Source organism: Miniopterus schreibersii, assembly GCF_964146895.1.
Source record: "Miniopterus schreibersii genome assembly, chromosome: 21".
Lineage (NCBI taxonomy): Eukaryota > Metazoa > Chordata > Mammalia > Chiroptera > Miniopteridae > Miniopterus > Miniopterus schreibersii.
Window position 1 is genome coordinate 7,266,350 of NC_138123.1, and position 273,148 is coordinate 7,539,497.

A 273,148-nucleotide genomic window follows, 5' to 3' on the forward strand; every position below is an offset into this window, starting at 1 on the left:
TTTACACAGAAAGTGAGGGTCTCTCCAACCAGCCAGTTTCCACACTGCCACGATGGCAAGGTCAACATTATAGCCCAAAAATACAGTGGTACTTCGGTTTTCGAATGTGATCCGTTCCAGAAGCCTGTTCAAGTTCTGAAACGTTCGAAAACCGAGGGATCCACAGCCGACAGCTGGGCCTCAGGATCTTGCTCTTAGCGGGAGCCATGTGGCATGTTCGACTTCCGAGGCGTGTTCGAAAACCGAAGCATTCCCGTCCAAGTTCACGGCGTTTGTAACCCGAAACGTTGGAAAACGGAGGTACCAGTTTGTGGCTCTGACCCTCTACAGAGTTTTCTGCCCCCTGCTGGGGACTATGTTTCATCGCTGAGCAAGAAGAGGCCGGGGTCAGGCCTGGCCAGCGCCTGAGCCAGGCTGGAGGCAGGGGGAGAATTCAGAGGCCACAGCGGGTCCCTCCTGGTGAGCGCTGCTATCAACCTGAGCTGAGGTGATGGGGCTGAAGGGACTCAGATGCACGTGAGTGGCAAATAAAATCCTTTGCTTAGCGCTGGCTGCCTGAGCCCTGGGTTGAGAGAGATTCTGAGGATGCAGCTAGGCTCAGCTAGAAAGATTTCACTGCAAAACATTGCGCGGAGGAAGGGCGGGGACAGGGTGGAGGTGTGCAGGCCACATATTTCCCCCTTAGACTGAAACGTCTGTTTCTGTTTCATTGATACTCAAGACTAAAGTTTGGCCACATGAATTTCTTCTTTGCCGAAAGATGCTTAAAAATGAAAATTTCATTTTGTGGGATTTGCTCACATCTGAAAACTCTGAAGAATTCTGGTTTTTTTAGGATTTTTTTTTTTAACTTTCTTTCTTAAATATGCCTTTTTTGATTTCAGAGAGAGGAAGGGAGATGGAGATACAGAGATAGAAACATCAATGATGAGAGTCATTGATCGGCTGCCTCCTGCACGCCCCCTGCTGGGGATGGAGCCTGCAACCCGGGCATGTGCCCTGACCAAGAATCGAACAGTGATCTCCTGGATCCTAGGTCGATGCTCAACCGCTGAGCAATGCCAGCCAGGCCTTTCTCCCTCTTAATGGCAGGAAGTGGGAGGCACATCTGGGCATTTCCCCAGGCTAAGGTCCCTACCTTCGAGCCCATTCTGCCTCCTGGAGGAGGAAATGATCAGAGATGGGGCACTGGAGGGGTACCTGTGCTGAAGACCCCAGGAGCCAGCAGAGTCCCAGGGGCAGAGGCACAGCCTGGATGGAGCGGCAGGAGGCTGGGCGTGGGCACCAGGAAGGGCCTGGGCAGGACATAAACCAGGCACCTGCCGAGCATCCCGTTAACTCACAAGCGCTGAAACAGCTCCCGGGGCAACCTGGGTGTCTAGTGACCTGAGTGCAGAGGGAGGCGGCGGGTGGTGATGCAGGTCAGTCGGGTGGTTCAGGGAGCACGTGGGCCCAGGTGGGACAGGAAGTGCGATCTGAGAACCACGGTGACAACACTCGGTCAGCCCTGGCCCAGGGAAGGAAATACAAAACCTCATTGTGTTCTGGGCGAGCAAGGTGGGCATGGCGGGGTCCTCCCGGCCCGGTGTCCACGCAGAGCGGCAGGGAGGGGTTGTGGTCTGGCCCGACCAAGACGAGTATCACTTCCCCTGAACCATGGTGTCCCCTCTGAGACATCTTTGGCTCAAGCGTGCAGATGGCTGGGAAATTAACTGTCTGCCCAAGAGGGAAAAAATGAGAGGAATGCTCCCTCCCCCACCCCAGAGGGACAGACAGGCCTTTGAGTTCCCAGCCAGACCCTGGGGGGGGGGGGGGCGGTGTGTGAACTGACTGGGCTTCAGAGGCTGCCCAGGCCCCCAGGGGACCCAAGACACAGCAGGGAGGGAGCCCAGGCCTTAGGCTCCTCCAGTGGGAAAGGCCAGACTGCCCAGGGGACATGGCGTGGGCCTTGGATGAGCCCACAGGGCTCCCCAGTCTCAAGCAGTTTGAGGGGATCCCATGTGTGCCTGTGGCCGCCAGGAAGACCCTATGGGGACATCTCAGAGCTTCTGGAGGTGGGGGAAGAGCTCAGCTGACAGGAGCTATGGTGACTGCCCAGGACCATGGCCCAGGCCTCCCCAAAGCCTCAGGATTCCCGAGGAGCCCATGGAGTGGGGTGGGAGTCCCTAGAAACTGAAAGTGGATGATCCCCCCACCCCATCAGATTCATTTAGGAAATGACAGTGGTGTGTGGTTTCTTATACATTCTAGTGTCATGGAGTGGTCACGTGCTCGAGTGAGCAACAGAGACCCTCACTTTTACCAAAAAAGGCAATTCCTTGAAGAGATGAGGAAGCAGAAAAACCTAACAGGGCAGGTACAGCACGGGGCCGGGCCCGGGGACACCAGCAGGAACCCAGCAGCGCCCCTTGTCAGTCTCTGCTCCGCTCCCCGGGGCATGGTCTGGCTTCGGAGCTGCATACGAACATCGTTTAACCCTCACGACAACCCCATAAGGTAGGTATTATTGTTACTCCTATTTTGGCACAGAGAGGTTGAGTAACTTGCTGAAGGTCACACAGCCAATACATGGAGAGCCAGGATTCTCTCTCCCCGCTGCTCTACTGTGCTTCCTCCAGAGAAACGGGACATCATGAACTGGACGGACACCCCAAGTGTGTCCTCTCCCCTTGACGAGTCCCCTGCCAATAACTTGACAAGTCACTAGCGGGAAGAAGGCAGATGGGTTGTTATGCAGCTGTGTGGTTTACAGTTTACATGACTATTTCACACATGTTTCAACCTCACCACAACCCCCAGAGGAAACTGAGACCCAGCAAGTAAGTGACAGGCCTGGGGCCACTGCAGCTGCTGAGCTGGGGCATGTCCAGGGCCTTGGGTTCTCTCTCACCTTGGCCTTGGCTGGTGCAGCAAAGGCTGTGGGTGTCTATTGCTGCCCGACTGTCGATGCACAAATGCCAAATAAGCAACACGCAAGGCCTTTCTGATCAAGTCTTGTCCCAGTCTCCAAGTCTACACTGTGGAAGCTACAAGAAGGGGAGGGTGGAGCTGGGAGGGAGGCCTCCTGCTTTGGGAATTCAGACCCACCGTAGGATCTTCAGGGAGCCACCCTCTCTCTCTATGGCTGAGGCCACTGAGCTCATTTCCTGTCTCAGTTCTCTTGGTGACAGGGACAGGCATCCTTCAGAAGAGAATGGGCCAGGCCGGGCGGGCAGAAGAGTGTGCGAGGCCAGCTAGGCCCCTGGAGGCGGTGCTGGGACAAAGGTGGTGGCAGAGAGAGGCCTGTGGGGCGAGGCTCTCAGATGCCCCTGGGGCTGGAGCACGAGGCTCCTTGGGAAGGTCAGAGGCCAGGGCTGAACTGTCCCACTTGGAGAAAGAAAGACAAGGCGCTTGCTGGGCCATCGCTCCAAGGACAGCTCGAATTGTTCTTTCAAACAAGAAGTGAACTTGAGCTCTAGCAAGGGACTGGCATTAGATCTGCAAGCCCTTCCCAGAGGGGAAGGGGACTGAGCGCTAGAAGGTAGAGACCACCCCGTGGGCCCTGGGAAACAGCACAGCCCAGCCGGGAGTCTTGGGGGAGTGGGGGGGCCTCCCCTCTCCCAAACCGCTCACCTGCTGCTCAGGCTCCTTCCAGAAACACGCTGGCGCTGAGACCCCTGGAAGCGTGGAGGGATCTGCATGCTCGTATGGAAAACAGTACAATAATTAAATAACAAGAATGAACTGTGTTTCGCATACTCACAACTGTAAACCTCCTTTTGCCCACCCTCTATTTCTGTTGGTTAAGCCACCCGTCAGTGGCACCTGGTTACTGGCAGGGGGCCTGGTACCACAGCCTAGGACTGGCTCCGCCCTCTGCCCATCCAGGAGGGCATCTCCACAAGGACAAGTTTGTGATGAAGCCACAGGTCACCCTGGGCCTCTTGGATCCCGTAACTCTTGTCTGAGCAACAGGCTTGGCTCAGGAAAACTGCTTGGTGCCACCCAGGTTGGGGGCCCAGCTCTGGTGGCCAAGCTCCACTTGGGGAACACGGCTGGTTTTACAACGGCCTTACTGGGGAAATTTGGGCACTGGCTACGAAAAGCTCACTGGGAGCCAGAAGTGAACATGGTCAGGTCTTGTAGCTGAAGGAAAGAAATTCAGACCAGCCAAGTGAGAGAAGGGCTCGTGGGCACATAAATAAAACAACACGGAGATCGACTTGCTTGTTTCCAGACCTGTCTGGGCTCAGGATGACCCCTGAGAGCCAATGCCGAAGACTGTTTTATTTCTCTTTGTGTTCCCAACGCCCGCACAGCACCTAGCACACAGTAGGTGCTCAATAAGTGCTAAGCACTTCCTAAAATAAAACTTAAGCATCCTACTCCAGGCGACAGAGAAAGGAGATAAATCGGCCAGATGGGAAACAGCCTGCCTGGTGGCGGGCAATTTGAGCTGGTGTTTGAAATACCCAGGCTGGGTGTCAGGGACTCCTGATTCCGGAGCAGATATTTGCTGCCGGGTGACCTCAGACAACCCTCACCCACATTTCCGTAAAATGGAAGAGCCCTGTCCCTGGTGGGGCAGCCCCCAGCCCCAACAATCCTTCCTGGGTTTGGGCCAGGTAGATACTGCCCGGTACTAAGAGACCTCACCAGAGATAAAGATTGAGGGGTGCCAGTAGCAGGGAGCCCTGGGGAAGGTCGCCCAGCTGCTCCCAGGGGCCTCCCCTATCCCAGCACCCCAAAGCCAGATGGTCATTTTCTAGCCGACTGCTCCAAAGGCCCACCCTGAGAGGCCACAGCTCTCAGAGGCTGGATGAAGGATGAGAGGACACCCCCGCGCACCAACCACCTCGTCAGGGTTCTAAGGGAGGGAGGGCCACATGGAGCTGCTAGGGACTGAATATTTGTGTCCCCCCAAAATTCAGAGGTTGAAACCTACCCCAATGCGATGGTATTGGGAGGTGGGGCCTGTTACCTCGTGCCTTAGTTTTCTTAACTGTAAAATAAGAATAGTAACAGCAACACACACACCGCCCCCCCCCCCCCCACATGCCAAACCAAGATGCAGGAAAAAGAACGGCCATCGACCACCAGGGGACACTGTACACCCGCGTTGGAGTGCGCTGCCAAGTGTGACCACCAGGGTCACCCGAGTTCCAGAGTGACCCCCCACCACCACCACCAGAGGACTGGCATCCCTCTGGCCCAGGGAAGCTGCCTTCACCCACCCTGAGGACTGGCCACTGCTTCCCTGCTCCCTTCTGGAAGGTTCTGAGTAGTTTGCTGCAAACCCCCACCTGACGTCCATCCAAACCCCAGGTGCTGTGGCCAAGGCGCAGGTGTGACCAGGAGCACAGTCCCGGTGGGAATCAGGATGGGTACCCAGGAATGAGGTAAAGCCTTTGAAAGGTGACAAGGACACTGCTCAGATGCAGAGCGTACTCTGTGGGCCAGGCCACACCCCAGGACGTGACAGGGCTGAGTCTGGCTCTGCTCTCCAAGTCTCTTCCCGTCACCTGCTCAGGCCTGTGTGCCTGAGGTGGTCTCACCTCCCGACTGCCCCCGCCCCCTAGGACCTCCTTACACTGCTCAGTGAACTTAGGTGTCCCCCCTCCAGGGGCCTGCCACCAACCAGGACAGGGTCTCCTTCACAGATCAACCCCAGTGCCCACCAAGACAGGTTAGCCAGACAAACGAGAGGATCTGGGGAGTGACAAATGGGATATAGTAGCCCCCCTATCCCTGGGGACAGTTTCCAAGACCCCCCATGGGTGCCTGAAATCACAGATAGTACCAAACCCCGAATATGCAATATTTTTCCTATACATACACACCTATGCTAATTTATAAATTAGCACAGAGATGAACCGTAACAAAACAGACCAACGACAACATGCTGTAATAAAAGTTATGAGAATGCACTCTCTCAAAATACCTTACCATACTGTACCCACCTTCTTGTGATGATGTGGGATACAGTGCCCACATGACGAATGAAGTGAGGTGGATATACCACAGGGATGAGTTATTTCTGGAACTTTCCATTTAATACTTTTGGACTGCAGTTGACTGTGGGCAACTGAAACTGCAGACAGCAAAACCGTGGATGAGGGGGACTGTGGTATGGAGGGAAACCGTGCACGAGTGTATGTCCTCTGGCGTCTGTCCTTGGGAACCAACTGCATGTGATGGGGTGTCCTGCGCACACAGGTCTGTGAGGACGCCAGGGTTACCTCCCCTCTCCCCGGCACCCACTGCGCCCCTGGGAAAGGGGCTCTGATCCTGGTCAATCAGAGGAAACGGAGGCCTGTGCGCACAGCTGTTCACAGAGTCCGGACCGTGGCCGGGGACGGCTCCGGCGAAGGTGGACCAAGTTTCCCGTGGACACTTGTAGGTGAAGATCAGCATCTGGGAGATGAAAGCAGATGGCTTGACGCCCTCCTTGGTGACGGGCTGAATGCAGAAAAACGCCTGTACAAAGCTCTGGGTTTTTAGAACAAAGCGTATTTTAAGCTCGGAATCACAATCAAGCATGCGGAACACAGACACTCTTTTTTCGTGTCATCTACCCTTGGCAAATCCAGAGCAACGGGTAAAATAAAAACAAGTCTCCTCTGAGTGAAGTATTTCATCTTTTTATTTCAAAAGAAGAAAGGATACCAAGGAGCAGAAGAGTGAAGCAGTTAAAACCAGCAAAGCTGCAGAGTAGGAAATAGAAAGGGAGCAATGGATTCGACGATACGGTTGCTTAATGCAAACACAGGGGTCCGATGCTGCAAACCTAAGTCACGTTAAGTCCAACGACTCCTCCAGCAGCCTCGCTGATCATCCAAGCGACAGGGCGAGGCCCCCTTTCTGCAGAACCTTAACTTTACACATTCTAGACACGCCATGCACATACAGGTTACACTTTATGGTTACATGAAATCGCATGCAATTCACACGGACAATCATTTTGAAGGCACTGTATTGTGCAGCACAAGCTGCTACGTTCTGGCAAGTCCTTCCTACGCTGCTACGTTGTCTTACACGTGGTCCTCCTTTTATTTATTCCTATTTGAAACTTTGGTACAAAACCCAGGTGCCTCTAATCCTACCCACCCTGCCATGCTTTTTGGTTTCATGCCTCACCTTCTCTTTCACTTCCCCTTCTTCAAGTTAGATGCTGAGCTTAGAAGATGATGTTTCCTGACAATAAGATCCGTTTTTTATTTTGATTATTTGACAAATGATTTGAAGTCAAGCAGCGATTTACAATGTGTTGCTTTAAAACAAGTTGCTACCAGTTTCCTTTCCTCCTGGGCCTCTGTAACTCAGGGAATCCGTAAGACATGAGGTTCTGTGTGCACATTAAATAATTTCTGATTACAGCGTGGCCTTGGATATGTTTACACCAACCTTAACTTCAACTCTGAAAGTGTTACTTCAGTGCATGTCACTTCAAGAGGTTAACCCCCCGGTGAGAAAGCCCCCGATTCCTGGGCTGCACATACATGCATCCTTAGCAAAGAAAACAGCTCTGCACCTTCCGACCTTGAGAAATTCACCTTTAAATTGTATCTGTTGTGCAGTTTGACTGCATGCTTTTGGCCTATCCACTGGGTGGGGCTGTCAAGGAAAACATATTTAGCATCTTCAATCTCATCGAGGAAACTGGGTAGGCTGTTCTCTAACCAGAAAGCTTCATCGCTGACTCCCTCGCCCCTCAAAAACAAAATAAAAATCAGTAAGTTTTCCTGCCACTCACACACACGCTCGCTGTGACTCCGAGAGGGTCAGCAGAAATCGCAAGGGAACCGGTTTCTGTTCGGGTCAAGTAGAAGATTTTGAAACTCGTCCCAGAGCCGAGGCAACAGAAAGCTTCAGACGAACTTGCAAGAGGCGCCCCCGGGCCTGCTCTGCTCCCAGCACAGACAAGGTTGGCCCTGACCCTCCCACTCTCTCCATCTCCCTGCCACAGACTCAAGACTCGCAGTGTTTCCAAAATCACAGACTGTGGGAGGCTTCCCCAGTCTTCTCAAGTGAACCAGGAATAGGAAATTTCTATGAAACTATGTAAACACTATCATCGAATATTATAGAATATCTTGCATCAACTACAGATGTCTCAAGATAGAATTCTCTAGCTCACTTTTGTTAGAAACACTTCATTTTCCCCCCAAAAAAGAAAATCCACACACACATAATGAAAGGCATGTCTTACATCTAACAAAAAAAAAATGAATTCACTCACACACACACACACCAAGAACTGGAGTAAAAGGCCGTCCACAAAATAGAACTCGTCTTTTATAACCTCTGGCTTTGGGACAACTGTCTGTCTTCTGAGCAAGGACTTCCGAGCAAGTCGCTCCAATGGCACAGAAGAGTCACCCGGTCTTCAAGAAATTCCTGCGACAGCCTTTCAGATTAAAATCAGGAACTGGGAAGGAATGACAGCTTATAAACTTACATATAAAAGGGCGGGCTCAGAGTGGAGGGTCAAACTACCCTTTTCCTCTCAAGGACGGAGAGAGAAAATCAGCAGCACAGCAGGTTCAGAGGACGTGGGAACCACGGAGGCGCCTTCCCTCCTCCCCAGGAAAGACACGGGCTTCGTTCCATCCAGCCCCGGAGGGTCTGTTTACTTAAAAACAGCTCCTGGACCAGAAAGTCCAAAGGCTCTCCTGTCACTGAAGTATCAGAACTGGAACACGGGTCTCAGGTCACCACGTCGCATGGTTACAGCTGGTCCCTCTGAATGGCCGAACGGGCCTCCAGGTTGAGGACCATGGACAGAGGGGAGAAGGCAGTGACGCCGCTGACCCTGGCACCCCACCTGTAAAAGCTCCCGATGCAGAGAGGGAACTCGTTTACCCACCAACCTCACTAACTAACACCTTCTCGCTGCTGACCTCAGAACCGCCATTCCACTGACTGTCCCTTTAGTGGCCACACACATTTTTTTCAGCGAATGGAGTCCCAAGATTTTAAAATCACTGAGATCAGAGAACAAAACTCAGGCCTTTCCTTCTCTTCGATCAAAAACACAATAAACCGACCAGGAGGCGCGCTGAAGGAAGGACCCAGCGAACTGTCAGAGGCAGAAGGGAGCTCAGACTTGAGGCCCAGGGGACAGCTGGCGAGCGATGCCGCCCGACAACTGGGTGAGCCAGGGGGTCCCAGGCCAATGGCCGCAACCCCACAGTCCCCCCCCAAAGGGGACAGCAAAGCAGGAGACACAGAAAGAGGGACCAAGTCTAAGGGCGAAAAGTCCATTTAATAGGACTCTCTCCACAACGTTTCCTTGCAGAAACAGGCTATTCCAGGTGAAGAGCAAACACTGTCCCCACCGAACTCAATTTTAGCCATGGACATGGAAAATGATGCGGTATCCATGGAAACCAACTTGTCAGTTCCCGCCTCAGACCTGCAACTCCCACCCCCTTGCTAATGAATCAAAAAAAGGAAGGAAGCCCCGGGTTTTCCCACGGCTCCAAGGCATCCTCTGCGCACACCCTCCCCGCGCTCGCAGGGACCAGCCGAGGCGACTTCCACCTGCACAGGGCCGCTGAGTGGCGGTCACGGGGTTTGCCACCGATTCACAGGGAGTGAGTCCCCCTGCAAGAACGGGCGACTGTCACACGAGTCCGGGGAGCCAGGGACACTCAGAAACGAACACACCGCCCACCACGGCAGGCAGATCAGACCACGTTTACACCCGAGTTCAGCCTGGCGGGGACCATGGATCCAAAGTTGGGATTTCTCACCTGAAACTTAAATGAAGCTGATTCGCACACAGATCCTTGGGTGCAGATTTTTTTAAAAAGTGGGATAGAGGAGGGGACTTTCCAGGCGGCTTCTCTCCTCCGCTGCCCACCTCTGGCCGCGTTTTCTCCCTCGCCCAGCAGTCCCCAGGTCCTGCACCAGAAGCTTCCAAAAGAGCTGCTCTCTGCCAGTTTCTGGGTGCTTAACATGCTTCATGGAAGTGGGGTCCGGCTCACGAACCATGACATCTTCCGGCACAAACCCTTCGAGGAGGCCCCAGCTCTCTATATTCTCCACGTTAAAGTAACCGGCAGGTCACTGGAGGCCCGAGCGACACACGCGAGAAATGACGCTCCCATTTCAATCCGGAGTTTACATGCCACAGACCATCTGTGATAACTGGAAGGACGTCATTTTTTGATCTCTCCATTTTCACACATTGATTTCTTCAGATTTAAGAGAAATAACCAATAAACGGGGCAGTAATTCTTTGAACATCCTAGATCACTCTGACCAAGTCACTGGTTTACCCTCTCACAAGGATTACTCCTTTATAAACCATTTAGAAAGACAGAGAAATGACACGGTTCACACTTAGGCAGGTCTCAAATGTCATCTTCTCACCCCCACACTCGATCTGCCTCTTTTGTGACTTCGCCGTTGGTTTTGGACGGAGGATTTCCCCTAGAACGCCACTTGCGTTGACGCTGACCATCCGCAATTCACTGTTAAGGTTTTTTCTTCTCAAATCCATTTTTAGACTTTTAAATGTGAAGGTCTCTCTTTCCCAGTGTTCTTCACATATGTAAAAATTTCGGCTCTCAAAAATTACCTTGAGACAACGTGAAGAGAACCGAAGCCACAGCCTACCTGGGGGCTGGGGAGGGTGAAACCTGCACTAGACGCCCAACAGGAGCTGACTCGCACGAGTGGCCTTTCTCGAGGGGTGACCCACTCATGAGAAACCCATTCCTGAAAGTGAACGCTCCCCACTGTCCTCACGTAGCCAAAAGCACCTCGAACAATTCTGTTCACGCGGATTTGCCAAGATCCCTTAACACATACTTCAAGTTTTGACTTCAAAAGCAACTAAAGTTATTAAATGGCTTTTCAGTGGAAATCAGAGGTATTAATAAGCATCGCTCACCGCAACATACTCTTGGGATGGCCGTCGCTTTCCTTAGAGCTTTGAAGAGATGCACAGATACGAAGTCTTCTATTAAAAACAAAAAGGGTGCCACCGGATCCGGTTTGGGGCTCTGAAGTGAGCACCGGGGTCCACGTCCTCGGGAAAGCAGATTTCACAGCAGCTCCATAAAGGGGTTAAGGGCGCCTAGAGAGCTCTTGCACTCGCCACGCTCCGCATGATGTCATTTTTATGCTTCTTGTGGACAGAATTTAAAGGGTAAGTTATGGTGGCTACAGAAAGGAGCTCCAGATCCCGTCGCGTAATCTTTGTCAACTGTGCTTCACGGAGCAACACTACTTAGCATTTAAAGGCTAGTTCTTCACAATGGCACTGAAAACATACACACATTTAGGAGACACAGAGCTGCAGCAAGGCAACTGTAAAAGGTTACCGTCTGTTACTTAATCCACCCTTGAAAGGAAAGCGACTTTCAGTTTGCAGACAAACATGCTGGTTTCTAGAGGAAGGAGGCAAGAACCTGAGACAGGACAGAAAAACAACTCGGGTGACATTTTTGGAAGCGTGGACTGTGTGAGGGCTGCAGATATCACCAGAGGACAGGAACACTCGGTCCATGAGAAGTGGAGAGGGTGGTGGAGGGGAAAACGGGGGCCGGCTGAAAGAAGACAGACGGATGTCGTATTTCTAATGAAGACAATGGAATTTTTCAATGGAACTCAAAACTAATACTTTATAGGAGGCCAGGTAAAAAGCACTGCTGCTTACAGGTTTCCAGAAATTGGCATTATGTATAAACACTACAGATACACAGGTTTTACTCTATATTTAAGACTCAGTACTTGATAAGGCCCTTTACCACACAATGTCCTTTGCCCTGCAAACTACATAAAGAAAAACTTTTAACTGCATAAATGAGTTTAAGCATCTACGGTGTAGGACAAACATGGGGTAAAATTAAACATTTATCATTCTCCTGACCGTGAGAGTAAGGGCACTGTGTGGAGCGGGGCCGTGATAAAGTAAGAACAAACAGGGAACAGCCAACAGTTAATAATTTCAAACAAAAAGCAGATACATTACACACATTCCCTTTGTCCACCCTCCTTAGTATTTACGACTTTTATGAACTCTTTCAAGAATAGTGACGTGATATGTAAACCTTAAGTAGTGAAGTCATGGACTTTAAAAAAAGTGATTTCCCACATTCGACAGAACTTATGTTAGAACCGACAGATAACTTTAGAAGGTGATCTTAAGTGTCACAGACACGCAACAGGTACATACCGCAGTTTTATTTCAATCGCACAAACGAAAAGTTAGCGTGTAGGAAATTTCAATGGAACAGGACGGTAGAAACACAGGGAACCGCAACCTCTGAGGAGGAGGGACACCTAGAGCGTGGGGCCTCGACATTCATTAGCGTTTCATCTTCAGTTCGGATTGACACTTGACGCTTGCGAATTTCGAAAACAAACCTGGGAATCGGGGTGACTTGTTTTGAAGAGATTTCAGCACCAGCACTAAGATGTGTACATTCAGTTGGTTTGCAGTTGACGTGTTAGCCACTTACAGAGTGTATAGTACAGATTTGTCACAGGTCAGATCACAGTGTTGAGGAAAGAACTACCTCCCCGCGATGAGAAAGGATCCCCGAAACCGCTTAAGACATCCAACGTACGAGAGCTGGAAAACCACCGTAATAACGTGGATCCAACGCAGTGCGGGCGAGGGAAAACAACGTAAGCTTCCGCTTCCCACTTTGATCACTGAAATCTCTAACAAGGACGGTCGCGTGGGACAGTGGATGTGCACAGAAATTCAAACGCGGTGGGAAGGACACGGTTAGCCATCTGGGAAAATGCAAGATGTTGGAAACTATAGCATGGTTCAACACTGGTTCTTTTTGTCGTTTTACACAAACATCACGTTAATATTAGACCAAGGCACAAAACGTTTAGTGCATAAACCAGTTTCTTTTTAAGATCTAGCATTTTTTTTAAAATTTTTGTGTGTGTAGTCTATCTTACTTTGGACCGCTCGTACCCAGAGTCCTCTACCCTACTACAGACTATTCAACTTAACCAACAAAATCAAAAGTTACTTCTGACCAGATTTATAGGGGACATAAACATTTGTATCAGGGGTGTTTACATAACCGAAAGAACAATTATAAAGATGAAAATGCCTCCTATTTCTTTTAGAAAACAGTACTTTATAAGCTTGTTGCATCCTTAATGCTTTTACTACTACTAATTAATGTATGACAATGAACAGCTGATAGAAAAAAGAACCGTATACTTGAATTATGATAGCCCATCCATCACAGATTAACCTAAAAATGAAGTTTCTACAGAAACTGGAGCTATTTTAACAAGGAAAAACAATTCCCTCATTCAAGCCTCTCTGGCGAGACAGTGCTGCACATCAGCAGCGTTCAGAAAACTATGCTTTCGACAAGCCCTGTCTTAGGAACTAAGGGGTACGCCATCTAGAAAGCGGACGGATGGATTATTTCTCCAAAATTTGAGTAAAACTTCTGATAATCAGAGATTTCAAAGCAAATATGGCACATAACAACTCAAGCATGAATCAAGGTGGAGAGCCTAGGGATTTTCTGATTTCCTAAATTTTCAACAACAAAAAATAATCTATCATTGCAACAGGTAGGATTTCTCCCCTATTTTAATCTTACAAATTTCCAAGAAAAGGGAGTGGATTGCGTACACACGTGCGTGCGCACACAGTGGTAAGCAGAGGACCTAATTCCTTGTTCCCACTCCCCAAGTCTCACTCGATGTGTTAAAAGAAAACTGTGCAGAACTCATCGGTTTCCCCCTTCCCTAACGATTGCTGTGACCTTAACTGCTGCCACCGTCGTTAGTTCTTGCAATTCAACGTAACAGAACTCGACAGCAGCTTCACAGTCAGGAGCATGTACCCGAACACCTGTATACCTGCAGGACACCTAGGTTCTAGCAACTGCCGAATTCGGGGATCGAGCTTCCGAGTCCCACAGGAAGACAGACTCCATGTGAAGCTCAGCATCATGTTTCAGACCGTTGACGTTACCGAAAGTCCCAATACAAAGAGCTGAAGACATGATGTAAGAGGTTAAGTACTTGGTTCTGTTAACATATTTACCAATTAAAATCACAAAATAGTCCTCATTATTTTTCATGCAGGTAACCGAGGAAAAAGATAGTGCAGAAGTTAACTTTAAATAAAAAATTATTCCTCCCCTTCCTCCCACTCCCCTAATATGCTACAAAATGTTTTCCCTGGGACTAGGCCTTGGACAGGCCACTACGTTATTACTGTGACATGCATTACTGTCTGCAGTTAGAAAAGCTAATTTTGTGGTGGTTGTAATTACATTATAAAAATGTCCACATGCATAAGTCTAAAAAAGGTTGAAAACCTACAGGAAATCTACAATATAGTGTTTTACATTTGACCACTGGTTTGTGTTATGTAGGAGTCCTAGATTTGGTAAAGCATCGTAACAATTTAGGAAGGCATCTAAATCTTTAAATTCTGGACGCGTTTTATGTCTTAATCTACAAAATTGCAGGAAGGCTAACTCGAGAGAGGCTTCCTATCATTCTAAAATTCCTCAAGCTGGACAAGTCATTTCTTTAGGACACTTTCTGATAAATCCCACCCTCTGGAAAGCACAGAGCAATTCCGTCCGCTCCACAGCCGACGGTCTTACCCTCCACGGGGCTCACCTCAATATTCACGGAACAATATGATAGGAAGACGAACCTGAGAGGAACATTTACAATACGAAAGCACGACCTGCGGAACTCTTCATCAGCACGCTCTGAAAAGAACTTCTTAAGCCTTTCTCTTTATTTTAGCAACGGGCTATGGAAAATGTGAGATTCTGTCTTGACGCGAAAATAGTTCAATGCACGGTGATCTCGCCTGCCGGGCCTCGTGTTTTCTGCCTTAACCACGTTACAGGAACGCTGCACGGCTCTTCCATCCTGTTGAAAAGGTCAGAGGAAAGCAGCAAACTGGGAGGGAAATAGCTTATCGCCAGAGTAATGATGTCTGAAGGCTTTCAGAGCAGGCTGGTTTCTCCCTCCTTCCGACGGTCTCCATCTTCTCACGGCTCGCAAAATGCAGGGGTTCGCTGTTGTCAACAGTTGCTGTTTGTAGGTGTGTGTTCTTCTTTCTCCAGATTAAAGTCCCATCTCTCCTTAGTTTGTTTCTCTATGCGCTATTTGACTTGCTCAGTTCCTGCCTGATCGCTGAGTAGGAAAAGGAAAGTATTCGAAAATGAACATCGTAAGGTAAAATAAACGAGTGACTCAATCTTGAGACATTCTAATGACTGTGTTCGAATTCACAGTAATAAAGAAACACACTGATCCTGCATGTTTCATGGCACAGATCCTTGAATTTGCTTCCTACAAACGACCATTAATTTCCATATATGTATATTTATTTAGTCTCTCTCTTTTGTATACCAAGTGAAAACACTTATTCTGTAGGCTCAAAAACAAGAGGGCAGTGCTATGGGATGAACAGAGGTAACCTAGAGAAAGTCGGTTCACCCCCATTTTCTAGCAATTACTGAAACTTAGGAATCCTGTTTAATCCCTATTTTTACTCCATTATATGAAGGAGAGAGAGCTCCTCCCACAGGCCAAGCAAAGAACAGGACACTATGGAAAAGTGATGGTTTTATGCCCTCAAGTATTAATAAACTGGCGATTTCTTTATTTGCATTTTCTTTAAAACGCGCTATTCTTAAACATCACTCTAGAATACCACCAGGTTTGCTTACTCACCATCAATGAGCTCTTCTTTTAGCTTTGTTAATTCTTTTCTCATTTCATCTAAAATGTCCTAAAATATGAGAGAAAAGCATCAGGGATACAGAAAATAAATTACTGCCCAAAAGATTCTTGCTCACATAAAACCTTAAGAACGTATGAAACACGACGCGTGGCTTTTGCTTCCAGAGTCACGAGCTACGTGTTGGGAGACGAGCCTTGGTAAACTTTGTTTTAACGGTTTTCCTTTCCCAATCTTTGCTTATTCCGGCCTATCAAGATATGAAACAGAACGCTTTCTAAAACCAAAATAATTCCTCCGCCATCCAGTGGAAGGTCTGATTCCGATCATCTCTAGAAAAGGTAAGAGCTCTGGTTTCGGGCTAGTCTTCGGGGAGCAGTCGGGGGTGAGGCCCATGACGCAGAGGAGGCAGACAGCAAAGCGGACAGTCGGTCAGCTCTTGGCAAACCCGTGCTCTGCTCTGGACTAGGGGGACTGCTTGGGAACCATCGCAGCTGTCAGACTGTGCTTCCAGGAACCTCGGGGTCCCCGGAGGGCCCTCAGGGGCTGCCTCATGCGGAGACGAAGGTGGGTGGGACCCACCGAGGAAACTGAGGCACAGAAACTATTAGATGAACTAACAGGTAGCCTTCTTCAAATCAACTTAATCGGTACTAAAATCATATCTATCCTCTCCGCCACTCTTCAGCTGGCCATGGACTTACCGTAAAGTGTATGCAAGTGCCCTATTTTCAGATGTTTCAAGGAAACAAAGGTGTGTTTAGCACACAGGACAACCAGCACTTTGTCAATCGCCACGCGCCTCCTTTCCCAACTGCACAACTCAATCCACCTCCCAAAAGGCTCTGCAGGACAAAAGCTAGACGTACCTGAAATTCCTGTTAGGCTTTCTCTCTTCAAGCCCCAGTTAACTTCCATTTGAACCCAGATTAGTACCATACTATTGGTCCCTTTCTGAGCCCCACTCACACGTTTGCTGGCATTTAAAAGATGAGTGACAGCCTGGCCGGGCGTGGCTCAGCGGTTGAGCATCGACCTGGGATCCAGGAGATCGGGGTTCGATTCCTGGTCAGGGCACAGGCCCGGGTTGCGGGCTCGATCAATGACTCTCTCATCATTGATGTTTCTATCTCTCTCTCTCCCTCTCCTTTCCTCTCTCTGAAATCAATAAAGATATAAAAAAAATAAAAATATAAAAAAATATAAAAATTTAAAATAAGAGATGAGTGACAGAGTGGGGAATGGGGCCGGAAGGAACATGTGGGTTCTAATCCTGACTCAACTACTACTCAGCTGTGGGACCGAGGAAACTGAGCCGCTCTGAACCTCGGGTGTGCAGAATCTCAGTACGAACGTGACACGACACAACTGCTAGGAGGAGCCGAGACGCCGCCGGGCTGGGAACCTAGCGCATGCCTGCCACGAGGTCAATACACCCTACGCCAGCGATGGGCACCATCGTTACTTTCCGAGGGGACCCCGCAGGGCAGGGCAAAGAGACCAATGTCACACGTTCCATTACAGGCCCCTCCGCGCTCAGGTCTGCGAAACAAAGTCACTTCACGAAGACGCACTGCCTGCCACACTGACTCTTTTTAACGCTACCAATGTTTAAGAAAACATTTTACGCCTTCCAGGAATGAAACATTTTACATCTTCTGGGAATAAAACATTTTAAGCGCCATGATTTCATCATCTATCACTCCCCCCTTGGAAAACAAAGGTATTAAAACTACTGCATATGAATCCAAAATATGGACAGTAACCTCTTTAAAAAATAAAGCTGAGATGCCTGTTCACATTGTTCGGTTACCTGTGTGTTCCACCTAACGTGGGCGTGTGTTCACAATCCACTGTTAAACAGTCTCGCAAGTGTGACTGATTCCTTCATAGCTGCAGAGCGCTCCTTCGTGTTACATATTTACACACTTATTTTCTTAGCATAAACTCTTAGAAGTGTATAAATCGCTGCGTTCAAAGGTAAGACCTTTATTTATTTATTTTTTAAAATCCTCCCCCGAGGATATTTTCTCCACTGCTTTTTCAGAGAAGAGTAGAAGGGGGAGAGAGCGCGAAACATCGATGCGAGACACACCGACTGGCCGCCTCCTGCACCCGCCCCGACAGGGCCGAGGATGGAGCCTGCAACCGAGGTACATGCCCTTGGCTGAACTCGAACCTGGGACCCTTTGGTCTATCGGCCGATGCTCTAACCACTCAACAAAACCGGCTAGGGCAGTAAGACCTTTATTTTTAAGGCTTTTACTTTCTCAAACTGTTTCCTAGAAAGCAGAAGTACACAAAAAAGTGCCCATTTTCCTCACATTCTCACTAAAACCAGGTTTGCTGGGTCCATTTTTGCCAATATAAGTGAAAAGTGGGAGGCCCTTCCCCCTCTTAAACAGCAGTAAGTGGGCACATATATTTAAAGTATATACTAACTATACCATTAGGCCACTGCCCGGCCCCTCCACCGCGCTGAATCTTTATGGAAACCCACCGAACCGAAGCATGAGGGTCTGAAAAAATAGTATCGCACTAAGGCCACTGTTTAAAAATATCTTAACTCTACATGCTTTTCAAGTACATTCCCCATCTGTCAAACACATGCCCGCGAGACTTTTTTAAAAAGCAGCGCGTGAAGTCAAGGCCAGCGGAGGCCGGCGCCCACCTGCTTCAGTCGGTCGTAGTCTAGGCCCTCCGTCTGGACTCCGTTGGCACTGGGCTGCGATGAGGGTGCGGATTTTGGTCTGTGCAAATGAAAGACCCAGGACAGGTAAACGCCAGTTCGGATGCTTAACGAGGTCACAAAGAATTGTAAATTTACCAACCCGACACCAGATTTCAGTACATTTCTCGAAACACATGGTGTTAAAAAGTTAATTGTCAAAGTTGTAGGGCTGATTAGAACATAACACAGAAAATGTTTCGCACTGTTCTCAGAATTTTCAGTTATTTGTAAAGAAATTAGAAGAAGGTGCTAAGAGGATGAGACTCCAGTTGAGAGGAGAAGACAACGCGTTATCTAGGCGCAAGGCGGGTCACCAGGGCACATGTGACATGTTGATCAGGACGGAGACGTAGAGGCCCATATGACACAATCCTGTGTGCGCCTTCCTTTGAAACTGTCCATTGTCTACTAAATAGCTGACAAACCAGTGGAAGGGAAAATATAAAAACAAGTATTTTACTCTCATATGAATCAATTTACAAATTCTACACCTTGGCTTGTGAAAAAACATTTTACTAAGCACCACTTCTTTGTATATTTTTAATTCCATTTCAAGCATCAAAATAAATTTTAAAACGTTGGGGAAATGATTATTAAGTTAAAATTATATTGATGTGGCTATTTCCCAATGAAGTTTTTATGGAGAAGGCATCTGAATGGTGTGTTCTGGCTAATCACTTCTATAAATTTATTGTTATGTTTCGAGGGTGTTTTTTTTTTGTTTTTTTTTAAAAGGGAAATGCCAGATAGACGCTGACTGTCAATGATTGGACTTTCAAAAGTTTAACTTCTATTAAAATTTTCACATGACAAAATAAAGTCTTTGGGATTAGGTATATTGTAAGCAAAAGTTTCAGATTCAAATAAGTCAGTCATGGCTCCCTCTCCAATTCTGGCAATGAGAGAAAATCCCAAGTGGAAAAGCCGGACATTTAACTGGGTCCTTCTCTGTCTGCTGGTTTAGTACCTTAGGTGGCTGTTCTTTAAGGGCCACAAGTCAGTGCAGAGTAAAACCATCAGTCAAAAGTCATGTATTTTCAGTTTTGCAGAGAATCAACGTTAAGCCATCTGAACCTAGACTCAATAGGTGTAACAACTTTTACAAAGCTACAACTGCATGACTCTTACAAGGCACATTACACCTCAAACCCATACGCGTTGTTTGTGAAGATGAAATACTGAGATAATTTGCTTTAACATCAAACATACGATCGTTGAAAAGGTTGTTGTAAAGCAAGTCAACCAATTTTATTTTATCAGATATCTTCATACGCTTATATGAAGAAGGAAAATAGTAACTTTCAGAAAACGCCCCTAAATAAGCACCGAGGCAGGCACTGCGGGGGGAGATTCATATGACGTACTTCTTTCCTCTTGTGAGGATACACTTTTTTACTCTGCTGAGGCGACTACTTGATGCCACAGTCCCTTCAGATGTACTGAGTTCCACGATGTGCAAGTCACGGTGCTGTGTGTAGAGTCTGGTCTGATAAAATATTCTTAAAGGTCAACACACTGTGCATTTCATTCACCCACGTTACTCAGTCCCGCTCTCCGGAATGAGATCACTTCACTACTCTGCTTTCCTTTTACTTTGCATGTGAAAGTAGGACAACCAGCTAAGTATTTTCTCCTAAGTTCTATAAAGAATACCCTTAAGTCCACGTGAATAACTGCAGTCTGCTACTGAATCGGAAGCATGCTATGAACACACCCGTATCTGCTAAACAATGCAATAAATTACTGTTGTTATATAATAAACAATGGTGGAAACATGCAATTTTTAAAAAACTGGATTCATGCTAACATGCAACCCATCACCGCCACCGCCACCACCACGATAGTTAACTAAAGGGGGGAACTTTTCATACTGAAGGAAAGAAGTAATCACCACTTTGTAAAACTGGTTTATCAACAGCATTGTCCCAGGAGGCTTATGTGTGAAAGCAGCAAGGTAACTGAGAAGGCTTACTCACAACAGAAAATCTCACTGTTAAATGCTATTTTTCTACCTACTAGCAAATTTCCTAAATAAGTCTTTTGGTCTTAAAAATAAAATCACCTCCAAAAAAGCAGGAAAAAAAAATTTCACTATTTTAATATAATCATTTTAGGCAGATGCAACTGGCTGACAAAATAAACTTATCAATGGCATGAAAATAATTTTAGCCAGTAACAATTTGGCCGAGTCTGGTTACAGAACTCCTTTCTCACCCCACAAACGACCCTCCATATACTCCTCAGAGTTCATGTGCCCAGCAGACTGGATGTGCGTTTTTAAATATAGACACATATAATAATATGGGTAGATCTCAGTTATTTCTAATCTATGGGTTTTCACCGTAACTGATAACAAAATATAAGGATTTCTCGGAGGTTTTTATTACCTTATAATGAGAGTGTTGCCTCTAGATACCTACCTGTAACTATACAATATCCAAGTCCCTGTTTTGTCAAATTAATTCTCCATATAGCTTAAGCATTTGAGGATTTTTTTTTAATTGCCTTTTTTTTTTTTTTTTTAATGAAAGAAATACATGGGTCACATCTTAAGTTTTCTTAATTAAAAAAGGGGGTAATAGAACTCATCCTAGAAAACAAATAATATGTTCAGGATATCAGGTGTTAGGCTGTTAAAGATACTCAATATGCAACAAAGTACCTAGAAAACAGAGATTTTCCTCAAAGAATAACTTATCCACAATTGTGGTTGTAATACTGTCCTGTGTTCTAGTATCACAGTATAGGATCTTGCATGCCACTTTTTAAAAGCCTTGTCCCATACTTATAGAGAGAACAGTCTTTAAAAGAAAATGCAAAAGCTACAAACAGCCTAGATATATGTGGCCCTCAGATTCCCATTCTAGTATTTTGGATATTTTTACCATTTGTATTTATCCTAATCTAACTATAAAGCGATGGCAGGGAAAGGAATACCATTAATTTTTCTAATTTAAATCTCTTAGAATTTTTTTTTTTAAGTGCTCTAAATAAAGCTAAACATGAAAGATTGAATCTTCCTAAATATCTCCCTTGTGGTGATTACCGATCCATGTAGAAAAAGCTCAGCCCTACCCTGAACATCATTTAAAAGTCTCAAATCACAGTCACATCAGGATGATACCTGTATAATGAATCATAGGACCTGTTGTCAAAAACAATCTGATTTCTCCTTGGAGAATCCCGTCTATGAAGGGGAAAAACCATTTAAAGGGGTATACAATAGAACTTTAAAGGATAATTCTCATTATGTTATTACTTTATAGGTTGTTTTTAGTCTTAGCAAACAAAGTAAGAACTAAAGGAGACCATTAACCTAAAAGTACGTTTTTCCAACAAAAAAGAAGGTATTCGGGAGACTAATTCTAATTGTGCGAGGATACTGTTTACATCATCACATAGAATTTTTAAAAAATCATTATTTTTATAGACAGCAGACACAGTAAAATCTACAACGCAAAGATTCCACAAGTATCAAAACACAAAGACATTTCTATTTAGAGTGGATATAAAGTCTCAAATAAAAGCACAGTCAGAATTGGTGTAGGCTGAAGTATACAAAGTTAAACTCTTCTCTGGAGGCACCCAAACAACATTTTTCCACTTGAATACAAGATCTGTAAGTTCTTAATAAAGACCATAGGAAAAAAAAAATCACAAACTCCCCAACATTACACTCCAGTCTAGTTTAAAGCATTTTAACTACGACACTCTTGCTTTTACTCTACTGACATCCTCACTTAATAAACACAGCATAGCGCAGTATCTCCTGTATTATTACAGGAGAGTAACCCGTTCCACCATTGACATAATTATCACGTGGATCTTCAGATGAGAAATGAGCATTTTCATCACCATGCAAGGATGAGGCACACTTAAATAAAAACATAAAACTGGCCAATGTACTTGCTTCCAGAAGGAACAGGGGAGATAACTTAGGAAGAAAGCAACACAGTTCTTAGTCTTTTCAACATACATATTTTTTCCATTTATCCCTTCTACGCCCTCCACCCACCTTTGAAACTTATTTTTAAAATCATTTCTAGTTTAAAAGCGTTTGCAGGGAAACTTTAAGACATACATCACTCACATCAGTGGTCGGATCTAATCTATCGAAAGGTATGTGACTGGTCAGGAAATAATCGGGCCTTTCAGAATTTCTATTTTAGGACAGGAGAGGAAAACCATCTACCAGAGTCTAGACGATAGAAACCAATAGTCCGTTAATCCACATAAGAACACTTTAAATGGTGGCCTTCAGAACACTTATTAAACTTCCTTTAGAAGTCTGAAAATCTTTCAAGAAATGTTTTTTCCTTCGCTAAATGATCCCAAACACATCACGACACACACTCCATTCGGAGGCCTCTTCCATGCCCCTTCTAAGATACTCGGCCGTGAATGCGGGTTTCGCTGCAGGCAGGCTCACTACGAGTTCCCGTCACCGAGGGAGGGGTGGAGAGTAGTGGCAAAGAGGACAGAGAATTCTGTCCCGTCCCAATTTACAGCTTCAAAGGACAAAGAGCACATCACAGCTCTGCTCGCTGACAAATGCGGCCTCCTGATGCCGAGGGAGGGGAGGCGGGAGCCACCACTGGACACGCACTCAGAGGCCACATCAGGAGGCGTCTGAGACACACAAGCGGGCCATTTCCCCCTCTACTGACAAAAACATGTCCACCAAAAACGATTTCTGCATTTTCCTCTAAAATAAAATATATTCATCTTTTTAAAAGCATTCAAAAAGGCCCAGTTTCTTTGGGTGCTTAAGTAATAGTGTCCTCAGCAAACCTTGTCCACCACCAGGAAGAACCACACGAAAAACAGACGCGAATTTAGATTTGGGCTAACACAGAGCAGATTTGTGGCAATATGAGGTCTATCCTTGTATGGCTCTTTATTAGATTTCGGTAAGAGCCAAGTTTGCTCTTTATGAGGCAAAAATGAGCCAACTAATTCAGAAAGAAAAGGCAAGAAACTCTTCAGTCTCCAGGAAAACAGCTTTTGTCTCTGGGAGTCCTTTCAACTATCTTACAAACCAAAAATAAAAAAAAGTTTCATCTACGTTCAAGACCCGAAATTAAAATTTAGCTATGATGATAAAGTATGCCTAGCTCAGGAATACTGAATTTCTATGACCTGGACATATGGCCACTTGAAGAAACATGAATTAACTAGTCTTGTTTCTGGGCACTATCTTTTCTAACTTGATTAAAATTAAGACGTTTCAACTGAGAGAGCACTAAATCTTCCTACTTTACAAATTCAAAATTTCAGGGTTTATTTTGCTTTCTCATAAACATTGCAATCTTTTCCCTCCAGCTGCTTTTCAGCTTAAAACATGAGTTTCTTTCAAAAATTACATTTACAAAATACAGGATGTCACTGAGACTAATGGGAAAATGTGAATATATTATGTAACAGTATTGTTCAGCGTTAAATTTCTTGAGTGTGATAATAGTATTGAGGTTACACAGAAGAATGTCCTGGTTCTCAGGAAAAATGCAAAAGTATTAAAGTAAAGCGGCAAATACTTGCAAATCGCTTTCCAACTATTCAGAGAGGAAAATGTGTGGATGTGTAGACAAGACTTCAAACAAATGTGGCAAAATGTTAACAACTGGTGTATTTAGGTGATGGGTGTTCGCTGTGCTATTATTTCCATTTTTCTGCACTTTCAAATCTTTCAAAATAAAAAAATTGGGAGGAATAAAAGCTATCTTAAATTTCAGACAACCTGGCTGGTAATAAGCACAGGGCAGAATTTAGACGATCGCTATTAACAGTACAAAGGGGCACAGTGTTTGTCCAACAGCGGTGGGAAGACAGGTGTTTTATTTACTCCCCTGCACAATTTCAAAACTACCATCCATTTTTTCTACAATAAAAATGTAGATGTCAATTTCTTTTTAGATAAAAATGTACTATGAAACTTAGGGGGAAAAATTGATACCTGGAGATAACAGGCGATTTGCTGCCGTTCATTGTATTTGTTCTTTCCCAAGGTTTTCTTGTCGGTTCTTTAAAAATAAAGAACGTAAGTTATTAAATATCCTACATGATCCTAGAGTTATTGTAAAACAAATAATAAAATACTAAATACCATTATATAAAGTTAAGGTAGTAATATAGATAAATAAGAAAATTTTCATTTCAATTCTGAACTTTAATTAAAATCTATACGGATTCTAATTTGAACAATTTCAGACCTTAAAATGAGAGTAAGCAAGTGTGACACATTTCCCTAGGACATACTGAGAGTGTTAAATCTAAAATACCGTAATTCTATACACAGATGGGAATACGTTTCTCTAATAAAGACAGGATAATCAGAGTAAGAGCAGGACATTTTTAATTAGAATGAAACTAATTAAAGTGTGAACAGAAACTAACATTTCAGTGACCAAGCAGTCACTTGACTCACACTTGGGGAAATAGAGAGTATTACTATAGAGAGTAAGTTTATAAAGGTTAAAATATTATCTCTTGAACTTACCAGGTGTACTTGTTGAAGAGGCCTTAGTAGGTGCAGGCTCTGACTCTTCCTAAATATACAGAAACGGGTATTAACAATATCACAAACCTGTTGTAAATAGTGTTTATACGTCCGTTTCCGATATTCTTTCTGCCCTTTCCTGCTTTTTCCTTCATCGATCTTTAATTTCTTCTTCTCTTACCTGCCTAGCTCCTGCCCTCCTGCACCCCGCAGCTCCTTTCCTCATGTGTTCCCGCTGAGAACTGCACTAGCCAACGCTACCAGGACAGACGCAAGGAACAGACTCGGGGAATGACATCAGAGGAGGCCGGGCGCAGCGGGAAGGACGGTGCTATTACTTGTTAGACACCAACCCACAGACCCGGGGCGAGGGACACCGCTAATAACCACAGGCTCCGAGGGGACCCATCTGGGCGCTGCTGAGTGAGCGGGACCGCTTCATTTTACACGCAAGGAAACGGGGACCCTCAGGAGGAAAAACCAACAACAAACCAAACCAACAAAAACACCTAGTAAAAGAGCATTCGCTCATTTAATGGTAGACTCAGGCACAGAATTAAACCTCAGTAGGCCTGACCTTAGGGCTTTCCCCACCACTCCACGGCTTCAACCCGGTTTCCCAGGAATGCCACTGGGGGTGTACAAACACTACGCATCACCAGCTACTTTAGTATCGGAAGAGTGAGAAGCTTGGCAGCTTTAAGGTCCCAAGTTCAAGCCCGTCTGACACCACCTCCCGAGTGGGCTCCCCATCGACTCACATTGTTGTCCTCTTTTTGCTCTGTTTCTACTGTTGACCCCTTCTCAGCAATTCTTCTCCTAAAAAGAAAGTAAATTGGATTAAAAAAAAAAAAAAAAAAAGAAAGAAAACCACCTCTCAGTATAAAACCCCATGAAGACCCGCACCTAGGTAGGCTAAGCAAAGGCCCTCCGCGCCCGCTCACCTCCGGGCCAGCAGGGCGCTCATCTCCTCCATGAGGCCGCTGCCCCCCAGGGGAAGGGGCCCGTTCCCGCGGCCCGCGTCCGCTTTGCACGAGGCGGGGTTCACTCCGCCGGCGCTGCCCCCGCTCGGGAAAGAGGCATCCTCCATCTTAACGAAACACACACACGATAAACTCCTACATTCAACAAAGCTGTTTTTATTACAGATTATACTCAAAACAGCATAATGTCGATAAGAAACACCTATTTTTAAATCTTCTTAAGAACCAGCGGGGTGAACAGCACTGGCCTTGTATGGCAATAGGGGTTTTCTCCAAGTTCACGTCACCAATAATGGGAAAGGCTATATCCCACGTCCTTGTGTGCGATACACCACAAAGGGCTTATTACTTTGGTGGTGTAAAAAAAAAATTTTAAAAAATAAAATGTATAACCTGACCCCAAAAATGCATAACCTGCATCTAATCTTAAGGAAACATCAGATAAACCAAACTGAAGGGGGAGCTATGAAATAATGGTTTTGTAGCTGTCAAAAATGTCAGTATCGTGAAAGATTGAGGAATTGCTACAGATTAAAGCAAGTTAAACAGACACAACTACATAAAATGGGTGGCCTTGGGCTAGAAAAAAATGTGCCATAGAAGACATTGGACAACGGTTATTAAAATTTGAATAGATTTGTAGATCACAGTGTTCTACGGATAAAATTTCCTGATTTTGATAATTACACTGTGGTTATGTAGGCGAATGTCCTTGTTCTTATAAAACACACAAAGAAGTACTTAGGGAAATCGGGGCCTGGTATCTCCGATTACTCTCAATTCAGACAAAAAGAAATGTGTGCATGTATGTGTGTGTTTATGTAAAAGAAAACACACACAGAGGAAAAAGAATAAAAGAAATGTAGTAAAATGTTACTGGTGAGTCTGGGTGATGGGATCACAGAAGGTGTATTATTCTTGCAACTTTTCCATAAATTCAAATTTCCAATTTTTAGAAGTCAATGACATTATTAACAACATAGAATCCATAAAATTAGAGCACAACAGAGTCAGTATTTGAGGTACTGAGAAAGAATGAGATATACATAATAAATACAGTAATTTGGAAACGCATTTACCCGTGACACTTTCCTAAGTTTTGCTCCAGCAATTGCAGCTGCCAGTCCAGTTAAGGGGCGATTGTCTTCTGGCATGGATCCCGCAAAAAATCCAGGTGCAGGGAGGGGAGGAGCAGGAGGTGGGGGAGGAGGGGGTACCTGGTTAGGAAGGGGGGGTGGAGGAGGGGGAGGGGGAGGCCCTGAGGATGGAGGGGGAGGGGGCGGGGGCGGGGGTCCTGGGGGAAGAGGAAGTGCCCCTGAGGCCTGGGCAGGGCCTGGCGGGAGCGGAGGGGGTGGAGGTGCAGGTGGTCCCAAGACAATGCCTGAGAGAAAGAAACGTAAAACGAGACCGTCAGCAAGGGAGCTGAACAACAGTACCTCAGGCGGAACAGCAGGTAGGATGTCATGCGAAATTACATTGGTGACTCAACCAGTTGTTACATATTTATGAGTTCAATTTATTATTACGTTCAAAGTCTAGGTCAGTATTAAAAAGATACTAAAATGTAAAGCCAAACTGTGTATAACTACTAAAGTTAAGAGTTTTATTAACAGAACTACAAAATAGATCATCTAATAAGAATTTCTTTGTTGTTCATGGGGATTTAGCAAATAAACAAAATAAATGCTTATAAAATTTGGAAGAGACGGCAGCCTTAAAAAAAAACAAACCAGTGTATCTGATGGCAGTTAGTACAGACCCCAAATAATCTGTGTAAACCTTAAGCGTTGAGACAACAAATCCTACACTAGCGAAGGCCTAGATTTACTTGTTCATAGACAGCCAAAGTGGCGGGACTGAGAGCATGAAGGATGGTGGGTCCCAGGCATCAACATCTCAAATTATTCCACATCGAATTCCAATGTGCAACGAGAACAGAGAATCACTGAAGTTACTGAATCTACTAGTACAAAGTAAAACCTCAAAAATAACTACCAGAAATCATTAAATGACACAGAGGTTGAAGTACGGAGGTGTCTTTTTTAGCCTAAAAGACAGGGCGTAAGGAAAAAATGTCCAACTCCTAAAATCACAAAGAAAATGAACAAGATCTCAACAGCAGGAAACTGACCGAGTAGCTGCTCCCTTCCTTCAGGCTTGAAAGGGGTGGTTTAGGACAAATAAAATGCTATTTGCACACTGGGAGGTACATCTTTTGAAACTGCTACCTTTGAGCAGCTACACAAGCTGAAAACATAAGCTGCTTCCAGAAGAGTCTAGAGTGTTGGGCTGTCGACCTTCCAGGTTGTCAGAGCTCTAAGGATGCAGCCGGGGGCTGTCGGACCCAGTCAGGCTAATCGCGCCTCTCCAGCCTGGTACTACAGTGGTGCCTTGGTTTTCGAACGTCTCCGTGGACGAACATTTCTGGTTACAAACGCCGTAAACCCAGACGGAAATGCTTCGGTTCTCGAACACGCCTCGGAGGTCGAACACGCGACACGGCTTCCGCAAGATCCTGAGGCCCGGCTGTGGATCCCTGGATCCCTCGGTTTTCGAATGTTTCAGAACCAGCACGGGCTTCCGGAACGGATCACGTTCGAAAACCGAGGCGCCGCTGTACTGTTGCGGTGATGCTGAACTGGAATTCTGACTCAAGATGTTTATGCAAATCTGAGACATCAACAAGAAAACTATATGCACAGCAGTAACGGGACTTACTACTTTATCCTGAGAACTGAGATTTTTTTTTTTAAAGGTGTGTTGAAATCCAGACTTGCCTTTTCTGTAATTCCTGCTAAATCCTATTTTAAAAGGGGCGGGAGGTTTGCTAACATCATCTTCCTTCCTTCCAGAGCCAGGTCCTTCTGTACTTAGAAATAACCCACACTCGGGAGACTGCGTCTTCCTCTCCCTGTGACCGTGGCAGCAAGGTCCACGCGAGGTGGTGGGAGGGGAGCACAGCTGTAGAACATGCCCCCTCTCAACTATCCCTCCAGCCAGCTCTTCTTGTCATTCTGGACCATGGAGGCCTTTGGGGCAGACACCGGGCCTGCCATCCTCTCCTCTGCCGCCTGCAAAGTCAGGCTGCTCCTCAGGGGTGAGGGGGGACACCACCCCTGGAAGTGCAATCGGGAAGCCCAACAGAGGAAAGGCAGGCCCAAACGAAACAGGGTCCGAGACTGGAACTGGGCAGAGGAGACCCTCTAGGATGACGTATGTGATGACTACAGCTGGGCACTAAAGAGATCTCTAAATTTTCCAGAAGTGAAAGGAAAACAAGTTAGATCGCATATCTATTGTGTAGATAAAGTGTGTCATGTAATGTTTTCTCAGTGAAATGGAAAAGAAATGTATGAAGGAGGCCATTAAACACTGGAAAACACCTCCAATTACGATGCTGCCGAGGATACCAAAATCTAGTTCAATCCGTAAATTCCTCATACTGATCCTCCAAATGCAATTAATCCAACAGAACACTAGGACCACTTTAATTCTGTAAATTAAAAAAAATACGGCACTATGGCATACAGATGTCCCGCTATGAAAACACTGCCCTCCCCGCTCTCCTAGGCGATCCGGGCTGCTGACAGGTAATATTTTCGGGCGATCAGCTGTCGGGGGGACGGAAGCCTTACCCGGTGGGGCTGGAGTCTCGGCCGGCTGAGAGGCTGCCTGCAAGCCTGGCTCAGAAGCAGAGGAGTCTCCCAGCACAGAGTTTAGAGGAGTCTCCGCAGAGGCGGGGGCAGCTGCAGAGGGAGAAGGGAGAACACTAGGCTTGGATGAGGGAGTTGAGGCGAGAGGGGCGCTCGGAGGAGGAGAGGCTGGAGGTCCGCAGCGTGATGGTGGCGCGAGGGGAGGCGGCGGAGGCGGCGCTGGCCCTGAGGTAGGCGGTGGGGACACCGGGTATGTGACAGAGTCCAGCAGCCCGTTGGGTGCTGTTGGCGACGGAGGCATTGGGGGCACAGGAGAAGAGACACAAACAGGGAGGACAGGCCTGGGGCCGGCAGCTTTGCCCGGGGGGCTGCTAATCATTACTGGAGGAGACGGAGGCAGGGGCGAGAAGTTGGAAGCGGACCAGGCACAGGGCCTGGCGGCCGCAGGCTGAGAGGGGGGTGCGCTCACGGGGGAGGAGGGCCGGGAGGTTTTGCTCAGAGGCCGGGGGGCCGCGGCGCAGTGGGGGAGCACGGGGTGGAAGGCCGACCCCAGGGAGGTCGCGAAACGGGTGGCGGAGTGTCGAAGTGGTGGTGTGGGGGGGGTGGAAGGAGGTGGCAGAGCGGTCACTACGGCATAATCAGGAGTGGCCTCTGACACCGCAGCTGAGATGACTTTAGCGTGGGATGGAGGAGGTGCTGGAGGAGGCTGGCAACTGGCATAGTCGGGAAGTGAGGCGCTATACGGGGAGCTGTCGGAAGGTGGCGCTGGACAGAGCGGAAAGCGGCAGCGAGAGACAGGATAAAAAAGGAGAGAAAAAGGGAGCTAGTAAAGCCACCAAACCAGCATTCAGACAAAATGTATAAAAGTAGACTACAGTTAGTACAGAGAATCAGGCACGTGTGCACGTAACCGATGCCCACCCGAGGATTTCACTCATGAACGCTTCTGAGATCTCGAAGAGGGTGAAATAAGTTTTCTTTTCTATCTAATGAGTAGGCTGATAATTAAACTGATTAGCTTATCCTTTACAAGAAAAACACAGCACTTCTCGTCTTAATTTTCCTTACTTAGTCCACCAAAAGGACATTAAGATTATACAAATAAGGACCACAAACAGAATAAGAAGCTCGGCTGTTTTTTAAAAACAGCAAATAGCCAAACTGGCAAATGTTTATTACAAAGGGCTGGGAACCCCCTAGTCAATGCTTATTTGTGGGAAAGTTTTGTTCTGTTGGCTATAACCCCAGAAAATAATTAGGCAGGTCAAGGCAAATAATTACTTCAAACAACAAACCGATCAGCCAATACTGAACCAACCCACACTGAGACTTCTCATATAGGCCATATGGAATAAAAACTAATTATTAAGTCCTATAATAAATGTTAATTTTAACGAATGTAAAAAGACTTCAAACTTTCAGTCGTATCTTACTTAACCTGTGGGTCTCTCTCAATATATTCCATCACTTAGTAATTTTCACAATACTAAAAAATATACTGAAATAAGTAGTCAGTTTTTAGGATATCTTTCACCTACTGTTTTTAATTCTTCCTTCAAAAGCTTGGGGATACGATCTTGCTGAATGGCACTAAAATATTCAAGACGATTTAAGGAGCCTCAAAAGGGAAATATAGTCCAAGTTCCTCCCATATAAAAAATTTCATAAAAACACTTATACTTTATAGCCAATTTACAGGGAGTTGGACGAATTGGAATGCCAGAATAAAAATTTCCAAGGGCTTTCTCTAAGTCTCCAAGCAATAAAAGCAATACAGAGAGAAATAAAAAGAAAATGTGAAAGTAGCGACTGCTGTGTACTTTTCCATTTCCAATCGTACCGCTTAATCCCAAGCATCTCAAGTGTGAAACATTCTAATATACGACTGCACCAAGTATCACCCAAGCTCAGATTCCAAGAACACGGAACAGCGTGTAAACGTCTTACCAGTGTTGGATATTCTCCGCTCGCGTTCCCATTCCAGCTGTTCCCTCTCTAACTGTTCCTGGCGCTCTCTCTCTTGTCTTTCGCGGTCCAGTCTCTCCAGTCTCTCCCGCTCTTGTCTTTCCCGCTCCAGGCGGTCCTGCCGCTCCCGCTCCCGCTCTTGTCTCTCTCTCTCCAGCTGCTCTTGTTCTAGGCGCTCCCTCTCCAGCCTTTCCCTCTCTGACCTCTCCCTCTCCAATCTCTCCCTTTCCATCCTTTCTCTCTCCAGCCTTTCCCGCTCCAGGTCCTTCTGTCGCTGCTGTTCTTGAAGTTGCCTGAAATTAAAAATATATATATTTTAAAGTATGCAGCTGTGGCTACTCGTGAAAAACTTATTTCTTTCTCAATGACCTTACGTGAACCTCATTTCTGATTCAAATATAAAGTGACGTAGGGCATGCAATTGGCATCTCTCCCCACGTGAAGAAAGGCTACTTAGAATAGAGGTGACTTATCAGGCTGATATAATGAAAACAATTTCTCTTAGTAGGATCATTTTTGGCTGGCTGCCTCTGCACATTATACTGATGTCTCACTTTATTCTGTATTTTTCATTAATAAAGCATGCAGATAAATGGATTTTCCAAATAACTGAACATACCACTTTAATTGACCAAGGATTATTTTAATCAATGAAAAAAATTTCTCAATTTTAATTTCCTTCCTAAAACATGACACCAAATCTTCACTGTACAAGTGAAACATTATCATTTTAGAAAATGCAATGGCTGGTCAAAGGAACAGCTTGGTAAAAGTTTCCTAAATGCGGAAAAAAAAAGACCCACAATTAAGTAAGAAATTTTCTGACATTTCTCAGAAAATAAAACTGAATAAATATGTTTTGGTCATACAATGTGGGCATTTCACATCTCTATTGATAAACAAATGAAAATGGATAAAACTAAACATAATTAAGTTTCATATTAGAAAGCTCCTGAGACCAGGGACAATACTTACGAGAGGAGGCGGTCAACTTTCGGTCCATCCTGCCTCTGAAGGCTAAACTGAGACCTGTACACTTTCATTGCTCCGACTCCCTGTTTCGATGCTGAGATTATTACTCCCCTTTTATAACTTTCAGGTAGTCGTGGTGATTTGTAAGCTATTTATAGGCATTAACTACATTAAGTTCTATGTTGAGACTAACATAGGACTGACTCATGTTTCTCAGAATGTGTTTTCTCATCACAGTCGGCCAGGCCAAGGAAGCCAAATATTAACACGTAGGAATCAAAAACGGATATCAGAAACGATACACATACGAACAGAAAACTAAACTGTACTATTATCATGTTACTACTGCAAAGGTATTAGACTAGAAAGATTTAACATCTAAGGTAAACACTCATTTGATCAACTCAATTTCACTCTCATTAAAAATATAAAAAATTTAACTTATAAAAGACACATACCGCTTGAAAAGTCAAATCATATTACAAATCATACTGTAACGAAACAGTAACCCTGTTCCCCACCCTCACCACTTCTGCTTTTGCTCCCCAGAAGCAACTGCTTTCAACACTTTGGTATTTATCTCATGTTTCTAAATACAGTAATTTGTTTAGAATGCGTCTTAGTTTTTCACACTTAGGTGTTATCTACTGACTTCCTACTAACACATGATTTAATTCCTACATCCACTAAACCCCCGATACAATCATAGCAACACTCTGGGTACATCAACAATACCCACTGGCATTACTCATGGCTGACCATACATACCTTTTAGAACAATTTTTTTCTTACTCTGGTGTTAAAAATTACTGATTTTATTTTTTTATACATCTGCTTCTTTTACTAACTCTCGATCCCGAGTTCACCCCAAACCCTCCATCAGAAATGTAACCCCTCTCAGTGTGGTCAAATGTATCAGGTGACGTACGTTTTGTTTGCTTATTTTATTTTCCCCCCAGAAACACCCCTCAGAAGCCCTGAGGCCTCCGGGCCCCACTGCCCACTTCCAGACCCCCCCCTCGGTCAGAGAGGAACGCTGCCCACTGGAAACAAAACTCCACGAAGGAAGAAGAAACCCAAGGCAGGTGCTGAGAGCAGCCAACCTAATTTTTTTTTTTTTTAAGAAATAAATGGACCACTGAAGATTACCAGGTATTTCAGGAAAACCAATAAAAGACAAATAATACAGCTCTATAAGATAATTCAAGCAAAGGAACAAAACGAGAGACTGATAATACAATTATGAATTTAGAATAAGCTATTATGAAAAAAGAAGTCATTACCCCAAAAAAAGGCTGCTAGAGATTAAAATTAAATTTCAACAGAAGGTCTATTACTGTGCTGTCCAGTTAGGTGGCCATGAGTGGTTAAGACGGGCTCTTAAGCACTTGTAACATGGCTAGTCCGAGCTGAAATGTACTCTAAGTGTAAAACATATATCAAATTTTGAAGATTCAGTATGAAAAATAGAATGTAAAATATCTTAACATTTTTATACTTCTTTCATGTTGAAATGATAGTATTTTTGTATATGTTGGGTTAAATAAAATAGGCTGTTAAAATTAATTTCACCTATTTCTTTTTACTTTTGCTAATATGGCTACTAGAAAACTTTAAGTTACGTATGCGGCTCATATTATATTTCTATTGGATAGTACTACTCTAGAATATATGGTTAAAGATATCACCAAGAATACAGAACCAAAAAAGGCACAAAAGAGAAGAGTATCCTAAGGAAATAATGCAGGAGGTCCCGCATCTGACCAGTAGGAGTTCCCCTGAACAGGGAACAGAGAAATCAGAGAAGGAAATGGTGAAAGAAATTTTTAAAAATTTTAAGAGGTGTAGATAAGTCATCAAATGGAAAAAGACCACTAAATATTAAGCTACATAAATGGGATAAAAATCCAAAACACTAAAAATTGCATCTAGTCGCATCTTTGTGGAAACAGACTATCATGGTTAATGTGAAGGTTTAAAAGGATTCAGGGGCGAGGGGTGAGATCATCTACAGACATGAAGACAAAGATTAATGCCGGTGTGCAAAGTACAGCAAGGAAATATAGTCGTTAATACTGTAATAACTACGTATGGTGCCAGGTGGGTGCCGGAAACACTTTGTAGAGTATATGATTGGCTACCCACTCTGCTGTACGCCTGAAACTACTACAAAATAACAGTGAATGTAAATAAATATTTTTTTAATTAAAATTTTTTAAGTTTAATGACAGTTATAGAAAGACTGCAAATGTCCAAGGGTAACACTGAAAATAGAGAAACGGTTCATCTGCCAAAACCAGGTGACAGAGCAGAAGAAAAGGGACAGGAAAGTGTGCTGAACTGCTGTGTTTCCCTTACAGAGTGAGGAGTTAGAGATACTGTCTGAAGTTAAGACACAGATTCAATCTGAAAAAGAAACCAGCAGAGGCCCTAAAAATAATAACCCCGTAGAATTGGCAAGGGAAGGGAAGAAACCTTCATTTTTCATTGGGGAGAGTCAATAGCTACTGTCTATAACTTGATTAATCAAAAATTAGAAAAACATAAACATATCAGTTATTGCTATCAGGAAGTCATCCTAAATACTAAAAGTAAAAAATGCTTAAAAGTGCTTCACTCATTCTGGGGATTAAAATGAGGGGAAGAGCGCGGTCATGTAGCAGATTACCTGTCCGTTTTAGACCCTCTTGTACTGTTTAAGATATTCTTTGCTGTGTGCAAAAAAAGTTTTTAGAAAATTAACCTGGCTGCAATGAAGTAGGAATAGCTGAAAAGGATCTTGGTGAAAGACAGAAAATTCACCTAGAAAACGATCACAGTACATAAGAGAATAAATATTGGAGAAAGCTATTAGAGAAAAAAAATAAGGTATAGCTAGAAACTGTGAGTAAAGATACTAGCAAACTTTCTAAGCTGAAAATTTGAGAAAAATAGGAAAGAGAAGAAGAAATGTGCCTTAAGGATGAAATCACAAGAGTTGAGGTGTCAGCAGGACCCCCAAGTGGATGAGCTCCACACAGGAATTCTCACTGAAGATGCACGTTGGAAGTTAGGGGGTCTGCGACCTTCTGAAACTATACGCAGGTTTGCCTGTAAATGCACGCCTGTGTGTGCACACACACACAGATATCTGAAAGGTTGGGAGCTGGATACAAGAGGGCAGCAGTCCACTGCTTCAACCCAATTCTCAAAAGGATCCATGACTCTACTGCATTTAGCTGGAAACAGGGGCCTGGACCTCATGCGCATGGTCACAGTGGGAGCTATAGATTTGGAAGCCATCAGCATAAAAGGGCCGAGAGAAAACTACAACATCCAACCAAATCATTAATTTTTCAAAGGGTATACTGTGTACAGAATGAAAAAGATAGCTAAGTGCAAAACCTCATAAAAAAAAAAAAAAAAAAAAAGAGGTACACAAAAGAACTAGCAGAAAGGGGAGACACTACAGTATAGAAAGGAAGGTAGAAAATTTAAGCTGGAAGCGAAGCAGCATGTCCAGCAGCTTTGTGGAGACACAAAGCAAATTTTATGAGATTAAAAGGCAAATGGGTAGAGAGGGAAGGAATAGAGATGGCATTAATATTGAGAAAGAAATGGGTTTGGAAGGTCTGCCTAAAAGGAAGGAGAGTCTGTGCATGACTATGGACAGAAAATAATTTTAAAATTCATACCACTTCTTCAGAAATTTGGATTTCACCCTTCAAAATGACTAAGTTAAAGTCTTCCACTAAACAAGTAAGTAACATAAACAACATCCCCACTCTTCAAGCCCTGAAGTATCTACTTACACACAGACAGAAAAACCCGTAGTCCAGATGAGCACTTTGATTGGAGAAAAAATATCTAAGAGGCATGGAGTTTTCATAGCAACTACTAAAAATTCACTCAATCCTCATTTCCAACTGAAATTGCATGCTGCAAGTTCTTGGCAACCCTTTGTGCAGTGAATCACCCATCTGTGACCCGTAACAAGCCAGCAGTCCCTTAGATGGTGTCTGTTTCTATTCTGCATTGTCCTGCCTCTAGCAACTGTCTCGGATTACTTGCTTGCCCACTGCGTATTAACCGAAATTATGTAATAAGTTCTGGGTTTTCTCCTGGTTCCTCCTAGTTTTCTGTAAATGGGTTAGTCCTAATATTACCATGATCATTCTTTTTATTAATTACATCCTGGTGTGTGGGTGTGTACGTAGCTATGTGTCTCTATATGTGTGTGTACAATATCATTACAGTTTCTAACTCAGAATTATTCTGCTGTGTTTAAAACTCTCAATATGGAACTGAAATTATTACATCTTTTAAGCTTTCCTTATTTTTACAGAAACTGAATTTTATTTATAAAATCTGGTCATTACAGCCTCACTCAAAAGAGATAGATTTTCACCAAATTTGGAGGCTATTTCAGGAGAAATCTACCTGAATATAAAGGCTATGGCAAAAAAATAAAAAATCATTTGGAAGATCCCGGAGGGCCTTCCTCAAGAGATAAGCAGTTTTACACCAGAGCAGCAAACACAGAACCACGGCAAGAGACTCCTTTGAATCTCATTTGTAAAGGAAACAGGACACGTGTATTAAAGACAACACAGAGAATGTGAAGAATGGTTCACATATAAGGTCCAAATCAAAGGTCTCAAGAAGAAATGCTGGCTTGTCGTGGAGCAAACGCTTCTCAGCTGGAAAAATCCATCCACGCAACAGTTTCCAACTCTCCAGAACGGGTGGCCTAATAGTGATAGGTCTAAAACACCTCTAAAAAGTTTTCATTTGTTTAAAAACGGGACACCTGGTTTGACTAGCTCAGTTCTGGTTGTCAACCATATCTGAATTTTAAAAACTATTCTGTTACAAACTAGCTTATCATTCTGAGGTTCTGCCAATTCAGGAAAACTACACCTAAATGAGTCTATATTATAATTTCAAGTATATTTATAAACTGCACTAAAATAATGAAGGTAATGTTATTGATCTCACTCAATCAGCAGTTTGGTCATAAACAGAACGATTTTGTATTCCATTACTACACCCAATGGTAGTATCTCAAGATCAAGGCCTTATATAAATGGCCGGCACTATTTCAACTTTCTAGTTAAGTTAGTCACGTGAAAGCCATAATCATCACAAATTAATCTATAAAAATAAGACTCCTTGAAGTATAATGACATTTTTATGCTATTTAAAATACTTAAACTTACATGAGTATGATTTTTTACCATTAAGCAGATACGAAATTTTATTAACATCTTTTGTCCAGCATAACAAGAGTCTGTTCATTTCTTAATGGTGATTCCAAAACTTAATAATATAACAATAAAAGTTCTGACTTTCAAATGACTAATGAGACATAATCTATTTTCAATATTAGGATGTTCATAGTTTGGTCTTCCACAGTAGAATGAAAAAGCATAAACAATAAATAACTGGCAAATTTACCTTCTTTGAATTTCCAATTCTTCTTGTGATGGTCCATTTTGAACTTGGGCAGGTAGCTGTGAATTTTGTCTAGGCAATGTTGGCCCTAAAAAGGGAGGAAAACATTATAGATAAACATTATCTTGATATTTAGCTGGCCAGAGACAAAACCATAAGAATAACATAAAACCATCACATATTTACAAATGTATCTTCTTTTTGTTTAGCAAAATAAAAGATAAGCTTTACATAACACAACAGCAAATGAAAGACTGCAACATAATACTGTCGTCATCTCCAAAGCCTTACTCGAAACGAATGGAAAACGTCCACAATAAAGGAAAAATGAACATTTACATATGAAGAGCTTGGGTACAAGTGTTCGATGGGCACCTGGATGGGCACCTAAGCTTGACATTTTCTAAGACAATGAGACATTCTCTTAGGGGTGTTTATTCATGAAGTGGAGAGGGAGAACTTAAATGAAAAATCAGAATTCAAAAACTCACCTAAATAGAACACTGGAAATGAAAAACAGGAGAGAGAGAGCATGAGAACCTTATTACTAGACTGATATATGCTAATGCATTTATCAAGGTTGCTCAGTTTAAGCTGCCATTCTTATTTAATGGCCTGGCATTGAGCACTGGTAAAAAAAACAAAACAAAACAAAAAAACAAAAACAAAATAACATTTGCTAAACTTAATATATAATTAAGCCACTTATCTGAATTTTTAATGTAACAGAGGTAACCTTAACTTTTCACCTAAGGTATAAAACAAAACCAAACCCTGCATTCAAATCAACATGGTCCTGTCGTGAGAAACTAAAGACCATCCATCCCACATATCATTACAAAAGGCAGACCTATTGTTAGCATCTGATGAAGAATGCCACTAAATTATAGGACATTTTAATGTCACTGGATATAAAAACTGAATGTATCATAAAATGAGAGAGGGTTACAAGAGAACAGTTTTGAAATCTAATCCAGGAGACAAGAAAATAAATAGTTACCTTCCTCTCTTGGAGAGAAATATGTGAGTAATGATGTGCTGTACATATCTGTGAATCCTAGTGCCAGCAAATGCCCCTAGCACATATTTTAAAAGTATTTCACAGACCACTAGTAAAAAAAATGGTCAATAAATAACTGCTTCTAAAGGAAGTTCTTCTAACCCACGAAAGTAACAGCACAAAGTATTTTATACTAGTGGAGTAGACTTCGCAACCCGAAAAATTAGATTCATTCAAATGTCGATATAGAACTGGTTGATCCCAAGTGTAAAAAAAACCAAATAATTTATCTGAACTTACCTACTAATTTTTCCCTCATCTCTTTACACATTTTTACATTAATCATTTAATTTGTCCTCTAAAGACAAATTAGATGACAACTGCGGTGATATATTTCATTAGATTTCCTAAGTGTCTGCTATTTTGAGAACCATATAAAGGAAATATAAAAATGTATTAATCCTACGTAATCAGTAACAACAAAAAAATCAGAAAGTTTTTAAAATTAAAATTAAATACACGCTTAAATGTTTGCATAACTGAAAACCTATCACGTGGCTAGTGAACAGACTAGAATTCTTGCCTTCTTTAGAAAATTAGCACAACTGGAAAAAATACAGTCGTGCTAAGCCATACACTAATGTTTAACACTCTACAGGAAAAAGACATCTTGTCTTTTTTGGCAGAAGAAGGTAGGAGGGTAACTGAGAAAACAGAAATTATTTGGGGGAAATATTTTATATATCCAAAGTTCTATTTATCTAGAGAGGTTAAATGGGCAACTCACAAGGCTACTTTGGTTTAACTACTTCTATGAAATGCTGTTTATGTATTTAAGTAAAACTCAAGCTGCTGAAATAATTAAATGGCTGGGTGTCGGGAGGTTACACTTCTTGGCGTCCAGCTCAAGATGAAGGGGACACGCTACTGGGCCGAGGACAGGGCAGGGCAGGCGCTGTATCTTCCACGATATTAACAGGCTCAACTCGCCAATTAAAGGCTATCGCTGCAAGTTTTAACTCCAATATATAAATTCAAGAGAAAGACTCCATTGGCTTTATTAAACGGGTTTTTTTCCAAAAAAACTAACCAAAGTTGATGCAACTCACAAAAGAATCTCAATGAGAAAAAATACCTTTGAACAATTCATAGAAACTTTTTTTTTAAGTTAAAAGTTTACTCGAAACTTTTTTTAAAAGAAGTTTTATTTCCTGGTTCATATCATTAATTATAAAAATAATTTGCTACAGTTTATTAACGCAGCTGAGAAACAAATAAAAACTTCATGGAAGGTCCTTTTTAAATGGGGGGGGGGGGGAGTTTAATCCAAGGACAACTCTTAAAATTCTTTCTACGCGGTTCTTTGTGACAATGGCCTATTTGTCCTTCCACAGACTTTCCTTAAATGGGGGGCAGGGGAGGAGAAGCGGTCCCCTTGGCGTCGCCCCACATCTGTATCTAATCTGGTGGTTGTGTCTGCTTTTTCGTCAATGTTGTCGAGTCACAAAAACGAGCACCCTGAAATGGGTGCGCGTTAAACAGAGAGTACACGATGGGTCCTGGGGACTCTGAACGACAGGCCCGCGGTCACCTTTCTGCTTGTCAAGCCTTCACTGGGTCAGACAACGGGCGAGTTATACCAAAGGCACCACACACAACGTGACGCAGCACCTAAGGCTGGGCAGGGCTGCCAGCTGCGGCCGTATTTTCTGGAATATAACTCGCTTCCTTCATATAGGTCGTTCTCCTCTAGGAGCATCTGTGCTCCCACCGAATGCAAGGTGGCAACACCACTGGGCAAAATATCAACATTTTATGAGCATCATGTGGTGGTTAACAGTTCTCTTTCCGAAAACAGAGAAGAAACAAGTAAATCTGCTTTGTTCCTACTATGTTATCATAAAGAATAGCTATTTGAGGGCTAGTTGGGTTAGTTTTCTCGGTTTTATTGGCACAGCCAAAAACAATCAATGGTGGACCTTACTTTGTCCTGGCTAGAATTCAAAATGTGTGAACTACCATTTCTAATAAAGAAAATGTGTCTTGTAAGTGATGGAAGGTAGAAGAGAATCTCTCTCTAAACCAGGAGTGAACGGCAATTCGGTCTTGACTTCAATATTGAGTTTTGGCCAAAGCACATTTCACTTACTATAACATTTTAATTTTCACAAATATCGTTTCACACTTAGCCCCAGACTATTTAAAAACACAGGACCAAAAGACAAATAGGTGTTATTATACACAATACAATCAAGTTTAAACTCAGCAATGTGGTAATTATTGTTTGTACAATTCAAGATAATCATGGGGGAAATTTGCTTTTTAACACGTAATTTTACAACTTGGAAAGTTAAGCTAAATCAATCTCTTCTCTGCAACTGCGTACAATGTACTATTATTCTGCAGGTGGGACTCAACATATTCAGTACTAAGTATAGAACATGAAGTAGGTTTTCAAAAAGACTAAAGAGTCCTAAAAACACAAATACGAATAATCATTCACGGCTAGTTCAAACGAGGGCCTGGAAGGACCTCCAAAAGGAGGCAGAAAATTCAGAATTAAAAGTTACTCATGAAACACTTAATCTGCAATGATTAACTGTGGATTCTGGGGAGGAGAGGGGGGAATCTATAAAGAGCCGAACTGTGTAACTGTGTCACCTGGAGTAATCATTAGATATAACAAGAAATACACTAGAATTTTCATTTTTGGAAATGTATAACGCGTGCTTCTTTGCCTAAACCAGCAAGTCCATAAATTTTAAAACAATTCTCTTTATAGGTAAAAAAAAAAAAAAAGCAGCAATGCCAGTAATCCTGAAGAATCATATCAAAAACTGAGTCATGTGGATAAAGTACTTATACACAGCTGAACTGTTTATATAAAATTTTAGCAGTATATCATTTTATAATTTTATCTGTCATTTAAAAATCTGGCCAGGTATATAGGAGTCAAAAAAAAAAGTATATATGAGGTTTTTTTTAAAAGGCTCTTAAGATTTGAAAGTTACTTTCTGAACTTGGGTTTTCAAAACAGAAAGTTTTGGAATCAAATGATGATAAAAGAAGTCCGACAAGGGTGTGTGTGTAGATACAGCCTCGTGTCAGGATAAGTGTATGCCCTAGCGGATTAACCGGCATCTGGGGTGGCTAAGCGACAGATCTGTTGTCTACACAAACAATACCTACATGTGCACACTTGTGTAGTATATGAGCGTGAAAGAAAACACTCAATAAGCCTAAATTCACTCCTAAACCACAGACACCTAAACTACTGAATAAAGGAGGCTGTTGATCAGAAGTCAACCTATCAAAGCAAGGAAGAGCCTACGTGTGCCTGGCCACGTGCACGCCTACAAATTAATGCAAGTTAAGCAAAAGCTCCCTTCCAATAAGGCACATTTACACTCCCCAAATCATAGTAAGATGGATGTAATTTTCCCCCTTAAATTCCAAATTAAAAGATTGTTCGCAAACAAAATAGTTAGAAACAAAAAGGAAGAAACAAAAAACCGCTCTCGTTCATGTTGAAAACAGGGATTAGTTTTAAGATCCTAATTCTAACTAAATCCTCACACTGAGACGCCAACTCAAAAGCTGACCAAATCGCCTACATGAACCACGACAAATATCACAACATAAAACGGTAGCTTGCTGTGTATATCCCAAATACCACAAACCAGACTATGGCCTAAGGAAACAAAAGTTATGGAAATGTGCAATTAGTATGTACCACAGCTTGAAAAGGTAATGGAAACAAACATAATGTTGCTTACCACAGAAAATACATCGCAAATTAGTGCTGTCCTGGGTAGCAGTAACCTTGCTCTGGGCTGCAACAGACACCTTGGTGTTAGAAGCTCCAAAGGACAAGGGGACCATCTGAAGAACTTGACATAAGCTAAAAGGTGCTTTGAAAGGTTCGAAATGTACTTATACATACGTCCTATCTAGATCCTCATTCTGGAAGCTCTGTAATTTAATAAAAACGTATCCTCTTTAACATTCGCTTTATAAAAAAAGTTAGGTGTAATCTTATTTGTGGAAAGACCCTGGAAGCCACAGTTCAAATGATGCACTTTTCTAGCTTAATTATTTCCTGAGTTATACAATCACTGCAATCGATTTATGTATTACAATTATATTTTTAAAAGTAAAAAAAAAGCTGCAGGACAGGAAGTCAAGATCTATGGCCATTAGAGTTAATTTCACGATATCTACCCTCTGTTAGTATTGCTCATTTAGGAGAATTTGCAGCTGAAAAAAAAATTTAGGGGAAATGCTTAAACTTATTGTGAGAAATACTCATTTCTATTAGTTGGAAAAGACCAAAGCCATTTTAAACAGCCTACAGCAAGTAAAGTGCTTTATATCCACTGATGTATAAAATATCTTTATTTGGTTTCCACTTTGAAAAACATCAAAACTATTCATTGTTTCACCAAGCCACATTTTATGGTTCCTTTTTTCTTCAATTACTGTATCTGTACACATATTGGACAAATTATCTTATTAAAATGTGTGGCCATATCAAATAGCCATTTAATACTTAGGATGTCCACATTAAAATTTACCTTAAGCATCAATAAACTCTATGAGACAAAACTCAATAAGAAGAGGTAATAATTTACGAAAAAGGAAAGGGCTTATATAAAATCAAAGTGACACTCAAAATTGGGGTGGAAAAAACATTAGATTTTTTTAGTATTATATTATTGACATTCAAAACTTTACATCAAGCAATTAAAATTCAAAATCCAATAAAAAAAAAAAAACTTTACATCAATAATTTTCTATAAAATCCTGAAGAAAACCTTTTCGGCATGGGAAAGATTTTCTTTTTCCACTGGTACTAACCAGAAACAATAAACAGGTTAGAAATGTATCGACTTAAAAAAGACTACATATAAAAGCAAACAAGACAGTATTTTAGATTTCCTCTAAAGCTGTATTCTTCAAATACTACAATTTATGCTAAGTTTGCACAAAATCTGAACCAAACCAATTTATATTTAAAAAATGCACATCTGACAATGGTAATCAATCTTAAAACTCAAGATTTTTTAATCACATTTAAAATTAGATTTAATATAGCCCAATGAAGTATAAATCTAGTTTTAAACATATTACATTCAGCAGATATTTTCAGGCAAACGAAACTGATAACTGCCCCCTTTGCTAAGTACTGCCAACCACCCAACCTATTATTAAAGTCGCATGCACAATATTTATAGTAATGACATAAAAAAGACCACAGGCTACCGAGCTAATTAGATATTCCAAAGGAGATAAACAATTTAGAAATTTTTCAATAATCATATCTTAAGTTTAAAAACCTGTTTGTAAAAGGCTTCTTCTACAAAGCCTTTATTAAATAAGCATGCCTAGTCTTCAGGTTTTACCCTTCAGTTCCTTTCATTCACATTCAATGGGAGGTGGGGAACAGGGGGCAAATATAAAAACTTACAAGAAAAACCTGAGAAATCATCTCGTCTCTGACAGCAAAGAAGCGACCACGGTCCATCGCCAATCATTTTGGCAAAAAGTCATCTGACAACTGCCACAATGCAATGCAGGTAAACCATTACTACTGCGTGAGACAAAACACTTTTAACCAAAAGCTCCCAGTCTTGCCACAGTTTAAACAATCGTGCACCATTCTTGGGCACCTGGTATCTTTAAGCACCGTCTTTCTACTGACTTTTACTTCTTACCATCACAAGAGAAACATACTGATCTCAATTCTGATTTGGTTGCTTGAATTCTACTGCAGTTTGCATTTCCCAAAGATACTAAATTATTCATTCCGTCACATGCATACTGCTAACAGCGTTTCCTGCTTCATATTGATGCTCTTAACTCTTTTTTTCACTCAGCCAGGGAAAGAACATTCCCTGGCCAGACTGAGTCAATCCAGCAAGGTGATGACACAGCATAACTGGTTTTCGTACTCGCATCGATACTCCGTGTATCTCACATTTCACCCAGGAAAGAGCATTTCCCTTTAAGTTAGCCCTATTATAAAATAGGCTTAGGACAGAGATACATTAGGATGGGCCCTAAAGAAAAGCATGAACTGAGGAAGTTCGTGTATAAATAAGCAACATTTATTTAGACTTAAGAAAATGGCCATTGCTATCAGCTTCTCTCGCCTTATAATAAATAGTATCGTGGCTGCTCATTTATCTCCAACGCAGTCTGCAAAACTGCTATTTCCCCATTTCTCAGGCTCCTGCCCCTGCCTTTTAACACTCTTTACCATGAAGCGTTTTGTATGAGCAGGGACATGCAGAAACTTGGGTGACATATTAGCAGCAGAAAGTGACAGGCTGTTCGGATGTGATCAGCATCCCTCTGCTTTATTGCCACCCATAATTACCCGAGTAGGCCCTCAGCATTCATGCTGCGGACATCAGAGGTTTCCACTATTAGCAGTCGGTCCCAAGGCAATTTGCAATGGGGATAGTACCCATCTCAGCATTTTTCCTGAGGACCAAACGAGGCGATGTTTGCTCAAAGCTGGTTACAATTTGATCTGTCCTCTGGAAAGCTGGTCTGTTCAGTGCACAGCATCAGCATCCGAATTAGCAACGCTCACACTTCTGACGTCAGCAAGGCCCCCAGGTATTGCCCTCGTGGTTGCAAAGTTCTACTATACGCTTTCTGGAGAGGGAATGAAAGCGAATGTGTTTGTTCTAAGGTATCTAGACTAGAGGAAGACACTGCAGGAGTATGGTTGCCTGCGTTCAAAAAAATAAAATAAAATAAATAGGTATTATAGGCATGTAAACTGGTACGGTCACCGAGAAAAACAGTACGGAGGTGCCTCAAAAAAATAAAAATAGAACTACCATATGATCTAGCAATCCCACTTCTGGCTGTATATCCAAAGGAAATGAAAACAGAACCTCAAAGGGGTATCTGCACTCCCATGCTCACTGCAGCATCATTCACAATAGTCTAGATATGGAAATAACCTGAGTGTCCAACAGATGGATGGAGAAGATAAATGTATACATAAGAATACTTATACCATATATATGTATAAATATATGTGTGTGTGTGTGTGTGTATCCATCCTGAGTCCTTAGGTTTACCTTCTGGTAGAGACAGAAAGTAAATGAGTGGCGGCCGGGGGCTGAGAGGCATGGGGGAACGGGGAGCAAATAAGGGTGAGGGGGCTGACAATGGCTTAAGGGCCCAGGGTTTCTTTCTGGCATGAGGGAAACGTTCAAAAACTGATTGCGGTGATAATCTCACAACCCCGTGGGTGCACTGAAAACCACTGAATTGGACACTCTGAATGAGTCAACCGCACGCGTGTGACATAAAGCTCAACAAAGCTGTTCCGGAAAAACAAGTGTTGTGCTGTGTCCTTCATCTCCAACGTGATCACAACACAAAGCTGAAAAATATCTCAACGCCTGTCCCTCTTCCATTATGGAAAAGATTACAAGGAATTACCTCTGGGCGGTGGGACTGTAGGTAATTTTACTTTCTTCTTTACGCTTTTCTGTTCTGCCCTGATTTCCATAAAACGCACAATCAGACAGACAAGACTTATTCTCACTTGAAAAGCAAAATGCTGTGCTGGAAATCAGAGTCCCTGTCAGGCGGAGCGCTGACTGGCTCTAGTTTCGGACGAGAGAACTGAATGTGAACAACGAAGGAAGTGACTCCAGATAACACGGCGTGACCCGAGTGCAGGCAAGGACCCGGGAGCTCGCCTGGGAGGCAGCGCAGGCCCCGCCACCAGGCTGTTTTTCAGGAGGAATGAAAAGCAGAGGCCCGGCGAGGTCACGACTCTGAACGCACAGCCTTTCAGGGCGGCCCGTGGAAAAGCAGGGCTGTCCTGGTTAAACGGGGACAGCGGTCGGCTCCTCCACGGGAAGCCCCGTGGCCCCGCCCGTCCTCCGCGCAGCAACTCACGACAACGCAGCCGGCCAGCCGAGAAGCAACTTCTGCCTAGAACAACAACGTCCCGGCTTACTGGGTGAAATTCAAAGTACCGTAACATTTTATAGTGAAATCGTTTAAAAAAATAGTTCTGTTGAACACATAAAAAATTAAACTGGGTTGGTTTACTTCACAAGGAGTTTACTAAATAAAATTACATGTAAGTAAAGTTACTGGTGTGGGCTATCAGCAAGAACATAAAAATAAATTTCTTCTATAAACTTAAGCATCATTAACTTCAGCCTCAGAAATGTAATTATGTCTCCAAAAATATGTATTTTATTTTACTACTCTTTAAAAAAATATACCCTCACAGTTAGTAGGCTGTAAATTTGGTACGCCAATTCAAACATGATGGGATGTTGTTTAGATGAAACATCAGTATATTCAAAGAAAATGGAAAAAGGCCATCATCTAAGTTGCCAAACATATAAAAATCATAGAAACTTTAAGTCAGGAGTGTCATGTTCCCACTCGTAAGACCCAATAAATGTTACTCAATAAAAAAGTACTTCTTCTTCAGGAACACCATGCGCAAAATACTTATTGCCATATTTTAAGTGATATTTTTAGTATTTTAGTTCAATCTGTAGGCCTGTATTGTTCCACTTTCTTCATTAGATATTTTCCATGCCAAATCTTAGTTTTTTACTTACTCATCCTCTGAAAATAAAAGATACAAAAGTAACAGCAATTCACTGTTATATAAAAAACAAAAAACAGGGGGAGAAAAAAAGAAACCTCAATACCAGCAAGAGTACAGAAGGAAACACATTATGAAACCCCAAAATCAACTGGTGGAGCCTAAGGTCTTTCCAACTTATTGTGTGGTTGCTAAATTATTACTTCGTGTTATCTATTTAGAGTCAGCTGTCACCTCACTAGGCTTCAAGTAAGCACAGTGCTTGGTACACAGGAGGTAACTAATACATTTTTTAAAACTAAATTGGAGTTTTACAGAATTGATTCAACTTAAACAAAACTCATTAAAAGTCTATTATGTGCTAGCTGTATACAAAGTACTTTTACATGTATCAATCCACCTAAATAATGCAAATGGAGAGACTAAATATGGGAATTAATGACTCTGTATAATTTATAATGAAGGGGCAGGAGAAACATCCACGGCCAGAAATATTTAAACAAAAGTTAGGAAAATACAAATGTCTTGCTAAAACATCACTTTTATGTAGACAGGGAAGCGGAGGTTCCCGTACAGCCAAATTCAGTATAATGTCAAGAAATAACCCAGAAAATCTTTATCCCAAGTTTTTAATGGACTGTGAAGCTGGGATCCCACAAGCTTCCAGGAAAAAAAAAAACAAAACTCTTTAAAAAGCGAGACAGCGGTCTGGTCCGCCGCCAGTTCTCAGAGTGCAGAAATCCAAGTGAAGGCAAGTTCTTTCCCCAGGCCGCACACCGAAGGGTTGTGGGTTCGATTCCTGGTCAAGGGCATGTACCTGGGTTGCAGGTTCGATCCCCAGCCCGGTCAGGGTGCGTGAGGGAGGCAACCGATTGACGTCTCTCTCTCACATCGATGTTTCTCTCTCTCTCCTCCCTCCCTCCGTCTCTCTCTTCCACTCTCTCTAAAAACCAATGGGAGAAAATATCCTCAGGTGGGGACTAACAAAAAAATAAATCAATGGAAAGTACTAATAAAGTACCCAAATGGGCTGTGTCTAGAATCAGTTTCGTTATATCCGCCCAATACGCCCACTCTCTTCCTCTCCACCTCCCACCTTCACCAGGGGCCCAAAATGACGCACCTCACTGCCACCTTCCGGGCCTGGCCATGACATCTCACCGAGCTATGGAAATAAGAGTAAATTGTAAAACCAGACCTGGGTACAGATGCCAGTTACGCCACTGTCTAGCTGTGGGCCTTAGGGCAACTCCAGGGTCCTTCCGTGAGCCCCGATCACATGTCTAAAACACAGGTAATACATGTGCCCTTTTAGGACCTGGCACACGGCAGGTACTCGGAGACAGGTTATTCCTGCCTCCGAGCTGCTCTGATGACCAGACGAGAGCGTGAGTCGGAGGCCAGAACAGCGGCCCGGCGGGCACAGTGGGCCCTGAGTAGGTCTGTCATGTCTCCCTCTTCAAACTGTGTCATTTCAGGCTTCATCCTCCTGGCCGGTATTATCACCGCGGGGTCCTAACTGATCTCCACGCTGGTGCCCACGTTCCGACCCATCACAAACCTGACTGCTGCACCCCGATTAATCTAGCGCCTTCCACGGCTGTGCCATGCGCGCTCCTCGGCAAGAACGCGAGGGCCTTGCCCACCTTCCCAGTCCTATCTCCCGGGGTCCCCTCGCCCCGACGTTCTCATGCCCACGGGCCCCTGCGCGGCCCATCTGTCGCTTCCCCACCGCCCGGCGCTCTCGGGCTCCAAGCCCACCCAGCGTGTTCCCGAGGCTACTCATCCTTAAGGCCCAGCCCACGGGTCAATCGTCTCCTCTTCAGAAACTTCCTCAACCCTGGAACTTTCTTGAGTATTCCAAAGGCCCTTCACAGCATTTCACAAACTATGTTCTCAGTTAGTGGACCTCGTTTCCAGCAGTTCCGGCTGGAGAGCAAGGAAAGGCCTTATCATGTCAGTATGACTCCCATGCCTAGGGCAGTGTCTCCACCAAAACACGGCTGATGGGTGTGTTGATGTAACCTTAATACAGCTCTCATGAACACTGGCAATCTGGAAAACAAAAGGGTCACTACGAACAAGAGGGATTTCTAGAGAAACTTTGTGAGATTTCTTAAAATTTAATTAATTTCAAAAAGATTTTTAAAATGCTGAGATGAAATTTAAACAAATGCTCGCATTAGAAGGCAATTCAGGCTGAATTATCAGTAAGAAAAAATGAATGGAATCTCAATATTTATATTTTTTTATAAAACCTTAAGAAAATTTCAAACATGAGGCTACCTTTGAGTATGTTTCATTTTCAGTAGGTATTTTTTTTAATCTAGCAGAAGCAGTTTTACCAATGGCAAAATATTAAGGTTTCCCTCTTATAAAGGTATATGATAAAGGTATGCTTAATGTTGGTTGAGTAGAACACGAGCAGTAGAATCTTACTGGCTATGCCTATGATTTTCCCTTTAAAAAATGAATTAAAAAAAAAATTTCCTATTTTCAAATGACTTAAACCTTTTCAAAATGAGTCACTGTGCAAATTTACCTCTATCAATCACAAGGACTGACTTTATATTTTATATAATCCATAACTATTATCTGCAAAATTGCTATACATGTACTTGATAAATAATATAGAAATCCAAAATAGTCTGAATAACGCGTTTTGAATGAATTTGTTTAAAATCGAGCCCATTTCCATTAGACAAACGGAAACAGATACACTGCAGCATTTGATATAAAAGGAAGCAGCGCTATTTCAAACTCTGTTTCAAAAATGTTACAACATGTGATTTTTGTTTCTTAAATTCCAAATATAACTCACTGTATTTAGCACCTCCTGTACTTTCCAGTATATTAGATAATTGCACACCAAGTTAAAGCAAAATAAAGGAAAACACTCCTGCCACCCACCCTTTTCCTTAGAACTGGAAATATTAAACACATATAGAACACCTTGCAAAGGTCAGCATGCCAAGTCCCAAAGGAAGCTATTTTTTCTTTTAATTTAAAAAAATTTGTTTGAGGATTTAGAGAACTTAGGAAGCAAGGGAGGGGGAAGAGAGAATTGTGTAATTATTGGTTTTGGTTAAAAAAATAGGTTAGTAGTTTTCAAATCCAGCTCTGGAGAACCATGGACGTGCCTCAGTGGCTATGGTCTCCCAACCCCCCACATTAACTAGAGAAGCTCCTTTTTTCTTTTTTTTTCTTTTTTTGGGGGGGTGTCTGTTTACGCACTGAACTTCTGGGGGGGAAATTTTTTTGAATACAGGTGTCTATGACTTTAAAAAGTCTGAAGATCACGAAAAAGAATTAACCAATATTCAATGGATAATACTGACATTAACAATAAACAGAAGTATTCAATATGAGAACATGGTTTTAAAAAGTGACGAAACATTGAAGAAGTAGGAAAACCTACTATCTGTGGTTGCTTTATCTTCATGAGGGCATTTGCTTCTGATCACAGATTTATTGGGTACACTGTTTGTTTAGGGAGGAGACGCGTAGGTTAACCTTTTTCAACTTGGTTTTGGCAGAAAAACAATGGATGGTTTTAGCAAGAAACTGGCTGCGAACCCAAAGCAACAGCTGTGGGAGGGAAAGATGTTGGAGGTGAGAGGCGACATTATTGGGCATGTTTGTTTAGGTGGGTGGGAGGGGGCCTGAACATAAACCCGGGGTAGGGTACACACCTATCCTGCTTTGGTGGAGGTTTACAGAAAAATTAAGTCCTTCCCCAGGGACACTTCTGATTCTTAGCAACTACCTCCTGCCATGCCTCTGCTTCCAAACCAATTAACAGCATCAAAAATCAGAAATTAGTGTTTAACTGCAGTAATTTATGAAAAGTCACTTTCTACATAAATCAGACTGTGAAAAACACCAACCATGTTACATGCTTTGTTTTCACTGATGGAAGAGCTATAGGCCCCAAAGCCTCTCTGCCAATGACTCGTACCGTGATGCAAGGAGATGACAACGATGGACCAACCTCTTCCCCCGTCCTCTCCCCCCTCAGCCCCTGCTATTACCGGCTGAGACTGTGACAGAGAAGACAGTTTCAAAACCATCTAAGAAGAACCTACTGAATTTTTTAGCCTTTCCAAAATGCTTGTGCAGCTAGTGAGATGACGGGTGATTTTCCCACTTGCCAAACTGTCTATAATGCGGAAATTGCAGAGAACGTAACTTGAGTCTCTCCATATTAAGACTCATTAATTTCAAAATATCAAGATCAAAAGGGGGAAAAACACATTAATTAGCATTTTGAAAGCAAACTGTATGACTACACACTGATGAAAACAATCCTTTCCATTTGGTTAAAAAAAAACCCTGATGACTAGATGAATGACGATAATTTTTTAACCACTTTAAATTAGTAACGTTTAGCTCCTACTATCAGTAAATTCTCTTTTGAAGGTTTAGAAATTAAAATGCTAGTTTGTTCCAAACATGGGAAAGCCAAGTATGATTGTCATACATATACTGTCTAAACTTAGGTCCTTCGATTATTTTATTACGTAGTTGACCCACTAATAAGATATTAAGAACCACAATTCTTGTTTCTTTCCTATGATAAAATTATGGTGACAGAAAAGCAATTTGACACCTACAACAGAATGCCAATAAAATACTGACGCCTGCTAAGTAAGTACAGTGACTTAAATAATCTACATACAAGACTGTATACATGGAGACTTTCCTATGCTATTTTCTGGACTTACTGAAAAACCAGAAGTTCCAATAATTTTCTCAAAATAGATAAGATATGAGAGCTATGTACAAATTATTTATAGAGATATTAATTCCCTCAAAGGAGATCTAATAGAAACCATCTACAGGCATAATACTGTGGCTTCCAGCAAGATTCCAAAATGCCTTCTTGAGCTGAAATTCACAGTTGAAATAAACTAACACATGGGCTAGGTGTTTCAACCCTTTTTTGCAATGAGAGGAGGGATAAATAAAATTTAATGTATCTGTAAAAGGTTTTAAAATTCTATACCTTCAACAAAATATCAAATCTTAATCCGACTACGTAAGTCATTCCTCTCAAAATTATAAATTTTGTTTACAGGATATTTATATCATATGGGTCACTACTAAATACACAGCAAAGGCAAGAGTAATCATATTTGTATTATTTTATATATAACATTTATTTTCTGATTATAAAATCTATCTCCCCAGAGATAACAATACATTGGTGTACTTTTCTATTTTTCAAACAAAACAAAACAAAAACAGAGTTCTTCTCTGACACATGTAAGTCTTAAATCCTGGGTTTTGGGTTGTTGTTTTTTTTAAGTGAATTATTTCCACATAGCTGTCTAACCACCGCGCAGTGTCAGGGAGATGCAATTCCTAGCTCGTACCACCTGAGGGCACTCCTAAAATCTTGAAACAACGTTTAGAATCAAATTTTTATTTACTAAGGATGAAGAAGACCTAGTCCTACTTGAGGCTCAAGGCCTCAGTAGTGGCTTAAAAAGCATGTTTCAGAAACCATGTGCATCTTCTTAAAATCTGAGATGAAGACCAATGTGCATAATTTCTACCTCCTACAAATTCTCCCTGGGCCTCCTATCCTTGCAACAGAAGTTGAGGTTCTAGAGCAGGATGAACAGAACTAAGGAACGTCCAACGAGAGCACGTGGAAATTACTAAGGAACCGATCTCATACGACTAGCGTCTAGACGACATATTTACATCAACAAATAAAAGTTCACATTTCTGTACAAACAAGAAATTCAAGAATAACTTCAAACACATATGCGATTTAGAAGTTGGTCAGAAAATATTTCTTTTGACTTATGCACGGCACGTCAGTTCAAGGGAACAAGTCAACCGCAGGCAGGCACCTTACCTGCTTCCTGGGAATTCAGCACTTCTAGGGCATGCATCATGGCACTCGCAAAGACATTGGCATCCTCTTTGCTGCCAAAGTTGAGACCATACACCTGTCTAGCATCTCGCCACTGGTGGAAGGTCTGTGTAGCTTGATTGTACTTCAACCCTTTAGGAATGGCACAATTTATCACCACCTAGAAGACAGTAATCCTTTATAAAGTCGAGCTGGTAATTGGCAAAATCGCTCCTGAAAATTCCTGCGACCTCTTCAGCCACTGTTCCTGTTCCGCCCACCGTCCCTCCCCTTCGGGGGCTCCCTACCCGCACTACCCTTTCCCGCTGCATCCCCTGATGTCTCTGAGGCTCCTCCTGCATTACACCTTCTCTCTCTGATTATCTCAGCCGCCGTCTGAACTGATTTTCTGACCCATACTCCAGCTTACTAGGTTTTTTTCAGCTGTTTCTAATTTCTTGTAAAAACCCATCTCTGAGTTAACAGCAGTTATTTTATTTTCCAGTTCTTAAATTTCCATTTGGTTCTTTATTCAAGTATCCAGCTCTCCGCTGCGGTTCTCAATCTTGCCTTGTGTTTCCTTGAATGTATTAAGCACAGTTATTTATCGGAAAGTCACTTTCTGATAGTTCCATTACCTGGATTCCCAGTGGGTCTGTTCCACTGCTGCTCCTCCTGATTCCTACTATGCCTGGGTGTTTGGACTGAGTGCCAGACATTGCGTACGGACAATTTTAAGGAAATTTTGAGGCCTACGATGATGTTATATTTTTTCCAAGGAAAATTTACATTTGCTTCTGGCAAACAGCTAGAGGAACTAACAGTCTTAAATCACCTTAATCCAAAAGTAATTGAAATGACTGAGGCTGGGCTATAAGGGCCAGTCTAATGCTGAGTCAAACTTCCTCCAGCGTATGGGGCTTCTGGGCCTGCGAAGCGACCAAGACAACCCTCCCTTGCTATTGGGGCTCAACTTCCAATTTTCGCTCCACTAGTCCCATGACTCCCCCAAATCTGCTTAGTTTCTCAGTCTCCTCTCAAAATTGACCCACGCCTCTAGTAAACACAGGTCCAACGCTGGGTTCACATCTATGGTTCTATCTTTCAGATCATAACAACTTACTGTATTTCTTTCCTCACATGCTTAACACACATCCCCATTCTCTATTTCATCTTTCCCTCAAGGCTGGGAACTTTTTCATGCTTATAAAACCTAATCACAGTGCCCAGAACATAACCACCACCTAATAAATGTAGAAAAATGGAATATTTTTATATAATTTGTACGTACCCCATTCTACAAGTAAATGGTGGGTGAATTGTACAAGCCTCATAAAATACTATTGTTTAAAACAGTTTGTATAAAACAGGTAGTGTTTTGAAGATTTTTAGGGTTTGTTTGTAAATGTTCTGGATCCCCTTCATTTTATAACATTTTAGGTTATATATTAACTATTGCTATATTTTATGATTATGGGTGTATTAAGTTTTTCTACTTTTCTGCCAGTTTTAGTAAACTGTATTTTTCTACAAGATGGCCCACTTACTGGCATAAGTCTGTTCATAATATTACCTTACAGTAATTTATTTTTGTGCGGTATCTCTTTTCCAATCCTAATATTGTTTATTTGTAACTTTTCATTTTTTTCTGTTTGAGTCCGCCAATTTTTCTATTCCATAGGGCAGCTTTTGTGTTAATAAGCTCTATTTATTTTTAGTATTTCCTTCTGTTTCCTTTTTAAGCTCATTATATGTCATTAAGATTTGTCCATCTAAGGACAGCTTAGCCGTCCCCACAGGTTTCTAAATACAGTATCTTCTCACCCAGGTCTAAGTACTTTCTTACCTTCTAAACATTTCCTGATCTTCATAATGATTTCATTTAGTGTCATGAATTATTTAGAAGCGTTTTCAAATTTCCAAGCATTTTTAAAACACTCCACTTGTCAAAAGCTAGAAGTCATAGGATCGTTAACTCCTCTTATGAATAAAACGCTCAGTGTTTCCTTTGGAAATCTCCTGACTTGTACAGATGTCTTTCTAATTATTTTTAAATATTCATTTTCTTTTTTTTGCCAACACTGAGCTACTTTTAGTTCTTCGGTACTACCTAGGTTTTCCCCATAGAGACTATTCTGACGACAGTCTCAAACCACTGCTTTATTTTACCGAAACACCAAGTCCTTTTGTAACACAAGATGACTTTAAGAATGTAACGGGCCCTTACCTGATGGTCCTGAATCTTCCTGCCCACCACTCTGAACGTGTTGTTCCCTGTGTGGTGATATATATGAACTCTGCTGAAGCCAGTTGAGCCACCAGCTGGCACCCACTTCTTATTGGCATCATCATAAACCATCACAGCAGCTCTTGCCTGACAGATACTCTGTTCACTGTTAAAACAACGAGGGGGGGGAAGCAAACTTGAGATATTTAAGATATGCTAAGTTGCCCGCATTGCCATATAAATCAGAGTTAGCCAACCTAGCAGTCAGTCAACAATTAGTGATTTACTGGGTGCTAGAAACAACAGTGAACGAGGCAGAAGCCTCCTGCCCTTACCGGTACCGTCCAATGGATTAAAAAATAAAGTGTAACGAGGGACCATAAGGAGGAGATCAGGACCCATGAGCAAACAAGCGACACAAAAAATGTTCTCTTCTCAACTTGAGTATCTAACACATTCATTAAACTGAATGCAACTATAAGTATAAATTAATCATTTGTTTACTCGTTTGTATGTTTAGAATGCTGGTGATCTGTCTGGGAAGCCCTCTTCACTGAAGCCATTTCTATCAGGCTCGCTTCCAGGTCTACACAGCAAATTCTGATAAGCTCTATCTGCCCCTCAAGACATGGAGTGGCCACTAACAGTCAATGGACGGCAATGTGACTCAGTCCTCCACTCCCTCCCCTGGGCCAAGATAATACCCTATGTTTCAGATTTCTTCACTTAAAAATGAAAAAGTAAAATGAGATGCTCTCTAAGGATCCTTCTAGATTTTAATTCTAATCTAGGCATACTAATCTAAACATTTTTAAGAGCAAGTCTAATATAATGTCTTTAAATCTCAGCTTCAACTCAATTATTTGTTACCAAGTGAGACTGAGATACACGAATAAATGAAATGAAGGGAGTTGATCTTAATTTCATATTAAACACTGAGTTTCATCTTTCAAAAATTCTCTAATGTCCCGGGGGGGGGGGGGGGGGGGGCGCTGATTTGATTTTATTTCATACCATATTTTATTTTTTTTAAACTCAAATACAAAAAGTGAGCAACAGGAGAAAATAGGTATATTAACTCTATGCTTTAGCCCAATTAGCCCAATCCCCACACAGAAGATGTGGCTCAGGCTTAAACTGTAGCTGATGCAGATGGTCCCAAGCGCATCCAACCCCATCTTTAATGAAAGACTTGCTCACTCCACCTACTTTGGCCTCAAAGATATTAATAGTAAATCATGTGGGTTCCTCCCCGATGTCCTCAGGAACAAAAAGTCACTTTCAGGACCTATTCTCTTACCAACGCTTCTGCCCCATCTCTCAACACTATGAATGTTATTCGACTTGCCAGGTGATCTGATGACAGAAGATCGCGGGAGACGTGAGGTCACAGCACTGAGCAATAACGTTGCTTCAGGACAGTGGGGTTCTAATTGTTTATAGTTTTCCATTAGAGGGATTTTACACAAGCACTGAAATAAACCCAGTGATAGTCTAGATTTTTTTGCTGCACTGAAATTTTTTGGTAAAACACTCCTGGGAATAAAAACAAGCCAATGACTAAAGCTTGAATTATGTTTTAAAGTCGGATCAAAGAGCACTTGTCAGCACACCAGTGGAAATCTCTTTATCACTCACAAGACAAACACTTAAGTGACAACATTTACATAACCCTATAGAATAGAAAGATGACATGAAACAAGGTAAAGCAAGGTGCCTCTTACAGCGCACAATCTAAGAAAGATGTTTACTACTAACTGCCGTCACAATTCAATAAACAAATCTGTAAATGAATAAAAAACAGTATTTTCCAGTTTTCAAAAATTATTATTTTTGGACATACAATATGATTCCCACGGTTCAAGACATGTCATCTCTTCAAGAAAGTCCCAGTGGGCTCTCACAAGCTAGGCAACAATAAACCCCTATTTTGTTAATTGGGTCATTCCACGCCTCAAAAATGAAGAAAAAAAGTTTTCAAAAAATCCAAAAGCAGTAGAGTTAGATATAATGTCCCGCCTTCTCCCTCTACCTTTTCTTCCCACAGCTCGACAGTGGGTACCTGAAGACATCCCAAAGCCTGAAGGAAGCACACAGTTAACTGAATAGCTTTTTACTGGTGCTTATTTTACAAACCACTTAGTCAACAATCCGATGTCTGGTCACCCGGACCTCCTTGGGAAAGCTACAACCACTGAAACAAAGACACCTCCAATGAACACACCCAAGTAGCCAGCAAAGGCCAAAAATGCAAAAAATCAGTTGATTCATTTTCTAATGAAAATGAAATGTTCAAAATGAGATGCTCAGGGTACAAATCTAACTCTAAACAAAGCCAAGGAGCAAGGGGAGGAGCCAAGGTTAAAAGGAAGAAGAAATAAGATGTGGGTAAGAGCTGTGGTGCTACTGGAAACGTAGTAGTGGCCACGTGGGTATGTGGCCAGCTGTGAAGGGACAGGTTAAGCCCAAATAACTCTGCAGTCCCAGGGGACATCGGCACTCAGAGAAGCCATATCAAGGCCCAGCCAGGAAGAGATGGCACTCAATGCCCACTGGGGTTCCTAGTGACAAATTCAACTCAAGTCTTTCCACTACTTTCCATAACATCTGAGGACCTTTCCTTACTAGTGATAGACATCCTGTGGTATAAAAAATATTTGGTCTCTGTCCCAGTTCCTGGCACAGAGTTCCTAAAACCCTTGGCATCTCCTGAACAGTAACAGAGTCTTTGGCATGCTAATGAGATGATTCTAGGCTTCGGGATGGGGGCTGGTTACCAGAAGTACTAAGCCATGATTAGAGGGTTGAAATGTTCAGTCCTACCCTGCCCCCCGCCTCTGGAGAGGGTAGAAAGGCCAGAAATTGAGTTCACTCACCAATGGCCAATGATTTCATCAATTATGCCTATGTAAGGAAACCTCCATAAAAACACCCAAAGAAGCTCACACCCAGGTGCTGGGTGGGTGGCATGCCCAGGGTGGGCATGGGAACTGAGCCTGCCCCAAACCTTGCCCTATGCATCTCTTCCATGTGGCTGTTCCTGAGCTGCATCCTTTGTAATAAACCAGCAATAATACGTAAAGTACTTTCCTAAGTTCTGGGAGTCGTTATAGCAAAGTATCGAACCTGAATTTGTAGTCAGCAGGGCGTAAGTGGGTAGCCTAAGAACCCCACTGGCAGAAACCCATGGGGACAGTCTTGTGAGACTGAGCCCTTAACCTGTGGGGTCTATGGTAACTCCCGAAAGTGTCACGATTGGACTGAACTGTTGGGACACCGAGCTGGTGTCAAAAATGAGAGAACTGGTTGTTGCTGGGAGAAGAAAATCACTCAATATACCAACTCCAATGACAGGGGTGCACAAAATAAGCCAGTGGGTATACACCCAGCTTTGAATTTCATGGACCCATGAGCCTCAACTACAGACCGGATGAGTCAATACAGAAGGTTGACAATATTTCGGCCTACTTGCCAGGCAGGAGATTGGAGGTAGGGGAGGGATCACCGTAACTTAATAAAATGAGGATATTTTGGAACTTAAGAAGCCAGCAAGTGAACTTCTGAAATGCTGGAACTGTACACATATGGCACAGCGTACAAGGGAGGAAGACAAGATGTAAGAACCACAGCTACTGAAGAGTAAAACGGAGAAAAAAAGAAATGACGATCTTAACAAGCACAGCAAAAAAGACAAACATTTTATACTTGGTATACGACCATTCCCTCTGCGCTGTAACAAGCCTCAAAAGGAACACCTCGTCAAAGCCTTCAACATCCTGAGTCAGTAAAGGAGCTGCTATGCGAAGATTAAATCAGTAAACTAGTTTTGTGAAGAACGGACACTAAATTAGTTTTAAACAAAAATTTCATTTTACCATCAAATGCAGTTGGTATATATAGTTCGATACAGTTTTTCTTCCTGACGTTCACTTTGGTATTTTAAAATAAAACATGGCATTAGAAGGCTAAAGATAGCTGATACTTTTTTAAGTATAAAAACTGTAACACTACATTACAATTCTGTGGCTTTGTCAAGTAATTCATTCCTGGACATAGTCAAATTTTCTTGAACAAGTTCTACATGATGGCAGAGAACGGTTAACAGATTCTATTCTCATAGGTACTAGTGAATGAAAAGCTTCCTGGCATTCGAGCAAATTAAGGATTGCCCGACTATTCTGGTATATTCTATTTATTGAGGTTGCAATAAAGCCACCAAGTCTTTGAAAATAGCAACTTCCTTTCAAAGACACCACTCATTAATCACTACTTGTCAAGGAAAGAATGACAATGACGGTGCCTAGCACATAGTAGACACTCTTTAAATAACTGTTCATTATGTAATTTCGTCTAATGAAATCCTACTTATCGAGACCTGGATCAAACACCATTTCTCTGTTAAATCTTCCTGGGGTCCCCAAAGCCAGAAATAACTGCACCCTCCTGAGTTCCCACAGTACTCATTAATCTTTCAACAAGGGAGGCCCTCTGAGGAGGCACACCTGAGCCACAGGAGGACGTGGGGGGCGTGACCTCAAGTGCACTGGGAGGCCACTCGAGGCCTTAAGCAGACCATGACTTACATTTTCAGAAGATGACTTTAGCTACCACATCCATAGAGAAGGGATTCAGGAAAGTGGCACGGAAACCAAGGACAGAAGCATGAAGACCAGAGTGGAAACGGGGGAGCACGGCTGGAACTGGGGAGAGGGAAGCATATGGGAATATACGCTGGAAGCACAGCAGGCAGGACCTGCTAGGGCACAGGCAAGAGGGGAGGGAAAAGAAGGGGACAGCCGGAGGCAGGAGAAACATCACGGATGTCACCGATACCCCCAAAGCATGGGTGACAGGCCAAGGTGTATCACTACTGGAAGTCATGGTCCCAACTCATTTACCTTTACATACACGTCTTCCCCGCCTCTGAAAAGAGAATGTCATTCGCCTTGGAGTCCTCTCTAAGTCCCCAAGGTCTGCACGATAACCTCGATGACACCACCCACCCCACCCCGCAGTGCGCTCTGGAAGCGAGCGCCCTGGCTGCTGGGACACTGAGTGTTCTCTGAACTACGACGCAGTTTTTCAGAAGATGAAACGGCAAGGGAGAGATTACACACAAAAAGGGGGGGATTTTAAAAGCAGGATTTCCGTGTCATTCTCCGGTGGCGATTTTTCTGCTCGAGCCTGCAGGTCTGTCGCACTTCGAGCGCTAGGGCTCAGCCCCACACCTGCCCCGCCTGTGCCCCAGCTGCCGGGGGGCGGCGCTGCCCGGCGCCTCACGCACCGCGGGCAAACCGGAGCAGGCACGCACCTTCCTCCGACAGGAAAGCACGCAATAAGCATCACGTCCTGTACTGTGTGCCACCAGAAGGGTCACATGGAGTGCTTTTTCTCGCAGTTCAAACTCTGGGCTCCAGTCACCCCGCGAACCCCGGGGTCACTCCAGAACCCTCTGCCCATCACCACCGCCTGCCAGTTCCACTCCCCGACACGTCTCCTCACTCATGAGTTCCCTCTGCTCCCAATGCTCCAAAGCTTTCATTTGGGCCCTCCCTCGTTTCTCAGTTGGAATAGTTCCACAGTCTCCTAACTGGTATTTCTGGTGCAATTTTACTCCCAACTCCTAATGCTTCCGGAGGGTTATTTTTCTAAATCAAATCTAATCGTGTCACTCTTCCGGTTACCACCCTCCTAAGACTCATTTCAGGGCAAACTCGGGCTGAAGAGCCTGGCATACAAGGTGCACCGTGACCTGGCCTCCGTCTCTGACATCCCCTCTTTCTCTCAAATACTGAGAGCACGGAAAGTGTGCCACACACCATTCCCCCATCCTGCTGCTGGGGACACACGTGTTCAAAATAGTTCAGAAGTCCCAACACGACAGCGAAGCCAATTAGGCCAGCTTGTCCTCAGCTGTGAACGTGCCTCTCCCTCTACCTGACCTCACTGCACGTGACGGCTTCTGCCTAATACCAGCTGTCCTGCAAAATGTAGACTCATGGGTCACACCCTCTTGAAGGCTTGTCCTCTCTCCCGCCCCAAACTGGGACTCATTCTGTTATGACCACACACTATGCATATCATCTCTCCACCAGCATCAGGTGTCAGGCCCCTGAAGGGTTGCCATTATAATTTTTCATGTCCCCTAATTAAGATTTGTTAAAATAGTGACTTCAAAGGTAGTGTGAGAGGTTAACTGTAAAAAGTAAAAATCTGTAACCTGCAAGAGCCCTCAAATATGCCAGTGAAAGTTCCCTTTTCTGACTTCCAATGCCCAGATGCACCATCCGTCAAGTCCTCTCCTTTCTGTCTATAAAACACACCATCAGCACTGGAAACACTCAGAGCTAGGAAGCCACTCTAATCCCCCCGCACCCTTCCGCTGCTCCCAGCAGTTGGGCTGTGCACTTCTCAAGAGTCAGCTGTGTTTTGTGACCATACATTCATTTCAAATGTACCTATAATTATGCAATTTAAGTATTATATAAACTGATACAGCCTGAGTATATAGAAACTCTATGAAGTTAAGTTAAATGTGTTGGAAAGTTTCTATAAAGGCGAGTCACTAAAAAATTGTGAGACATATACAGAGTGTCCCCAAAAAATGTATAAACACTTTGATTATAAAGGCAGTGTTTACTAAAATACATTTCATTTTCAAAATGTAATAGAATCTACAGACATTGTGTGTATACAAATATTACATACCTGGGCTTCTACTATAGGGTACATTTATGAAATACTAAATAGCTTTTCTCCTTTCATATTCCATTAAAAAAATTTTTAGACTTGTTAAGAATGGGGGGGAGCTGCTTGCTAGTAGCAATTAAGTGCTGTCATGCTCACTGACTGATGGATACAGAAAAAACATTGTGAATGCCACTGACAAACATACAAACTTATTTCCTGCAAGGCAAGAAAACCATCTGGGAGGCAGCAGCTCCAAATATGTAGAAAGGCGAAATTTCCCATCAAGACCACACACGTTTACATCATTCATGTTTCTAAGAAACACTAAAAGTTTTTTTTTGTTTTTTTAAAAAGGTAAAAAGATCAATGTCACTACTAAATTCTTATCCCACATCTGTAGTCATATGTAAAGGACAAATGCAATCTAGTATAATAACTGATCGATCCACAGTCACCAAAGAAAATAATCAGTATATCTTAAGTAGGGCAGCATGTGTCAGAAAACAAATCTGTTGGGTTATCCTGTGGAATGAAAAGAATCTCTCATATTGTTAGGCTAAGTAGTAAACAGAAATAGTACCCTAAAGGGGGTGCTTACTACATGCAGTCATGTGTTTAGGAGTAATGAGAAGAATCTTTTCATAAGTCTTTGTGACACTATTTGACTTTAATTATGAATACCTCTCACTTGAATAACACACAATCATCAAATTCTATAACTGCAACTTGGCCAACAGAAAGAACCTGCCTCTCCCAACAATATACCTAAAGAAATAAATGAAAATGCACAATTTCACTATTCATAGAACCACAAAAGAGAGGGGACAACTACGGTGGAATTTATCAGAGTTTGTGGAGACAAAAGAAAATGCAATCTATTGGGCAGGAAGTAAAAAGAAATATTAAGAAACTAGTAAGAATGAAACTACGTTGGGTGGGGACCTGCCTCACCTGTGCAACTCTGGCTGGGCACATGCTGAAGGAGATGCCCGCTGCTGAAAAGCAGATAAACTCACGCCCTCCTGCCTTTGGCCTGTGCCCAATGGTCTGTGCACGTCACTGAATATATTTTACCACCAAAGGAATAAAATGGTATACTGAGCCCTAGTTAATGATATACATACTGAAATACTTAGGAAATAGTGCGCTGGTGGCCCCAACTTATTTTTTGAAATGCATCAAAATAAATAAATTACATATATGGTTAGATATGTGATAAAGCAAGTATAGTAAAACGTGACTGTAGAGTCAAGACGGTGGGAATACAAATTTTCAGTGAATAATTCTTTCAAATGTTCTGCATGCTTTCAATTTTTCATAATAAATTGTTAGGAGTGGGGTGGGGAGGTAAAGTCACCACGGGTCCATTCCTGTATAGCCTTCCCTATAAAGGAGCTAATTTTTCACTGACTTCATACCCATAATAAAAATTATGTAACACAGTACATTTTTATAGCTTCATTAATAAAAAGACAAAAGACTGGCATATTTTATTTGTTCCAATCAGGACTCTAAAATTTTCAGATGAATGGGCTGAGGAACAATGTGTAGAGGGAAATAATCAGTTTGCAAGTAGCGTAGTGACTAATCCCTTCCCCCAATCGCTCAAAACACACCCACCCTAGATCAACAGAGTCCAACAGTTTGCAACTAATACCTGTTAAAAAGTGCCAAAAAATTCTTTACAGCCCATACTTGTCTCCTAAGCTCCAAACCACCTAGACAACTGCCTACTATGTATTTCTACCTAAATATCAGAAACCTACCTCAACAGGTGAAGGATGCCAAAAACCCTACCCTCCAGCCTCAGCTAGAAACCCGAGTGCCACTCCGCAGACGGCTCCTCTGCAGTCATCCCCGATCAGTCACCAAGCCCTGCCCATTCCACCACCCAAGTCTCTACAGGGGCCCCTCCTTTCTGTCCCACTGCCAGTGCATTAACGCATTATTTCCTTCCTGGATTACCACAGGGACCCCCAAAGCAGCCTTCCTACCTCCACCCTCTCCAGCTAGAGGCCCTATCATCAGCGCTTCCTGAACAAAGACAGCATCTCAATATTGCCTGGAAAATACAACGTCCCACAGTCTCTGCAGAGCGGACTCTAAGAGTATTTCAATCAGGACCTTTTACATAACAGATTTACATTTCCGCTGGCGTCACAAAATCATTTTCAGGCAAACTGATAAAGACGAGTTTATTTGCATTGCCGCATCACTTCTGTCATTATGACCAGGTGAGAATGAGGGCCTTAGATTTCACTAAAGAACAGTTGCTAAGCGTATGTTATCGAAATCATGGATACGTGGACTATAAATCCCCCCACACACCCCGAGCCTACAGTTCCACAAGGCTTCGCGTTTCTTTGTGGGATCTTCATTAGCATCAGTACTAGAGCCCACAGGGCACTCAGTGGGTATCTTCAGGAGCCCGGAGCCTGGGGGTTCAGAGCAGAGACTCTGGAGTTAGGCTTCAGTGAATTTCAATCCAGCTCTGTCGTTTTTACCCGCACCCATGCGACCTTAAACAAGTTATCTAGTCCCCTAAGTCTAAGTGGAATAATAACAGTACCTGCCTCGTAGGACTGTGTGAGAGTAACACCCTGCACATAAAGCACTTCAAGGTCTGGCACACAATGCGCACTGAACGGTGTTGGCCGTTACCAGTAGCAGAAGCAACAGCATTTCGGCAGATGAGGGTAACAAGTAAATGGGGCTCCAGGCTCACAAGTGAGAGCAACACCGCCCAACAACTACAGCGCACCCTCACTATCTGATGTGTTGACAAGCCAACCTACAGAGCCGTGGCAAGCACGGGGTCATCCTTTGACCAATATGAGAATCAGAACTTCCCACGCTGCCAGTCCAGCGCGTGAGCGAGCTTGACCTTGACCCTCTTCCTGGCACCTGCATGGCAACGGGGGCTTCCTTCATTTCCACTCATCCCTGGGTACTCATTTTATCTGGTGGCTATTACAGGCTACAGTGGTTATTTATGGGTCTGGGAATTCATAATAACCTTGAAATGTCACAAGTACAACTGCTACCAATGGCTGTTGCTTAGCACATCTCTGGCTTCTAACTTTGTTTCAATTTAACTGCTACTGCAGATGACTTAATTTTTGTTAAATTTGTTAATTTTTAATACTTGAATTGAAAGGTCGGCTTAAAGATATATATCAATATGATATCCAGGTACACTGGATGCTTAGTCAAACTAAGTTTATTTCAAACTGATGCTTCTCATGTTTAAAAATAACCACTTGAGGAAAGCCTGATTTTCCTATTATCCTAAGAAAACCCTTAATTTTCCAAGAGTATTTCTTGGACATTCATGGTTCCAGACCAGATATTTATATAGTTTGGCAACTACAGTCAACTCGACAGCTGCCAACTCCTGTTCAAAACTACTTTATAAGTTGTGAAATTCTGTCCTGAAAAACAGTCTGTCCACTACCTCTGGGAAAGCATATTTCTCTCCTCTTTTTCCATATATAGCTCTTCCAACCAGACCAGGAACTCAGCCCCTAAATGTGACATACCAGATCCCCCTTGGCACAAATTAGCCAAATCAAATATGGTCAGCATACTTGAAGCTCTGAGGGCTAGACTGTGACGACTGCCACAAAACAGAAGTTCCAGGGAAAGCATGTGAAGAACCTGTGAGACGGCACACAGCAGACCTTGAAGGTACAGGCCCTAAAGAAGTCGAGGCGCTTGAAGAGCCTACAACACATTTCTTAGAGGTTACATGTTTTATATTAAAATCTAATGAGTATTTGGCAATCAACTCCATGAGACAGCCTCTTTTAATAAGATGTTCTCCCAAAAAATCTTTCAGGAAAACGGATGCGTCCAGGTAGATATGCCACGTTTGTCTTATGGTCTCCGTACATATCACAGCACAGCACGTCCCTGAGGGGGTCCACAGGTACCCCAGCAGGAGGAGAAGAGGGGAGAGGGCTGTAAGTGCTACAAGAGGAAGCCTGAATTTCAAAGTGAACACCCACACCTCAGGCAGGCACTGGGAGGTGGAAGGATACGTGTGGACAGCCGGGAAGTCAGGAGCCATGAGATTGTCACTGACAAGGGAGTAAACAGGATGGAGGCTAAGAGTGATTTAGGAACCGCGAACATACGCTGTTTTGTTCACACACTTGGGCAGCGTGTTGAGAAAGTAATTATAGCACAGTAGAACCAAAGAGAATTGCTAGCCGGAATCTGAAAGGCGGCCTGCTTTCACCTCCGTCCTCAGCGAAATACAAACTGCAAGACGTTCAGGAAATCCTGGGGGTTCTTGTCCTGTACTTCTGAAAATGTTCAGGGGATAACGGTAATTATTACCTTTTTTTTTAATGGTAATTATTACCTTTTTTTTTTTTTAAAGCTGCTTGACTAGAAGGCCTTACTGCTTCAGTTTTCTAATATTATCAGCAAAGTGGAGTTATTAGCAATCAATGGCGCCTTGCAGAGGAGATGGTTTGCTGGAACTTGCTTTAAAAGAAACCAGACGAATGGGCCCCAAGAGTACACCTAATATTCTTACACGGTATCAGCCGTAAAAATTCTCTTTTCAATCTACCTTAAGAAGCTGAAATGAGTGTGCATGCAACAGAACTTAAGGTGAGGCTAGAAATGCAGAAATATTACAGTGCTTCTCTGACCCGTCGCTAGATTCAAAGTTTAAGGCCAGCTGCTCTTAAATGGTTGTAGAAAGTGATTAGCACATGCAATTGTTTTTATTTTTTTAATCTGAGTGAGGACATCTTCAAGCAGCGCATGAAGTCTCCACTCTGGGACTGCTTCAATGATATCCTGTCATTACAATCTACTTTCGTTCCCACTGGGCCAACAGCCTGTCTCCTCTCCACCTCTTTAAAATCATGCTATTTCTGAATATCCATCCAGAAAGCCTTCTTTGCCCCACTGTCTCAACTGTTATTACTCAATGTGTATCTCACAATCCAAATCCAAGCAGTCTTCTCGAACTGGCCTCTTCCCACACACCCCCAAGTAGGCCTGCGAGCACCACAGAACTCCTGGTGTGCTCCTATCCCAGTGTGGGTCCTCCTGAATTATAACAATTTGTTTATCAGGCAGTGCACTTCCTAGTGTAGAGAACTGTAATACTTGGGGCATATTCAAGTATTTGCTGAATGTCAAATGAGCAAATGGATTACAATGCCCAGCATGAAATGTGGACAACCACTATTTAATCTTTAAAAAAAAAAAAAAAGATTTTTGTTATTTTTAAGAAATCCCCTCCCTCCCTGGCCTGGTGGCTCGGTTGGAGCATCACTGAAAAGGTTGCGGGTTCAAGTCCCCATCAGGGCACATACCTAGGTTTCAGGTATGATCCCCAGTCCATGCACTTACGAGGGGCAACCAATCAAGTGTTTCTCGCATTGATGTTTCTCTCTCCTCCTCTCCTCCCCCCTTCGTGTCTCTCTAAAGTCAATAAAAGCATATTCTTGGGTGAGGGTTAAAGAGAGAGAGAGAGGTCACCTCCTACAGAAACAATATGCAATTTTGTATTTGAAGTCAATGGAGAAACTTCTCTTATTTTATGGATATCTTTGCCAAAAGCACAAAATACTATAATAGACAGCCTTGCTTAAAGTATCATCAGTAAAGGTTAGAAATTTTATATGTAAGATCTGATATAATTGAAGGAAAACAGGCATATAAAAAACTCAACACATAGTGTCAGATCTCTTTAACTGAAGCTTGGGAACAATTTAATCTTAAAACTACCAAATGAATCATGGCACAAAGATTCACACTAAACATTTCTACTAGTCAATTAATTTTAATCAGATGAAGCCCAAAACTAAAGGTGATTTAATGAAATGTATCTTGACACGATTAGCTGGTCACAGTCACTCTAATTCCTAACAAAAAGGGGAAAATACTCCATGCTTTCCAACAGAAAACTTAACGCCAGTCTCCTAATCATGACATGTGCTTTGTCATGACAAAGGGGTACCTAAAACAAGGCGGAACCACTCAGAACATTCTAAAGCACGATGTTTATACCCACATTCTCATGTGTGAGCTTAATCTTTTATTTTTCTGGCAGCTGACTATCAGCTGGCATAGGACCTAAATAATGATCCTATTGCTCAAAGTAATTCACATACATCTTCCGAGCAACAGCTGTGTAATTTTTATAGTACATCTAAAAATATAAAGTTCCAAACATTCAGCGAATTTCATCTAACAGTTAGGGAGAGTATGGCTGAACAAAATACAGTCAACTCAATTCACGTTTAAGAAGTACTTTAGCAGAAGGCAGCATTCACAATGATGAGCGATGCAATTCAAAAAACAAAAATGTTTATGAGCTGCGCTTTAATTTTAGAAGTGTCTTTTTTCCTCAAGATATGTAATGCCTGCAACTGTACTTAAAGTATTCTTTTTATTTTTATTTCCCTACTGCTAAAGAGGGCATTCTTTTTGGCTAAAAACTTAGAAGCCATGGTTTTCTCAATATCCTGACATAGTTCTATGCCCTCCCACAACTTGAACTGAGAAAGATTTTTCTGAAGCGGCTTATTCTGTCTTTCCTTGACTGACCTCATAAGCCACTTAGTTGTAAAAGGCTCATGCTAATTTAATACGCTGTCCCAGAAGTCGCACTGCCAGCGAGACAGACAGCTACGTCTAACACAAAGAACTACTCACTGGAAAACCCAATTTTCAGATACCTTTCTCCCCTCGATGACACCGCTATACGGATTTATATTCTACTTAGGGCAAGCCCACCAGGCAAACCCACCGGACTGATCCATCAGTAAAAACTTGGCGCTTGATCTGCAGAGAGTCTGGGGAACTGAGGTTGAGTTCAGCCCTTTTGCATCTTCAATTTCCTGATCGCTAAAATAACAGGGTTTCTGAAATTACCTAAACCATATTATAAAGCTAAACAGCCTAGAGGAGGAAGCTACTCAGCTTCAGATGAAGGCAGGGTGTCGGGTGGGAACTGGCGTTAAAAAGTATTTCTTCAAAAAGTTTATTTATATTCATCAAATAGCACTTAAATTATACAACAAAAAGACTATGAATACTTTTCTCCAATTATTAAGCCTGAAAGGAGTTATTTAGCTTATGTATACTGCCGTAAATCAGTTGTGAAAGTTTCTAGAAATTTTTACTTACTTGACCTAGGAATACAGTTGGAAACTTGGTCTTAAAGGTCAGCCATTTCATTTCAAAAGCCACAAAATAAAAACATCATAGTCAGGTGACAGAGATGCAACTTGGGCAGCAAAGGGTTAGAAATTACTGCTTATCTTGCAGTTGGATAGGCTATTCTTCACACACAGCTGCCACCTTAAGACTTCAATCTTTCTCTACACATTCAAATGAAAATTAAAATAAAACATCTGACCAGTGAGATAAAAATGGTAAATAAGTTCAACAAGTGGCCACAGCTGTTAGTTGCATTATTTCTGCCGTTCTGATGAGAGCTCTAGGACACAAGACCTAATTAAATGCCCTTCTCATCTCCCCCCTCCTCTCTCCCACACTCTTGAAAAAGACAATAAAAGCTCTCCAGTCAAGTACTAGACACCATTCCTACATGTGGGACATATACCAATGGCTCTCGATCATTTCAAATGAGGACTCCACCACATAAGTCATTTTCCCTAAGTAAAGAAAATAATAATAGTAATTTAACCAACATTTAAAATTACATGTGGAACTTCTTGAAACCCAAACTATATGTGCAGTTTTTAACGACACATATACCATAGTTCTTTATTACTGTTCAAGGTATATGTTGAAAAGCTAGTTTATTACTATTAAAAGACTAGTCCCTGAAATTATTTAAGATATGTCAATTTGTGGCTTCTATGAAATTAATTTTAATGATACATACTCTAAATTGAATTAGAGACAATTGGGGAAAGTATACCTTCAAATATAACCTTGGCTTTCTTTCTCCGAAACTGCAGCTCTGTTCATCTTTAAACTTAACACTAGTATCAAGTTCAGTTTCAAAAAGGAAAGGAACTGCTGTGTGTCTCGGGATGTACAGAAACATTCATGGCAGACACGCTGGCTACCTAAGTGCTAGGGGTCATGTTTCTTTTCAAAGACAACACATAGGGAGTTCCACAGAGGTGTACGGGGTCCACCTTATCATCAGCTGTATTTATTCAACTACAAACAATGTAAAACTTTTTGTGAGTACTGTTCATTCCTGCTAGAAACGTCAAATAAGCAAAAACTCGTGTGTATGCCAAAATATCTCTAGGAACAATACACACTGAGTGAAATAACAACACTGTTATTCCACTAAATAAACTGGGAAACTTAAAAACAGGTCATTTTTAATGGTAGATATAAAACCTGGAATTCTTTGTCTCTTTCCTTTTCAAAACCACCACCACCTCTTAGGGGTAATCCAGGCACTTTTACCATTTTTGGCCAGTGAAAGTTACTACTGTTGCTTTTCCTTTGGATTAATGTCAGTGACTTGAGGGACAGTGGACAAACAGAGCTGGGGAAAACAGGACTTAATCTAAAAGGGAGTAAAATTAGTAAGTGGAAAACTATGCACTAAATGACTCAAACAAAGGAGGAATTCATACTGAGTGACTTACCCACGAGAAATAAGTATCGGTGTTTAAAAATTATGAGTTAACATGAAACACTGGAATATATTAATAACAGTATTTAAAAGACCAAACAGTAGAAAGCCTCGTTTTTTAATTCAGCTACGTATCACACAAAAAAAGCAACAAATATTTGTAAGTGGGGGGAAAACAAGATCTGAATATAAGCATGATTCCAACTGTTTAAGCCCAAAGAGAAAAGTAAGCTGCAAGCATACTTTAGTCAACACAAATTAGACATACATGGGGTTATGAAGGGTTAAACAGTTGACACACAGCAGGAGTGATGTCAGCACATAGTGTGGATTTCTCACGGGGCTTGTGGAAGAAAAATCTGCACAACAGAAAAACGATTCCGAAAACATGAACCCACAACAATCAAGTTGCTTGTTAATCTCTGAAATGCAAATAGGAAATTCCAAATTACAATCTAAGAAAACACAACTTGTAAATAGCTAACGTTATTTTTAAAAGACAATAAGGACATTACAGACAAAGCTTAAAAACATGTCAAACATGTTTCTACACTAAAAGGGTCCATATGAAGGGCCTAGCATAACAGTGTTGTTTTTTCTACAGACACTCTAAGACAAATCACTATAAAGTTTCAGAGCAACAAAAATAAAGAGAAGATCCCAAAGACTTCCAGAAAGAAAAGCCAGGTTTCTTCCAAAAAAACTGGAAATCAGAACGACATCAAATTTTTTTCAGCAATGCTGTCAACTAGAAGACACTGGAACGATGCCTTCAAAACTCTGAGGAAAAATAATCAGGACTTCTAACCACAGACACATCATCTCTTAGGAAGCTACCGGTGGCGGCAATACAGAAAAAAGGCAGAGGGAATTCCCACGAGGACGGTGGAAAGTCTGCAAGAAGCTGGCCAAGGCCCATCCGAACTGGAACAGAGGGGTTAAAGGATCCCAAGAAAAAAATTTACAAACACAAGGATTATGTGATGTGTTCGGCTGTGTTGAAAAGGGAGTTAAACATTAGTAGGAGAGTTTGGAACTGAAGGGGTGATGAATTTGGGGGAAACTAAGTAAATAAACACAAGGATTCAAAATCTAGATAAAACAAAGTCGTTTCAAAAGAAAATGTCATCATAGTATGTATGTAACATGGCTCAGATATAATATTTATGTAATCATAATAAAGTAAACATTTGGTTAAACAAAATGTTACATAACCATATCTAGATGAAAAGAAAAATACAATGGAGGCAATGTTAAAAACTCAACCCCTATTTTCCATTGTGGGAAGTCAAGAAAGAAATTCTAAAATTGGAGCAAGAAATGCCGGTATAAGCAAAAAATACAAAAAAACCTGCAGAACAAGTAAAAGGTGACAGTGGCTCCTCTGGAGAGCCAGAGTCTAGAGGAGAAAGGAACAGGGCTAGGGACTATATATTATTTTTAATTCTAGGCTCTGTAGAACTATTTGACTTTATAAACTATATACTACTTCAATAAAAATTAAACTTTAAAATTACACTTTAATTTTTTAAAAATCATGCTTCAGAATAATATTTAATTACAGAGGAAAGTATTTAGAGTGCATTAAGGGGGAAACCATATTATAGAACATTATGTTCAATTAAAAAGGTATAAAAAACAAGATGTATACACACAAATAGTATCATTATTTTCATTTCCTTATATAAGCTTTTCATATTTTTTAAATTTTCTATTATATATACATTATCTTGTAACTTTAAGAATAATTTAAAGAGTAGAAGGTCAGTAGAGCTCAAAGACCAAACAATTACAGTAACATTGCTTCCTGCCCAAATAAGTCACTTAGCTCCCACTGTGCAGTTAAAAATAAATTTGTGATTTTTATAATTATTATAAAAATACTGGGGACACTCTTAAAATCTGATAAGAAAACAAAATAACGCCAGTCCCCAAGTCAGATGATATTCTCATTTTTTGGAAATTTTCCAATTTCAAAACTAGACAGAGCAATCACTTTCTAAACTTAAAAAGGAAAACACTTAAAGCTTCTCTATGTCCAAAAAAGAACTCCAATTAAAGGGAAAAAAAACACATGACAAACACAGTAGAGGAAATATTTATACTAAAGGCGACATTGCAAAAATACTAAAACTCAAGCCAGTACAACCATTACAAAAGCTGGATGTAGCCCACACGCAGGAGCAAAAAAAGGGCAACTACTGGGATGTTCATGACATTGTAATATCCCTGAACTACAAACAATCCAGATGTTCATTAATAGTAGAATGGATTTTTTAAACTAGCATATTTCACGCAATGGAATTAGGTGAATGATATGAACGGTGCAAGTCCAATTTAAGCCAAAGAAGCCAGACGCAGAATATATCCTACGCGATTCTATTTACGCGAGTACAAAACATGCAGAACTAATTATGCTGTTACAAACCAGACGGGTGACCTTCTGGGGAGAGAGTGGCACTGTGGGGGGCGGGGGGGAGCCGACTGTTTCTTGATCTGGACTAAGCTGGTTAACAGGGGTCTTCTGAGTTAGTGAAAACTGAGTTGACCACTTCGGATAGTTGTACTTTTCTGTGCCTGTTATACATGTTATACTTCAGTAAAAATTTCAAGTAAAAAAAAAATAATATTCAAATGGCCAACAAGCACATGAGAAGATGCTCCACATCACTGGTCATTAGGGAAACACAAATAAAAAATTACAATGCAACACCACCTCACACTTACTAGGATGGACATAATAAACGCGCACACACACACACACAAAAATAGCAAGTGTAAAATGATGCAACTGCTGTGGAAATGAGTGCGACAGGTCCTCAATAAGTTAAACACAATTACCATATGACCCAGCAATTCTAACCCTCCCTATATGGCCAAAGATATTGAAACAGGCACTCAAACCAATACTTGTACAAAAATGCTCATGTTCATAGCACCTCTGTTCACAACAGTCTAAAGGTCAGTATATACCCAAATGTCCATCTATATAGATGAGTGGACAATCAAAATATAGTACATCCAGACACACACCAAACAATGAAACAAAAGGAATGAAGTCCTGACAAGTGCTAAGACATAGATAAACCTTGAAACCTTAGCTCAATGAAAAGCAGCCAGGCATGTTCTATGATTCTATTTATATGAAATGCCCAGAATAGGCAAATCCATAAAGTCAGAATGCGGATTAGCGGCTGCCAAGGGGGGAGGCGAGAATGGAGTGACTGCTTAACAGGTACAGGGCTTCCATTTGGGGTGACGAAAAGCTCTGAAACCACACAGCGGTAACAGCCACATAACTGGTGAATGGACTTAACGCCACCCAATTGTACACTTTGAATTTTGTTATATGTATTTTACCACAAAATTATTTTTTCAAAAAAGATACTGTAATACTTAAATGCAGGCCAGGATACAGGAAACACTCTCCAAACACTGGTTAATTGGAAAATAAACTAAAAACAATCCATTATGCAAAGTATTTTGGTAATAAATAATAAAAGGAAGGAAGGAAGGAAGGAATCTAAATGCCAAACTATCAGAGAATGGGTTTGAGTAAATCATGACATATTTACAAAATAAATTAGCTGAAACTAAAAATGTTTACTAAAGGCATTCATTATGAAACAGGAGAACGTTTGTATTATGAAGCAAATGTGATAAAAGTAGAATATAAATTCTATAAACAGAAACCAATATATAAAAATTGGAGAGAGAATATCCCTTTCTGAAGAGAAGAGCTAGATGAGATGTTCAAGAACAAAAGTGACAGCACCCTTTGGAGGGGATAATTCCAGACTCCAGTAAAATATAAGCATTAAAAATTTACTGTCCTTAAAAGTTTCTACTAGTGATTGAAAAACTGAGCTCATCCACGAAATCAAAGTTTGAAGATGCCCAGCTTTTAATTAACTGCTAAAAATCTGCTGAGCTCGGGCCAACAAATTTAACCTTGGACATCAGAAAGAAAAGGACATTTCCATCTGTCATTCTATAGTCGGGTGAAATTTGCCGGTCCACTGACAAGTGTGCCATCGATTCTAAATGTGAAAGTAAGCTCTCCTCACAACGATACAACTCAACTAAATATGTAAATATACCTCCCAATCTTGTACCTTATCTTTCCAGACTCAGAGATACCACAAAAAACCTTCCAGATAAAAAGACCCGTCTAGATAACACCAAAGACCTAGCCTGCTGATTGACAGTTTGCAGACCAAGCCTAAACAGAGACTGGGGTTCTTACAATCCTGGCTCAGGATTTAGACACATTAGCTGATACATAAAAGGTCAGTATATACCCAAATTAAAAGCACCCAGGGCAGGTTCTGATTTCTGTAATATTAAATAAGCATTCACTCAGATAATCAAAAGGATCTTAACAGAAGTGCTAAGTGGGCAACGGTCGTAGGCTGGCAATTAATTTAGTTCTGCTACAAACTCTTGACGTAATTAGTACCATCAGAACTGACCAGATATAGAACCCATGTATGCAACACCAACCAAACTAGCAAGCTTAAGATTCAACCAGCTCAGTAAATTCTGCTAATGCTTCCAAAGGTTATTAGAATTTAAATTCCTGCACAAAATATGGGCGAACCTTGCTTGGTACTGCCACCCAATTGTAAGGCACCTTAAAACTCTAGCAAAATTATTAGATATTACAGAGCTAATTTTTTAACTCAAACTTTCTGCTACTATCAACTTGTAAGTACATTCTGTGCAAAAACTAAGAGGAAGGCAGAAGCAACATTTTTAACTTGCTCGTAGCAGCTGTCAACTACTCTCAAGGAGGCTCCCTTAAAGAGAAAGGTAATCAGTTAGCAGCATTACCAGCCAGAACTAAGTGAACGTAACTGGACTGAGCAGGAAAACATTTATCCTTGAGGCAAAGGAACATCATTTCGGGAGCCGGGAGGCAGATTTCAACTACATAGCGCCTTGCACCTAATCCCCAGACAGACTGTTCGGCAGCCGCTGTCCTTGCCAAAGTCATCTCCACGCTCAACCAAACGTTCCCCTGGAGGAAAATGACAACTCCCCCAACGCAATCCCGCCTTCCTAGCAATCAACTTGTCCAGTAACTGGGGAGAGAGAGAAAGTGAACCATGGGCCAATGTCCCTAAAAACTAAAATCACCAGCAGCTCTCATGCAAGGCCTGCCCATGTCCCTTAGGAAGGAACAGCTTCCAAATGACCCCAGGGGCTGCTTCTACTCAACCAGCTGCCAACTGGGGATTCCTTTCTCCTCTCTCCCCTTCTGAGAGCGCAGCACAGAAATGAGGGGACGGTAATCCCCTCTGCTCCCACTGTCACTTCTGCTTCACCCTTCACTGATGAGTTCACTGACCCCTAGACAAGGGCCCAGGGCTCTCTCCCCATTCATTCCTTCAGTCAGCCCCAAATATTTACCGAGCGCCTACTAAATGCCAAGCACTGTTCTCTCTTGTTTTCCGCTGAATCACAGATGAATCCTCAGTGATTTCCATACAAAAACTCAAGAAGTTTTCTGTTCTAATTACAACACAGAAGAGACAAAGAAAGGCAGCTCTGTGCCTTGGGTTTTCTGTTTGTATCTTTATACCAGCAACTACTAAGAAACCCCTTTTTTTAAAAAAAGACCCCCAAAGGACTCTGCCCTGATGCTAAACTCTACTTCATTACATAGCAGGTAAAGGAAAAACCATGAGTTAGTGTAGAGGAGCCTGGTGGACCAGTGAAAGGAGAGGAGGCCTATTACGACCCCTGCCCACAGGAGAAAGGGAGAAGGTAGGAGGAGTCCCAGGATCCCCAAAACGGCATGCTTTAAATCCCCGAGATTCCCAACCAACATCAATTCATCTCCCAAAACAGCACCTGCCCGATTTCTGAGGCAGTGCTAAGCACACTGAACACACTACAGCCCGGTACATGCCTACAGAGGACTGACCAGGCTCAGGACCAGCGGCCGTCACCGCGCAATGCATGCTGACACGTTCACTTCTCTTCTTCCACTTTCATAAATGCCGTGAAAAACCCAGTCTGAAGAATGTCACCCCCAAACGCCCCTCTCTGCCCTCTTCCCCTCCCACTCCCTAGTCTTATTCTGGGGCCGGAGGAAGAGAGGATGCCCGTTAGAGTGAAGACCCACCACAACCTGGACACTAAGGAGAACTCCCCTTCCCGAAGCAGGTGAGGGAGCAACATCAAGGCAAACGGGGAATCTTCAATCTTGGGTGTCCAACTTTGAAGCTCTAAACAGATGATTCCAAAAAAATGTTTTTAGGACGTGTCTGTCAGGTCGTTTGTAGTCCCGGTGTTTGTCAAGGAAACAAGTAAATTATAGGCATCAAAAGTGATGGTGATACTTAAATGTACTGAGGTGAACAATATTCAACTGTCACTATCTGATAGTTTTTTACCTCAAGAAAACAGCATATTTCACATAGTTGAACCTAAGAGTGCAATACATATCTCAACGACAGAGATGAATCACCAAATCTGGAGCTTTGACCTCTGCCCGCTGCTTCTATCAGCCCTAATTTTCTGAAAGCATGTTCAGCTCAAACCAGCAGGTCTTAAGCTCCTTAATGGTGGAGACAATCCTTTTAATCTTTGAAAATCTACTTTTTTGCGGGGTCTTGTACTATCAAGCAATAAAATGTGTCCTAAATTAAAACAAATCTTCTCCAGGAAACCCTTGCCCCACTCCAACCTGCCTAAAATCTTCTCTGAGGAAGGACAGTGCGGTCATCTTACCTATTACCAAATTCCAGAACACTGGGGTAGCCTTTCACACCTCATGGGCTTTCATCTCACCCTGCTCCAGGCAGTACTGTAGCAGTGCTGCTTTACCCACCAAAAAACCTGCCCAAACATTTCCTCGTATTCCTGCGGATAACCTAAACTTGTCCCAGCAACCATTTCCATCACACTTACCACTCTTCTGGCCCACTCAGTGCGGCCACGAGAATCCTCTCTTTAACCTACCTCCTGGCATTATGCTGAGTGAAATAAGTCAAGCAGAGGAAGACAAATACTGTAGAATCTAAAAAAGTCAACCTCATAGAAACAGAGAAGAGAATGGTGGTTGCCAGGAGCTGGGGAATGGAAGAAATGGGGAGATACTGGTCAAAGGGTACAAAGTTCAAGCTATAAGATGAATGAGTTCCAGGGATCTAATGTATAGCATGGTGACTATAATTAACAGTACTGTTTTATGTACTTGAAAATCGTTAAGAGCAGATCTTAAATATTCTCACCACACACACACACACACACACACACACACACACTAGAGAGAAAATTATGGTGTGAGGAGTTGGAGGTGTTAACTAACCATATTACGGTCATTTCACAATATAGACACCTATCAAATCATCACACTGCACACAAACTTATGTTATACGTCAACAATCTCAATAAAGGTAGAAAAAAATGTGCATATGTAAGAATAAATATAAATAAGCCTACCTCTTAGTCAACCATGAAGATTATCTTACACGTGGACCACGTGGCTCCTGTCACTCCACCTGCCAAATTCATTGGCTTTTCCTAAAGTTCGAACTTCCCCCGTGTGCTGCATGGGCCTTTAACAACTGAACACACGTCCCAACTAGACCCTCTCATGACCATGTACCTCAGCCCACAGCTTCAGTTTCACCTAAAGCGAACACGCTCCCCACGCCTAGGCCTGTCCTCCCTTTCAAAGCTCTGCTCTCAGCCCGTGGAGAACTGGAGTGTTTTGGAGACTGAAGTACTTGCAGCGGAAGAGGGGGGACCATCCAGAACCACTTACGCTTGCTGTTTACCCTCTCTCTCTTCATCTCCCTCTTCAAATCCTTCTGTCAAAAGAAGCTGGAAATCTGTTTCTGCCCCCACATGAAACATTCTGTGCACTATCCTGTTCGATGAGTAAAGAGGGTGTTAGAACATGTCCCTGGTCAACTCTTGAAAAAGCCTTGCCTATTATTAAGACCATGTAACAACACGGAAAAGTGTTCATGATACCGTGTTAAATGAAAAAGGACACCAAAGGTTATGCAGATTAAGTGTCAGCGTTTATGGGTGACTACGTTTCCCCCCCCCATATTCCAAATTTTTGTTGACATGCTTTTTAATTTCAAATTGGGGGTGGTGGATACGTTCACTAACTTGATTGTGATGATGACTTCATAGGTATATACGTGTCAAAACTTACCCAACTGTACACTTTAGATATGTGATTTACTGTGATTTACGTCAATGAAGCTGTTAAAATATCTGAGTTGTATTAAATGTCAGTGAAACAATGGCAGAAAGACACACCTACAGAGTGAGGACAGCTGGCAGGAAAAGGGTGGAGGGTGAAGAGAGTAATCTGCTCCTTATTTAAAGGATGAATTTCAAAAGGCAAAAATCACAATCAGAAAAAAGAAGAAAAAGGTAACGACTCTACAGAGAAATTCCCAACACATACACGCAGTTTATAGAAGCCTTTTCTACCTGAAGCAAAAAAACCCCACACAAACTGACAAGTTACTATTTTAGAAGTAGAACTTTTGTATTGCAAAGATGATTCTGGATGACACTAAAACCCCAAAGAAAAGCAGCCACAAACTTTCAAGACATCAGGGTTCTTACGGTAGATTTAAGAGATCTCTAAAAAAAATAGGCTTAGAGAAAGGAACAGGGTAAAACAAAGACTTTTGTTCTATGTTTTTTAGAGATATATGTTTCTTGTGCTTAGTTTTTATATTCTGTTGCCCTGGTTTTTGTATTTTATCTATACTAGCAAAGTAAATTAGGCCCTTTCACTTGTTTTCTAAACTATTTTTCCCAATTTTTCTTTGTTTTGCTTAATATTAGTAAAAAAAAAATTCCCCAAAGGCTCTCAGGTTAACCCTTTTATGCTGGTTAGCTGTTCGGAAAAAACACCTATATTAACCTGGTGACTGAGAAAAAAACAATCAAAACCCCTGAAATTTCACCTGCAAATCCAAGTACAATGATGCTTCCATTAATGAATGTCTTGGAAAATACAGAAAGTTTAAATGTTAAAAGCTTCATAATTTGGTGGAGGTTAGATACTCTATTCTAGACAATGAATGGATGCTCTGTTTTTCTCAACATTTCTCAACGCAACATATTTTCTCAACATCTTAACTACAAAGGATGAAGCAGCCAAGATTAAGGTTCCCTGAAGGGGAAATACCCAGGATACTGATACCTGTGATACCTGTCACAGGGTCATTCCTCCCAGGCCACAATCTTACTTGATCTGTACATCAATGAGTCACCTAATAAGTGGGAAAGCTAAGGAACAAGCGCCCGGTGCCCTGACGGGATGCGAAGCAGCTCCTCCCTTAGTCTGACATCTGGTGGTGGAGAACCACGGTCCACAACGTGGACGGGGGACTCCCAGACACGGAATCCCAGCATCCCTACTCTCATCCATGATCCATTCCTGAAAAGCATGTGAAAATAAGAGCTGACTGAGCAATCATAATCTGAACATAAAAATGAGTTCAGATTAAAAAAAAAAAAAACCTAGGTTAAGAAATGAATGATTAGTTTTAAAAACTAAGATATAAGCAATCATTACTTAATCAAGATACAGTAAATATATAAAATACAGGTAAGGTAAAATTGACTTTCTAAATCTCACCTCAAATTCTAGTTTTCTTGGCTTGCCTAAAGTAATTATTTAGTAGACAGAAGTAGTTTTTTACAATTGCTCAGAGACTTCACAAGAAATGAGATATGGCCGGACGGGCATGGTTCAGCGGTTGAACATGGACCTAGGATGCAGAAGATCGGGGTTCAATCCCTGGTCAGGGCACATGCCCGGGTTCCAGGCTCCATCCCCAGTCGGGGGCATGCAGGAGGCAGCCGATCAATGACGACTCTCTAATCATTGATGATATATCTCTCTCCCTCTCCCTTCCTCTCTCTGAAATCAATAAAGATATATTTTTTTAAAAACAAGAAAAAGAAATGAGATGTTATCTTACCAATTTTCTTTAAAAATTTTCTTAGGATAAGACTGAACTCCAGACTATTACTGTTAAGGAAAGGAGTGCTACAAGCTACATTCCTCAATCAGCTCTATAATCTGCAAATCTAACAGATCGCTAAAATATTAATCTTCAGTTTTTTCCATCGTAAGACTTCACCTTTTAGACACGTTTCCTGTATTTTTATATACAGTGTAATTTTGCTATTGTCCTTCCCAGCTGACTACCATAATGAATAGCTGCTGCCAGAATTCCTTCTCTCACTTTAGAGACGCGTTCATTCCCCGCTCCCCACTGGTGCTCATCATAGTAGCCCGTCCCCGCTGAAGAGGGGACAGTGATCCAAGCAGAGCTTGTCACCAGTCTTAATCCAAGATTTCTCTACCTGGAGCTTACAGAAAACAATCTGTGATATCAATTTACAAAAGCTGGAACAATGGAAATCTGGAGGAACCATGAAGACAGACTGCAGTAACAAAGAAGAAAGCCAAAAATACGATGGGGTAACTCCTGGTCAACCAGAGTCGCTGGCTGTTCTCACCCTGAGATCCGAGAGCAGCTGCCCCGGGTCCAGTAGCTCTCACTTTGATTCCAGAAGCTGTACTCGAGTCCTTCTTAAAAGCTAACTTCCGTTTCCATCAGTGTCACCAAAATCATGTGGTCTGACATACAGACCTAGACAACTAGCTTGAGTACAAATGGGGTCCAGTTCCATTGAGACTGAAGAATTACCACGTTTGGAATAGCTGGCGACTTGCACAGTTACCTCAACTGCCATTAACGCCCCTTATCTCTATAAAGGCAAAAAACACAGTAATAGTCAAATAAATGCTCACAAAGCAATGATATTGACAAAACTGAAGTGTTGAGCGGAAAGCTGCACCATCACGCAACAGTTCAAACTACTGTCTGTCGGATGGCACACGAAATAACTAAACTGAGGGAAAGAAATGGTATTTAATGACACATAAGTGAAATCCTTTAATAAGAGTTTCTGTACTCGGAAGTAAATAGGTCAATTTTCTTGTGGCCTGTCAGAAGAAAAATGATGGGATCTAAAGCTTATAGAAGGAGAGCGGAAAACATTTGTTGCAATATTTCAAGTCTTATATTGATATTATTTATAATTTTGTCCCGTGTGTTATTTTTATGGTTGAAAATCTGCGGAAAAATTCTATTTATCAGTAAGTATAAATCTGTATGAATATACTGCACACTCTGGTCTGGAAACATAATATTTAAGGTGCCTATTAGTTGCACCAAATGAATTAAGCTGTCAGCTTATTATCTGGAGCTCACAAGAGAAAGCTAGTCAGAAATTTAAGTCTGGGAATCAGCAGTACACAGCAGGTAAACTCAGGGCTGGATAATGTTGGGGAAGAGAAAAGGGGTGAAAGGACTGAGAGATGTAGCCAATAGAATAAGGGGGGAACCAAGAGAGCTTAACTTTCAAGGCCAAGATGGTCAACTGTGCCAAATGCTGGTATGAGGCCAGAGGCAACCAGTTTTTAGGGAAAAGGCACTTTATCTCCAGAGTTGTTAATGATTTTCCAGCTAACGAAGTCACAGCGACTCAGGGAGAAGCAGACCCTGAACAAGGTAGCTACAGGACCTGGTTTCAGGCGCCTCTACCCACAGAGGCCCCTGCGGGGTGAAGGAGAGAGCCAAGCCTACATCTGCCCCTGCGTTCAAGGGGAATGGCATTTAAAACACACACTACTTTGTCCCGCACAGCATCAAGCATCCACAAGACGTCAGATGAAACCCTACCTGGGTAGTGACTGCAGCAACACAGAAGTTAAAAAGCAGTTTAAGGCCCAGCCGGGGGCAGCTCAGCGGTTGAGCATCGACCTAGGATCCAGGAGATCACCATTCGATTCCCGGTCAAGGCACAGGCCCGGGTTGCACGCTCGATCCCCAGTCGGGGGCGTGCAGGAGGCAGCCGATCAATGACTCTCTCATCACTGATGTTTCTACCTCTCTCTCTCCCTCTCTCTGAAATCAATATATATTTTTAAAAATAAAAAAAAATTTAAAAAGCAGTTTAAGAAGCCGAAAACTGGTAGCCAGGCCTTCCTTCACTCAAACCCAATCCCAACCACAATTATAATTCTAGGTATAATTCAGGCTCAACGTCCAGCAGAGCCATAAGTCAATTCTTCTTAGATGGAAAGGTCACCATCGAAACATTCTCTGCAGCTACCGGTTGCGGTGAAATAGACACTCCACGTATTTGCTAGCTGGCATGAAAACTGGTACAACACTTTTGGAAAGCATTTGGCAATATGACTCAAGCGCTTTTAAAACTGTTTCTATTTCTTCAGAGATCTAATACTATTTCTGGAAATCTAAAGGAATTAGTCTACAATTAGGAAGGGGAAAAAAACCCTTTGGGTTCATGAAAGCATTACTCATTATACAAAATCACTGTAAACCATGTAAATAGCCATTTAAAAGGAAATAGGTAAATTACAGTGAAATATGCAACTAATAAAATTCTAAGCAGTTTTTTTGAAAGCACAGAAAATGCAAAACGTATCATGTGAACAAGGCAAAAAATGCACAGAGTATAATCAAATGCATATATAAACACACAAAAATAAAAGGAGGAAATATTTTTTTAAAGATGGTGCAACTGCAACGAGAAATGAAAAGCAAGCTGACGACAGAGTTACTCTGGTTGAGCAAGACAAGAATGTATAAATTCAGGAAAGATCAAGGCCCAGGGTTCTCAAGGTAGAAGATCTACCAGAATACTGGGGGGAAGGGGAGAGTTCTTTAGTTAAAAATGGGAATAGAGATCTGCTGCCTGGCAGAAAGAAAGAAGAGGGAGCAAAAAGCCATCCCTCTGCATCAACTGCAAGTTCAAATGACACCTTGTACTGTTTTTTTCTCCCTTTCATTCCTGACTACTGCTTTTTATTCTAGATTGCCAATACCACAAATAACTCCAAATTATCCATGAAAAGAAGAGCATGTACTTAAATTACTGATTGACTGATTTTGAGAGAGAGAGGAAGGGGGAGAGAGAGAGAAACATCAACCGGGGCTGCCTCCCGCACGCACCCCGACTGGGGGCCAAACCCTGACCAGGAATCAAACCCGCCACCTCTTGTTGGCCGTGACGATGCTCCAACCAACTGAGGCTCCCACAGCGGCCAGGGCCAGAGAGCATGAATTTAGAAAATCTAAAAAGATGATCCAATGCCAACTGGCTTTAGACTTCTGATGGGGTTCCATTACAATTCTCCAATAACAACGTACCTTCCTATATATTTGTATTAAAGTACCAGAAAATAATTGGCATTCTCTGTACACTCTACTGGAAGGATCAGCATGGAAAATGGCCCAAAAACAAACTGAAAAAGGGAGTTAAATCCTTTCTATATGATGAAACATAATGTATATCATATCATATACAATTAACCATAATATAAAACACAAACTGTACCCTTTTAAAATCTTTAGAAAAAATGTCTAAAATATTGCAGGCCAAACAAAATTCATTAAAAGTTCTAAACATAGTTAAAGTATGTTAACTTTACCTGACAAAACCACAAAAAGCAGTTTTTAAATCATTGTTCTTACCACTAAACAGAAAAAATAATTCCAAAAGAGGGCAACGTAACAGTGGCTGAGAATTCTGGCTCCACTCATGGGACTAGTGTGCGTTCCTCTCAGTCTTCTCATGTGGAACATCACGAAAGTACTTACCTGACAGGGTTGTTATGAAGATGAAATGAGTTAATTTATCTAAAGCATTTAGAAGACAGCCTAGACTAAGTTACCAAATGGGCACTAAAGGCTATTTAAGTTCTGGAGATAAACAGATGATAGATGCACAACAATGTTAACGTCCTTAATATCACAGACCTGGACACTTAAAAATGATTTAAATGGCCCTGGCCAGTGTGGCTCGGTGGTTAGAGTCGCCCTGCACACCAAAGGGTCTCGGGTTCCATTCCCGGTCAAGGGCAGGTACCTGAGTTGAAGGTTCGATCCCCTGCCCTGGTCGGGGCTTGTGCAGGAGGCAACCAATCCAATCGACATGTCTCTCTTACAACAGTGTCTGTCTGTCTGTCTGTCTCTCTCCCCCTCTAAAAATCAATGGAAAAATATCCTCGAGGATTAATCCCCCCAAAAAATTGTTAAAATGGTAAATTTTATGTTATATACATCACCCATTTGCTATTAAAACATTTTAAGTTCTCCTGGAAGAAAGTAAACTATCAGATTCCACATAAGGCTCTACACAAGTTTAGGATTCCTACAAAAATAATCTTCACAGTATGTTGTGCTGCGGTAAAGCTCTGATGTTCAAATTACTTAACTTGAATTTTCAGACAAACTGTACTTGTTGGAAGTTGGCAACCTCACCCCTCTTACAATAACAAAATAAAATTAGTGCTCTAACCTGAAACAACTTGGAAACAGATCTATAAAACCCTTTCTCTGAGCGCAGCATTTTAGTGTACCTTCCACATCAGAACGGAAAGGCTTCACAGACCCTTAAGTGTAGCCAACTACAAAATGCAACGAAAATCTTTAAATGCCCGTTTTCAAATAAAGCCTTGCAAAATAGCTCGAAACCACCCCTCTCGGATTATCAAATGCGCGTGCGGTGCCAAGGGACAGAGAATACCGATTTACTATACCCTATACTGACTGACAATGTTTGCTGCATAGCAACAAGATCCTGCCGTGAGAAACAGCACAGAACTCCCTTTCTGGATCTGCCAGGCCACGGTTAACCCCATCGGGGCTGCGAAAGGATGAAAACCAAATTCGCACAGACTACTCCGAACGTCAGAAGTCTAGTGACGTGAATTCTAAAACTATAAAATCACAAGCCCCAATTCCAGCCTATTTACAACTTGAATGATCCATTGTGCCTCCACCCTCAATGTTTCTTTATGTACTAGCAAAAAACTGTTACTCAGTTTTGGGTACCCTTCTTTCAAAAACATCATGTGCAAGAGTTGTTGTTTTTAAAAATCCTAGGTAACAGCAAAACGCGTCTTTTGTTTCATAATTCCAAAACGAAATAATTTGATTCTTTCAGCTTATTTTCTAAAAATTATAATTTATAAGCAAGGACTATAATTTCCTAACAATTAAAATTTCCTCCCACTTAAAATTTGAGCTATTTTTATGAACTGCCTATAGAGGTAAGCAGAAATCTACTACATCTAAGGAACAACAAAAAAGTTTGCGGTGATTCCTGCCATAACTTTAAATACTTTCATTGTTTTGGGACTTCCCCCTTTCTTTTGAGAAAGTTAAATGGCTGCCAAGCCCACCTAAGAAATAGATTAACTACAAAGAAAATCAATTTACACTGGTGGTTCTCAACCTTTTGGAAGGTGAGAAGGCCCCTTAAAAATTCATTCATTTCTACTTTTAACATACGTTGTCTAAGAAAATGTGATTTAAATGCACTCTGAATTTACTAGCTTTTACATTAATCTGCGCATTACCATAACAGCAGCTATATACCCTGGAAAAATAACACATATGAAAGCTGGCATCTTTGGATTAAAGACAAAGCTTGGTGAGCACAGGGGTTCAAGTACTCTTTAAAACAATGGCACAGCTGGCTCCAGAGGCCACACAGATTGGAAGTTATTAGACTACACGAAAAGTTCAGATCATTTAAAGACGTAGGGTAAAGCACTTACAGGTATGCAAGTGAGACAATGCTGGGTTCGGGTCCAGGTTCCATCACTCACTAGCCTCGTGTTCTCCAGCGGCAAGGGCATTAATGAGGATACCTACCCTGCAGAGCAGCTGTAAGGGTTAGAAGAATAGTGTGTAGAAGTATGCAGCACATTGAGTTTCATTCATTTACCTGTCACTCCAAGCCTCCTACAATCCAGCCCAATCTGCGGTATTTCCCATTACTTCCTATACGAACTCCAAGGGGAGAGTTGGGACGGTACTGGATGGAATCTTAAGGACGGAAAACGAAATTTGAGAAGCAACATTGAAAGGTAAAACAATTAGAGGCCATGTAAAGCATTAAGAGCAAGGTCTCTGGAATTATACAGGATTTGATTTGAACCTCAGCTGTCATTTACCAACCATGGGACTTGAGCAAAGTCACTTAAGCATTCTAAGCCTTGCTTTCCCCCCTATAAAACAGCAATGACACCAATCTCATGGCTTAGTCTAATCCATTAAATGAAGTGACTCACATGGAGCCCTTAGCAATCAGCCTGGCCCCGTCTTTAAATGAGCAACAATAGCTAATATTTATCAACTGTCTACTTATTTTACATAGAGAACATTAGAAGTTGTCATATGTAATTGGCGAGCCCACTAAGTATATACCCAGCGTGAGCAAAGGTTACCCCAAGATTAGCCTTAAAGATACTGCAATCTATAGCCAGGGACTTGCACCCTGTGCCAGACATGTGTTGGATCTTCAGGACTGGGACTTCTGGATCAGTGAGGAAAATTTATCAGCTCTTTGGGACACAAAAGTTAATAATGAAAATATATTTAAAAACAATGAGGTAAGTATATTTTAAATACTTCCATGAAACTAACAATGAAATACAATTTTTCTGAAAGTGGTGTTTTTTTTCCATTTCAGTTATGTTAAAATTCAAAAACTGGTATTTTTTTTATCTTCAGGTAACTTAGAAATGGGCTTTTATCCACTAATTTCTCAGGGTAGATTGTCCTTTCTGAAACACTATTTATAAATTGTGGCTGAGTTACCAGACTAACGTCTAGATAAACAAACAGGTATTAAGTCTTTTATAATAAAAGCCAGAAATAGCGCGTGTGTCACCATTTTTCCGTATAAACATAAATGTTTTAAATACTGAACATACATCTCAAACTAACCTAAAAGAATATATTAAATGAAATAGCAAATGAAGTTTTGAAGAAGAAAACCAACATTAACTTCTCTTACTAGATGTTTAACAAATTATAAAGTTAGAGTAATTAAAAGAGTAAGGTACTAGCACAGAATTAGATAACTAATGAGTCCAGCAACTAAGTGTGGGAATCCAGTGCACAGTGAATGCTGCATTTCCAATCAATAGGAAAGGATGGATTACTGAACAAATGATGCAGACAAATGACTATTTGCTATTTAAATACTAACCTCCCATCTTATTCCAACATAAATTTCAAGTGACTTAAATTTAAACATAAACGAAACCATAAAAGTAACAAAGGAAAATGTAAGTGAACACGTGTAATTTTAGGTTGGAGAAAGTATGACACCAAAGGCAGAGCTGTAAACATAAAGGCTGAGAGGTTCGATAAGAAATTTTAAAACTTCTAAACCAAAACAAACAAAGAACAGGTGACAAATTTACAAGATTTTTGCATCACGCCCCCAATGAACCACACCTCTAGATCCGTCCTTGTGTCGTCTCCTGCCACACTGACCTTGTGACTTGCTTTAGCCAAGACGACATAAAGGGACAGCACACAGAGGTTTGATAAGCACTTGCACAGTGGGGCTCGATCTCACGGTAGGCTGCTATTACTAAGTGAGAGACAGACAGAAAGACACACCACGTGTACCTGACCAAGGAATAAACACGTCTGAGTCCAGGTGAGACCAGCAGAACTGCCCGACCAGCTCAAACATGTTTTACTAGGTCCTGAGGTGTTTGTTACACTACAATAGATAACTGAGACAATATATCTGCACTCACTTATTTAATATATTATAAATCATTACAAAAACCCTCAACATCCCATTGAGAAAATAGACAAAGCACACGAGCAGGTGACTCACACAAAAAAAGAGATGGCCAAAAACACGGGGAGGAATGTTCAACTCGACTAGCAATCAAAGAAATACAAATTAAAACAATGCGATAACACCTTCTGCCTATCAGATTGGCAAAGATTAAAAAGGCTGATAATGCCGAGTTGGCCAGAGTGTGGGGGAACTGGCACTTTCATCCACTGTTGCTAATTTGGTAATGTGTATCAAAAGCTGATAAAATTCCCTTTGATCTGGTAATTTCATTTATTATTCACTCAAATGTTTATTGTGCGCTCACAAAGGCCTGTGCTGGGAACTAGGAATACAGCCAGATGAGGCAGGACCTTAATAATTTGGGTTATTAATTTGGGCTTTATCCTAAGAGCGCTCAGATGCCATTGAAGGCTTTAGCAGGGGAATAACAATGTCTGATTTCCACTTTAAGATCATTCCAGCCAATGCGTGGAAAACCGAGGGCAAGAATGGAAAAGAGGAGACACCATTTGCTTAGGTGAGAGTGACGGTGGCCTGGAATTGAGGGGGGGCAGTGAGACGGACAGAAGTAAACGGAGGTCGACCTGACAGAACCTGCTGATAAAGTGAAAGAAAGGAAAAAATTAATACTTGACTTTCCTTCTAGGAATTGATCCTAAACTATATGTGCAGCTATAAAACATCAGATATGTGCACAGAGACATATATCCAAAGATGTTCACAGTAGTGTTTTTTATAACAAAAACAATGGAAAAAATCTAAAAGTCTATTGCTACAAGATTAAATTAAGGTCATACAAAGTATAGTGAAAATACTATGCAGTTACTTAAAATTATACAGATCTGTATTTAGTAATGAGAATTAGAAGTTACAAAATAATATAGTACAATTTCACCTTTACGTAATATGACCTCACTTTTACTTAAAACATACTCATACACATACACAAGCACATTTATGGCTGTATATATGTATTATAAAAAGTCTAGAAAGCTACACATCAAAATATCAAAATTGTAGATGGTTTGATTTAACATCTTTATACTTTCCATATTTTCTAAAATCTACGCAAAGCCTGTACTGCTTTATCGTGGAAGGAAAAAGGTAATTTAACCACTGATGAGACATCTGAACAGTAATTGGTTCATTTTCTTAAAATACAATGATTAAAAGAAATAAACAACAAAGAAATAAAAATTCCAAGTTTTAAATGAAAACCTACAATTCGTAAATCTTAAATGGTTAAAAATTGAACAGTCACAATTTTACTTGCAAGACTAGTCTAATATGAGGTGAGAATTTGGGAGAGGAGAGGAAGGGACATCTCAGGATTGCGGAACAAAGTAAGACACTCAAATATAACCACTATTTAATCATGATTAAACCTGCACAGAAAGGTCCCTTCACTGCACCATAAAACCACCAATTTGGACTCCGTTGAGATTTGACCTAAAGAAACATTCGTTTTATTTCACTTATGTTCTGGGTTTCTTTATGAAGCTGCTTCCCTACCAAGTTGACACATAAAATGCAGATACCAAAAAAAGACCCAAAAAAAGGAGATTTGAGGACCTGGGAAGCACATTTAGTGATAACCGTTTTCCCTTCATCTCATCGGATGTACTATTTGCCAAGACCAAGTGTTCCAGAAGGCTGTTCCCCCTGAGAAAGTGATGCATGCGGGCCGTGTAAAGACGTCATCAAGGCTACCTCACTCTCCAAAGACACCTGGGATTTGAGATTTCTGAATCTCACCGCCCAGGCTAACGTTTCCTGAAGATTCTGCTGGATGTGCTCGCTGATTTTATCAGTGACTTTAGGCACCCTTACTCATAACAGGGCCCCAGAGATGTCACCCCACCGTGAAGACAGGCCTCTCCAAAACTTGTTCAGGCCTCTCACAGGCAGAGCTAGCAGTGTCTCCACTTCAGCAAGCCCTTCTGCCTGGCTCTGTCTTCGCTCTCTCTTCTTTAGAAAACATGAAGATGTTCATTTAAAATACGAATCCAAAGTCAGAAAAATGTCAGAAGCCACGTAAAGCATACGAGACCTTCTTCTGACTCTAGTTAGTAAGTGAAAATACTAGTCCAAGGACAGGGGAGTGCGAGTTCAGATATAATTCACACACCAAAAAATTCACCATTTTAAAGTATAAAAATCCAGTGGATTTTAGTATATTCCCAAGGTTGTGCAACTATTGCCACTGTTTAATTCCAGGACATTTTCACAACCCCAGAAAGCAAGCCCATATGTACCCATAACGACATTCACTCCCATCCCTCCTTCCCTCTCCCTGGACCCTGGCAACCACTCACCTACTGTCTCTCTACAGATTTGCCTATTCTGGACATTTCCCATCAATGGAATCAGACAATACGTGGCCTTTTGTGTCTGATTCCTTCCCTTACCATGTTTCCATCTATTCCTTCTCATGGACCACAGTTCGATTCTCCACTGATCAATCGATGGACATTTGGGTTGTTTCCACTTTTTGGCTATTACGAATAATGTTGCCATAAACATTTGTGAACAAATTTCTGGGTGGACGTATGTTTTCATTTCTCCTGGGTCCATACCTAGGAGTGGGACTGCTGGGTCAGACAGTAACTCTATGTTTAAGTTTTTGAGGAACTGCCAAACTGTTTCTAAAGCAGCTGTACCATTTTACAAGGCTCTTTATATTCTTAACATAAACCTAAGAGATGTCAGACTTTCGTAGAAGTAGGGGATTTATTCTTATCAAGCCCAATTTATGTGCCAAGTGTTATGCCACAGTTTAATATAATTTCTGATTTAATTTTCCCAACAACTCTGTAATGCAAAAGTTTATAACCATTTTACAGAAGAAATTCAAATCTCAAAAACTATAACTTAGTCAAAAATCAATTAGGAAATGTCAAAATAGGGTTCAAACTCAGGTTGACTTCAAAGCCTACACTCTTTACCTTCCACCATGCAACCTCTACACTTACTGCTACACATCAAAAACATTCTTTGGAAAAGTTACATGCTAATTAAACTTATTAGAAACGTTCTAAAACAAAAGCTTCCCCATGTACAGAAATTTCTAGAAAATACGGATCTCTTGTGTAAATCCACCCACTCACCTAAATCACCTAAGCATTATACAGATTAGCTTTTTCCATCAAAACTGTATGCACTGACCAGAAAAAAAGACACACCTGGAAATCTTCTGCTATGGACTGGAAGGTGCCCCCCCATTTATATGTTGAAGCCCTGTTCCCCAAGAGTCACTTCATTTGGAGATAAGAGCTTTTAGGGGGTAATTAAGGTTAAATGAGATTATAAGGGTGGGATGTTAATCTGACAGCGTTGGTGACCTTGTAAAAAGAGGGAGATCTGTCTCTCTGCAATTAGAGGGTACACCGAGGAGGAGCCAAGAAGGCAGTCTGCAAGCCAGTGAAGAAAGCCCTGTGGAACCCACCCATCTGGCACGGTGGTCTCAGCCTTCCAGCCTCCAGACCTTGGAAAACAGAAGTTTCTGTGGTTTAAGCCACCCAGTCTATGGTGTTTTGTTATCGCACCCCAAGCTGACTAATACAGCTTCCTTCACGAGTATCGTGAACTACCCAATTTAATATTCATAGCAGCTTTATTTATAATTGCAAAAAATAGGAAAAAAGTATTGGTATTCTAAAGACTTGATAAGACTCAAGACAAAGCAGGCATTAAAATGGAATAGAAATAAGCTAAACCAACAGATAGGCATAAACTTACTGCTCAAAAATATTTACAAGTCCCATGATCAAAAAGAGTAAAAAAAACAGAATGATGGCCTTCTATTAATTCAGGGTCTAATGAGAAAAACCAAGAAAACATGGTACCCTCCAAAGGGCTTTGCAGTTACACAAACCTGAATGTGATTCTTTTTGGCCACTCCTTGGCTTTGTGTTTGAGTAAGAAACAAACTCTACACCTATTCCTGTGGCCAAGATGCTGTTCTTGTTTGTTTGTTTGAATTAAATAACTTTATTAACATGGTCTATATGGCAAACTCTATCTTACACCCCCTAATATGCAGCACAGCTTCTAGAACATTGCAGGTACTCCAAAAATTGTGGTTGTTACCATTAGTGAACAGATTCTGGAAAAGAACACTCTAGTCGAAGTCAAAAATTTACATGAGCACCTACTATTTGCTAAATATTTTGCTGGTACCATGATTACAAAAATGCAGTCTCTGCCCTCAAGGAGCTTACAATGAAGAGGGACTGACAGATCCAGGTAATTATAAAACAATGTAATAAATGCTATAGCAAAAAATATACAGAGTGCACAGCAACACTCGGGAATAGCTGGCAGATAAACCAGGGATGACTTCCCAGGTCTGACAAACTTCCCTTTCTGTCTTCTATTCCAGAAAACATCATAATCCCTTATTTGGGGAAGCACCCACTGAGGTCCGGCCTCAATTCAGATTCTCTGTTCTTAACTTTTAGTTCCACTCAATTTCAAAGACAGGAAAGGGAAAGAGGGGGAGCAACTTTAAGTTGGCAGAGGAAGAGTTTAAGTATCCTTTACCTCCCCACAACCACATAAAAATCGAAATCACATTTTTCCAAATACTTCTTACACTCATGATAAACACCGGGTGTTTTACAAGTTATACAATCACCCCAGATCTAAGCTGTGAGTAGGATAAGTAACCAAAACCATCATCCGAAGCCTTGAGTAAACTTCAGCACATTTTCTCCACTGATCCACACTCACTCAAGATTTATCCACTTAATACCTACAATGCAAAACGATGCCTACATGGAAGGCAATGACAATCTTAAAAAATACAAACTTGGCTCCTGCCCCTAAAATAAACCTCTGTGGGAAAATCACACATCCAACAGCTACAAGTATAAATGAAGACCCAGGGGAACACAGACAGTACTCTCTGTATCCTTTCATGGCCATCTCACTTGACACAACTATCCCGTAAAATAATGGAATTATCTCCATTTTTACCAGTTTGCTCAATTCATGAGTCAGCATACAAAACCTGGACCTCCTGAGCCTTGCTTGAACCACACTCTAAAACGTCCAGTGTATCTATCACTACCGTACACAAAGGTAACAAAAATCACAAGTTTTTCAAAGGCTCTAAATATACCCAAGAAAGGAAACGGTAATGGTCGATTTCCTCACCTATAAAATAAGAAGGCTGGACTAGATCTCAGATAATTAAATAAGTGGCATTCCAGGAAACACTGTCCAGTGCCTGTCAAACATTACTAACCACGGCCCTCTTTCCCACCAAGCCCAGAAATGCATCTACATCTGCATTAACATGGCAGCCACTACCAACTATAAGCAAAATGCAATGAACTTGCCATCCCTGAACTAGATGAGACCCAAAATGGTAAAGCTAACTAACCAAAAGTTTTATATAATTAAACCTCAAAACAAGAGGAGTAACAGAATTATATAATACTTACAAGTATACAAAGCACCTTCTCTTCTATTACCATTTGACTCTCACTACCCGGTAAACAATTATCCCAATTTTTATGTATTTTAAACTATGAATCAGTGACATAAGGTGACTGGCTCAAGGTCATCCAGCCAGTAAGCGGCTTGGATGAATCGTCACAACCCTACACCTTTTTACATGAGGAAGTCACCAAGTAGTGAGTGGAATCCTGGACTGTTTACTATTTAATATGGACCCAAGAATGTCAATCCAAAATCATCTGAGCTCTTCTCAGCCAAATGCAACTATATTAGATCAGACACGCTCCTCTTTCTATTTAAAAAAACAAACGAGCAAACAAACAAAAGAAAAAAACTTGAGTAACTTACCACTTGGCTAAAAAAAAAAAAGCAATTATTTAAAAGGCATACACTATAATAATATTACATATGTATACCTGCCTCAATCACAGACCATCCTACACTTTTGAAACATTATATAAATGAAAAACAAACACAGAACCAAAGAAGTTGGATGTTACACTAAAAGTACCAGTTTGGAGGGTCTCAACCCTTCCACTATTTTGTCTACAAAACACACTTTCTCATATTTTAAATTCTCATCTTTAAGCAAAGTATTAAGAAGTAACTCTATACACTGCTTTTAACTTGTGTAGAAGGCCTTTAAGATTGTTTCGGGAATGTAAAGTATTACTCAGTTCCCTTTGTATAGGACTACATTACATCATAGCAGGCACGCTATTCCTAAAATTAAAGTTATCTAAAAGATCTTATCCTAAATACTTAACATATTCATCACACCCTCTCTTCAGAACTCTGACCAACTTAAGCGGCATTCCTATTTCTGGATAGTCTTTAAAACATCAGAACTACTCCTTAATGTAACTAAAATAGATTCGATTTCATAGTATAACATTTATGTCCTACAGTGCTTGAAAGCATTACTGAGACTCAGTCAAATATTTATATAACCTGAAAAGCCCCATCATAAGCACCAAAATATCCCAAAGCTTTCTGCCACCAGCACAAGAACCTTTGAACCCCCAAATCAGACCATCTTACTTTTACAGGTATGGAAGGAAATGGGTACACACCTTACACAAACCACCTACCAAATAATCCAATGCCTTCCAAAGTGAAAAGCTGATCCTCTTTTCTGCTTTTAAATTATTCAAAATTAGCCTACAAAGAATTACTGTCGACTGCTTGAACAAACTTTTCAGACCTGTGGACCATGTTCTATATTTACGCTACTGGAAAGCATCAGTCTGATTCCTCCCTCTCTACATTTTTAATAAGGAATAGAGCAGGAAAAGAGCTAAAAAGTGCAAGTTACTTTTTATCAGAAAAGGCACTTTTAAGTGAAGACATAATTTACCTTCACTTAAAGGTGACAGATTTGACAAGGATACAGAACAGAGATCATGCACTTCACTGAACACCCAAAACTTTAACTTTTTTTTTTTTTTTTGGTTCACAACGTCTGAGTCAGAAAACTACAATCATTTTACTTAAAAACATCCCAGTTTCACCGCTTTACACTGTTTAGTGTTAAGTTTATCCAAAGTTTGGAAAAAACTGATGGCCTCTGATCTGCAAGACCCCTATGGCATTAAATCTTTAAAGGAGAAATCAACAATATAGTGTAGTACCAGTTCTAACATTACATGTATTTTATTATAGTTTCTGAGTTTTCAATGACATTAGTAACTTGATTAAAAAAAAAAACAAAAAAAAAACACACACACAAAAAAACCCCCAATGGCTCAAGTTTTCCAAGCCATATATTGCAAAGATTATGTTTTTTGGTTTGTATGGCATCATCACATTTTAAAGTGATCCATTACATTTGAAAATAACTCGTGTGAAATCACGAAGGAAAAGGGTCACTTATAGAGAAACAGCATTTAACACAGTTTTTCAGGCCACCGCAATCAAGATCTGTAACTTGGAATATGAGAAAAACATTCATTCAAGTCCACAGTAAACTGAAGTATACGGCTCAATCACAAAAAAACTTATTTTTAAAAAATGGGAAAGCGTTCGACCGTGATAGGAAAAGAAAACAGAAATCTAAAGTTTAAAGGGGAAACTACTTAATTTGCGAAAAGAATTTCAATGACATGACATTTTCCTGCCAAAGCCAAGGAATTTGTAGATTATATCATTCAAATCTCATTGTATTACAGTATAAAGGTCTTGGCAACGGTTGGCCATTAATCTTTAACACAAAGGAGATTCAAATCCAAATGAACTGTAAGACTATCTCTTCCAGGACCCAGAAATGGAGTAATTTACTTTATATCCTCAATTGTTTCACCCAAAAGGAAGGCCTAAAGTATGATAACGCAGAATGGATCGACCTTCAGTCTACCAAGTCCCATTTCTCACGAAGTCCTGCACCAACAAACCCCAAAAGAGGTGGTTATGGACACACCACAGGCTTAGGAAAGGCGGGGGGGGGGGAGCCTCCAATGAATGACACACCACACCAGGGACTCTTCCCTAACACAATTGGAGAAACAAAAAAGAAAAATGTCACACCATATGTTTCCTCGTAGCAAGGAAAAAAGCTCGATTACGACGGTGCGTTCCAATCTTGCCTTTGGGGCGGAAAAAAAAAATTAAGCTTGTTTTATTGATCACGGAGGGAAAGGGGGAAGCTGCTGCTGCTGCTGCAATGCAACACGGGCTGCTACAGAGCAAGGAGAGAAAGGGTTTTTGCAAACAAATCCCCCCCCCCCGCGTTCACGCACCGCAAACAACTAACTTATCCCTCGGTCTCCCCCTGAGCGCCCCTCCTCAACCCAACCCGGGCTCCCCCTTCCCTGCCCACCCGGGAATCGCCCCCTTCGGACCCCCTCCCCGGCCACTACCGGGGCACTTCCTACCCGCGGAGATGCCAGATCGCTCAAACTTTTCCCCCTTTTTCAATTAAACACGAGAGTCGTGCCATCGGAGCGCACGGGGGGTTTTCACGGGCAGACGGGGAAATACCTGCTCCCGAGCGGCACGCGCGCCCCGGGTCTCGAACCCCCTCCCTGGCGCCCAGGGCCGGCCGGCGAGGCCGGGGGAGGGCGCCGGGCGCCGAGGGCGCGAGGAAGGGAAACCCCGGGCGCCGACGGGCGTCGGAGGGGAAACGGGGGCCCGTCGGAAGGAGGCCCTGCCCCCCACCCCCCGACGCGAGGGGCTGGGGAGCGTCGCTAGAAAGAAAGAGGAATGGGAAGGGACAAAAGGGGGAGGGGGGAGCAGACCGAGGACCCCGGAGCCGCGCCGGGGAGGGAGGGAAGGCGGGTCCGGGGACAGCGGGGTCGCGGCGCCCGCGGCACAATGGCCCGCCCGGCCCCCGCCCCGCGCCCCGCGCCCGCGCGCCCCTCACCTCATGGTGCCGGCGGCGCCGAGGCTTCCCCAGCAGCCGGGAGACGCGGGAGGCGCCGAGCCCAGGGGGGCCGTCCTCCAGGGGCGGGGACGCGGCGGGGAGACGCGAGACGAGCGGCCGGCGGCTGGCGGGGCGGCCGGGCGGCTACACCATCTCCGCGCACAAAGCCGAGGCGCCGGCCCGGAGGGCGAGGGACGAGGGCGCGAGAAAGGCTGCGAGGGGGCGGAGAGGCCGAGCGCCCGGCGGTCCCGCGGCCGCCGCCGCCGCCGCCGCCTGGTCCGCCGCCGCCTCCGGGAGCTTCCTCGGCCGCCCTCCCAGGGGTGCCCGCCGGGGCCGCGCGCCCGCCGCCCAGGCCGTGTGCAACCGGCAGCTGCGGCAGCCGCGGGAGGAGAGTCGGCACCGCCGCCGCCAGGAGCCCGGGAGGAGGCGGGGCGCGCGGCGGAGGAGCACGCAGGCGCCGCCTCCCCTCCCTCCCCCCTCCCCCCTCCCCGGGGGCGAGGGGGCGGCGCGGGGGGAGGGGCGGCGGGGGGCCGGGCTCCCCAGCAGCCGTCGGCGGGGCCCCGCGCAACTGCGGAGAGCGGGAGGGGCGGGAGCGAGCCGGGCGGCGCGGGGTGGTCAGGCTCTTTGTTGCTTCCCCACCCCGCCCCCTCCAGCCCCCGAGATTGGGGCTGCACCCCGCCCGCCCCCCGCCTCCGCCGGGGGTTCCTCGCCCGGGGTTGTCCTTGGCCGTCCGCCCCCTCCCCGCCGCCTCCGCTCCCCCCGAGGCCGGGGGACCTCCGGGGCCTCCCCCGCGGCCGGGCCGCCGGGACCTCCGCGGCGCATGGATCTCAGGGCACCCGCGTGGGGAGCCGGGATGCGTGACTGGGCACCGGGCCGGGGGCCCCCCGCACGCTCGGGGCTTGTCCTCAGCTCGCCCTGTTGCTATCTCGGGGCCGGGCCCGGGGCCGGCGCGTCGGTGGGCATCCCGGCCGCCCCGCCGCGCCGCCGTGCCCAGCCTTTGCTGCGGGATGGGGGGCGGGCGCGGGCGTAGCCGCGAAATAAAACATGGTCGGCATTGTTCGCGGCGCTCCCTCCGCGCCCGAGGACTCCCTGCGCGCCGCCCCAAGGAGCCGCCGGGCCCGCCGTGCGCGGGGATGACCTCATCCCCGGAGCCGCGGGGAAGCGCGACGCGGCCGCGGGAGGCGCGCGGCCGGCGAAACCCCTTTCCCGCGTCACGAGCGGACGGGGGAATTCCTGCCGCGGGGCGGGGAGGGACGCGGGCTGACGGTAGCGGCTGTAGCTCCACCATCACGCGCGTTCCGTCTCGGAATCGCCTCCTTTAAAAGGCATAGAAGATGCCAACCGCTGGCGGAGCGCATCCGATTCAAGTGGGATGGGGGAGGGCGCAGGGGGTGTCCGGGGGGCCCGGAGCGCATCCAGTCTGAAAGCGCATCCAATAATCAAATAAAAAATTAAACTGGAACCCATTTCGGGCCTCTCCTAATCCTGAGACAGGAAGGGGCTGTGTTTTCTATTAAAAAGACGGCCAGGCGGGAAGAGGTCTGTTGCTAACCGGATTTTTACGACTGGAAGATCTAACCCCAAATGGAAGGCCTACGACCATGACTCCGGGGGAGGGGAAACGTGTTAAAAAGTTTCGGTGCTTTGCTTGAAGATGGGGGCACCGGTTGGCATGATAGATGGGACGACGGTTGGGATCGTTTATACTTCCAAGAGCAAGCTGCAGCCCTGCTTGGTCAACGCCTGATGCGTGGCCCAGTTTTAACTATAAAAAGCTTCCTGAAGTTATTTTCTCCTTGGAACCTGCAGCCTCAGACCAACAGGCCCCCTAGAAGCAGCGACCTGGCGCTTGGGCGCAGAACCAGGGTGGCCTCGGGTCCTGGAAAACGCACGGCGCCTCTGCAACGCCGTGTACTTAACGCTAATTTCCACCCACACGTCTAATTGCGGCTTAACCACCGCGCGGTATTTTTTATTCAAGGAGCTCCAGGCCCTGCGGAGAAAACGGCCTTGCCACTCAAAATGTCCTTGCTGCCCTGTGGCGAGTGGAGACGGGGAGGTACAGACTTCAAGGACTGGATGAGTTAGCGCAACGGGCACTGGAGAACCGCCTAACTACCCTGAGGTCCATTGTCTTCTCATGGATACTGTAATTTGTGTACTTCAAACACACGCACCTCCAATGTTATTCCCCAAATAAACCCAAGAACATTTGCTGTGGAGGCTTTTTTTTTTCTTCCCCTTCTTGGAAAAGCAATAATAAGACATATGGCACCATCTTGGGAAAAGTATTATTAATAAGACATGGTTGACCACAAAGAATTCTCACCAATTTGCCCTCCGTCCATTCATAGCAATACAGTAAATCCAGCGAAGCTTATGTTTCAGGGAAAAGTCTTACAAAGGGCCAAAAGGGGTGGGGATTTTGCTGTAATGACTCCAACTATCTCCTGCCAGAGACAAGAGGCAAGGGTAAAAATTCCTTACAGATGACTCCATAACCTACTTCTCATTTGTGAAAGTTAATCCATCCTGCGCTAAATAAGTGATATATCACATCATCTTTATCCTAACAGCAAATGTTCCAGTGGTACGTGTACCAAATTAAGCAATCCACGTGGAAAAATGCTGTCCTTATTTTCTATGTTTATTAAAAATGTACCAGCCAAGAATTTTGGCCGCCTCCAACCATTTCCAGCCTTCTGGATGGCAGCCCGCCAGCTCACAAGTTGGTCATACCATTGCCTTTGAATTTAGATATTGCCATGGGTGGCCTGACCTCCAAAGTTCCTTCTGCGGAAGGGCAATTTGTTGCCTGAGACAAAATGTTATTGCTTCTTGTCCGTATTTGGTTTTAACAATCAAAGAGAGGTCAAGAGGGAAACTTGAGCAAAGAAATCACAGGCTTATTCTAGTCACAAAGGAAACTTTGTGGAATGTGTTACCATATAGAATAAAAGAATTTTAGAGATGTAAGGAATTTTAAGGCCAGCCCACTCATTGTTCAGAAAACGAAAGTGAGGCCCAGGGAGGTTAGGTAAATTACCCACAGTCCCATTGTGGTGGAATTGAAACTTGAACCCGGAATTTCCAATGATTGGCCCATTGCTCTTTCTACAACCTCATACAACCTTTTTTATGGCATAAGTAAGAGTGGATTAGAGGAGTAACAATGAAAGCTGATTCTCTTCTCATAAACCCTATTTAATAATTAGCTGAGATTGTGTTGGCTTGGTGAGAATCCTTTGAACTTTTTCTCAGAACAGTTGCCGAGTCAGAAGCCCTCATGTAGGTACCCAGATGTTTGAAAGGGGAAAAAAGGAATAAATGAATGAGTGAATGAATGACTGCTCTAATCTAAAGTGAAGAAGAACTATTCATCAAAAGAAATAGACTCTCACTCGGCCAGCGTGGCTCAGCAGTTGAGCATCAACCTAGGATCCAGGAGGTCATGGTTCGATTCCCAGTCAGGGCACATGCCCGGGTTGCAGGCTCGATCCCCAGTTGGGGGCCTGCAGGAGGCAGCCGATCAATGACTCTCTCTCACCATTGATGTTTCTGTCTTTCCCTCTCCCTCCCTCTCTCTGAAATCAATAAATATATATATATTTTAAAAAGAAATAGACTCTCTTAACACTAAGTATATGGACCTGAACTTTTTGTCCTAGAACAGCACCCCAGCTTAATATCCCAGAAGGGGGACTGCTCCACTCCCTAGGCATACACAGCCATTGCAAGTGGGCCTACACATCTGCCAGCAGTGTGCACCCCGGCGCGGATGAAACAAAACGTGTTTGTGGCGGACAGGGTTTTGCTTCAGGAGTGTTGTGAGTCTGGCTGGGAGGGTTCACTCAGAACATGCCTTGTTTAAATTCGTCTGATAGCATCAGTGTGGGCTTGGCCTCCATTTATGGGCATGAGGAGGATGTGTGACTAATGGTACTCAGCAGTCAGAAAATCACTGCTAAGGATTGTAGGCACAGTGTCCCGTCACCCAAAAACAGGGCTCTCCCTTGGAAAATCAGGACTTAAGGTGAATAAGAGGGAAGGTAGCTTGGAGTATATATGATTGTGCATTTTCTATTTATATGGAACAGTATCGTGTATATTTTGTTGGCAATCAGTATAATTTTGTTTGTCTCTCCGAGAATGGGGGAAAAAAAATAATGCAGAACATGACATTCCAGTGGGATTCAAGATATGTTTATTATTCATCTTCTAGCGCTAGCTGCCCATCTATAATCTCGGTTTGGAAATATTATCAGGAGACAGACATGAGAGGAAACTATTTGCCTCTCTGCCATTTGCATTTTTCTTCCATTTGTCATTTTTCTCCCTTCCAAATTAGGATTTATCCAGTTAATTTCATTTCCTCTTCCCCAGGGTCTCTTTTCTTAGTGCTACACTGTTTAAATTTTCCAGAAGATTCCCAAAGCCTGCCCAATATTGGAGTAACAAGAATTGATAGAGGCTAGATCTATAAAAGGCAATGCATTATCCCCACGAAGCTCAGCCGTGGCTGCCATATAAAGAATACGGCAGGTGGGCTTTGTTTCTCAATGAAAATCAAATCACGGTGCTTTAGAAATTAGATTGAAAAGAAGAATCACCCTAATTTAATTCTGAACTCTTATCGCTTATAAAATCTACCTGGTAGCTTGGGAATTAAAACTGGTGGTTGCCCTCTTTCTTGCATTGAGTTGATTTACTTGTCCCATTTACTGTAATCAAACTTGAGAACACCAGTCCATTATCTTATGGGCATTATGATCAGGTGACAGCTCACCTTGGAGTATTTCCTCAAAGGAGATCAGGAGAAAAATTAATAAAGATAATTTTCTGGCTAATCACAGTAGAGAGGAAAGTTATTACCACTAGGATGTATCCTGGACAAGCTGTCTACAATGAATTCACACTGCTTAACACTGTGCCTTTGCTAGCTTTTGTCCACCTTTTGGGTAAGTTCCAAAGCTCATTAAAACCCAATTATTTTGCTCTTTGGAACTCTTGCTAAGCACGGTGACATGGCCAAATTCCAGTTTGAGAAATTATCTTTGAATCTTCGTTTTCTGAGTTTAATATCAAAATTCCATCTCTAGTGAAGTCTTAGTAAAGTCGAAAGGAAAAAGCAGTTATCAGAAAACATAATCTCCTTGTGTGTCACTGGTCTCAATACATTCATTTGGCCTCACTTGTCATTGATACCAACTTACGATGAAGTCGAATGGCGATGCTGAGTGGCCAAATACTGAGTCACGAATGAATTGAAATGAAAATCAAAAGTTAAGGCAGTTAAGGGCAGAATTGAGTCTCATTTCCCAACTCCTCTGTGCAGTGCTCAGACCTCCTTAGATGGAAAGTGACACAGGCAGGCTTCACATTGAGAAAAGGAGCGTCCTTGAGTCACAGGAATGTAAGAGACGAATGGAGCTGACTAGCTAGACAATAATGATATCTGCTAACCTCCTAGGCACTTACATACATTAACTCAATTAATCCCCACAACATTCCTAGGAAGTGGGTACCATTACGGTCATCCCTGCTATACATGTAGCTCACGAAGGTGAGGCACAGAAAGGTTAAGAAACTTGCTCAAAGCCGCACAGCTAGTAAATGAGAAAAGCAGAAAGACCAGTTCCACAAGTCACATGCAACCTCTGTACCAGGTGGCCTCTTCTATTTCACTTTACTTCCTCTGATGAAAAAGAGAAAGAAAAGCCCTGGCCAGTGTGGCTCGGTTGGTTGAAGCATTTGTCCAGTACATCAAAAAGGTGGCGGGTTTGATTCCTGGTCAGGGCAAGTGCTGGAGGCAGCCAATCAATGTTTCTCTCTCACATCGATGTTTCTCTCTCCCTTCCTCTCTCTAAAATCAATTTTTTAAAAAAATCTTTAGCCTGGCTGACGTGGCTCAGCAGTTGAGCATCAACCTATGATCTAGGAGATCCCGGTTTGATTCCTGGTCAGGGCACATGCCCAGGTTTCAGGCTCAATCCCCAGTAGGGATGTGCAGGAGGCAGCCGATCAATGACTCTCATCATTGATGTTTCTCTCTCTCTCCCTCTCCTTTCCTCTCTTTGAAATCAATAAAGATATATATCTGTATATTTTAATCTTTAAAAAAAAATGGAAAGAAAAAACTCAAGGTCCACTTGGGAAATGGAACTAGCATAGTTAGAAACAAAAGAAACAAAATGCTCTCAAGTCGCTTAACCCCTGATTCTGCCACAGGAGGCCACAGCAAGAGCTATATAAATAAACCCCTCCCTTAGGCAGAGATTTGTATCTCCAGTGCAAATGTACCTTGGGCAATGTGGGGACCCAATAAATGACGTACAGTGTGTTTTTAAAGGTGCTTCAGAGCCCGGCCGGGTGTGGCTCAGCGGCTGAGCATCAACCTAGGATCCAGGAGATCGGGGTTCGATTCCCAGTCAGGTTACACGCCCGGGTTGCTGGCTCGATCCCCAGCTGGAGGCGTGCAGGAGGCAGCCGATCAATGACTCTCTCACTATTGATGTTTCTGTCTCTCTCTCTCCCTCTCCTTTCCTCTCTCTGAAATCAATAAAGATATGTTTAAAAAAAAAAAAAAAGGTGTTTCCAAGAAGGGTCTACATTCTCTTTCTTAATGTTCTAGTTATAATCAGAGAGACTAGATAGAGAATGCCATACCCCTTAGGTGACTCGATTGTTATCTTGAGCTTTGGTTGTTTGCAAAGCAGTTGGGCATAAAAGTCATAGTCTAGGGCCCTGGCAAGGCAGCTCAGTTTATTAGGGCATTGTCCTAATACACTAAGATTTCGGGTTTGATCTCTAGTCAGGGCACATACAAGAATCAACCAATGAATGCATAAGTAAGTGAACAACAAATCGATGTTTCTCTCTCTCTCTCCCCCCCCCCTCTAAAATGAATCAATAAATAAAAAATAAATTAAGTCATAGCCTAGCAAGAAACTTACCAAATAAAATCTTTGAAAAAGAGCCATCTGTTTGTTTATGTTCTTGTGAAAGATTATTTTGGGACTTAAGTACTCATTGAAATTTTTCTCATCCGTGGATAGAGCTATAATATTTCAGGAAAAGGCCTGACTAGAGCCCTCTTACCTTAGCTTCCCATTCAGGCTTTCTTGTCTAACTCAGGCGGCCTTTCATATTTGCCATGTTTCTCATCATTAATTTTTCTTTAAATACTTTGTTTTGTGTGGTTTTTATAACGTTGCCTTCACTGAGCAGCTCATCGTATTTGATTTTATTCAGTGTCTCTCACTTGCGAATGATACTTCCCTTCAAAACTTCAGTCTGGTCGCTTCCTTCCTAATCTTTACTTTATTTTCTCTCCTGTTACTAAGAAGATGGTGATACCGATTCGCTTTATTTGAGCTACTTACAGCTCTGGGCCTCTGTTGAGTGTCAAGCCTGGTTTGGCTTTCTTTTCCTGCCAAATGATGCCCAAATTAAGTTAAGGAACAATCCGTAAGAAGGCTGGTCTGTCCCAAGCACTGAACAGTCTGTTTAATTTTGAGAGTTGATGTAACTGGCTAAACTCAGAGTTTATGTCAAGGTTGACTCAATGGATGCTTTGTAGAGCAGCTCTTTTCTAAGACTGGATGGGGGGAATACAAGCAGGGAAGGAAGAATTTAAAGCAATCTAGGGGGTGAGCATAGATGTGTAAAAGTTACCAGCAAGGGGCAATTTGGCCTCTTGGTAAAGGAGCCAGGCGTGAGTTAGGATGAAACCCATGTTTCGCTCCAATCTGAGAAAAACACTGAGGTCATCCCTCCGAAGGGTTCGAGAAGGTCATTCCTCTCAAAGGAGGGAAGAGGGGAGAAGCAGATGTTCTTGGAGGTCTCAGAGCAATATCAAGTAACTGCAGGAGAGACAGAGTTTATCAGAGATCTGCCAAGGCTACGAGAAGGAAACTGAGGACTCAAGACACTTAGGTCTGACTGGAAGTGGGCACCTGAGTCAGGAAGGGGGAAGAATCCGAGCGAATGGGGGGGGTGGGGAGACCTTTACAAATATCGGAGTGCAGTGATCCTGAAGGGGTCCTGGAAATCAACATATACATGCCCTCACTGGAGGACCCCTTAATTTTTTTTCATTAGGGTCCCAAACCACCCTCCTCGGAGTAGATGCCTGAAATTCTCTCATTAAGGCTGACTGTATTCTCGTCCTTGCCACAGGGCAAGAGGCCTATATTAATTACTCTTCTTCAAAAGGTTGTAATGGACAGAAAGCCAGCTTGAACTAAGGAAAATATTTCTCATGTTATGAAACCTCAGGAAAGGCAGGGGTGACCGGCATCTCAAATGGTCAAGACTCTCTCTCTGGTCTTGCATTTTTACATCTTTGAGCTTCGTTTTCTCAGCTTGGCCTCTTCACAAAGCTGTAACCACAGCTGCCAGCAGCTCCTGGCTCACCTCTTAACTTGGCCACCAGAGAGGGACGTGCTCCATCTTAATAAACTGTAGGTGGGGAAAATGGAGAGAAGCCCTGATGGCACTTGGGTCCTTGGGACCTGACCCAAACACTGGCCAGGGGATGAAGGGCTTTGATTGATCTAGCTTGGGTCTCATGCCCAGCCTGAGAACCTCCTAGAACCATACCCAGAGGGAGCGAAGAGAGGCTCCTCAAAAGAAGGGAGTGAATTTTCCCTGAAGATAGTGATAAAACAATTCCAAATTCTTCTGGCTTCCTTAGAAATTCTGCATGTTGCCTTCTCCTCTCCCTTAATTCTAAAACTCCAAGTTTATTTGAGTGGGGAAGCAATGTGCCCAGCTAAAGTCTACATTTCCAAGCTTTCCTAGCCAATGAGATAGGAGAGGATGACTTATGTGCAATTTTCAAGAACTCTGCTTTTTGCCCAAGACCTCTCCATGGGCTGTTATCTCATATTTCAGTGGTTTTAATTTGCATTTATTTCCCTGATGACTAGGGAGATTGAATATCTTTTCATGTGCTTATTGGCCATCCATATATCTTCTTTGTTCTTCATTACTGCTACTGTTCCATGTTTAGGTTCTCATCGTCTCCCATTCAGAATGTAAATTTCTAACTCATCTCCAGTTTAAACCAAGTCATATCCTAACCTTTTCTATGAGCTTTCCACAGAACCCTATTTTCTCAGAATAAAGTTTACACTTCTTAGCATAACATTCAAAATTTTCACCATTTTAGCCACAGAAGATTTTTTAAGACCAATCTCCTACCATTTTTCTTCCCTACCTTTTTTCCCTTGACCCCCTTACCCCACACACACTTGAAACTTAGACTGTCAACCATTCCTTAATCCTGCCATACGTGTTCACGGGTTTGTGGCTCTGGTCATGCTGTACATTCTCCCTGGGTTGTCCTTTTCTCCCCTCTGCACATAAAATGTTCATTCTTAAGACCCAGCTGAAAAGTCTCCTCTTCTGGGAAGCCTTCCCGACCTCCTCAGGTTGAATTCACAGCTATGGGCCAATTCAACGCAGCATTCAAACGGTCAGAGGAAGAAAATCCCTAATTTGGACAAAAACTCCTAAAAAATCTGAAGACAGCCTGGAAGATCATTAATTGTTATGTAATTCCATGAGCAGCTTTTGTTTCAGGGTTAATTGACAGTTAACAGTAATCCTAACGAAGTTCTGGCTTTGTCAGACCTCTGGGCTCATGCCTTCATGTGTGTCTTTTCATGAAGCTATTAATAAATGTTGGCAGTGTGCTCGTGATCCTTCTGAAGCGCTTGGGAAGGATATTGTCGCTGCTGTAGCTTTGTGTATTTTGGGTCTTACAAATGATTTACCACTTACTAAATTTGAAATCTAAATTGTGGATTTGGCTCTTGCTATTGCCAGCCAGCAAATGCTGTAATACTGGGAAGAAATTAAGAAGCTACCAACTTCTTTTTCCAGGGTAATCATGTGGAAAAGAAATTTCTGGATTTATAGGTCAAAAAATATGATACTTGGCATTATTTAAAATTATATTTATCACCTGGCTGGGCATGGCTCAGTGGTTGAGTATCGATTTATGATCCAGGAGATATCCGTTGGATTTCCAGTCAGGGCACATACCCAAGTTTTGGGCTCGATCCCCAGTAGGGGGCCTGCAGGAGGCAGCTGATCATCAATGACTCTCATCATTGATGTTTCTCTCTCTCTCTCCTTCTCCCTTCCTCCCCCTGAAATCAATAAAGACAGCAATTAAAAAAAAAAAAAAAGATATTCGTCATATCCTATTTGGAAAAAAATTCCTTCATCATATATTTTCACTTGATACACTTGAGTAAACAACTTTTTTTAAGATTATAAATAGTGCAAGTTACAACTTCAGTAATAACTACTGGATTTCTTTCCTTGTGACTATACGGCTAAATATTAGGCTAAACTATCATTCTTCTTCCTTTTGTCTCCCCTCAAACTTGAAAATAAGAAAAAAAGATGATACAGAGAAACATAAAGACATAAACTTATAGGAAAAGGCAAGAATGTGCTCTTGCTACTATATTGTAGATTTAGACAGAAAATGGTGCAATTTTCATTATCACACCTGCTAGCAAAGTTAGTTGAAGCAACCCAAGTGTCCACCAGTAGATGAATGGATGAACAAAATGTGGCATAGGCACACAATGAAATATTATTCAGCCTTGAAAAGGGAGGAAATCCAGACACATGCTTCAATATGACCTTTGAGGATATAATGTTAAGTGAAAGAAGCCAGTACAAAAAATGGTAAATTTTATGTTATGTATATTTTACCACAATAAAAAAAAAAAAGTAACACCTGTCAGTGGAAAGTTTAGGGACCCCTAGTGACACTTTTTTTTCAAAAGGTCTAACTCACGACCAATTCAAATTCTCTGACCAGAGCATTAGAAGTCAAGAACAAGTGCTCACTAGCTCTCCAGAATATCCTGTTTTGTTCCACTGATTATAGCACTGGCTTAGCCAGTAAATTACATCTTTATTTCTCACTCACAAATCAACAGAAATTATGAGTGGAGAAATAGGATTTGGGCATCCATTGAGAGTGTAATTGCGTTGGTAACCTGAACTCCAGTGAATACACTTAGCAAGTCAGGAAACTGCTGGCTACTTTTTTTCACTCGTTGTAAAATGTCTGTTTTCAAACTTCTCAGGTGTCTTTGAACTCTTTTCGAAAAGTATGATACACTTTATTATAGACCCATCTATAAATTTATTTGCCTTCAAAGGCAAATAACGTTGATGGATGCCCCCCACACACCTCCAAAATTTTGTCATTTGAACCACCTATATACATTGGGTTGCAAAACAAGAAATGGAGACACATACTTGACTTAATTATAATGTTTGCCCAACACTCCTAACCTTGTTTGAAGGAGAGGTTGCCTTGCTCAGTGGAATGACTTCTTAACAATGAACCATTCATTCGCTGGTGATTGCACCAGAAGGAGAGAATTACCAGTTCATCAAAGTAGCTTTTTAAAGCAAGAAATTTGACTTTTGGGGGTGAGGAAGGCTGGGTACAGGTAGGGGGGGAAGGAAATTGGATCTAGATTAATTCAACCTGGGCCACCCAGGACCTAAAAGCCAGTTCTAAACTGAGGTCTTCTATCTGAGTTCTAAACTGGTGGCCCTATTCCTGTCTTTAATAAACGGTCATCTCACCGAACAGAGCTTATACCAACGGAGGCTCAATATGATCAGCACAGCAGAAGGAACAAAAGCTGTGTGGGCCCAGCAACTTTCATCTCTCTGTCTAGAAGCCATGGTAGAGACAGGACCTGAAGTGGTTAAGGAGAACACACACAATCCTCTTCAGAAGACAGTTTTTTCTCCAGAATTGTCTACATAGCATTGTTCATCTGGGTTGAATTCTCCTTAAAATAAAACAACTCTGTTCAGGGAACTCTTAGAACAAGGAGAAATTTGTAACATTGCATAGAGTTATTAAGCAAAATTAGCCATGGGTTTTAAGGTAGGGAGAAATGAGCTTTTGAATGACAATGACAATGACAGACAGTTCTGGCAGACGGCCAACTAGAATGTCGACTTGACCTTGGAAGAAGGAACACCGATGGAGAACAGCGAGATGAGCCCCCATGAAAGAAGGAATGGGCAGACCCCAGCCACTAACTCAAGCATTTCACCCACATTTTGTGAGGTGAGGACTGAAACCATCTCTCCCCGTTCCCACAGCTTGGACACAAGGACCCAACCCCCCTCCTGTCTACATTAGCATGACTTTATTATTCCATCGTGTTTATCAGAATTGCTTTACTCTTCCAGGAGGCACTTTCACAGGCAAATAACCTGAGCCTTCATTATAGGAACTTCCAACATTTTCAATAGAAACAGTTTCCGCCCAAAGACTCTTTGAAACCCTGTCTCAAAATCCTTACTTTGCTATCCCCACCATTACACGACAATCTTTACCAACTGCACTCAAGCCTCCAGATTGAGAGACCTGCCTTAAACCAATCTTCAAAGTCTCAGTAAACTCTGGCCTGGCCTTTCATCCTCTGAAACTCTACCAAAGCCCTTTGGAGGGAGTGCTCTCCCTCCCCGAAGCAGCGATAAGCTCAGCTTTGTCTTATCAACAGGTTGTGCTATTTAGGGATCTAGCGACTGACATTCTAACTGTGCACACTACCTTAGAAGCTTAGTTGACCCTCACTAGTCACTTTAATGGGTGAAAATAAAATGTTTTACATAGCAATCTAGCATTTTACAATTTACAATACACTTTCCCATGTGTTATCTCATTGGGCCCATTTACCACTATGAGACTTAAGGAGGGTAAATACTGATATCCTGACCATTTCACACATGAGCACACAAGCCCAAAGAGGGGAAGTGATTTATTCGAGGTTAAGCAGCCAATTAAAGGGCAGAGTAGAATCTTTATTCCAGGTCCCCTGGATTCAAATGTTGACTATAAACCTGCAGAGGTCATAATTCCAATATTTAGCATTTAAATAGGAGATAAAGCATTTTCCTAAATCTTAAAGAGCCAAAGTATCTTAGCTTCCTAGAACTACTGTAACTAAGTGTAAATATAGTATTGATCACTATAGGCACAATGCCCTGCAGGAGATGGAGGTGGGATTCCCAGTCGGGGCACATGCCCAGGTTTCGGGCTCAATCCCCAGTGGGGGGCGTGCAGGAGGCAGCCGATCAATGACTCTCTCCTCATTGATGTTTCTCTCTCTCTCCCTCTCCCTTCCTCTCTCTGAAAGCAATAAAGACATATCTCTATTTTTTTAAATGTTGCTTGTGTACTAAATTTGTTTCATGACTCACTAACAAACCCATGTTTTAAAAAAAAACCTGATCTAGAATATATACCGAGGAGTGAAATTGCTAAATCCCAGTTATAGGCATATTCAACTTTACAGCAAAATGCCAGATTGTTTCCCGAAGTGATCATGCCACTTTACACTCTTACTAGGAACGTGAAAGAATTCCTGTAGTTTTACAGCCTCTCCCACGCTCGGAATTGCCAGAAGCCTTCATTCTTGCGAATCCGGCAGGTGTAAAACAGCATCTCACTGCGGCCTGCGTCTGCAATTCCCCGAGAAATAACACCTTGGCTATCTTTCTATTTATTCACCTCTGTGAAATGTCTATTCAGATCTTTTGCCCATTTTTCTGCTGGGTTTTTTAAACATGGCCCTTGTCGCACAATTCGCATCACATCCTATGATCCAATTTTACAGCATAGCCTGAGTCCACTGTGCTTGGACAGAAATGGTCATGCCTCCTGATCCTGGCTTCTGGCCTGTTCTTGTGACACTGTTCAGATTCCTGCTTTCCTTCCAAAGTCACTGCCCTCATCTGAGCGTCCACTGTCTCCACCCTCCAGCACCCCCTACGATTTCCCTGCCCTCACTGAGCAGGCCCAGCTTTCCCTCCGATGCCCCCCTTGCCTTTTCTCCCTTTGCCCACTCTTGGCACCAGCATGGAAGCAGAGAGTGGGCAGGAAACCCTTCAATGTCAGCCCATGAGACGCCAAGACAAACAGGACAGATCTCTTGGAAGCACAGACTTTCAGCATCCAGGAATAAATGAGTGACAAACCAAAGGCTCCACATCTGAAAAGACCAGGACCGTAGACACTCGGAGCCAGATTCTCAGGATGAATGACTGGAGAAAAGGGAGGAAATTCTCAGAAGCGGGCATATGCTCCCCTGTTCATACATTCTTCCTGTCAACACCTTTCTGGTTGAAAAGAAATAAGAAAGCTGGCCTTGAGTTTCACTCTGGTGCTTTGTAAGATCAAGCAGGAATCTCACATTCTTTCCTTGCCTTCTATATTTCTTTCCCTCCTCCCCTGCCCTCTTTCTTTTAAAATTCAGATCACTTAAGAGACAAGGGTCATGGCTAAAAATAAATCCTCACTTTCCTGAGCTACCTATGATGCTTTCTACTGTAGTCTTAGGTCTCCAGAGTCAACACTCCAGACACACACAACGTGTGCATGCACACTTGCAAAATAAACCCACAGTTGACCAGCAGCTTCCAGGAGCCTGGGGTATTGCTATGGCCTGTGTCCTGGACTTTTCCAGGGGCCGTTCACCCAGACTGCTGTCGTCCTTCCATATCACCTGTCGTCCAGGCACCTCAGCTGGATTTGTAGCCAAACATTGACACACACCTCCCCGAGGAGGTCAGTATTAGCAACTCTGTTTTTAACAGCAGGAAACCGAGGCCCAACAAAATGAGGCCATTGCTGAGTGTCTGGGGAAGTTTCTAGCCAAGTTAGAAATAAAATTTATTTTGTGTAAAAACCAGGAATGCATACTTTTATCTGTTTTTCTTTGGGCAGATGCCAAAAGACCATCAACAGACAGAGGGTAAAAACAATTCAGTGGGCGACATAAATTCAGTGATGCCGGCTCAGGACAGAGCATATTGGGAATGAACACTAGCAAAACAGTCCTCTCACCAAGCTTCATAACTCCAGCAAGTTTGTGGATTGGGGTTAACCGAGGCTGGAATTCCAGAACTCAAGCTTCCCAAGTGTGGTGGGCCCAGGGACTTTCTGTTGATTGGATGGGAAACCTTCAATATCAGCATTCACGTTCGATTCCACCCAATATGTAAGTAACTTTCTTTCCATTCTTACGCTGATCAGGAGGCCCGAGCCTGGATGGAACAGAAGAGGGAAGAGTCTGTATCCACTTGGGACCCAATGTGGCCACCAGTTGGAGAAAGCTGACTGCGTTTATTCCCAATCAGCTCCTGGTGCCGGACACTAGAAGACACTGGACACCTCCAGGACTGCAAGGCAATGACCACATCATGGATTTGTCACTTGATCCATAAGCTGCCATGAGTCCCCAGCTGGCTGTGTTAAAATGCTCCATCTCCCCAGGGAGCTGGAAGCCCCTCAAGGGCAAGGACTCTCTTTCGTTTCTTCTACAGCTTCCATGGTGCACCGTGTCCATTAGTCTATCCGTCGGGGTTCAATCGGGGAAGGTGAACGACCGTAAGAATTACAGAACATGTCAGGAAATTGTGGGAGGGCCTGGGAACTAGGGGTACCGGGTAGGGAGCTGGAGGGTCGGTCACTAACCAGCCCTCCTGAAACACTGGTGTGAACGGACCAGTCAAGGTCGCCAAGGAATACAGGTGGCCAGGCGCGTCCCGTTGCTGGAGTGGGGCTGGGGAAGTAGAGCTAGCAGAGACGTCCCTGGGAGGAGCTGTCGCCTTTGCATGTGTCAGGGGGCCTGGGGTCCCTTGGTCATCGAACTAGCGGTCAGAAAGAATTGCTGGAGAAGGGCCAGTGGTGGTTGCCAGGGGCTGGTGGGGGAGAGGGCAACAGGGGGACCAAGCCAAAGCGTACAGAGTTTCATTATTCAAGATGAACAGGTCCTAGAGATGGCCTGTACAGCGCAGTGCCTGCAGTGATCAATGCTATGTTCACACTTAGAAATTTGCTAAGAGGTAGATCTTGGTTTAGTGTTTTTATCACACACAAATAACAATAATATAATAAATTAAGAGGGCAGGAGTAACTTTTGGAGGTGATGAATATGTTAATGGCATAGATTATGGTGATGGTTTCGCTGGTATATACTTACCTCCAAACTCATCAAGTTGTACACATTAAATATGTACAGCTTTTTGTATGTCGATCATACTTCAATAAGGTGGTGAGGAAAGAAAGAAAGAAAGAAGAAAGAAAGAGGAAGGAAGGAAGGAAGGAAGGAAGGAAGGAAGGAAGGAAGGAAGGAAGGAAGGAAGGAAGGAAGGAAGGAAGGAAGGGGGAAGGAAAGAAAGAAAGAAAGAAAGAAAGAAAGAAAGAAAGAAAGAAAGAAAGAAAGAAAGAAAGAAAGAAAGAAAGAAAGAAAGAAAGAGAGAGAGAGAGAGAGAGAGAAAGAAAGAGAGAGAGAAAGAAAGAGAGAGAGAAAGAATTGCTGGATGTGGAATGGAAAGAGCAAGGACAAGCTGAATGCCACCTGCACCTGTCTGTGACCACATCAAACCACAGTGGCCTTCACAGAGTAGCATCCACTGCTTTACTTCCACTTTCCAAATCCTGGTCCAATTTCTCTACCAACTCTAACACTAATCACACAGAGACGGGGAATCTGGGAAACATAATTCCAGCTAAACCAAGTTGACACGATACAGTTCAAGATTATCACAGGTATGTAATGCCTCTGGGCAGTTTCTAGCGTCATGGGAAAAGCCCTGATCTGGAATCAGGAGATCTAGAAATTGTAGTCATGGTTCTACCTCTACAAATGTGTCCATAGCTAAGTTGCTTAACCTCTCTGCACCGCAGGCCCTCAAGAGGTGACTCGTCACCTCCTAGAAGTCCATGCAGAGGTGAGGGAGTTGAAACGTTAGCAGTGCACTTTGATAACACATGTCTATTTAGAGCCGTCTCCTGGCTATCGCATGGCTTTGAAAATCAGAAATTCCAGCTCTTTTTTTGTCCAACTCTAATCTTGGTGTGCTATGAAATTTGGAGCAGGCCATTAGCCCATTTTCTGTTAACATTTGCTCATGTATAGAAGAAAGATAACTATCCAACAACAGTAACTGCCCACTAGCTAAGTCTCTTAAAGAAACAGAGGCCCAGCAGAGAGACTGTGAGCTTCACCAGAGGCACGTTTTACAAGAATTCCAGAGCTTGCTCTGCTATCTCCTTCTTGGGACAGTAGATAAGATGATGCCACGGTTTACTTAGCCCGCACCTGTCCCATATCACTTCGAGCTGATGCGACAGGGTTTGCTTCCTTTCATGGAGCACAGAAAAAACAATTCGGTTCCTGGTTCCAATCTAATCACATCTGCAAAGCCATAAAGAGGGACCTGTCGTCCTCCGTCCATGGGAAGTAGTGACAGGGACTCGAAGAAAGACAGAGGAGATGGACCCAGACCAGGGAGGAGGAAGCAGGGTCTGACCCAAGCAGATGTCCTCTGGTTGGAGGAGCGGGGAGCCCTGCAAGCAAACTCCCCCTGAGACCACAGCTCAGAAGAACATAAAACACCAACATCACCCCCTTGGATGTGGAGGGTTAACTTCATGGCAAACACTGGTTAAGAAAAGAACGCACAGTAGCCTTTTCCCCCTGATTTTTCATGAACAAAGCATGCCTTCCTAGGTTTAGGTGCTTTAGCATCTATCTCTAATACCATCTGGGCATTAGCCAATTCAGCTCTTTCTACCGAGCATCCAGAGTGTCAACCAGAACTCACTAACAAATGGAAACATGTCCCTTTTGGACAGAGAGTAACATCTCTTGCCTTTACGGGTGACAGAGATAGCCACTTAGTCTTTAAGGGCATGATATGAAGAAATCAGTATTTGAAACCTGGATGCTGGGTCAGCTAGAGAAGTACTTGGGGTAGTGCTCAGAGTTGCACCTTTCGTTCTCAGCTTCCCAATGTTACCCTGTTTATTTATATATATATATATCTATATATATAGATATATATATAGATATAGATATAGATAGATAGATAGATAGATAGATAGATAGATAGATAGATAGATAGATAGATAGATAGATATAGATATATATATAGATATATATATAGATATGTTTTTATTGATTTCAAAGAGAGGAAGGGAGAGGGAGAGGGAGAGAAACATCGATGATGAGAGTCATTGATCGGCTGCCTCCTGCACACCCCCTGCTGGGGATCGAGCCTGAAACCGGGCCTGTGCCCTGACCGGGAATCGAACCGTGACCTCCAGGTTCATGGGTCTATACTCCACCCCTGAGCCCCGGGCCCGAGTTTATTCCTACATGTGAAGCCTCCTATCACACCATCCACATTCTTCCCCCGCCTGATCCCGAGGCACCCTTCCATTCAGCAAGCTGGCTGATGGACAGTGAGTGAGGCCTGAGTATTAATAGAGCGAAGGATGATCAGATTCTGGTACTTTCAAAGCCCAGCATAAAAATAGCAGAGCACATATTTCAGGATAAAAATAGTCGGTTCCGAAGTCCTTTATGAGCCTCCCCCCCCTTTCTTAACTGGAAGACTTTTATGAGACTTACAGCGTTTGGATCCCGGGTCAGGTTTCTTATGTTTATATAGTAACCCAAAACTCTGGATAAATATTTATGCAGTTACAAAACTTTTAACAGGCCCCAAACTTGGAATAATCCAAAAGAAAACCAAACACTCCATTTGGGGCAGTTGTAAATCCCCCGTTGTCAACGTGACTTGGACATCTGAAAGGAAGGAATAAGCCAGAATGGGTCCCATATGTTTTCGGCCTTTGGGGGGGGGGGGGGGGCAGGGGCAGGGCTGCCATGGCTGGTCTTTATTGAGTGTCCCGACAGTCTGGTAACGTGCGGAGAGAGCATCGTTTTGCACTTGTCAGCTGTTGCCCGATGGTCGCCTGCGTGATAAATAAATAATGAGCTCCCCGGGGCTCTTCTTACACTAAAAAATTCAGTGCATATGCTTCTGGCCAGTTCCCTATCCCGCCCTAGCTTTTGGTCATTGTGGAAGTACATATGTTCCCCAAGCCAGAAAAAAGGAGTATTGGAGCTTTTAAGGGAGAATTGAGGCCAACAACATAGAGATTCCGTCTGTAGGGACGTGATATAAAGAAACCGTACTTGAAACCTGGGTTCAAGGTCATCTCAGAAAGTACTGAGTCAGTGAGCCGGGAGGGTGGAGAAAAGGAATCTAATGAGGGTTGTTCCTTTGAACATATAAAGACCCCAAAGAGCACATTTTGAACTGTAATCATTTGAGAAATTGTGCGAACGATTGATGCTCCTAGGCATGTACCCATTGCAAGGGGCTGTACGTTGGGGTCAAGGATCCATGTGTGTGTTAGGTGCCGTTGAATCGGCTCTGACTCCTGGTGGCCCTATGAGTGAGTCATGTCCACAATGTCCTGTCCTCAGCAGCCCTGCTCAGCTCCTGTACACTCAGCCTATGGCTTCTTTTACGGAGCCCATCCATCTCCTATTTGGTTTTCCTATTTCCCCGCTGCCTTCTATTTTTCCCAGCATTACTGTCTTTTCCAAAGAGCCCTGCCTTCTCACGATGCGCCCAAAGCAGGCCAGCTTCAGTTCTGTCGTTTTTGCCTCCAGGGGTGTTTCAGGCTCACTTTGCTCTAGGACACACCGGTTCATCTTTCCAGGGGCCCAGGGTCTCTGTAGAGCTCGCCTACAACACCCTATTTCAGATGAACCAGTGGTCTGTAAAATAGGAATAACTGTAGTTACCTCACATGATTGTTGCGAGAAATAAACACAACAGAGAAGTTGCTTAGCACAAAGTAAATGGTAATGAATATGCACTATTATTATTTTATTATTACCCAACTTTTGATATAGTGCCTCATTGCAAGGAACGAGCAGAAGGATCGAGTGGAAAATCTTCACAAAGGAGGGAGGATGTTTATGTCAGGATGTCCCCCGACAGCTCTGGCCCAGGAGAGAGGACCCTGCCCTCACTGTGCCTAAGTTAGCAGAAGGCTGGGCTCCTAGGAATGGAGGCCGACGGGGCCTTTGGGGCCTTGAGAGGGTTCAAAGCATTTCTTGAAGCTTTGCAAGGGGGGCAAGGGACGCTCGGCGAAACCTGAAATAGCCGAGGGCTGGTGGCCGACAGCTGCAGCAGTAGCAGTTGCTGGGACCCACGTCACTGCACCTGACCCCAGGCATGGGGATCCCTGACAAATGGTCATGAGAGCCTCGCATTTTTGAACCGTCTAGAAGCCAGTGAGAGGTGGAAGGGAGCCAGAGTCTGTTCCCCAACAATGGCATCTTGTCAACATGGTCACATCCCCTCCTGTCACCCCTCTTCCTGCTGTGGAATCCATAGAGTTTTTTGGGGGGAAGGGGCGGATTCCTCTGCTTTGGAGCGACGAAAGGACTATTCTTTTATCCTATTTTCAGAACAGTTTTGTTTTTTTCACTTTGAAATGCAGGTAAATTGCTCATCAAAATAGAATTCTGCACCCAGGGCTATCAGAATATCTTTTTGAACACTGAACATCATTTGAGCAGGAATAATGATGCCAACTGCCATTTATTAAGCATCTACTGTATGCCTCGTAGTATTGTGGGTGCTTTATACATATTATTGTATTTAACCTTATAAAATACATCCCTAATACCAAGTTTATGCAGCTATAATGAGCAGCAAAGGCAGAATTAATTCACATTTCTCCTGTATAGTAGGCTGCCTGGTTTTCCAAGGAGTCTCTTGAAGCACTTTTTTCCTTTTTTAAAAATGGTTTATAAAGCTTTCTGGTTATAAAAATAACGTATTTTCATATCAGAAAGTTTGTAAAATAAGAGATGCATAAAAAAGTAGTAATTCTACGACCCTATATAACTGCTGTTAATTTAAAAACTTTTTTCCTAATGTATTTTTCTGTGTACATATTTATAATAGTCCTTTTTTTCTAAAAGTGGGATCTTGAAACTTTTCTGACTTTCCAATGATTTTTAAATTTCCTTGAAATACCAGAAAGCCTATTTTACCCAGTGAAGCAACTGTGGACTTCTGAAATTCAAATGAAGGTCAGAAAACTGACCGCACTGTTTCTAAGAGGGGACTAAAGTTTGCAAAATGCCTTTGTCCACCCCGCTAGAGGTGTTAAGTGCCCGGTCATTTGTTCTTCTGGCAGCTGGACCAGTTTTCAGGGGTACCCAGTGGCTATTAGTGTCATTAGAAGTCCTTAACCCTCTTTAGGCATTAATCATGCTCCAGATATTACAAAAATTTAGTGACTGAAAATGAACATTCATTAAAGCCTTCAGCCGCTGCCTCAAGGTCACGGGGATCTCAGCTCCATTCTCTTCATTTGGAGTCTCAGCCAGACCCCATCAGTGGGATTTTTACCTTCATTATAAACCAAGGAGGCCTCGTTCTGCATATATTTTAGCATTTTCTAGCTTCCTTTGGCTGCCCCAATAGTGCATGTGTCCCTGTAAAACATCTCTCCTTTGATAGATGGCCCTGCATGGGGTCCTTTTGTGGGCCGGGGAGCTTATCCTGTTTTGATTCTATCTTTGCCCCTGAGATACCAACCAGTAGCCTTCTTCCAACTTTGGCTGATCAAATGGAATTATTTTTAGGAGAGGCCGCTTTGCTTGAAAGACAAGCTTATCATCTTCAAAAGCCCTTTACACTGTAGCCATGTGGGCTCCTTGACTGTGTGTGTCTAGAGCTGGGTTGTCTTGGGGCTGCCTTCGAATGTGCCCTTTCTGCTCACGCAGGTCCAAAAAGAGAAATGAATCGGGTCGGTGCTGAGCTTAGCAGGGGTAACGTGCGTCACTTCGGACGGCCTCTTGCTGAACTGCACCCCCGAATGGGGCAGAAACCACTTCTTTGGGTTCGCAGCAGAGCCCCACGGTGCCCAGGGGGTGGCCGGCAGGCAGCCGCGTGCGCCCTGCCAAGGCCTTGCCCGCTGCCGTCCAGGCCCGGCCCGTCCAGGCTGCTCGCGCGCCCCCTTAGCAGCGGCAGGCACCGTCTAGGGCACCGTGGGACGAACGTGGAAAAAATGTGGGAGCGATGTCATGAGCCACAATGGTTTTTGCGTCCTGTGTAATCTGAAGACGAGATTCCTGAGCTGTGCGTCACTCACCGCCTGCGTTACCGCTGTCGCCCAATATTTCGTAACCGTCAACTCTCTGCCAGTGCCCACATGCAAAGATGGGTTTGTATTAAAAAATAAATGAGAACAGCACATTCTGATGTGGTGTAGTATGTCAGCATTTTCCACCTGGAGGCTTGTTCGGTGCCTGCCTTCCCCTTTTAGGAAACAAAGGACACAGGGAATAACCACTTATCCTGTTACAGCTCCCGGGGAGAAGGGCGAAGTCATGTCAGAAATGAAAGAAAAGCCTTTCTCCTTTGAAAGATCCAAATGGCCAAAGATGGGAACAGCCGCAGGGGGGAGAACACAGTTTGATCTGATCTGGTGGACCATCCATCTTCAGTTGGAAAGCTCAATCAATTATTTTCAACGGCAAGGTTCAGAAAAGGAGACCCGCGGCGGCTTCAACATATAGAGATTTCATTTCTCACGTAACAGGAAAGCTGGACATGGGCAGTCCAGGCCGAGTCATGGAAGATTCTGGCTCTTTTTTTTTTTTGGCCCCACCAACGGTCCCATGTTGGATTTCTTCCCTGTGCTTGTTGCCTCATGGTGACAAGGTGGCTGCAGCATCACCACTGCTTGTTTTTAAGGCAGGAAGAAGGGGTCAGGGCCATGCTAGCCAAATAGTCTCCTTTTTCAAAAAATACTTTTTCATTGATTTGCGAGAGAGAGAAAGGGAGAGGGAAAGAGAGACAGAAACATCAACGAGCTGCCTCCTGCACGCCTCCCACTGAGGACGGAGCCGCAGCCTGGGTATGTGCCCTGACCAGGGACTGAACCAGCCACATCTTGGTGCAACTAACTGAGCCACACGGGCCAGGGCCAGACGGTCTCCTTTTATCTGAAAAGCAAAAGGCTTCCCTGAACCCTCAGCACATCTTTGCTGCCTTTTCACTGGCCAGAACTGCGGCACATGGTCACTCTCAATAGGCCTGAAAAATGAGTTCTAGTTGGGAGGACAGCTGGCTTGAACAAAAATGCAGTCCTCTTAGTGCAGAAGAAGAAGGGATGGGTGCATTTTAGCCCTTAAGATGCTAGTGAGAGGATGGCGGGGCTGAAAGAAAGGCCCAGAGGTAGAACGTGTTATAAGAACAGGCTGACCTCTTTGGAGATGTGACTGTCTCCGTGCTGTGTTCTTGCAAACCCAGGCGTCACAAATAACCCTTGCTCTACGGGAGCAGTCCCAGACTTTCTGATCATACGTGAAAATTTCTGTAATGGATTGTTCATTGGAGACAAGCAGGACAGAGTCTCTTTTTATTTCAGCCGCCTTCTGTCTGTCTCTCTGCCTCAGGGCCCTCGCACATGCCTTTCTTTCTGCCCAAAAGCCTCTTTTTCCACTCTGGGCCTAGCACTCTCTGTTCATTCCTCAGTTCTAAGATCAAAGGTTCCCTAGAGAAGCATCCCCTGACCTGTCAGGCTAGCCTGGGACACCTTGATAGAAACTCCAAATATTCAGATCTTCCTTTTAGCATTTCTCTAAAAGCTTAATCAGTTTGCAGTGAATTGTTTCAAGTCCGCTTTCAGCTGCTAGAATGTCAGCCTTGTGAATGCTCTTGTTTACTGCACCTGGTTTATTGCCTGCTGTGTAGTAAGCACTTAACAAATATTTATCGAATGAATGAAAGAAAATCTTAAAAGCATGCAACTGATTTTTCTGATAATAGGCATTTGTGCGACTCAAAATAGAGTCTTCGAACCGGTGCCAGCCTGAAAATTGCTGATTGTCAACCCGCAACAAGCCCAGAAATTGAACGTCAACGTTTAGAGACTTTTATAGCAATTTTCAAAGTGTTTTCACTCGATGCTTTGGAAATTTTCAAAAAGAAAAGAAAACTAGTCCTTCAATACAGATTGGTTGGGAAGCACTGCTGTCGGTTAGATGATTACAAACTGTCTTCCACTAATAAAATGAAGTATTTCTAAAGCGGCAGGAGCTCTGAAGCCATTGCCAGCCTCGGTCAGAAGCTGACCGGTGGGCATGGACCACGAGTAAGAGGGAAACATCCATCTCGGGAGTGGAACCCTGTCTCCCTCACTTCACAGCAAGTTACTTAACTTGGACACGTTGTTTAATTCATTTGTGCCTTGGTTTCCCCATGTGTAAGTGGAGACAATAATAGAACCTACTTTACAGGGTCATCCTGAAAGGTTAAGCTGGGCAATTATATGCAAAGCATTTTGAGACACCATATGAGTATCTGGTATTATTATTATTACTTGCAATACATGAGAGAGCCATTTTGCACAAAATCAGAGAGGATTTGGGAAAAACATGGTTTTGATTAAAATAACACTTGGGATATAAAAGAACACTGAACAGAGATGGATATCAAAGAACACTGAGAACAAATAGCCTGCTGGGAAGATGTGAGCTTGTGTGCGCCCGAGGCAGGCTGAGATCCGGCTCTGACCCCAGATCAAGGAAAATATTTGCACAGCGGAGCTGGCATAGTCCTGCATGGTTCCTATACAGGAAAAACTTGCAAATCCAACAACCAGGCAGGGATGACTGGGTGGGTGCGGGGGTAAATATATATATTTTTTGCTCTAATATTCTCCAACTCAGAGTAGATGCCTGAAATTCTCTCATTAAGGCTGCATTTTTTTTTTTTTAATTGAAGGCTTTAATGTAAAATGCAAGCACAACTTCTAGTTTACAATTTAAGGTCTTGCCAACCATTTACACTTTAGTATAAATTAAAAATCTGAAGGGAGTTGGATGGGAGCCCTTTGTTTGTGTCTTACTCTAACTGGCACTTGCTTCCTAACCCCACTCCTGCCCTTGCAAATCCTGCCTGTTATATTCCACCATCCACTGGTCCACACTATTTCATGTGTGTTATCTTAAGCGCATCTCTGAGTCCAGGGACCACATCTTCCACTTTTTAGTCAGCTCTCCTCTCCCAGCACAGGGTTGCACACAGGATAGATCCTCAAGAAACTCTTGTTGGGTGATGGGGAAGGTGAGGCAGAAAATCCATCTGATGTCTTCTGCCTCTTTGTTAAGTAGCAGGTGGGGTGGGGGTGACAGTGAGGGCCAAAGGGAAAGAAGAGGTTACCCATGCGGTGAATAGTACGACAGATGAGCACCTAACAGGGTCACATCTCCAGCCACCCCTGGCAGCCAGGGAGCAGAGAAGAGGTGGGACACAGGGCTGGGGACCAGTTCTCACTTGTCTCTCCCTATTTTTACCTTTCAGACCTAAGAGAAGTGTACAGACCTTGGAGGTGTACCGGCTAGAGCGCCAGTTCAGGCCCAGAAAGGAGGGATCTCTGGCCACCGGCCAATGCTAATACATGTCAGAACAATAGTCCTGCTGGAAAACTGTGGTGCAACACTCAGGTCATTAGCATCCTCTTAATTTTTTCTGGCGTTGGGATCAACTTTGTCATTTAGACTGAAGTTTATTTTTGATGTACCAAATCTCAGCAGCCCAACAGTTCAAACATGAGGACGTCCTGGGCTCCTGGCAACTGGAAGTTTGTGGGTGTTAGAGAAATAAGATCTTTTGTAAAGAAGGCCTCCAAAATTGTTTAAGCTTCAGACCGCTCAAAACATGCATCTGTCCTTGGCCAGATAAATGATGAATGGATGAACCCAAGTTCTCTCAGGGTCGAGAAATAATAGGCTCCTACTTTACTTTTCTCTAGAACAAGGTCTAGCTAAAGCTTGTTCTTGGTCCTAGGAAATGCACCAAGTCCTTCTAGTAAATGGTCCATCCTCCTAAATGAGACCAGCTGGACCCACCTCTCCAAAGGGCAGCTACCTTCCGGTTAGATTTCCAGAGCTGCTACTCCATCAAATTCCAATTCCCTTTAGATAATATCCAAATAAATACCGTCACTGCCAACTTCTTTACACCAAATTCTTTACAAGCACCATCACACTTTAGATAACGACTATATTAGTAGATTCCTGGTGACATTCATTCATTCATTCAACAAATGTATTGAGCCCTTACTATGAGTCAGGCATTGGGGGTAAAACATTAGACAAGACACAGTCCCCTTCTGCAAAGAGCTTTTAGCCTGGCGGGGGAGTGAGACGTGTAAATAGGCGGTGACAATCCATGATTCGCACTAAGGTGGGGGTGGCGATGAGCACAGCGTTTTGGAGGCGCTTGGGTGGAGCACCCATGTCAGGCTCGGCAAGTCGGGGAACGCTCCTTGGCGAGGCTGAGTCAGCTCCTTGGTGAGAATGCCGTCGCACTGGGCGGGAGGGTGGACTGGATGAAAGGCTCCCAAATCTGGCTGATCCTCAGAATCCCCTGGGGGAGCTCTGAGGCTCCCGGCCTCTCCACGCCCCCAAACTACTGACTCAGAATTTCACGGCGTGAACTTCAGGGATCTTTCTTTTAAAAAACCACCCTTAGAGGTGCTTTAAATCAACCGGATTTGGTAAAATTGGACGAGCTTTGTGATTCTGGTGGGGGATAAAGAGGCCTGCAGGAGCCCTGGCTGGTGTGGCTCAGTGGTTAGAGTGTCAGCCCTTGAACCGAAGGGTCGCAGGTTCAATTCCTGGTCGAGGGCACATACCTGGGTTGCAGGTTCAATCCTGCCTTGATCAGGGCATGTTCAGGAGGCAACCGATCAATGTATCTCTCTCACATCGATGTCTCCCCCTCCCCTTCCACTCTCAGAAAGGCAATGGAAATAACAAAATAAAAGAAAACCCTGCAGGAATCAGGAAGGTTCTATGGTGAAGAAGGCGCCAGATGCAGGGGCTGGGGGCAAGGGCAGGAGGAAGGATGTCTTGGGGGAAGGGAACAAAAGCCTTCTAGATGGGCCATTTGAATGGAGCTCAGGCCCTTTCTAGAAAAGTCGCTCAGCGTGGCCAGCAGCTCATGTGCCTCCTGGCTAACTCAGGCTGTGAAAGCCACCAGCAACGAGAGAAAGGGCACAGAGCCAGTGTCCTGTGGGCCCAGGAGCGTGAGTGCCTCCGCTGTGAGCAGGAAGGAGAGGGCCCAGGCTGCCTGAGACTCTGCAAGGACTTCCCTGAAGATTGTGTGTGTGTGTGTGTGTGTGTGTGTGTGTGTGTGTGTTTAATATATCTCCATTGATGTCAGAGAGACAAAGGGAGAGGGAGAGAGAGAAACATCAATGATGAGAGAGTCATTAATCCGTTGCCTTCTGCACGCCTCCTACTGGGGATCGAGCCCGCAACCTGGGCCTGTGCCCTGACCGGGAATCGAACCGCGATCTCCTGGATCCTAGGTCAATGCTTAACCGCTGAGCCACGCTGGCCAGGCCCCCTGAAGTTTTGAGCCAGTCCCACCTCTAATTCTCTAGATCAGGGGGTGGGGAACGTCTGGCCCTCGGGCCACATATGGCCAGCGAAATCATTAGGTCTGGCCCTGCCAAGGCAACCACAGGTGGGACTCAAAATTCAATAAATCTAGGAGCTTTTTTCATAGCTAATTTTCAAGTTGATAATTTTGTATGGGCCGCGAATGATGTTCTAAATATCCAAATGGCCCTTGGCAGAAGAGAGGTTCCCCACCCCTGTTAGGAGGCCGGCTGATAAACTGGCCCTGGCACATTTGAAAGAAGTGTAGATACTTACACCTGGAATACACAGTCATTGTAGAAAGAGTAGGAATAAAGACAAGAAGAAAGAAAAATAATTAAACCAATAGAAATTCCTCCCACTGAGCTCTCAGATAATTGTAGTTTACATTTTGCCGAATTTGGTTGCCAGACACTTTTATTAAAAATTTTAAGTAATTCATTTATATAAGCTAGTCATTTTCAATGAGTGAATCTTGAGCATCTTTCCAGCTTTCCTGTTGTCAGTAAATGTTGATCTACGTTGTCATTTTTAATGAACTAATTTTCATGAAATTCAATCATATGGATCTTTTTAGTAATTTACTTAATCTCTTGGTTTTGTACTATGACAAGCAAGACCAACAATACTGTACAGACCTATTTGTGCACTCAGCCACTATTACTCTAGCATAAATGCTAAGAAGTGGGGTTGCTAGGGCAAAGAGCAGGCACATTTTCAGGGTTTGTGAGATGTATTCCAAATTGTCCAAACGTTTCTCAGACTGCTCTAGCTCCACAAGAGAGTTCTAGTTCACACACGAACGCTGGTGTTCACTCCACAGTGTGAACAAGACAGTCACGTGTTCTCCTTGGGAGGGTGGGTAGCTCTCCACGCAAAGGTATCACTTGAGAAAGACACAGAGATAAATGGAGGGAGGGTAGCTTATCATCTAGAAAGTGCGGAAGCGGGGCTTACTAAGGGGGAGCCTGAGCTTCCAGAAGCTTCCATTTGGCTTGGCTTCTGGTTAATGGCGGTGACGGTCCCAGGGCTCTTATTTATACTCTGTCTACACTTGTACCTGTCTCCTTCTGCAGGTGGCTCTTGGAGGCTAGTTCCTGCTTTGGAAGGGAGCTAATGCCTTCTTCTAAGTTCCCTTCCAGAACGACAATGTTCTGCTGGCTGACGGTAGAAATGACAGCATTGGAAGAAGAGCCAGGTCGGAGACGGACATGTGGCTGGCACAGGCGCCAAGAGGACTTGGTGTCCTCTCAAGAAGACCGAAAGCATTAAACGACAGAAGAATCCCCTGGGAACGTCAACATCCACCCTCACTTCTCACCCTGGTCTCCAAACCCAACAGGCCCCAAACCAAGCTCAGCATTATCGCCATGGGCTGGTGCCCCTCTCTGCCATTAGTGGCACCCTCATTACTCAGCAGCCTGAGCCTGAAACCTCATTTGTCACCCACGACTTCCCCCTCCCCTTGGCCTCCAACATCTAAGCAGCCGATTATTAGTGTCTCTTGTGTCAATCCCTCCTTTCCATCCTCACAGTCTTGGGTTAAATCTCTCCATTGCCTGGGAGAAGGTGGCCGTCTCCTGAATGTGACCTTCCACGAAGGTCTGAAGACATCTCATGGCTCCACACAGTCTGCGGGGGCCTGTTGCCACTCCCGACACTGCCAGGACCGGGCCCTTCCAGAATCTGGCCCTGCCCTTGTCTTTCAGCTTCTTCCCCGCCACTTCCTTCTGCGGTTCCAGATTTGGGGATCTTCCCAGCCACGGCCTCATTAAGCTTTTGTTCCAGGGTTTTGTCCCCCCATTGTCTTCACTCTGCCGAAGCCCTCATCCTTAAGGGCCCAATGCAGATATTAATTCTCTGGAGCTCTCTCCTGGCAGAATTAATCATGCTCTCTTAAAGACATTTTTGTCTACACTTCTGGGAAAGCATTCGTCATGCTATTAGTTGCCTCCTAATAGAGTGAGACATGGAATGAGCCTCATCTATCTTTGGCTTCCTCGAGCCTCGCCCAGTGCCAGGTGCTTAGTAAATATTGGTTGAATTGGATTGTGTCAGAAATAGATTCAGGTTGCCTTTCATACCATCCCAAAGCAAAGGCTAGCACAGCTCACTGGACGTTACCCCAAGAGAGAGTAACTGATCTTCCAACTCTCCACCAGCCGTTCCTGTTACCTGCTGAATTCCTGGGGAAATTAATTCTTTGGGGTATTACATTAGTTCATTTACAAATTATTTAAATCACATTTTAATTTAATATATTGAAAGTCCAGTTAAATTACATAGAATTTAAATCTAGTTAAGTTACACATACCCCTAGGGGAGCTTAATTTTTACCACAGCTAATCCTACTAAAGTTTTTGTGCTAGAAGGGAACTCAGAAGGTATCAGCTCCTTTCCGAAGCAACAACTAGCCATCTGCAGAGGAGCTGGCATTAGGTAAATGTTAATGCCAACATTGGAGCATTGGAAGGGACAGGTCCAGAGCAGCGGGTGAGAGGTTGGTAAGGCCTAGTCCTGTGTGAGGTACCGTGAAGAGAGGTACAGGGCAGCCAGAGGGCACTGATGCCAGGGGAGGGAATGCCCACAGGGGAAAGGAATCATGTGGCTGGAGGAGGGTAGGTAACAAAGAAAAAGCCTTCCTACTTCCCAATTCGGTCAACTGTCTTCCCTGTGTAGAGTAGCGATCCCTAGTTCTGATTTCCAAACACTAGTGTCAGAAAGTTCTCCGGTAATTTTCCAATTTGAATTCCCCTTCATCTTAAACATAAGTGCATGCCTCATGGCGCTTTTAAGAGGGGTGGGTGTTTGATGAAATAAGATGAGTGACAATAGGGTGTCACAACTCCGGCAACGTTTCACATCGCTGGTTCAGAGTTTCCCAGGGCGTAGGAGTTTGATGAACTGAAAAATGAAATGGCTTCCAGATCATTCTGCCCCACTGTGCTGATATGCAAACACATATCCTTCCTACACTGCTGAGAAGGTCCCAGCCGGGGGTTGGGGGGAGATGAACCCTGGGAAGCCGGTTCTTGGCGCTCACTCAGCAGTTGGAAAAAGGTAGTGAAAGGAAATGTTAGCAGTCGATTGATAGCAGCGGGGCCCTTCAGGAGGCAAAGCCAGGGACCGGACCAGCCAAGGCAATTTGGACGGGCATCCAGGCTAGAGCACAAAAGCTTCCCTGGGAACTCAAGGGACAGCGGCAGGTTAGAGCCCTGGCCTCACATTTCACTCTAAAAGAGGCCACTGCCGAAATGGGCCGAGATGCTCCCTCCTGGCTCTCCGGAGATGCTAGGAAACCAGAGAAAAGGGGGAATCGGTCTTCTTAACACCTGTTAATTCTTGGGCTTGACTCAGCAGCAGCAACTGGTGGTGCCTCTCAGCGCTGGAAGGGGCTAGAAGCATCTTCCCGGACTTGAAGGCAATTCATGGCTTAACTACACATTTTCTAGCTCCCGATGATGTAGGGACCTTTTATATGTGGTTATGACCTTGGATTAATATTTTAAATTGTGCTCTCCCTGTTTCCCAAAGAAGAGAGCTTGAGGGGTTCATTAGGCTAGATTCGCCTCTTCTAGAGCCCAGCGGGCGGTGTTGCTGATGTGGGGACATCACAAATGCCCTGCTGAGGCCCAAATGACTTTTGTACCCTTTTCTCATACCCAAGGAATCTCTCTCTCGCTCTCAATTCTATATAGCTACTCATGGATATAAGGATAACGCAGGTCAGGGCTGTATAAACATTTTTAAAAAATACAATTCCCTTTCATATGAAATCTGTACCCATCCTCAGCATATAAAACAAAAACAAGTGAGGTCCTTTGGTTGACCTGGGACGGAGGCCTGGAGCCTGGACCTCCCCCTCTCAGCCCCTGGGAAGCAAATCTGTCGTGCAAGTCTCAGAATCCTGCCATCACCCAAATCATAATTCTCAACCTCTGAGGGAAATTTGTCATCTGGCATTTCAATGGCTGTTGTCAACTGTTACACAGGATCAAGCAGAGTCCCAGCATCTGGGGCAGGCACCTGCGTCTGGACTTGGAAGCCAGCGGGTGTGACATTAGGGAGGCTAAGTGACCACTGGCAGCTCTGCTCGGTTTGCTGTCTACATCGCCTAAGGCACCTGGCTGAGAAAAGGCCTTAGGGAGACCCAGAGAATGTCACAGCACAGACGGAGTATGACACACGCCTTCCTTAGATCAGATGGCACCTCAGCTCTACTTTCCTAGCTGACTAAGGTCGCCTCCCTCCCACACATGCGTGCTTGCTGAGGCCTGTCTTGAAAACTGACAGTAGATGGTGGTGACCGGCCAGGTCTTTCCCCAGCAGGGAATGGACATGTCCCAGGCAGACATGCAGCCCCTTGATGTCCTCCCAAAGGGTCCAGGTCAGGCGGTCTCCTTGCCTGAACGCCCCTGTCGAGTGGCTTCCAGGCTGGGCCAGCTAAGTAATCCAAAACAGTGGTTACTTGGGATTTCTCTGGAAGAGAGGAAGGGGCTCTGCCCCAAGGAGCCGAGGGAGCCCCTTTGGTGCTGGGATCAACATGAAATGATCAAGCCCGTTCCCAGGACAAGTCAGGCCTGAGCTGTGGGGCTGATTTCAGGTGCCCCGTGGTTTTAGCAAAGACAGAAAAGGAATCAGCTTGTTCCCCCTTAACCCCTCGCCAGTGGCTTCTAAGAGGTTCATTATGTTCTCAGGGCAGCTCTAGACGAGCTCACTAAACACCCCACTAAACATCCTGTCTGTGAAGACTGACCCGTCCAGGAGGCCACGTGCCAAGAGCCTTTCCCCCTTGGTGGCTGGGACAGATTGCGATGCTGCTGTGACCGAAGGCATGAGTTCCCCGGGGGGAAGGGGCAGCCTGGCCACAGCTGGAAGCGGGCCGGGCCTCCTCCATCAGGGGTCTTGATTCTCAGAGCCTGAGCCCGAATCTCAGCTCGAGGGACCCACACCCCATGCTGTCCTGGCCAGCAGCTCAGGGGGAAACAGTGGAGATTCTGGAATCGGGAGCTGACAGTCTGAGCTCAAGCCTCAGTAAAAAGGCCCAAGGACCACATACCATCTTCAGAGTCATCACAAAGAAGAAATGAGCTAATAGCTGTCAAGTCTTAGAACAGGCCCTGGCACGTAGTAGGTACAACGACCCCTGGATTTGCCTCAGTTCTGAGCCTCAGCCTTCCCCTTAGCCCCACTAGGCCCACACTCCAGCCATGACTTTTTTTCAGGTGCTGACACATGGGGTGCCTCTGGCTACTTAGCCTGCACCCCTCCTCCACCTCCAGAGCTCTACAGTGTGACGTTAGTCCTGGAAGAGCGCCAAGGGCCCTGCTCCAGGACTTGCTGGCAGCCGGACCCACTTGTGATTCGGTTGGAAAAGTCACTTTTCACCTCTTGCTCCAGCTGAGAGGGAAAACAGTCATGTTCTGGAGATTTACGTGTCTGCATTTCTCTGATGATTAAGAGCGACTGATTTCAGCAGGAAGCAAGAAGCGGCCCGCCAGGCATCAGGGGGGCGGACGCTGGCGCTCACTTAGTCAAGCAACAGGCTAGGAGCCTGGGAGTCCTAACTCCAGCTTTCGCTGCCTGGCCGCAGGCTCTCCAGCCAGTGGCTGCCGCCTTTTGAAAATGGGGATCAGCTATCTCTGAGCTTGTTTTAAAAAGAGATACTAATGAAAACGATTGCCAAGTGCCTCCCGAGATAGAAAGTACAGCCGGGCATAAGGCTTTATGTAATGAAATTCGGTCTTGCTTCCTCCCTTTGCAAACAAAACCACAGAATCAATATTGTCTGTCCAAGTGTCCCCGGGACAAGATGGAAATCCGTTCCCTGAGCGGCACCTGCCTTCGGATGGGGAGTGGCCCTGCCCCCTGGAGCCCGGGGTCTCAGGCCGGGCCTGGCATTGCCGGGTAAGCGCCCATCCCTTCCTGGGATTCCAGCCAAGATGCCAGGGTTGCAGAGTTCTCTAATTTCAGAGGAGGCTTTGTTTAGGGGTTGAGTCTGCACAATGGCTTTTGCCATTTATCTCCATTCTGTTTTCTCAGATGTGAACTTAACTATCTTCTACTGAGTGCCTATTGTGCTCCATCCAGGCCCTGTGCTAACCACAGTCACCCACACTATCTTGTTGACTCCTCTGAGCAGCTCTGTGAGGTAGGTGTCATTCCCAGTCTCGTTTTACCTGAGGAAATGGGCACTTAGGGGAGTTAAACAAGTTAGCAAGGCAACGGGGCCCACCAGGGGCAGGGGCAGGGGCAGGGCCCCATCCCAGAGCTCCTCGTTACCTCCCCATGTTTCCTTTATCGCAGTTGTCCTGCACTGAGACATTTCCAATTTAAGAGAAAATCAAGCTTCCGCTGGAGCAAGTGCTAATTAGAAGCTTCTATGTCATGGGAAGATGCTCTAGGTGTGGCTACAGGAGACCATCTGCCTTGGGGGGGGGTGGGGATGGAAAAGGGGCTGCTCCACTTTCTCCCAGTCACACACAGGGCTGGGTGCTGCTAGAGCATTTCCTACAAGCTGTGGCTCTGACACTTGGAGCACCCAGGCTGTCAGTTCGATAGCAGGGCCCCTCATGGGCTGTGTTCCATCCAAAGTTATCCTCGGTGCCCATCTGGGCTAAACCACCCAGTCTTGTGAGAGATGCCCACTTGCTACAGCAGTTGAGGAGTCCCAGAATCCCTCCCTTTCTCTCCCCACCCCTCCCTGATCTGTGCATGGACAGACAAGTCTCAGTAAGAACCTGATTTCTCCTAATGCCTGCGCCCTGGGCTACAATGTGAGCTCCGCAAGGGCAGGGATTTTCGTTTGTTCTGTTCATGCCCTTAACTCCAGCATCTGGAATAATGCTGGGACCGTGGTAGGCACTCAGATACTTGGTACATCAAATAATGAAATTACCATCTCCACTTGATGCCTTCTTGGAAAGAGAAGGGGACAGGATGGCAGCCGGCGAGGGGAAGGCACAGGAGAGAGGACAGGATCTTAGAAAACACCCCTGGGGCGTGTTTGTAGGCACCGTCTCCGCAGTTTCTAGGCTCTGGACAGGGTGAAGGAACAGTAGCCGAGCCCTGCTCCTGGAGCCCAATAGACACATGCATTTGTTCAACAAGGCGTTGCTCACTAGATATAAAACCCTACTGGATTCTCAGCGTTGACAGGCTGGGATTGACACCTCCTCTGGTCCTGTGACTCCTGGCTCCCTTTTAGCCTCTGAGTCTCGTTTGTTTATTGGTAACTAGATCACGAGGTTATTGAAAAAAATGAAATGATATATTAAGTACTTCCTTGTATATAGTAGCTGCTCTGTAAATATTTATTGACTCTTGCAAAACATGGCTGTTGGGTTTTCTGTTGTTTTGTGGGAGGGGACGGCGGGGAATAGGGTAGAATTGTGACTATGTAATTTACTACGGGTCTTGGGTTCTTAAAGGAGATGGGATTGTCTAGTATAATTAGCATTTCTCATTCAAGAACAGCCCTGCCTGCATGTGGCTCCTTTTGTAATATGTGCTCCTGTTTCCAAATGGAGGCAAAGCTTTGGCCCATCAGTAGAAGCCACATCATAGCTGGGCTACTCCGGGGGTGAGTGGGTCTGTGCCGCACCGTGTGTACCTTTCCTACCCACTCGTGGTCAGAGGGCAGGTTGCAGCCAATGGTGGCAAAGGCGTGAGTCCTTGGCCTTGTTCACCCACCTGGCTTCTGGTCCCAGGTTTCTCAAGCACAGCTCAGCCTTTGAATCGCTGCCCCCACCCGCAGCCTCCCCAATTCCTCAGGTTGCTTTCAGACCACTATTCCCAGCTCCCCCAACTCCGCAGCCTCTTCTGCTTTGGTTTTCAAGCCCTGCCCCACTCCCCACCCGTCCACACTGCCCCAAGAGATAATGACTCTCCCTCCCTCCCACCCGCCCCCAGTGTGGGCAGACGATTGTGGATCATCCTGCTGTCCCATTACCCGCCTTTAGCAGTTAGGGACACAGTGACAATCTAAGCCAAATGGAGAAAGCAGGAGAAATTAAAAAAAAGGGGGGGGGGGAAGAACAGATAATTTCCAAAGGACATTAGGCTCTATTCAGGGACACAATCTCCAATCAACACAATGAAAGGCGAGCCGTGACCCCACAGGGACTGGCTGAAAGGCAGCCTGGTGGTGAGAGTGCTCCGGAGCTGGCTTCTCATAGGCCTCCCCCACTCTCCCAGCAGCAGCCCCTGCCTGGCAACCAGCCCCACCCTGGGGGATCAGGCCTGGACCCCACCCGGAGCTCTCCCGCTCTGGGCCTCCCAGCCAGCAGGGCTTCCTCCCTGACATGGCTTACAAAGGCTCCCTCGCCAGGGGTAACAGCAGGACCTTGCTTGGCCGACAGAATTCTTTGGCAGAAAAAACGCTGTCTGAGTCAGCCCTGAGAAATAATTAACCCTCCTGATGTTTCCTGGAGCAGTAAAGAGGGCTGAATGCTGAAAACCCAGTGAGTGCTGAAGCATTTGTCTTCTGGATGGGAGGGGAGGGAATACCTGGGCAAGGGGCCTGGGCCACTGGCACCCCTCACCTGGGGCAGTGGGGCCCTCCCGGCTAGCTCCCACGGGCTCTCTGGGCCTCGGGATTGCTCTGGGGGACAGAGAGAAGGTCCTCATTTCACTAGACACTCTTCCTGAAGGCCTGTTTCCATCCAGGGTCTTTTCATAACACGTGAGTCAGGCAGTAAACAAACACTAAGAGGCTCTGTGGGCTCAGTGCAGTACCAAGTGCCCAGAGAAGATACCAGTAAAATAGGAGACCCAGACTAGGCCTCGGGGATTCATACCTGCGTAGACAGGTGACACATGACAAGACATTCAACGAGACAGCCTCGTCGGTCAGGCGTTTATGCCTCCAGTGTGAAAGGGAAAAGACATTTCCTTGAGCCTAAGCAGATTACCTGACACATTTAGACCAGGAGCTCAACGACTTGCTGAGATGATAATGTTGTGAATCATGCTGGTTCTGCCTTCTAAGAAGGCTTCTGAGTTTCCTGCCAATGCTCTGTGGGCCTCGGTCAAATTCCCCTCCTGTATTTCCCTCCATTCCAAGGCCAAGAAGTCTCCTCCTCATTTCACAACCGGGACAGTCACGCAACAGGCCACAGGCCGGCCTGCCAGGCAACTGGCCCGCGGTTCCCACGGACTCACACGCGCAGCCAAAGACTGAAAACCCCACCGGCTTCTCCAGCTTCGTGCGCAGGATGAATACACTGAGTTTTCCATTGTGAAGTGCGCTCTTGGAAGGGGCCTAGTCCAAAGAGGATCGGAGAAGTAGGGATGGCTACTGTCCGGCCAAGCGGCGTTGGCGCAACAGGATGCTGCGGGCTGGCTCCCGCGTCAACAAGCTTTTCTCTAAAGAGCCAGACAGTCAACAGGAGATATTTTAGGTTTTGCGGGCCAAAGACTCTCTCTCTTCCATATTCTTCTTCTTTTTTTAAATATTTTTTAAATTGATTTGAGAGTGGAAGGGGGGGAGAGAGAGAAATATTGATGTGAGAGAGAAACAGCCAGCATTTCCCTCCTATACACACCTGGACTGGGAATCAAACCCTCAACCTGGGCATGTGTCCCAACCGGGAATCGAACCAGCAACCTTTCGGCGCACGAGACTATGTTCAACCACTGAGCAATCCTGGCCAGGCTCTCTTTTTTACAATGAAAAAAACTGTGTCAAAATACACATAACATAAAATTTACCCATCTTCTCAATGGGGGGAAAAAATAAGTCTCTTCAAAAATTGGTGTTGGGAAAACCGATCTCCACATGCAAAAGAATGAAGGTGGGCCTTTACCTTATACCATAGACAGAAATTAAGTCAAACTGGTTTAAAAACCTAACCGTAATACCCAAAACGATAAAACTCCTAGAAGAAAACGCAGGGAAAAGGGTTTGGGTTTGCCGTTGGATCTCTTCGCTGTAACACCAAAAGCACCAGCGACAGAAGCAAAAATGGAGCTACATCAACCTTAAAAAGGTTTGTTCATCAAAGGACGCAATCAACAGATTTAAAAGGCAACCTATAATATGGGGAAAAATATTTGATAAGAGATTAATATCCAGAATATATAAAGAACTTCTGTAACTCAACAACAAAATCAAATAACCCAATTAAAAAACAGGCATAGGGCTTGAACAGACATTTCTCCAAAGGTGATATACAAATAGCCAACAAGCATATGAAAAGATGGTCAGCATCACTAATTCTCAGAGAAATGGAAATCAAAACCACAATAAGATATCACCTCACGCCCATTAGGATGGTCGCTCTCAAAAAACAACACCAGCACACACACACTGAAAACAACAAGTATTGGTGGAGACATGGAGAAAGTAGAACCACGGGGCACGGTTGGTAGGATTATAAAATGGGTACGACTACAATAGAAAATTAAAAATAGATCCAGCAATCCCACGTCTGGATATATATGCAAAAGGATCGGAGCAGGATCTCAAAGAAACACTTACACACCCATGTTCACAGCAGCACTATTCACAATAGCCAAGAGGTGGAAGCAGCCCGAGTGTCCATCGATGGATACATGGGTGGAATGTGCTGTCTCCGTACAATGGAATAATATTCAGCCTGAAAGGGGGAGGAAATCCTATGACATGGACATTATGCTACATGAAATAAGCCAGTCATAAAAAGACAAGTACTGTCGGTTCCACTTATATGAGGTATCTAGAATAGTCAAATTCATAGAGACGGAAAGAAGAAAGGTGGCTGCCAGGGGCTGGGAAAGGGAGAAGTGGAGAGATGTTGTTTAATGGGTATGGAGGTTCAGTTTTGCAAAATGAAACAGTTTTGGAGATGTTTCACAACAGTGTGAATATACTCAACACTGCTGAACTCTGCAGTTAGAAATGGTTACGATGCAGCAGTGCCCTCCCCGGTCCCCTGGATCTGTCTTTGCTGCAACAGTGTTTGGATGGAACAGACCCAGGGACACCCCTTCTTCCAGCCTCAGACCACCCCCCGACCTCTTTTCCTGTCGCCACCTTTGGAACCATCTCAGCCATCCTCAGCCTCCAAGAGCAGCCAACTCCGTTTTTTTAGCTTATCTCCTTATTGCCGAGCAACCGTGAGCTCCCAAATTCGTCAGAATTATTCCACCCAAGTGGAAGCCCCATCAACCTGCCTGGTCAACCTGCCTTTGCGGGCCTCCTCCACCTGCCTCTCTCTGGGCTTCTATTTCCATCACGACAATGTGGCTCTGGAGGGCACGGGCCACTTCTCCCACATGTTAGCCAAGGAGAAGCTCGAGGGCACCCAGCGTATCTCTCGAAGATGAAAACCAGTGAGGCCGCTGCGCCCTCTTCCAGGACATGCAGAGGCCTTCCCACGATGAGCGGGGTGACACTCAGGACGCCACGGAAGCTGCCTTGGTCCCGGACAAGAACCTGAACCAGGCCCTTGAGGATCTGCAGGCCTCGGGCACCGCCTGCACACACCCTCGGCCCTGTGACCTCCTGGATGAGCAGGTTGAAATCCATGAAGATGGGCGACACCTGACTCACCTCTGCAGCCTGGCCGGCCCCCAGGAGGCTCATTCTCAAGGACAGCTAGGAGTCTGTGCAGCCCAGAGACCTTCGAGGGCTCCCTGGGCGTCCCCCTGGTGTCTGGCTTCTGCCTGAGCCTCTCCCTGCAACTACTAGGCGCTTTTTAACCACCCTGGAGCCCCCTCCCATGCCTTAAACCAAATGGAAACAATAAAGCTTTTTGCAACCACCACCAAAAAAAAGGGGTTAAGGTGGGTAAATTGTTTGCTTTGTGTTTTTACCACAATTTTATTTTAAAAAAGCATGTAAAGGCCTAGCCAGAAAATTATTTTACCGTCTTAACCATTTTATGGGTATGATTCAGTGTGTGTGTGTATGTGTTTAACAATCATTTACACAAAGGAGCTTCTGGGTGGGAAGCCAGAGGTCTTTGCCCCAGTAGGCGTGACACGTGGCAACATGGCTAGGTGCACAAACTGAGCTGTGCCCACCCCGGCTCCTTAGCAGGCATCGGAGAAACTAAGGAGAGAGATGAGGAACTGGCCCCTCAACACTGGATTTAAAAACAGCCTCCTGCCCTGCGACTCCTGCTCTTTCAGCAGCAGGCACTGGAGGCCCACTGTGTGCAAAGCGCTGCGGGAATCAGCGGGCAGTTAAATGGGAAACTGAAGACAGGGCCCGGCCTTGGCCGTGGGGGTCTCACGCTGAGCCACAAAGCAAGCCAGCACCAGGAGAAGTGACAGGGACAGGGCTGGCCCTTGAGTGTTTCCGAAGCAAAGAAGATGAAGCCCTGATGTGCTCGCCCAGCCCCACCTCCGCAGCTCCTCAGGGGTCACTGCCGCCCCGACTTGAAGGCCACAGGCAGGCCAGGTGGTGGGCGGGGGTGCATTTGGTTTTAGCAGAAAAACAACCACAGATCCAATTTCAAGGCTTGGAGTCCCTCCACCCCCTCCTTCCAGTCTTTTCTAAACAGCGGCCTGAACTGGAACCCCTGGGAGGGGAGGGGGCCACTGGCACCCCGCAGGGCTCTGTAGGGGTCTCCCTGAGCCCCCACCCGGCCCCTGCTGTCTGCGCCTGGGAGCGGCCTCGCTTTTCCTGCTGGGGGTGCAGGGGGCAGAGGAATCTCTAGGCCCAGTGAGGACCGAGCCTGGGTGGTTCTGACACCAAGCTCAACACTGCAAAACCCACATGGGGAATTCAACCAAGAACAGAAAAAAGAAACGGGATCCATTTCCCTCCCATAGGAGCCAGAATTTTCGGCAGCCGAAGCTACCAATGGTCAGAGATATCTTTCTCCTGTGCAAGGACTCTACCCGCCTCCAGAACCTTCTCCTATCCCCCTTCTCCTAAAAAAGGAGTGAAGCCCCTGCCCCATTAGCATTGAAACCCCTCTGAGGTGTCAGCACCAAATTGCTGATGAGTAGCAATTAACAACTCAGTCATCAGTTGCAACTTGCCAATAATTGCTGTCACTTCAAGTGTGTTTTTCTTCTTTATGTTTTTCTCTCTGCCCCCTGTTTGCAAACCCACATATATTTATGGACCTTCTTTAGACAAGCCATGGGGTATAAAACGATCCACCAACCAAGTGTTTTTGAGATATTTGTAGTCTGGTGAGGGTAGTAAGAGGTACATACTAGGGGGAAAAAGTCAGCCTGGCCCGAGTGGCTTAGTTGGGTGAGCAGGTCCTGTGCACCGAAAGGTGGCCGGTTCAATTCCTGATCAGGGCACATAGCTGGGTTCTGGGTTCAGTCCCCAGTTGGGGGCATGTACAGAAGGCAACCGATCGATGTTTCTCTCTCTCTCTTTCTCTCCCCCCCCTTCCCTCTCTCTAAGCATGTCCTCCTGTGAAGATTAAAACAAAACAAAAACCAAAAAAAAGTCAAAAGAACACTACTGCTGAATGCTGGGTCCAGTAACAGCAAAAGATACATTGAATGTTCAGCAAGTTTGATTTTAAGTTGCCAGTGAGGAGCTTTCCTTTACATCAGTGGTTCCCAAAATTGGAAGTCTATGAATTATTGACACAAGTTCTAAAAAAAGGTGTTCTATGGCCAAAAGCATTTGGGAGATAGGCAGGTTTCTCTTTTTGAAACTGAGATATAATTGACATATAACTGTGACAATTTAAGGGGCACACCGTGTGCAGAGCATCGCTGAAGCTTCAAGAGCCAAAGTGCATTACCAATCAGTTCAAGCCAAAATATGAAGCAGGCCCCAGATTTGACCTTGAAACGGTCCTTTCTTTCATGCCCAGTTTCCCACAACCAATATTCTCTCCCTGAGTTTTCCCAAAAGTCCAGCCCACACTGATCCCTCTTTCCTCAGATCTCCAAAAGCAGTTGGGTGTCACCAACTTATCACCCAACCTCTGTCTGTCTCCTGTCTGTCCCCTATCTCCTATCATCCCACTCATGCAGAGCATATAGTAAATGCTCACTAAAGATGAATTACCTGGTTATTAAATATGCCCCGATGTCATGGATCAGGGCCGACCCTGACCTCAGACTAGCTTTGGCCTCCTGACTGTGCAATCTTGGGAAAGTTACCTAACCTCTCTGGGCTTTCTTTTCTTCAACCGCACTTCATAAGGTTGCCATGAGCACTAAACTAACGTGCCCAACACTTAATAAATGTTTGCTATTTTCATCACTAATCCTAAGTGTGCTCTATGCTTGCTGACCAGGAGGGCACACACGCAGTGCATGGAGAGCCAGGTCTCAAGGGTAGCCCGTAACACCGGCCAAAACACAGGGATATTGTTTGTATATCTCTCCTGAGATCTCAAAGCACTTAAAAAATCTCCACTTATCAATTTTCACAGGAGTTCCTTGGCATAGGTCGGAATGCCTATAATCACCCTGGGGAGGGGTGCATGACCTGCTCAAGGTTACTTGCCAGGGTCAGCCACAGGCTAGAAATAGAAATTGGCTTCACGGCCACCTCTTTGTCTCAGCAGCTTCCTCCCTCTGCGGTTTTGGCAAAGAGGAAACACCCAGGAGTGATGCAGCCACGGGGCTGAAGGTCAAGGCCCAGCATCTGCGTTCAGCGCAGCCTTGAGGACGCCTTTGTCCCCTCCTCTTCCCACAGCGGCTGATCTATCCAGCAGCCTCCTGTCCCTCTCCAGGCCCTCAGAATAGTATTCCCTGACCTCCGGTCACCTGCGATGCCAGTGAGAGGGACACAGGGCGTGCTGGGGGGGCCCCGGGGAAGGGCTTGTGGGCGCAAAGTGGCCCCCTGACCTCAGACCTCTCTGCCTCAACACGTCCTCTCACCGCCTTGGCTGTTTCTCCGTCACTGCGGTCACACCAGCTCCTCAGGAGACCCACAAGTCCCCTGTTGCTCCCACAAACGGGAAAAGCTCTCTGCAGCCAGTGCCCTGCCCAAGCCTGCAGGACCGAGTTGGCAAAGGCCCCATCCGTGACTGGAAAAGCAGTCAGGTTCACAGAAAGGCAGAACAGAGAACCACGTAACCGAGGCAGTGAGAAAACTTGTGTGCGTGTGTGCGTGTGTGCGTGTGTGCGTGTGTGCGTGTGTGCGTGTGTGCATGTGTGCGTGTGTGCGTGTGTGCGCGTGTGCGCGTGTGCATCTGTGCGTGTGTGCGTGTGTGCGTGTGTGCATGTGTGCGTGTGTTCAAGCCCCTCTCCGCCCTCCCTCTCCAGTTACTCAGGGCTCCCTGCTTTTACAATGATAGCAGTTAATCATTTATGGGGCACCATACTGCATTCGGCGGCTCCCGTGACCACCCAGGGTGTCACTACCCTGGGGAGTTGGCTACCGAAGTCATCGGGACAGAATGGGCGAGGGAGGCAGACGGTGACCAGTAAGGGACAGTGAGCTACGTCAGGGCCTCGCCAAGGGTGGGAGCAGGTGGGAAGCGGACCGGGAAAGGCTAAAAGTATAACAGTGAATTCCTGACCAAGCTCTCAGGCCACCTCTGCTGTCACCCATGCCTGGAGGGACTACGTGATCACCCACACGGTCCCCGTGACAAGTACGCATAAAGAGTCAGAGAGGGTAACTGTGGAGGCTAGGCTGAGGCCACCAGCACTGGGGGGTTCAATTATTGTCACCCGCACATTAACTCGGGCACCCTGGTCAGTTGCTTCCTTCATACAAACCTTCTGCTCAGAATTTCTGCTTGCAGGGCTTTATATCTGTTCTTTGTTGCTCTTTACATAGGGAGATCCAAGACCTATCTTCCTCTGGGTCTCTGCTCTCTAATAGTTCACAGTGAATGGCAGAATAGGTAAGATGTACACAGTGCTGCTCTTGTCAGGAAAATCTGTTCTGGGACCATCTTCTCAAAAGTCTGCATTCCCAGAACAATGTTCCAAAGTCTCATTTTTAATACTGATAGCTAATATTCAAATTAAATAGTAAACGCTGTTTATTTGCATTGTATATGTTTTATTGTTTTGTTTTATTTCAGAGAAAGAGGAAGGGAGAGGGAGAGAGAGAGAAACATCAATGAGGAGTCATTGATCGGCTGCCTCCTGCACACCCCCTGCTGGGGATTGAGCCCGAAACCCGGGCCTGTGCCCTGACCTGGAATCGAAACGTGACCTGCTGGTTCATAGGTGGACACTCCACCACTGAGCCATGCTGGCCAGGCTTATGTGTATTTTAAATACCTTTCCCTCTACCTTCTTTCATCCAATTCTAGCTACCATCCGTATGAAATGCACTTCCATTTTTACATACCACCAAGAAAGAAAATGGTTCCACCGACTGTCAAATGCATCCTGACTTCAGATATTCAAATGCGAAAAAAATGTGCATCTTAGAATTGATACAATATTATACTTAACAGAATCTCATTTTCATCGGGTCTGTGCCAAAAGTCAGAGAACAGCGCCCTACCCTCTCTGCAAGTCTGCTGAGCTGCTATCGCCGCAGAAAACCGAGAGAAAGGAAGGGGGGAGATAGATCGAGCGTTTATACGGGTGAGATAAGCATGTCTGATGTCTGCCAAGCAACTGAGCTCAGTATTAATGGGAAGGGATCGGGGGAGGGGAAGGGAGGTGCCTTCTTGACCTGTTTTGTACGAAAAGAGCTCGGCCTGGACCTGAGGCCGCGACACGTGGGCCCTGCCGCGGGACTGGGTCCAGCGGGAGCGCTGGATGAAGGCTTTGTGGAGAAGGCATTTGATCCGGGCTTGAAGGGAAAAGCATCTCAGGACTGGGAAGGTAGGAAGACAGGCCGCAGGGACACCAGCAAACAGGCAGCGTGACTGTGCGGCCCTGTCGCCTCCTGGGTGACAGCCACCGACGGGCAACAAGGTGAGCGAGTGGTTTCGAGGTCGCACGCAAACGCAAACGGCTCGGGCTGTTGGACCTTCTTAGGCCCGCGTTGGCCACGCTGAGGTCTCTGAGCTTTTGAATAATTGATGCAAAATAATATTTCAGGGAGGAAAAGCCAGCACTTGAGGAAAAGAGCAGCAGCAGAACGTGAAGAAGAGCAACGGGCGGCGCTGTGCATGGTGAGCTCGGTGGGAAGAGGTACAAGTCGAAAGGACCACAGAGAACAAAAGCACCATTTATTGGGTACCCCGCTGGCAGAAAACAGGAAATTAAAAGAAAGCTGTTCTGGGCCAGCGGTGGTCGAGATCACGGAATTGCATGAGGAATTCGAGACAGGAGAAGAATCGGCCACTAAGCGAATGGGGACAGAAATGATGCTGGGGAGACACAGGGTGGAAAATCAGATTTGGGAAAATCAGATCAGAGGTGAAGGGGGGTCAAGGGGTCTGAAGTCCTGGGGAAAGAGAGGGTTTAGAAAGGAGGAGCCTTAAGACCTCAATTAAGAAATTGTTTTTTAAATTAGAAACTTAGTATTGAGAACAGCAATATCATAAACACTTATACCTACCACCCAGGTTTTCAAATATCACCCTTCTGATACATTTGCTTCAGACTCCCTTTTTACATTTTTTTCGTAAAGAAAAAAAACAAAGGCCCTGGCCGGGTAGCTCAGTTGGTTAGAGCGTTGCCCCTAGGTCAAGGCTGCAGGTTCGATCCCTGGTCAGGGCTCATACAAGACTCAACCAATGATGCGTAAATAAGTGGAGCGACAAATCAAAGTTTCTCTCTCTCCCTCCCCCCCTAAAATCAATGAATTAAAAATCAATAAATAAAGTGGCTCCATTAAAAATAAAACCTAGAACAGTATCCCCAACTTTAAAAAAAGCAAAAAGCAAACATTATCTCTTTCCCTGGAGATAAGCACTATCCTCCCATTGATTGCTCTGTGGCCCTTGTAATTATTTTTGTATTCTAAGGACATATAGAGAGAAAGCCAAAAATATTATGATACGTGTTTTAAATGGTTCATATACACGGTGTAACAGCATACATATTCTTTTGCAATTTTCTTTTTATTTCATTCAAAATTCATGTTATGTTTTGGAAATTCATCCATAATTTTATATATGTAAACTATATAAATGTTATATTAAATATATATGCACATATGTGAAATACATTCATTTTAACTTCTGTGTAGAATGCCATTATATGAATAGGTCACAGATGATCTCTCCATTTTTTCCAGCGTCAGCTATTATAAACAACACAGTAAGGGACATCCAAGTGTGTGTTCCAAATATAGGTTGTACATTTGACCAAGACTTTCTGGGGGGTACGTATTCAGAAATAGCATCTTGGATTATAGGATACACATGTTTCTAACACATTGCCAAGTTGCTAAGCATATGTTTTAAACTCTACATCTCCACCAATACTTGATATCGCCAGACTTTCAAATTTTTGCTAATCTTATGGGCATAAATTCATGTCTTGTTTTCTAGCTTGCATTTTCCTAATGAGTGTTGGCCATTCAAGTTTCTCCTTCTGGGAATGGAATCGCGCGTTCTAGTCTATGCCCTTTTTCCCTATGGCATTGATGTTTTTATTTTTTTAACTGATTTGTAGAGTTATTCATGTATTTCGGGTAGGAATCCTTTGTCAGTTGAATGTGGTCTAAGTATCCTCTCCCAGTCTATAGCTGTCTTTTAAGACCGTTCACAGTGTCTTTAATTTTTTTATTACAAAAAAAATGTTGAGTCAACCACAAAAGTTGAAAAAACAGTATAAAGAAACCACATTACCCATTACCCAGACTTGACTATTAGCAAGGTTTTGTCTCACTTGATTTATCTATCCCTTTTGTCTTTATTTTTGCTAACATATTTTAAAGCAAATCCCAGCCTGTCTGTTGTTTCTTTCCTGTATACTTCAGTAAACACTATACAACTATGGACCTTCTCTTCTGTAATCAGCATGCCACGAGAACACCTATCAAAACTAACAATTACCCCCTTATATCACCTAATATATAGTGATTGTAGATACAAGGTAGTTTTTAATGGGGCCTCAATTTTTCTGCTACAAAGCGCAGATGTACCATTGGCTGGCCTGGGATTGGGATAGCTGGCCTTCCTATCCGAAGACAAGCCCTGGGCAATTCCATGGGTTGATTCTGACCCATCAACAGGTACTTTTCCTGGAAACAGGCAGGCCTTTCTCTACCTGGAAAAGATGTGAGATGCCTGCTTCAGTCTGTACCTCTGGCAGCTGCTTACAGAGCCTGTGACCTCTCTTCTGTTAGGAAACAGCCATTGACCTCCGAGAGGGTGGTCTGCCTGCTGCTAGTGTTTCTCGATGCTTCCCTGGGAGGCCGGTTCACACATAAAACTCTTCAGATCCCTTAGATAGGACTCTAAACCTGATTAGAATCAGGATGGTTTGGGGGATGGGCTGGGGTTCATTCCTTCGCTATGTTCTCAGAATGAAGAAAACAGACATTAACTGGGGAAATGAAAGGGCTTGAACACAAATACTAGAAGAAGGCGTCTCAAATGTGTGTCTGTGAATCCCTTCACTCAGAGAAAAAGTCTACGGATTTCTCCCTAGACCACTTTACGTGGTAAGAGACCCCAGGTCATTGGAATTAATGGGAAGACTGGAGCAGCTTTAGATAAGACACCAGTGAGGTAATGTCTGGTTTGGGTTAAATATCCTAAATAGATTACTCACTCTTGCTAGATAAAAGGTAAAGACACAGTCATGTGATAAACATGAATCCTGCTGAAAACAGGGCTCCCTTTGGTTCCTGGACTGGGAGCCTCCATGCTGTCCGGAGACCAGTGACTGTGGGGCCACAGGTAAACCTGTCCCGACAAGAAAACCAGTCAGCTCTGTGATCCTTGCCAACTCCTTTTCTCTAGGACCCCAGACCACCCAAGAGAGCTCCACAGCTCGTACCAGAGGGAGGCAGATAGAAGGCCACGGAAAGGTCTCCTCTCTGTCTCCAGGAGAAGGGCTAGCCTGGCATAGCCAAAGAGTCAGGCCCAAAAGGCTCCACTCACCTCTTTTTTCTAAAAAAGATTCTTTATTGTCTGGCTGGGCGTGGCTCAGCGGTTGACCATCGACCTAGGATCCAGGAAATCGTGGTTCGATTCCCGGTCAAGGCATATGCCTGGGCTATGGGCCCAGTCCCCCGTCAGGGGACATGCAGGAGGCAGCCGATCAATGACAACTTTCTCATCAATGACGTTTCTATCTCTCTCCCTCTCCCTTCCTCTCTCAGAAATCAATAAAGATATATTTAAAATATATATATTTAAAAAAAGATTCTTTATTGATTTTGAGAGACAGAGGAAGGGAGAGGGAGAGAGAGAAACATCAATGTGAGAGCGAAACATCGATCAGCTGCCTCCTGCGCACCCCCCACCAGGGACTGAGCCCCCAACTCCGGTATGTGCCCAGACCAGGAATTGAACTAGCAACCTTTCGGTGTCAGGGACAACACCCAACTAACTGAGCCACACTGGCCAGGGCTCCACTAACCTCCTCTGGGCCCTGGATGCTGTGCCTGGAGGAATTTCTTCCATTTACTTACAGTGTACAAAGAATTTCCATGGGCATTGTTTCCACTGATCCCCATAAGAACCTCGCAAGATAAGCAGAGTAGCGTGAGGTTCAGATTGGTCAAGCGACCGGGCAGGGCCTCCAGCCACAAACATGGGCCACAAGCTCAGGGGTGTTTTCCTCCCGTCATTGAAAGGGTCGGATAAAGGTTCCTAGGTTTCCCCTTTTGACCTTATAGTCTAGGGTTGTCAGAGGCCTGGGAGAGGCTGAGAAGAGAGCCAGGGAATCACTTTCTGGTCCCTGACATTCACCCCACATATTCCTTCATGTCACTACACTGTCGTCCCCCCCCCCGCCAGGGGACCATCTCTCGTCCCCACCCAAAGCCACAGGCTGCAAGAACTGACCAGCTTGGAGGACAGCTGCCCAGTGCCGGTCTCCACGGAAAAGCTTCTGTTCTTCAAACAGACTGAGAGAGTGCCACGGAAACGGGCCCATTTCCCCAAAGAGTCTTGCTTCGGCCAAGTCATCCCACACACTCCCTGACTCTCTGGAGGGTCCTTGACATTTCATTTCACAACTTCCTGGCAGCTATCAGGGCAGCGGATGGTAATCCCGTTAGTGTTGGCCCGGCTCCCAAACAGGCCTCTTCCCCCACGCTGTTCCCAGGCCAGCCCTCCTGTAATCGCGGTGGCAAGGTCGGAAACCTCGCCAAGAGTGTCTCCAGGACATGGAAAGGCGGCTTGGGACAGTGAGCCAACAGCAAGGCTGACACTCCCCACCTGCCCCTCCCCTGCCCCTACCCCCCAGGCTGGCCTCCCCCTTCAGTCGAAGGACGGGAACCTCAACACCCACCTCCACTGACAAGCTCTCGCTTAGAGACACAGGACACACGAGCTCAGGAGCTGGACCCTCAGCTCCTCCAGGACCTGGAGGAACCTGGGTCACCTGGGGGAGATCTGTGCTCCACCGATCTGATGACATCCCCCCTGGAACTGTCTCCCTAAGAAGCTCAGCGCACCTCTCTGCACCGTGGTGCCCCTAGATCACCAGCCTCCTATGGGGTCACAAAGCTTTAGTGATCAGGGACGAAATAAATGGCAATCTGGTGAGTCACATGGAAGCGGAACAGCACCACAGCCGGTACTGCTACGGTTAACGTCAGGCCAAAGTGCCTTCTTCCCGTCACCTCTCAGTTATCCGCGCTACTGGCCAGGAGGGTGGGAGAAAGTAGAGAGAAAACCACAACTACCTTGGGCGTTGCACTTTACAGTTTGAAATGTAGTTTTTAACATAAACACATTTTGATGTTATTTCTCTCAATCCTCAGAATAAACTTACACCTGGTATACAATAGATTCAAATGTTGATTTCTCTTACTTTCTCCCAATGAGGTTGAAAGGGAAGATATTAAAATCCCTGTTTTACAAAGGAACAGATCGAGGCCATAATTATTCAAGATTTTATATAGATATAGTAGGGGCCCTAGACTCAAGTCCAGCTTTCCTGGCTGCACATGTCCCGCTCCCAGAATCCTGGGGTTCGCACATGACCCGTCCTTTCTCTTACGTCCCCATCTAACTAGTCCTGTGGATGCTACAGCTTTTACAATATCTCCCATGGGCACATGCTCACAACTCCTGGCCAGTTCTAAGCACTTTAAGTCTATTCACTAATTCAATCCTCACAAAACGCTAAGGCAGGATCATCATTTTTCTCACCCTACAGATGGGGAAACAGATGCCCGTAGTGGTAAGTGATTTGCCCAAGTCCACGCTGCGGGTGGGAACATGAGCCCGGGCGGTCTGGCCCGAGTCTGGGCTCGTGATCGCTGTGTGACATCCACGCTCACTCACTCTGTTGAAAGTGCCTGCCTGTCTCAGACATTAGTCAGTAAGTCTGGAAGGCAAGAGCATCTTTCCCTATTTCCAAGCCCTAAGCACAGTGTCTGGCACACAGTATATGCTCAGGAACTATCTAGGGAATAAATGTTCTGGTAACTGGAAAAGAGGAAACCAGAGGGAAGCCATCTGTTGAAACCGAAACTCTCAGAGATCAAACTGGTCAAGAATTCTTTCCTCTGCTGCGACCCAAGGTATTAACTGCCGCAAAAACACATCACTGATTGCAACCAAGTCCATCCTTGGATGGGGTGGGAGGAACCAGCCCTCCCAAAGGCAGAACTAGCTCCTAAGGACAGAGTTCCTGGGGCCTCAGCCTGAGGTCCACCTTCCATCTCCAGGGACCACACTTTTGTGTGTGTTTAGAATTAGTAGGCTCCCCATATGAGAAATCTGCCCCGAAGCTTCGACGCTGATGTGAAGAGGTGGAATCACAGGGTGAGGACTCCCCAGAACGTCCCAGTGAATCAGCTGCTCAGGTTGGGACAAATCCAGAACATGTGACAACAAAGGGTGGCAAATTGAGATCTAATAGAGCCATCTGGTTGGGAGAAATGGCCAACTGGAGGGATGGGGGCCTGGAAACCACCCAGAGCACAAACTTATCTGGGGGAACTGATGAGTCAGCTCTGCCCAGAAACAAAACCTTAAATGAAGTTCTGTGCAACAGTCCTCATAGAATCTCTTGGAGGAGCCAGAGTTGGGTAACTCCATCTAAAGATCACACTTGGGTTCAAAGTTCCAAGATGCTTGGCCTTAGCGTGGACCAGGTTTAGTGTGGACCTGGGTAAGCCTGGAACCCAGTAAGCATGGACCTGCGTGAACATGGACCTGGGTGAGCATGGACCTGGGTAAGCCTGGAACCCAGTAAGCATGGACCTAGGTGAGCATGGACCTGGGTGAGCATGGACCTGGGTGTGGTAAACTTTCATCGCTGTGTTGGGGGCAATATGGGCTGGAGAGAATCATTTAACAGCCAGACAGATGCAAGGCAAGCATGACAGGAAGTGCTGGACTAGGGGGGATAGTGCAGCCTTGGTCCTGGAGACCAACTTTCTTCTGGGTCTTCTCTCAGCCACCGTCGCAGTTGCTTGAAAAAAGTAAAAAGCAAACCAATTACCAGGTCTCATTATCTCCCTGGCAGCAGCTGCGGAGGCTCTTGCCAAAACTCTGCTCTACCAACACCCTGATCCAAAAAGCCCCAAGTCAGCGGGAGAAGGCTCTGCTGGTCCAGAGCAGCTGGAAGGCTTCCTGACACCAAGACAGGGCACAGGAGTTCAACGCCTGAGCTTCAAAGCAGCTATCTCCCTTGAGTTCCCTTGGCCGCTGCATCTGGATGCAGGAGAGGTGGTGGCACTGGCCAACTGGAACTGCACCAGAAAATGACACAGCAATCAATAGGTACTTGCCCTAACTAGCCCCCTACCCCAGGAAGTTAAGAGGCTTCCTACAGGCCTGTTTGTGCCTGTAGTGGGAGCTCCAAGGTCAGGGTGAGCTCCACTGCCATTTCTGTCCGGGCTTGTTCAGAGCTGAGCTTGGGCTTCCCAGCTGAGCAGAGCTGGGAGATAGGCCAGGACCTCTCATGGGGACTTTGAGAAGCTCTCTAGGCACCACACCACTTGGTATTTCCTTGTGCTTCCTAAGTAGTTTTCTTCCCTCAGCCCATGGGTGAGCCTGAGATCTGTTGTTTCTTCCCAGCTGGAAAAGACACAGCTCACTCCTGAAGGATGCCTGCAGCTGGAGGCTCTCTCTGACCCCCACTATAGTGAGTCAGCCTCCAAAACCCCAGTCGCCTCAGGGGTCTGGACTTGCATGAGCAGGGAGTAGGGCGAACCAGCCAGGAGGGCATCTCCTTGGCTTCCATCCTTGCAGCCCTAGGGCAGGAAGGACCAGGTTCCTGAGCAGTTATGAAACCTGAGAAGAAGCTGGAGTGACTTCGAGCTAGTGCTTTGAGAACAGGCCGGTATTGTGTGGTTGGGTGCAGAGAGAGTCGAGTACCCATCCATTCACACACAGACACAATCTCAGTCTTGCATGGAGGGAGGGAGGGAAGCAGGGAGGGCCTTCCAGGAGCCTGGGTGGCTTCAAATCAGAAATAGAAAAAGGAAGGCTGTGCCCATCAGGGTGTTGGTGACCCATACCCAGAAGAAAGGAGGTCCAGAAGCCAAGATGGACATGTTTCCCAGCCCAGACCCCTATGTATACGACAGTTCCATACATCTCAACATATATGCCTGAGACATCTCTGGAGATGCAGAAATTCCTTTGATCAGTGATTAAAGAAGAATGTTTTCCTAAAAACTGGTGGGAGGTAGTTTCTTCATATGTCTCCTGCTGGTCATCAGCAAATATTGACCGAGCAGGACTGTCTGCATGGTCCTGCCTTTGGTATTTGGTTTCAAAGGTCAGCGTCTGCCCTCCTGGCCCTGCATCCCTGAAGACAGAGCATAAAGGGGAGCGAAGTTTAGCAGGAACTGTAGCAACCAGACACGCTGGCTTGCAACTGGTCAAACACAAGAGACACAGGACACCTCATCTTTGTCCTGAAGACAAAAGCTTCGCATGTTTTACTGTTTTTCTCTTTCACAGTGGCTGGAAGGCAGGCTAAGGTGAGAAGGGAATAGAGCAAAGGAGAGAAAGTGGGTGAGCGTCCAATGACGTGTGGGGACAATGATAATGGAGTGAGAGGCTGGGGGACCTGGAGGACAATGGCTCCCAGGTCTGAGAGGGGAAGGAGATAGGACGGGCACCTAATCAGCCGTGATTTCCCCTGGGGCTGGGCTAATCTTCTCCATCTGTCCTCCCACAGTCACCCAGTGCACTGAGCTTGGTAGGTTTCCCTGTTTCCCTTTACTGACTGCTATGAAGGCTGTGGGTATCAGTGTCCTGGTTCCTGCAACCCCAGGTGGCCACACTAAGCTCCCAGGCCAGTCCCTTACCTGTGGCCTCTAAAAAAGAAAGTCAAGACGGGAGGGTGGGAACACCTTGCTCACCACGTTCCCAGGTGTCACTGCTCACTCCAATGCCCTCTTTCCCAACAGGTCATGCTAGGCATCTCTGCCACTAAGCCCACCATATTTTAGGGACCCCAACCTCCCACTAGGGAAGGGCTGAACCTGCTCCCTAAAAGCGTGTCTCTGTGCCTTTGCCCACATCCTCTCTATATCCAAAAGCCAAGCCATTCCATCTATCATAATCTGACCTTTATCTTCAAAATCCAGGTCCTCTGTGCAGCTTTTTCAGATACCCACCCTCGGTTAACCTGACCCTTCTCTGCTCAGCAGGATTTTGTGACTTGATTGTGAAGACTGTTTATTATACCTAGCCGTGCGTACAGACATCACCTTTTGCGTGCCATGTTCATTCCTCTCCCCTCACAAAACCCAAGTGAGTACCAGGTAGATGCTCAGGACATGTTGATTGCCTTGTTGGACTGAACGACTGAGGACATGACAGTTGTGATCAATCAAGAGTCCACAGTCACCACTTCTCAGGCCACCCGGAGAGTTTCCACAGCAGAGCCCGCTGCTGAGTAGAGATGTCATCTGATTTATTAATTAACGCAGACACCATTCATCCAAATGCTCCAGGGCATGGTTTAAAAAAAAAAACCCAGAGCATTTCAAAAATGATAAAAATAGCATTTACCAATCTAGAAATAGCTGGACTTTTATTCCTAGTGCGTTGGTCCCAGCCTCGATCCCCACTTCTACACCTCTCAGGCCCCATTACCCTCCACCTGTTGGCTGTCCCCTTTCCCCCCTTCCCCACGGTGCCGTCTTTGGTGATTAACAGAATTCCTGCCAGTGAGGGCTAATTGGGTTAATGGACTGACTGCCTAATTGTTCTCACTCCCCAGCCCAACCCATCACACTGGCTGTTTTCCGACTACCTGCCTCTCATCTGTTCCAGGATCACTAATTTGCAACAACAACGTCCATTGTCGTCCACATCTGGGACTTTGGGGTTTGAAGCGAATCTCCCTAAGGCAGAGAACAGAAGATGCTGCTATTTTGGTTTGTCTCTCTACAATGGGGCCATTCTCTGGGATTTATGGGCATGTGGGAAATCTGAGCAGCGACGGGACCCAGGCCAGAGCACAGTGTGCTGAGGAGGGAGGGGAGCAGGTGGGGGTAAAATCCTGACCTTTTCTTCCCAGTTACTGGGGTTTGCATTTCATTTTAATCAGTTTCAGATGAAACTAACAAGCCAGGAGCCTCTGGAATCTCAGGGCCCCCCCGCCTTTGTCCTTTGGCCCCAGGACCGTGGGGTTGGGCACCAGGGTTGGGCAGTGTGTGACCTGGCCTGACCCAGCTTTCCCCGGAGGAGGCAGCGCTGAGGGTGGCCTTTCCCATCCCCGAGGCTCCAACGGAGCCTGTTCTCTCTCAACACCCTTGGAAAAAACAAGGCTTTTTCCGCTGTTGTTTTTTGAGGTGTGTTCATTCTGCCCCAATCTGTTTCACCTTAAAGGGATCATTACCTGCCCAAAGTATGGAAGTGTCAGCATTCTTGGAGTGGGGTGCAAAGGGGACAGAGAGGCAGCTCTGAGAAGCACCCGGGGGATGCCTTAGGTGCGGGTGGCATGGGGGTGCTAACACAACACAGCCTTTGATCGCTGACCCCCTTCAGCGGGGCTCTGGGAAGATGTGACTTTGCCCCTTCCTCCCTTTGCCACCCCACCCCTAGCCTTAAGGTAGTCTTTATCCTTACTGTCCCTAGGCAACTCCAGGGCTTATGATCACTGAATCTGGGGGAGCTGAATGTGGATCCCTGGGGGTCATCTCTGGGCTGCTCCCACAGACACCCCAGGGGGCATTTCATACAGTGCCGCCCCCACCCCCAAACGCCTGGGAAGGCAGGGGATGCTTGAATCCCCAGGGTGCTCAGCCGGCTGTGTCGGTGCCCCCTGAGTGCCCATTTCTGCCTCCAGCTCAGTTATCTGTAAGCCTGCCTCACCCCTGCACGCTCCTCCGCTCTCAGCAGCATGTGCACACCTTGCACACACCTTTGCTTTCCCTATTGCACACCTGGTGGCAGGGCTGACACTGAAAAGGTAGGTGCTCAATACGTAAGCAATGAACTAAACTGCTTGGGAAGCTCCTGGCGATCAAATAAGAGCCGAGGCTCTGTCTGGAAAAGAAGAGATTGAGCAAAGGGTAGCCATGCCCACCACCTTCCCCAGGGGAAACGGGGGACCATTTCCTCCCCAAATAGCCCAGGGCCGCCTGTCTCCCTGCGACTGTCTGCACGACACTGCCCTCCGCTGGACGCTGGGCCGAAGCTGCCCCAGACCCACTCGAGGTCAGAATGCCCTGAGGTTTCCTCCCCTCCCCACGCTGGACACAACTACTGTGCAAACCGGTTTCTCCGCCGGCTACTCTTACCAGGTTTGTTTCACCCTGACTGCTCGGCATTGAATCCATGAAACCTGGGAAGGGACCAGAGGAACAGGGCTTCTTTGACTCCTGGCACACAGTGGGCTCCCTCAATACTCAACGCATGCAAACGTTCCTGGCATGCCAACTGTGGGTATGATTCCAATTATTAATATAAGAATTCATTTAAGAACCTACGCTCATTCTGAGTCTAGGACAGCTATGGCATTGACAGTTTTTAGAAGACAATTGAGGACGACGAAATGGGACAAAAAGCTTCAAGCAGAATTCAAAAACAATCGGTCATTTTTCTCTATCTTAACAACAACAACAAAACCTTCCTCCTTGGGGAAAAGATAGGGGAGAGGGGAAAGAAACAAGGGCACTGCCAAGCCCTGTGGATGACACTGCTTTCTCCCTCACTGTGACAGGTCTTCTGTCTCCAATGGCAGGTATTTGTGAATTTGCCTCGTTAGCTTGTAAGCACTCACCCCACACAGTGACCCGCCCACAGTAGGTGTGCAGTACATAGTTATTGAATTCCTGGAAGTCAAATAGAGAATATGAGTGGCTAATACTTTGCCAACGGCAATACTAAAATAAGTAAAAGCGAAGGCATCATGCTCAGTGCCTACAAATTGCTTCAACTTGCTGAGAAATTGTTTTCGACTCCCAGAATTGATCTCTGGGGTGAGCCCAGGGCCAGGCAGGTGTTTGGCTGTATGAATCTGGAGCTCTGGGAGGAACACTGGGCTAAGCAGAAACCTACGACTCGTACCCCATGGCGGTGGAAGTGAGAACCCAGGAAGGGCTGTAGAGGGTGAAATCAAAGTCTGAGCCCTCAGGAGCCAACCCTGAAGGACCAGGGGGTGCAGAGGAGGCCGGGACAGAGCCAGAGCAGGAAAAGCCAGAGATGAGAGGAAGTAAAAGAATGGGACCAGAAAAGCCAAGGGCCTGGGAAGTGTTAAGGACAAAGGAGTGGCCAGTGGCCTCAAATGCAGTTGAATAGTCTAGTCAAGAAAGGATTGAGAGCTGGCTGATGGGTTGAGCACTACAAAGGTCCACGGTGACCTCTGAGAGCAACTGGTGGCCTCAGTGAAAGGAGCTGCAGTTGGGGGACTGGGGGTAGATAGAGTGGAAGACACCATGGTGGGAATGGGATTGGATGGCAAGGACACGAAGACAACCACAGAGGCAATGGACACTGGGAAAAGAACAGGTGACCTTACACTGGAGCTCTGTCCACCAATCCAGCTCCCATATTGCCACTAGTTACATTTTCTAAAAATTAAAATGAATCCTACCACTTCCTGTTGTGATTAACATTGCCGGCTTGCCACCTGCTAGACAGGGGAGAGCAAAGTCCGGTGCCAACCTGTTTAGCATAATTGACTTCTCAGGCTTGGATTTTTTCATCACCTATAAAGGAGAGCTGGCACAGGTCCATATTCCCTTATCCAAAATCCTGGGGCCACATGTGTTTGTTTGTTTGTTTGTTTAACTAATTTTTTTAGAGACAGGGGAAAGGAGAGAGAGAGAGAAATATTGACATATGAGAGAAACATTGATCGGTTGCCTCCCCCACATACCCCCACTGGGGATTGAACCCACAACCTAGGTATGTGCCCTGACCAGGAATTGAACAAGGGACAACGCTCCAACCAGCTGAGCTATACCAGCCAGGGCTTGGCCACATATGTTTGGGAATTCACAGCTTGTTGGAATCCCAGAAAGGTAATGTGGTGCCAAATATTACAGAGACCGAGCTCCACCCTGTAATCACACACACCGAGTAGGACAAATCAAGACTATAATCAACCTCGCCAGAGGTCAGGTGAAGCCTTCCACCAAAGATACTTAGGTTTTTCAGAGCATTTCAGGTTTTTGGAATTGTCTTCCCCAGTCTCCCCCTAAACCTGTTCTTCTTTTTTCCCTGTATCAATGACCACCACCTCCACTGGCTGAAGAGTCATTCTCGACTCTCCTTGCCTGAATCCCCAACACCCAATCATTCACCTAGTAAATCTCAAATCTGTAGCCTCCTCCCAATTCCTAAGCTAATGCCTTATTTCAGATCCGTGGTCTCTTATGCCGGTATCACTGCAAGAACATTGTGAGAGGTCTCCCTGTTGCTGCCAGGCTTGGTGTGCAGCTGGAGCCTTATAACATGCAAATCTGCTTAAAGCCCTCAGTGGACAGGATAAACTAATCTACAGTAGCAGAAAGCAGATTAGTGATTGTCTGGGGCCTGGGGTAGGGGTGGGGAGATCAAATATAAAGAAGCATTAGGGAATATTTTGGAGATGAAGAAATATTCTGTATTTCGATTGTGGTATTGGGCATATGGGTATATACCCAGTGGATACATCTGTCAAAATGCATCAAACTGGGCGTTTAAGACGAAAACGCTTTATTGTATGTAAAATAGGCCTCAATAAACTTAATTAAAGAATGATACCCTTCCATGTCTCCCCATTCATTGCCTGCAGGACAAAGCTGAAATTACTTATCCTGGCATAAGTGATGATACGACTTCTTTCCTAAACACCTGTCACATCAAGTACACAGCAGACCGAAAATGAGCCCAGATCGCCTCCCCTCCTTTCCCACCTGTTGACCATCCGCCGTGTTTATGGAGATTCAGCTTGTGTTATCATGATTAGCACCCCCCCAGGCCCGCAAGTGATGGTTCTTGTGCTCCACTGACCCGATATAAATGATATAAAGTTTTCAGTTGCGGGTGACCACATGATGCAATATACAGATGATGGATTATGGAATTGTACACTTGAAACCTGTATAATTTTATTAACCAATGTCACCCCAATCAATGCAATTAAAAAAAAGTTTTCGGTTGCCCTCTCGTGTTTATGTCTCCCCCCTCCTTTCCTAGGCTGTGGGTGTGACAGCTGGACCCTGTCATCTCCGCTCTCGTCTCTGCAGCGCCTGTCACGGAACCGCTCAATCTCTGTTACCATTGAAGTCCAGCCTACAGGGCGGCGGGGCAGACGCTCCTCCAGCCCTCCAGGGGGCGCTGTGGGAGCAGCCACCTGTCTCCCTGCTCTCGACTTCTCTGGGCCAGCTCCTAGAGCCACAGGCTCGGGGCTCCGCCCCCTGGCAACAACCTTAGTTCCCATTGGGCAAGGGCGGCTCAGGCCGTCCAATGAAGCGAGGCGTTGGTGCGAGGCGGCGCCCCCGTCTTTGGTAGGCCGGGTCCCGGGATCGGTCGGAGGCGGTGGGACGTAGGCGGGTAGGTGGGCCGGGTGGCGCCGCCTCGGGTCCCGGCCTCGCCTCCCTCTCCGGTTCCGCCGCGGGCGCACGATGCCGCAGTACCAGACCTGGGAGGAGTTCAGCCGCGCGGCCGAGAAACTCTACCTCGCCGACCCTATGAAGGTAAATGGCTGCCGGGGCCGGGGCCGGGGCCGGGGCCGGGGCCTGGGCCTGTTTCCCCGGCCCCAGGTCAAGATGTCTCTCCGGAGCTTCCTCGGCACCCTGGGAGGTGGTGGGGTTGAGCAGAGACGGACCCCGCCAAGCCCCATTGTTCCTCCTGCCTCCTTTCTGCTAAGCGGCCCCGTGAGGCCTTGATATGGGTAAAAGTCGGGACCATTTCAGGGCCCGGAGCAGCGCTACCGTCGGCCTTTCCCCGGCCCCGACCCCGAGGTCCCCGTAGGAGTTTTGTCGGTTTACGTGTCTCTAAGGGCAGGGCCCCGCCCCCCGCAGCTTCGCCTTCCTGTCCCTCGCCCTGCTGCCCTTTCCTGTACCGCCGGGCCGTCGGGGTACCTCGTGTAAATAAAGCGGTCATTATGTTTTGCCGCCCCCAAACCCCCATTTGGAGGCATCTACACCCCTTAGAATAGTGGGTCTTAATCCGTTAAGAGATCAGTGCCCGTTTGAGAATGTGAGAGTGGTTGCACCCTTTTCTCGGCAAAATGCACTTAAACATAGAGGCTTCCAAACAATTTTAGGAGGCTTGTGGATTCACTCAAGGACCCCCAGAGAAGTTGTTGTAAGTGGATGTCAGAGACTATGTCATTATGAAAAAGCTAAGATTTATTTTATTGTCATATCTAAAAATTACTTGAAAAACACCTCCTTGTTGACTAAAACTCCTGCCAGCTTTTTTAAACCTTGATAGGTAAGAGGAAGTTGTAGAATACTGTGTTTTGTTCGTACAATAAAGTAATACAATAATATTAAGTGATGAAATGAATTAGATGTTTTTCAAATTGAGTACTTTGTGACATGATTTCTGGCTCCTCTGTTTGGATGTCTTTTTGAGTGTGTCTAGTAGCCCTTTTTGTTTAGTACAGTTGGTTATGCAGATAAGAACCCTTCTTGGTAAAGGAGAGGAGAACAGTTATGTCACCTTTACAGAGGTTAATTTGTGTCCTGCTTTTAGCCAGAAAGGGAACAGCCCTAATTGCCTTCAGCTCAAAACAGTCCTTATCCCAAAAGGGCTTATTTTGAGGTGACATGCTTTGATCCCCTTCAGTATATGTTTGTATTAGCTGGAAATGCCAAACCACCTTAAGTCTCAAAAAAAAAAAAAAATTTGTAGCAATAGGAATGGAGTAAAATGCTGTATTCTACCTCATTTCAATAATAAGTTTACAGTAAAGGTGACTTTGGACATTTTGGCTATTAATTCTGACAGGAACGTTTTAGCCAACCTGAAGACTAAATTATTTATGAGAAATATCTTCTGACTTCACTGTTTCTAAATATGTATTTTTGTTTTCAGGCACGTGTGGTTCTCAAATATAGGCATTCTGATGGGAGTTTGTGTATGAAAGTAACAGATGACTTAGTTGTAAGTATACATTTTGTTGTGTGTGCATACTTTCAGATTTAATAATTTGTTTAAAATTACTTACATTGCAGATTACCCGTTAGGATTTTTATTTTGCATTTCATTCCAAAGTCAAGCACCACATTCAAGACACTACGTTTATAGGCTCTTGGGGAATTAATTTAACTTGCTTTATTAAGACAGTATGTCAGGTGTAGTTTAATAATTGCTCTCTTCAGACCTTAATCAAGAGGTATGCAGAGGCCAAAACTGGATATAAGGGGATAAAGATTTTCTTATAGGCATGTGAGAGGTAAATGATGGTATTGGAACACAAGATACAGGTTTTATAGTTACATCTTTCCTTTCCTGTTTGCTCACTCATGTCACTTCCTCACATTCCATTCACTCCTTAACCCTCTGCCACCTGCTTTCTACATGCTGTGTTCCCCCAAAACTGCTCTTGGTGCGAGCTCAGCAGCAGCTCCTTAATTTTCAAACCCAGCAGTCTCATCAGTTCTTACCTTACGTGACTTCCTTGCTGCTTTTGATACAAAAAACCACTCTGTTGTGGAAATAATTATTTTGGCATCTGTGGCTCCATTTTGTCTTGTTTTCTTTAATATGTTTCTGTTTCATTCTTTGCTAATTTCTCTACTGAAGTGCCCCGAGAAATATGGATTCTCCAGAATTCTGTCCTTGGTGGTCTTTTTAAACCCCTTGTGTAATCTGTTCAGTTATTAAGTCCAATACTGCCTGTATCTATGTCTATTTTCAAATTTGTACATTTAGCTCATATTTTTTTCTGACTTCCTGACGCTCTAAGTTGAGTATCCTAACCTCAATACTCCTCAAAATTTGCCTGTCTCCAGTGGAAGTCATCATCTCTTCTCAAACTGGCTGTGGTCCCTTCTCTCCCTCATTCTCATGTCCACTGTTGCTTCATTTGAAAAACCAGTATTTGATCTTCTGGTAAGTCCCGTACACTTTTCTAGGCATTTGGGGATTACCGATTCGAGCTCCCTCATTCATATTCTGTCATGAACACTCCGTCTTTACCGTTACTCTCTCAAGTTTAGGATCTCGCCCGGACTATTAGAATAGTCTCCTGACTGTGTACCTGCTTCCAGTTCATCCTTCAATGCAAACTGGATTGTTACCCTCCTCAAAAACCTTCAGTGGCTCATCACTCAACATAAACTCTGCCCTCACATCCCCTCTAACCTCTGTCTTTTCTATATTATTTAAAGGCTCAAGACGTGAGTCTTTTCATCAGACCACAGCAGGATTTAACATATTACTTAACTGATCATTTTTGAGAAGCTTCTGATAGAGTTCCTTCAGTGTTTTTATCCACAGCAGTGATAAATTTAAGGAATGTAATTGATGGAGGCCTGGGAACTTGAGAGTGATTTTCTTAGAATGACCTCCAGAGAGAGTAGAGCAAAACAGTGGTAGCAAAGGCTCAGATTTTTACCCAGTCATACTTCTGGCACATTGTTAACCTACTTGTACATAGTTAATGTGTTCTTATAAAATTTCTGACAGTGTTTGGTGTATAGAACAGACCAAGCTCAGGATGTAAAGAAGATTGAGAAATTCCACAGTCAACTGATGCGACTTATGGTAGCCAAGGAATCCCGCACTGTTGCCATGGAAACGGACTGAATGGTTTGAAGTGACTCTTTGCCCTGTTCTTAGGAAGTAAATAACTTGAATTTGAGGAAGTGTTGGAACAGAAAAAACTTAATGTAACTAAGTAGGCTATTCAGAAGCTGAGAGATCATTTTTTATTTTGTTTCTTAATGTTTACTTTGGAGAGCTAGGAATGTAAATGCTTTCAGTTAGAATGCCTTTATTTATTTTTGGAAATGGAACAAGAAATGAGTCTATCTTGGGAACTTTCTACAGATTATTTGATGCTGGGAAAAATATACATTTCTTTTGGTAAGTTTATATCAATAATTTGAAAATGCAGTATCAAGAAAAGCTTATTCTTCCTTAAGTTTAGTTTGTCTTTCAAAGAAATTAAATGTAACCATTTTGCTGGATTGCTAGATTTCTTTTGGGACATGACATTTGTGCAGTTGATGACCAATAAATATAAAATATGGTAACTAGAATTAACTATGTATAGTAGTATAGTCTCAATTATATCTAAAAGTAATTATGAAAACAAGTATGCTTTATCTTGAACTTTCCAAATTTAAACTATATTTTTGAATATAAGGGATTCATAGTATTACTAGCTTGTTGAGCAGACTTTGAATCTAGTTTTTAGTGGTCAAAACACATGAACAGAATGACCACTGATCACCTGAAGCCACCATGTTACAGGACATTACTCACATATTTCCCATGTAGAGTTTCTCAGAAGAGCTAAGGATTATGTGAACTGTTAAATCTTTGCATACCTCTCTGACACCCCTGCCCGTATCTCTCTTTATTTAACCAGGGTGTTAAGTGTGACTGTCACAACTGTTGTTTCCATTAAACCAGAAAAATGATATTATTTGATATTTATCTTGTATTTGTAACCTGAATTTTACCACCTAATGTAATGTTCACATGTTGATTCCTACATTAAAATATTTGTTAGGAATTTGTCGTGTTGAGCAGCATTTTAATATGGAAAGTTCCATTAGCCATATGAATTTTGAGATGTTTCAGAGATCAGTAAATAAAATATTACATGAATATATATTGTTTCTCTTAAAGTTTTTAACTTCACAAGAATTACTGATTTCTTGACTGGCATATACTGTATTCATATATTCTAAAGTGAGCCTAATGATACTGTGAGTAAATTTTGTTTCTTAGCACTTTACATTTCTCCGAGCTGTATGTTGATGACAAGGTTCTTTTCTTGATTAAGGAAAGTAATCGAATTAAGGAAGTAAGTGTAGGGTTTTTGAGTTTGTGGTTCCCCTCCCCCCAATTAGTGATATCACGAGGCTTTTTTGGCCTTTTTCTTTCTCATTTACATCTTCTACTTTCTAACGCTCCTTTACAAAGGTAGTCAGGAAGGGAGGGACTATACTTGGGCTCTTTGAGTCCTTTGTAGTTGACAGCAGCTTAGTTAAGAGCAAAGGTTCCGAGGCAGACTGCCTGGGTTGCAGTTTTGTCTCCATTACCCCCTACTTCTGTGGCCTTAAACAAGATCCTTCTGTAAGCCTCCATTTTCTTCTGTAAATTGAGTTAACAGTAGTACTCATAGGACTTCAAGAGGATTAAATGGCATAATCCATGTTAAACCTTTAGCACAGTGCCTGAAACACAGTAAGCTCAATCAGCGGTAGCTATTATTATATTATGATTGTTTTTCAAGGGAAAGGGTGTAAGTCGCCAGCTCTTAAGATTTCTGATCATTTTAATTGAACGATTATTTATTGGTAATGTCTGCCTATTTTGCCAAGCTATATCTATCATTAAATGCCATTTTTTGCAGTTGGGAAATATAAGATTGCCCTCAGAGAGTGTTCTTGTGGGGGCTAGGGGGGATTAAAATCCTTAAATCTAAAACTTGTGTTTATTTATATTTATGTCTGTACAAAATAAAGTTATTGGGAGAACTAGGTGGTGATAAGTGGTAAAAGTATTGACTCTCTTTAAGACCATATCAATAATAAAACACCAAATTATAATATATTCTGAAAATCACAGTGCTGTATACTTCAATTTTTAAATCAAAGTATTTCTGGACACTGTAATCACACTTTTATGGATTAGCTTTTAGCAAACTGTTTTCTGATATATTTGATCAAACGCTGCTGACTCAGGTAATCCAAATGAAGTCACTAGTAATGAGATTCTAGGTACAGTTCAAATCATTTCATTTTGTTTTTTTCTTCTCAATATCCATTCTCCTTGGAGCACAGAACCCATGAGACATTGCTGTTCTCTGTTGTAAAAGGGTTGGCTTCCCTCTTTCAGGTACCTAGCCTGTGAACTTTTTGTCTTAAAAATAAAAACTCTAAAGTCTGACATACTGACATACCTTCAAACATAAATAAATAAATAAGTAAAAACTCAGTCATAGACCAACAACTTGTACCATAACATAAAGAATTCTCAAAACTCAATAAGAAAACAACCCCACGCCTTAGCCGGTATGGTTCAGTTGGTTTGAGCTGTCCCATGCACCAAAAGGTGGCAGGTTCGACTGCCTAGGTGGCGGGTTCAATCCCTGGTTGGGGCGCCTACGGGAGGCAACCCATTGATGTGTCTTTCTCTTATCCTCTCTCTCAAATCAATAAAAGAGAAAAACAACCCCTCCCCCGAAAGCCCACAAAAGACTTAAAGAGACGCTTCACTAAAGATACACAGATGGCATGTAAGCACATAAAATGATACTTGACATCAATTAAGGGAATGTGAATTAAAATCACAAGACACCCCCATGCACATATTAGAGAATCAAAATTAAAAAGACTGACCATCCCAAGTGCTGACAAGGACATGGAGCAACCAGAACTCATACACTGCTGTTGGGAATGTTAGTACAACCACTTTGGAAAATGCAGTTTCTTTAAAAGTTTCGCATATATCTACCATCCATACAAAGACTTGTACATAAATGTTCATAGTAGCCGTCTTCATGGATAGCCGAAAACCAGAAACCACCCAAAAGTCCAAAAGGTTTTTGGATAAATAAATTGTAGATATCCACAGATAGCAATACTACTCATCAATGAAAGGAATGAATTATCGATAACACGACAAGAGGGATGAATCTCAATTATGCTGAATAAAAGAAGCCAGACATAAAACCATTTCAGACTCGATGTTCCATTGCTACTTAAATACTTCAATGTGTATTTTTTAAAATCAAGGATATTCATTTAGGAAAATTTCAATTCTCAAAATCAAAATATTAAAAATTAATATTACTATTATTTAATCTACAGACCTTCAAAGGTCCTCAATAGTCCCAATAACATTCTTTATAGAAACTTTCTGGTCCAGCCTAGTCTACAGTAGAACATTGCAATTCATTTTCATGACTCATGCCTTGTCTTGCCTGACACATGTTTTTTGACCTTGACATTTTTGAAGAGTAGAGGCCAGTTATTTTGCAGAATGTTACTTATTTTAGGGTTTGTTGGATGCTTCCTCATGATTGACTCATACATTTTGGGCATAAAGAATGTTATTTCCTTCCCAGTGAATCAGGATTTAATCTAGTTTTTATCCAAAGTTGTCCCCCTCACACTTTATTTTTCATTCTACCTCATGTACCTGGAAACTCTCCAGAAGTTTGTATGGAGGAACAGCCTTTGTTCTGATATTTAAAATACATTCTAGAGAACACATTAAGGGCTTTTAAAAAAAATACATTGATTTCAGAAAGAGGAAGGGAGAGAGAACACCAATGATGAGTCATTGATCAGCTGCCTCCTGCACGCCCCCTGCTGGGGATCGAGCCCGCAACCCGGGCATGTCCCTGACTGGGAACCGTGATCTGGATCCTAGGTCGGTGCTCAGCCGCTGAGCCACGCAGGCCTGGCACCAACAGCCTCCGACCCAGAGCGGTAGAATCTCTAAATTTTGCCCTGTTGAGTTGGGCTCTGCAGCTTATTTACTTACCCACTGCATATATGTAGATTGTACTTTGAAATATCTTAGTGTCTTAGATTTCATATTCTTAGGAGGCGGTTACAATCTCACCACAGTTATTTTACATGGCAATAACAGCTTTATTGAGATGCAGTTTACATACTATCAACTTCACCCTTTTGAAGTGTCCCGTTGGGCCGGCGGGCGTGGCTCAGTGGTTGAGCTCGGACTCGGGAACCAGGTCACCTTCGAGTCCCGGTCAGGGCCCGTGCCCGGGTTGCGGGCTCGATCCCCAGCAGGGGGCGTGCAGGAGGCAGCCCACAAATGACTCATCGCCGGTGTTTCTCTCTCCCCCTCTCCCTCTCTGAAATCAATAACATTTTAGAAGAAAAAACAGTGTAGTTAAGTAGTTTTCCAGTGTACTCAGAGCGGTGATGCAGCCTCCACCGTTACTGAAATTGAGAACAGAAGGCGCTGCCTCAAGCTGCTGGAGGAGTCCCCTAGACCGGTCGGCGCCAGCACTTGGAGCGGCCCCGCTGCAAAGTGGAGGCGGAGCCTTCGCGAGGCCCTGACTGTCCCGGGTCCCCTCGGTAACGTGAGCGGGGCGGGACCGGACCCTGACGTCCCTGCTACCCCGGGCCCAGCCGGGAACGCCCCCGGGGGAGGGGGGCGAGCCTGGGCGGGGTCAGCGCCGCGGCTCCCGGGACCAGCCGAGCGGGAGTCGGGGAACCGGGAGCCGGAGGGACCGTGTGCGCATCCCCGCAGGAGCCCTGGAGCCGGGGAACCGACGACCGTAAGCGCCCGGAGCGCGTGGTGCGCAGCTTCGCGGGGCGCGCTCTCGGGGCGCTCAGGCGGGGCGGGCGTGCGCGCAGGGACCGCGGGGAGCGGGGGCCGCGGGCTGGGGACGCCGAGGGGCCGCGCCGTCCGCCCGGGGCTCCAGGAGGACTTGCGGACAGGCCTCCGCTCCCACTGTGTGCGCCGCCCTCCCTCGCCACCCGCACCCGCAGCTGCATCCCCGACGCGGGGGTCTCGGTGCCCGCGCCAGGCACTCGGCCGCCCCCTGGCTCCGAGGGCGCACGGGCAGGAAGAGGCCCGCGAGCCCCGCCGGCGGGCTCGGCTGCCAGGGCAGCGACTTCCGGGGCCCCTTGTCCGGCGGTCCCCGAGAGTAGTGATTCCAGGGGTGCGACGGGACCCCGCAGGGACCTGCACCGCTCGTCCCGAGTCCTCCCCCCGATGCGCTTTCTCGCCCACTCCCGCCTCCGCGTTCCCGTCGGGGTGGGCAGGCCAGCCCCTCGGCCCGGCCCAGCCCTGCCCCGGTGACAGAGGAAACTTGGCCTTGGGGTTATTAGAGTTCACGGTGCGATCAGGGTAAGGAAAGCACTGCGGACCCCGCGACCCGCCCTCACCCCGCAGCTATGGAATTGGGCTTCTGGCTCCTCACTTGGGGCCCCTTCTGCAGCCTTGGGGGTGGAAGGGGGCCTCTAGCAATGCTGTAATCCGAACTGTGACTCCCTTCTCCATAAAGCTGCGCCCCCTCTTCCCCTCCCATCCACAGTATAGCCTTCAGGCACCCCCAAACCTGTATCTACCCCTGGCGCCTGGGTGGACAGACATCCTCTCCAGAGACACGCCGACTCTGCCCTGGCAGCTCTGGGTAGGGTGAGGTAAGGGAACCTATGCATTTGACATCTCAGCTCCCAGTTGGTGCCTTTGCTCGGAGTTGGGGGCTGTTACGGGAAGTTGTTGGGGACGTTGGGACTTATGCCTATTTCTGTGCCACTGCGGCCTCCGAGTGGTTTAAAGTAAACATTTTCAGGAAACCCCACCCCCCACCCCACCCCCAGTGCCCCTGCTCCAGAAAGTACCATTGTCTCTGATGCCTTGGTTACTCCCTTTAGGGACTCTGGGCTTGGCGGGTGTTGTGGGGAACTTTCACTGGCCCCCCTGGGTCTGATCTGGCAAAAAGTTCTGGGGATGTTCAGGGAATAGTTTTTCTTTCCCAAACTTCCACTCCTACCAGGGCCATGTGATGGCTGCCTCCTGTTCCCCCAGGAGGTGGGGGCGGTGCTCAAGGGCTGCTCTCTGCCTGGGGCATGCATGGGGTTTGCAGTTATGTGGGGGAAAGATGGACAGTAAACAAATTTGTAAACTATTAAGTATGTCAGATGTGTGCCATGGAGAGCAATGAGCATTGCAGAGGGAAGGGGAGGGGACTGTCAGGTAAAAGAAGGCTCACTGCGTGGTGGCATTTGAACAATCCTGAGTAAGGGAGCAGCGAACTGCTCTGAGATGACAGTGCCCTAGGCGGAGGGAAAAGTGCAAAGGCCCTGTGGCAGGCGTGTGCCTGGCGTGGCAGAGCTTTATGTCTGTGTAGGCTGAGTGTGGGCCAGGCCACCACCAGTGTCCTCTAGCGTGTGACCCACTGGATCGAGTGAGAAAGGATGAACAATGACCTCCCTCAGGAAGGTGAAGGAGGTCATAGTTCATCTTTTCTCCTTTCTCGCCCAGCCTGAGAGTGGGAGGACTCCAAACTTTCTGCTCCCCCACAGTTCCGGGAAAGGAAAGACGCCCATGGGAAATAACTGCTCCGCAAGGCAGCCAGGGCGAACCTCAAAGCTGGCTGCTCCAATCCAGCCATCTGCGTGGGCCTGGCTCCCAGCTGTGCCTTAGTGCCCTGTTTGTACAGACCTGCGGGAGTGGATATCTATGGGGAGTGACTGAATGTCCTTGGGCAGAGGGATTTGTACAGAAAGAGCATCCAGCCACTGGAAGAAGTGGAGTGCCTCCCACAGTCTCCTCCTCTGGTGTCCTGGTTCGTGTCTGATGTCTAAACCCAGCCCCAGCTGGAGTCACAGAGAGCCCCCGTGTCACCAATGCCCAGTGCCCCTTCCGTCCACGTAAGAGCCCAACATGTCTGGGCTTAGTGGCTGTTTACCTGACACCTTGGCTCTTCCCTTCCAGCAGCCTGGCCAGGCCTAGGCATGCGAAGGCAAGAGCTGCCCAGACTCCATTTCTTCATTCCTCAGAGACATGGAACATAGCTGGGCTTATAAAATATGGAAGAGCTAAATGTGAGCTGCTCGCCACTTGGGGCTGGAGTGGGCACAGAGCAGGCATGTGGTGACTTGCGGGTCCTCTGGGATCTCCTGCTCAAAACCCACCTCCGATAGGGCCTAGACTCCATCAATAGTGCTTCATTCCTTTGCGAGGTAATACAAGGATGTGGAAAGAGAACTGGCATAGAAGGAAGACCCGGCTCATGTCCTAGCTCTGCCCTTCCTGTCACCCTCCCAGGGCCTCATCCATAAAATGATGAGGTTGGGCTCTCCAGTCTGCACGGTTCTGCAGCTCTGTGATGGTTCTGTGGTTAAGAAATCCAAAGGGATCTTCGGGAAAGGAATTACGCAGGCGGGGAGTGGTTAGTTTTGCTGGGGTCTGGGTGGGCCCTACAGTATATGCCAGGGCAGGTCCACCGAGGGCAGATTAAATAGAGTGAAGGTCCTGGCCCCAGGGTGCCAACCTCAGGCAGAGAGCAAGACCCCAGATGGAGGCCAAAGAGTCACTGCCCAGCCCAGCTGGCCTCCTGGGGTCACCTGTGGGTGGGCTGCCTGTGGTTACTCTTCGCCTAGGCCCGGAATCTAGAAGCAGAGGCTCCCGGGGCTGTGTGGGTTAGGTGGGGAGGCTGCAGCAGGGAGAAGGCACCTCAAGTGGGAACCAAAGCTTTGCCAAGGACCAGCTACCCCTTCCCTGAGGAGGGAGGAGCGGTGGGCACTCCGGGAACAGCTCCCTCTCACCAGGACGTAATGGTGTGACCCTACCCTTGGTTATACAGTTGACCCTTGAACAACGCAGATTTGAACTGGGCATGTCCACTTATACATGGATTTTCTTCAATAAATATATTGGAAGATTTTTTTGGAGATTTGCGACAATTTGAAAAAACTCGCAGACGAACCTTTAGATTTTCTTAATAACGTTTTCTTTTCTCTAGCTTACTTAGTGTAAGAATACTGTATATAACTCATATAACACAAAATATGTGTTAATGGACTGTTTATGTTATTGGTAAGGCTTCCGGTCAACAGTAGGTCATTAGTAGTTAAGTTTTGGGGGAGTCAAAAGTTACACGTGGGTTTTCGGCTGCACAGGGTGTCGGTGCCCCTAACCCCCCCACACTGTCCAAGGGTTAACTGTGTAACTAAACACACAGTTGTGCAAACCAAGTTCAAAGGGAAGCAGCCTCTTCTACCATCAAGGTCTGTTTACTTTCCTGAGGGGTCACAGTTCATGCTTTCTCACCCTGATAGTGCTATTTTTGCTCTCTAGTCTATGTCGCTCTTTCAGGAGGCCCGGGACCTGCAGTGGAGCCTTCATGCCCGCTGGTCCCCATGTCTGTCTTTGCTTGTGTCGCCTGGCGGCGGGCACTGTTAAAAGGAGCCAGTTCAGTGCATGGGGCGCAGCAAAGCCACACCAGTTGGGCTCCCAGGGCCTAAGTGCAAGTGCTGCATTAGCGGGCAAAGTGCTCCTCTCTCTGAGGAGTTCAGACACTTTCCAGAAGATTCTCTAGCTAACCCACAGAGGAGGACCACAGGCCTTGTCCCGGGTCAGGAACAGACATTTTTTCTGCCTTTAGCTTTGGGGAAGATAAATACACAGACTGACTGAGTGCAGATGTCTTCTTGGCTCTTACTAGCGGGGGTAACTCAAGCAAACTATTTAGCATCTCTGAGCTTCATTTTTAAATCTCTTTAAACCAGAAAAAACACCCCTCGCTTCTCAGGGTTATTGTAGTGCACGAGAGGATGTGTTTAGTGTTCCCAACCCGTGTCACAGTCCAGGACTTCTCTGCGCTTCCTCACAGGAGGCTGTGGTACCCAGACATATACTGATGTCCCCATGGGCCCATCTGGCTGGCTGTCGCCGGGCTGTGGCCTGCTGTGAGCTGTGAGGGCTGCAGAGAGCCAGCCACCAGGAGCAGGAGGTCTAAGTGTCCCTGTGTGGCGTCAGAGAGCCATGCAGGCTCCTCAGAGAGACCGGGGAGTGGGCTCCACCCTTCCCCAAGGGCCACCACCTCGGTTGTCCCTGCGTGGCTCAGCCTATTTCCCTGTGGAATGAGTGACCTTTGCTACATTGAGTGGAACTGGAGACACTTGGACTTTTTGGAAAGTAAGAGAAATAGTTGGGTTCCAGTGCTATGCCCATGTTTAACCCTGTAGTGACAAGGGCGGCTCAGGAAGTCTGACTCTCGCCAGCTGTGGGGAGAAGAGATACTTGCCCGCTTTCTGGTTTTTCTGCCTGTGGACACAGCTGTCCCTGTGAGGAGGCGGGAGAGGCAGGCCCAGCCACTAGGTCGGGGAAAGGAAAGCGGCCCCCCACCCTCCCCTGGTCTGTGCCTCCTTCCCAGAGGGGCAGGGCTGTTCCCAAAGTCATGGCGATGCTCGGTCAAGATGGCACATCTTCATTTCATAGTGGCCCCAGGACCTTGGATTGAATGCCAGGAGTATTTTTAGCTTTTTGTGACTTACTCCTTTGTGCAAACTAGACATTGCCGCAAGCACTTGAACCCCACCAAGATACCCACAACCCAGAACATTCCTCGGAGCCCTGACCCTGGTCTTCAAGGCGCTTCCACATGAAGCGCCCGGCCCAGGCAGGAAAGTGGCTCTGAGCCAGGGCCCAGCCAACAGCGGGCTCCTGTTACACACTATTGAGGAAGCTTCCAGATGGGGAGCGCACTGTTCAGAACTAGCCGACCTGGGGAGAGGAGGGAGGAGCAGCGTGGTTAATGGTGGGAAAGGAATCAAACAGGCATATTATATGGCCCACTCCTATTTTCCCCTGAAATAGGAGCCTCTCTACTCAGGATTGCCAAGTATTAAAATTCCGCAGGAGGGAATGCATTTTCCTCACAGGCGGTGAACTGCGTTCCACTCGAGTTGTGTTCTCCAGTAACTGAGAACCATGGAAAACCTGACAGCTCTTATTGTCAATGGCAGAGCATGAGCTGGAACAGGAGCTTCACACGAAACTCCCCGAGATGACCACATGAACCTTCTGGGTGGGGACAGCCTGGTCCCTCCTTGCATTATACAACTTAAAGCTGGAAGGCGTGTAAATGAGTTTGGGGGCGCACCAGCTCAGGAGGCCGCCGTGCCCTCTCTAAAGGTGCTCAGCGCCGGCCAGCCCAACCGCTTGTCCCAGGTCCTCTCCTTGTCCCAGGCCATCCTTTCCCACGCTTCTGCCTTCCTGCCTCCTAACTTCCCATCTTGGTTCAGGTAGCACTTGCTCAGAGAAGGTTCCCCATCCTACAGATGGGGACACTGAGGCCTGGAGAAGTGGAGTGAGTCACTGGCCTAAGGTTACGAGGCTGGCGAGTGGCTCCTGACTCCCTGAATGTTTCCATCGGGCCAGCAGTCACAAATGATATTCTATCAACACAGGCATGCAGAGAGTCAGGGGGACAGAGGGAGGCCCTCCAAGGCAGGTGGCGATGTCCCTTCCCTCACTGGAGCAGAGACCAGGGCTCCCCCAAGAAGGCTGCCCCCTCACGCTGTTTTTACTTCTTTCACACCCCTTTCTTTTGGCTTTTAAACCACACTCCTTTTTCCCTGGTGCTGGCACTAGCCCATGCTCCCAGGGCTTGGCTCCCAGTCTGCAGGGAGATAAACAAGACTCTAGTCGGTGCAGAGCGTTCTGCTCAGCCCAGATGGCCTGCACGCAGCCTCGCCCATCCTGAGTCCCCGATGGGCCACTGGGGTTGAGGGGGAATGGCTGTGCATGGAGAGGCTGGCAGAATGCTGGGCTGTGCGGGTCAGGGAGTACCCCCCCAAAATCCCCCCATCCATGGTGGGCCAGCCTGCCACCCAGAGTGATCTCTGCTCCAGTGAGTGAGCCTGGGAGTTTGGGGACTAGTTCTGGGAAGCTCCTGAGAGACCCAGGGTTTGGGCAGCTCAACAGTATGTTGGCATTGGTGGCAGGAATGTCCCATTCTGTGTGGCCTTGGCAGGCTGGTCTGGGATGGAGGGGAGGCCGTCTGTTTTTCCCCTAACTGGATGTTCATTTCGCCTTCCCCAGGGAGGAGAGACAAGACTGGACAGGGCAGGGGGGTGCCTAGGCCTGAGGAAGCACACAGACCCCCTAAGCCCACCTTTCTCTCTGGCCTGGCATCCTAGGGGCGCGAGATACCATCATTTCCCCCTCTGTCCCTCTTCCCCCCAGTTTCTGCCCAGGCAGGCTTCCCCCAGAAGGCGCTTGAGGTTCTCAAGCTCATGTGAGTCTGAGTCACCGTCGGGGAAACAGCGCAGGGCAGCGGGAGGATTCTCACAAGCGTGACAGAGTTGGGCCTTTCCGCAGGCTCAGGGCTGTGGCCGCCCTCGCAGCTCCCCGTGGCCTGCAATGCACTTGGCCCGAGGCTGGGTGCATGGTAAGCGCCGAGCTGGAGGGTGCAGGTAACTTTCTGTGATTTTAGAAGCATTTTCTGACTGTGAGGGTCTCCCCACCCACCGGGGTCTGCAGGGAGTCTCCCAGGGCAGGCTGGCAGACCCCCATTGTGTTCAGCAGGATCCTGAGTCTGGTCTTCATCTCTTTTGATCCAAAACCCTGACATGTGCAGTGCACTTGGGATACTGGCTCTCCCGTCTTTTGGGGAGAAACTTGCCATAGTGCCAGATGCCACCTGCTCAACCTTCCTGCACCTCATGGTCCATCTCTACACACTAGGCTGAAAAATAAGCCATATACAGGGGTGGGCAAAAGGAGGTTTACAGTTGTGAATGCCCCAAATACAGACTTTATTTTTGTATTATTATTTATTAATTATTGTATTGTTTATTTGTATCACAACTATAAACCTAATTTTTCCTGCCCCTGTATAATTCCTCAAGGAGCACCAGCCATATTTTTTTCAAAAGTTCTGACAATTTACACACTGTCATTGAAACCGCTTTTGAATTCATTTGTTCATTCAACCAATATTTACTGAGGCACTGGGGATACTCAGGGGAGCCAAAGCAACATGGTCTCTACCGTCAAGGAGCTGACTTCCAGTGGGGGAGGCCAATATCAGGGACATAATCACACAAATGTGACGGTGACGGGGCCAGGAATGAGAGGGACGCTTGATCTGACATCTGAAGGGTGACCACACAACACAGGAGGGAACATGGTGAGACACAGCCCTGGAAGAACATGCGAGTGGGGGCTGCAGCCTGGGGGAGGGGAGAGGTGGGCAGGTGAGGGCCAGTGTTGCTTTGTCCCAAGGGCAGCAGGAAGTTACTTAAGGTTTTTAACAGGGGGAGTGACATTTCCAAGAGGACATTCTGGCTGCAGAGCATGTTGGAGGGGGCACAGCAGGTGTGAGCAGACCGCGCAGGAGGCTTTGCTGTGATCCAGGGAGAGACCACAGGAACCTGGGTGGGGTTGAACTCAAGGTATATTTTGGAGGTAGAGCTGCCAGAAGTTGTTGATTGATTGGCTGGGGGTGGAATGAGGCAGAGAGGGTTTCCAGGGGCTTGGGTTTGGGGCTTGGCATTTGGGAAGTCAGTGCATGGCTACTGTGAGAGGGAACTCCAGAAAAAGGCCAAGTTTAGGACACAGGATCACAGTGCGAGTTCAGGTGCATTGGAGGAGGTTCTGAGACACGCAGGTGGCCGATCTATTCGAGTCTGAAGCTCGGAGGTGTAGGTTAGAGACGCACCTCTGTCACCTGTACAGACGTAGCAGCAGGAGGCCCGTGCACAGAAAGCGTGGCCCCGTTTGGACACAGGCTCTCTGGCAGCTCCTGTTTCTCTGGCAGCCTCGCCAGCTTTGTTTACTGGCTGTCACACTGTCGCTAGGCCTCTGGCCCTCAGAGGATCACACGTCTCTGCATTAACTTCTGTCCCAGGGGCTTCTTGGCCGCTGGAAAGTCACGCAGCAGAATAAAAGAAAAGGTCACGCAGCAGGCGTCCTGGCCGCAGCTGCCTGAGTGTGTTTTGTGCAGCTCAGGTGCTGAGAGGGCGGCTGACTCACTGTTGAAGTGGAATCACAGGGTCTGTCACCATTATGGTTTTTCGTATTTTAAAAAATGCATAATTACTTTGTTTTTTAGTAGATAGCGCATGCATTTGGTAAAAGAGATGATTTTTTTTTTTAAGGTGCAAAAGCCTATCCCATGGAAGTCGATTCCCTCCTTGCAGACGGGCACTGTTGGTGGGTGTCTGGTGCATCTGAGGGACAGTCCTCAGCGTGGATGCGTGTCCTCTGGCGCCCATTAATTCTACACATTTTTCTGCACCGTGCTTTTTCCACTTAACTGTATATCATAGAGATCTGTCCACAGGGGCTTGTAGATTTACCCTTTTCACCTTCTAAATAGTCTTCACTGCAGGAATATGTCGCTGCTTTTTTCCCCTGTCCCCCATGGGTGAACGCTGCAATTGTTTTGAATCTCCTGCTTTTACAAAAGAAGAAAAAAAGGCAGCAGATATTCTTATACTACCTATATCATTTTATGTAAATGTAAATTTAGTGTTTGGGGAGGATACGTTCCTAGAACTAGAATTGCTGGGTCAAAGGCTATCTGTATGTTGCATTTTGACAGGAGTCACAAAATTGCTTTTCATCCAGTTTTTTATTTAAAGAAGAGGTCTGAATACTGAGTGCCAGGTGGGAAAACACCCTTTTCTGTCCTCAGCAGGGATGGCTCCGTCCTTGACACCACCTCTCCGAGGGGCCACCCACTGCATTGCATCCGCGCTTTGAGAACATGCCTTTTATGTGGCTGGGTCAGCAGGAATGTATTTATTATAAAGTGTTTTGAAGGTGGACCATTAATAGAGCACTGAAAAACTTGAAGACCAAGCATTTATTCTTGAGAGTCTGTCCACTGGGAGACTTGATATATTTTCTTTTCGCCCTGACATTCTCAGTTAGTTAGGATTATGTTAGGCATTAGCTAATAGAAAACTCAAAATAACAGTGGCTTAAGTAATATAGAAGTTTATTCTTCTGTCATCCAAAGGAAGATTGGGAGTAAATAGTCCAGGGCTGGGCTGGTGGCTCCGTGGTGAATCCAAACTCCTTCTTTCTTTCTCCACCATCATTCTAGCCAGGACTCCCATCCTCAAGGTCACTTCATGGTCCAAAAGGCTCCCAGAGTCCAGCCATCATGTTTACATCCCAGAAAGCATGAGGAGGAAGGGGGAGGGCAAAGGGTACCTGCTTCCCAACTGAGTCAGGGTCCTTTCCATAGTCTTCCACTCACGTGTGGGCTGTGCACTGGACAACCTTAGAGAATGCCACTGCCACCTTTAAAAAAAAAAAAGTCCAGCTGATGTGGCTCAGCAGTTGAGCATTGACCTAGGATCCAGGAGATCGGGGTTCGATTCCTGGTCAGGGCACATGCCAGGGTTTCGGGCTCGATCCCCAGCAGGGGGCGTGCAGGAGGCAGCCGATCATTGATGTTTCTATCTCTCTCTCTCTCTCCCTTCCTCTCTCTGAAATCAATAAAGATATATATATATATATTTTTAAATGTAGGTTATAATAAAGAATAGAAAGTGTTTATTTGAGCAAAGGAGGAACTGCAATTCAGGGCACAGATTCATGTAACAACCTAAACTGTGCTCCAAAAGAAACAAAGAAAGGGTTCATAAAAAACAAAAACGTAAGAGCTGCTCTCATTTCGGTGCTCCATGCGAATGAAGGATGGTGGCTGGCTCCGCTGGGATTGGTTAAGTCCTTTCTGTAAATAGAGGATGCTGGCTGTCAAAATGGACTGGTTGCTCTCAAGATGAATGCAGATGGTCTGGTGACCATGATAAGCAGAAGGTAGAGTCCTTATATGTCTGTGTAGCAATCATGGATCCAGGATGTTAGCTGTTCAGACTTGAGCTGAATTTAGCAATAGGTCAGCAACTTAACAATAGTTCCATGAGCTGAGACATGAGACATGCATAGGCCCCATTTCCTCAGGGACCTCCTGACTCCACTGTGACTCTCTTAGCAATGCTTATTCCATTTTATTTTCTCCATTATCACCATTCACATCATCAACATCATGGATTTATATTTTTATTTACAACTACTTTCTAGCAGATGGCAGGGAGGTGTCTTGTAACAAAAGCAGAATATTAGGTTAATTTTCGGACAGTACTTTGAGGAATGGCTGCTTTTCCTAATCCACACAAAGATCATGTCTGGGCTCTGCCTCAAATACACTTACAGCTTTTTGTCATCACCTAACCGCTTTGTCATACTGAGCTGCAAGGAAGGCCAAGAAATGTAGTGTTTAAGCTGGGCTTCTCCAACTAAAAAATTCCATTGCTAAGAAGGAAAGGGAAAACATAGCTGGAAGTCTGCCACGCTATCTCAGGCCGATGGCATGTTTGCTGGAGCGGTCAGCTCAGTGAGGGCAGCTGGGGTAGACTGTTGAGTTTTGCATAATCTGCTGTCCAGGGCATCTTTTCCCCACTGAACCGTGAAATGCTCAAATTCCCCAAGTATACTTTGTTCGTTTACTTACCCCTCTTAGCATGCAATTTACATATTACTTGAATTGCAAACACAGTTTCTAAATTAAAACTCCTGGGTCAGGTCCATCATGATGAAGTAATAATTTATAAAAGAGATAAGGTAGGGGCTCCTTTCAGCTAATACAGAAATAGATGAAACAGCTGCACTCCACAAAGTTCATAACTGTCAACTCTTACACTGGACCTGGATGTAGGTTCTTGCAGTTTTTCACCTACACCAAGCACTCGCTTCCCTTCTCCCATGCCTTTGCACATGCTCTCTTTTCTCCCTGGATTTGTCCCCATGTCACCATTATTTTCTGCCTGGTCAACTCCTATTCATTCTTAAAAACCCCGCTCAGTGACCCCCTCCTCCGTGAAACCTCTGTGGCCAATATAACTGCTCCTGCTTCTGTTCCATCCGTGTACAGTCCTGCACCCCTTAACGACAGACACATTCTGAGAAACGAGTTATCAGGCGATTTCTTCATTGTGCAAACATCACAGAGCACACTTACACAAACCTAAATAGTATTTCTACGAGGCTACACGCATGTGGCTGTACAAAACAATACAAGATCAAATAAAGCACACAAACATGATGCAGTCAGGAGATGCAGTAAACGAGGCGGGACGAGATGTGTGAGGCTGCTGCGGGTGTAACAGCACTCTGTTTTACAGCAAGACTTTTTTAAATAAGTAGAGTACACTCTAAGAAAATAAAAAGTATAGTATAGTAAATACAGAAGCTAGTAACGTGGTCATTTATTACCATTATCAAGTATTATGTACCATACTACTATGGGCCAGAGCAGTAAGATTGTTTATACTGTGACTACCACTAACGCGTGAGTCATGCATTGTGCTATGAGGACACGAGGGGACAGGAATTTTTCAGCTCCATTATAATCTTATGGGATCACTGTCCTTCACGAGGTCTGTCGTTGACTGAAACATCGTTACGTGGCACATGGTTGTACACATATCGTATCGATCGCGAGAAGGGTATTATTTGTTCGTCTACTCACCCTAGTAGAGTTGAACTGCTGCAGGTAGAGGGCTCTGTCTTACTCCTGTGTCTGCAAGGAACCCAAATCATAGTCACACGCAGTATTTGCTGAACAACCAACCCGCTGGCCCAAAACCAAATTTATACTTACTTTGCTAAGGCACAGATCCAAATCCTTTATTTACTTCAAAAAACAAATGACTCCTTGATACTTTACAGGCCAAATTCAAATTTTAGACAAAGAGTTCACTTGAGCTTTTAACTGTCAATCTTAAAACGAATCATGTGTTTTAAAACTTGTATTTTTGCTCCAAGCATAACAGAAATATTATGCTCAGTTACGAAAATTATGTGCCTTTTATTGGTGCCAGAAAACAAAGTACCGATTTTATTCGGCCTCCTATATTTAAATTTTTCCTTTGTAAGTCAGACCCAGAAAGACAAAAGTAAACTAATAAATTGCTCCACTTGCAGCATTTGTCACTGCCCAACAGTTTACATTTAGTCGGTCTTTTAAGGGTCACGGTCATCACATTGCTCAACTATTCAACTTGAACTCATTCCCAATTTTTTTTTCCAGGTTTCATAAATGCATGCCCAGAACTTGACCTCACTATAGAATTGGGGGAATTAAACTGTATATAATCGCATTTTATTGTAGTCTATTGCTCATCAGGTTTCCCTCTAAGCTCACCTCTGATAACTAAATGACCACTGCGGTCGAGTTAAGTGTGTTATATTAAAAAAACAAAAAACACTAGGCTGCTTTACAACAAAAACTACATTTTCCTTACTAGGTAAGCTGATCATTTTTGTAGAAAGGGTATTGTGGCTCTAAGACAAAAATGCTTTTCATTCAGAAAGGCTTCCCTTCCCCACCACCCACCCCCTCAGCAAAATATTTAGTCACTAGTCTGAAAAGTGCACTACAAAACAAAACAATCTAATTGGATAAAATGTATTTCAGGAACTTCTGGGATGGATCAATTAAGCTCTAATTTCAGGTGCTAGCATAACAAAGCAGGCACTCTCATTTTGTATTGTATTACTTCTGAATTTTTCATAGTGTCTTCTAAGAGGTGATATTTTGAAGTGATTAGAATATTTTCTACACCAGCAGGAGCTGATCACACGGGAAGAGATAAATATAGTTCTCCTTAGAAACCTGGAGGCTTAGCAAACAGAATCCTGCCCCCTAATGCTGAGAATATAATTTCTCTGGGCAGATAGGAAAGAAGAGCTGAGCCAACCCCCAGGGACATGTCTGGCAAAAGGCTGATAGCCAAAGATGTACGTGGCCTGTGCTGTCCTTCACCCTCCCACGTCAGTCCTTGAGGGGGACATACAGGAAGGATAGCAGACCACAGGTGTCCACGCCATGCACCTTCTTACTTCCAGCCTGCTAATGCACACAGACTGTGGTGGGGTTCAGGGACATGGGCTACATAATCTAACAGGCAGAGTCCCTCTGGGGTCTCTTCCAGCACAGAGATCCCACACAGCAATAAGGGATTTGGTGTAGCACCTGCTTTGAACCAGGCAATCTTCACAAACAAGGTCATAGATGCTCAGCGATTTGGTGATTTGCCCAAAGCCACTCAATTCGTAAATGGTAGAGCTGGGCTTTGAACTACTTGAACAAGGAAGCGAGCTAGAAGCTCCCTTTTTGTCAACTCCAAGGTGATCCAGTTCTTAAAGTCAAAGGTAGTCAGACTTGCTGTTTGGGGAGGGGGCAGTCCCATGGAAGTGGGGTTCTACAGGTAAGCCAGGATGGCTTCTCAAAAGGTAACACCCAGGCGGGCTGACCATGTTTCCCCAAACTCACAAGGTATTTGCATAATACTTGATGTACGGTGGAAACAGATATAGATAACAGGTCCCCAGAGGACCCAATGGTTAGGTCTGACTTCTGAATCAGTAGGTCTCATTGAATAAAGGATCAGAACCCAGGTGGGTTGCCACAGTTGAGGGGCAGCATATAGGCAGTGGGGAGGCCTGTTGACCATGGCCACCCCAGGCTCATAAGGGAGCATCCCTGTGGTGACTGCTCAGTGCACCCCTGAACTTTGTCAGTGCACCTGCCCAAGCCTCGTTCCTCAGATCTCTCTTTTGTAGGTTGCACACAGATCTGTGTGCATATTGTAATCACTGGGAAACCTTAAAATACATGAGTGCTTGGGTGCCAGCCCCTACCACCAAAGGAAAACACCATTCTGATGTCTCTCAACATAGATTCGCTTCGCTTGTCTTTGTCCTGTATTTAATGGAATCCTGTGGTATGTGCTCCTTGGCTCCGCACTGTCTGTGGGATCATCCAAGTCATCGTGTCTGGCTGTAGATCATTCATTCTTGTTCTATGGTAATTCCATTGTGTGGACATGTCGCAATCTGTGGTGAATGGCCATTTGGGTTGTTTCTAGTTTTTGGCTCCTGTGACTAGTGCTGCAATGAACACTCTCGTTTGTGACTTTGGGTAAACACATTGACACCCTTTGGTTGCGTCTAGACCTAGGAGTGAGTTGCTAAGTCATAGAGTTTGTATATGTCCAGTTTTGGTAGATGCTGCCAAACAGTTTTCCAGAGTGGTTGTATGAAAGACTTCCATTACGTGTTTTTTTTGTTTTTTGGGGTTTTTTAAAAATATACCTTTATTGATTTCAGAGAGGAAAGGAGAGAGACAGAGAGACAGAAACATCAATGCTGAGAGTCACTGATCGGCTGCCTCCTGCACGTCCCCAACTGGGGATCGGGCCCACAACCCGGGCATGTGCCCTGACCGGGAATCGAACCCCGATCTCCTGGATCCTAGGCCGACGCTCAACCGCTGAGCCTCGCCCGGCTGGGATCCCATGACCGTTTGATTTACCCTAGCCTCTCTCTAGGACTGTTACCTAGATTCCAGTTTTGAGGGCATCCTCCATATACTCCCTGCCACCTTAAAGGTAAATGTCTTACTTGAGACTTCCAGGGGCAGGACTGCAGTCCACCAGCCTCCCGGCTTCAAGTGTGTTGTTTCACTGACATTGAGCACCTGTGTTTGCAGAGCACTGCGCTCGGGGCAATGTGGAGACAGAAGAAATAGAAGGTGGCATTCTAGCTGGAGGGAGGGAAGGCTGGGAAAGGCTCACAGGGAAGGTGGTTTGGAAGGCACAGCGGCGCTGCTCAACTTCTTGCTGTGGGCTGCTGGAGGCCGTGAGGGCAGTGGGAAGACCCTTGGGCCCAGGCTAGCCAACAAGTCCTGCTGACCTTGAGCAGTCATTTGATCTCCCTAAACCTCAGCACACTCTCCTTGTCGTGACGGGCTTGGCTATTACAGTATTAGTTCCGTGATTTATGGGCCATCTTTTATAAACAAGGCATGATGGGGATTTAGGGCTAAAGAGAGAGATCGGCGGTAATACAGTCACAGTAGGAGACTTTAACACCCCACTGACATCAATAGATAGATCTTCTAGACAGAAAATCATCAAGAAAGCAGTGGCTTTAAATGACACACTACACCAAATGGATTAAATTGATATTTTCAGAGCACTTCGCCCCAAAGCAGCAGAATATACATTCTTTTCAAGGATGTCAGTAGACATATGAAAAGATGCTCAATATCACTAACCATCAGAGAACTGCAAATTAAAACCACAATGGGATATCACCTCACACCTGTCAGAACGGCTATCACCAATAAATCCACAAACAAGTGCTGGCGAGGGTGTGGAGGAAAGGGAACCCTTGTGCACTGCTGGTGGGGACACAGACTGGTGCAGTCACTATGGAAAACAGTATGGAGGCTCCTCAAAAAATTAAAAATGGAACTGCCTTATGACCCAGCGATTCCACTTCTGGGTATATATCTGAAGACACAATGGATGCAGAGTCCAAGAGGCCACCCTTCCCCAGAGGATCATAACCAAGAGGGCAGTTTGGTATCAAGCCTTCCACATGGGACCAACTCACCAGTCTGCAGGCAGAGAGAGGCTCTGTGGTTGTCTACTCACCTGTTACCTTGGAAACGGCGTTTTTTCTTTGCCTTTCTTCTTGATCCTGTAAAAGAGCCAGGGTTCCTCCCACCTCGGGCCCAAGTGTTCATTCAACAACTGTTGGTGGGCTCCCTGCATCTGCCAGAGCTGGGCTTGGTGCTTGCTGGGATACCTTGGGGAGGAAAACAGATGGACCAGCCTTCTTAGAGTTTACAGTGCAGTCTAGAACAAGGGTTCTCCGAGCGTGGCCCCCACATTAGCAGCAGCAGCGTCACCTGGGAACTTGTTAGACATGCTAATTCTCCAGCCCTGCTCCAGAGCCCTTGAATCAGAAACTCGGTTTAACAAGCTCCCCAGGTGATTCTAACACATGCTAAAGTTGAATCACTGATCTACAGCATGGGTCCTCAACAGAAGGCGGCCCACCCCACACATACACCCTGGGAACATTTGGCAGCGTCTGGAGACATGTTTGGTTGTCACAACCGGGGGTACTATTGGCTTCTAGTGGGTAGAGGCCAGGGATGCTGTTAAATACCCTGCAATGCACAGTGAAGAATTACCCCGTTCAAAATATCAGTTGTGCTGCGGTTGAGAAACCCAGCCCCAGAGGAGACAGAGTAGAGGGCGGGGAGTGCAGTGACCCTTTTCTCCCTTTATTCCAGATGTGTCACAACCTGGGGCAAGGCACTTCCCCCCAAGCCCGCCTCAGTTTCCCCAGCTATGAAGTGAAGGGGTTGGACTGGAGGTTGCTGAGTCCCTTCCCAGCTTGGGTGTTCCCTGGCTCCAACCAAGCGACTGGCCTGCCCCCTGGAGGTTGGGCCGATGCAGCCCAGTTCCTCTTGGGTGCCAAGTGGCAGAGAGAGAGAGGCCTTGGGCTGGGAAGGGGTCTGTCACCTGCGTGGTGCCACCCCGTCCCCAACCCAGGCTGCTGCTATCAGAGTCAACTGGCCTTGGGTTTCCGTGAACAGCCCCTTCTCCCCACTGGGGGCCACGTCTGCTTCCACCGGCCCCACGCCGAGGAGCCCACCCTAGGGAGCAAAGGGCCCCCAGCTGGTCCCGCGCACTCACCGGCTCTGGGCAGGGGGCGGGCAGGCGGCGCGGCGCCCCCTCTCCTGCGCCTCAAACCTCCGCTTCTCACACTCTGAGTAGCAGCCCCGGCCGGGGGGGTGCGGAGGCGGCGGGGCAGCGGCGGGCCCCGGACCCTCGGCCCCCGCGGTGGGCGGGGCGGTTCTCACGCCCGACCCTGGAGCGCGGGGGCGGGGTTACACCAAGCTTCCGCGCTCTGATTGGTCGAGCCCCGAGGCCCCGCCTCTTCTCGGGCTGGCTGACCCACCACCTCTTTCCCCATTGAACTGCTGCTCCGCTGGGCCAGGAAGGGGAGGGTCTTGTTTAAGACTTCTTTCTTTTGAATTTTTTTTTTTTTTAGATATGTATTTTTAGAGGTGAATTTTTTTTTTTAGATGTGTACTTTTTTTAGATGTGAATTTTTTTTTAGATGTGTATTTTTTTTTTAATGTGTATTTTTTTTTAGATGTGTATTTTTTATTTTTAGATGTGTTTTTTGTTTTTTTTTAGATGGGTATTTTTTAAAGGCGTGCAGGCCTGGGAGGAAGGCTTGAGTAGAGTCTGGTCGAGGCTCGTCTGGCTCTGGGATTGGAGACTAAAAACATGCACGGAGGGAAAATGGGGTGGCGGGGAAGGGGCCGGGCGCATCCGAGAGGCAGGGAATGAGCTCCCTGGCTGCAGGTTCTAATCCTCACAACTGCCGGGGGACTTGGGGCAACACCCTGGCCGGCCCTGATTTTTGCCTTCAATGCATGAAAAGGAAAGTCAATTTTGATGAATTTTAGCTCCTTACTGGGTGGATTTGCATGGACTGTGGTTCAGCGCATCACATCCCTGGCAGAGGCAGTCAGCGCCTGTTACAGCGGGTTAACCTAGAACACCTTACTTTGTGTGCATTTAATACCCGCTATTAAATAATAAAGAGGGGCGCCCTGGCCGGGTGGCTCACTTAGCTGGAGCATTGTCCCAAACACCAAAAGGCTGCGGGTTAGATTCTGGTCATGGGCACCAAGGGCAGTACCTGGGTTGCAGGTTCGATACCCGGCCCCAGTCAGGGTGCAGCCAATCAATGTCCCTCTCACATTGATGCTTCTCTTTCCCTCCCTTCCACTATCTCTAAAAAAAAAAAAAAAAATTCACTGGAAAAAATATCCTTAGGGTGAGGATTATGAAAAAAAAAAAAAAAGAAATGCAGCTCCCACACCCAGGGCTGTGTAGGAGCCAACTCAGGTTCATATTGTCTCAATTTGATGAATGAATTTCATAGCTCAGAAGGATTGTGGGTGATTTTTGTTGCTGTTTCTGTTGTTTTCCAATTTTTCTGTACTATGCTTATTTTTTTAGGTCAAAAGTACATATAACCAGGGGTTGGGTGGGAGAGGTCAGGAGTACGGCGTCTCTGGCCAGGGCTCAGGGCTCAAGGCCTGGCTGGGTGGTCTCGGTGGCTGACGGACTTTCCCCTCTGCAGGAGTCATGTGGCTGGAAATTCTCCTCGCCTCGGTGCTGGGCTTCGTCATCTACTGGTTCGTCTCCCGAGACAAGGAGGAAACGCTGCCACTTGGAGACGGGTGGTGGGGGCCTGGGGAGAGGCCCGCAGCCCAGGAGGAAGATGAGAGCATCCGCCCTTTCAAGGTGGAAACATCCGATGAGGAGATCAACGTAAGGCCCCTCTTTCGGGGCAGGGCCCCCTTCTGTGGTTTCCTTGAGACTGGGGTCGGGCCTTCAGCTGGGACTGGGGAGGGGATGGGGCTTGGGAAATGGCCCCTTCTTGGGAGCACCCAGGTGAGAGAGGGGGTGCCAGCTCGACCCAGTTTCATGCATGGGAAGTCACAGAAAGCAGCTGTCTTGCCTCCTTTGTGCCCTACCTGAAACCTGGGAAAGGAGCTTATAGGAGAAAGCAAGTGGGTTGTCGTCAGGTCCTGGGCGTGGTGACAAAAATGCAAAGCACAGAGAACCTGCTGCAGGGCCAAGCAGGGGTTAAGCACCTACTGTGTGTCAGCCACTCGTGGTCCCATTCAGTCCCTGCAGTAATCCAGTAGGGCGAGGTCTATTGTTCTCAGCTCACAGATGGAGAAACAGCAGCTCAGAGAGGCAAAGAGATTCATCCAAGGTGATGGAGATGATGCACAGGATTTGGCCTCAGATCTGCCCGACTCCAGAGCCTGTGTCGTCCTCCACACAGGGCTGGAGTCAGAAAGGATGTGACTGTGGGATGGGCTGATCCCAGAGGCAGGCTTCAGCAGCTCCAGGAGGGTAGGTGGGACCTGGGATGTCCCCGCCTATTGCTTTTCTTCTGTGGGTATTGGAGCACCTACTGTGTGCAGGCACTCTGCTGGGTACGCGGAAGACAGATTCTTCCCTCACATAGCTCATAGCTCTTGAGAAAAGAAATGTGCACAGAGAAAAGTTAACTAAAAGACCAGTGGCCTCCTCACCGCCTCCAGCTTTGCCTTGGCTGGAATGCAGTGTCTGGTGGCTGCAGGGTTTGCTGTCTTCTGGAAACAAACTTTCTCTGTGCTCTGCCCCACCCACCCCTCTCCCCTTGGGGTCCTGCATTTTGCTCCAGGATTTATACCGAAGGATCGAAAAGGCTCGTTTAACTCCACCGCTGGAGGACAGCCGCTTCCACTACGGTTTCAACTCCAACTGTCTCAAGAAAATCCTCTCCTACTGGCAGAATGAATTTGACTGGAGGAAGCAGGTGGAGGTTCTCAACAGATACCCTCACTTCAAGACTAAGATCGAAGGTACATTTCCAAAACACCAGCTGGAGGGGGCGCGGATGCCACAGGAATGGCCTTCTCAGGCCCCGGACGTGACCTAGACAAAGCTGGGGAACCCCAGAATCCAGCACTTTATCTTAAAAAAAATTTCTCCACTTACAAAAATAAAGTTATACATTTAATATGTGTAGAAAATATGCATGTAAGCCCAGCCAGTGTGGCTGAGCGGTTGAGCATTGACCTATGATCCAGAAGATCAAGGTTCCATTCCCAGTCAGGGCACATGCCCAGGTTCCAGGCTTGATCCCCAGTAGTGGGCTTGCAGGAGGCAGCCGATCAATGACTCTCATCATTGATGTTTCTCTCTCTCTCACCTTCTCCCTTCTTCTCTCTGAAATCAATAAAGACATATTTTTTAAAAAGAAAATATGCATTTAAAATGCATTTAATAGTGTAGAAAAATTAGAAAATACATGCAACACAAAAAATTAAATGAGCCCTGGCTGGTGTGCTCAATAGTTAGAGCATTGGCACCCACACTGAAGGGTCTCAGGTTCAATTCCAGGTCAAGGGCTCATACCTGGGATGCAGGTTTGATCCAATCAATTTGTCTCTCACATCAATGTTATTACTGTTATTACTGCGATCAATACCATGGCGGTGGGGAGCTAAGGTGGCAGCACCCACTGCCTGAGCTCCGGAGGGTGCAGAGCCTAACCAGATACCCTGAGGGCTGTGACTGCAGCGTCCCCACCTGCAGGGCCCTCTCCCCCTTGTCCCCCATCCTGATTGCTCTGTCCCCCCAGGGCTGGACATCCACTTCATTCACGTGAAGCCCCCCGAGCTGCCCTCCGGCCGCACTGCGAAGCCCTTGCTGATGGTGCATGGCTGGCCCGGCTGCTTCTACGAGTTTTATAAGATCATCCCGCTCCTGACTGACCCCAAGAACCACGGCCTGAGCGACGAGCACATTTTTGAAGTCATCTGCCCTTCCATCCCCGGCTATGGCTTCTCAGAAGCATCCTCCAAGAAGGGTAGGCCGTGGACCTGCCCCCACCTCACCTGGTGGAGCCAGGTTTCCCCACCAGGCTCTCCTTCTGGTGGAATGAGGCAGGGAGTCAGCTGGGCCAGCTTCCTTCAGAACTTGAGTCATGACTCCCAGAGTCAAGGTCACGACTGTTCAGTGCTGGCCTAGGGGCCTGGACTGTAGTGATCTGAGGAGCTCCCCACTCAGAGACAGGCCATGGACTGTTCCAGGCCAGCAGGCTGACCAAGTCCCACACCATGTGGGCCCACAGGAGCTCACCTGGCTGGCCTGAGCCCACCTGTCCACTCCCTGTCCACCAAGGCAGGCATCGGGCACCCCACCTTCGGGCCCCAGGATTCCCTCTCTCCTCCTGAGCTGCTCTTACCTAGCCTGGGGCACCGGGGGGTGGGGGGGGAGGATTTCATAGGACACAGGAAACCCAAGGAATGAAATCTCCATGACTCTGTTCTCGTTCCCCCTTACAACCAGGCTTGAATTCGGTGGCCACAGCCAGGATCTTTTATAAGCTGATGCTGCGGCTGGGCTTCCAGGAATTCTACACTCAAGGTGGGGACTGGGGGTCCCTGATCTGCACCAACATAGCCCAGCTGGTGCCCAGGTGAGGGTCACTTTCCGGTGTGTGTGTGTGTGCATGCGTGTGTGTGCACAGCATCTACAGGTTGGACATCTGTGCAGCATGGCAGGGTTGTTCACACTGGACCCCGCCTGGACATGGTATTGGAGCCTTGGAGCGTCCTCTTGCTTGGATGCCTGTGAGCTCAGGGGAGAGGAAGGAGGTTCCCTGGTGGTCAGCTCTACCTGGGGCACTTGACATGGATCCACCTTCCATTTGGTGTCACACAGGGTTGGTGACTCTGGGCCAGATGCCTGGGCAGAAATGGCCAGTTAGAGGAGGGGAAGGTCAGGGAGTAGACCTTTCTAATGGACCAAACCTTGGGAGAGACTAGACTGGAACTTTCTAGAAACTTTGGATTTTCTTATCGATCTGCCCCTTCACCTCCTGTGACCACCCCAAAGGGACAGATGCTGAAGGGGGCTGGTCCTGGTGTCCGCTTCCTCCTCTCTTCCCTCCCCTTCCCTGGACACCAGCGAGCCTCACCTGGCCCCTCTCTGTCATCAGCCACGTGAAAGGCCTGCACTTGAACATGGTCTTCGTGGTAAGACATTTCTACACCCTGATCCTTTTCCTGGGACCGCGTTTCCAGAAGCTTTTTGGCTTCACCGAGAGGGACATCGAGCTCATGTACCCCTTGAAGGAGAAGATTTTCTACAGCCTGATGAGGGAGAGCGGGTACATGCATATCCAGTCCACCAAGCCGGACACCGTGGGTGAGTGACCGGGGAGGTGGCCCAGCCCGTGGGCTCCTCCACCAGGGGCAGGGGAGGCGGTTTCCATCCATTCCACTCGGGAAGGCTCCCAGCCCCGGGAGGCCTCGCCTACCCTCGGGAACACTGCTCACAGGTGACAGCTGCTTTGAGGAACTCGGCTCTTTCAACCCTTAAGCTGCATTTTTCCATAGGAGTGAGTTGAGGCATGGCCCATCGAACTCCCAGACATTTCCATTTAGCGGATTTCATATTCCTAGTGGCTTTGGCCCCCTGATCCCTCCCACCCCTGAGGGATGGAGAGGGGTAGGGGGAGGCTTGGTCCCTCTGGGACTGTGGTGGCAGAGGAGGGGGTGCCCCAGGGCCCAGAGTGGGGATCCCCATGACAGCAGGGGAGGGCCCAGCAACTGTTTCTGCCACCAGGGTCCTGTTAAAAGATTATTAAAAAAAAAAAAAGACGGAAACATTTAAAAAGATAAAATCATACAAATATAAAATGAACACACATCAAAGATTTTACTTAACTCATTAATTAATAAAAGAACTGGCAGAATGTAAACAAAACAGCTCAAAGGCAATTAGGCTAATTGAATGGGCTAATAGATGCAAACAATCAAAATCCACATAATGTAAATCTCCGTTTGCCTTTCAATGAGCAGGAATCGCTTGCATAAGTTTACAGAGCTATAAAACAGCTCGAAGACAAGGGAAGAGGGGACCCCTGTAGAGTCATATAACCCTGGAAGGGTCCACTAGATGGCTCCCTGAATCCCACTCAGCACCCAGGAATAGTTTTGCTCTTTTCAAAGTCTTTTATAATGTTCAGGACAGTCCCGTGCTCCACACACATTAGGCAGTTCATGAAAATAGCAGCACTTCATAAAACCAGTGTTTTCCCTTTGGTTATAAAAGTAATCCACGCTCATTTTCAAAAAATTGAAAGATGTGAACAGCACAAAACAGAAACGACAGTCACCTGTCACCTCTCGTCCCTCCCTAGCTCCTCTGTCCCCAGCCATCACAAGAACTTGCTAACGTTTTTGGGTGATGAATTTTCACAAGTGGAACAGTCCATATAACCAGACACACAACATGACCCACCAGCCTGGAAGCCCCACCGCCCTCTTCCAGACACTGTCTCCCCCAGCCCTCCAGGGTAACACCCTCCTGACCTGAGTCTGGATTCATATATATTTCTCATTTGGGATCTCACACAAAACCAGAGTCATGGACCCCTCTGCTTGAAAGAAGCAATGGGGAGGTATTACCCCTTTTATCAGACATGAGGATCCCGTGGCGAGGGCTAAAGAAGTGGGGTGCTCTTCACGACAGAGCTGTGCCCCACCACAGGCTCTCTGGCACCGCTCTGTTAGGCCTGCACACACCTCGGCCCTGCCGGCCAGCTCCCTGGTCCCAGGCCTGAGTCCCTCTCGCCTCTTGCCATCCCAGGCTGTGCCCTGAACGACTCTCCCGTGGGACTGGCTGCCTACATCCTAGAGAAGTTTTCCACCTGGACCAACTCAGAGTTCCGAGACCTGGAGGATGGCGGCCTGGAGAGGTGAGACCTGGGTACCTCTCCTGCCAGCAGCATCTTCCTCACTCTTCACTCTCTTCTCCGTCTTCACTGGGTGGAGACACCAAGCCCCCCAAGTCGGAATCCAGCTGAGAAGGCCATGGGGGAAGCAGCTGCTCCATGGACTTGGACTTCCTCAAAGGCAGGGAAGGCAGGAAGCTGGGGGTGGGCACTGAGGGTTGAGACCCTCTCAGGAGGTGTCAGATGAAACTCGCGAGCACCTCCCCAGAGGGTCTCAACCCACAACTCTTGTTTGTGGTACCACTGTGCCTGGAACTGAGGGTGGCCTCCTGCTTTCCCAGGAAGTTCTCCCTGGATGACCTGCTGACTATCATCATGATCTACTGGACAACGGGCACCATCGCCTCCTCCCAGCGCTTCTACAAGGAAAACACGGGAAAAGACTTTACGGCCGACAAGCACCAACGGTGAGCCTGCCCCTGGGGAGCGGCCCTCCAAGGCGGGGAGCAGGGGGAGGACTTGGTCTTGAACTCAAGGGAGAGCATTCTTTTTTTTTTAAATACAGTGCTGATTTCTTTTTTTCTATTTTTATTGATTTCAGAGAGGAAGGGAGAGAGAGAGAAACATCAATGATGAGAGAGTCATTGATCGGCTGCCTCCTGCACGCCCCCTACTGGGGATCGAGCGTGCAACCCGGGAATGTGCCCTGACCGGGAATCGAACCTCGATCTCCTGGATCGTGAGTTGATGCTCAACCACTGAGCCACACTGGGCTCAAGGAGAGCATTCAATGGCAGGAAATACAGCCTGGCCTGCGGGCTGCACTGGGTGTGTGGGATGAGAGTAGAAGTTAAAGGTCGGGGGTATTCAGAGAAATCCCTCGGCCTTTAGAATTTGCTCCCAAAGGGAACCCCGGGCTCCCCAGGGCAAGGATGCTGGCCTGGTGGCACTGACAGTGCTGGGACTTTCGCATCCATCACCCTTTCCTAATCTCATATGAAGACCCTCAGGACAGCAAAAGCAAAGGGGAACAAAGGTGGGAAGTGACACTGTCCCATCCCACTTTCGAGACTGGGCAGCTCTTCCAGAAAAGACGGTTCTTAGTGGGTTGGAATCAAGGGGGGTGGCTTATCACACACACACACAGTCCCCTAAAGCCCCTGCTATGGGGGGACAGGCTGCCAGGCCACAGCGTGCCCCCTCAGTGGGATCTCTGTCTCTTCCAGGATGAAGGTCTATGTGCCCACAGGCTTTGCTGCCTTCCCTTGTGAGTTAATTCACGTCCCAGAGAAGTGGGTGAAGTTCAAGTACCCGAAACTCCTCTCCTACTCCTACATGGCCCGTGGGGGCCACTTTTCTGCCTTTGAGGAGCCAGAGCTGCTCGCCCAAGACATCTGCAAGTTTGTGGGGCTGGTGGAGCGGCAGTGACGCCTCAGAGGCAGCCCCTGCCCCTTGGTGGCAGGCTCCCTCGCTGACACCTGCCCACCTGCCCTTTTTCCTGGAAGTCGCCAGTCTCCCACTGCCAGCTCCCTGCCAGGGAGGCGGCCTCCATCTCTTCTGGGTGAAGAAACCCTTTTCTGGGTAATGAGTTTGCTTCGGTCCCCTACCCATCCCAGGACTCCCACACTCACGCCTCCACGCGTACTCCCTCACACATGTGTTACGCAACATTGCTTTGATAATAAATGATTTTACTCTTAAAGAGTTGCTGGAACCCAGTGACATGCATGTGTCCTGACCCCACTTGGGTTCCCCTTCCTGCAGAGCCGGCAGGTCTGCAGCCTGGGTTGGGGAGGGCAGGACAGGCCTGCTGGGGGCACCAGGACACGGCTCTATCCCCTTCTGGTGCCCAGGGCAGCTCAGGGCAGAGGCCAAGGGGCTGAGTGACCTCACAGGTGCCCCAGATGCAGCCTGGCCCCGCCCATCCCTGGGGATTGAGGCGCCTCCCTGGCTCTGCCCACCACCCTTGCCCACCTGTGACTCTGACGCCCCCTGGAGGCAGTAGGGAGGCGGTGTCTCCAGCAAGTGCCCAAAGTTGTCTCTCAGCACCGGATCCCATGGGGGAGAAAAGGCAAGGGACTGCCTGTCCTTCCTACCAGGATCACAGCTCAAGGGTGGTGCACAGCCCCCACCCAGCCCAGGCACCCCCTCTGCCTCTCCCCTGCCACAGTCCTCCCTTGGCTCCAAGGAGGCCCTGAGCACTACTCTCCCCTACCCCGCACCTTGGAGGGAAGAGACATGGGAGTCAAGGACTGGAGGCTGAGCCCCACGCACTGGCCCTGAGGAGGCAGGAAAAGCTGGCTCTCACCAGTCTGGCTGAATGGGCACTTTATTAGTGGTTCGCATTGTCCCTGACTGCTGCGGGTGACGCTGGCCCAGCCAGTGTGACTGGCGACATGATACAAAAACAGAACCACAGCAGGAAGTGTGTGTGAGGCTGGCAGAGCCTGCACTGACCATTTCTATCCTGCTCCCCACGGCGCACTCCTGGGACAGGGCTGGGGTGCACGGCTTACTACGCAGAGGGGGAACCGGAATGACCCGGGGCCACCTTCTGGACCCCATGTCAGGCCTGGGCCCGCCGCAGGCTCTTTGGTTATCAGCTGGTTGTACGTGTGCCTAGAAGGGGGTGGGTGGTGTGTGCGTGCTCGGAGGGAGGAGGTCTCCCACTTGTTAAATTCTCCCTGTTACCTGAGTCACCACAACCAATGGCCCTGGAGGGACTCAATTCCAACACATGATCTTGCTAAAAATCATGGGGACATCATCCAGCTACAGCTGGACACTGCAGAGGGGGATGGGAAGCGAGCAGAGCCCCAGGCAAGCAAGGGTAGGGAGCTGCACCTGGTCTCACCACTGCTGTGACCAGAAAACACTACCCAGTGATAGTCCTGCCCCAAACCTCTCAGCCAAGGGCCAGCGCCCCTTCCTGGCTGGTTCCATCTTTTCAGAGCAGTGGGGCTTTAAAAGGTGGACAGAGGTCCTGGACTCGGTTGGGGTCAATGTCAAGCTACTTCTCCACCTGCATCTCCTCACCTCCCAGCTCCCTGAGCCTGACCCAGTCCAGCAGCTTGCCCACTCTCAGGACTCCTGGTAGGCAGCTGCCACGCTGTCCGCAGGGCTCTGGGCCAGGTACTGCCCCGGGACGGTCCCACTGATGTTGTGGATGGCCCCGTAGGTCTGCTGCAGCTCTGGGGACAGGGCTGTTCTCTCAGAGGCCATGCCGTTCAGAATCCGGGGCACATAGGGCTGCCAACAAATGAGGGTGTTAGTGCCTGAGTGGGGCGAGTGTGAGATGCTGAGCCCCTCCACTGTGCCCCCTCCTTCCAGCAAGAGAGACACAACGCTCATGAAGGACACATAAAAAAATAACATCAACTTAGGATGTCAGGACCCAAAATTTGCCAACTGCAGACTTCCGGAGCAGCCAGGGGAAAACATAAAATGCAATCAACTACACAGCTCTCATGACCAGAAAGAAGCACACACCCCTGTTCCTAGGAAGAAAAAACTTTTCCCAACACTGGGTCCTGGGAGAATCTCTCACTTTACACAGGCATCCAGTCTATCCACACAGGACAGGCGCAGAATGCTGTCAATGGGACTTCCAGTGCCAGGCTCCAGCTGCTGACCCCAGTGGCACAGCCCTGCTCTGCTCTTCCCCAGGCCCAGGCTGAGAAGGAGGGATTTCCATCATCCATCTGCCCTGCCTCTTCCCCCGGGTAAGGCGTCTCCCTGAGAACCTTCTCTGGGGCTGGTCCAAAGGCAGATGCTGATAAGAGGGCCTGACCCCCAGGAGGCAGCCACTGGAAAGAACACCGCTGAAGAGAGGGGCACCTGCCCCAGCTCCGGCCCTGTCAGGTGGCAGTGGTCACGGCTCTGGGATCCCACGGCTCCCTTTTCCTTTCCCAGCCCCATCCCAGGAGCAGGACTCTGGAGGCCACAAGCAGGGAGCCCCGGGAAAGAAAGGAGACCTGGCGTCTTTCTGACACGCTGCCTGCGTGAAGCAGGTGCTGTGTTCATTTGCGGAGTTCAAAAGGGAGCTGTTTTGACACCGCGGAGGACCTCGCTCAGGCAGGTGCTGCTGAGACTCTTGTGATAAGTTTCACCAAACCTTAGGGCCCGGCGACAGTGCCTCACAAACGGCATTAAATATGCAGAGAAGGAATGTGAGCAGGGAACTGACACCAAGGGGGATGGGCACACACCATGGCCCAGCGAATTCTCCTCTCGGTGAGGGATGCAGCTCCACGTGGGCAAGTTAAAGCGCCCAAAGGGACCAGCGACTCCTTCTCAAGTGACATTTAGCAACCTGCCTGACACGTGATCAACGGACTGGGCTTCTATCTTAACAAAGAGATGATCGAAGTGCATTTGCCGTGCCCATCTGGTTGGGGCCGTTGCCAGTGCTCGGTGCTGGGGGATCCATAACTTACCGTGTAGGGTGGGGGCACATGGGGCTGGGCCTCACTTCCTTTGTCACTTGATGGCTCTTCTGTCTGCAGATTAACAGCAGAAACTCCCAATGATACCCAATACTGATCTTCCTGAACGAACACCCTCCAAACAAGCAGACTGTTAACACCCAGAATAATAGTATCAGCTGGCACCAGGCTCCCAGCAGCCGCCCGAGAGAGCAGGGGGGGGAGGTAGGCAGGGAGCAGGGAAGGGGGGGGACGGAAGCTGCAGATTACACCCAACTACCCATGCCTTTCCCATGAATAAATAAAACCTAGAGAAGCCTGCTGATACGTGAATGGGTGGAGGAGGGGTAGAAACCATGCCCACATCTCCTCCCAGGCCCTGGCCGGGGGCGATGGGAAGAGGGGTCTTTACCCTGTAGTTCAGAGGACTGAGGTGCTTAAAGCATCCAAAGCAGGTGTAGCCCAGGCAGACCAGGATGGTGATCAGCATGACCACAAAGTTAAACAGGGTGGCAGGGGCCGTCATACCTGGGGACAAAGCGATGCCAACCTTAGTGGAGGGAGAGAGGGGCTGCCAGTCCCCCTCCCCCTGATAAGGAAGGGTCCACGCCTGGTGCGGGAACTGTGGGGTGACTTCTCCCTCAGGCAGAAAACAAAGAGAAGGCACCACCCAGCTGGTATGGCTCAGTGGTTGAGCATCGACCTAGGATCCAGGAGATCGAGGTTCGAGCCCCAGTCGGGGCACATGCCCGGGTTGTGGGCCCCACCCCCAGCGGGGGTCGTGCAGGAGGCAGCCGATCAATGGCTCTCATCATTGATGTTTCTCTCTCTCTCCCTCTCCCTTCCTCTCTCTGAAATCAATAAAGACATTTAAAAAAAAAAAAAAAGACAAGGCACCGCCCTGCACCCCCTCAAGCAGCTGGGACAGCAAGTCAGTGGGAATTTGCCAGCTTCCTTGTTAGGTCAGTTCCTTGCAGTCTCCGGTGTCCTGGGTTAGGTAGAGTGGAGACTTCCCCAGCAGACCGGGGCAATCCCACATCTCTCCTGGCTTTTTCTTTTCCCCAAGAGTGTTGGTTTTCCCTCTTGCATGTCCCCGCTGTGAGGTGTGAGGACCTGGGCCCATCCACCACTGCCAAAGAGCAGTCTGGACCAGCTTCCCATCTCCTCTGGCTCAGCCCCTCCATAGCTGATCAAGGGGCCAATCGACCCGGCCTTCACCAGTTACACTTGAGCTTGGGCTAGCTTAGGTTGTCACCGCTGTACCCAACTAGCCCTCGCCCTGGGTGCCCCGTTCTGATTAGACACCCAGCCAACCCTCACCCTGGGTGCCACCTTCTGATTGGACACCAGCTTGATGTTGGTAAAGCAATGAAGGATTTGCCTGGCTGGTGTGGCTATGGGCCTGGGAGGCCAGGCTGCCTCCCCACCCGGGGGTCAGAAGGGCTCCTCACCCAGGCGCAGGAAGGAGAAGAAATACAGCCAGAAGAGGCACAGGATGGGAGCGGCCAAGGCCTGGTTCACAGCCGCAAAGTGGATCTGCTTCTCCAGCTTGGCCGGGAGGTAGGCAAAGTAGAGGTTGTGCCGGTCCACCATGTGCTTGAGCAGGATGTAAACGAGGCCTGCAGAGATGGGGCTGTGAGCTGGAGGCCGGCTGGGCCCCTCTGTCCCCTTCCTCCTGGGGCGGCTATTTGTGTGTGGAACTGGGGCTGGGGCTGCTGCTTGGCCACATGAACCAGAGGGTGGGCAAAACGCATGAACGATGTATATCCCGGCTGCTAGTGTTCCTGGTCTCTCCCCCCGCTACCCCCTCCTCCTCGACCCCTCTCCTCCTTTCTGACTCCAAGGAGTAGAGGTGTCCATGACTCTGTGCCCATGGAGCACTGAAATTCTAGCATCATTTCGGGGAAAGAGGCTATTTTACACTCAGAGGCCTGACCTCAGCTTCCTCCTGGGCCCCTCTCATGCTGAGCAGCCCCCAGGCCCCTCAAGGCTCCCGCTATCCTTTCCTTCTCCCACCGGAGCTGCCCTCCTGCCCTCCTGCCCTCCTGCCCTCGGTCAATGGATATCCAATGATCTTAACCCAGGAGCAGCACATAAGGTGGATGCTGCCTTTTATGTCAGGTTCTTAAATTTGTTTTGTTTTGTTTTTTTGTTTTGAAAGAGTAATACTGTTTTTTAAAAAATAGCACAAGTGAGTAAACAGGGAAAACTAAAACTTCCTCCTACCCCAAACCTCAGCTCTCACTGCCAACAGTCTCTTGGGTGTTCTGTTTCCTTCTAGAGTCTTCCATCTGTCAAGCAGTTCCTCATGTTTTATTCTAGTTGCAAGACGTTGGCTTTAAAATTGAACAGTTCTGCCTAGCCGGGCGTGGCTCAGCAGTTGAGCATTGACCTAGGACCCAGGAGATCGGGGTTCGATTCCCGGTCAGGGCACATGCCCGGGTTGCGGGCTAGTCAGCCGATCAATGACTCTCTCATCATTGATGTTTCTATCTTTCTCTCTCCCCCTCCTTTCCTCTCTCTGAAATCAATAAAGATGTTTTTTTAAAAAAATAAAAATAAAATCGAACAGTTCTAAGTTTGAATCCTGACTCTACCCCTCACTGACATGTGTCAGGTGCATGAGAAGTGAAATTAAATTCAGTGTCACCTGTGGCTCCTTGACAGCTTGTGGCTCTGTGGCTACAAGAGGTCCTCTGTTTGTGCCCCATGATGGCTGTCTTGGGGTGCTTGGTGGAAACCACCACCCCCCTACCCTGGACTGGCTTCAGGGCCACTCACCAAACGGCACAATGATGGGGCAGGTGATGCTATAGGCCATGATGACAGTGAAGACGCACAGCATCCACGCATACATGGCTCCGAACTCGAACTCGAAGGCCTGGTTCTGGGAGGTGGAGAAGGTGGCGAGGCATTTACAAGCTTATTCCACCCCAAATCCCCCTCTGATGGCTCCAGGTGGTGAGGGGAAAGCCAGGTGAGAAGATCTTGGGAAATGGGAGACTCACAGCTCCCCCCACCTCTTGAGGTCCTTTCTCTCCCTCCACAAGCCTCCTCCAGCTTCCCTCAGCTCACACCCAGGCCTCCCAGGTGCGGTGATTCATGCTTCCTTAGTGTCTCCTTTGTCTCAATCGTGTCCACCCAGCAGGCCCACGAGCCCCTGGAGGGCAGACGGTGCGTCTGAGGACAGGGTGCTGAGTGATCCCTACAGATTTGGGCATCAGGCCCAATGTCAGCTCTGCCCCTTCTGGCCTGTGTCCTGGGCCACGTGCTTAACCTCCCTACAGCTTACTCTGTGCATCTGCCACGTAAGGTACCAGAAGTACCCATCTCATGGGAGGGGGGGTCTGACAATTAAATGAAAGAATGCAGCATATCTCGGACTTTTCTCCACGGTACCCACAAGGCAAATGAGAATAAAGAACCCCCACCACCCAATTTAGGGAACAAATGCCACAAGCCCCAAATGCCTTTGACATCTGTGATCATCTTAAGAATTTATGCAAATGTATGTCCCCAAATAAGGAATGTGGCGATGTTAGTTGTATGTGTGTGTGTGATCAGACTGTTTAAAATGCAAAACTCCACCCAGCCAGCGTAGCTCAGCGATTGAGCATCGACCTTTGATCGAGGAGATCTCGGTTCGATTCCCGGTCAAGACACATGCCCGGGTTGCAGGCTCGATCCCCAGCAGGGGGCGTGCAGGAGGCAGCCGATCAATGACCATCTCTCCCCATTGATGTTTCTCTCTCCCTCCCTCTCCCTTCCTCTCTCTGAAATCAATAAAAACATATATATTTTAAAAAGCAATACTGCTACTTTTAAAAAATAAATAAAATGCAAAAATCCGCACTCTCTTCTCCAGCCGGTGGGTAAGAGTGGAGGTTTATGAGGACATGGCACTTTCACACAGGGTCCTCGATCTGCCAACCCCACCGAGGTGGCGCTGCACCCCTGGTGAGGAGCACTTCTCAGGTGCCTGGCACTGAGCTGGGCGGCTGGGGAAGTGCCCGAGGGGGCAGCTCCGAGGGGTCCGCGTGCCCCCGCCCCGCCAGCCCGCACCTGCTTGACGTTCCTGCGGTCGGCGGCGGTCTTGGCCATGATCATGCGGAAGGTGTAGAGGATGAGCCCCGGCAGCCGCAGCAGCTCCATGCCGTTGCCGATGAAGGCCGAGGCGATAACGTAGTTCACAAAGAAGGCGCCCTGGTCCGGCAGGAAAACGCACCTGGGGATGCGGGAAGGGGCGTGAGCTTAGAGGCAGGAGGGCCTCCTTCCTGCCGGCGTTAATCATCACTCACCCTGCTGCCTGGCACCCCTGAGACCCAGCAGATCCTTCTCCCCAACGGCTCAGTTCCCGGTAAATAAGTTTCAAAGAATGAATGAGACTGTGACTAATTGAGCTTTGGCCTAAAAAATTAACCACATTTTTGCGCACATAGCACAAATGGGCCAGCTCCCATGGCGTGGCACGAGGCTCTGCCTGGCCTGTGCCCAGCAGGAACCGGAGAGGGGAGGTGGGGACCCAGGCCCTGGGGTCTCAGGGAGGAAGACATCTGCTCCGAAGCATGGACTACCCTCCCCACAGTGCAGCCCAAGCCCCTGTGGGACATTTACCCGGAACCGTGGCTCCAAAATACGTGGCTGATACTTACTCCAACCTGATAGTAGTTTTGTCAAAGAGCCACCGGAAGAAGTAATCCAGACTGAAAGACAAATGGATCCCGTAAGAATTAATTTCCAACACTCCATGTGATCCCTACACACGTTCTTTTTTTCCCTGCTCTAAAAATGGGCCTAATCTCAGGATCCACATTTATCCTTTAAAATGCCGCTTACTACAGTGTAACAAACCAGGGCCTACTTGAACAGAGACTCTTCCTGGAGATGAACAAAGCCAGGGTCAGATCCTTCCCCTAAGTGGAAGGTCAGATCAATATTGTTTTCAAGCTTAGAGAGATCGTGTCTCCAGGAGAATCCATGGGCCGGTACAACTGGACTCCAAGTGGGTGTGACGGGCTTAAAGGTTGTTTAGGCTCTGCCCCCACTCCAAAACCGTTCCCATTCTCCTGGGGACAGTGCTCTCCAGATGTGCCCCTGATTCTGAATTTAGAGCAGGAGGTGGCCACGTGTACCTGGTGAGGCCGAGGGAGGGCAGAATCAGCACCATGAAGATCAAGAATATGTAGACCTTGGTCATCATGATCCGGTTTTCCCCTGACCTGCAGGAAGTCAGAGGTGAGCGCTCACAGGCCCCAGTGTCCCAGGCGTTCCCAGCAAGCCGTGTGCCCACTGCCCTCGGGGACGGGGGTCAGAGCTCCGGCACTCACTTGGTCCAGTGAGACTCTAGCAGTGTAGAGTAGTAGACGATGGACGGCAGCAGGGCTGAGAAGGACCACAGGAGGAGGGTTGGGAAGAACTGGCTGATGATCGGATCCTGGAAGACAAGGGCCACAGCAGAGCTGGGGGTATGAGGCCATGAACTACCGGCAAGGCAGCTCAGTGAACTCCTGGGGTCGCGGTTGGGTCATCCGTGACCCCCAGAACCAACGCTGTGCCTGGCACAGGGCAGGTATTCCATACTGTTGGCTTAAGAGACGACAACCGCACCTTATATTTGTATGGTAGAGTGAAGAGAGCAATTTCACATATAATTGAATTCCCCTTGTCTTACTGACCAGATAATCTCCATTCCCTACAGAAAATCAATGATATATATATAATGAATACATGTACATAAAATGTCTAAATTACTAGAAGACATTGTACTAAATGTGGCCATGGCTGCTTAGGGCTTAAAAACACAGATGATTATGTATGTCAATTACACCTGGATAAAAAATATTTGTTTGTTCGTTTGTTTAAAAAATAGCACAGCCCGGCCGGGCGTGGCTCAGCAGTTGAGCGTCGACCTAGGATCCAGGCGATCGGGGTTCGATTCCCGGTCAGGGCACAGGCCCGGGTTGTGGGCTCGATCAATGGCTCTCTCATCATTGATGTTTCTATCTCTCTCTCCCTCTCCTTTCCTCTCTCTGAAATCAATAAAGATATATTTTAAAAATAAATAAATAAATAAATAAATAAATAAATAAATAAATAAATAAATAAATAAATAAAAAATAGCACAGACATGAGCTGAGCCACATGACATCCTGGTTCACTGTCTCCCACATCACTGGCCCCCATCCCTCCCCCACCCACCACACCCTATTGTCACCAGCCCTCCTGGGATGGGCTGTGCAGAATGGTCACTCACATTCAGAGCATGGATGGGTTTGGTGACATTGAACTTGTCCATGGTGGAGAGGATGATGGAGGGTGTGGTCAGAAAAAACAGCCCCACGGACAGAATGAAGTTGATGCCCAGCCACTGGAGCCACCAGCGGAGGCCCTGGATAGAGAGGTTCTTCCTGCAGGGGAGAGAACACAGGCCCTGGAGGCTTATCTCCCAAGATCTGACCGCCAACCATCCCAGCAGTGCCCTGGCTTTAGGTGGGTCAGAAGGTTCGACTGGGGCAAGCCAACAGACTAGCCTGAGAGCTTGGCTTAGGGCTCATTTCAACCTAGGAGTACAGACAAGTTCTCTGCACTGACCTTCAGCTACAGGAAGGTCAAATTTGGGGGCCCTATGAGCTCAGAGGGAAAACAAGTTATTCACTGCTAACTGTTGAACTGAATATTTTAGATATACAGGGAGAGATAATATTAAAATTAATTTGAACTTTTTGTTTTACTCTTTTAATGTGTCCCCCAGGCTAACAAGGCAGATGACACTTGACCTAAGGCTGCACTGTCCAATATAGCAGCCACGAGCCACGGGTGGCTACTGAGTGCTGAAATGTGGCCCTCCTGGGCCTGGGGGCTCACCAACAGATGTCCTCAGGGTAAGCGGCGAAGGTGACTGTCCACTTGGAGATGCAGAGCTCTCTGCTGTAGGAGGACGGCTGGGGCTCGCCTTTGCACCTAAGGCCCTGGCACTTGCAGGCGTTGAAGTCTTTCAGGATGCTGCCGGGAAATGCAGAAATGGCCAGGCCCAGACCACGCAGTGCCATGTGCATTCACAGCATGGACTGAGTAAGACTGGGAGCCTCCTGGTACAGAACCTTTGCTTTATTACTATGAATTTATTATAATTAATGCTACAAGAGACACAACATGCTTGGCACACTATGTGGAGGATTTTTTTTTAATCCTGCAAGCCAAGGATTATTATTCCTATTTTACAGATGAAGAAACTGAGGTTCTCTGAGTCAGGTACTATGCCCCGTCTGTCTGGCTCCGGCTCCCATGCCGTTTGCACTGCCTCGTTCACTGCTCCCCACTGGGATCCTGCTGCTAGCGGCTTCACCCTTCAATTCTCTCATTCCCCAGGCCCCAGAGGGGTGAGCCCAGCAGCTGGTTAAGGCCACATCTATCCAAGAGGGTCTCGGCTAGAATCACCCATGCCCAGCTGTCGCACAAACATAAGGGAGTGAGTGTGATGCTGTCTCCTCAGCCAGACCTGGGGAAGTAGAGGGACATGCCACTGACAAACCCCAGCGACGCGATTCAGCAGGATCTTCTCTACCCAAGAGGGACTGCGAGGTATCTGGACAAGAACAAGGGAGTCAGCCACAGAAGGGCCTGGGACACTCACTAGGTGGCCATGGACTTCTCCTGGAAGGTGACAAAGGCCATCCCCAGGGGCTGGAACGGGACCCTGCACTCCTCCTCTGTGATCTTCTCCATCAGCCTGTCCTTCATGTCCGTGTAGTAAGAGATGGCGTCCTCCTGCCAGGGGACACATCCCTGTGATGACGGGGCCCTGCGTGGGTGGCAGGGGGACCCCAGCGCCTGCGCCCGACCCGGATGGGCCCTCACCCGCTCGCAGCCCTGCACTTCGCAGCAGCAGAACTGGCCGCAGAGCTTGGGGTTGATGAGGCTCCGCTGGCCTGTCTTCGCCTGCAGGTTTGTGTAGTAGGTCAGGCTCTTCTCGGTCTTTTTTCTGCAGGTGGGGGGAGGGGAGAAACTTTAGACCCCCAGTCCTGTGGCATGGACCCCACACCTCCATTCAACCATCAGTCACCACCAGGACTGGGGGTTCAGCCTTCTGAACAAGCGAAGGGCAGAGCCCCACTCCTCCCTCCCCACCGGGGGACCCAAGGCCATCCAGGAAGGAGGGCGGGCATCTCAGAGGGGAAGGGTGGGAAAGCTGCAGGCCAGCTCAGCCCGTGCACACCCGCCCACCACCGCCCTTACCTCTCCTTGCACAGGTACATCAGCTTTTCCACGTTGTAGCACAGCTGGACCTCCACCACTTCACACGTGGGATACGCGTCCCTGTGCCCAGGGCAGGCCCGAGGCAAAAGATGGCATTGGAAAAGGGAACCCCCCCGGCAGGTGGGACGCCCTACATCTCCAAGGGCAGCAAAGCGCCCAAGCTGCTCATTCCTGGGCCAGCAGAGATCTTTTCTCTATTTTAGCACCAGCAGAGCCAGTACAAGGCAGGGTCTCGGATCCCACCCGGGTGTCCAAGTGGAAGACAAGGCGCTCACCCAAGGAGCCTGTCCCATGGGACTATGTGGTCCCACTGGAGGGGCTCGCTCCCCTTCCGTCCCAGTCCTGCTCACCTGAAGTGGCTCTCCACTGTCTCCTTTGTGGCATGTCTGGGGAGTCCTGTGACGAACAGGGTCCGCCTCACCTGCCGGAGAAACACACCGGAGAGAAAAGTCACCAGGACAAGCCGTCTCAGGTGCTCGGGTGCTCTCCTTCCATGGCCTGGCAGAGCCCTGAAATGGTACTTTCTTCCCAGCTATGCAAAGAACATTTCCAAAGCAATGCTATGAGCCTCCTTTGCATGATCAGGGAGGACTGAGAAAGAACCCAGAGAGGGAAAGTGCCTCAAATAGGGTCACACAGCAGATCAGAGGAGGCCTGAAACTAAGTCCCTCCTCCGTTCCATCAATCTATGGGCTGCAAAGAGAGAGGGGGCTGCTCTCAATCTGAATGTCTTGGGGGTTACTTAGAATCAGTAACGACAAGCCCGTACCCCACAATCTATCAGAAAACAATTTTTAAAAGACCAAGCCCTGGCCGGTGTGGCTCAGTTGGTTGGAGCATGGTCCCATACACCAAAAGGTCGTGGGTTCGATTCCCAGTAGGATTAGTTGTATGAGAGGCAACCAATCAGTGTTTCTCTCTCTCTCAAAAAAATCAATACACATATCCTTGGGTGAGGCTTGAAAAAAGAGAGAGAGATGCCAAGTTTGAGTGTAAATATGCCAGCCAGGTGCCACAGAGGACCCTCCTGAAGCTCAATGCTGTCACGCTCCTGGGGAATAAATGGGGGTGCCCTTCTTCTCCACGCCCCCAGAACCTCCCCAGCACCTGCCCACCCCCAGCCTCACTCACCAGGCTCTCATCTTTGTACTTGATGGACTGGGTGTGGTGCCGCATGAAGCCCAGGGTGAGGAAGAGATATATGACCGCGAAGACCGTGTGCAGCCAAAGCAGGTCGTTGCTGGGGGGGGGGACACCACCTGCTGTCAGTGCTGGGCTCCCAGGCAGGGGGCTTGGCTACCTTCATGGCACTGAGCTGAGGGGCACCGACTTCATCACAAGAGGCTGCATGGCCAGTGGCCCCCCCGAGAGAGCCCTGTCCTGACAAATGAACCCCAGACGCATGGGCCCTACTGGTTTCCTCAAAACAGCTGGTGCTGCCCAGCCAGTGTGGCTCAGTGGTTGAGCATCGCCCTAAGAGCCAGGAGATTGAGGTTCGATTCCCCGTTAGGGCACATGCCCGGGTTGCGGGCTCGATCCCCAGCAGGGGGCGTGCAGGAGGCAGCAGATCAATGACACTGTTTCTATCTCTCTTTCCCTCTTCCTTCCTCTCTCTGAAATCAATAAAAATATATTTTAAAAAACAGCAGCTGCCGACAGCGTGTGTCAGTGCCCAGTGCCCAGCCACACGCTAGCTGCAAAGGGGCTTTTGGACATGAGCTCACCCACTTTGGGCTACCTCTCCCCACCCTGGGCTCCAGAATCTGCCTTCTCCTTGGCCTCGCCCATCGGCATCCTCATATCCTTCCACCCCCTACTCACCCAGTCTGTAGGTTTGCTATTGTAGTCCTCCCAAAACTGTAAGGGTCTTTGTCTGCAGAGAAACACAGAGACTTAGTTCCAGGGTCACACTGGGAAATGGGAGGGGACACAACCAGCCTTGGTTTGCGCAGCTCTGAGGAGGAGGGGTACAGACAGCCAGGCTGGTCAGAGGACAGTGCCACCCACCCAGTCTTTTCAGGGTTACCCCGACCAAGGCCTCTGCTTTACCCCAAGATGCTCCTTGACAATTTCTCAACCCATCATGGGGGTTCATCTTGCTTTGAGATTTTTGTGGCATTTCTTGAGACATCTGGAAAGATCCTAAGCTGTCCCCAAAACTAAGGTTGGGAATCACTGGCCTAAGAAATGGGGTCATGGCGGCATTTTGGAAGCTAGATTCCTGCAGTTGTTTGGAAATACAATTCCCGGCTCTGATTTTGACTTGGAGCCCCATAAACATCTTCCGGATCCACCAATTGTGGCCTCCTGATTTGGGTGGGGGCAGGAAAATACAAAACACCCTTGCAAGCCCCTAATTCTATAAATCTTGGGGATTCTGTTCCTCCTACTTAGAAACAGAAATTGACAAGGGGCCCAGGTTTGGGGGGGATTCTTCTCTGGATTTTTAATCGGATGGAAAAATCCAGAAAGGTACCCTGAGGCCTTCTCACATCTGAGTGTGAGCACGGGTCCCCCACAATGAGCCCCTTTCCCTGGGCCTGCTGCTCTGCCTGGGCCCCACTCAGGGCCAAGGACAACAGGGGTAGTTACCCAGCAAGTCGCCCGAGAGGTTGACGGGCAGGATGACGCACAGGGACAGGAAGCTGACCACCACCAGCAGGAAGATGATGTGTCTCTGGAAAGACAGGTAGTGGATGGCGTCCTCTCCGCACCACTCCAGGATCTGGTCGTCGCTGGTCAGGACACAGGGTGGAATCTTAATGAGCAGCAGTCACAGGCCGGGCCCTCGGGGCCTTTGCACGAATTATCTCCTCTAATCCCTCACCACCATCCCAGGAGGGAGGCTTAATTTTCTCTCTATTTTTTTATATATGAGTAAACAGAGGAATGGAGAAGTTGCTTAACTTTTACAATCACATAGCTCCTAACAGAGGAGCTATAATGAGAACTTCAGAGCCTGACCTCTTAGCCCCACACCCAACTCCTGGGCAGAGGAACCTACCACCTCGCCATCTGTGTCTCTAGAAACACTGAGGTTTGTACGGGGGTGAGAGGTGTAGATACAATGGTCCCACAGCCCTTTCCTGCCTCTATGAGCACAGCCACTGGCCAGAGGGCCCCTGGGAACCTCCTTCCGAAGCTCAGGGCCCCGATCCTTCTTCTGTCACCCCCTCAGCCAAGCTGGGACGGAGAGGTGGAGACGTTGCTGAAACACGCCAAGGCTCAGTCGGTCCTGCTGCCCCTGGCTCCTCCCTGTGCCCCAGTTTCCTGATGGGGAGATACCCTGAGGGTCCTGCTTCCACACACTGGGGCAAGTGCTGCTCCGGGAAGAGCTCAGGGTGCATGGAAGGCAGGTCTGAAGGGTGCGGCGCGTGGGCCTGGCAGGCGACAGGCCACAGTGGAATCCGGCTCAGCCACCTCCGGGAGCGGGTCACGGGACACACCTGAGGCTGGGACTCAGCTAAAGCAGGAAGGTACTACCTGCTGGCTACCTGGTGGCTTCGCAAGAACTGCCAAAGTGCACACACTGTGCCCCCCTTCGTGCTCACTAAACACATACGATGGAGATTAAAAACCCCACGCGGGCAACGTTCGGTACTGTTTCTCGTGAGACACATTCCCGACTGCCCTATGTTGCTGGAAAGAGGCAATTCGGAAGGAAACTGAGAGGCCTCTTTAAATGTCAGCTGTAATATTGGCTGTGAGCAGCTGTTAAAATTTAATTGCAACTTTGAAAAAGTCACAGGTAGTCCTTTCCGGGGCTAGAATGGAAGAGGGAAATATTGGGAGTCGAAATGCAAACCCATGTCTGATGCAGCGTTAAAATCACCGAGCAGACTGCACAGCTGCGCCCACGGGACAGCCCCGCGCAGCAAGAAGCGGGTGTCCCCGCGGAGAGGACTGTGGGGACAGCGGACAATAAAAACAGTGGGCATGGAGAGGGGAGTGGCTTCGGGGCAAATTTGCTGAGCCTTTGCTAGTTACCATGAAAATAATGAGTCGCAGTTTCTGGTTTTGCCCCACCGGGTCCAGGCTGAGAGCAGGGTCCACAGCCCGGGGGTTGGGGGTGGCCTGAGCCCTGACCAGCAGTGGCCATGGAGAGTGGCTGACCCAAGGAAAACATGTCATGGGCATCTCACAGAGGTAGGGTTATGGGTGACTTACAACTTCTTCCTATTAATTATTTTCTGTATGTGCTGGACTTTTTGCACAATGAATGCATTACTTCCAATATCAGGAGGAAACGTGTCCTAGTGACCTGATTTTGTGGCACCTCTCCCACCTCCGTCCCCTCCCTCCCCTCCCTCCTGCCCTGGACCAGGGTTCACTGGCTGCTATAGAAACTCCGCCTCCTGCCAGTTCCCCTGGGAACAACGCCCCCCCCAAACTCTACCATTTATACAACATGAATTAATTCATTTGAATTAGGCAGAGCAGGTGTCATCCTTGGCACCTTTTTACAGCTGGGGAAACTGAGGCCCAGAGGAAGGGACTTGCCCAGTGTCTTGCAACTACCATATTTCATCCATTCTAAGATGTCCTTTTCAGATTTCAGTGATCAGAGCTGACCATGGCTGAAAGGGCAGCATTTTCTCTTTCTTGGTGCTGCGTCAAATAATGTGCATCTTACAACAACGGCTTCTTGGATTTGATGGAACTTGCAGCAGGTGGCAGAGCCCAGACTCACATCTCAGCTCCTTCCACCACACTGGAGGTGACTGACCAGCTCATATCACCATGCGCCTCTTTCAGGATTTCTCTTCACAGGCTCCGGGTTTGGAAAAAATGAAAACTTTTAACCCAAGGAGCTGACTATCAAGCAATCATTAGTTCTCTGCTTGCCACTAGTTCAAAGACGTGTAAAACCGTCTAGAAGGGCTTCCATTCAAGTGTGTCCGTGTTAAATAGTAAGGAGATCTAATTCCTGCCTGAAGCAAAGCATGAGCTCAATCAGCTTGTGCAGGGGCTGCCTGGGCCCCCTTTGTTCACAGCCCCCACATACTGCTTTGAACCTGAACTGAAAAAGTACCTAAGAGTCCCTGTCTCAAGATCAGGCATCGTGGCCCTTTCTCCAGATTGGCCTCACACACGCACACACACGCACGCACATGCACGCACACGCACGCACACGCACACACACGCACACACAGTGGCCCATGTTGTACTCACTTCAGACGGAAGATCGCAGTCAGCCAGGGACAGCATCCCTGGAAATCAAGAGATCAGGGCTCAGTTTCGAGCATGTCTGGCTTTGGGAGCAGACGTAACCATCGTCTTTGACATTAATAACTATCCAACCTCCTCTTATACAAAAACAGCGCTTCTTCTACCCCAAGTTCGGCAAGCTACCCCTTGTCCCAACCATGACAGTCTGCAGGCTCCCAATCCTTCCCCGTCTGCACCCCATGCCTGGGATTCTTGCAAAAACCTCTCAAATGTGACAATCTGTGGAGTTACACAGGCTCCAGGGTCAAACCGTGAAACCTGAATCAAGAGCTGATGAAAACTCGGGGCAGCTCTGGAGAAAGTGACGTGGGTTTCTGTGTGTTTCGAAAGGACTGATGAGACCTGGGACAAAAAGCCTGGAGTGGGATCTAGAGAGGGAAGAGGTGCGTGTGGGTTTTATTGCCCACTGACACTCCCTAAAGCTGGACTGTTTCCCAGCTTTACCTGTCTTTATTTGAAGACAAATATTTGTCCACCATTCACTTGACAATTACCAAGTACCTACTACCGGGTGACAGGTGATGGGGAACAGTGCTGGGTAAGACATGGTTCCTGCCCCTATTTGGCCCACAGACTAGCAGGCAAGCTAATAATTAATTAACTGGCTCTGGCCGGTGTGGTGCAGTTGGTTGAGCGTCATCCTGTGAACCGAAAGGTTGCCGGTTCGATTCCCGATCAGGGCACACGCCCAGGTTGTGGGCTCAATTCCTGCTCAGGGTGCGTGGGGGAGGCAGCCAATCTCATATTGATGTTTCTCCCTTTCTCTCTCTCTAAAAATCAATACAAACATATTTTCAAAAAGGAAGTAATAAAAATAATTGCCCCAAAAGCCATAAGTATAATAACAGAGACAAGTGCTAGGACCACATGGGGGTTCCACAGCCCTCTGCCTGAGGGTCAGTCTCACGATCCTGGGCCATCCAGCTGCCACTCCCCTGTGGTATCTACCAAGTCCAGGTGACTCTGCCAAGGCAGAGAAGAGCTCTTACCCACACTTGCCACTCAAGACCCAGGGCACTAAGTTAGCACCTGAACAGGAACACCACTGCCCTCTCCCCCCGACTCATGAAGCCGGTCCCCACCACCCGCCACCTGCCACCCGCCCCGCCGGCCATAACCACAGCTGTCCCTTAGATACCAACCAGTTCACTTTCAAAGTCTTGTTGCCCTTGGGAGGAAGATGATGATGATCTCTGGAATCTGGACTCGCTAGAAACACAACAAGAAAAAAATTCAGAAGGTTCTTTTAAAAAAGTCTAAAACCTTGTGTCCAGTATCTTGCTGCCTCATAGAGCTCAGGACCAAGGCTACTAGCCCTCAATGGCTGGAACAAAACATAACCCGCCCCGTGAAAAATACAGACAAGGGCAATGACCATCCCTAGGTACATAAGACATAAAGCCCCGTTACGTGTGATTAGAGTATAAGGTAGGACACCCTGGACCCTCAGCACTATGACTGGCTTACCTAAAGTGACTTCAAAATGTTGCCTGTTTACAAGATATTTCCCAATATAGCAGACAACACTTGGAATAAATACTGTATTTTAACAAATCTAAGACACCACTGGTGTAAGGGGCATAATTATGAACCACAAAGAATGAAAAAAAAAGTTACCAATTAAACTATAATACCAATGACAATAAACTGCATTCCAATTTCAGAAAATGTCAAAATGTGCATTGGAGTTGACGGACTCTGGCATTTTATACCGTGGCACTCTCATCAGATCCTTTCTTCTGAGTAACCCGTAAGAACACCCAGTGTGCTGCGAATTTAAGGTGTTGGTCACCCAGCCAGCTGGGGGACAGAGCCAGTGGTACAGGTGGAGAATTCATTTTCCCCCTTCAGGTGATGTGAGCAGAGAGCCGTCAAAGCCCAGGCTGGAAGCGGAAGGACCTGAGGTCTGTGGTTCGTAGCAGACTCATCCAGGGCACAAACCCAGAGGGAAGTGAGGGACAGCTTGTCATGGCCCTACAGCCCCTCTTAACCAGCCCCGGCACCAAGCTGATTAACTTCAAGAAGATGCACTTGAAAATATTCAAGTGCTCGCTTTGGCAGCACATATCCTAAAAACTGGGGCGATACAGAGACGAGCAGGGCCCCTGCGCAAGGATGACACGCAAATTTGCGAAGCGTTCCACGTTTTTTGATTCAGTGACATGGAGGCATGGATCAGACTGAGGGATCTCAGAGGGATGGAGGGGGGCGGGTGGGTGGAGGGGGAGAGAGTAACCAAAGAATTTATGTGCGTATATGCACAGCCCAAGGACATGGACAACGGTGGGGAGAGGGACTGGGGAGGGGGGTGGGACAGGCCACTGGGGAGAAAAAGGGACATCTGTAATATTTTGAACAAAAATAAATAAATTAATTAATTAATTTTTTAAAATAATATATTCAAGGCGAGAAAGAAAACTGGCACCCTCCCCCTCAGTTCATTTTGAAAGCCCGAATTATCTAAAGGAACAAGGTTTCCTCCTCAGCCTGACGCCAGCAGGGCTCATGGCCACGGCCAGGCCAAGCCCTAGCAGAGAGCTGGGCGGGCGGGGCTTGGTTTTCTCACTGGCAGAATGACAGCAACGAGGCTGACCTCATGCGTCTGTGGTGCAGAGCAGACAGCCAGTGTCTGGTACAGGCCTGGCGGATGTGCTCGGTGAACATAACACCACACCAGCATCGCGTGTGGGTCCTGCCTGGTGGGCTGCACAGCCCCCTCCCTCCGTCCCTCCCTCCCTCCCTCCCTCCCTCCCTCCCTCTCTCCCTCCCTCCCTACCTCTCTCTCTCTCTCTCTCTCTCTCTCTCTCTCTCTCACACACACACACACACACACACACACAGCCACACTCTGACTCACAGTAGAGGTAATATGTCTTTTTTTACCTGCCTGCTTCTGACACCAGGGCAATACGTCCATAATCCCAGAATCTTCTTCTTATGATGGAAAACACCAATATTAAAAACTGAAAGTAGAAAAGGAACCAGGTGAGAGCATATCGGATGGCTTCTAATGAGAAGAGACAGCGGCCTTGGGGACAAAGGCCACCTGCACAGAGTCAGCAGGGCTAGAAGGGCCTTGGAGATGATCCAAGCCCAGAGAGGGTACCGAGCTGCCCAAAGCCACACAGCTCAAAGGCTGAAAGGCCTGATGCTTTGCTCAGCCCTCTCCCCCGGGTCTTGTTACTTGTTCCCAAGTCACGAAGGCTGTCGACGCTGACCCTGAGCTTGCCCTGGCGCCCTTCTAGTCAAGCACATTGGCCCTGGCCTTCGCTATCAAGGGAGAATCAACAGCCACAACCTTTCTCGGCCCCTAAGCAGGAAAGTCTTCACTTCAAACAGAATTTCATTTTTAATTACAGAACCAGGGCAGCAGAGCGCTCGGGCTGAGCTGGAAGTTGGTGATGTGCTTTCAAAGGCAGGTGAGTCACGTTGTAGAATAAAACGCAGGCTGCTCAGCCAGGACCTGCCCCCTCGCCCTGACTGCCGCTTTCTTGGCCGAGGGGTGTGGACATTTCCTATGAGTCCAGGTTTTCCAGCCCCCGCCACCCCTGGCTCATCTTCCTGCAATAAAAATCCACCCCCACCAGCACACTCCCCTGGACAGCAACTCCCTCTTCTCAGCCTACCCTGTTCCAAACGTACCCCGCCCAGCCGCCTCGGGTCCCTGCCCATCCCCTGTCCCCAGACTTCTCACCTTGGCCCAAACTCTCCCCTCCCCGAAGACGCTGCATAACAGCTCCTGGGCCACCCTCTCCCATGAACCCCGACACCCTCAAATCCACCACCACACTCCTGTCCACCCTTCCCTTCTCGACCAAGACCGGTCTATAGGACGGCATTCTCAATCTACAAATAGGTTTTCACTCCAAGACACGGGTGATCTGGCACAGAAGGAGCCCTTTTCCATAAACGCAACATGAGTAGCACACAGGTTCCCACATCAGCCCCGCAAAGGACCAACAATGTAGCAAAACTCCAATGCACACATTTAGGCCTTAATCCTAGGGACCAACTGGAAAGGAGGAGGGAGAACTCCCCCCACCCCCAAACTTGTTTGACACCTGCCTCCTTCCCTTGGGAGCTGGGACCCACTGGCCACCCTAACTCCCGCTCCCCTGGTCCCCCACCTAGCCTCTGGCCCAAAGCCACCCCAGGGTATCTACTCCCTCTGCCCCCATCTCATCCCATTTACTCACATGGTCCCCTCTACATGTTAGGACAGGGAATCAAGAGGGACCAACCGTCTCGTGGACATTTGTGAAAAGAAGGTGCCCCTTAGCCCCAAAAAATTTCACCTGGCCCATGCTGAGTCGGTGTAGGGAGGAAACTGGCACAGGAATGAGAGTAACTGCCAAAGGAACAGCGACCTGGGTTCTTTCCATACCTTGCCTTATTTAATCTTCTCTAAACGCTCTGAAGTAAGAATTATTTGTTCCATTTCATAGAGCAGAAACCCGAGGCCCAAACAAGCTATGTAACATGCCCAAGGTCACGGAGCCAGAAAGTAGCAGAGTTGGGATATAAACCCAGGTACCTATGGCTCCTCACCTGAGTTTCCCAGAAGGCCCGGGGGGGGGGGGGCTTAAATAAACAAATAACGGGGAGGGGGGACATGGTTCACAAAGGTCTTACCAGGAAGCAGCTGACGTCTATGAGCAGGACAACGGGGATGCCACCAAAGGGGACGCCCTGGAGCACGGTGCTGTTCTGGGCGGAGTTGTAGCAGTAGGAGTCATTGGGCTGGTCCCCAATGCCCAGTCGATCCCGGATGGACACGGCCTTGGACGGCCACAGCTCCAGGAACGGAGAGGCCGCCGTCATCGCGCCTGTGATCCCTGGAGAACAGGACCAGGCAGACAGTCAGAGCTCCAACTTTCCCGTAGTTTCCCCAGCCAGCGCTGGCAGGGCCAAAGGTGGGTGTCCCCTCCAAGGGCTGGCAGGAGCCCACGGTAAGGGATCGGGGAGAGGCAGACGCCAGACCCCACGTGCCAGGCAGAGTCTATAGAAAACGGCTCCATTGTGGGAACAGTCCCAAGGGTCAGATGGATGGAGCGGGTGGCTCATGCAAAACACAGCTGGCAGCCCCCCCTCCCGGAGTGGGCAGAACAGGAAGGGAAGGACAGGCGATGCTGTGTCTGCCTACTTAGGAGGTGCCCCCAGTGCCCCCAGTGCCCCCAGCCTCCAGGACTACTGCTGGTGAGGAATTCCCGTAGGTGCCACTGGGAGAGCTAGCGTGCAGGCAGGGAGCGTGTGGAAGGAGACAAATAAGGGAGAAGGGAATCTAAGTACACACTGCAGATCTATGGGGCACGGGCGAGCCCTGCGGCCACTGTTCAAGGACGTCAGAGACAGGCCCATTCTCTACACTCGGAAACTGAGGCTCAGAGGCTTAACCACCTGCCCCAAGATTAAGGAGCTGGCTGGCAGACTCGGGTCTCAGACCCAGACTCCTGACTCGCAGATGCCAGATCTCTTTCTACCAATCCCAGCCCCCGCTCCAGCAGGCGGACAAACACGTCAGTTCAGTGAGAGATGAAAGGCCTGGGAAGGGGCAGCCAGAGAGATGTGGGAACAGAGAGGAGAGAGGAGGGGGTGGTCCAGGGGGAGAATGGGGATAGTCTCAGGACTTCCCAGGGACCCCTGAGTCACCCACTGCGCCCTCCCAGCTGTGCCCTCTGACCCCTGCACTCCTGAGTACCTTTGGTCTAAATGAAAGGCCTGAAATGCCCAAAACGAAACTGCTCCAGGCTGGCTGCCGACTCTCCTTTCCTGGCGCCTGGTACCCCTGGTGAAGCTAATGAAAAGCTCTAGGCCCGGCCGGCGTGGCTCAGCGGGTGAGCACCAAACTATGATCCAGGAGATCTTGGTTAGATTCCCGGTCAGGGGATATGCCTGGGTTGGGGCTCAGTCCCCACTGGGGGGCGGGCAGGAGGCAGCCGATCAATGACGCTCTCATCATTGATGTTTCTACCTCTCCCTCTCACTTCCTCTCTCTGAAATCAATAAAGTTTGTTTGTTTGTTTTTTAATTAAAAGCCCTAGCGTTTGTCTCCTGACACCAAAGGCCCCGGAATTAGTGCCTTCTTTTCACATTGTCTGGGCTGAAGAGCCAGGATAACTGCTCAGCACCCCCTTTCTCCAGCTCCCCCACATGGGGTTCCCCATATGTGGTTAAACCAGATTCCCAGGGGGTTTCTTTCTACCTGCTGCAGGGACAACAATCTTGGGAACCAGAAGAAAAGGGACAGGGAACCCCAACAGAAGTCTGGGCTCCTGGTAGTGCTGGTGGGTTGTGTGCTGGGGGGGGGGTGATTCCCAGTTCTAACCCCTTGGCCTGCTGGGCTGGGGACAATCTCACAAACACAGGAGCACAGGCCGGGTGGGGGGAGGGTGGCAGGTCCGAGTCATGTGAGGATTCCCAGAAGATCAGGTCACTTTCTCACCTCCGTAAGAGCTGGAGGGTGTGGTGCCAGAGCATGGAGACAAAAACTACTTCTGGGAAACAGATGATCTTGGCTTCCCTCCTTTAAACCCCACCCTGTGGCCCCACCCCAACACCTCACTTGGATGCTGGGAGGCCAGTGCCTGCCCCTCCTCCTTTCCCCACACGTACCAGACACCAGGGGACGTAAGGACTGTGGATGAGTCCCTTGGAGGGGTCCTCAGTTGGAGCTGGTTCTGGCAAATGCAGCAGTAGCCCCGGCCACCTCCCAAGCTGCGTCAGGCCGGCCACTCATTTCCTGCAGGACTTCCCTCACCACAGGGTCATGGGGCGCCAGCCTTGACAGCCTTTCCTAAAAGAACACAGACAACCAGAGTCATCTGGAAGATGCCACTTCCAGCTCAGGAGTTCTGGCCTGAGACCCCTCGGCACACTCCCCCCACACTCACACCTGCCCCAATGTCTCTGAACTCACTCAATGGACCCTTTGGTTCCTCCCAATGGACAACCTCCTGCCCTGACCTCTCCCCCAACTCCCAGAACTGGTTCTAGGTCCTCAGGCCTCTGTGCCACCCTACTCCTCCCTCCTCACCCTGCATCCCCCAGGGCTCCAGCCTCTCCCCTCTTCTCCTAAGGCTCGAGGCCCTGCTGGGAACAGGACAGTGCCCACCACCCTCCCGCCCCCCCCCAAGCGCAGGAGGCTGTGGGACTCTGAGCTGAGGATCTCATCTGGGCCCCAAGGGCGGCTGCTGCCAGGGACAGGGCAGAACAAACACGAAAGACTTGAAAAGTGAAGTGCTAAGAAAAGAACATCCTCATAGAGGACTCACAGAGGGAACACTGTCCCTGGAAAGAGGTGGAGGCGCTGGCTGGGAGGGTGCCGGGGGCGGGACAACCCTCACCAATGCTGCTTCATGCTGAGCTTTAGGGGGGCAGAGGCCCCGAGGGGGGGCCGCACCGCGGTTCCTCTTCCCCCGCCAGCCCCAGCCATGCCTCTAAGTCTCTTTCCTCTTGCTAAACAGGATCCCTTGGGGGGGTTTATTGTTTGATAAGAAGAGCCCAGTGAGGTCAGCCAGCAAATACAGCCAACCTGGGATGGAGCCCGGCCGGTCTGCCCCCTCCAGGTGACACGCCCAGGTGAGAGCACAGCTGTGGAGGCCACAGTCTGTCTCAGGCCTTTCAGCTCAGTTGAAGCCTGTCCCTGCCCGTCACACACATGAAGTCCAGGCTCTGCTGAAACATCATGGTCTCTCCAGGGCCAGCCCTCCCTACATCTTCCAGAACAGGCGCCCTCTGAGAGGGCAGCTCTGCCAGGCTGAGGGGGGGGAGGGGAGAGGGGACTCCGCTGGCGGTGATCAGGAGGAAGCTGGCTCGGTGGGTGAAAATCTGATAGTTCTGGGCTGGGGCCAAGCCAGCAAGTAGGCCCTCTGGTCACAGGAGCCCTGCCTGGCAGCTACCTTCGCAATATTCAGTTATCTGATATTTGTATGATACATATGTGCAAATGCCTAGCACTTACCTATGCCTCCTAGAGAGGTCAATATTCATCATCTCACGCCTAGCCAAGACCTTGAGGGTGGGAGAGCCAAGAATTCCTGTTGAGCCAGGTGAACAGCAGGTGACTTAGGCCCCCAACTCAAAGTTCAGCCATAGGCAGCCCAGAATCTGATCGTGGCCAGTGGGACAGATGGCTGAGTCCAACAGCTGTTCCCAAACATGCCAATAAAGTCACCGACCAAGGCTAACCCACTGCCCACCTGAACTGCCAGCAAGGACTGGCCCCCAGAGCACAGTGGAAGGTCGCTATTTCTTCCAGAAACACCAGGCAGGAAGTATGTGAGCATTACAGGCTCTCACAAGAAGGCTCTGTACAAATTCAAGGTATTTTTTAACATTGCCGAGTCTTCTGATTTTGTTACAATCATCGCAGGACTAAAAGCAGCCCTAGTCTTTCTGCCACAGGAGCTAACTCTCATCTCCTAGATGCAGAAGAAGGTTACAAAGTAAACACAAACTTCTCCTTAAAGTGCCACCGCACAGGACACAGGAGCCGGGACAACTGTTTACCTCCACTCACCCGTGCCCTAGAGTGACAAGTAAATGGCACAGGGATGAGAGGCGGTGCACCTGGCATTTACCCGAACAGGCTCTGGAGTTAGGGTCCCAGCACCATGTGGCTTAGACAAGTGGCTTAACCACTCTGTGCCTTAGCTTCCTTCTGCATAAGGTGGGGACCAGGATATTTCTCTTACTGGGCTGTCAGGAGGCACACACCTGAGACGGTGCCCATAAAGCACTTAGCCCGGGGCCCAGCCCTGTGAACAATCAAAAGCTGTTTGCATATTTGTTGTTGTCAATGTTCTTTCCATTGATTTTTTAGAGAGAGGAAGGGAAGGGGAGAGAGAAACATCAGTGTGAGGCAGGGAACCGGCGCTCGAGCCTGCAGCCAGTGGGAGGTACATGCCCTTGTCCAGGATAGAACCCGTGACCCTTCAGTCCCCGGGCCGACACGGAAACCGGCAGGACCCCATCTGATGTTTTCCCTCTTAGAGCCCGGTGAACAGCCAAGAGAGACCTTTGTCCCAACGCTAAACAAACACAGTGGTGTGTGAGAGGAAAAGGTGGCCCCTGCTTCTGCTCACATTCAAGGCAGGAGCCGACTTCCAGGCTGACAGGGGTCCGAGGAGAGGAGAAGAGAGAAAGACAGCGAGGACCCGGGGTCTTCCTGTGGCCCTACTGGGTGTCTACAACCCTGCAGGAGCCAGAAAAGCCCAGGATGCCTCCCACAGCCCCCTGGCACCCACTGGGCCTGGTGAGCACAAGCCACTGGCTTAACCTCAAACCCTCCACACTGCAGGGGCTGGGACACAGCCGCACAACTTCAGGGTAGAAGGAAACTCCGAGGCGACTGGGTCACCCACACTGCCTACCCTTGGGGGCACTGCCTGGGGAGTGCCACCCGGGGGGTCCCAGGTAGCCAGTTTTATCAGGTACTGGAACCTGGGTGTTTTTGTTTCTTAAGAGTTATCCTCACTGTCCCGGTCCCTCCTCTGGACTCCACTAGGGCTGTAGGGGATGGATGGTCACCGAGGGACAAACCTAAGGTGGTTTCAACCTCCCCGGCGGCAGGGGACCCAGACCAGGCCGGCCTCGCGAACAGCTCAGGAAGGAAGAGCCGCGAGGCTGCGCTGCGGGCTTCCAGCAGGCAGAACCCCAAAGACCAGAGAGGGGCTGGGGGAGGGGTTGGCGTAAAAGCGGGGAGCTTGAGAGTCGGAACAAGCCGTCGGGAGGAGCGCGGGGCTGCGCGCCCCCGGGGCTGAGCCTCTGCTCCCACCCAGGCGCGCACCCTGCTTAGGGAGTGGGGGCCGCAGGGGTCCGAGGGCCGCGCCCCGAAACCTGACACTTGACGTGGCACCGGGGCGCAGAGCCCAGGACCCGCACGTCCGGGAAAGGCGGCGGGCGACACTCCCCCTGCGCAGCGGCCCCTTCCCAACTTACCTGCGGCGCGGGCGCAGCCGGCGAGGGGCGGGAAGCTGTTTGTATCCACCGGGCCCCGCGGAGCCGCGTCCCGGGCACTTGAAAGTTACAAAGTGAAACTCCGGCGCCTCCTGCACATGCGCAGAGCGGCGGCCACTGCTTGCCCAATTTGCAGCCGCGGGAGGCGCAGGCGGCGCGGGCGGCCACCCTGATGCCGCCGCCCGCGCCCGGGCCGTGCGCCCATCGCGGTCCTCGGCCCCGCCGGCTCACGTCCAGGGGCCGAGAAGGAGGTCGCCAGGGCTAATTAGGCTCATCACCCCCCCACTCCTCCCACCCCCCACACATCCCCATACCCCGGCACCCCGGGCACCCCGGGGAGGCCCGCGCCAGGCACAGGTGGTAGCGACCCAGGGAGGCGCAGGGCGAGCATGAGCAAACGTTCGTGGTCAATCCTGGTTTGCACTTTATTTCCTCGACGGCTCCCAGCGCGCCCCGGGGCCTGGGAGGGTCTCGGCTGAGCTCAACACCCCTGCTCCCGGCAGTCCGCGGACACCCGGTGCCCTAAGGGCCGGTCTGTGTAGCTCTAAACAGAAGTCGCACGGTACTGCCCAGGCCCGGGCCACGAGGGTCACCGACCCGGCCCAGCTCGCTGAGCCTGTCTCCCCGGGCTGGGTACCAGGGTGCGTCCTCCCAACTGGACTGTAAGCGGGCTGAGGTGTGCACGGGGCAGGACACAGGACGGGGCGCAGTGAGGCCCCGTGAAGCGGGAGAGCGCCCCCTGCCGGCCTGGCGTGCGAACTGCGCGCCTTCGCGGGCCTGGGTTTCCGCATCTGCGAAGCCTGGGGGTTGCACCAAAGCTTCCCCCCAGGTCCTTTCTAGCACTAAAGCGGTAAATCCTGACCAGCTCTTCACGCACTCGTGTGCAGCTTTGCCGGTTCTCTGCGCTCTCTTCCATTTCTGGGCTCTCATCTTTTACTGTGATGATAAAACATCTTCTCCCTACCTCCCTGCCCACGATTCTAGCACAGCCTGTGACTCCCTGGGAGGGATGGGGGGTCTTCTCCTGCTTCTCTGACAGTTCTTTTCTGTCCCATCTGGCTTCCTCTTTCTCCCCCAGCCCCCAGCTACTATTCATTTCCCAGTTTGCCCTTGGCCCCTGGGCTCAGCCCATGTTGCTCCATACCTGTGCCTCCTGCTGTGAAGGGCCCCAGGCCTCACCTCCAGCAGGTTCCTAGTGGGGCCCCTGCACTTCCCCTGGCTCCTCAGACTGACCTGTCCACTCTCTCCCCACCCCACACCCCTACCTGCCACTCCTCATTCCTTCCCTGCCTCAATGGTGCAGCCAGGGAAGAGCAATGTTCTAACACCAGTAATTAGAATGGTGAAGCCACTGACAGAAAAAGAGGATCTTTGATTTCAGAAAGGGAAGGGATTTCTAAATCTGATTTTCTGTGGGTTAAGTTTATTTCAAAATCAACATTAGTCTAAAATGGATCAGAATGTGAGTTCAGATAACCTTAGTCCCTGGGTGTGGAGTGCTTGTAAAAACATTCTTTCCTTAAAGCTCCAATAAATGAACAGGAGTCAGGGGTTTTCTTACTTGATAGATAAGGAAGTGAAGTGTAGACAGTATAGAATTTACAGCTAGTAAGAGCTGTGAAGACTATTGAGGAATCCAAGACCTCCATGCTCCAGGCGGCTTCCTACATCAGTCACAGCTTAAAAGCCCCTGTAATCTTGGCATTCTAAAATGTTATATGTAACAGTTTCAACACTTGCTCCCTTTATCTGCCCCCAAGCCTAAAGGAGTGACCCACATTATTATAGTACTGATGCTTTGGATCAGATTTTCTTATTTTATAGCAAGTAGGACTGAAATAAAGCTCACTCACTGTGTTCAGAACAGTAAAAATGTCAACGATGACAAAAAGATTTCTGCTTCAATTCTAAGAAGACGGGCACACTAGAATCTGAACGCATTTCAATCCTAGCTCCCTGTTTTACTTAACTGAGACCCTGACCATGTCTTTTTTTTTTTTTTTAGCTCTTTCCTTAGTTTTCTAATCAGGTTGGCCTAGTCCCCATAGAACTTTCCATTTCCATACAATTGGCAGGCTTCTTGGTAAAATAGAGAAATACAGAATAAAATGTGTTTTATTTGTTTCTTGCAAAATGCCCTTAGTATGTGAGATGGGGACACACAACCCATACTTGACCCAGAGTGGCAGTTGGATCTATAGCCCACACGACAGAGCTCAGCCCAGATCCTGTGATAGGTCAGGGAAACAATGACAAATTGGAGTTTCTGCTCTTAGATTACAGGATCTACACAGGTAAGTGCTTAGGATATAGTGCAGTGAACAATATTAAGGATAGAAAAGACTGAGCAGGGGCTGCCCAGTGACCAGGGTGTCTTGTTCCTGGGAGGCAAATATTAGGAGGTGAGCTGACTGGTCAGAGGAAGCAAATTCGGAGCTCAGTGGAGAGCACAGAGCATTTGCCCATCAGCAATCCCCATCTCTCCTGGTACCTACAACCCTTCTGATGTACACAGAGCCAAGGCCCACGGTGGCTCTGCCCAGTACCTACGGCTCCAGCTTCCTTGGCACGGGCGCCCCGTCCGAGACACAGCTGCACTTCTGCACCCTCATGTTGGGCAGGCTGACCACCTGGGGCCGGGGCCTGCCTCCCTCCTTGATGCTGACAATCATGGGCAGCGAGGTCGTCTCTGAGGCGATGCACTGCCGTGGCCCCAGAAACGGCCACTTGAAGGTCAGGGCCTCTGGGAGCTGCTGGCAGGTGCCCACACACTCGTAGGCCAGGAAGCCTGGGGGCTCCAGGACCCAGTTCTCAGCCCACTTCATGCCCTGCAGGTCAATGTACATCTCTTGGCGGCAGCAGCGGGTGCCCTCGGTCACTGGCACCTCGGGGTCACAATTGTCCTGAGCTCTGTGGGGGCAAGGAGAGGAGGAATCAGAAGTCAGTTGGGAGGGCTGAGGTCAGGGGACCCAGGACATGCCCAGTGGTGCATCTGGGAGGGAGACGTGTGATCCATCTCTCATGATGTTAAAAAAGCTGGATATATGTGATAAGGACTGATAACTGGAAATAACCAAAATATAAATAATATTGTGACTTCTAAGAGTCAAAGGAGAAATTTTATATATGCATTCATTCCTGCAGCACCCAGAGAAAAGATGCCCATTTCAATTTAAGTGTAACTCTCTATTTGTCCTGTTAATCAGGTCCACCCGTGACCCACAGCGCTCACCCGAAGTCCCTGAGGTCCAGGGTGTGCAGCTCCAGCTGGGGCTCACTCTGCCGGGTGTCCGACAGCCCCGGGGAGGCGAAGCGGACCAGCCTGTGGGCGCTGGAGGCCAGCGGGCCCAGGTGCTCCCTCTGCACCGACACCTGCAGCAGCAGTGGCTCCTGGGGCCGGCTCAGCTGCTGCCAGAAGTTCACGGCCTCGGTCACGTCGAAGGCCTTCCAGCCGCTCTCCTGGATGGACACCAGCCTGCGACACCGGGCGGAGACAGAGGCGCTAAGGGGTGGGGACTGGGGAAGCCTCTCCCACCCTCCTCCTGGACAGGATGTGCCCCTGCCTCTGCCCTCCCCCTCAGGCCCCCTCCTAGGGGCCCAACCCCCCTCTCCACTACCCTCCCCGCACACACACCCCAGCTGAGACCTCCCCACCTGGAGTCGATGAGCGAGGTGCGGTTGGAGCCGTCGTCACGGACATGCAGCCACTCGATGGTGACCCGGGCCCAGTCACTGCGTGGAGAGAGGAGCTCATGCCTGCGGAGCGCGGCCTCAGGGACCGGCTCCTGGAAGAGGCGCAGCACGGCCTGCACCAGCTCGCTGTTGGGGGGCAGCCGCTGCTCCATGCTGAACACCAGCAGGCGCCTGGAGGCCTCGGACACCAGGAACCTGCCGGCCACCTCTGGGGACAACAGGAGGGTAAGTGGGGCCTCCAGAGCCAGGCACCAGGGGACCTCTGAGCGTGGCAGGGCCCAGAACCTGGGAACATGGTTTCCCCAGTAATGCACTGGGAGAACCCGGAGCCTGGGAAACTGGTGACCAAGTGAGAAAGAGCACCTCCACCTTAAAAAAATGTTCGGGCCAGTCTGGCTGCTGTGGCTCAGTTGGATGAGCATCGTCCCGTGCACCAGGAGGTCACGGGTTCAATTCCCCATCAGGGCACGTGCCCAGGTTTCAGCTCGATCCTCAGTAGGGGGCGTGCAGGAGGCAGCCGATGATGTTTCTCTCATTGATCTTTCTATATCTCCCTCTCCCTCTCCCTTCCTCTCTCTAAAAATCAATAAAAAAATATTTAAAAAAAAATTTTCTGGGCCAGCCCTGGTCTCCTAAAACAGGCAGCCCCCACCCTCAGTGGGTAGGGGGAGCACTGTGCCCCTGGGGGAGCGTACATGTGACACGCAGCCCTCTTTGGCAGAGGCGGCAACACCAGGATGGGGGAGGGAATGGAGAGTGGGAGGCAGAGGACCGGCCAATGGGCATCTGTGGTCACCAACTGAACCTGGCTTTTCCTCGGGGGCAGAGGGCTTTTCCTCAGGGGCTTTTCCTCTCTGGGGAAGTGTCCCCAACACCTGAGGCTCCAGGTTGGCAGCATGAGCTGAGGTGTTTGGGACCAGCCGCCTCCTCTCCCCAGGCGCCTGGCCTGGCCCAGGAGCAGGACCTGGCTCTAGGTGAGGGGCTGAGCCCCAGCCCCAGGGAGGTGAGCGCCTTGTAGGACTCAAACCCGGCACATCCCTGACAGGCTGCTTTCAAACAATGATCTTCAAAACTATGAAACCACCACCCTTTACATCCCATGTAATGCCCACAACTCACAGCGAATTTAACCTCACTTCCAGAGAAGCGAATAGAATCAGAGATGTTTGGTGACTTGTCTGGGGTAAAACAGCAGAGCTCAAAGCTAAGAGCTAAAGCCAGAGCCCGTTCTCCCTAAGGCAGCTCTCTGCTGAGGCGGGCTCCTCGGGCTCCTCCACCAGCACGAGGCTCCTGGCCAGCCTACTGTCTCTCCCCCATTCTCCCCTCCTTCCACTTTGCTGCCCCAAGGACATCTGTTCTTGCCTTGGCTTTGCCAACAGGTCCAGCCTGGCACAGCTCCTCCTGGCCTCAGTGCAGACAGAGACCAGCCATCCTCACAGGCCATGGTCCCTGCTCACTGCACTGTGGACCCGGACCCCCAGATGGGCACATCCAGTCTTACCCCCCAACCCCCGAAGGTCCAGGGTGCAGCAGGGAGGGGTGGACGACCTCACCTCGGAAGTTCTGGCTGAACCTCTTCCCTCGGGATCGGGCCCCATGGCCACGCTTCAGCAGGGCCACATACTGGGCCCGCACGTGAGCAGGGGTGACCAGCTCCTCCACGTCACTCTTGTCCAGGACGGGGACCTCACTGAGGTGCAGCTGCTGCAGCAGGCTGCCCAGGATCTGCTCCTCGGTCATGGCCGCCCCGGGGCTGGGCAGGGGCAGTGCCCAGAGCACCCAGCAGAGCCACAGGGACCTCATGGTGCTAATCAGGAGGAGCAGAGCAGATGTGTCCCCTGAGGAGGGTCCAGGAGGGTCCCAGCTGGGTGTGCTGAGGGCCAGGCTGGGCCAGCTTTATAGCCAGCCCTAGGTCGGGGCTGGGGCTGGGTGGTGAGAGGGAGGGAGGGGGAAGGGAGGGAGGTCACACCCCTCGCCCCCCTGGGAGCTCATCAGCCAGACAGGTCCATGAGCCCCGAGGAGGGGGCTGTCTAGAAAGGGCACAAAGGCTGTCTGTCCCTTGGCTTGGGTGCCCGACCAGTTAAATTAAAAAGCTTCTTTCCTGGAGGAGAGGTAGGGATCCCATTCTCTGCTACATCCCCTGTCTCCCAGTGACAGAGAGGACTGGAGTCCCTGGTGTTGGACTCTGAGTCCTGTTCTTACTGCAATTTAAACTGCCCACTCAACACCAGGGCTCTCTAAGGACCAACCTGCCTATAGGGATGAGCGTCTGGACCTGGTGCTCAGAGGGCTCCTGGGGGCAGCTGACATGCTGGGCTGTCCATGGTTAGGAAACTCAGTGTTTCCCATTGAGGGGTGCGGGTAGAGGGGTCTAAAGGGGCCTCGGAACACTTAGTACCAATGGAGTTCTGTCCAATAAGGAACCTGTCCTCTCCCTCTTCCTGCCTCTTCGTGGGTTTAAAGATAAGAGCTGAAAGGATCATCCAGTCCACCCTCTCCGATTTTTGAGCCAAGAAAACCGAGGCTCACAGAGGTGACAACATTCCCAAGATCACACAGTTAATGATAGATGCCTGCACAAAGTCGTCTTCAGATTCCAGACCCAAAGTCCTTCCCACACCCTCCAGCTACTTCCAGGCAGAGCCCTGCGCAACCCTCGGAAGCTAGGCCAAGTACTCTCAGGCCAGGTGACGAGGTCTGAAGTCTGGGTGAGGGCAGGGAGCACATCTCCCAGTTTCCTGAGGCTCCCCCAGCCTGAATGTGGACTTGAGGCCAGTTGAAGAGTTTTCCCAGGGAAATCAAACAATTGGGCAGTCAGCCAGGGGGAGGGCTGCCAAGCAAAATACAGGACACCATTTGGGAAATCCTTATATGAACAAATTATTCGTTGTTTATCTGAAATTGAAGCTTTACTGGGAGTCCTATATTTTTATTTGCTAAATCTGGCAGCCCTAGCTGGAGGCTAAAGGGGGAAAGCGAATGTGGATTGGGAGACCCTTTACAATGGGATCGTGAGTGGTCCAGCGGGAGGGCAGCCCCCAGGCTTTGTCATGCAGAAGACGCCACTTCCCCTGTCCACCCCCACCTGCGTCTGGCCCAACTCCGCCAGGTCTGGTTGGCTGGAGGTGGTCCATGGACCTCAAGTCCGATCTTCCGTCCAGAGGGAAGAAAGGGAGTCAAAGTAATGGGGGGTGAGTCAAAGTAATGGGGGCAACTTGGACCTGGCCCTGAGCCCAGAGCTGAGGGGTTCGTGGAGGGCAGTGGGCCGGCCAGCATGGGGGGTGGGTACCAAACCTGGCACTCACATGGTCCTGGAAGGATGGAGGAGGGGGCCTGAGGCAGGAGGGTGGGTGAGGAGTGGGCCACGTGTCCACGATTGCCCTCCTGCTCCTAACAGGCCGGGATTTGACCCCAACCAGAGTCCTGGCTGCCAGGTGAGGGGTCAGAGGTCATCCTGCAGCCTCCATGGGTGGGGAACAAATAGGGCTAGAGCCCAGGATCAGAAGCAAAGGAAGCTGTGAGGTTGATGAAGGCTGGAGCCCAGGAGCAGGTTCACTTCTGGGTTAGAGCCTGGCATCTGGGGGTGTCCAGGGTGGCACATGTCCCCTTCACAGCCAGCAGCAGACACTACTGTGGGTGCTCCAGAGATGCTTCCAAGCCCAGCCTCAGCTGCCCCGGGCTGCCCCAACCCTTCTCCCAAACCTTACTAATCTAGCAACATGATCCACACCCTGTTTTCAAAATTATTAATTTCAATGTATCGCTACAATTTTTTTTTTAAATGATAGTGAAAAGTCTCTCCCTGCCTGGCCTGGTGGCTTAGCTGGTTGGAGCATTGTCCTGTACAACAGAAGGTTGCAGCTTCAATTCCTGGTCAGGGCACATATCAGAAGGTTGTGGGTTCAATCCCTGGTCGGGGCATGAACAGGAGGCAACCGAGCGCTGTTTCTCTCTCTCTCTCATCAATTTATTTATTTATTTATTTATTTATTTATTTATTTATTTATTTATTTATTAAATATATCTTTATTGATTTCAGAGAGAGGAAAGGAGAGGGAGAGAGAGAGACAGAAACATCAATGATGAGAGAGTCATTGATCAGCCTGCAGCCCGCAACCCGGGCATGTGCCCTGACTGGGAATCGAACCTTGATCGCCTGGATCCTAGGTCGACGCTTAACCGCTGAGCCACGCCCGGCCGGGCTCTCATCAATTTAAAAAACACATTCTCAGGAGAGGATTTTTTTTTTTAAGTATAAAAAAGAAAGAAAAATATCCACATAAACAAGTCTCTCTCCTGAAATCTGTCCTAGTAAAAGGATCTTCTAGAAGCCATTCATCTCCATAAACTCCACTTCCTGCCTCACTTTCTCCTCAGTTAATTAAGCAAATATTTCCTGATGATTGTGCCTCCTCTATGTGTCCTAGGGACATACCTGAGGAAGCAGAAGAGGCAACTGATACACAAGGAAGCTCAAGCGCAGTGCAGGGACCCAGGGAACGGTGGGGCACTCTGCAAAGCTGTGTTGGAGCCCCAGGGTACCCTAACCTCCCCTGCTTTAGGTGCTCCCACACGGTCCTTCCTCCCCTCTCCCGGGGCAGCCTGGTCCCTCCCTTTGCCTTTGCCTTCCTCACCTCACCTTTCACCTTCCTCTCCTCTCCACCATTGTTGATATTTGACAAAGGAGGCTCAGAGCAGTTCAGACCCTGGCCCAAGGTCATAGATTGACAATGAGAGCACGGAGGGGAGCCAGCCCCCCCCCCCCCCCCCCCCCCCCCCCCCCCCCGTCCTGGCCAGTGACCTTGGACAAGTTCATCACCTGTCCGCCCCTGGGTTTCCTTCTCGTCTGAGACGGGGTGTTAATAATCAGCTCGGGAACTCAGTGTGAGGGTTACAAGAGTGGCAGTTCAAGCGGAGTCAACACCCAGTCAACATCACTCCTCTCTGGGCGCAGAGGCCTCCTTCCTGGCCCGGTTCAGCATCCGGGCCTCCCCAGCTGACTAGCCCAGAGCTGTCAGAGAGAGGTTCAAAGACTCCCGAGGCCACACAGCTAGTGAGTGGCACAGCAAGGACAGAGCCCAGGACTCACCCTTGCCAGGAAGGTGCTGGCTGAACTGAGACTTAGGTCACTATTCCTCCCCTGCCCCCACCCTCCATAGCCCAGGGAGCCCCAGGGAAGGGGGGCCCTGCTTATGCCAGAGGCCAGGTTTGTCTGGGAGAACAGAGAGGGCTCTCCCAGGCGTGTCTGCAAATTCCAAGGAGCCACCTGGGCCCCAGGCCTGGGGTCCGAGGGCTGATGGGTGTAGGTTTGGGGCAGCCCAGGACTCCTGAGGCTGGGCCTCAGGGCATCTCTGGAGCACCCACAGTAGTGTCTGCCCCTGACTGTGAAGGGGACATGTGCCACCCTGGAGACCCCCAGGTACTGGGCTCCAACCTAAAAGTGAACCTGCTCCTAGGCTCCAGCAGTCGCCAACCTCAGAGTCCCCTTTGATTCTGAGCCCAGGCCCAGTTTCAGCTCCTCCCTACCAATGGCATCTGGGAGCTGACCTCTGACCTCACATTTCCTTGAGGCATCACCTGACAGCCTGGACTCTGGTTGGGGTCAAATCTTTGCCTACAGGGGCAGGATCTCCACCCACCTGTTGTAGCCCCTACAACCCATCTCCCCACAGTGTCCTCAACTCCGGGTCCAAGGCTAGGCCCTCAGTCAGGGGCAGTGACCTTCACCTCCTCCCACTCCAGTTCCTCTCTAACACAGCAGATCTAGCTTCGGGTGACTTCCACACCTCTGACCTTCAGGCCCAACCAAACTCCAGAGTCTCCTCCAGATCCACAGCTGGGGAAGCTAGGCTCAGATCCACAGCTAGGGAAGCCAGGCACCTTCCTCTGCATGACAAAGGACAGGGGCTGCCTCCCTCCTGCCTGGCTAGTCAGTCCACTGTAAAAGTCCCAATCCACATTCGCTCTCTTCTGGCTGATGGCCCACTTATTTTATTTCCCTGGCAAATCTCTTGCACCCATGAGGAATCCACATTCAGAAAGTGGCCTGTGTTTGCAGAGGAATAATAGGTCTGGGGGATTGGCCCGGTGTCTGCCTCTATTGATGCCCCTCCTTAAGTCAATCTCCTGTATTAATGGTGTCTGGCCATCTCTCCTACCCCAGGCCAACAGCCTGTGCAAACAGCCTGAGGTCATAGACAGAACCTGCTTCTGGTTCCTCCTGTCCAGTCTCATGGTTTCGTGTGCCATTCATTCACTGATGATGCCAGCCTGACCACTCCACTGGGCGCCAGAACCGTATATCCAACTGCCCTTCCACCCTACCAGTTCCCATCTCGGTAAGTGGCTCCACCCTACACCAGAGCCGTGAGCTTCAGTTTCCTCATTTGCAAAAGTGGAGATAGGAACGTACACTCGATAAGGTTGTTCCTGAGGATCTGGGAAGGTATATAAAGGGCCCAGCTCTGGGTTTGAGACATACTTGGCACTCAAAGATAGCAGCTATTATTTTTGTAATCTCTCACAAACCTGATCTCCTGGTATACCCAGGTCAGTTAATGGAGTCACCAAGCTGGGACCTTGGCCTGGCCTCCACGCCTGCTTCTCCTCGCCTGCCCCTGTATCACGGGTCTTTTTGCTTCATTAGCTCAAAAGCCCCCAGAAGCACTTACTAACCAATTGCCACTGGTCTGCTGAGCACACAGGTTGGGGAGCCTGTGGGCGAGAGGAGATTCCGTTTATCTACTTATCGATTTAAACAAATTGGTTTTTACACAATCAATTACGATATAAGGGGATGTGTTGGGGGAGAGGGGAGTCCTTAAGCCTTGTGGATTACCCTCTTCAGCTGGCTCTCTCACCTTCTACCCAGATGGCTGTTCTGCAAGGCTTCCAGAGTTTTCTTTCTTAAGCAAAAATACATCTGATCCCCCCACCACACTTAAAACCCTCCGGTGGCCTTCCCCTGCTTCATGGCCCAGCCTCCCCTGGGCCTTCCTGCCTCCCTATCGCCCAGTCACCCCCCCCAACATACACTCCCTTCTTTCTTGCCCTGTGAAAGACAACATTGGGCATCAGGCCCCACCACCATCGCCCGGGGTCTCACTCCTGAGCCCACCCTGGCCCTTTACCTCTTCTTTCTATCTGGAAAACTCACCTTAACTTTCAAGACCTATCTTCCAATCACCTCCTCCACTGAGTCTTCCTCTCCGCTCCCTGAAGTACCACCTCCATCAGAGCCCTTATCGGCTTATAGTATGGGCTTTGCAGCAATTTCTTTCATCTCAAGCTCCCCGCCAGATCAGGAGCCCCATTAGGGGAGGAAGAGATCGGGCCTGGTTTTATTTGAGGCTCCAGCGTCTGGCACACAGTGGTGCTCCGTGTTTGCGGGCTGAATAAATAAATGAATGAACAGACGTGAGTCAGGCTAAGCCGGGTGCTTCTTACAACTCATCTCATTGAATCCTCACGCGGCTGAGCAAGTACAAGGTTACAGGAAGGCCAGCTTCTCTCACTGCCCTCCCTGCCTCCCCGACCCCCGCAATCCCCTGGGGCTTCTCTTTACCTGGGCCCCCATTTCCCAGGGCTGGTGCTGAGTGTCTTAGGATATTGACACCACACCACGGAGGGTCCTGATACATGAATAACTGCATTTCAAGTGCCCATAATAAGATCTAAATAAATACATATCGATTGGCAATCATGCAGACATTCTCGGCTTTTCACCTTTCTGGTCTATCTCCCTGGATACCCGGGGATGTTGGCTGCCTGCCTCGATCAGCTCCATTCAATTTAACAAGCATTTGCCCAGCTTGCAGGGTAGTGCCAGGCTGTGGTTCCCAGGCTGGCTGAGGGTCAGAAGCTCTGATTCTGAGATTTGGGTGGGGGGTGAGGATCTGCCACATTTAGAGAGGCAGAAAAGACAAGGAGAGGCATTTTCAGTGGAGGAAATGGGTGAGCCAACACAGTGGGGGGGCATATGGGTAGGGGTACGTCTGGGGTCCAGACAAGGGGAGCATTTTTGGAAAGGGAACTCAATAAATGCTAGTTTCCTCTCCATTTCTCTTGATTTAGAAAGGGAGGCGATCAATCAGTTTGAAAAATCAGATGTGGCCACCAGATCTGGAGCCAGTGATGCCTGGAGGACAGGGGTCATGTGCCCACCCAGACCAGAGCTCTGGCTCCCCCAGGCCCTGACTCTGAGCCTCCAATTCCTTAACTGACCATAAAATCAACAGCAACCTCAGTTTTTGGAGCTCACCTCCTGCCAGACACCAGTCCAGCCCTTAATCTCATTTAATCCTCGCAGCCACCTTCCAGGTGGGGACTGCTATTGTCCTCATACGGCAGATAAGTTCCTGAAGGGTTAAGTAGCCCAAGGTCAAATGACTAGTGAATGATCTGACTCTCCAGGCCTCTGAGCAAGACTGGTGTGTACTCATTCATTCAGATGACCTAGGAGAAGCGTGAATTCAGTCCACAGAAGATAAGGCTCCTCTTCCTCCACCCTGGACGCCCAGGGGAGGGGCGCAGCTGTGTGGTGGCGCCTTTCCCACCTGGGATGCTGGTGGTGATGGTGGAGATGGGCAGAGGGGAAGCTCAGTTCCAAGAAAGAAAATTCGAGTGCTCCCATCTCGAACAAACACTAAGCTGCTTTGTTTCGTGAAAACACCTGCCACAGCTGCCACACAGAGCACCGAACTGGATAGGGTGCCTCTGATCGGGTTTCTCACCCTGGGTTTTGTAGCCAGCAGGGGTTAGTTGGCCTGGGCCGCTCACTGGTTAGCGCCCGGCGCCCTCTAGTGGCGCCGAGGAGCTTTTCCTCTGCAGCTGGACAATGCGGACCGGACAGAGCTGGGCTTCCGGGACTAGCTTTCAGTGTGGGCCTGCTGTGTAAAGGACATTCTAGGAGCCACCTGCTGTCCTTGAGAGCTTATTTGTGAGACGAGTGGGAGGAAAATCAGAAAGAGGACTTGGGATACGAAGGCTGGAGTCCTGGCCCCAGCTCCCCTAGCTGCCTTAGATAAGTGCCAGATGGCTGCTCACGCCCTCCCCACCTGCTTCCCAGGACCACCGTGCGAATCCTACTGGCTGTGATGAGTGACAGCATCTTGTCAGCTCAAAAGCACTACTAAAGAGCAAAGTATTGTGTTCACGAGAAAATGACCAACAGAGTAAGGTCCAGGATGCTAAGGGCCAATGAAGGGCTGGCAGTGGGAGCAAGAGCTGGGGTAGAGGGGTGAGGAGAAGGGGAGGGCATCCCCGGAGAGGGGTGGGCTGAGCAAGATCCTGCAAGGCAGGGGCTTCAGCAGACACAGACACATCTGTTTAGGGCAAAGAGAGCCTGACTGGGAGATGCGGGCATAGCTGTTAGAAAAGGAAGCCCATAAATGCTCATTTCTTGTTCCTTCCTTAGTTCAAAAGGCAGAGAGAAACGACGGTTTTATTTCCTTCTATAAAACTGAAAAAAATTAAAATGTCTATTTCTGAGCAGGTATCCCAGCAACTTGGCATTCTCAAAACAAAGTCCCCACCCACTGAAGGTTGTAAAGAAGGCCAGTGCCACCCCCACTCTGGGTTCTGGGTCTCCTTCCCAGGCACCTGCCAGGGACCCCTGCCTTCACCCCCCAGCTCCTCATACAGCCTAGTTTTCAGGTCGTTCCTTGTGTTTGACAGAAGGGCCCCTCAGGGCAGCAAGGGTGGCAATGCCCGCCGGAGGCAGGACAGTCAGCGCTTCAGAAAATGGGGCTCGGTTTTAGGTACACAGACCTTTCCTCTCACTGGCTATATTCCTGACCTTCCCAAGCCTTACTGTTTCTATAAGTAAAACGGGAAGATAAAAAGTACATTGTAGCCCAACCAGCGTGGCTCAGTGGTTGAGCATTGACCTAGGATCCAGGAGATTGTGGTTCAATTCCCGGTCAGGGCACATGCCCTGGTTGCAGGCTTGACCCTCAGTGGGGGACATGCAGGATGCAGCTGATCAATGATGCTCTCATCATTGATGTTTCTCTCTCTCTCTTTCCCTTTCTCTGAAATCAAGAGACATCTATTTTTTTAAAAGTACATTATAACTATTCAATTAAAGATGAAATGAGATTGTGTATCTTGAACACAAAATATGGTACCTGGCACTTGGAAAGACAACATGTTTGTTTATTAAGGAACTTTCTGTTTTAAATTATGTGTGAGAAGCTGTTTGACAAGGAACATGGCTGGGCTTCCCATCTGAGACCAGAGGAAACCCTGCGGTGTGTGGGTTGCAGAAAGGGGATTGTGTCAGGGCCACACTGCTGAGGTGCCACCAGGCTGTGGACAGCAGGGGAGTGCAGTCAGGCTCTCCAGCATCCCTCTGAGCATTGCTTACCAATGGTCACCTAGTGACACTGATGAAGCGTGGTGTGTTTGTGTTCCTGAAGGGCCAGTGGGGAGCAGTGAAGACACTTTTTAATCTGTTCCCTAGGGAGATCTTGCCTGCTTGTGGCAATCAACTATCTAAGTTGAGTAAAATAAAGAAAAAAAACTGAGAAGTCAGCCGCAACCCCACTTCTCCAAAGTAGCTACTGTTCACAGTTGGGACAGAGGTTTGGGGTCCTGAGAACAGCAAGCTATGAAATGAGATTGAGGCCTGCTCTAGCGGGAGGGAGCTGGGGAGGGGCAGGGGTGCGTTGGGGAGGAGGTTGTTAGCCCCCTTCCTTACTCTCTTACCCCCTCTCCACGCTGCCTTTTTCTCTGCCTTCCCATGTTTTCCTCATCTCTGTTTCCACATCTGTCCCGGCCCCTGCGCAACTCAGAACAAGGACAGGGCATTACTGACTAGGGCACACCGAGGCGTCCTGTTGATCCATTTCACCAGCTGATGGGTTGTTTCTACGTGTTGACTATTATATGTATAATGCTGCCATGAACATTCCTGTGCAAGATCTGCGTGGACATGTTTTTATTTCTCCTGAGTCAATACCTAGGAGTGAAATTTCTGGGTGACTGGTACCCAACATAACATTCTGAGAAACTGCCAGACTATTTTCCGAAGTGGCTACACAATTTACATCCCTGCCAGCAAGTATGAGAGTTCTGACTTCTCCACATTCTCACTAACATTTATCTTTTTTTTTTTTTACTAAAAAGAGTGGGTTTGAAATGCTACCTCATTAGGTTTCAAGTTGCATTTCCCTAATAACTAATGATGTTGAGCATCTTTTCATGTGCTCATCTGCCATGTGTATATCTTCTTTGGTGAAATATCCATTTGAATCTTTTGAGGCAACTCATTTAACCTCTTTGAGTTTCACCTTAAATTATACCTAGCTCCTAAGGCCATGAGATTTTATGGTAGGGATTTACCAAGTGTCTGCCACAAATGGGGGCTTAAAAATGATAGCTTCCAGCCCGGCCAGGTGTGGCTCAGTGGTTGAGCAACAACCTAGGATCAAGATTGGCGTTTGATTCCAGGTCAGGGCACATGATCCCCAGTGGGGGACATGCAGGAGGCAGCCGATCAATGACTCTCATTACTGATGTTTCAACTCCCTCTCTCCCTCTCCCTTCCTCTCTCTGAAATCAATAAAGATATATGAAAAAGAAAAAAGAAAAAAAGATGGCTTCCAATACTGCTATCACTTTGGCCCCATAGGAATGAGCCTTCCCTATGGGCTCTCAGGATGGGAGTTGGAGCCAGGGCTGCACGGACCCCGGGGTCCACTGTGCTCTGGATGTCCTGTTGAGCAATTCCACATGATCTCATTCCACACCCACCAGAGCCTTTCTGTGAAGCATGACCTCCATACTTATGGGGGATGAAACCTTGAGGCCAGAGATGTTCAGTAACTTCAAGGTTGCCTAGTTGGAAGTGGTAGGAACTCGGATTTTAACTCAGCTGATGCTGATGCCAATGGCACAGGCAGCAAGCCCCTGGGGACAAGTGCTGGAGACACCAATCTGCTCAGGAAAACCTTAGGCTCAGTCTGACTGTGCAGATGGCACACCCAGCCTCAGCTTCCGAGAGGCAGCAGAGCCCGTGGCTAAGAACATGGACAGTCAGCCTCACCACTGACTGGGAGCTCAACTGGGTAAACTGTTATCCCCTCTAGGCCTTGGCATCTTCTATAAAGTGAGGAAGAGAAAAGATCCTCCCTAAGAGGGCAGTGGGAGGAGCCAATGCTTCGCAGGCCACTTGGCTTTTCCCTGCCATGAGCTTTGGCCCATCCTAGAACACCATCTCCTGACCCTGACCCTGACCTTGACCCTCGGGGCCCGGCTGGAGCAGAATGCCACTTCAGTTCTCAGGGCTTGGCCCCTTATTTCCTCTCATCCCTACTTCATGCCCTTAGACAATGCTCCCCACAGAAGCAGAGAGCACCTACTCAGGGCCTCGAGTTCTCTAGAATGATGACTTAGGATTAAACATAAGGAAAGGTGGGTAATACAAAATAAAACTTTATTAAAGCAGCTAAACTTAGCGGAAATGAACGATACTTTCTCAGTAGTATATCTATGAAACAACAGTGAAATACAGGACAGTCTCACTTTGTGCTCCTCACTCTCAAAGAGAAATGCCCTTGTCATGTTTTGTACCTTGCTTTGGGCTCCAGTTGGAGAACCATAGTTGAAAGTCCTCCCAAGACCTTCCTACCTGAGCTGGAGCTCTGACAGTGGGAGGTGTGCATGGTTCCATCTGGCTTCTAGCATCAACCGCTCCCACCAAGCATCTTCCAACATGGGAGAGGAGGGGCAATGAGGGCTGCTTGGTCTGAACAGATGTAAGGAGCCTGAAATCTTAAATTTTATAACAAGGATCTAAAAACTACCTGAGCCTGCCCTTGTCTTGCTCGGCCCCTCAGGCGAGGGCTCTGGCCACAGGGGGGGGCAGGGGCTGCCTTAGTCTTTCTTGCCTCCCGGGGCCGGGTTTCTTGTGAGGACACTCCCTGAGTTGTAGGGAGTCAGCGTGGACACTGTGGGAGATTCCAGCTTCACTCTGTCCAGGAGGGTCTTCTTGAGGGCAGCTGGGGATATCTTTTCTTGGTCAGCCATAGACTGCAGCTCTCTGGAGACAGCGCCCGAGAGGGTTGAAAGAGGAAGGCAATGAACTTTGGAGCCAGAATTTCTCCAGGCTTCCCATCCACACAACTCCCAACCCTTGCTGACTTTATACCACCCCAAATTAGAAGCCCAAACCAAACAATCCCCCCACCTTCTTAGACATGCTTTTTAAGTTAAGTATAGGTTACTACATAGATGTAGAGCGCCAAGTGGTATCTGTGATGACATGGGAAAAGAGAAAGTATGGAAAGTCACAGGGTTTGAAGTCATGAACTTGAAGTTGAATCCTGCCTCCATCACTTACTAGCTGTTTGACCTTGGGAAACTGTCTGAGTCTCAACTTCCTCACCTAAAAATCAACTAATTCCAACTATCAGAACTGTGGTGAGAATTAAATGAAGTAAGGCCTGCAAACCCTTACCTAATAAGTCGTAGTTATTAACAGAGCACAGATTCCAACACTCCTAATGGGACCAAAGACAACTGGTTCTGCAGACAGTGCCCAGCCCAGCCCAGGGGCCTACTGGGAATCAGGCACCTGGGGCGGAGGAGAGAGACTCACCGTGTTCGGATGCAGGAAGCCTCGACTGCGTTGATGAGCAGGGACCGGAAGCCACCACTCTCTAGGAAGTGCAGGGCATGGATGGTGGCCCCCCCGGGGGAGCAGACATTGTCCTTGAGCTGGCCTGGATGCTCCTCTGAATCCAACAGCATCTTGGCAGCCCCCTAGAGCACAAGGGGACTATGAGAGGAACAAACTACAGGCGCACCTTGGAATAGGCTGTCCCAGTCCTTACCCCAGCTTCCCAACGAAGCCCGGCCCCCAGTGCACGGACCCACGTGTCCCGTCCCCCCCACATCCTGGTTCAGAACACATAGAGGGAAGATACTGACCAGTCCTTACCCTAGCTTCCCAACCAAGCCCAGCTCCCAGCATACTGACCCACATGTCCCATACCCCCCACATTCTGGTTGAGAACACACAGAGGGAAGATACTGACCAGCAAGGCTTGGGCCCCCAATCGGACTGCCAGGCGCCGTGGCAGGCCCATCTTCACCCCACCATCAGCCAACGCATCCAGGGCCATGAACGCCTGTGGAGACACTCACTGAGTCTTGGGGCAGCAAACAATCAAGGGCACCCCCGAGGGTCTGCTTTTCCCGATGACGGAGCTAGAGCCAAGGATCAGTTTCCTCCACCAGCCAGCTGCACCCAACAGGTGGGCAGCACCCCCAGCTCAACCCTGCCTGCCATCCCATCTTGCTCCCCTAGGGCCCCAGAAGGCTGAGTAAGTACATGAGGGACTCACATAGGCAGGCCCACTGCCGCTGAGCCCTGTGACAGCATCGATCAGGTCCTCCTCCACCTCCGTGCAGAAACCCACGCTGCTCATGAGCTGCTCCAGGAGCTGCCCATCTTCCACCAGGGCGTGGGTGCCCGTGGCATACACCGTGGCACCCTCCCGCACAACCACAGGGGTGTTGGTCATGCAGCGAATCACCTTGGGGGCCGGCTGGAACGTCATCAGCTTCTGGAGCAAGAAAGAGGGTGAGAGCAAGTTGCCAGGGCACAGCTCCCACTAGCACCCACCCTTCCCCTCACACAGGGGTGCAGAACTGAGACAAGCACCTTCTCCACAGAGCTGATGGTGACACCGGCTGCACAAGAGACCACGATGTGCCTGTCCTGGACGTCAGCCCCAATCTCGTCCAGGATGAAGGGGATAATGTGTGGCTTTACGGCCAGGAACAGGACGTCGCTGTGCCTCACCGTCTCCTTGTTGTTCCGGGTCAGGTTCACCCCCATCTTCTGCGGGAGGAAACAGCCCAGCTCACAGTGCGAGGTAGACTCACCAGCCGCAGACCCTCCCAAGGAGCAGCTGAACCCCTGCCAAGCCTACTCTGCCAGCTGCAGCCTGGAATCCCCTGCCTTGTCCCCTCAGGGTCTGCCCCTAACCCCACTGGCACAAAGTTGTCCAATATTGCTCCTGGGCAAGTGAGCACAGGTGCAGAGCATGGACGAACTTCTCCGTGGCAACCAGAGAATGGCTGTCCCACATCCCCACCAATCCTCTGGCACCCCAGGCACCTCTCTGCCAGGTGAGAAGTCCCCATGGCTGGAAAGTGACAACCGGGAAGGTGAAATGCTAGCACCCAACGGTAAGAAGCAGGGCTGGGTCAGGCCCTATCGCACATGCTCTCTGTGGGGTCCAGGGGCTGGCTGGAGGACACCCATCCCTGCAGGACTCCAAACTGAGAAGCAGGGAGGGCCCATGAAGACAAAACGAGGAGTTACTGGGTACCTACTCCGTGCCAGGTGCTTTCCATACATAAATACCTCAATGAGTCTAACCACCCCAGTGCCTGGATTTGAACCCCAGTCTGTTTGCCTGGGTGCTCTCACCACACTGAGCTGCCCCAGGGAAAGTGGAGGATCCTGAAGCTCCCGATGGGGTGGGGGGTGAGGTAGTCAGCCCGCTGATGACCAGCTCAGGGGCTCAAGCGGATCAGGCCATCCTCCTGGGCCTCCACCCTCCGCCCCGCACCCCGCGGCCCCCCTACCCTGAGCGCGGACACCGTGGGCAGGTCCATCTCCGGGGAGCTGGCGATGATCTTGTGAGCCGACAGGATGCCTACAGCAGACAGGGCTTTTCAACTGGGCACCGCGGCCCACCCCGCTCCCACGCTTTCCCTGGGAAAGCAGAGTCCGGACCCACACCACGCTCTAAGAGTGCCGACCCCCCCACCCCATCCCTCACACCGACCTCAGCCTCGCTCGCTGCCGAACAGGCCGCTGAGCACCTGTCTCCCGCCCCACGCGCTCACCTGCAGCCGTGAAGCCCCGCGCCAGGGCACAGGCCAGCTGGCCCGCGCCGATGAAACCCACGCTCATGGCCCGGAAGCCGCGGGGACCCGCTCAACGCGGGCCGGGAGCTACCGTAAGGAACGGCAGCGGGTGGAAAGAGCCGGCGGGCGGCGGGCGGCGGGCGGCGGGCGCCGAAGCAGGATCCAGCAGCTTCCGGCCGGGATCCAGGCAGCTTCCGGCCCGGATCCCGCTCCCAGTCTGCGCTGGCTCAACCCCCGCGCGGCAGGGCCCACGTGGCCCCGCCCCCGCCCCGGCAGCCAATCCTCGGCCGGGAGCTCGGAGCGGGCCAATCGGAGGCCGGGTCGGGGCTGTGCGCCCGCCTCCCATGCAAAGGAGTAATTAAAGAGAGGTTATTAAATACTAGAAATTAAATACAGAGGCACAGAGGGAAAGCACTTTTATTCCAGCAGGTTATCTATATTCAGTTTGGGGTTTTTTTGCTAAATAATAATAATAATAAAAAACGTAAATACACGTGGTAGTAACTGGTGATGAGTTCTCTAACACGGTGGGGAAGTAACTAAACACCCACAGGCAGCGCTGGGGCTCCGGGAGCGCAGGAGGCAGGAGGGCAGGGCTGTCGGGTCCCAGGGCAGTGACGTCTTAGAGCTGGTTTTACAAGGACACGGTGGCTCAAAGGCTTCTACATTTGCTTAAGGTCACAGCTTGTGGCCCTGTTGGATTCAGAAACCAGATGTCCTGATTCCCTGTCCACTGGCCTGAAGCCCTTCATCTTTCCTCCCAGGACCCTCTCATGGGAACTTGGGTTATGTTTACAAAAGTCCAAAATGAGTCAACAGCTGGGAGATGGGGGTTCATTTTTAGACATGCTCCCTATCTAGGGGAAACAGAGGGATTTTAAGGTTTTGTTTTCATTCATCACGTAATAGAGTAAATGAGTTCTTTCCCCAGTTATTATAGGGTGTGTGTCCCATACTCGGTTGAGAATTTGCCAGGGAACAGAAGCTCCCAGGCTACATCCTGTCCATGCTCAGCTACACAAGCTAACAAGTAGGCCAGCCAGGATTTCCTACTCAGCAACCCGGAGTGGAATTAGTTACTCATGTAAGTGCTTAGGGTGATGGACAGGAGGACAAGAAATGGAAGAACATTTGGAAAGGGAGAATAGGGGCCCTACTGGGGCAGGGGTACCTTGCTAAATAGAAAACTAAACCTACACGAAGGCCTGCTTTGGTGCACGTGTTTAGTCAGAGGCCTCGGTGGCTCTGCCCAGCACCTACGGCTCCAGCTTCCTTGGCACGGGCGCCCCGTCCGAGACACAGCTGCACTTCTGCACCCTCATGTTGGGCAGGCTGACCACCTGGGGCCGGGGCCTGCCTCCCTCCTTGATGCTGACAATCATGGGCAGCGAGGTCGTCTCTGAGGCGATGCACTGCCGTGGCCCCAGAAATGGCCATTTGAAGGTGAGGGTCTCTGGGGGCTGCTGGCAGGTGCCCACACATTCGTAGGCCAGGAAGCCCGGGGGCTCCAGGACCCAGTTCTCAGCCCACTTCATGCCCTGCAGGTCAATGTACATCTCTTGGCGGCAGCAGCGGGTGCCCTCGGTCACTGGCACCTCGGGGTCACAATTGCCCTGAGCTCTGTAGGGGCAAGGAGAGGCGGAATCAGAAGTCAGTTGGGAGGGCTGAGGTCAGGAGATCCAGGGCAGGGCCTCGTGGGGCATCTGGGAAGGAGACATATGATCTATCTCTTGTTAAAAAACTGTATATGTGTAATAAATGGTGAATGAATAAATATCCAAAACATAAATCAGCTACTGTTTATTAAAGTTCTTCTGATATGTCAGGCACTGAACTAGGCACTTCACATATGTTATCTCAGATGGTACCTGCATTTCTCCTGACATAAACCTTGATGAGGGTCCAGCATTATCCCTGTTACATGTGAGGACACGAGGACCCAAAGGTGTGAAGCGACATGCCAGAGGTCCTGCGGCCGATAGAAGGCAGAGCTACATGAAACCCAGGCCGTATGTTTCCAAAGGCCTGTTACCTGTCCCATGAAGAAAGAATCCATCGATGTCAAATGAAAGCTGTTCAGCTTAGTAACAGCTCATGCTAGTATTTTCCAAAGAATTAATCATGGAGAAAGGTAAAATGAAATTAGATGATTAGACTAATATATATGTCAGTGACAACATAAAAACCCATTGAAAATATCAGGAGATATTTTTCTTTTAATCATCACTTGAGGATATTTTTCCCATTGCTTTTCAGAGAGAGTGGAAGGGAAAGAGAGAGAAACATCGATGGGAGAGAGACACATCTATTGGTTGCCTCCTGCACTCGCCGCAATCGGGGGATCCAGCCTGCAACCGAGTTACCTGCCTTTGACCGGAATCAAACCTGGGACCCTTCAGTCTGCAGGCTGACGCTCTAACCACTGAGCCAAACTGGCTAGGGCTGAAGATATTTTTCAATAAAACGTTTGAATAATAAAAATTTCTACCATTAGAAACTGACATGTGGTGGGGAATGGGTTGCATCCTGGGCCGTCTGCACGCACCCACGCAGAGAACCCCCTCCTGCCGGCTAGGACCTACCCGAAGTCCCTGAGGTCCAGGGTGTGCAGCTCCAGCTGGGGCTCACTCTGCCGGGTGTCCGACAGCCCCGGGGAGGCGAAGCGGACCAGCCTGTGGGCGCTGGAGGCCAGCGGGCCCAGGTGCTCCCTCTGCACCGACACCTGCAGCAGCAGTGGCTCCTGGGGCCGGCTCAGCTGCTGCCAGAAGTTCACGGCCTCGGTCACGTCGAAGGCCTTCCAGCCGCTCTCCTGGATGGACACCAGCCTGCGACACCAGGCGGAGACAGAGGCGCTAAGGGGTGGGGACTGGGGAACCTCTCCAACCCCCTCCCACCCCTCTCTCTGAGATAGACCTGCCCCCTCTCCCCCTACAGCCCCCCCCCCCCCGCCCTCCCAGTCTCCTCTACCCTCCCCACACACACATCCTAGCCAGGGCTTCCCCACCTGGAGTCGATGAGCGAGGTGCGGTTGGAGCCGTCGTCACGGACATGCAGCCACTCGATGGTGACCCGGGCCCAGTCACTGCGTGGGGAAAGCCGTTCGTGCCTGCGCAGCACGGCCTTGGGGACCGGCTCCTGGAAGAGGCGCAGCACGGCCTGCACCAGCTCGCTGTTGGGGGGCAGCCGCTGCTCCATGCTGAACACCAGCAGGCGCCTGGAGGCCTCAGACACCAGGAACCTGCCGGCCACCTCTGGGGACAACAGGAGGGTAAGTGGGGTCTCTCCAGGCACCAGGAGAGCTCTGAGGGTGGCAGAGCCACTGAGGTGGTGGCCAGGTGGGAAGAGAACACTCCCCTGTTCTGTCTCCCCAGGCCAAGCATGTTTACGTAGAAACCCCCTAGGGTCTGTGGCCTTTTATCAGAATCCCCACCAGCAGGAAGGGGCAGCCCTGGGTCCCTGAGCCAACAGGGTCAGCTGAGACGGTGAAAATCAGAATCCTCACCTTGAGGCACTTGGGTCTGTCCCTGGGCACGGAGGAGGTGAGCCCCAAGCCCACAGAAGCGAGGGGCTGAGTAGAATTCAGGCCCCCTGCATCCCTGCCGGCTGAGTAACTCTGTGTTACACTAGTATCTGCCAGTTGCCCCAACACATTTTCACCCACAGTGACCCAGTTGAATGTTCGCAATACTGGCAGGTAGGGCAGACACAGAGAAGCAAACAGGTTCAGAGGTAAAGCATCTGCTCAAGGTCAGGCACGAGTGGGAGTGTGAAAATAGAACCCAAGAAGCCCGGCCTCTACCCAGGCCCCAGAGGCTCCATTCCCCATCACTCCACCCCCACCTCTGCTCCCATTGGCTATGCACCCTCTTCTCTACCCTCCTCTCCTCTGAGGCTTTGGCTTTGGCAGTGGGTCCAGCCTGGCAGGCTGGATGGGGACCTCAGTGCGGAGACCAGCACTCCTCACAGCCCATGGTCCTTCCTCACGGCCCTGTAACCCTGGGCCTCATTTATAACAATCTCCACCCAGCAGGAAGGGGCAGCTCTGGGACCCTGAGCTAGCAGGGTCAGCTGAGATGTTGAGGATCAGAATTGTCACCCTGGGATACTTGGATCTAGCTCTGGACACTGAGGAGGTGAGCTCCAGGCCCAGAGAGGGGCCCCAGACAGCCTTCCCAGACGGGCACATCCAGTCTTACCCCCCAACCCCCGAAGGTCCAGGGTGCAGCAGGGAGGGGTGGACGACCTCACCTCGGAAGTTCTGGCTGAACCTCTTCCCACGGGAGGGGGCCCCATGGCCACGCTTCAGCAGGGCCACATACTGGGCCCGCACGTGAGCAGGGGTGACCAGCTCCTCCACGTCACTCTTGTCCAGGACGGGGACCTCACTGAGGTGCAGCTGCTGCAGCAGGCTGCCCAGGATCTGCTCCTCGGTCATGGCCGCCCCGGGGCTGGGCAGGGGCAGTGCCCAGAGCACCCAGCAGAGCCACAGGGACCTCATGGTGCTAATCAGGAGGAGCAGAGCAGATGTGTCCCCTGAGGAGGGTCCAGGAGGGTCCCAGCTGGGTGTGCTGAGGGCCAGGCTGGGCCAGCTTTATAGCCAGCCCTGCACTGGGGATGGGTGGTGAGAGGGAGGAAGGGGGGGAGGGACGGAGGTCACACCCCTCACCCTCCTGGGAGCTCATCAGCCAGACAGGTCCATGAGCCCCGAGGAGGGGGCTGTCTAGAAAGGGCACAAAGGCTGTCTGGATACCACACAGGCTTGGGCCTCTGGCTGCTGCTGTCTGGCAGCTCAGTAATAATTTCAGTGCCTGTTGAATTGCCCTCGCCCTACCCCAGTCCTAGTCTGTGAAAAAGAGAGCCAGCCTGGGGCTAGGCGTGCTCACTGGGAAGGAAGCAGGGAAAGTGGGCCATATTCCTGCCTGTTCTGGGCCAGGCCCCATGAGGGGCATTTCACAGAAGCCCCTTGAGTCATCTCCTTCCATTCTTCAGTCCCGAAAGCCCCCCTCCTCTCCTCTCCACAGTCCCTCAGGGGACCTTGTCCTGCCTTGTGGTAGAAGAAAGCTAGATGCTGTAGGGACAGGAACCTGGCAGCTTGGCTCTTTGGATGTGCCAGGGACCGAGATTCTAGGAGCGTCTTTGTGGTCACACTACCGCAGCGTGAAAGACCTCAGGCCCGCATCCTTCTGAGGAGAGCACTATTCAGTGAGCCTGGCCGCTGGCTCCCACCATTAGCACTCAGTTCTAGCCCATGAAAAGCTAAGACGGGGGTCAAGGGACAGGAACCTGGAAAGCAGAGGCCAGAGCTGCCCCGAGTCATGTGCCGTCCAAAACCGCAGGTACTGGGCACGCTGGGGTGGATGGGAGCCCCCTGTGCCTCCTCAAACACACATTTTAGACGAGCTGGGTCAGATATGGCTGTTTGACCTGCCAGCAAGCTCCTTAACTCCTCAGTGCTCTGGTCTGCTCATCTGAAAGAGGGGTGATAGTGACCGCGTCTGCTGCACAGGGCTAGCATGAAGATTAAATGAAGTCACACGTGTACGATGTTTAGCCCAGGGCCTGGTGCACAGTCAGCCCATATAAGGGTTTGCTGTAGTTATTATTGGCACAGTCATTACATTCTCCAGGTGTGGCTTTTTTAAACATGACGACAACCAGCCCAGCCCACTGTGTGCCAGGCACTGTTCTGAGCTCTGGGCGTATAGTCACAACAGCCCCAGGAGGTAGGTGTCAGCACCCGTCCCCAGTCTTGTTCCAGATGCAAAGTTGCAACACCTAACGGTGAAGAAGCCTGTCTGCACTCTCAGCAAGTGGAGGGATCCAGAGGTCATCTGTCCCCAGAAGTCCCTCCTGGCCTAGGGGTTTTGAGGATGTGCAGGAGGAAGTCCTTCCCCAAACTCAGGTTCGGTCGCATGGGAAGTGAGCAACGATGGTGAAGGAGGGCAAGGACTGCGGGTGAGGACCCAGGGGCCCAGTGGGCAGGGGCAGGTTGTTCAAAGGGAAGGAGACAGGGATCCTGTCCAATACGAACACAGGACAAGGTGAGAGGAAATACAGAACTTTTGACAGCTGCACCCAAGAGGGGGATCTCCGGGGGGGGTGACAGAATCCAGATCTCTGCTGCTCCCCTGCTCCCATTTCCTTTCCTCTCCCTCCTCTGTTTCCATGGAATCTGTGTAATTCACGAGAAGGAATTCAAATCCCATCGTGGGGCTCGTATCTCACAGGGTTTGACCATCCCGGAACTATGAGGCGCCACCTCTGTGCTGGGCCCCAACAGGCCCTCCTGCTCTCTCTGTGACAAGTGTAGCCTTCTTCAAAAGGACAGTGTTGCTTTTCTTTGCAAGTGATGATTAACAGGGAAAGGACTTACTTGATGCAAACATTTGGGCCACAAGTCAGGCCAAAAGGTGCAGAAGTATCACATTTACAGGAGACCCAGGCCCTGTGGGCCTCAGTTCCTTGAAGATGTCCTGGGCTGGTGTTCCATAAATATGCAAAGTCCGCCACCCTCGGCGCTGGGTGACAGGAAGCCCTGTGGCTTATCACTGGCCAGGGTGGTGCCAAGGATATAACACCCAGGCTGCCCTTGCATGCCAGGCCCCAACAGCTAGACCCTGGGGAGCTCACTGGGGCTGAAGCCTTAGAAGCCCCGCACTGGCTTCACTGCTGTCACAAGGCTGAGGGGGGCCAGGCCCCTGGGGCTGCTGCTCTCCGACCAGCACATGCCCGCACGAGGCTCCCTCCCTCCAAGGAGATGCCTCAGGGCTGAGGACCCATGGGAGGCCCCGGTGGTCAGGAGCCCCTTCTGCACCTGGGGTAACTGACCAGTTATATTGAAACTTCATTTTCTAGAGCACAAAGTCAAGTGGAAGGTCTCTTCTCTGCTGGATTCTCTGTCCCTCACCCCACCCCCAGATGTCTCACAGGTGCTCCTGAGCTGGCATCCCAGCACAGAGCCCCCTCTAGAGCTGACTCCTCAATGGGACTGGAACTGCCCAGCCAACACCCAGTGTCGCTCTGGCCCCAAGTGCTCAGGAGCTCTGAAGGGCCACTGAGAGCCTGGGCAAGTGGTCCACCATTGGGAAACTGAGGACCCTTCTCCATCTTGGGGACCTCCCTTAAAGGGGAGAGCCTGGGAGCATTCGGCCCCCCAGAGGGTTTGCCCAGCAAGGTGTCACCTCCTTCTCGCTGTTACTTTGGAGAAGTAAATGATTCTACAGCAGTTTCTCCGATAACATTATTTCATTCGTTGCCATTTCATTGTAACATTGATGAGAGACAAGGCCACTGTCAGTGTGGAGTTTGCAGGATCTCCCCATGTCTGCGTGCGTTTTCTTCAGGGACTCTGGGTTCCTCCCACATCCCAAAGACGTGCACGGGAGGTGAGCCAGCGTGTCTGCATTGTTCCAGTCGGAGCGACTGTGCGTGTGAGTGTGAGTGGCCCTGCGATGGGTGGGTCCCCCCTGGCGCCCTGAACTGCTGGGAGAGCTCAGGCCTCCCGAGGCCCTGAATTGCAATCAGCTGGTTGGAAAATAATGATCTTACTTGCTTCTTAAATGAATGTATAGCTCACACGTATTTCAGTGTTTAATATTAGAAGTGTTTGGCGTCTTTATATAGAATTTTGGTGATGTGTGTGTTTTGTTTTGTTTTTTGACCAGAACTATAAGAACTTAACTCGTTTCAATCAATGAGCCCTTGGTAACACTGGTTTCCTTATGCGTCGTTTCCCCTGAGTCGTTTTCCTTAAAGTCACAGCTTTCAAGAATCTATCCGCGACTTTAAATGAGGACTTACTATACAAATGATCCTGACTCTTTATAGAATCAGAGCTGAAATGGACAATCCAGGCCGTTGTCCTTCCCCCAGTTCTTAGAGCTAAGAAAACCGAGGCTCCGAGAGGCGAGACTGTCCCCATGCTCACACAGTTGATGGATGCCCGCATAAGGACATGTCTTCGGATTCCCAGCCCAAAGTTCTTTCCATACCCTTGAGCTATTTCCAGTGCACAGTCTTCTGGTCCCCCTGAAGCTGGTGGGAGGCAGCCATCAGCCCCAGAAGCTGGAGACCCAGTCACTCCGGGGTCGGGGCAGGACTGGAAGGGGAGGCGTGAGAAGCAGACAGGATAAAGCTCCAGATTCCTGCAGCTTCCTGGACACAGGCTCCCGGCCCTGAATGTGGATTCCAGGCGGCCTGAAGTTTGGCTCAGGGGAAATAAAATAATTGGGCAATTAGCTAGTGGCCAAAAGAAGACGAGGAGTGTGGATTGGGAGACTTTTTAGGAGGGACTGGGTCCCCAGGAGAAGGTAGCTGCCTTTTGTCAAGCAGAGGAGGAAACCAGGCCTCCCTCTGAGTGTGGGTCTGGGTGGAGAGTCTGGCCGGTCAGTTGTGGGTCAGGATGGGCTTGAAAAGCAGAAAAACCATAAAACAGCTTCCACCTATAGGGGTGGAGGAAGCTGTCCAAATCAGACCTCTTCCTCCCAAGGCTCTCTAAGATGGACGAAGCCCATACTGTTTACAAACCTATATTGTTAGAGATTTTAAAATGTATTTTTAATCTTCACTCAAGGATATTTTTTCCATTGCTTTTCAGAGAGAGTGGAGGGGAGAGCGAGAGAGAAAGGGAAAAAAAAAACACAAAAAACATTGAACCAGCAACCTTGGCATGTGCCCTGACTGGGAATTGAACTGGGGACCTTTCAGTGCACAGGATGGTGCTCAGCTGCTGAGCCACACCGGCCAGGGCCAGGTACTGCATATTTTAAAAATTCTTGCGGCCTGGCCTGGCCCGGCGTGGCTCAGGAGTTGAGCATCAACCTAGGATGCAAAAGATCGGGGTTCGATTCCTGGTCAGGGCATATGCCCGGGTTGCGGGCTCGATGCCTGGGTTGCAGGCTTGATCCCCAGTCGGGGGTGGGGGGCGGGTATGCAGGGGGCAGCCGATCAATGATGACTCATCATTGATGCTTCTATCTCTCTCCCCCTCTCCCTTCCTCTCTCTGAAATCAATAAAGACATATTTAAAAACAAAAAAAGAAAACCGCTGGTATATAGTAACATGTTCTCCTGTTTTCACCGGACAGCATGTCCTCCACCGCCTCTCTGGTCTTGGAGACACAGCCACGAGCTGTCAGGGCCGGAGCTGAGCCCAGGTGCTCCTGAGCTCACATGACTCCCTTGGCCTTTCTTTGGGATCGCCCTATTCTGGATGGAAAATTCTCACAGGCCCGGATCGAATGCTGTTTTCCAGGCGTAGGTACTGTGTTCATCAGCGTGGAGCCAGAGTTCCACGCGGTCCTGGAGAGAGCTTCAGCGGAGGGCGGTGGGACCGACCGGGAGGGTCATTACTCTGTTCCCTAATCTCCCATAAAGCCGGGAAGGATTTGCACATCCTGAGAGGCAATTGGAAAGGCGGGCTGAGTAAACAAAATACATAACAATGACCATGGAGTCATTGGAAAATCAGCAGGATTAGCTCTCTCCTGCTGGGACGGATCCTTTTTGAAGAAACTTAAGCATCTTATCAATAGCTCAGCGCTGCAGCTATCTCAGAAAGGAAACGAGCTTTTGCCAGCAGCTCCGGGGAGAAGCTACCGGCATGCTTTACCCCCTCCCTGCACGCATGTTCGTTCCTTAGGGAACGTGACACTCCAGCCACCAAGCAGCCCCTACACCTCCTGCAAACACTTTTCGCTTCCTCTGCGAGGCAATCCTAAGCCATCCATTAAGCATCTGGCCTGCCTCTTGGTCTCCAGGCTCTCCCCGAGGTTCCTGGTGGGAGCTGATGAGTTTTCCCAAAAAAAACAAAAAAAACCTTAGTGTGTGTGTGTGTGTGTGTGTGCGCACGCGTAGTCAAAGACATATGTATGGTACAAAATCAAATCGCAAAGAAGGGTTTGTAAAGAAAAGCAATAGTCTCCCAGGCCATCCCTTCCCACTCTTTAACTACCACTTCTGATGGTTTACCTTTCAAACCATCAACAGTATGCTTGGTCACTTTCCCTTCATCTCCTCTCAAAGTTTTAAAAACACATCGCTAATTTTAGCTCCTTTTGTCACTTTTGCAAATTTAAACAATATGCTAGAATCTCTGTTTCTTGCTCCTCGAGCTTTAGACGGTATTTATTCGGGAAACTAGTAACTAACACACAGAGGCTGGGACATCCCCACAGTCTTCCACCTCCTCTCTCTCCCTTGTTTCCCAACCGCCATCAGCTACGCCCCCTACCTTTTGCTTTGTCAAAATTGGTGACCTTAACATTCCGCCTAGTCCTTTGTTTATAAGTTGATTTTAAGTGCTGAAAACCAATAAATGACATTTATGTTACTATAATTATAGAAATAGTATTTCTCGTGGAGCCAAAAGGATGCTAAGATGCCTTTTTCTTTTTCTTTTTCTTTTTCTTTTTTTTTTTACTATGGATCCAAAATAAACCCTGGCCCACTCAAAGAAAAGTGTTTTTCACATTAAAGACAAATGAATTCAGCTCTAGCTGGTGTGGCTCAGTGGTTAGAGCATCCGCCTGCGCACCGAAGGGTTGCGGGTTTGATTCCCTGTCAAGGGAGGAGGTAAGGGCCAGACATAGAAATCTGGGAATTGTCTAAATAGAAATAGTAGATGACGTCACCTAAAGCAAATGTTTGAGAAAGAGACTAACTCTGCCTTTATTTTAAAATTTGGTTATTTTGCTTGTCATCAACTGTTTGGCATTTTCAGTTTTAAAAATACTGAATTAAGATAATATTTGATTACTGGGTTTCATCTACCCTGGGGCTTCTTGCTGTCCCGTATTTCCTGTTTCTACCCTCAGATCCATGGGGAGGCCTTTGAGAAGGGAAATTGAGACCAAAAAACAGAAACTACTTTCGTCCACGGTCAGGCAGCCTAACCATGGGAGACCCCATGGGATCTGAACCCAGGCCCCTTGCCCAGTCTAGGCCACATCCTAAACACCTTAATCTCATGGGTAAACAGTATCCTACTCCAGTCGATGGCACTTCTGGGCAGCCAGCTGATCCCATCCGGAGTTCCTTCAATCAGCATTCACTGAGCGCCTGTCAATCAGCAGACACCTCAGAGCCGTGGAAACAAACCACCGTCAGGGAGCTCACCCTTCGTACACAGGGAGATAAGCGTGGCCCAGCTGAGTGGATTCGCATTAGCTTCCCCATGAGTAGCCGACTTCTGATACACTCATCATGATATAGTCACTGTTCTGAGTGTGTGTTAGAGTCAATAACCTGTTTATCCTAAGACACTATTGGTGAAAAGGCAAGGCGAGGGGAGGAGGAGATATTTCAATACATAAAAAATATGCTAGCCCTGGCCGGGTGGCTCAGTTGGTATACCGAGAAGTTGCAGGTTCGATCCCCAGTCAGGGTGTGTAGGGAAGGCAACTGATGGATGTTTCTCTCTCACATCAATGTTTGTCTCTCTCTCCCTTCCTCTTTCTCTAAAATCAATAAAAAACATATCCTCAGGTGAGGGTTTAAAAAAAAAAAATGCTAGGAAGCAAGGGAAGACTGATGCTATCATCACTACCTTCTGCGATCGGATGTTAGGAGAAAGCTTTGGTCCAGCTGAACGGCCTAAGGATATGGACACCAGAAAGAAAGAGAGAAAACCAGATTCCTAACCATCCAGTTCAGGCCCTTCTGAGGCCATGTGCCACCTTGTAATATGGGTCTTTTTATAAATGAGCATTTAGGACAAGTGAGCAAGTGACACGCCAGGCCACACACCCCGGACAGCCTGGCAACAGCACCCACTCAGCCCGGCCTCATCAACGTGTCTTAACTGGGCCCCTCGTGGCAGATGGCCAGGCCAGTGAGAGGAGACAGACGGTAAACAGGCCATCAAGAAGCCAGATAACGGGAAGGAAGTCAACAGAGCAATGGAAGAGAGAGTGACGGTGGAGGCCTCAGGGAGGAGGCAACAGCCCGGCCAATGAGCCAGCGGGAAAGGGAGCGGGGAGGCCAGTTCCAGGCCGAGGGAGAGCTGAGTGGGGCTGGGAAAGGACTTGGCGTGTCCTGGATCAGGAAGCCATCTGTGTGGCTGGAAGGGAGGGCGAGTCCTAGGCCGGGGTAAGGCTCTGACTCTGAGAGCCACAGGAAGCCACTGAGTAGTGTTAAACCAAACAAGAGACATGATCTGATTTGCATTTTAAAAGATAATCCTAAGGGATATACAGAATGTGGTATACACACGCAATGGAATATTATTGAGCCTTAAAACAGATGGAAATCCTGACACCTGCTTCGACACGGATACACCCTGAAGACATTACGCTAAAGTGAAATAAGCCAGTCACGAAAGGACAAATATTGTATGATTTCATTTATCGGAGTACGTAGAGTAGGCAAATTCATAGAGAAAGTAGAATGGTGGTTACCAGGGGCTGAAGGACAGGGGAGAGGGGACAGTTTCAGTTTGGGGAGATGAGAAAGTTCTGGAGATGGATGGTGGTCCTGGCTTCGCAACAATGTGAATGTACTTAACACCATCAAAGCCATCAAACTGTACAGTTAAAAATGGTTAAACTAGTAAACTTTATATTATGTATATTTTACCACAATAAAAAATGTTTACAAGGTAACTGGGCCTGCTGTGTGCCGGGTGGAGAGCAGTGGGTTGGGGCTCAAGAGAGGAAGCAGGAAAAAGAAGGGGGGCGTAGAGAGACAGTTGGAGGTCAGAGGGGTTGGAGGCCCAACTGGGCAGCGGCAGTGGGGGTGGGGAGAAGTGGGCAGACTTGCCACCCAGGTCACTAGGACTTGGCGATGGCGTGGGTTGGGAGGTCAATATGTTTGTGACCTAATAACAAATGACAAGAACAGGATACAAATGGAGTAACTAGAAAGTATTCCAGAAAAGGTTGTGCTAGCTTGCTATTTAATATGCTAGAATTTTCAAAATTGACTTTAATACCATTGTATTCAACATGGCATCTACCATTTGTTCAATGACAAGATTTAAAAACCTTCATGCAAGGCCACTGCAAGTCTCCAAGCCCAGCCTGTATCAGGCTGCAGGATGCCGGGCCTCAGATCCCTGTCTCCAGGAGACTCAAATTCCTCCAGCAGGGAACAATAGCAAATGATTAGGAAAGAGTTGTTTGTTGAGAAGTATTCATTTTATGGGCTATTCAGCAAGCCTATAAATGATTTATTCATGCCTGGTAGAGCGAAAGCTGGGGTGAAATATGAGAATGCAATAATCAGAAAGGACAGAACCTGGTCAAATTCAGGCCAGCTGCACTGAACCATCTGCCTGCCACTTACCCTGTGCGGGTTGGGGGTGGGTGGGAGGGGACGTCACTCAGCCTTTAGGGACCCAGGAGCAGTTGCAGAGGTAATCCTGCCTGGCTTTTGCTCGCATTTGTTAGCGCCTAGCACCCTCTACTGGCAGCAGGAAGAGTCTTTCTTAGAAATCAGTGGCGTTTTTGATGGTTGGCAGGTGGTGAGCCACAGAATCCCTTTCTAGAGAATCGCCATCCGTGCAGCACTTCAGTTGCTCTCAGATTTCATTTTGGTAAAATATTCAGTCCCATTTTCCTCAACAACCTCCAAAGGCATCCAAGTCTACCAGCAAAGGTTTTGAGTAGTCCATGCATCCCAGGGGATATGCCATGTGATCCATTGATGGATGGTGAATATACTCAGAATTCTATGTTTGTTGTTTTATAAAATACATCCTATTAGTACAGTAGTCCATTTCTTCATTCAATAAATATTTGTTGAGCATCTTTTGTGTGCCAGGCACTAACAGAGGAGACAAAAATCTCTGCCCTGATAGAGATTGTCCTCCATGCGGGGAGAGGGACATTTAATAGGCAAATAAAAGAAATCGTATGGAAACTGGTCATACGAAAAAGAACAGGCAGGGAAGAGAAGGATGTGTATGGGGGAGGGGTAGTTGCCATTTCAAATTAGAGTGAGAAGTGAGGGAGCCATTCCTGTGAACATCTGGAGAGTGTTCCAGGTGTAGGGCGCAGTCAGTGCAGAGCTCTGGGGCCCCAGCATCCTGGGTGTGTCTGGTTTGTTCAGGACCAGCAAGGTGCCATCTTGGCTGAGATGGAGGGAGGCAGACGCTGGGTGAGGTCAGAGAGGGGTGCAGACCGTGCAGGGCTTACAGGCTTTTACTCAGTGGGAGACAGGAACCAAATAGAGGGCTCCTAACAGATGAATGGCACAATCGGGGTGCACACCCCCAAAGGTTTTACTGATAGGCATGCACAATTAATAACAGTCTGCAGAATAAACTCAAGCCTGGTGACTGCACAGCCCTTGCCCTAACACCTACCATACGACATGGCCTCCAGTCCAGGGAAAACTGAAGTCATTTTATGCCACTGCAAAAGCTGATTTAACCCACCAGTATCATGTGACTAAGGGCCATATCTGTGGGGCCCCAAATTCTTAGGGTGATCCTGAATCACTGATCTAGAAATGATTTGGATGTACACTCATTTCATGGAGTAGCATTAATTTAGTCACCCTCAATAGGGAAACTTACAGAGAATGGATGGAACGTAGCATTTTTGTTATTATTTTTTAATATGTCTTTATTGATTTCAGGGAGAGGAAGGGAGAGAGAGATAGAAACATCAGTGATGTGAGAGTCATTGATCAGTTGCCTCCTCCACGCCCCTGACTGGGGATCAAGCCCACAACCCGGGCATGTGCCCTGACTGGGAATCTAACTTCGATCTCCTGAGTCCTGGGTGGATACTCAACTAATGAGCCACGCTCGCCGGGCCTAAGTAGCATTTTTAAAACTCACATCAGCTCTCCATTGTCGGGGATTAGATTGGCACAGCCTGAGTCAGGCTTCTCTTCAGAAAAGGTCCAGAGGCAGTTGGCTTGGAGCGAAAGCCATCTGGACTCTGCAGTACCCTTTCCCATATTCTAGTTCTGACATGCAAGTAGTACCACGAAGTTTATCAGACAGTACCTTCCTGATTTTGATCAGAGCCAGCCCAGAATTGTTAACACGTGGTGTTAAGCTACTGCACTTACTGGGGGGTACTTTTAATCTTGAAAATCCACTTACTGGCACTGACTGGTTCAAGGTGGTAACCTGAGCACGTAATATTTAACTCCCTCTTGCAAACTCCCATTGAAGTGAGCAAAGAAATGTAAGAGAGAAGCTCTGTATTAGCACCAGACCCTGGGGAAGGAGAAGGGCTGCCACCTCCAAATCAAAGGGTCAGCAAGTGAAATGGACCCACAGCAGAAGCCCATTAACACCCCCGCGCGTGGACCAGCGAGAGCTGGACCAACTGCAGCCACATGTGAGGACGGCGAGACGGCCAATCTCTGTTCGGTGTGAACCTCCTTACTTCTAGCCTTTAATGTTACAAGAAAGGAGCAGTTTCAGGATTCCAGTCTTTTTACGTTGCCAGTCGAGGTCCATTTGCCCGTGGGGAGCGGGGCAAGGGTTGCTCACACTTCCCTGCTAAATGAAGCAGGGCACAGCTGGAGCTGGCAACCTGAAGGGGCTAACGGTGCCAATTAGGAAAAGGGCACTGACCCCGCCAACAGCTCGCCGCCGCCACAGAAAAACGCCTCGGGCATCGCTGCCCGAGTCTCCCACAAGCCAAAGAACCTCTAATCTGACAAAGTAAACCTGCACTCCACCTAAACGTTCCCCTTCCCCCTTGGAGGGTGCTTTTTAAGATTTCTACAGGTAGCCGCATAATTTGAAGAAAACGGTTCTCAAAGACCCAGACTGGAAAAGTAGGCCGAAGCAACCGAAATGCATTCCGTGGCAGCCACATACACGCTTCAGATCCCCTACTGGGAACCACAATTGACTGACTATGGTCCCACTGGCTGCCCCTCTGATCCACTAGGTTCATGCCCAGGCCATACTGTCCAGCCAGTGAGCACGGCCGGGGAACTGAGGCAGGCGCATTGCCGGGAGATGCTGGGTTCCAACCGGTGACAGGTTTGAGGACTCTCCATCGATCAGGTTGAACCTTCCTTGGAACTTCACCGCAGCAGAGACTCTTCCTGCCCAATCCCTCCTTCCCTCCCCTCCCACGGGTGTCAACCCTGCTTCTGGCTCCAACAAATCCCTTGCACACCTAATCCCATCTTCATCTTCAACCCGTGCACACGCGGACACCCTTAAAAAAGGAGTAATTGTAAAGAAATCAACTCGAGGGATCAGAAGATGCACGAAGCCCTTAGAGCACATACACACTGAGTTTCAAGAGAACGCATCTATGAAACAGAAGCAAGCAGGGAGCGGACTCGTTTGAGAGTGAGAAAGGTTTTCTACAAAGACCTAACTGCTGGGACGGAAAGAAGATGGCGGCGCAGGGAACAGCTGCACCCGCCGCCTCCCGCAGCCACATCAAAATTACAGCGAAAATATGAAACGCCATCACTCAGAGTCTCCTGAAATCCGGCTGCACAGAAGCCCCGCAACCAGGGAACTGAAGCAGCACCGAGACCGGGAGGAGGGGCAGAGACGCGGGCGGATGGGGCTGGATCCCGGAGATGCGGCCTCGGGCCCACACCCGGTGCTGCGGGTAAACCTGGGAGGGAATCTCAGTGGCGGAGGTTTCCCGGAGGAGCGAGGGGTCCCAGCCCCACAGCAGGCCGCCAGCCCAGGGCTCCAGGGCCAGGAAGAGACGTCCCCACAACTCTGGGCTGTGAGACCAGCAGGGACTGTGGCTGAGGGTCACGGAAGCTGCGCGAGCCCCAGCAGCTCCTCTAAAGGGCCCGGCACGGACTCACTCGGACGCTCCCTCTGAGCCCAGCGCCGGGAGCAGCCGGAAAGGACCCGGGACACTCGGGGGGAACTAACCTGCCTGAGATCCGGGCGAGAGGCGGAGGGCGGCTTCCTCCCAGGCTGAAGAGCTGGCGGAGGCCATGGCTCCTTTGGCGAGTCCTCCGCACACACAGCCGGCAGGCAGACGCCATATTGGAGTCTCCAGCACCTGACTCGCACCTTTGGCCCCGCCCCGTGATCCCCAGAGGCCCCTCCCCTCCCCCCCTGCAGGCTCATCCAGGCCATTTCCAGGGGCTTTTCTGTGCAAGTGGCCTCTCCAGCCCCATGCTTAGGACTTTCCTAAAATCTCTCAAACAAGCAGCAGAGCACTCCATATGGCTTGATAAGTGGCCCCAGGCCTGGCACTAGCGGCAGCCTGCATTGGCTCATAGCTTGGCCTCTCCTGGACACCTCCAAGCCCAGCACAAGTACCAACCAACTAGTTTGCTGTATAGTTCATGCTGGGTGGCCCTGGGCAAGGCCCTGGCACAGGCTGACTTTGCACCTCCAAGGAGGCCCCAAAGACAGTGCACTTGGTGGTCAGACTCAACCACGCAAGATTATAACCCTACCACATCCAGGAGTGGCATCAAGGGACGCACTTGGTGAATACCAAAGCCCCACTGAAGTAAATCCTGCTCCGTAGGGGTGTCTCCAGCATAGCAGCTCTCTGGCTGTAGTTGCAGCAGGTCCTCACAGCTGATTGGCCAGGGGATCAATTCCTCCCAGTGACGCCAACAGCAACCAAGGCTCAACTACAACAGGACAGTGTACACAGCCCACACAGGGGAGCACCTAGAAGGCCCAGCTCAGGTGGCTGGGGAGGCTTAGCCACCGGACCCTACAGGACACCTACTACACAAAGCCACTCTACAAACTCCAGGAGACATAGCAGCTCTACCTAATACATAGAAACAAACACCTGGAAGCAGCCAAAATGTGGAGGCAAAGAAACATGTCACAAAGGAAAGAACAGAAGAAATCTCTAGAAGAGGAACTAAATGAAACAGGTCCACGCAAGCTAACAGATACAGAGTTCAGAATTTTGTTTATAAGGATGTTTAAGCATGCTACTAGGGAAATAACTGAGAAAATCGATAACATAATAAAGTACCAATTTGAAATGAAGGCTACACGAACTGAAATAAAGAATAATTTACAGGGAATCAACAGTAGAGTAGAGAACGCTGAGAATCAAATCAGCGATTTGGAACATGAGGAAACAAAAAACACCCAACCGGAAGAGCAAATAGAAAAAAGAATCCAGAAATATGAAGATAGTATAAGGAGCCTCTGGGACAACTTGAAGAGGACCAACATTCGTGTTATTGGGGTGCCAGAAGGGGAAGAAAAAGAGCAAGAAGTTGAAAAAACCTATTTGAAAAATAATTACAGAAAACTTCCCTTACCTGGGGAAAGAAATCGACTTACAAGTCCAGGAAGCACAGAGGGTCCCAAACAAGAGGAACCCAAAGAGGCCCACAGCAAGACACATCATCATGAAAATGCCAAAAGTTAAAGACGAAGAGAGAATCTTAAAAGCAGCAAGAGAAAATCAATTAGTTACCTACAAGGGAGCACCCAAATGACTGTCAGCTGATTTCTCAACAGAAACCTTGCAGGCCAGAAGGGAGCGGCAAGAAATATTCAAAGTGAAGAAAAACATGGAACTACAACCAAGATTGCTCTACCCAGCAAAGCTATCATTTAGAATGGAAGGTCAGATAAAGAGCTTCACAGAGAAGAAAAAGTTGAAGGAGTTCATCACCACCAGACCAGCACTACAGGGAAAGTTGAAGGGTCTTCTTTAAGAAGAAGCTAATGAACAAAAGAGTCTGACAAACTAAATAGATCCAGAGACACTGACACATGCAACAGACGATCATATTTCAGAAGAAAGAGGGAAGGGGGGTGGAGGGTGGGAAGAGATTAACCAAAGAAGTTATATGCATATATGCATAACCCATGGACACAGTCAATAACGGGGTGAAGGCCTGGAGACGGGGTGGGAGCAAAGCGGATGGGGTCAATTGGGGGGAAAAAATGGGACACCTGTAATACTCTCAACAATAAAGATTAAAAAAAAGAAAAAGAAAGACCTAACTGCTGAATTGACAAACACAGGAGGAGCAGGCTGGATCCAACAGAAAATGAGGTTCCACAGAACAGGGCAGAGAGTAAAATCCATAATCAATAACAGAAATACAATGGTCTAAGAGAAAAGGCTAGTCTTCAGACCTCAAAGGGTCGCCCAATACTAAAAAATAGGAAGAGACCACACCTAGAAATGACCTGGTTAATTTTACTTATCCTGGCCCCAGGATATTTTTTCCATTGCTCTTCAGAGAGGGGGGGGGTAGAGACATTGAAGTGAGAGAGACACATCCATTGGTTGCCTCCTGCACAGGCCCCAATAGGGGCCAGGAATCGAGCCTGCAATCGAGATACATGCTCTTGGACAGAATCAAACCTGGGACCCTTCAGTCCCAGGGCCAACACTCTAACCACTGAACCAGACTGGCCAGGGCTAACCTGGTGACCTTTCATTTGAAGGACAAAGAAAGAATACAGAAGTGTCTAGGGAGAAAAATTCACATTAGATATAATAAAAAAACTCAACAGTCATAAAGCTTTTCTTCCACAATATTATATGCCAGAAAATAACAGCAAGTATCTGTTGTTTAAGACAAGGTATTGCATATGCTCAGGCAACACAAAAACACTGCCAGGCATGCGAGGGTTCAGAAAGCGCACCACACATGTACTTGTTTTGATTTATTATTTTTTTATTGATTTTTTAAATTTATCTTTATTGTTGTAAGTGCTACAGATGTCCCCTTGTACTTATTTTTTGTAAAAAAAGAGCCCTTTCTTTTTTCATCCTGTGCACCGAAAGGTTGAGGGTTTGATTCCTGGTCGAGGCACATGGCCCAAGTTTCAGGTTCAATCCCTGGTATGGGGCATGCGGGAGGCAGCTGATCCAATGTTCCGCTCTCACATTGGTGTTTCCCTCTCTCCTTCTCCCTTCCTATCTAAAAAAAAAAAAAAAAAATCAATAAAATAAATAAGTAACTCTAAGAATAGCAGCGGGAGACAAAAAATAAAAACAATGAAAGGACTGGCCAGCCCATGTTGCAGATGATACTTGGGCCCAAATAAAAACTTGAGACATTACAAAAAAGGGAGGGGAGAGGAGTTCAAATATAGTAAAAATGAATGGAAGCCAAGAAAAACAAAGGGCAATGTCTCTATACAGTTATTTCTATTGTCATGAAAGGCAAGTGTCCAAAATATTACTGAAAGATAATAAAGAAAAAACACAGTTCTCTTTTTGAAGCTTTAGCCGTTTCCATACATCTAAGATCAAACGCGGTTTGTACCACCCTCAGAAAGATTGAGCCATATGCTGAGCATATGTGTTTCACTTACTCTTGCAAACTCCCACCTGTCCCACTGCAAACTGTGGCATAATTTGGGATCACAGAAATGTTTTTTCTTTCTCTAAGACTTTAAGCCCTGTGATCTCTTTGAATAGCCAAGCGATTTCTTAAATAACTATTTACTGTCCAGCTTTGCCCAAGACCTTTCAATGACTGTTTTCTGTGTAACTATACATTTTCTGATAACCATACATCTACATAAACAGAGAATCCCTGCTAATACTGTGAAGCGAATCATGGCGTGAATTTCTCCCTTTCAGGAACATCATTTAAAAACTCCGGCGAAAAGGAAGTTACCACTGCAGCCTCTACAGACACCCACAAATCTGACAACTTGAGTCAAATGGATAAATTCCTTGAAAATATAACTTACCAAAAAATCTGAATAGCTCTATGTTTATTAAATTTTGTTATTAAAAAACCTTCCCATGTCAGGCTCAGATGGTTTCACACATTAATTCTATGAATGTAATAATGGAAAAGAGGGTATAATTAGAATCGGGTTATTAAAAAAGTCAGCTTTAATATCAACAGGAATAATGGCCAATAGTCAACGTTATTCAGGTTCTAAGTGCTAGACTAGAAAAAAAATAGGAAATCAGCTCGGAGCAATTCATTTCTTCCTGCCTTTCACAGGCTTGGCAAACAGAGCAGGGTCTATCTGCTCCTTTGCCAGTCCCCTGACAGAGAAGAGTCTTGCCGCCCGCTCCTGAAGGGTGCCCCCACACTTCAGCCCCCGGGCCATCAGTTCACTCTTGAGCTTCTCCAGCCCCAGCAACTCCATTTCTGCAACAGAGCCGAAGGCCAGTAAATCTATAGATTCCTGACCATTGGCCTGAGGGGGAGAAAAACACAAAGAAAATATTTAAAACAGGCTCCTTTCATCAAATCTAAAATACCACTACCTTCAAATGCCTTACTATTGTATGTATTACTAAGAAAGAACAAACAATACAGTTAATGCTATGATTTGAAATATACATCCAAATTCAGATTAAAATGTGAAAAATATACATCTTAGAAGTAATGAAAGGCCACCACCTAGTGGCAAAAAATACAAATTCCGGAGCTAAGAAAAAACACAAAAAACTAAGGATTTTTAGCGGGCCAGGCCAGCTGAACCATCGTAAATCTGCACTTCATTTCTGATCCACTAAGCAACTGGTGGGGAAAAGCACATTTTCATTTTAATGACTCACTGTGGAGATTAAATTGATTTGGCTTTAGACAACCACCTCCCCAAAATTACTTACTGTGTTTCCTGACTGGCTTTCCTCCAGTTTGGCAGTGGGAATGTTTTCCCCGTCTTCTCCAGGTGCTGCCTTGGCAGCTGGTTCCCCATCAGTCATGTCTTTTGTCTCTTTCTCCTCACTCAGTCCAGCCCCAGCTGGGTCCCTCTCTATGGGTCCTCTTCTCTCGGCCTCCTTTTTCTGCTGGGTTTTCTCTGTTTCTACAGCCACCTTCCTTCCCACACACCCCTTGGTAGATGTCGCTCCCAGCTGGGCACACACATCTTCTGAAACACCATTCCCAGAGTCAGCCACAGAGCTCTGTAGTTTTTCTGGTGAGCTGCAGTCTGTACTCAATACTCTTGCCCTCTGAGAACTACTGGGAAATTCGACTGCCATCTCCACACCACCACTGTCATTTTTTGGAACAGGAAGGCTCATTCCTGAAGTGCTAGGTGCTTCTTCACTGTCATCATCTGAGCTTTCAGAGCCGGACCCCTCCACCGTCTCTAGTCCTTCCATGCCCAACCTGTCAGAAAAAACAAAGTTTTAACACCACTTATATCTTCTACTTAAAAAAAGGCTGCAATTTTTGCAGGGATCAGATTCTGTCTGAATAAAAATATCTGCTAGCTTGAGATGGAGAGTAGGTAAGTTTCAGAAAAGGATATTCCGGAGGAATAAACAGAAGGTAAAAAAAAAAAAAAATTCAGTGAAACTAGAACCAACCATCCCAAACATCCAAGAGGATCTCTTTTTTAAAGTTATGAATCTCATAAAACAAAGCTGATTTCATTTAAAGCTTGTTTTCCCTATATTGTATGGATTTCAACTGTTAAGAAATTATTCGACTGGGGAATGGATAAACAATTGTGATACAGCCCTACCATGCAATAGTACCTGGCAATAAAAAGGAATGAACTACTGATACATATAATACCACTCATTGATGGAGCTCAAAAGCATTATGGTAAGTGAAAGAAGCCAGACACAAAAGGCTACATGCCATTGTGGAAAAGACAAAACCACAGGAACAATGTACCAGTGATCAATGGTTGCCAGGGGTGAGGGTACAGGAAGGAAATTAACTGCAAAGGGGCACATGGGAAATTTTTAGGGTGATGGAAATTCTAGATCTTTATTTTGGTGGTGGTTATATGACTGTATTTTTTAAAACTATTAGAACTGTTCAATCAAAAAAGGTTAATTTTACTGTATGTAAATTATACCTCAATAAACCTGATTAAAAGAAACACACAATGCCTTTTCTCTCAGAAACATTTAATTCTCATTTCAGAAATAATACACAAAATTCTATGCTGGACTCACAGAGTTACATGATCTTTGGTTAATAATTACCTTTCTATCCCCAAGGGGAGGCTTACAAGGAAGCAAGATCCATTTGGACTTATCTAGAACGTGACCCAAGGGAACTGAGCTGGTAACCAGAGGACCAGCTGGGAAGGGCGGGAGAGCTATCAGAAGAATGGATAAGAAAACGTACTGTTGTGCTTTTGACCCACAGGTGCGAAAGTGGTGAAGAGAGGTCTGGCAGAGTGACCAAAGACCTCGATTATGACTCTCAAAAAAACAGAAAAAACAGACCACCTGGAAAGTACAGCCTGGCATCTCTACCTGGGACTTTTGAAAGTTAACACCAAACAGTAACTCAAGTATAAAGCAGTTTGTGTGATCCTTCACTATAAGGAAAAATATTTATCAATGGCACTCGGAGCAGAAACCAGTACTGGTGTGACAATGTGACAACCATTGAATGCTGAAGACTGAAGCACTCAGAATGAAATGAAACATACTTACCAAAAACATTTCCTTTTCCTAGCACTGGATCCTCCATCTGTTTCTGATTTGTTAGGCCGCTTCCGAGTCTCACCGATTTCTGCTGATACCATCTTGCTGGAGGAAGCCTGCATACCTAAGCAGAAATTTTAACAACTCAATGTCTACTATAAAGACAAAGTTGATTAAAGAAATTATACGTAGCCTGGATTACAAAAAGAGCTGCAATCTAAAGCTCTAGATTTAAATTTCTTAAGATACCAAAATTTAATATAGTTAAAATGAGATTAATCTAGAATTTACACAGATTTAAAATAACAAGCATTCTGGATCTGGGACCAGAATTTTAAAGCACCAGTGTCCAACTTATAAACTTTGAGGCCAAGAGGTTCAAACGTAGCCCTCCCCAAACCTAATGCTTCACCCCCTTGTGCCTGTTATTTGCATGCATTTGTCTTTCCCTTGTTGTATCATTATGTGATTTTTTTTTTCTGGGTCGTACGATACACTGTGCTCAATATTGAGGGGAGAGGTTCCACAGCTTTCATCAGATTCTCAGAGGTCTGTGACCCAAAAAAGCTGAAGAACTGCTCTTTGTGTGCCGTGTGGACCAGTCTGGAAAGCTGGCTGCACGGTGCCTACTGACTACAACAAGGAATTCTCCCTCTCACCTTTGAGGACGGAATCCTCCAGACGCTCAGCCATCTCGTGGCACTGCTGCTGGTAGTCGGGGTTGGTGAAGCAGTGCCTGGGCTCTGCGAGCTTCCGCTGCAGTCTCTCTAGGCGCTTCTGCTCCTTTTCAGCTTCTCGCTCAGCTTGCTGTTTTACCCATTCAGCCATCCTGGGGGTGGGAGAGAAAGAGATGTAACTGAATGGATATCTTCCCCCCAACACATTAGTGCACTCTTGCTCATACTGTGCTAATCCCTCAGAAAGGTGTGCCACACTCACTACTAGCATTCTGTAATGGACTTAACTAAGACCCAAAGATAATTATTAAATGAGGGAAAAGGTAAAATTTGGTAACAATAAATTAGAGCACAGATATTTCAAGTTTACATTTCTGATCTGCACGGCATGTGTATAATCACCACTGATAGGAAAGTATGTTTTTCTCTTTAAAAAAATAAAAACAAATGGTATCTTACGCTTTTTCATGATTGACATCTCGCAGTCTCCTTCCACTGAGATCCCGGCAAGCTTCTCGATTGGTTGTCTTCTCAATCTGAGCACCAAGAGCTCGGAGCATAGACCCAAAACCTGAGCAAATATATTTGGAGAAAGCAGGTTAAAAAGTGTTTAAGGATGGATAAATGCTGAACTTGTGAAAATAGTAATGTATCGCAAAATTAAAGGTGGTCTTTCTTTTTAATAAAGGAAATGGATATCAAGATTTGAACCCAGGGATCAAAGGTAAAAATACTGATAAACTTGACTCAACCTCACCTTTCGTGCTTCCTCTTGTATTTCTGAAATATTGTACCTGCACCACTGAGATATTTTACAGGCCTGTACCCAGCGCCAGAGAACACAAGATTCCCAGAATAAGAACTTTAAAAAGTGTATGGTGAGATTTTATAGCGCGTTTAAAAGGAAAGGCAATTTTAAGCTGTCACTGGCTAATATGAGAGACTTCATTCTTATTGACACAATTTCAAATAGCAGGATGATTATAATCTGAAATGTCAGCTCTCTGAAAACCAAAACGAATCACTGTAGATTTCAAGAAAGCTTCAGGATTACACATTAGGGTATCAGGAGAAAGACTTCTTTTCTCAGATGTGCTAATACAGCCAGAACCTTATTCTACCCCAACACATAAACAGTTGTATTCCATAAAGTGACTTTAGGCCTCCCTTGGAAACAGTAACGAGACCAAATCTTGATAAGAGCAGGAGGCTTGATTGTTCTACACGCTTTCCTCAGCAAGCTGGACACAACAATGACCATCTCTCTTCCTCTAAACTTCCCCAAAGCCTTAGCGCCTCAGTTGCCTAGGAGCTACCCAGCTGGAGAAGGTGGGAACTGTATCACACAATACCTTGCTCAAAAAGAACAAAAGAGGAGATATTCAAAAGCTGGAAAGAAAATAAAGGGTTTCATAAGACAAAGCATAAGGCTGGCATAGTACAGAGACCAAGGAGTTTTTAATTTAATACACCTCGCTAAAGACAGCAGATGTGTTATAACCAAGCAAGCAGTCGACATTCATGTCCTACCTCCTTTTCCACCACGAAGTCTGGGCTCCAAGCTATAAACAGCTCCATGCTGCACGGTGGCATCGCTGCTAACAAGTGATCCGTTGCATTTCACAAAGAAGCATTCCACTGGAACATCCTAGAGACAAATGGAGGTTTTTAAATGCTATTTATTAGTTCCTTGCAGGAAGGGTCATAGCTTATTATCTTTTCATTACTCCAGTGACAAGCAGGTAGTGTGTATTCAATTAATATTTAATTGAAAATGAAAAAGTTTTTTCAAATAAAAATAAAACTAATAAAAGAAAAAAGTCATTTCATATGATGTATTCTGGGTAAAATTTTTCCTGATACCTAATCATATATACAGAAGAACTTTTCATCTTTTGGGTGAAACTAACAGGAAGTCAGAGTCAAGGCAGAAGACTATGCAGGGCACAGATCCGGTAACTCTGGAGGTCCTATTTCCTCTGACTTTTTCAAACAGATAATATAAAGAGTGACCCCCAAGTTTAAAAGTGACAATGTTTAAAAGTGACAATATATATCCTGAAAGTGTAGGTAAAAGGATAAGAAGAGGGAAAGGAAGGAAACAAGGGTATGGTTTTTAGTACACCTGTATAAGCTTTCACAGTTTTAGGGCCAGCTGGCAGCCATGCTTGTCTCTTCTGCTAGCATCCCCCTGAGTTACAGTTGATCACTCAGAAGCACAAGTGCCCCCAAACCCAGTCTGTATATTTCAAAAAATTCTCAGATCAAGTGATGAACAGAAATGATAAAAATTATGTCTGTCTGAACAAGTTTCTGACACTGTAAAATAGAGGAGTATTTTCCAAAGTTACATGGAACTTAGGAAGTACACGATTCAATTTACAGTATCAAGAACGAAAAGATCTCAACACCAATAGAAAGGACAAATGCATTACTGGTCTCTTCCCTAAGTGGAAACTATGAACATTCACCCTGAACCCTATCACACAGCTATTTCAACAGGAACCATTCATTCATTCAACAAATATTAAGTGTCTGCTATTGGCCAGGTATTTTTCAGGTGTTGGGACACTACAGGAATAATACAGTGAACACAGATCCTGCCTCGTGGAGCTTACATACTAATAGGGCAAGACAGATACTGAACAAATTATAGGTGAAATGGTGATAAGCAGGGTAAAGGGCATTAAGATATGTAGATGGGTGTGGTGCTAATCTATTTTACACCTACAGCTAGTCAAGGAAAGCCTCTCTGACCAAGCGGCACTGGAGCAGAAAACTGAAGAGAGTGAAAACCATCATTCCAGACACGGGCAAGAACAGAAGTGAAGAGCTACAGCAAGTGAAGAGCTGGGAAATCAAGAGTGCTGCTCTATATCACAGTGACTTCGATTCTCAGGCAAGAGTGGGATGCTTCATTCTTACCAATATAATTTCCAACAAAGTTTCTTATAGTCCATGATTTTCGAGATCAAGGTTTCTCAGTGAGTAAGAAAGCAGTAGACTTTCAAAGGAGTCACTATGACATTTCACCACTGCCCCCATGTCCTTGGGAGAAATACTGTCTCCTACTAACTTTGCAGTTGGATTTATCTGAGTCTGTTATCCCCGCCAGATGAAGAGCAGCGCAGGTTTTTTACTTTCTGCATGGGAGCTGACACTAACTTTATCATGTGTCAGAATAGTCTTGTCTTAAAAAGCATGGGCGTGAACCTGAGCTATTATTATTTGTTCTAGTATCTAATTAAATGCCCTTTTATAAGTTTTGTGTTCATTTCTGTTATGGTCCTGTTTCTTAAGTACCTGGCTGAATCCATTCATTTATATCTCATACCTTTTTTTAATAAAAAAATTATTTTTTCCCATACTCTTCATAATTAAGATCCTTTTTTCTTCTGGTCTCGCCTTGGATCAATTGTCAGTAAGTCTGAAAACTGTATTCATGAGATAAGAGCTATTTTCAGAGATATTAAAATCCCATTATTTTGGAAAATATAACCCCATTCAGAGGGTCAAAAACAGTTCTGACAGTTTTTTTGACTGGATTGCAGTATAGGAAGAAAAATTGGGGAAGCTGAAAAGCCACATTATTTGCAAACACACAATGCTGTTTCATGGAACCTGTCCAAGTAAAAATCTGGTTTAGGCTGTGGTGTTAACACATGTTAGGCGTATAAATAACAAGCAGGGGGCACAGCCTAGGAAGCAAGGATGAGGTGTGATTATAAAGAAAAACAATACTAGGTCAAGTGCCAATATTAAAATGAGATTCAGGGAGACCGCCCAATTCTTTAGATAACTGAACAGATTTAGTATCTTAGTTGGTCAAACCTTGCTTGCTTGATATTTAAGGAAACCACACGTGTAACTTCAGAAGGCCGTGATAGGTTTCCAAAAACATGCACGGACAAATGAGACCATCGAATGATTCGTGGAAACATCTAAATGACAGGCCCTAAGAACCCATGCCCTCAGAAAGACACGTGTGAGTGTTCGGCCGCCCCAACCAGTGAGGGGCCCGATGAATCCGCTTCCCTCCCCAGCCATCCTTGGGCCTGGGTTTGGATATGACATACTTCTCTAGATTGGAGCTAACTGCAATGTTTGATCAGTAGACAAAATGCACGTCAAATAATCAGAGAATGAATGTAACGAAATGAGCCTTAAAAGGCATCTGGTCCAAATGCCTCGCTTACGGATGAAGAAACAGAAAACCTCAGCGTTTTCTGTTAGTCCAGACTGAGGGCTGGACTAGGCGTCTGTGAGCGGAGTGACAAAACCACCACTACAAAGCAAAAGCAAAGGAAGGCCTCAGCATCAGTTTGAAACACCTTAAAACTGAGGAACCCTCAGCCTTCAAAGCCGAAAACCCCAAAGAACAGACACTCTACACACACCCTCTCCGCACCCAATCCTGTCCCCTTCTTTCCCCCTCCTTCCGGGAACCGCGAACCTCACCTGATCTTGGCAGTGGCGATGGATAAGGTCACGGACGGAGCAGGGGGCCGAGTCGGCCCGCACCGCCTTGCACCCGAAGCCGGGGCCGCGGATCCACACCAGCGCCGCCGCCTCCGCCATTTCACCTCGTCCCGGAAACTGCGACGCCCAGTGCCCAAGCGCCACAACTGGCCCGGCGCTTCCTGATGACGTCGACCCAGCCGCCCAGAGCCCCGCCCCTCACGTCTTCCGCTCGCCCCGCCCCTCCCCGGGGCAGGTCACGTGGTCGGGGCCGCCGAGCCGAGCTGGCAGCGGGAGGGGAACAGGAAGAGCCTGGCGGAGGCCGATAAGGGCCGGGAGCGCCGGGGCGAGGCGTTGCTAGGGGAAGTTGCTAGGGCGGGGCTCCAGGGACCCTCTATAAAAGGCGGGCCGGGGTTCGGTTGCCAGCGTTCTGGCTGCGAGCGATAAGGCGGTCGCCGAGCGCCGCCCGCAGCCCTCTTCCTCGCGTCTGTGCGGTTATTTTTGGGTCGCGGGGGATCGTGGCCTGGGAAGGCGCTGCTCCCTCCCCGGGGGCGCGATGGGAGAGGCCGCAGTCCCGGAAACGGTTTGGGGGGGCGACTTCCTCAGCCCTGCGGAGCGCCCCCCACCCGCGGGGCGAGGGAAGCGACCTCGGGAGACCTCTGAACGGCGGCCGCGGGCCGGTTTTTCCTGCGCGTTTACCGCGCCGCCTCCTTCCGCTGCGGAAACTGCGCGCCGGGCGCGCTCGGTGTCGTCTGATTCCCGCGGGTGCGCGCCCTGCGCTCCCTCCGCTGCGGCTCTGTTTTCAAAACGTGTCACCGCAAGTGGGCCCCGGTGACCGGCAGCGGCGGGAGTGACGCCTGCGGTGCTGCTGCTCCCCCAAACCCGGCCAGAAAACAACTTTTAGTCGGCACCATGGAAACACACTCGAACAGATTCGCCTACGGCTCTGGGAAGCTGGAGTCCCTTAATATTTAGTACGCTCAGGTATTTCCAAAATCCTGAGCAATTGAAAAACCTCTGGTGTGAAGACGGGGGGTCATTAAGAGAGGGTCTGTGCCTCCTGAACACAGATGCATTGGCCCCCCAGAAACGAATCCTCTGCTGTCGAGATACTTGTCAAAATGAGGCTCCCTGCCAAAGGGAAAACAACAAAAATTCAGAAATCACTCAATCGTGGCAGTGTGCACAGAATTCAGAGGCCTATGAAGTTAGAGACTCTCTTGTCTTTATTTCGCTTCCACAGGAGGGAAAATTCGAGAGAAGGGGCCTCCTTGTTCATCACTATATCTAGTCCTTCCAAAACCTGAAATCTCGATGAAGTTCACTTTTTATCTCTTTGGTGCATTTAAATTCCTATTATTAAAAAAAAAAATCCCAGATGTTGAATAGGCACTTGTCCTTTAAAATATGAAATAACTCTTGTTCTTAACTTTTCAAAGACACGAATGTCTTGAGCAATATATATAACTTGTTGCTAAACCTTCACGGTAAGCACCTAGCACCATGATGTACGGAAAGCAGACGTTCAATAAATATCAGTTAGCTCTCTGATGAATTACTGAGGTCTCAGGAGTCCCAATATACATCCGAAGAAATTCATTTTGCACTAATGTAACACGTTCTCTCCTAAGGATGCAGAATGCAACCCGAATGGGTCTTACATTCGTTTAAATAAGGAGGAAGTTGTACTGAAAATGAGGGCTGTAGCCAAGAACACCGTTCACATCAGTGGAAAAAAATCTAGAAAGACAGCTGATTCCCCGGGTGGCTGAGAGTCTGTGGTGGTTAGTAGAAGGTGTTATGTGGCCAAGCTGGTCAGTGGTTATGGAAAAATTGAAACAACTGCTGTCACCTACCCCACCTCACAGTGTTAGGTAGGAAGGGGACAGGAAGACACATACATGTAGGGTTGTGACATCTAAGTGGGGAGTGGGTGGGGCCCAGTTCCTGTACTATCAAAACAGTGTAGCTACACTCCTAGGTTTATTTCCAGTAAACCACGCTGGCTTTGTTCTTGCCTATCTCCAGAAGACTGACTCTAGCTCTACATTTGCTTTGTGAGGACTGGTTTAGCTGCCACGAGAAGGACCCTGGGAGAGCATCCCCAGGCGATGTGGAGTAATTTGTTCACTGCCAGGAAATGACAGCACAGTGTTTGTGTGGCAACCCATGACAGGGGCTCCATTGAGTCCAAATGTCATGCTGGTCTGCAAAGAACAGGAAGCAGAGCTCTGCGCGCTGGTAATTTCCATAAGTGACAGCAAATTTCATAAACTGGTGAATTCAGACCATACCCATGTGTAAGGAGCAAGTTGCACTTCTGTGTTTTCAGCCGTATCTGTGCTCAGAAGAGATGAAAGGAGATTGTTAATTTCGTCTTTATGACAAAAGACAACAGGACAGGCTGATTCTCCCCTGCCACCAACACAAAACTGCTATAAACTCCCAAACTGGCAAGCGTCACGTTATAGATGGCTCCAGCCCCAGGAACAATGAGGTCAGCACCTAGGGTGGAAAAACAGTTTCTGGGTAAGAGCTGTGTAGTCCACAATGGGTGGTGGAGGGTGTGGGAGGTGGAGCCTAAGGCAAGCACTGGGGAGGTTTGGCAGCCAGAGAAGGCACAGCTCCACCCTCCTTCCTTTATTGGACAAAAGGAAATAAGACACGTCAAAGATGAGGTTCAGCTGAGAAATAGAAGAGGTTTGTGTTCAGCACTGATGCTGGGAAGACGCCTGCAAGGGAAGGAGAGGACACCAGGGTAGAGGTCCAGAGCAGGAATAAAAAGCTGGGCCCACAGTCAGGGCTAAATACAGAAGCCCACCTCTTTGTTGTATCAGCAAGAACAAAGGATCTTCATTCAGCGTGGACTTAACATCAAGAAATTCTGTCACTTCTAACTGCCCCAGATGCCACCCGGTTTGCATTATCACAACAACATCAGTTTCCAAAGGTGGATTGGCTATGATCATTCTTACATCACCGCCAGATAATGTTACATTGACAATTTTTCATTTCTGTCCTGCTATTCATGGTACCAGACCTGTAGAGCAAAACTGGCAGAGCACCTATCTGCCCGAATTTAGGATTTCGGCGCTGGGATTTTTTCAACATTGAAATTTGATTTATCTCTGGTCAATAGAAATCCAAAACCCTTTCCAAGTTCTGCATAGCCAAGCCTTCCAAAAGGGGATTTTTCCTCCTGGAGAAGTGATAGGTATTTGGGGTTATTTTTTCTTTAATTTACTTGACATTAGAATCTGTCCACCTTATTAGTCAGGGTTTTCCAGAGAAACAGAGCCAATAGGCTATATACAGGGTGGCAAAAGTAGGTTTACAGTTGTGAGTATGCAAAACACAGTTTATTCTTGTATTATTATTTATTAATTATTGTATTATTTTTCATATTAACAACTGTAAACCTACTTTTGTCCCACCCTGTATATGTATTGTATTATATTATATTATAATTATATTTGTTATATTTATATTTATTATACTTTTTATATTTATTATATTATATGGAGAGAGATTTATTATAAGGAATTGACTCCTCCCACGATTATGGAGTCTGACAAGTCCCAAGATGTGCAGGGTGAGTTGGCAAGCTGAAGATCCAGGAGAGATGATGTTGTAGCTCTAGCCTGAAGGCCTGCAAGCTCAAGACTTAAGGATTCTCCCTCACTGGGGGGAGGGTTAGTCTTTTTGTTCTATGCAGATCTTCAACTGATTGCATGAGGCCCACCCAGACTAGAGAGGACAATCTACTTTATTCAGTCTACCAATTCAAATGCTCATCTCATCCGGAAACACAAGAACATCCAGAATAATGATTGACCAAAAATATGTGGGCACCTCTTGGCCCAGTCAAGTTGACACATAAAATTAACAATCACATCCACTAACTGGGGTTACCTTTGATAAAGAAATAACCTTCACTATTTTATTTAATTTCACTTTGACACCCAAAGAGGAAACGTTATTTGGTGACTAGAGAGAGACTGAGTAAGAGTCAGTGTTTCTTACTCCCCAGAGGAACCTCAGGAAACTCATCTGGCTTTATGCACCTGCTCCTGAATGGTTGAAGAGCTGCACTACAACTGTGGCTAGAATGTAGCTTTTCACCACAGGGTGTGGTCATAGTTCATAATTGTAAAATTAAAAAAAATTTTTTTGAGTGAAAGGTGTGTGCTTTATCAATTAAAATGTCAGGAGTCACTGGGCAAATGAACTAGGATTCTGGTCTGAGTAAATTAACTAACTTTATTTTTTAACAACTCAATTCTCTAACCCACTTACCTAGAACACGTTTTTAAACAATAAAAATGAAAAGAAGCCCAAAAGTCTCTACACAGCTAATGTTTGTGTATTTTTTCTCATAGAACCCTAAGCTCTTCTCGTTTTAAAAAGGATTCTAACAAGTGCAGTGTTCTGCTCAACAGCCTACCGAAAATTGGTAAATGGATATGGAGTGAATCATTGAATTACAGGAAGCAGAGATGCAAGAAGAATGGAAAGCTAACGGGGGCCGCAAGGGGCTGATGTGGGGACAGGGTGAGAAGCCATAGCTCCAGCCAAAGTGATGACATAAAAAGACAAAACAAACTCTGCTGAGGTCAAAAAGGCTCAAGTTAACTGTGAGATTTCCAAATAAAAAACCAGAGGGTACAGCCTGCAATTCTTGAGGGGATTCTAGGGCTCAATTCATTTTATTTTATTATTATTTTTTTAATTAATTAATTTTTTAAATATATCTTTATTGATTTCAGAGAGAGGAAGGGAGAGGGAGAGAGAGAGAAACATCAATGATGAGAGTCATTGATCGGCTGCCTCCTGCGCGCCCCCTGCTGGGGATCGAGCCCGCACCCCGGGCCTGTGCCCTGACTGGGAATCAAACCCCGATCTCCTGGATCCTAGGTCAATGCTCACCCGCTGAGCCACACCGGCCGGGCTCACTTCATTTTAACTCATAAAAACAAACGCACTTTGCTCCGGCTGTGTGGCTGAGCAATGTCCCACGCACCAAGAGGCCTCCGGTTTTATCCCCGGTCAGGGCACATGGCACTTGCCCAGTTGCAGGCTCGATCCCCAGCACGGGGCGTGCAGGAGGCAGCCGATCGATGTTTCTCTCTCACATCGATGTTTCTCTTCCTCCCTCTCCCTTCCTCTCTCTTTCTAAAAATCAATTAAAAACTATCTAAAAAAAAAACACACTTTTTTTCTCCACACACCATCAAAATCCACTTTACCGTATATATTTCTCTTATTAGGGCCAATGCTGGTGAGCTAAGTCTTTCTTCTTTCTGTCTCTGGAAGGACACGGTAATAAATGAACACGATGACATTTCTTGCCTTCCTCAGGCCCATGTGCAGAGTCAATAAACACAAAGGAATTTACTGTGTCAAGATGAGCCTCTGTGCCATCATAGTTCATACCGCAGGTTTAGACACCAGCAGTGTGAGTGGGTTGCTCAATTCAATTGAACAACTCTTTATTTCTTACTTCCTTAAATGCAGAAAAAGAGAGGTGTGACGGAGGGAACTGGGCAGAGAGATGCTAAGATCGAAAAGGTAAGGAAGGGCCTACTCTCCAGATGCTCTAAAACCATAATAAATAAAAACCATTCTTAAAACATCTCAGACCAATAAATGCTATAATAGGCATTATAATAGACAAACACAATTATATTCTATAGGCATATGGGGTGGGGGGAGAGACAGGCAAAGAATTTGGGTTTTGAAAGGATCTGCATCGGATAGGTTGACTAGGTAAGCACACACATAACTTTCTAGAAAGGCACAGACGAGGAGAGCACAGGGTACAGGGAATGGCAAGACGTCTCTGTCACTGCAAAAGCGTTTGCAGCCAGGGGGAAGGGTGGAAACCATAGATCCATGGCTGGAGAGTTAGAGAGGGCTCTTAACTCCAGGCTGAGACGTCCGGACCTCAATCTGGAAGGAAGGGGAGATCACTGCAGCTTTGGAACAAAAAAGAGACACGAACAGATCTGTGTTTTAGAAAAATAACTCTGGGGAGAGGTTGGAGGCATAACAACAGCCACTCTCTATTGAGTAGCTATCCCTATTTTGCTAGTATGGAAACAGACTCAGAAAGGTTAAGCGGCTTGACCAGGGTCACACAGCAATTAGGTGTCAGAACCAGGATTTCATCTTGGACCTGACTGATTCCACAGAACAAAGACCTACTATCAAGCCCTATAATTAGGTTACAGTCAAGGTCAGAGGGAATGAAGGCCTTCAGGCAGTAGCAGCAGAGAGCAGAGAACAGGTGGGAGACACAGAGGACGCAGAATGGGTAGGTGGCTCCCTGTCTACTCATAGTGACTGGTGTCCTTACAGAGACATCACATAGACTAGAAGAGGAAGAAAAAAGAAGACATCTGGTGAATGGTGAGTGTCTCTCCTGCCAGAAACCCTCAAGATCACTGTTGAGCCCTGAGCAGCAGAACTCAGGAACTAATTTCTCTTGTGTCTTTATCATCAATGTACTTCTTGCCAGGTTCCTTTCCTTCACCTTTCCCTGTGTATATCTGGACTCCATGTGCGGCTGTCAATGTCTGTTATGAATTCATAATGATCTTCTGTTATTACCTGCATGAATCTGGAAAATGCTTGTGTGTTTGCATCACAGATCTGTGTAAATAGAAAACCCAATGAGAAGGCCTGGATGCTGTTATAATATTCATGAAATGCAGATGTGAATAAAGACATTAGGCCTGCACCTGTCATCCTGAGTTACATTCCTTTGTGAGATTATTATAATATCGGATATATACCTTGTTTGTGCGTTGAAAGACCCTCTTGTCTATGTTACGATTTCGATACTGTCTAGTGCTTATTTTAGGGTAAGAGTGGCTTCCTGGAAACACTATTATTTTTTCTTTGCGATTTCAACACTCACAAGATGTAAGACAGGAAGATGAGGTTCCTCCATCAGATATTTTTAACCATTCCATTTCTACTGGCTCCTTTCTTGCAGCCTGGAGGCATATTTCTGTCTCCCATGTCTTAAGCCTAAAAATCCTCCTCAATCCTGTGCCCGTCAGACACTCCCACTCTCAATCCACCCCCTCAGGGATGTCCCTTCAAGGGTGTTCTCAGTGCTTGTCCTGCCCCTCCCCTGACCCTGGGCTCGCTCTTAGCTCTCTGTCATTTGGATGTCCCATATGTATTTCAAGGCCACTCACCTTTCCCCCTAAGCATGCTTTATTGTTTGTATTACCTAACTCAGTGACTACCATCCATCCACCCAGGCTTAATTTGTTAAATTGAGAATCATCACAGATTCGTGATTCCCCAAATCTGATCAATGTCCAAATCCTTCACAGCTCTCCCAGCCCTTCCGCCCCTAATGCTAAAGCCTTGTTTCAGCCAGAGTGATCTCCTTGAAATCAAGTATAAAACAAGTGTAATGATGTCACTCTCTTGCTCCAAATTCTCCAGTGGCAACTGGCAGCCTCTGGGGGAAGTTCAAATGCCCAAACTGGCCCCTGCTAACCTGGCATCTTAGTCTCACCTTGCCTCCCCTGGGGACTCTGCCTCCCTATACCTGCCTCAGCATTCACACCTTCACGGCTTTGCTCAGTTTCAAGCTTCTCCTAGGCCTCCCTTTCCTCAATATTCCCTGCCCTTCCTTGGTGCTCTTCTAGACCCTGCGACCATTCTTTTTTTTAATTAAATTTATTGGGGTAACTGGCTAATGACATTATATAAATTTCAGGTATCCAACATTATAGTACGACATCTGTATATTCCATGCTGTGCTTACCGCCCAAAGCCTAGGCTCCTTCCACCTACGACAATTCTAACACGGCGACAAGAACACTGCTATCTCCTGGTCTTCCAGTGACAGATTGTAAGTCTGCTTTAGGACAAGGACCGCATCTTAGTTATTTTTGTACTTATGGGTTCTAGCACATTGTCTGACAGCTGGAGGTCAACAAATATTTGAGGAAGGAATGTTTATTTTCACTAGCTTCATCGGAAACTTTATTTTTAGTAATTTATGATTTTTATTTTGGGGGTGGAGATAATGTTCCACTTGTTTGTTTGTTTCAAAATATTTTTATTGATTTTTCAGAGAGAGAGAGGAAGGGAGAGTGGGAGAGAGAAAAACATTGATGGGAGAGCAGAACATTGATCAGCTGCCTCCTACACGCCCCTTACCAGGGACTGAGCTGGAAACCAGGGCCTGTGCCCTGACCAGGAATCGAACCAGCAACCTTTCGGTGCACAGAAGGGTCCCCAACCAACTGAGCCACACCGGCCAGAGCCCCACTGGTTTTAATACAGCAGATTTCAGCCTTTTTCTCCCATCACTGTGTCCAGCCTATGAAGGCTCTGAAGTTCATATTCCAGGTGGGAGTGAGAGAGCAATGAGGGAGCAGGAGGGCACGCCTGGCAGAGGTGAACCAAGTCCAGAGGTGCTTTGCCTGGAGCACTAATCAGAAAGGATATATGCCCCCCGATGTTCATAGCAGCGCAGTTTACAATAGCTAACATCTGGAAACAGCCCCAGTGCCCATCAGTAGAGGAGTGGACAAAAAAGCTGTGGCACATTCACACCATGGAATACTACGCAGCTGTAAAGAAGAGGAATCTCGTACCCTTTGGGACAGCATGGAGAGACCTGGAGAATATTATGCTAAGTGAAATAAGCCAGGCAGAGAAAGACAAACATCACATGATCTCGCTTATACGTGGAATCTAAAGAACTTAATAAACTGATGAACAGAAATGATTCAATGACATGGAAGCATGGATCAGACTGAGGAATGTCAGAGGGATGGAGGAGGGCGGGTGGGTGGAGGAGCAGAGAGTAACCAAAGAATTCATATGCAGACAATGGTGGGGAGAGGGACTGGGGAGGGGGAAGGAACGGGGTGGAACGGGTCATTGGGGAGAAGAAAAAGGGACATCTGTAATATTTTAAACAAAAATAAAATTTTAAAATTAAAAAAAAAAAAAAGAGGTGCTTTGGCTCCAATAAGACCTACAATCTGAAGGAAACAATGGTTCTCTTTAACGCTATGGAGTCATCTGAAATTTTATTTATATTTAAATCTAATCGCAAATTATAAAAGGGATTTATCATGGGGGTGGGGTTAAAAGCAGCAGAATAATCTTTAGTCCTGGAGGTTGTTGGCGTAAAATCCATAGGCAAACAAATGTTCTTACTTTGAATACAGTTAAACTTATCAGTTTTTTCCTTTTTAGTTAAATGTGTCTTCGTGTCTCATTTAGAAAGTCTTTTCCGACCCCAAGGTCTAAAAGAGTCACCTGTACTTTTTATATTTTCTTTTGCTACTTAAGGTCTTAACCCATTTGGTGCTGGCTTTTACTCATAGTCTGAGGCAGGGATTCAGTTTCATCGTTTTTCATACGCAAAATAACTTTTTCCACGCCCATTTATTGAATAGTCCCTCCTTCCCCCACTAGTATTAAATGCCATTTCTGACAAACAGCAAAATTTCACACCATCCCATTCTATTCTGTCGGTCAACTTGTCCCTGGGCCAGTACTGCACTGTTTTTTGTTTTAAATTTTTTTTTAAAAAAAAAATATCTTTATTGATTTCAGAGAGAGGAAAGGAGAGGGAGAGAGAGAGAAACATCAATGATGAGAGTCATTGATCAGCTGCCTCCTGCACGCCCCCTGCTGGGGATCGAGCCTGCAACTGGGGCCTGTGCCCTGACCGGGAATCGAACCCCGATCGCCTGGATCCTAGGCTGATGCTCAACCGCTGAGCCACACCAGCCAGGCCTGCACTGTTTCAATCACTGTTGCTTTATCATAGATTCTGCTCCTTGCTGATCTTCTTCTACAAGCATCCTGTCTCCTGTTCACAGTAACAAAACCCCCAGACAACCCAAATGCCCATCAGGAGAAGAGTGGAGAACAATTCAACAGAAACAATGTGAACTACAGCTACATGTAACGATATGATTGAATTGTGGCAATATACTAAGTGGAAAAAATAAATAAATTCCCAAAGATTACATACATCACGATACCCTTTTCATTAAGTTAAAAATGACTAGAATGGACTACACGGAGATGAAATAAAATATTAAAAAGAAAAGCAAGAGAATGAAATCATAGGATTCAGGATGACGGGTCCCTTCAGATAGGGAAAAGCAGGGGTGTCTGTTGGGGGTGGGTTTATGGATGCTTGTTACATGATTAAAAATAACCAACTAAGTAATAAAAGACATGTTTGAACAATGAGAATATGTTTGATCCCATTCCAAAGTTAAAAAAATGAAATAAACCCTAGGTGGTCTGGCTCAGTGGTTAGTGTGTCAGCCCACAGACTAAAGGGTCTGGGTTCGATTCCGGTCAAGGGCACATACCTC

General features: G+C 47.1%; 8 protein-coding genes across 24 annotated transcripts; 2 read left to right on the top strand and 6 right to left on the bottom strand.

The window, feature by feature from the left end:
• Nucleotides 1–11,592: 11,592 nt before the first annotated feature.
• ENAH (ENAH actin regulator) lies at nucleotides 11,593–180,494 on the bottom strand. Of its 16 annotated transcripts, none has more exons than XM_081124254.1 (17): nucleotides 180,311–180,487; nucleotides 179,258–179,411; nucleotides 175,285–175,335; nucleotides 55,611–55,776; nucleotides 53,387–53,564; nucleotides 37,925–38,009; nucleotides 31,499–31,809; nucleotides 29,534–29,644; nucleotides 26,978–27,279; nucleotides 25,860–26,005; nucleotides 25,677–25,734; nucleotides 24,916–24,964; nucleotides 24,373–24,439; nucleotides 21,544–21,606; nucleotides 18,360–18,438; nucleotides 15,682–15,739; nucleotides 12,973–15,138 (listed from the first exon to the last, which is right to left on the bottom strand). In XM_081124254.1, the coding sequence occupies exons 2-17, from the start codon at nucleotides 179,347–179,349 to the stop codon at nucleotides 15,101–15,103; spliced, it is 1,854 nt and encodes a 617-aa protein (XP_080980380.1). In that variant the 5' UTR covers nucleotides 179,350–179,411; nucleotides 180,311–180,487; the 3' UTR covers nucleotides 12,973–15,100. The 16 variants fall into 16 exon arrangements, with proteins under 16 accessions (XP_080980366.1, XP_080980374.1, XP_080980371.1 ...); XM_081124253.1 differs by having other exon boundaries at nucleotides 29,534–29,776; XM_081124252.1 differs by having other exon boundaries at nucleotides 29,534–29,833.
• Nucleotides 155,585–159,909, top strand: SRP9 (signal recognition particle 9). Its single transcript, XM_081124259.1, has 3 exons — nucleotides 155,585–155,812; nucleotides 157,161–157,229; nucleotides 158,757–159,909. The coding sequence occupies exons 1-3, from the start codon at nucleotides 155,741–155,743 to the stop codon at nucleotides 158,874–158,876; spliced, it is 261 nt and encodes an 86-aa protein (XP_080980385.1). The 5' UTR covers nucleotides 155,585–155,740; the 3' UTR covers nucleotides 158,877–159,909.
• On the top strand, nucleotides 163,362–188,640 carry EPHX1 (epoxide hydrolase 1). Of its 2 annotated transcripts, none has more exons than XM_081124257.1 (9): nucleotides 163,362–163,557; nucleotides 181,776–181,966; nucleotides 182,874–183,054; nucleotides 183,837–184,064; nucleotides 184,547–184,676; nucleotides 185,199–185,407; nucleotides 186,854–186,962; nucleotides 187,280–187,405; nucleotides 188,165–188,640. In XM_081124257.1, exons 2-9 carry the CDS (start codon nucleotides 181,781–181,783, stop codon nucleotides 188,364–188,366), a joined length of 1,371 nt encoding a protein of 456 aa, XP_080980383.1. In that variant the 5' UTR covers nucleotides 163,362–163,557; nucleotides 181,776–181,780; the 3' UTR covers nucleotides 188,367–188,640. The 2 variants fall into 2 exon arrangements, with proteins under 2 accessions (XP_080980383.1, XP_080980384.1); XM_081124258.1 differs by having other exon boundaries at nucleotides 163,423–163,577.
• Nucleotides 188,641–189,249: 609 nt separating this feature from the next.
• Nucleotides 189,250–214,896, bottom strand: TMEM63A (transmembrane protein 63A). The gene is made up of 24 exons (XM_081124256.1): nucleotides 214,787–214,896; nucleotides 211,460–211,640; nucleotides 209,480–209,682; nucleotides 207,731–207,810; nucleotides 205,990–206,056; nucleotides 204,791–204,828; nucleotides 202,211–202,353; nucleotides 201,440–201,491; nucleotides 200,750–200,858; nucleotides 199,969–200,039; nucleotides 199,598–199,678; nucleotides 199,220–199,343; nucleotides 198,996–199,129; nucleotides 198,227–198,364; nucleotides 197,616–197,769; nucleotides 196,690–196,796; nucleotides 196,495–196,581; nucleotides 196,015–196,065; nucleotides 195,425–195,587; nucleotides 194,144–194,249; nucleotides 192,814–192,981; nucleotides 191,775–191,890; nucleotides 191,375–191,437; nucleotides 189,250–190,187 (listed from the first exon to the last, which is right to left on the bottom strand). Exons 3-24 carry the CDS (start codon nucleotides 209,666–209,668, stop codon nucleotides 190,020–190,022), a joined length of 2,409 nt encoding a protein of 802 aa, XP_080980382.1. The 5' UTR covers nucleotides 209,669–209,682; nucleotides 211,460–211,640; nucleotides 214,787–214,896; the 3' UTR covers nucleotides 189,250–190,019.
• A 2,021-nt stretch (nucleotides 214,897–216,917) lies between these two features.
• Nucleotides 216,918–220,349, bottom strand: LOC308550437 (left-right determination factor 2-like). The gene is made up of 4 exons (XM_081124260.1): nucleotides 220,051–220,349; nucleotides 218,459–218,705; nucleotides 218,037–218,279; nucleotides 216,918–217,714 (listed from the first exon to the last, which is right to left on the bottom strand). Exons 1-4 carry the CDS (start codon nucleotides 220,298–220,300, stop codon nucleotides 217,351–217,353), a joined length of 1,104 nt encoding a protein of 367 aa, XP_080980386.1. The 5' UTR covers nucleotides 220,301–220,349; the 3' UTR covers nucleotides 216,918–217,350.
• Nucleotides 220,350–230,916: 10,567 nt separating this feature from the next.
• On the bottom strand, nucleotides 230,917–234,617 carry PYCR2 (pyrroline-5-carboxylate reductase 2). The gene is made up of 7 exons (XM_081123771.1): nucleotides 234,362–234,617; nucleotides 234,098–234,168; nucleotides 233,166–233,345; nucleotides 232,846–233,067; nucleotides 232,537–232,629; nucleotides 232,098–232,261; nucleotides 230,917–231,539 (listed from the first exon to the last, which is right to left on the bottom strand). The coding sequence occupies exons 1-7, from the start codon at nucleotides 234,426–234,428 to the stop codon at nucleotides 231,374–231,376; spliced, it is 963 nt and encodes a 320-aa protein (XP_080979897.1). The 5' UTR covers nucleotides 234,429–234,617; the 3' UTR covers nucleotides 230,917–231,373.
• A 164-nt stretch (nucleotides 234,618–234,781) lies between these two features.
• LEFTY2 (left-right determination factor 2) lies at nucleotides 234,782–238,955 on the bottom strand. The gene is made up of 4 exons (XM_081124080.1): nucleotides 238,631–238,955; nucleotides 237,387–237,633; nucleotides 236,965–237,207; nucleotides 234,782–236,002 (listed from the first exon to the last, which is right to left on the bottom strand). Exons 1-4 carry the CDS (start codon nucleotides 238,878–238,880, stop codon nucleotides 235,639–235,641), a joined length of 1,104 nt encoding a protein of 367 aa, XP_080980206.1. The 5' UTR covers nucleotides 238,881–238,955; the 3' UTR covers nucleotides 234,782–235,638.
• Nucleotides 238,956–253,961: 15,006 nt separating this feature from the next.
• Nucleotides 253,962–263,002, bottom strand: SDE2 (SDE2 telomere maintenance homolog). The gene is made up of 7 exons (XM_081123858.1): nucleotides 262,776–263,002; nucleotides 259,848–259,965; nucleotides 258,777–258,888; nucleotides 258,300–258,469; nucleotides 257,650–257,764; nucleotides 255,856–256,360; nucleotides 253,962–255,437 (listed from the first exon to the last, which is right to left on the bottom strand). The coding sequence occupies exons 1-7, from the start codon at nucleotides 262,893–262,895 to the stop codon at nucleotides 255,216–255,218; spliced, it is 1,362 nt and encodes a 453-aa protein (XP_080979984.1). The 5' UTR covers nucleotides 262,896–263,002; the 3' UTR covers nucleotides 253,962–255,215.
• Between the last annotated feature and the right edge of the window lie 10,146 nt (nucleotides 263,003–273,148).

What these genes read in the sequence shown, in the direction of transcription:
- ENAH (XM_081124239.1), bottom strand. Translation starts at nt 179,349, where the DNA reads ATGAACACTTGGGCCCGAGGTGGGAGGAACCCTGGCTCTTTTACAGGA. An exon ending in AGCGCCCTGCTGGCCCGGAG is followed by an intron (nt 25,735 to 25,859) that starts GTGAGCGGGCGC and finishes CTTTCTTTTTAG; the next exon opens with GAGAAGAATTGCTGAGAAGG. An exon ending in AGCAAAAAGAGGACAACAAT is followed by an intron (nt 24,965 to 25,676) that starts GTGAGTCGATGG and finishes CTGTATATTTAG; the next exon opens with GAAGAGTCAGAGCCTGCACC.
- LOC308550437 (XM_081124260.1), bottom strand. Translation starts at nt 220,300, where the DNA reads ATGAGGTCCCTGTGGCTCTGCTGGGTGCTCTGGGCACTGCCCCTGCCC. An exon ending in GTTCAGCCAGAACTTCCGAG is followed by an intron (nt 218,706 to 220,050) that starts GTGAGGTCGTCC and finishes TGTTGTCCCCAG; the next exon opens with AGGTGGCCGGCAGGTTCCTG. An exon ending in ACCTCGCTCATCGACTCCAG is followed by an intron (nt 218,280 to 218,458) that starts GTGGGGAGGTCT and finishes CCGGTGTCGCAG; the next exon opens with GCTGGTGTCCATCCAGGAGA.
- PYCR2 (XM_081123771.1), bottom strand. Translation starts at nt 234,428, where the DNA reads ATGAGCGTGGGTTTCATCGGCGCGGGCCAGCTGGCCTGTGCCCTGGCG. An exon ending in GCGGCAGTGGGCCTGCCTAT is followed by an intron (nt 232,630 to 232,845) that starts GTGAGTCCCTCA and finishes GTGTCTCCACAG; the next exon opens with GCGTTCATGGCCCTGGATGC. An exon ending in GCTTCCTGCATCCGAACACG is followed by an intron (nt 231,540 to 232,097) that starts GTGAGTCTCTCT and finishes CGCTGTCTCCAG; the next exon opens with AGAGCTGCAGTCTATGGCTG.
- LEFTY2 (XM_081124080.1), bottom strand. Translation starts at nt 238,880, where the DNA reads ATGAGGTCCCTGTGGCTCTGCTGGGTGCTCTGGGCACTGCCCCTGCCC. An exon ending in GTTCAGCCAGAACTTCCGAG is followed by an intron (nt 237,634 to 238,630) that starts GTGAGGTCGTCC and finishes TGTTGTCCCCAG; the next exon opens with AGGTGGCCGGCAGGTTCCTG. An exon ending in ACCTCGCTCATCGACTCCAG is followed by an intron (nt 237,208 to 237,386) that starts GTGGGGAAGCCC and finishes CTGGTGTCGCAG; the next exon opens with GCTGGTGTCCATCCAGGAGA.
- EPHX1 (XM_081124257.1), top strand. Translation starts at nt 181,781, where the DNA reads ATGTGGCTGGAAATTCTCCTCGCCTCGGTGCTGGGCTTCGTCATCTAC. An exon ending in CATCCGATGAGGAGATCAAC is followed by an intron (nt 181,967 to 182,873) that starts GTAAGGCCCCTC and finishes ATTTTGCTCCAG; the next exon opens with GATTTATACCGAAGGATCGA. An exon ending in AGAAGCATCCTCCAAGAAGG is followed by an intron (nt 184,065 to 184,546) that starts GTAGGCCGTGGA and finishes CCTTACAACCAG; the next exon opens with GCTTGAATTCGGTGGCCACA.
- SDE2 (XM_081123858.1), bottom strand. Translation starts at nt 262,895, where the DNA reads ATGGCGGAGGCGGCGGCGCTGGTGTGGATCCGCGGCCCCGGCTTCGGG. An exon ending in ACTTCGTGGTGGAAAAGGAG is followed by an intron (nt 258,889 to 259,847) that starts GTAGGACATGAA and finishes ATATTTGCTCAG; the next exon opens with GTTTTGGGTCTATGCTCCGA. An exon ending in GATGTCAATCATGAAAAAGC is followed by an intron (nt 258,470 to 258,776) that starts GTAAGATACCAT and finishes TCCCACCCCCAG; the next exon opens with GATGGCTGAATGGGTAAAAC.
- TMEM63A (XM_081124256.1), bottom strand. Translation starts at nt 209,668, where the DNA reads ATGACGGCGGCCTCTCCGTTCCTGGAGCTGTGGCCGTCCAAGGCCGTG. An exon ending in ATAGCAAACCTACAGACTGG is followed by an intron (nt 200,859 to 201,439) that starts GTGAGTAGGGGG and finishes CCCCCCCCCCAG; the next exon opens with CAACGACCTGCTTTGGCTGC. An exon ending in AGTACAAAGATGAGAGCCTG is followed by an intron (nt 200,040 to 200,749) that starts GTGAGTGAGGCT and finishes TTTCTCCGGCAG; the next exon opens with GTGAGGCGGACCCTGTTCGT.
- SRP9 (XM_081124259.1), top strand. Translation starts at nt 155,741, where the DNA reads ATGCCGCAGTACCAGACCTGGGAGGAGTTCAGCCGCGCGGCCGAGAAA. An exon ending in ACCTCGCCGACCCTATGAAG is followed by an intron (nt 155,813 to 157,160) that starts GTAAATGGCTGC and finishes TTTTGTTTTCAG; the next exon opens with GCACGTGTGGTTCTCAAATA. An exon ending in AAGTAACAGATGACTTAGTT is followed by an intron (nt 157,230 to 158,756) that starts GTAAGTATACAT and finishes AATTTCTGACAG; the next exon opens with TGTTTGGTGTATAGAACAGA.